The sequence below is a fragment of the Scyliorhinus torazame genome, chromosome 6 (genome assembly GCF_047496885.1).
Source record: "Scyliorhinus torazame isolate Kashiwa2021f chromosome 6, sScyTor2.1, whole genome shotgun sequence".
NCBI lineage: Eukaryota > Metazoa > Chordata > Chondrichthyes > Carcharhiniformes > Scyliorhinidae > Scyliorhinus > Scyliorhinus torazame.
In genome coordinates, this window is record NC_092712.1 from 23,644,498 (window position 1) to 23,932,855 (window position 288,358).

The following is a 288,358-nucleotide window of genomic DNA, read 5'->3' on the forward strand; positions in this document are numbered from 1 at the left end:
CTGTGGGAAAGGAGCCGGAACGACAATCCGACTGTGGGAAAGGAGCCGGAACGACAATCCGACTGTGGGAAAGGAGCCGGAATGACAATCCGACTGTGGGAAAGGAGCCGGAATGACAATCCGACTGTGAGAAAGGAGCCGGAATGACAATCCGACTGTGAGAAAGGAGCCGGAATGACAATCCGACTGTGAGAAAGGAGCCGGAATGACAATCCGACTGTGGGAAAGGAGCCGGAATGACAATCCGACTGTGAGAAAGGAGCCGGAATGACAATCCGACTGTGGGAAAGGAGCCGGAATGACAATCCGACTGTGAGAAAGGAGCCGGAACGACAATCCGACTGTGGGAAAGGAGCCGGAACGACAATCCGACTGTGAGAAAGGAGCCGGAACGACAATCCGACTGTCGGAAAGGAGCCGGAATGACAATCCGACTGTGGGAAAGGAGCCGGAATGACAATCCGACTGTGAGAAAGGAGCCGGAACGACAATCCGACTGTGAGAAAGGAGCCGGAACGACAATCCGACTGTGAGAAAGGAGCCGGAACGACAATCCGACTGTGAGAAAGGAGCCGGAATGACAATCCGACTGTGAGAAAGGAGCCGGAATGACAATCCGACTGCGGGAAAGGAGCCGGAATGACAATCCGACTGTGAGAAAGGAGCCGGAATGACAATCCGACTGTGAGAAAGGAGCCGGAATGACAATCCGACTGTGGGAAAGGAGCCGGAATGACAATCCGACTGTGGGAAAGGAGCCGGAACGACAATCCGACTGTGGGGAAAGGAGCCGGAATGACAATCCGACTGTGAGAAAGGAGCCGGAATGACAATCCGACTGTGGGAAAGTAGCCGGAATGACAATCCGACTGTGAGAAAGGAGCCGGAACGACAATCCGACTGTGGGAAAGGAGCCGGAATGACAATCCGACTGTCGGAAAGGAGCCGGAACGACAATCCGACTGTGGGAAAGGAGCCGGAATGACAATCCGACTGTGGGAAAGGAGCCGGAATGACAATCCGACTGTGGGAAAGGAGCCGGAACGACAATCCGACTGTGGGAAAGGAGCCGGAATGACAATCCGACTGTGAGAAAGGAGCCGGAACGACAATCCGACTGTGGGAAAGGAGCCGGAATGACAATCCGACTGTGGGAAAGGAGCCGGAATGACAATCCGACTGTGGGAAAGGAGCCGGAATGACAATCCGACTGTGGGAAAGGAGCCGGAACGACAATCCGACTGTGGGAAAGGAGCCGGAATGACAATCCGACTGTGGGAAAGGAGCCGGAATGACAATCCGACTGTGGGAAAGGAGCCGGAATGACAATCCGACTGTGGGAAAGGAGCCGGAACGACAATCCGACTGTGGGAAAGGAGCCGGAACGACAATCCGACTGTGAGAAAGGAGCCGGAACGACAATCCGACTGTGGGAAAGGAGCCGGAATGACAATCCGACTGTGGGAAAGGAGCCGGAAGGACAATCCGACTGTGAGAAAGGAGCCGGAACGACAATCCGACTGTGGGAAAGGAGCCGGAACGACAATCCGACTGTGGGAAAGGAGCCGGAATGACAATCCGACTGTGGGAAAGGAGCCGGAAGGACAATCCGACTGTGAGAAAGGAGCCGGAACGACAATCCGACTGTGGGAAAGGAGCCGGAATGACAATCCGACTGTGGGAAAGGAGCCGGAATGACAATCCGACTGTGGGAAAGGAGCCGGAAGGACAATCCGACTGTGAGAAAGGAGCCGGAACGACAATCCGACTGTGGGAAAGGAGCCGGAATGACAATCCGACTGTGAGAAAGGAGCCGGAACGACAATCCGACTGTGAGAAAGGAGCCGGAACGACAATCCGACTGTGGGAAAGGAGCCGGAACGACAATCCGACTGTGGGAAAGGAGCCGGAACGACAATCCGACTGTGGGAAAGGAGCCGGAATGACAATCCGACTGTGAGAAAGGAGCCGGAATGACAATCCGACTGTGGGAAAGGAGCCGGAATGACAATCCGACTGTGAGAAAGGAGCCGGAATGACAATCCGACTGTCGGAAAGGAGCCGGAACGACAATCCGACTGTGAGAAAGGAGCCGGAATGACAATCCGACTGTGAGAAAGGAGCCGGAATGACAATCCGACTGTGGGAAAGGAGCCGGAATGACAATCCGACTGTGAGAAAGGAGCCGGAACGACAATCCGACTGTGAGAAAGGAGCCGGAATGACAATCCGACTGTGAGAAAGGAGCCGGAATGACAATCCGACTGTCGGAAAGGAGCCGGAACGACAATCCGACTGTGAGAAAGGAGCCGGAACGACAATCCGACTGTGGGAAAGGAGCCGGAACGACAATCCGACTGTGGGAAAGGAGCCGGAACGACAATCCGACTGTGGGAAAGGAGCCGGAATGACAATCCGACTGTGAGAAAGGAGCCGGAACGACAATCCGACTGTGAGAAAGGAGCCGGAACGACAATCCGACTGTGGGAAAGGAGCCGGAATGACAATCCGACTGTCGGAAAGGAGCCGGAACGACAATCCGACTGTGAGAAAGGAGCCGGAATGACAATCCGACTGTGAGAAAGGAGCCGGAATGACAATCCGACTGTGGGAAAGGAGCCGGAATGACAATCCGACTGTGAGAAAGGAGCCGGAATGACAATCCGACTGTGGGAAAGGAGCCGGAATGACAATCCGACTGTGGGAAAGGAGCCGGAACGACAATCCGACTGTGGGAAAGGAGCCGGATCGACAATCCGACTGTGGGAAAGGAGCCGGAACGACAATCCGACTGTGAGAAAGGAGCCGGAATGACAATCCGACTGTGAGAAAGGAGCCGGAACGACAATCCGACTGTGAGAAAGGAGCCGGAATGACAATCCGACTGTAGGAAAGGAGCCAGAACGACAATCCGACTGTGATTGCCTCATTGCAGTGTTAACGTAAGCCTACGTGTGACACCAATAAAGATTATTATTTCTCTGTGACATGGCTGAAAGTAAGGACATTGCCCCATTCTGCAGAAAAGCAACTCCCTGAATGATAATTATTGCTAAATGGCAAATCAAATATATTCACCTTCCCTGCAATTGTTTTTTAACTTGCCTGGAATTGTGTCATTCAACGTTGTGCAGGTCAGGGGGTGGCACGGTGGCGCAGTGGTTAGCTCTGTTGCCTCACGGCGCCGAGGACCCAGGTTCGATTCCGGCCCCGGGTCACTGTCCATGTGAAGGTTGCACCTTCTCCCCGTGTCTGCGTGGGTTTTACCCCCACAACCAAGAGTTGTGTGCAAGGTAGGTGGATTGGCCACGCTAAATTGCCCCTTAATTGGAAAAAAAAAAGAATTGGGGACTCTAAATTTGATTTTAAAAAGAATCGTGCTGGTTGACAGATGGTAAGTGGTCGAGTAACAGGTAAAAAACTGAGTGTTTCGATTCACAAAGATACCCAGTGCAGAATGTTTGATTCCCCAATCATCGCCAGGTCGGAATAAATTGTCTTTCAGGTGAATGTTTAATTACTGTTACATGTCCTGTACAGTAATAAATCTTGGGAGACCTGATATTTATATCTCAATTGTTTTTATGGTGTAAATTATAACCAGCGACGTTTCCTTCTTAAATCCCACAGTCCAGAGGGTCGATTACATTTCTCTCCCCTTTCCCTTGCTGTTTCTTCCTTCAAAGTGAAGACTATTCCTCGTGTCCTTCTCTCAATCGTCTGCACAACGTTTGTGACCCTCTGGGAGTGCGTGATGGCGGATGCTGTGTAATCCGATTTGCTCTGTTTCCTTCCCCTTCTGCCTCAGCATGACCTCTGTCAGCTTCTGACCCAGTTGTGGTTAAATTGGTTCCAATATTGTATCCGCGTTCAGAGTGAGGACTCTCCTGTTTTAATCCTGCTCCCTGGTGCTTGTTCGTTTTACTCGTTCCTCGTGTCACTCAGTCGTAAATTTAATTCGCCCTTTGTCTTGAATAATTCCAGATCCTTCTGCCGACGTTGAACTGAATCTCCTAGTTTGGGTTGGTCGCTAGGGCACTTGGTAACCCGTCCCCTCGTGGTAGATCTACCATGCGGTTTCAGCAGCACTTTGCGATTATTGGAACTCAGTAGAAATTTAAGTTAAAACTTCTCAGGTGCAAATAGGAATTGTTTTATTTGCCGTCTATTGATTACAATTGAAAGTCATTTAAAAGGCAATTCGTAGACAATTTGAAGCTTTCAAAGAATCACAGAAGTGATCTTCTTGCTTTGACAAACAGCTCGCAATAACTTTAGAAGTCAAAGTCTGAAAATGAAATATGAAGACAGAGAGACAGTGAATAGTTCAGATCAAAGTATGGATGATTCATGACAAAGAGAAAGAAATCCAGCGAATGATCCAGCCCAGCTAAAAATTGGCCGAACAAAACTTCACGGCTATACTGTTCCATATCTGTCTTTAGCCATCTAATCACATCCCAATATAATCCTAATTGGTTTGGGTTAGACTCAAACACATCTGATTTGACGGCAAGCCGTCCATCTTTAATATGCAACATTAGTTCTAATTGTTTCGTGTCTGCATACTTATGTATGTTAAGGAATGCGATTTTGTGCTGTTATCAAGACCAGTTTGAACTGGTCTTTTGCTGACTTCGCTGTTATAACAATAGAGCTTTCATGTTACTGTATCGTTGCTATGCTGTTGTTATAGAGCCTGCCCTGTCCTTGTACACTGTCTTGAAAAATGTATTCAATAGTTCAGTTAAAGTGTTTGTTTTAATCTCTACTGCTTTTGTGTGTATCAGGTTCTTTTTGTGTTTCTGTTGTTTTTATGTTGGACTGTCTTGAGATGACCTGAGATTATGAGTGTTGAAATTCGAAATTTAAAATGGGTAAAACTGGGGCTTAATATTTATCCTAAATAGCTATGTTTTACCTATTAGGCGTGTTAGGAAATAGTTGACTTCTACACCTCCGTCACTGAACTAAACGAGAGCCCAGGCACCGATCCCCATCCGTATTCCACCCAGTTGCACCACCGAGCTCCATTTCTCAATCGTACTGTCAGCTCTCTATTTCCTAACCCAATTTGGGCAGAATCTTTTCAGGAATGAACAATAGACAGGGGTGGTACACAGGTCCAGCAAGTCACCTGGAAAGCTAATGGAATGTTATAGTATACTGTGAGGGGAATTGATTACATAACTGGGAGGTTACGCCTCAGTTGCCACTGGTGAGACCACATGTGAAGTAGTGTGTGCAGCATTGGTCTCCCGATCTTAGAAAGGACGTAAATGCGCGAGAATCCGTTCAGGGAAAGTTCACTGGACAAATACCAGGAATAAACAGGTTGTCTTTTGAGGAAACATTGGAGAGGTTCGGTGTGTGTCCGCGGGAGTTTGGAAGAGTGAGGCGCGGCATGATCAAAACCTTAGGATTGACAGGGTGGATGTGGAAAGGATGTTTCTAGAATCAGGGATTTCTGGAATTCTCTTCAGTGGAAGCAGAATAATTTTCCAAGCGGAGCTGGATAGATTCTTGATGACAGGGGAGGTGAAAGGTTATCGGGGGTGAGGCAGGAATGTGAGGGTATAATCAATCAGCCATGATATTACTGAATGGTGGAACAGTCTTGTGGCCTACTCCAGCTCCATATATTTGTATTTATTTAACACTTTTATTCAGTCGGTGGGTGTGGGTGTCACAGGCAACACAACATACAATTATCTATGTGGTGCCTTTACAACATCATGGGAGTGTTATCAGAGTACGACACAGAGTCTTAGAAGGAGATCTGAGGTCAGGTGACTAATAGCTTGGTCAAAGAGGATAGTTTTGGCAAATGTCTTAAAGGAGAAAAGTGAGTTAGGGAGGCGGAGAGGGAGGATGTTCCAGATTGAGTGATCGAGGCGGAGAGGGACGGTGTTCCAGATTGAGTGAGCGAGGTTGACAGGGAGGGTGTTCCAGAGTGAGTGAGCGAGGCGGAGTGGGAAGGTGTTCAAGAGTGAGTGAGCGAGGCGGAGTGGGAAGGTGTTCAAGAGTGAGTGAGCGAGGCGGAATGGGAGGGTGTTCAAGAGTGAGTGAGCGAGGCGGAGTGGGAGGGTGTTCCAGAGTGAGTGAGCGAGGCGGAGTGGGAGGGTGTTCCAGAGTGAATGAGCGAGGCGGAGAGGGAGGGTGTTCCAGAGTGAGTGAGCGAGGTGGAGTGGGAGGGTGTTCCAGATTGAGTGAGCGAGGCTGACAGGGAGGGTGCTCCAGAGTGAGTGAGTGATGCAGAGAGGGAGGGTGTTCCAGATTCAGTGAGCGAGGAGGAGTGGGTGGGTGTTTCAGAGTGAGTGAGCGAGGCGGAGTGGGAGGGTGTTCCAGAGTGAGTGAGCGAGAAGGAGTGGGAGGTTGTTCCAGAGTGAGTAAGCGAGGCGGAGTGGGAGGGTGTTCCAGAGTGAGTGAGCGAGGCGGAATGGGAGGGTGTTCAAGAGTGAGTGAGCGAGGCGGAGTGGGAGGGTGTTCCAGAGTGAGTGAGCGAGGCGGAGTGGGAGGGTGTTCCAGAGTGAATGAGCGAGGCGGAGAGGGAGGGTGTTCCAGAGTGAGTGAGCGAGGTGGAGTGGGAGGGTGTTCCAGATTGAGTGAGCGAGGCTGACAGGGAGGGTGCTCCAGAGTGAGTGAGTGATGCAGAGAGGGAGGGTGTTCCAGATTCAGTGAGCGAGGAGGAGTGGGTGGGTGTTTCAGAGTGAGTGAGCGAGGCGGAGTGGGAGGGTGTTCCAGAGTGAGTGAGCGAGAAGGAGTGGGAGGTTGTTCCAGAGTGAGTAAGCGAGGCGGAGTGGGAGGGTGTTCCAGAGTGAGTGAGCGAGGCGGAGTGGGAGGGTGTTCCAGATTGAGTGAGCGAGGCTGACAGGGAGGGTGCTCCAGAGTGAGTGAGTGATGCAGAGAGGGAGGGTGCTCCAGATTCAGTGAGCGAGGAGGAGTGGGTGGGTGTTTCAGAGTGAGTGAGCGAGGCGGAGTGGGAGGGTGTTCCAGAGTGAGTGAGCAAGAAGGAGTGGGAGGGTGTTTCAGAGTGTGTGAGCGAGGTGGTCTGGGAGGCTGTTCCAGAGTGAATTAGGAAGCTGGAGTGTGAGACTGTTCCAGAGTGAGTGAGCGAGGCGGAGTGGGTGTTCCAGAGTGAGTGTGCAAGGCACAGTGGGAGGGTGCCCCAGAGTGAGTGTGCAAGGCAGAGCAGGAGGGTGTTCCAGAGTGAGTGTGCATGGCGGTCTGGGAGGGTGTTCCAGAGTGAGTGAGCGAGGTGGAATAGGAGGGTGTTCCAGAGTGTGAGCGAGGCAGACTGGGTGTGTGTTCCAGAAGTGAGTGAGCAAGGCGGAGCGGGAGTGTGTTCCAGAGTGTGAGCGAGGCAGACTGGGAGTGTGTTCCAGAAGTGAGTGTGCATGGCGGTCTGGGAGGGTGTTCCAGAGTGAATGTGCATGACGGTCTGGGAGGGTGTTCCAGAGTGAGTGAGCAAGGTGGTCTGGGAGGGTGTTCCAGAGTGAGTGAGCGAGGCGGAGCGGGAGGGTGTTCCAGAAGTTAGCGTCCTGGCAGCAAAGTCGAAGCCGTGAGTGTTGGGTCGATTATAAGTGGCAATGGCCAAGGGGCCAGGATTACAGGAGCGGGGACATCCCCAATTGCCCTTGAGAAGCTGGTAGGTGAGCCATCTTCTTGACAACTGAGTGGGCGGCACGGTGGCATAGTGGTTAGCACTTCCATCTTCCAGCGCCAGGGCCCGGGTTGAATTCCCGCCTCGGGTGACTGTGTGCAGTCTGCACGTTCTCCCCGTGTCTGCGTGGGTTTCCTCCAGTTTCCTCCCACAGCCCAAGGATGTGCAGGTTGGGTGGATTGGCCAGGCTCATAGGTTCAAAAGGTTACGTGGGGATAGGGCGGGGCTGGGCCAAGTGCTCTTTCGGAGGGTCGGTGCAGACCCAACGGGCCGAGGCATAGTGATATTGTCGCTGGATGAGTAATCCACAGACCCAGGGTACTGCTCTGGGGACAAGGGTTCGATTCCCGCCATGACAGAATGAATAGAAACAAAAGAATGGCTTCCTTCTGAAAATGAAATGAAATGAAAATCGCTTATTGTCACAAGTAGGCTTCAAATGAAGTTACTGTGAAAAGCCCCTCGTTGCCATATTCCGGCGCCTGTTCGGGGAGGCTGGTACGAGAATTGAACCGTGCTGCTGGCCTGCCTTGTCTGCTTTCAAAGCCAGCGATTTAGCCCTGTGCTAAACATCCCCTGCACTGTAGGGAGTCTAGGAGTTGGTTACTCGTTCATTTGAGGGGAGAGACCAGAGTCAACTACGTTATTTGTCACTCTGCAGACGCAGGGGCTGTTTAGCACAGGGCTAAATCGCTGGCTTTGAAAGCAGGCCAGCAGCATGGTTCAATTCCCGTATCAGCCTCCCCGAACAGACGCCGGAATGTGGCGACTGGGGGCTTTTCACAGTAACTTCATTTGAAGCCTACCTGTGACAACACGTGATTTTCATTTCATTTCAGAGGCCAGATCAGGTCAGGATGGCAGAATTCCTGCCCGGGATGACCAGATGGGTTTTTACGAGAGATAATTCAGTAGCTTCAAACACACCATTCACGGATGAGGTCCCTTTTTTTCCACCTTTATTTAATTGAAATTAAGTTCCCACAGCTGCCTTGGTGCGATTCGAACTCATGCCCCCAGAGGCTCAGCCCGATGCTCTGGATTGCTGATCCAGGAACGTTGCTGCTAGAGGCCACCTTCTCTTCAAACTGAGTCAGCTTCCGTCTTCGCTTTCCTCGAAAGAACGAGGCTGAACTTGTTCAGCATTTGCTGCGAGCTATATCATCATTGGGCATCATCCTTCTCAATGCTTCTTACATCTCTGTACAGATTCTATACCGTCGTACAACATGAAGACCACAAACGCGCAAACTGCTTCCAGATTTATTTCCTCGCCTCTGGCTGAGTCTGAATTCAAAAACACATCAGGCGGCGACCAGGTGTTAACCAATCGCGGCAAAAACAGGCAGTGGTCTACCTGCTCGATGGCCCCAATACAAAGCCACATGCTCATTATACAGAGACGGGAACAGTCTGAGACAGAGCAACATTACCCCCACAGAGCTTTCATTGTTAAAAATAATTCTCAAACGTGCAGGAACCCTGCCTTAAAGTGACAGGTGTTAAATTTGCAGTTTATGCTGACGTCAGGCCACTCCAGAAGTCTACAGTCCGGTTTCAGCTTTCCTCTGTTGACAGATCAGCCAGCAGGGGAACTACAGGCAAAATCAGACTGTTGCTGCTCAAGGCACACAGGTTCAACCAGGTCAAAGTTTAAAATATTGCGCCATGTTCGTCTTCTCCTGGTGTTCAACGGCAATGCTGGAACATGAAACCAATCCTCTTATTTCACCCAGTTTCAGTATCAAACACTCCCAGGACAGGTACAGCACGGGGTTAGATACAGGGTAAAGCTCCCTCTACACTGTCCCCATCAAACACTCCCAGGACAGGTACAGCACGGGGTTAGATACAGAGTAAAGCTCCCTCTACACTGTCCCCATCAAACACTCCCAGGACAGGTACAGCACGGGATTAGATACAGAGTAAAGCTCCCTCTACACTGTCCCCATCAAACACTCCCAGGACAGGTACAGCACGGGGTTAGATACAGAGTAAAGCTCCCTCTACACTGTCCCCATCAAACACTCCCAGGACAGGTACAGCACGGGGTTAGATACAGAGTAAACCTCCCTCCACACTGTCCCCATCAAACACTCCCAGGACAGGTACAGCACGGGGTTAGATACAGAGTAAAGCTCCCTCTACACTGTCCCCATCAAACACACCCAGGGCAGATACAGCACGGGGTTAGATACAGAGTAAAGCTCCCTCTACACTGTCCCCATCAACGCTCCCAGGACAGGTCCAGCACGGGGTTAGATACAGAGTGAAGCTCCCTCTACACTGTCCCCATCAAACACTCCCAGGACAGGTACAGAACGGGGTTAGATACAGAGTAAAGCTCCCTCTACACTGTCCCCATCAAACACTCCCAGGACAGGTACTGCACGGGGTTAGATACAGAGTAAAGCTCCCTCTACACTGTCCCCATCAAACACTCCCAGGACAGGTACAGCACGGGGTTAGATACAGAGTCAAGCTCCCTCTACACTGTCCCCATCAAACACTCCCAGGACAGGTACACCACGAGGTTAGATACAGAGTAAAGCTCTGTCCACACTGTCCCCATCAAACACTCCCAGGACAGGTACAGCACGGGGTTAGATACAGAGTAAAGCTCCCTCTACACTGTCCCCATCAACGCTCCCAGGACAGGTCCAGCACGGGGTTAGATACAGAGTAAAGCTCCATCTACACTGTCCCGATCAAACACTCCCAGGTCAGGTACAGCACGGGGTTAGATACAGAATAAGCTCCCTCTGCACTGTCCCCATCAAACACTCCCAGGACAAGTACAGCACAGGGTTATATACAGAGCATAGCTCCCCCTACACTGTCCCCATCAAACACTCCCAGGACAGGTACAGTACAGGGTTAGATACAGAGTAAAGCTCCCTCTACAGTGTCCCCATCAAACACTCCCAGGACAGGTACAGCACGGGGTTAGATACAGAGTAAAGCTCCCTCTACACTGTCCCCATCAAACACTCCCAGGACAGGTACAGGACGGATTTTGATACAGAGTGAAGCTCCCTCTACACTGTCCCCATCAAATGCTCCCAGGACAGGTACAGGACGGATTTTGATACAGAGTGAAGCTCCCTCTACACTGTCCCCATCAAATGCTCCCAGGACAGGTCCAGCACGGTGTTAGATACAGAGTGAAGCTCCCTCTACACTGTCCCCATCAAACACTCCCAGGACAGGTACAGCACGGGGTTAGATACAGAGTAAAGCTCCCTCTACACTGTCTCCATCAAACACTCCCAGGACAGGTACAGCACGGGGTTAGATACAGAATAAAGCTCCATCTACACTGTCCCAATCTAACACTCCCAGGTCAGGTACAGGACGGGGTTCGATACAGAATAAGCTCGCTCTACACTGTCCCCATCAAACACTCCCAGGACAGGTACAGCACGGTGTTAGATACAGAGTAAAGCTCCCTCTACACTGTCCCCATCAAACACTCCCAGGACAGGTACACCACGAGGTTAGATACAGAGTAAAGCTCTGTCCACACTGTCCCCATCAAACACTCCCAGGACAGGTACAGCACGGGGTTAGATACAGAGTAAAGCTCCCTCTACACTGTCCCCATCAACGCTCCCAGGACAGGTCCAGCACGGGGTTAGATACAGAGTAAAGCTCCATCTACACTGTCCCAATCTAACACTCCCAGGTCAGGTACAGGACGGGGTTCGATACAGAATAAGCTCACTCTACACTGTCCCCATCAAACACTCCGAGGACAGGTACAGCACAGGGTTAGATACAGAGTAAAGCTCCCTCTACACTGTTCCCATCAAATACTCCCAGGACAGCTACAGCACGGGGTTAGACACAGAGTAAAGCTCCATCTACACTGTCACGATCAAACATTCCCAGGTCAGGTACAGCACGGGGTTAGATATAGAATAAGCTCCCTCTACACTGTCCCCATCAAACACTCCCAGGACAGGTACAGCACGGGGTTAGATACAGAGTAAAGCTCCCTCCACACTGTCTCCATCAAACACTCCCAGGACAGATACAGCACGAGGTTAGATACAGAGAAAAGCTCCCTCTACACTGTCCCCATCAAACACTCCCAGGACAGGCACAGCACAGGGTTAGATACAGAGTAAAGCTCCCTCTACACTGTCCCCATCAAACACTCCCAGGACAGGTACAGCACGGGGTTAGATACAGAGTGAAGCTCCTTCTACACTGTCCTCATCAAACACTCCCAGGACAGGTACAGCACGGGGTTAGATACAGAGTGAAGCTCCCTCTACACTGTCCCCATCAAACACTCCCAGGACAGGTACAGCACGGGGTTAGATACAGAGTAAAGCTCCCTCCACACTGTCTCCATCAAACACTCCCAGGACAGATACAGCACAGGGTTAGATACAGAGTAAAGCTCCCTCCACACTGTCCCCATCAAACACACCCAGGACAGGTACAGCACGGGGTTAGATACAGAGTAAAGCTCCCTCTACCCTGTCCCCATCAAACACTCCCAGGACAGGTACAGCACGGGGTTAGATACAGAGTAAAGCTCCCTCTACACTGTCCCCATCAAACACACCCAGGGCAGGTACAGCACGGGGTTAGATACAGAGTAAAGCTCCCTCTACACTGTCCCCATCAAACACTCCCAGGACAGGTACAGCATGGGGTTAGATACAGAGTGAAGCTCGCTCTACACTGTCCCCATCAAACACTCCCAGGACAGGTACAGCACGGGGTTAGATACAGAGTAAAGCTCCGTCGACACTGTCCCCATCAAACACTCCCAGGACAGGTACAGCACGGGGTTAGATACAGAGTAAAACTCCCTCTACACTGTCCCCATCAAACACTCCGAGGACAGGTACAGCACAGGCTTAGATACAGAGTAAAGCTCCCTCTACATTATCCCCATCAAACACTCCCAGGACAGGTACAGCACGGGGTTAGATACAGAGTAAAACTCCCTCTACACTGTCCCCATCAAACACTCCCAGGACAGGGACAGGACGGGGTTCGATACAGAATAAGCTCACTCTACACTGTCCCCATCAAACACTCCCAGGACAGGTGGAGCACGGAGTTAGATATAGAGTACAGCTCCCTCTACACTGTCCCCATCAAACACTCCGAGGACAGGTACAGCACGGGGTTAGATACAGAGTAAAGCTCCCTCTACACTGTTCCCATCAAATACTCCCAGGACAGCTACAGCACGGGGTTCGATACTGAGTAAAGCTCCATCTACACTGTCACGATCAAACACTCCCAGGTCAGGTACAGCACGGGGTTAGATACAGAGTAAAGCTCCCTCTGCACTGTCCCCATCAAACACTCCCAGGACAAGTACAGCACAGGGTTAGATACAGAGTAAAGCTCCCCCTACACTGTCCCCATCAAACACTCCCAGGACAGGTACAGTACAGGGTTAGATACAGAGTAAAGCTCCCTCTACACTATCCCCATCAAACATCCCAGGACAGGTACAGCACCGGGTCAGATACAGAATGAAGCTCTCTCTACACTGCCTCCATCAAACACTCCCAGGACAGGTACAGCACGGGGTTAGATACAGAGTAAAGCTCCCTCTACACTGTCTCCATCAAACACTCCCAGGACAGATACAGCACGAGGTTAGATACAGAGAAAAGCTCCCTCTACACTGTCCCCATCAAACACTCCCAGGACAGGCACAGCACAGGGTTAGATACAGAGTAAAGCTCCCTCCACACTGTCTCCATCAAACACTCCCAGGACAGGTACAGCACGGGGTTAGATACAGAGTGAAGCTCTCTCTACACTGTCCCCATCAAACACTCCCAGGACAGGTACAGCACGGAGTTAGATACAGAGTAAAGCTCTCTCTACACTGTCCCCATCAAACACTCCCAGGACAGGTACAGCACGGGGTTAGATACTGAGTAAAGTTCCCTCTACACTGTCCCCATCAAACACTCCCAGGACAGGTACAGCACGGGGTTAGATACAGAGTAAAGCTCTCTCTACACTGTCCCCATCAAACACTCCCAGGACAGGTACAGCACGGGGTTAGATACAGAGTAAAGCTCCCTCTACCCTGTCCCCATCAAACACTCCCAGGACAGGTACAGCACGGGGTTAGATACAGAGTAAAGCTCCCTCTACACTGTCTCCATCAAACACACCCAGGACAGGCACAGCACAGGGTTAAATACAGAGTAAAGCTCCCTCTACACTGTCCCCATCAAACACTCCCAGGACAGGTACAGCACGGGGTTAGATACAGAGTAAAGCTCCCTCTACCCTGTCCCCATGAAACACTCCCAGGACAGGTACAGCACGGGGTTAGATACAGAGTAAAGCTCCCTCTTCTCTCCCAACAGGAGGGGTTGGGAAGGTGACACTGAAAAGAGGGTCAGAGGGGGTTATCTGTGAGGGGTGATTGAGGGGTTAAGGGGTTATGAGTGGAGAGTTAGGGGGAGGGCGGGTTGAAGAGAAGGAAGGGATAAAAACAGATCCAAATTGAAATATGACATGGAAAGCGGCAGCTGGGAGTGCGGATCACAGGAGCCAGGTGTCAGAGTGCTGGACACAGTAACATGCCTGTGCCAGTACCTCTGCCAGGCCCCCATCGGCCTCCCGCTGCCAGGATGGCAGCAGCTGGTGGTGGTTGAGTGTCCGTAGGTTGGGCACTCCCTCCTGGAGGAGGATATAGAGGCAGGGCCACCGGCTCTGAATGGCCAGCTGGGTCTGAGTGTTCAGGATGATTCCCCTGATGGTCTTTCTGATCTTCAGCTCCTTCAGCTGAGGGAGGTTCAGGAGGTTGAAGACCAGGCCCCGGCTTTGGGAGACATCCAGGAACTCCAAGGAGGTGGATTCCAATGTGTACGTGACCTCCAGGTCTCTAACAGGGATCAGAACCTGCAGGATCAGCCTCTTGAGGTTCGGAAGGGCTCGGGTCAGCTGGTGCATGCTGCTGGGACACACTCCTTTAAAAACCCAAAAGTTCTTCAGCTCCAAACACTTCAACTGCTGGAAGCCGGTGAGTAACTGGACCGACTGCTCTGACCAATCAAAGGGCAGGCTGGCCTGTCGGAGACCCGGTGAGACGAGGCCCAGTCTCTCTAGAAGTGTCTGGAAGTTGGTGACCTGGTCTTCCTTGGTCATGCCCACCTGGGTCATGCTGGGCTGGCGATGAGTGGGCAACAGTTCCAGGGGATTGAGGGTCCAGTTCAGTTCCAGCTCCTCTAAATCCCAGCAGTTCACCCCCTCCAGGAATCTCAGGAGGAACTGGGTCCAGTTGGTCTGCTCATCGCCCAGGTCGAAGCTGGCACGTAACACCAGGAGGCTGGCACCGCGCGACATCAGGTGGTAGGCATAGTTCTCAACCCGCTCCTTCCAGCGCTCGTGGTCCCTGGCACCGGACAGGAGCGCTCCTTCCCAGCCCCAGACAGTGCCCAGGCAGGCAAAGTCCGCCTGCTGCCACAGCCTGGAGGTCCTCATCAGCTGGCTCCAGCCTTGGCAGACCAGGGCTACCCGGCACTTCTCCACGTCCGACAGGAACGAGAAACAGTAGACTTGGCACTCGGGTGGCAAAGCGTTAAAGAGAAAAAGCTGGCGGGCCGTCCCTCTCTGCGTACCGCCAGCTCTGGCTGGGCGAACTCGCTTCTTCTTCCGCGGCATTGCCAGATGATGCGGGCAGCCTCGGGCAGAGGCATCGCCGTCTTAGCCTGACAAAGCAATGGATTTGTCACTCAGCATGTGGGGGGGAGGGGGGGGTTGTACATCGATCGCTGTCACCCGCTCTGGGACACTCAGAAGCTTCAGCACCTCCTGGCCACTGGAGATTCCTAAAAGATTTGAGGGGGAATAAAAAGGTGATTTAACTCAGCATTACTACACCAAGTGCACAATTCCCCCTCCTGAAGGAACAAACTCCAATTCCATTAGAGTGTCCTCTAATTGTTAAGTGATCTCTGGATTTCACAACGGGGCAGTTGCTCTCAGAGAGAAGCTTCACTCTGACAATAAATAAACCTTTCATCTTTTATTACCCATCCCTAATTGCCCTTGAACGGAGTGGCTTGCTGGGCCATTGCTGAGAGCAGCTAAGATGTGGGGTCACGTGTAGGCCAGACCCGGTCAGGCAGATTTCCTCTTCCCCAAAGGACATTAGTGAACCAGACGGGGTTTTAACAACAACCGGTGACCATTACTGACACTAGTTTTCAATTCAACATTGTACTAATTGAATTTAAATTCCACCAGTTGCTGTGGCAGGATTTGAACCCTTGCCCCCAGAGCATTAGCCTGCTGCCAGTGAGAACTCTGACCCCTTATTTGCTCCATCCAAACTCATTCATCATTTCCAACATCTCTATTACTTAACCTTCCCTGCTCGAAGGAGGACAATCCTTGCTTCCCCAATCTTTCCACATTGACTGAAATACCTGGAGCTGTTCCTGGAGTGCGATGCCCAGAGTTGAACACAATGTCCAGGTCATTAATTTGATCGCAAAGATCACTGATTCCAATGCTGAGCCCATGGGGAACACCGTTGCTTGCTTTCAGTTTGAGAAACGCCCATTCACCCCAACCCTCTGATTAGTCACTGTCCATTTTATCCCACAAGTCTATCATGTGGCACTTTATCAAGCACCTTTTGAAAGTCCATATACCCAGCATCAACTGCACTGCCCTCATCCACACTCACCGTTACTTCAAACAGTTCAATGCAGTTGGTTGAGCACAATTTAGCTCTAACAAATCTGCGATTAATTTAATTACTTAAACCCACACTTTCCCAAATATTAATTCATTTTATCCTGAATTATTACCTCAAATGTTCTGCTTTTGGGCTAACTGACTGACCTTGAGTTTAAAAAAACGTAGGGCTCTGAAATTTGCAATGTCCCTCCACCAATCTCATAGATATGGAGGTTTGGAAAACTCAGGTCAAAACCTCTGCGATTTTTAACCTTTACTTCCCTCCGCGCCTGGGATAGAACCCGTCCAGACCTGCTGACCTTGAGGTCCAAGGGGAGGCGGTGACCTACTGGTATTGTCACTGGACTAGTCATTCAAAGACCCAAAGGGCTCCAGGTTCCAAATTCCGCCACAAATTCAATGATAATCTCGGATTAAAAGTCTAACGATGACCATAAAACCATCGTCGTAAAAAACATCTGGTTCACAAATGTATTTTTGGGGAAGGAAATCTGCCGCCCTTACCTGGTCTGGCCTACGTGACTCCAGTAATATGGTTGTCTCTTAAATGCCTTGTGAAATGTTCGAGCAAGCCACTCAATTCAAGACACCCGCATCCCACGATGAAACAAAAATTATACTCTCTATTTTTATTCCATCCCGTTTCTCTATAACCTTTACTGCCATCGACACAATCTTATTGAGTGAAGATAGATGCAGAGTACTCACCGAGTACCTCACAATGTCCTCCAGCCTGACAAGAACATCTCTCAATTCCTAATTGTCCCATCTTTGCCCACCACTTTTATATTTGTGTTTATAAAAAAATCTGTGGGTTCCTTGCTGCGTTACTCATTGATCGATTCTCCCTCAAACTCTCTCCCTTTACGAACATGTGAATCAGGACCAGGAGGAGGCCACTCGGCCCCTTGAATCTGCCCTGCCATTCAATAAGATCATGGCTGATTCGATAGTAACCTCAACTCCACATCCCAGGGTAAAGGCGGTGGCCGTGGAAATATTGGACGTTGGTCGTCAACTTGCAAAAGTCTGTAGATTCTGGAATAGTTCCAGCAGACTGGAGGCTGGTAGGTGTAATCGCACTGTTTAAAAAAAGGAGGGAGAGCGAGAACAGGGAATTACAGACCAATTAGCCTAATATCATCAGAGGGAAAATGCTCAAATCTATTATAAAGTACGTAATATCAGGACACTTAGAAAATATCAATGGGATTAGACAAATCACAATGGATTTAAGAAAGAAAAATCATGTTTGAAAAACCCACCGGAGTTTTTTGAAGAACTCACAGAATAGATAAGGGTGAACTAGTGGATGTGATATATTTGGCTTTTCAGAAAGCTTTTGATAAAGTCCCACGTAAGAGGTTAGTGTGCAAAAATTAAAGCGCATGGTAGTGGGGGGGGGGGGGGAGGTAATATAGTGACATAGATTGAGAATTGGTTAACAGACAAGAAACTGAGAGTAGGAATAAATAGATGTTTTTCAGAGTGGTAGGGAGTGACTCGTGGGGACCTGCAGGAATCAGTGGTTATGGGACACAGCTATTCCCAATATACATCAATGATCTGGATGAGGAAAACAAAAGTAATATTTCCGAGTTTAAAAAAAAGTTTATTAAGGTTTTACATTTTGACAAATAACACAGCAAAACCACAGGAATTATAGAGCACAGGAAGCAGACATGAATACAGAGGGAGACAGGAGAACAGCATTGTAACCAGCTCAATACAATCATTAGACATAACTTGATGCCTCTAGAAGCCCCATCGGATAACAGGGAGAAATGGGTCAAGAAAACACGGTAAAATGCCGCAGGACCATCCCCAAAGCTTTTCACAGCCGTTTGATTTGAAGAGGTGTGGGAAAACCGGCAGCAGCCCAATTTGCGCACAGAAAGATCCCATAAACAGCAAGGGTGCTGCTGAAAGGAGAGGTACACCTTCCTATTCAGCGATTGGTCGGAATTGCCACGTGAGGTGAGGATAATATTTCTGTGCCATGTTCTAGTGCACGCCAATATATACCTCCCTCCACTCCAGCAGAGGCAGCACTCACACACCGCCACCTCTCCTCAGATACCAGACCCAGCTCTTCCCCTGCAGGAGCCATCACAGAGTCATTATCCCCACCCACAAAAATTTTTTTTTTAAATTGCGAGGACCCCAGTTCTAATGGGATGTTACATAAATACCACACAGCACAACGTAACCACAGCCTCAGACCCAGTACAGAACCAACATTATTCCATACAATTATTCAGAGAGGACCAGCAGCCATACAGTCTGATTATGATCAGGGCCATCAATGCCTCCCAACAAAAGGGACGGAGAACTATCAGGAATGGATATTAGGATAACAAAGGGTCAGGACCCAACAGAGAGTCCGTATTCCCCTGGTGAACGCCCATCGCCCATTATGAAGAAGAGGAGAAGTTGCTCGTTCAAACAAGGAAAGGTCCCGACCATTTGGGAGGGAACAGGATACGAATCAAAGTTCAGGACTGGGCTCAACCCCAGGCCCCGACGTACAGAATAAGCAAAGCCCAGCCCCTCGCGATGTCCTTAATCAGTGACCTCGAGAAAGGACATCCCAAGGGGGGAAACAGGATACCGACCACAGCACCCGGCCTGGCCCTGCCCGGCACACAGGAATCAATACTCGCAGGACCCCCAGTACACCCCAAAACCTACACCCCAGCTGATCCCACACCTTACCAACCACACCCAGGGCAGTACACCATCCCCATTTACACTCAACAAAATTACATCAGCCCCAGGCGGGGAGACGCCCATCACTGAAAAAGGAACCGTCAAGTCTCCCAATAACTGGACAGCCTGAGAAGGGTGGGCCGAATTCCTCCCCCCCGCCCCCCCCCACCATAGTACAATAAGGAGAACCTCCCATAGACCATCAGACCGGACCAGGGGAATAGACAACAATAAATAACAACATAATCGCAAGGGAGTGACACCCAGGATTATTGAAGAATTGCCGGATAACACCATTTGTGTTGCTGGGAAAGGCCGAAGGCGTGACAGGATCAGCGAACACTCCTCAGGGTCTCTCGAGGATACTAACGAACAAAGCACCTTCACTTCCTCCATGACCCTATCAGCCACCTCCCCCTCATGACAAGTATCGAGACCAGGATAATATTGGGTTAGTGGTTGGGTGGCCCAGCCGACACCAGGCCTCAGTGACCAGATACCCTGTGCCCTGTCAAAGCTGAGATGTCCAGCCTCCAGATCAACATTGATACATCATGGCCGCCAGTTTTCAAACCCTGTCGGGAACACGCTCCCATTTCTCTCCAGGAACCGGGCTCACAGACCAATCCTTGTCCAATGCCTAGCTCCCGAACCCGTCAGGCGAGAGGACACACATTGCAGCAGGATCGCAACGAATCGAAGGGGGGGGCCTTTACCAGGGAAAGAGCTCTCCACCATTCTCCCAACGAAACCTCGCAATTCCTCAAAGTGAGCTCCAAAGCCCTACACCATGCAGCCGAGATCCTCATCCAGAACAACATTCCCATAATCCCCATGCACCCCCAGCACCGCCGGGGCGAAGTCCCATGCACAAAGAACAAAGAAATGTACAGCACAGGAACAGGCCCTTCGGCCCTCCAAGCCCGTGCCGACCATGCTGCCCGACTAAACTACAATCTTCTACACTTCCTGGGTCCGTATCCCTCTATACCCATCCTATTCATGTATTTGTCAAGATGCCCCTTAAATGTCACTATCGTCCCTGCTTCCACCACCTCCTCCGTGTAAAAAAACTTGCCTCGTACATCTACTCTAAACCGTGCCCCTCTCACCTTAAACCTATGCCCCCTAGTAATTGACCCCTATACCCTGGGGAAAAGCCTCTGACTATCCACTCTGTCTGTGCCCCTCATAATTTTGTAGACCTCTATAAGGTCGCCCCTCAACCTCCGTCGTTCCAGTGAGAACAAACCGAGTTTATTCAACCGCTCCTCATAGCTAATGCCCTCCATACCAGGCAACATTCTGGTAAATCTCTTCTGCACCCTCTCTAAAGCCTCCACATCCTTCTGGTAGTGTGGCGACCAGAATTGAACACTATACTCCAAGTGTGGCCTAACTAAGGTTCTATACAGCTGCAACATGACTTGCCAATTCTTATACTCAATGCCCCGGCCAATGAAGGCCAGCATGCCGTATGCCTTCTTGACTACCTTCTCCACCTGTGTTGCCCCTTTCAGTGCCCTGTGGACCTGTACTCCTAGATCTCTCTTTCAATACTCTTGAGGGTTCTACCATTCACTGTATATTCCCTACCTGCATTAGACCTTCCAAAATGCATTACCTCACATTTGTCCGGATTAAACTCCATCTGCCATCTCTCCGCCCAAGTCTCCAAACAATCTAAATCCTGCTGTATCCTCTGACAGTCCTCATCGCTATCCGCAATTCCACCAACCTTTGTGTCATCTGCAAACTTACTAATCAGACCAGTTACATTTTCCTCCAAATCATTTATATATACTACAAACAGCAAAGGTCCCAGCACTGATCCCTGTGGAACACCACTGGTCACAGCCCTCCAATTAGAAAAGCATCCTTCCATTGCTACTCTCTGCCTTCTATGACCTAGCCAGTTCTGTATCCACCTTGCCAGCTCACCCCTGATCCCGTGTGACTTCACCTTTTGTACTAGTCTACCATGAGGGACCTTGTCAAAGGCCTTACTGAAGTCCATATAGACAACATCCACTGCCCTACCTGCATCAATCATCTTTGTGACCTCCTCGAAAAACTCTATCAAGTTAGTGAGACACGACCTCCCCTTCACAAAACCATGCTGCCTCTCACTAATACGTCCATTTGCTTCCAAATGGGAGTAGATCCTGTCTCGAAGAATTCTCTCCAGTAATTTCCCTACCACTGAAGTAAGGCTCACCAGCCTGTAGTTCCCGGGATTATCCTTGCTACCCTTCTTAAACAGAGGAACAACATTGGCTATTCTCCAGTCCTCCGGGACATCACCTGAAGACAGTGAGGATCCAAAGATTTCTGTCAAGGCCTCAGCAATTTCCTCTCCAGCCTCCTTCAGTATTCTGGGGTAGATCCCATCAGGCCCTGGGGACTTATCTACCTTAATATTTTTTAAGACACCCAACACCTCGTCTTTTTGGATCTCAGTGTGACCCAGGCTATCTACACACCCTTCTCCAGACTCAACATCCACCAATTCCTTCTCTTTGATGAATACTGATGCAAAGTATTCATTTAGTACCTCACCCATTTCCTCTGGCTCCACACATAGATTCCCTTGCCTATCCTTCAGTGGGCCAACCCTTTCCCTGGCTACCTGTTCACCGTAACAACGGCACTGCCAGCCGGACCTCATTCCGACCGCCACGGTCAAACGATGATCTTCTCTGAGTTAACTCAGCTCCTCTTCCCAGAACTCTGGTCGGGATTGTCCAGGGACACAGGACAAGACATAAATCCCCCCAAAAAGACCATTATGAAATGTGTACTAGGATAAAATGGATTGAAAGGTGAGCAGAGCTTGTGAAATCGCAGCCGCTCCCACACTAGATTGGGAAATGTTGACGTACAAAGGGTCCGAGGTGTCCTCATACCCCAGTCACTGAAAGTAAGCACACAGGTACAGCAAGCACTGAGGAAGGTTAATGGTATGTTGGCCTTCATTGCGAGAGGACGCGAGTTCAGGAGCAAGGATGCCTTTGTGCAGTTGTACAGGGCGTTGGTGAAATCACACCTGGAGTATTGTGTGTAGTTTTGGATTCCTTAACTAAGAAAGAATTACTTGTCGGAGAAGGAATGCAGCGAAGGTTGGCCAGGCTGATTCCTGGGAAGGCAGAACTGTCGTGCGAGGAGCGATTGTGGTGACTGGGAGACTATTCGCCAGAATTAATGAGAGGGGATCACATTGTATAAGATTCTGACAGGGCTGGACACACTGGACGCAGGGATGTTGTTTCCCCTGGCTGGGAGGGGGGGGGGGGGGGGGGGGGGTGAGAGGGCGAGGGGGGAGAGGGGGGGGTCCAGAATAATGGTGGGCAATCAGCACCCCGGGGGCCACCTACGGCCCAGAAGACATTTAGTTGACCGTTGCCCACACACAGCATCCCCACTCTGCCGATTTCCATTCCCGATCACTTCTGTTCCTGCCTGTACACAGAGCGAGGGTGAATGAAGAGAGATGTGTGCGAATTGCTCACAACATCGACTATGAGAGCCCTACCCATCCCTCCGTGTCCAAAGTGTTAACCTTGCTCTTGTTTTTAACCATTTGAAGTTAATGACAGTTCTGTTGTTATGTAAATGATCCAGCATTTTCTGTAACTTGTGAAATATTCAGCGTGTGTTAAATGTATTTAATCTTATTTGTGGGGTCATGGTTTGTGACCAAGCCCAATTTCAACCTTTGGGCCCACAGAGACAATAATAATCTTTATTAGTGTCACAAGTAGTCTTACATTAACACTGCAATGATGTTATTGTGAAAAGCCCCTAGTCACCACATTCCGGCGCCTGTTCGGGTACACAGAGGCTGTTTAGCACAGGGCTAAATTGCTGGCTTTGAAAGCAGACCAAGGCAGGCCAGCAGCACGGTTCAATTCCCGTAACAGCCTCCCCGAACACAGACCGGAATGTGGTGACTAGGGGCGTTTCACAGTAACTTTATTTGAAGCCTACTTGTGACAATAAGCGATTTTCATTTTTCATTTTTTCAGAGGGAGAATTCAGAATGTCCAGATTACCTAACAGCGTGTCTTTCCGGATTTGTGGGAGGAAACCGGAGCACCCGGAGGAAACCCACGCAGACACGGGGAGAACGTGCAGACCCCCCACAGCCAGTGACCCAAGCCGGGAATCGAACCTGCGGCCCTGGCGCTGTGAAGCAACAGTGCTGACCACTGTGCTACCGAAACGGGAGCCACTCATGCGGCCCGCTCTCTGGCCCAGATTGACCATCACTGGCCTAGAACAGGGGCCATAGCCTCAGGACACGGGCAGGGCCGTTTCGGACTGAGACGGGGAAGAAATGTCTTCACTCCGAGGGTGGAAACGTGGTCTCAGCATCGACCGTGCGAAGCTGCTTCAGTATTTTGTAACTTTGCCCCTCACTGTGTATCTCTCCCCCCTCCCCAGTTGCCAAGTTGGTCCCTGTCAAGTCAGCCTTTGCTCCCCATCAATACACATGCCCCATGGGGGGGGGGGGGGGTAACCCCTGGGGTATCTCAGGGCAAAGGAGGGATCCAGGAAGGGAAGGGTTAGGGTTAGAGTTCAGAGATCCATTGGAGACACATTAGCCCCCAAAGCAGAATGAAGCCCCTGGCCAGGGGTGCAAGCAGCTGAGAGCCAGGACTCAGATACACTGGGCTCTCTCCCCAGGACTCAGATACACTGGGCTCTCTCCCCAGGACTCAGATACACTGGGCTCTCTCCCCAGGACTCAGATACACTGGGCTCTCTCCCCAGGACTCAGATACACTGGGCTCTCTCCCCAGGACTCAGATACACTGGGCTCTCTCCCCAGGACTCAGATACACTGGGCTCTCTCCCCAGGACTCAGATACACTGGGCTCTCTCCCCAGGACTCAGATACACTGGGCTCTCTCCCCAGGGGGGCTCCAGCTTCTCCAGGGCAGGGCATCTTTGATCAGGAATAAAGCACAAGTTAAATGGGCTGAGGAATGAGCCGCACGTCCCGAACATCTACACAAAGAGCCTCTTGTTGCTGTGCAGAGATCCCACTTACCAGCCCCTCCCTGCAAAACCCCCCTCTCTGCAAACTCCACTCGCTGCATCCAGCTGCCCAGTCAGCCGGGCCCCGGGCGGCTGCGATTGGAGCCGTCAGCCCGGGAACAGCCCCCAGGATCCGGATCCGGAATCCGCCACCGACTCCTTCCGCGATCCGGCGGAGCTGAGCCGGGACCCGGGTAGGTTCGCCCCAGTGTGGACATAGCCGGTACTGCAGCCTCTCACCTGTGGGTCACAGAGCCCCAGCGTGGACAGTGCCGGTACTGCAGCCTCTCACCTGTGGGTCACAGAGCCCCAGCGTGGACAGTGCCGGTACTGCAGCCTCTCACCTGTGGGTCACAGAGCCCCAGCGTGGACAGTGCCGGTACTGCAGCCTCTCACCTGTGGGTCACAGTGCCCCAGTGTGGACCGTGCCGGTACTGCAGCCTCTCACCTGTGGGTCACAGAGCCCCAGCGTGGACAGTGCCGGTACTGCAGCCTCTCACCTGTGGGTCACAGAGCCCCAGTGTGGACAGTGCCGGTACTGCAGCCTCTCACCTGTGGACACAGTGCCCCAGTGTGGACAGAGCCGGTACTGCAGCCTCTCACCTGTGGGTCACAGAGCCCCAGTGTGGACAGAGCCGGTACTGCAGCCTTTCACCTGTGGGTCACAGAGCCCCAGCGTGGACAGTGCCGGTATTGCAGCCTCTCACCTGTGGGTCACAGAGCCCCAGTGTGGACAGAGCCGGTACTGCAGCCTCTCACCTGTGGACACAGTGCCCCAGTGTCGACAGAGCCGGTATTGCAGTCTCTCACCTGTGGGTCACAGTGCCCCAGTGTGGACTGAACCGGTACTGCAGCCTCTCACCTGAGGATCACAATGCCCCAGTGTGGACAGAGCCGGTACTGCAGCCTCTCACCTGTGGATCACAGTGCCGGGGCAGGTGTGACCTGTATAAGAAGGACGGGTTGCATCTAAACAGGAGAGGCATCAATATCCTGGTCGCGAGGTTTGCTGGTGTCACACGGGAGAGTTTAAACTAGTATGGCAGGGGGGTAGGTACCGGAGCAATAGGTCAGAAGGTGAAAACATTGAGGGAGAACTAGGGAATAGGGCCATTATGGCTCTGAGGAAGAGCAGACAGGGAGATGTTGCTGAAAACAGCGGATATGGTGGCCTGAAATGCATATGTTTTAATGCAAGAGGTATAACAGGTAAGGCAGATGAACTTGGAGCTTGGATTAGTACTTGGAACTATGATGTTGTTGCCATTAGAGACCTGGTTGAGGGAAGGGCAGGATTGGCAGCTAAACGTTCCAGGATTTAGATGTTTGAGGCGGGATAGAGGGGGGGTGTAAAAGGGGTGGCGGAGTTGCGCTCCTGGTTCGGGAGAATATCCCGGTTATACTACAGGATGACACCTCAGAGGGCAGCGAGGCTATATGGGTAGAGATCGGGAATAAGAAGGGTGCAGTCACAATGTTGGGGGTTTACTACAGGACTCCCAACAGCCAGCAGGAGATAGCGGAGTAGACAGGTAGATAGGTAGACAGATTTTGGAAAGGAGTCAAAGTTGTGATGGGAGACTTGAACTTCCCCAATATTGACTGGGACTCACTTAGTGCTAGGGGCTTGGACGGGGCAGAGTTTGTAAGGAGCATCCAGGATGGCTTCTTAAAACAATATGTAGATCGTCCAACTAGGGAAGGGGCTGTACTGGACCTGGTATTGGGGAATGAGCCCAGCCAGGAGGTAGAAGTTTCAGTAGGGGAGCATTTCGGGAACAGTGACCACAATTCAGTAAGTTTTAAAGTGCTGGTGGACAAGGATAAGAGTGGTCCTAGGGTGAATGTGCTAAATTGGGGGAAGGCTAATTATAACAATATTAGGCGGGAACTGAAGAACCTAGACTGGGGGCAGATTTTTGAGGGTAAATCAACATCTGACATGTGGGAGGCTTTCAAATGTCAGTTGAAAGGAATTCAGGATCGGCATGTTCCTGTGTGGAAGAAGGATAAATACGGCAAATTTCGGGAACCTTGGATAACGAGAGATATTGTAGGCCTCATCAAAAATAAAAAGGAGGCGTTTGTCAGGGCTAGAAGGCTGGGAACAGACAAAGCCTGTGTGGAATAGGAAAGTAGGAAGGAACTTAAGCAAGGAGTTAGGAGGGCTAAAAGGGGTCACGAAAAGTCATTGGCAAATAGGGTTAAGGAAAATCCCAAGGCTTTTTACATGTACATAAAAAGCAAGAGGGTAGCCAGGGAAAGGGTTGGCCCACTGAAGGATAGGCAAGGGAATCTATGTGTGGAGCCAGATGAAATGGGCGAGGTACTAAATGAATACTTTGCATCAGTATTCACCAAAGAGAAGGAATTGGTAGATGTTGAGTCTGGAGAAGGGTGTGTAGATAGCCTGGGTCACATTGAGATCCAAAAAGACGAGGTGTTGGGCGAGTTGAAAAATATTAAGGTAGATAAGTCTCCAGGGCCTGATGGGATCAATCCCAGAATACTGAAGGAGGCTAGAGAGGAAATTGCTGAGGCCTTGACAGAAATCTTTGGATCCTCACTGTCTTCAGGTGATGTCCCGGAAGACTGGGGAATAGCCAATGTTGTTCCTCTGTTTAAGAAGGGTAGCAAGGATAATCCAGGGAACTACAGGCCAGTGAGCCTTATGTCAGTGGTAGGGAAATTACTGGAGAGAATTCTTCGAGACAGGATCTACTCCCATTTGGATGCAAATGGACATATTAGCGAGAGGCAGCACAGTTTTGTGAAGGGAAGGTTGTGTCTCACTAACTTGATAGAGTTTTTCGAAGAGTTCACAAAGATGATTGATGCAAGTAGGGCAGTGGATGTTGTCTATATGGACTTCAGTAAGGCCTTTGACAAGGTCCCTCATGGTAGACTGGTACAAAAGGTGAAGTCACACGGGATCAAGATGGATACAGAACTGGCTAGGTCATAGAAGGCAGAGAGTGGCAATGGAAGGGTGCTTTTCTGATTGGAGGGCTTTGACTAGTGGTGTTCCACAGGGATCAGTGCTGAGACCTTTGCTTTCGTAGTATATATAAATGATTTGGAGGAAAATGTAACTGGTCTGATTAGTAAGTTTGCAGACGACACAAAGGTTGGTGGAATTGCGGATAGCAATGAGGACTGTCAGAGGATACAGCAGGATTTAGATCATTTGGAGACTTGGGCGGAGAGATGGCAGATGGAGTTTAATCCGGACAAATGTGAGGTAATGCATTTTGGAAGGTCTAATACAGGTAGGGAATATACAGTGAATGGGAGAACCCTCAAGTGTATTGACAGTCAGAGAGGTCTAGGTATACAGGTCCACAGGTCACTGAAAGGGGCAACACAGGCGGAGAAGGTAGTCAAGAAGGCATACGGCATGCTTGTCTTCATTGGCCGGGGCATTGAGTATAAGAATTGGCAAGTCATGTTGCAGCTATATAGAACCTTAGTTAGGCCACACTTGGAGTATAGTGTTCAATTCTGGTCGCCACACTACCAGAAGGATGTGGAGGCTTTAGAGAGGGTGCAGATGTTGCCTGGTATGGAGGGCATTAGCTATGAGGAGCGGTTGAATAAACTCAGTTTGTTCTCACTGGAACAATGGTGGTTGAGGGGCGACCTGATAGAGGAAAACAAAATTATGAGGGGCACAGACAGGGTGGATAGTCAGAGGCTTTTTCCCAGGGTAAAAGGGTCAATTACTAGAGGGCATAGGTTTAAGGTAGAGGGGCAAGGTTTAGAGTAGATGTACGAGGCACGTTTTTTACACAGAGGGTAGTGGGTGCCTGGAACTCGCTACCAGAGGAGGTGGTGGAAGCAGGGGCGATAGTGACGTTTAAGGGGCATCTTGACAAATACATGAATAGGATGGGAATAGAGGGATACGGACCCAGGAAGTGTAGACAATTTTAGTTTAGATGGGCAGCATGGTCGGCACGGGCTTGGAGGGCTGAAGGGCCTGTTCCTGTGCTGTACTTTTCCTTGTTCTTTGTTCTTTGTACTGCAGCCTCTCACCAGTGGGGCACAGTGCCCCAGTGTGGAGAGAGCCGGTACTGCAGCCTCTCACTTGTGGGTCACAGTGCCCCAGTGTGGACAGAACCGGTACTGCAGCATCTCACCTGTGGGTCACAGAGCCCCAGTGTGAATAGAGCTGGTACTGCAGCATCACATGTGAGGGGCACAATACCCCAGTGTAGACATAGCCCGTACTGCGGCATCTCACCTGTGGGTCACAGTGCCCCAGTGTAGACAGAGCCGGTACTCCAGCATCTCACCTGTGGGTCACATGCCCCAGTGTGGGTCCATAGGAGGTTCACAAGAATGATCCCTGGAATGAAGAGCATGTCGTATGAGGAACGGTTGAGGACTCTGGGTCTATACTCATTGGAGTTTTGAAGGATGAGGGGGTATCTTATTGAAACTTAGAGGTTACTGTGCGGCCTGGATAGAGTGGACATGGAGAGGATGTTTCCACTTGTAGGAAAAACTAGAAGCAGAGGGCACAAACTCAGACTTAAAACAGAGATGAGGAGGGATTTCTTCAGCCAGAGGGTGGTGAATCTGTGGAGCACTTTGCCGCAGAAGGCTGTGGAGGCCAAATCACTGAGTGTCTTTAAGACAGAGATAGATAGGTTCTTGATCAATAAGGGGATCAGGGGTTATGGGGATGAGAAAAATATCAGCCATGATTGAATGGTGGAGCAGACTTGATGGGCCGAGTGGCCTAATTCTGCTCCTATGTCTTATGGTCTTATGGGATCAGGCGTGATCTAATTGAATGGTGGAACAGGCTTGAAGGGCAGAATGGCCTCCTCCCATTACTTTCTGATTATCGACGTGCCAAGCTCCTGTCGACCTCACGTAGAGCGCTGCGGAGAGCTAGTGATTCTGTCTCCTTCCTGCCGTTCCTCCACCCCCCCCCCCACTCCATCACTACACACAATGCCAGGTTGACAGGACTAGACCTGGGAAGAGGGGGAACTGGGGCAAAGAGGAAAATTCCTCTGGACACCTCTCACAATCACTGAGTAACCTGGTTCTCTGACACTTGGTGAGTCTATCTTACAACACAGAAACAATTCGGCCAACGGGACAGTGCCAAAGTTTATGCTCTACCCAAACGTCCTCCCGACCTGTTCCATCTCATTCCAGGAGCATATCATTCCCTTCATTTCTTCCTCATGTGTTCATTGAACTTCCTCGTAAATACATCAGCACTGGTAGGAAGTAGATGATGAGTTGAATTAGGGGGAATCTGTGTAGAGATGTGATGGCCAAGGGGTCATTGTACCACCTCAGCAAACTAAAATTCTTTCCAGTAGATGCTACAATCACAAAACCTTTTCTACACAGCCGTGGTTCAGAGTTCTGACCTTTTTCCTGGATGTCTCTCTTGGTGCTGTTGCCTTTTGTGATGAATGCCACAATTTCAGATGTATTATATTATATGTATTTGGTACAGTAAGAGTTAAAAGCCTGGGTTAGTGTGCGTGTCACAGCTGCAGTCGCACTTTTAAAAATCCTGGTTTAGAAGACCAGCCGACTTGGCTAGAAGGGATAATTAAAGGATTGTAAAAGTTGGGCTAATGGAATTTTGTTTATATGAAGAAGGCTCCCTGGGGAGTAGGTAATCAGAGACATGTGTCTAGCTTTAGTAAAATGATGTGGTTAATGGGAGGAGCTAAGGACTGAAGCGGTCAGGTGTTGAGTTTTGGAGTTCAGTTTTTATCTGTCTGTGGACAGACTAGCAGTTTCTCTCAACGCAGCTTAGTTAAAAAGATTTTGCCTGTGAACAGAACAGCAGTTCCTGAAAAGGCTGGCAGGTTAATCAGTAGTTTGGGAATGGGCAAGAATCTGCAAGCTGGTCCATGAAGGATCTCTCTCCCTCAAAGCAGTTTACCCAAGACATCTCTTTACAGCAACTTTCCAGTGTTTGCTAACTGTATTTAAAAGTGGATTTTGACTTTGGCTTTGTTTGAGTGGAGATAAAAGATAGCAGTTGGGGGTTAGAGTTTCATGTCATTGTTAAGCATTGTTTAGAACCTTGGTAAGGCCGCATTTTGTATAGAACCTTGGTAAGGCTGCACTTGTATAGAACCTTGGTAAGGTTGCACTGACAATATTGCGCACAATTCTGGTCGCCACAATACCAGAAGGATGTGGAGGCTTTGGCGAGGGTGCAGAGGAGGTTTACCAGGATGTTGCCTGGTCTGGAGGGTGTTAGCTATGTGGCGAGGCTAAATAGACTCGGACTGTTTTCATTAGAATGACAGAGGTTGAGGGGCAACCTGATAGAGGTCTACAAGATTATGAGGGGCATGGATAGAGTGGATGGGCAGGCACTCTTTCCCAGGGTGGAGGGGTCAGTCATCAGGGGGCATAGGTTTAAGGTCCGTGGGGCAAAATTTAGAGGAGATGTATGAGGCAGGTTATTTTACACTGAGGGTGGTGAGTGTCTGGAACGCGTTGCTAAGGGAGGTTGTGGAAGCAGATACATTAACGACGTTCAAAAGGCATCTTGACAAACACATGGATGGGTATAGAGGGATACGGCACAAGGAAGTGCTGAGGGTTTTGGCCAAAGGTGGTATTATGACCGGTACAGGCTTGGAGGGCTGAAGGGCCTGTTCCTGTCTGTATTGTTCTTTGTTGTTCATTGTTTAATGGGTATTTTCTTGTGTGACGTTAGTAATAAAGTATATTTAATACACCATAATCCCTATTTGTGGGTGGGATCACTCCCGGAGCGAGGTGTCCTTTCCTCACAGTCTTACAAATTAAATAGAATATTGGGGTTTCTGTCCGGTATCCTAGAAACTGTTGGGGTCTGGTCCAGGATCGTAATAGTTAGGAAAGTCGGCTCCTTTCAGGGTACAGAGATTATTGGCCCAGGAGGATGGGTATTTGATGAACAGATCTCTCTTGACAAAATCCACTCTCGAAGAACCTTGACAGGAGTAAAGAGTGTCAGGAGCCAGGTGGATAACCCCTGGCCTCAGCATTACTGTTGGATATTATAATGATTCACTTTCAGAGACTTCAATAGTGAACATAGCCGCCACCGGAAGTGCATGTTGTAAGACTTCTTACTGTGCTCACCGCAGTCCAACGCCGGCATCTCCACATCAACAATAATGAAAAGGAAGAAAATCGCCCAATTGCAAAGATCTAATTTTAATTAAATATGTATTGAAAATGCATTAAACTAACCAGTCGCCCTGAGGACATATCCTCATCCACATATCAAACTCCTGACAGGAATCTTACGGAGACGGACACGGGCGAGTTCAGAAATCAATTTGTCCTCCAGCTGAGGGACTGTAGTCCTTTCAATGAACGTATCCATGGTGATTGCCCCTTTAAGGACAACAGAGCAAACTAAGGGTCACCTGGCCTGGGTGAACCAATCGAGACCAGCAGAAAAGGCTCCTGGAGAAGGTGGAGGACCTAGAGAACAGGTCCCGCCGGCAGAGCCCGAGGATCGTTGGTCTCCCAGAGGGGTCCGAAGGAGCGGACGCTGGGGCGTACATAGCGGGCATGTTTGAGAAGTTACTGGGGGATGGGACGTTTTCCTGACCCTTGGAGGTGGATAGGACTCACAGAGCACTCGCGAGAAAGCTGCGAATGGGGGACTCCCCAAGGGCAATGGTGGTGAGATTCTACAGGTACCTGGACAAGGAGCGTATTTTACAGTGGGCCAGGCAGACACGGAGGTGTAAATGGGAGCACAGTATCCTGCGGATCTATCAGGATGGGAATGCGGAGTGACCAGGAGAAGAGCAGGGTTCAATCAGATAAAGTCGACCCTTTTCAGGAAAAAGGTGAAGTTTGGACTGCTGTATCCGGCCAGTCTTTGGGTCACGTATGAGGAGCAACATTTTAATTTTGAATTAAATTTGAATCGCCTGAGGAAGCGATGGACTTCGCTAGAAGGAAAGGACTGGTGGTGGACTGAGGTCTGTGAACTTTGCTGCAGTGCTCATGTTTAAAAAGTTTCTTGTTTTTTTGGACGTGATCTGGAATGCCTTCTTATTGATTTAGGGCTTGTTGCAGAGCTGAGTGAGGTAAAGTTTACATTTGCACTGATGGTGGATGGAAGTGTGGTTGTTAGATGTTCGATCTTCCGTTTGATCTTTTCTTTGTTTTCCATGTTTTTCTTCGGGCAATTGTGTTGGGATTGCTTTTCTTTTAAATATGTGTGTCCGAGAGGGGGAGGGAACAATAGGTGGGAGAAGGTCTGGCGCCATGGGCGGGAGTCACCAGCTGGCTGGGCAGGCTAGCTCACGGAAGTGTCATGGGGGGGGGGGGGGTGAGCAGATGTTATGCTTGTTGAAGGGGTTGGCTTACATAGTGCTGTTACATGGGGGGCGGGGAAATGTTCTGCTGAGGGGGAGGGACATTTGCTGTGGGACAGAAAGGAGGTCGGGGGCGGAGGCTGCATGGGGGGGGGGGGGCGGCGGATGCGTGGGGCTTGGGCTGGAGACTGGTCCAAGAAAGGTGATGGCTGATCGGCAAAGGGGGGGGGGCGATAAGCCCCCCAACCAGGCTGATCACATGGAATGTGAGAGGGCTTAATGGGCCGACTAAGAGGGCATGCGTGTTCGTGCATCTGAGGGGACTGAAGGCGGATGTGGTAATGTTACAGGAGATGCACCTTAAAGTAACTGATCAGATTAGATTAAGGAATGGATGGGTCGGACAGGTTTTTCACTCGGGGCTGGACTCGAAGACTAGAGGGGTCGCGATCCTGATTAATAAGCGAGTGGTATTTGAGGCGGGAAGAATAGTTTTGGATGTGGGAGAGCGGTTCATTATGGTCAGTGGTAAACTGGAGGGGCTGTCGGTGGTACTAGTGAATATGTATGTGCCAAATTGGGATGATGTGGAGTTTATAAAGAGGATGTTGGGGAAGATCCCGGACCTGGATTCGTATAAGTTGGTCATGGGAGGGGACTTCAACACAGTCATCGACCCTGGGCTAGACCGGTCGAGCTCAAGGACAGGCAGGGTGCCAGCAATGGCGAAGGAGCTAAAGGGGTTTATGGAGCAAATGGGGGGTGGGGGGGGTGGATCGTGGAGATTTGGGCGGCGGAGAGTGAAGGAGTTCTCCTTCTACTCACATGTGCATAAAGTGTACTCCCGGATTGACTTTTTTAATTTTGAACAGGGCTCTACTGACGGGGTTGTGGCCACTGGGTATTCGGCGATCACAATCTCAGATCATGCCCCGCACTGGATTGACCTGCAGGTTAGCAAGGACAGTAGTCAGAGCCCACACTGGAGGCTGGACGTGGGACTTTTAGCTGACGAAGAGGTGTGCAGGCGGCTGAGGAAATGTATCCAGAACTACCTGGAAGTCAACGACACGGGTGACGTTTCGGCAGCGGTGGTCTGGGAGGCATTGAAAGCGGTGGTTAGAGAGGAGCTGATCTCGATACGGACCCATAGGGAGAACGTAGACAGAGCAGAGACAGACCGAATGATAAAGGAGATATTGCAGGTCAACAGGAGGTATGCGGAGGCCCAGATGCAGGTCTTCTAAGGGAGCGACGGAGGCTACAGTCGGAGTTCGGCTTGTTAACCACAGGGAGGGTGGTGGAGCAGCTGAGGAAGGCGAGGGGGGTGATTTATGAGCATGGAGAGAAGGCCAGCAGAATGCTTGCACAGCAGCTCAGAAACAGGGAGGCAGCCAGGGAGATAGGGAAAGTAAAGGACAGGAACCTGGTCGGAGACTCAGCAGGAGTTTAAGGAGTTTTACAGCAGGTTGCATGAGTCGGAACCCCCAGCTGGGCCGGAGGGGATGAGGCACTTTTTAGGAGGGCTGAAGTTCCAGGTGGATGGGGGGGTTGGTAGAAGGGTTGGGGGCCCTGATCGGGTTGGAGGAAATAGCAGACGGTCTGAAGGCCATGCAGTCGGGTAAAGCCCCGGGGCCGGACGGGTACCCAGTGGAGTTCTATAAAAAGTTCTCTGGGATATTGGGGCCGCTGTTGATGAGGACATTCAATGAGGCAAGGGTACGTGGGGTGCTTCCCCCGACGATGTCACAGGCCACTATCTCATTGTTCCTGAAGCGGGACAAGGACCTAGAGCTATGTGGGTCCTACAGGCCGATATCCCTACTAAATGTAGACGCCAAACTGTTGGCCAAAATCTTGTCCTCTAGGAATGAAGACTGTGTTCAGGACGTGATTGGGAGGACCAGACGGGGTTTGTTAAGGGTAGACAGTTGCGGCCAACGTAAGAAGGTTGTTAAATGTGATTGTGATGCCCCCAGAAGGTAGGGACGTGGAGGTAGTGGTCGCAATGGACGCAGAGAAGGCTTTTGATCGGGTGGAATGGGAATATCTGTGGGAGGTACTGGGGAGGTTCGGATTTGGGCGGGGCTTTATTGACTGGGTCAGGTTGCTGCATCAGGCTCCTGTGGCAAGCGTACGGACGAATAGGACAACATCGACTATTTCAGGCTGCATCAGGGTCAAGACAGGGGTGCCCCCTCTCCCCACTGCTGTTCGCGTTTGCGATAAAGCCGCTGGCAATTGCACTGAGAGCCTCAAGGGGCTGGTCCGGGGGAGAGTGGAACACAGAGTCTCGCTATACGCAGACGACCTGCACCTATATATTTCGGACCCACTAGAAGGGATGGAAGAAATTATGAGGATTCTGGGGGAATTTGGCCGCTTTTCGGGGTATAAACTGAACATGGGGAAAAGTGAGATGTTTGCGGTCCAGGCAAGGGGGCAGGAGAGGCGATTGGGGGAGCTGCTGTTTAGGGTGGTAGGAGGAAGCTTTCGGTACCTAGGCATCTAGGTGGCACAGGAATGGGAACAGCTGCACAAGTTAAGTTTGGTCCGACTAGTAGACCAAATGAAGGACGATTTTCGAAGGTGGGACGTGCTTCCGTTGTCACTAGCTGGGAGGTAGCAGTGAAAGTGACGGTCCTCCGGAGATTCCTGCTTGTGTTTCAGTGTCTCCCCATCTTTATTCCGCGCTCCTTCTTTAAACGGGTCAATAAGGTGATCACTGGCTTTGTATAGGCGGGTAATACCCCGCGAGTAAAAAAGGGGATGTTGGAACGCAGCCGGGGGGCGGGCGGGCTGGCACTGCCGAACTTTAGTCATTATTATTGGGTGGCAAATAGTGCCATGATCAGGAAGTGGGTGCTGGGGAGAGAGTCGGTATGGGAGCGCGTGGAGGCGGCATCATGCAAGGGCACCAGTTTGGGGGCATTGGTAACGGCGCCTCTGCCGTTCCCGCCGGCACAGTACTAGACCAGCCCCGTGGTGGGGGTGACCCTGAGGGTCTGGGGCAATGGAGGTGGCACGTGGGAGCGGAGGGAGCTTCGGTCTGGTCTCCAATCTGTAATAATCACCGGTTTGCCCGGGATGGCTGGATGGAGGGTTCCGGAGATGGCAGAGAGCAGGGATTGAGAGGATGGGAGATATGTTTGTAGAGGGGAGCTTTTCTAGCCTGAGGGAGCTGGAGGAGAAATTTGGATTGGCGAGGGAAATGAGTTTAGGTACCTGCAGGCGCGGGACTTCCTACGGAGACAGGTCTCAACCTTCCCACTCCTACCACCAAGGGGGATACAGGACAGGGTAGTTTCCAGAGGATGGTGGGAGAGGGGAGGGTTTCTGACATTTACAAGGAGCTTATGGGGTCAGAGGAGACGCAGACCGAGGAGTTGAAACGCAAGTGGGAGGCAGAGTTAGGAGAGATAGAGGATGGTCTCTGGGCGGACGCGTTGAGTAGAGTCAACGCGTCCACAACATGTGCCAGGCTCAGCCTGATACAGTTCACCGGGCTCACATGACAGTGGCCTGGATGAGCAGATTCTTTGGGGTAAAAGATAGGTGCAAGGTGTGCGGGAGGGTCAGCGAACCATGTCCATATGCCCGAAGCTTGGGGGATTCTGGCAAGGGTTTGCGGACGTCATGGCCACTGTGTTGAAAACAAGGGTGGCGCTGAGTCCGGAGGTGGCGATTTTCGGAGTGTCGGAAGATCCGGGAATCCAGGAGGAGAAAGAGGCAGACGTTCTGGCCTTTGCTTCCCTGGTAGCCCGGAGATGGATATTATTAGCTTGGAGGGACTCAAAGCCCCCGAAGTCAGAGACCTGGCTAACTGACATGGCTAGCTTTCTCTGTCTGGAGAAAATGAAGTTCGCCCTGAGGGTCAATGTTAGGGTTCGTCCGGCGGTGGCAACCGTTCGTCGACTTCTTTGCGGAAAATTAACCGTCAGCAGAAGGGGTGGGGGTTAGTTTAGCTTAGAGTCGGGGTTAATAAGGGTGGGACCTGTGAGGGAGGAAGACGGCTTTTGCAACATGTTTATATTCTCATGTACATTGTTTATTCTGTTGTTATAAAACCATAAATACCTCAATAAAATGTTTATTAAAAAAATGAAGTCTTACAACACCATGTTAAAGTCCAACAGAATCACTTCTTCGAATCATTATTGTTGTTCATTTATGTAATTCCTCTTAACAAACGAGCAATGTACCTGAAACCAATTTCCCTCTGCGTGACAGAGTGAATGTGAGTGGGCAAATGTGAATTATTCACGAGCAAGTTCCGCACATGCTCCTTGTAAAATGTTTGCTCCTGATTTCCCTGCTGGATGGTTTTTGGAACATTTCCAGCCTTTTAAATGATGTAAGACAAACAAAAATATAAATCCATTGTTTTATTACCAACAGAAGGAGTGCAGACGCCACATAAGAGTGAGTCCACTGTAGTCCATTCAATAAGTATATCTTACTGATACCTGTGTCTTATGTAGTCCATTCAACAAGTATATCTTACTGATACCTGTGTCTTATGTAGTCCATTCAACAAGTATATCTTACTGATACCTGTGTCTTATGTAGTCCACTCAACAAGTATATCTTACTGATACTTGTGTCTTATGTTACCATCCATTTAGTTTTGGGACAGACAGTTATTTATTGATTGAAGTGTTTCTTAAAATTCTTCCATGGTATATGTGCCAGCATTTATCACCCACTCCTAATTGCCCATGAGGGGGCACTAAAGAGTCTGTGACTGTCTGTGTGGATCATAGAATCATAGAATTTACAGTGCAGAAGGAGGCCACATTGCCGTGTAGGCCAGACCAGGTAAGGAAGGCACATTTCCTTCACTCAAGGACATTAGTGAACCAGATAGGTTTTCACGACAACCATAGATTTCCTACAGTGTAGAAGGAGGCCGTTTGGCCCATTGAGTCTGCACTGACCCTCTGAAAGAGCACCCTACCTAGTGCTCTTTCGGAGGGTTGGTGCAGTCTCGATGGGCTGAATGGCCTCGTTCTGCAGCATGGGGATTATGATATCTATCTTTGGACTGTGGGAGGAAACCGGAGCACCCGGAGGAAACCCACGCAGACACGGGGAGAAAGTGCAAACTCCAGGGTCCCATGCTAAATTGGCCTTAGTGTCCAAAAAGAAAGGTTAGGTGGGGTTTCTGGGTTGCGTGGATAGGGTGGAGGTGCTGGCTTAGGTAGGGTGCTCTTTCCGAGGGCCGAATGCAGGGGTGCAGCCTCGATGGGCTGAATGGCCTCCTTCTGCACTGTAAATTCTATGATTCTATGATCCACACAGACAGTCACCCGGGGCCAGAATTGAACCGGGTCCTTGGCGCTCTGAAGCAGCAGTGCTAACCACTGTGTCATCCTGGAATCCATCAGCAATGGTTTCATGGTCATCGTTAGACTTTTAATTCCAGATTTCTATCGGATTCAAATTTCGAACCCAGGTCCCCAGAGCTCTCAGTACCACTCCGCCCCCACCTTCCCAAGTCAAGTGCCGGAGTGGTGTGATCGGTAAAGAGTGGGGTTTGGCAAGATGGGACAACCTCTCTCTGTCGTTGGCGGGCCGGGTTTAAAGAAATGGACAAAGTGGTCTCCTCGTTCATTTGGGGTGGAAAGGTAGCCAGGGTCAGGAAGGTGGTCCTTCAGAGGGGGCGGCAGGTGGGGAGGGCTGTGCATATTATACTGCGGCGGTGAACATGGAGAAGGTTAGGGGTTGGGTCGTTGGGGGGGGGGGGGGGGCCTGGCAATTGCACCGCTCCAATGGTGCCAGGCAATGCTCTGGGAGTCCGGTGGTGGTGGCAACAAAGAACATAGAAGAACAAAGAACAAAGAAATGTACAGCACAGGAACAGGCCCTTCGGCCCTCCAAGCCCGTGCCGACCATGCTGCCCGTCTAAACTAAAATCTTCTACACTTCCTGGGTCCGTATCCCTCTATTCCCATCCTATTCATGTATTTGTCAAGATGCCCCTTAAGTGTCACTATCGTCCCTGCTTCCACCACCTCCTCCGGCAGCGAGTTCCAGGCACCCGCTACTCTCTGTGTAAAAAACTTGCCTCGTACATCTACTCTAAACCTTGCCCCTCGCACCTTAAACCTATGCCCCCTAGTAATTGACCCCTCTACCCTGGGGAAAAGCCTCTGACTATCCACTCTGTCTATGCCCCTCATAATTTTGTAGACCTCGATCAGGTCGCCCCTCAACCTCCGTCGTTCCAGTGAGAACAAACCGAGTTTATTCAACCGCTCCTCATAGCTAATGCCCTCCATACCAGGCAACATTCTGGTAAATCTCTTCTGCACCCTCTCTAAAGCCTCCACATCCTCTCACCGCTGAAGGTTTGGAGGCAGCTGAGGCAGCACTTTCAGTTAGGGGCTGGGTCAAGGGAAATGCTGATCAGGGGGCATCATAGGGTCGAGCCGGGGAGGTTGGATGGGAGATTTCGGAGATGGGGGGGAGGGGGATCAGGGTATCAAAAGCCCTGTTCTTGGGGGGGGTGCTTTGCGAGTTTGGAGGAGTTGGGGGAGACGTACGGACTGGGGCAAGGGGAAGGGTTTAGGTACCTGCAGCTCCGAGACTTTGCAAGGAAGGAGTTTCCAAGCTTCCCATTGGGGCCGGCCCCCTCGTTGCTGGAAGAGGCCTTGACGGCAGAGGGATTGGAGACGGGGGTGGTGTCGGCGATTTAGGAGAAGGACAGGGTGTCCATGGAAGGGATTAAGGCCAAGTGGGAAGAAGAGTTGGGAGAGGCAATGGAAGAAAGTTTGTGGAGTGAGGTGCTACAAAGGGTAAACGCCTCGCCCTCATGCACGAGGTTGGGGCAGATAGAGCTGAAGGCCGTGTATAGGGCCTACCTCATGAGGGCGAGGATGAGCCGACTCTTTGAGGGGGTGGAGGATGTCTGTGGGGGGGTGCGGGACGGGCCCCGCAAACCATGAGCATGTGTTTTGGACCTGCCCAAAGTTGGAGAGGAGTTGGAGGGAAGTCTTTAGCATCGTCTCGGGGGTACTGCATGTGGACCGGGTCCCTTGCAGGCCATTTTCGGGGTGTCAGACTAGCCCGAGCTGCAGGCTGGTGCGGGTCAGATGTTTTAACCTTCGCCTGACTGATGGCCTGGTGGCGAGTCCTGCCGGGGCCTCTGCCCTGTGCCTGGCGTGGCGGGGGGGGGGGGGGGGCCTACTGGAATTCCTGACCCCGGAGAAGGTGAAATTTGAGCTGGGGGGCGCGGGGAAGGGGTTCTACAATTCCTTTGACTATCTCACATAAATCCGCCATAACCTTGTCCCCTTTTATCAAATCTCCCTTCGATCTCCTTCACTCTCAGGAGAACCTCCCAGCTTCACCAGCCTAACCTCGCAGCTAAAATCCCTCCTTGTTACATCCGTTCTGGTAACTCCCCCGTGTCCTTGACTGACCCCCCCCCTGTCAAACCCCCCCACTGTGCTCGAGTCTCTTGGTTCCACCCATGTCAGCAGCTGTGAGCAGATGAGCAAAGCCCGGTGCCCCACATTCAGAACCAGTTCAATCCCAAACCTCTGCTCAGGCAAGGGGTGTGATTTTCCAGCTCCTCCCACCAGCAGGGGGCTGGCTACCCCAACCCCCGACGCCGAAATCGCGTTCGGCAAGGGGGCGGAGAATCCCCGGAGGGGCCAAAATCGGGGCGGGGCCGCTCTCGTGACGCTCCGCCCCTGAAGAGTGGCATACTCTAGGAGTGCGCCTGAGGCCCGCCCCACGATGCTCCGCCCCCGCCCCACGATGCTCCGCCCCCGGCCCACGATGCCCCACCCCCGGCCCACGATGCTCCGCCCCCGGCCCACGATGCTCCGCCCCCGGCCCACGATGCCCCGCCCCCGGCCCACGATGCCCCGCCCCCGGCCCACGATGCCCCGCCCCCGGCCCACGATGCTCCGCCCCCGGCCCACGATGCCCCGCCCCCGGCCCACGATGCTCCGCCCCCGGCCCACGATGCTCCGCCCCCGGCCGGCCGAGTTCCGGACGGCGTGGGGCACGTGTGGTCTCCTCTCCGCGGTGCTGAGGCCGCCGCGAAGCACGATGCGGCCGCTGCAGGCTGCCGCCATGCACATGTGCGTGGCCACGGACCCGGCAGTGCTCCGGACCGTATCGGCAGCCAGAGCTGTAAAACACCGCCGTATTCACGCCGGCGTGTGGACTTAGTTTCGCAAACGGAGAATCCAGCCCGGGGTCCTCCAGCCCCGCCAAAGCCAACCCCTCACGATGGGTCAACGGGGAGGCGTGAGCCACACTGGCATCTCGGCCACAGACATCAGCAAGGCCAGAGAGTCCCAGCAGCAGGGCCGGCTCGTCACACCCACTGCGGAAAAACCTGCCGGGGGGCAGATAATCCTGGCCAAAGAATGTGTGTGTGTGTCGAGTGTGTGTGCGTCGAGTGTGTGTGTGTCGAGTGTGTGTGAGTAGAGTGTGTGTGTGCGTCGAGTGTGTGTGAGTCGAGTGTGTGTGAGTAGAGTGTGTGTGAGTAGAGTGTGTGTGCGTCGAGTGTGTGTGAGTCGAGTGTGTGTGCATCGAGTGTGTGTGCATCGAGTGTGTGTGAGTCGAGTGTGTGTGCATCGAGTGTGTGTGCATCGAGTGTGTGTGCATCGAGTGGGTGTGTGTGTGTCGAGTGTGTGTGTGTCGAGTGTGTGTGCGTCGAGTGTGTGTGTGTGTGTGTGTGTGCGTCGAGTGGGTGTGTGTGTGTGTGTCGAGTGGGTGTGCGTCAAGTGTGTGTGCGTCAAGTGTGTGTGCGTCGAGTGGGTGTGTGTGTGTGTGCGTCGAGTGTGTGTGCGTCGAGTGTGTGTGCGTCGAGTGTGTGTGCGTCGAGTGGGTGTGTCGAGTGTGCGTGTGTCGAGTGTGTGTGCGTCGAGTGTGTGTGCGTCGAGTGTGTGTGCGTCGAGTGTGTGTGTTTAGTGTGTGTGCATCGAGTGTGTGTGCGTCGAGTGTGTGTGCGTCGAGTGTGTGTGCGTCGCGTGTGTGTGCGTCGAGTGTGTGTCGAGTGTGTGTGCGTCGAGTGTGCGTGCGTCGAGTGTGCGTGTGTCGAGTGTGTGTGCGTCGAGTGTGTGCGTCGAGTGTGCGTGTGTCGAGTGTGCATGTATCGAGTGTGTGTGTGTCGAGTGTGTGTGTGTCGAGTGTGCGTGTGTCGAGTGTGCGTGTGTCGAGTGTGTGCGTCGAGTGGGTGTGTGTGTGTGTGTCGCGTGTGTGTGTGTCAAGTGTGTGTGTCGAGTGTGTGTGTCGAGTGTGTGTGTGTCGAGTGTGTGTGTGTGTCGAGTGTGTGTGTGTGTCGAGTGTGCGTGTGTCGAGTGTGTGTGCGTCGAGTGGGTGTGTGTGTGTGTGCGTCGAGTGTGTGTGTCGAGTGTGTGTGCATCGAGTGGGTGTGTGTGTGTGTGCGTCGAGTGCGTGTGTGTGTGTGTGTCGAGTGTGTGTGCGTCGAGTGGGTGTGTGTGTGTGTGCGTCGAGTGGGTGTGTGTGTGTGTGTCGAGTGGGTGTGCGTCGAGTGTGTGTGCGTCGAGTGTGTGTGCGTCGAGTGTGTGCATCGAGTGTGTGTGTGTGTCGAGTGTGTGTGTGTGTCGAGTGTGCGTGTGTCGAGTGTGCGTGTGTCGAGTGTGTGTGCGTCGAGTGGGTGTGTGTGTGTGTCGAGTGGGTGTGCGTCGAGTGTGTGTGCGTCGAGTGTGTGTGCGTCGAGTGTGTGTGCGTCGAGTGTGTGTGTCTAGTGTGTGTGCGTCGAGTGTGTGTGCGTCGAGTGTGTGTGCGTCGAGTGTGTGTGCGTCGAGTGGGTGTGTGTGTGTGCGTCGAGTGTGTGTGTCGAGTGTGTGTGCGTCGAGTGGGTGTGTGTGTCTGCGTCGAGTGGGTGTGTGTGTGTGTGTGTCGAGTGGGTGTGCGTCGAGTTTGTGTGCGTCGAGTGTGCGTCGAGTGTGTGTGCGTCGAGTGTGTGTGCGTCGAGTGTGTGTGCGTCGAGTGTGTGTGTGTCGAGTGTGTGTGCGTCGAGTGGGTGTGTGTGTGTGTGTCGAGTGTGTGTGTGTCGAGTGTGTGTGTGTGTCGAGTGTGTGTGTGTGTGTGTCGAGTGTGCGTGTGTCGAGTGTGTGTGCGTCGAGTGGGTGTGTTTGTGTGTGCGTCGAGTGGGTGTGTGTGTGTGTGTGTGTCGAGTGTGTGTGTGTCGAGTGTGTGTGCGTCGAGTGGGTGTGTGTGTGTGTGCGTCGAGTGTGTGTGTGTGTGTGTGTGTCGAGTGGGTGTGAGTCGAGTGTGTGTGAGTAGAGTGTGTGTGCGTCGAGTGTGTGTGAGTCGAGTGTGTGTGCATCGAGTGTGTGTGCATCGAGTGTGTGTGAGTCGAGTGTGTGTGCATCGAGTGTGTGTGCATCGAGTGTGTGTGCATCGAGTGGGTGTGTGTGTGTCGAGTGTGTGTGTGTCGAGTGTGTGTGCGTCGAGTGTGTGTGTGTGTGCGTCGAGTGGGTGTGTGTGTGTGTGTCGAGTGGGTGTGCGTCAAGTGTGTGTGCGTCAAGTGTGTGTGCGTCGAGTGGGTGTGTGTGTGTGTGCGTCGAGTGTGTGTGCGTCGAGTGTGTGTGCGTCGAGTGTGTGTGCGTCGAGTGTGTGTGCGTCGAGTGTGTGTGCGTCGAGTGGGTGTGTCGAGTGTGCGTGTGTCGAGTGTGTGTGCGTCGAGTGTGTGTGCGTCGAGTGTGTGTGCGTCGAGTGTGTGTGTTTAGTGTGTGTGCATCGAGTGTGTGTGCGTCGAGTGTGTGTGCGTCGAGTGTGTGTGCGTCGCGTGTGTGTGGGTCGAGTGTGTGTGTGTCGAGTGTGTGTGCGTCGAGTGTGCGTGCGTCGAGTGTGCGTGTGTCGAGTGTGTGTGCGTCGAGTGTGTGCGTCGAGTGTGTGTCGAGTGTGCGTGTGTCGAGTGTGCATGTATCGAGTGTGTGTGTGTCGAGTGTGTGTGTGTCGAGTGTGCGTGTGTCGAGTGTGCGTGTGTCGAGTGTGTGCGTCGAGTGGGTGTGTGTGTGTGTGTCGCGTGTGTGTGTGTCAAGTGTGTGTGTGTCGAGTGTGTGTGTGTGTCGAGTGTGTGTGTGTGTCGAGTGTGTGTGTGTCGAGTGTGTGTGTGTCGAGTGTGCGTGTGTCGAGTGGGTGTGCGTCGAGTGGGTGTGTGTGTGTGTGCGTCGAGTGTGTGTGTCGAGTGTGTGTGCATCGAGTGGGTGTGTGTGTGTGTGCGTCGAGTGCGTGTGTGTGTGTGTGTGTGTCGAGTGTGTGTGCGTCGAGTGGGTGTGTGTGTGTGTGCGTCGAGTGGGTGTGTGTGTGTGTGTCGAGTGGGTGTGCGTCGAGTGTGTGTGCGTCGAGTGTGTGTGCGTCGAGTGTGTGTGCATCGAGTGTGTGTGTGTGTCGAGTGTGTGTGTGTGTCGAGTGTGCGTGTGTCGAGTGTGCGTGTGTCGAGTGTGTGTGCGTCGAGTGGGTGTGTGTGTGTGTGTGTCGAGTGGGTGTGCGTCGAGTGTGTGTGCGTCGAGTGTGTGTGCGTCGAGTGTGTGCGTCGAGTGTGTGTGCGTCGAGTGTGTGTGCGTCGAGTGTGTGTGCGTCGAGTGTGTGTGCGTCGAGTGGGTGTGTGTGTGTGCGTCGAGTGTGTGTGTGTCGAGTGTGTGTGCGTCGAGTGGGTGTGTGTGTCGAGTGGGTGTGTGTGTCTGCGTCGAGTGGGTGTGTGTGTGTGTGTGTCGAGTGGGTGTGCGTCGAGTGTGTGTGCGTCGAGTGTGTGTGCGTCGAGTGTGTGTGTCTAGTGTGTGTGCGTCGAGTGTGTGTGCGTCGAGTGTGTGTGCGTCGAGTGTGTGTGTGTCGAGTGTGTGTGCGTCGAGTGGGTGTGTGTGTGTGTGTCGAGTGTGTGTGTGTCGAGTGTGTGTGTGTGTCGAGTGTGTGTGTGTGTGTGTCGAGTGTGCGTGTGTCGAGTGTGTGTGCGTCGAGTGGGTGTGTTTGTGTGTGCGTCGAGTGGGTGTGTGTGTGTGTGTGTGTCGAGTGTGTGTGTGTCGAGTGTGTGTGCGTCGAGTGGGTGTGTGTGTGTGTGCGTCGAGTGTGTGTGTGTGTGTGTGTGTCGAGTGGGTGTGCGTCGAGTGTGTGTGCGTCGAGTGTGTGTGCGTCGAGTGTGTGTGTCTAGTGTGTGTGCGTCGAGTGTGTGTGCGTCGAGTGTGTGTGCGTCGAGTGTGTGTGCGTCGAGTGTGTGTGCGTCGAGTGGGTGTGCGTCGAGTGGGTGTGTGTGTGTGTGTGTGTCGAGTGTGTGTGCGTCGAGTGTGTGTGCGTCGAGTGTGTGTGCGTCGAGTGTGTGTGCATCGAGTGTGTTTGCGTCGAGTGTGTGCGTCGAGTGGGTGTGTGTGTGTGTGCGTCGAGTGTGTGTGCGTCGAGTGTGTGTGCGTCGAATGTGTGTGTTTAGTGTATGCGTCGAGTGTGTGTGTGTCGAGTGTGTGTGCGTCGAGTGTGTGTGCGTCGAGTGTGTGTGCGTCGAGTGTGTGTGCGTCGAGTGTGTGCGTCGAGTGTGTGTGCGTCGAGTGTGTGTGCGTCGAGTGTGTGTGCGTCGAGTGTGTGTGCATCGAGTGTGTGTGTCGAGTGTGCGTGTGTCGAGTGTGCGTGTGTCGAGTGTGTGTGCGTTGAGTGTGCGTGCATCGAGTGTGTGTGCGTCGAGTGTGCGTGTGTCGAGTGTGCGTGTGTCGAGTGTGTGTGCATAGAGTGTGTGTGTGTCGAGTGTGTGCGTCGAGTATGTGTGCGTCGAGTGTGTGTGCGTCGAGTGTGTGTGCGCCGAGTGTCCGTGTGTCGAGTGTGCATGTGTCGAGTGTGTGTGCGTCGAGTGTCTGTGTGTCGAGTGTGTGTGCATCGAGTGTGTGTGTCGAGTGTGTGTGTGTCGAGTGTGTGTGCGTCGAGTGTGTGTGCGTCGAGTGTGTGTGCGTCGAGTGTGTGTGCGTCGAGTGTGTGTGCGTCGAGTGTGTGTGCGTCGAGTGTGCGTGTGTCGAGTGTGCGTGTGTCGAGTGTGCGTGCGTCGAGTGGGTGTGTGTGTGTGTCGAATGTGTGTGTGTCGCGTGTGTGTGTGTCGAGTGTGTGTGTGTCGAGTGTGTGTGTCGAGTGTGTGTGTGTGTCGAGTGTGTGTGTGTCGAGTGTGTGTGTGTCGAGTGTGTGTGCATCGAGTGTGTGTGTCGAGTGTGCGTGTGTCGAGTGTGCGTGTGTCGGGTGTGTGTGCGTCGAGTGTGTGTGCATCGAGTGTGTGTGTGTCGAGTGTGCGTGTGTCGAGTGTGCGTGTGTCGAGTGTGTGTGCATCGAGTGTGTGTGCGTCGAGTGTCTGTGTGTCGAGTGTGTGTGCATCGAGTGTGTGTGTGTCGAGTGTGTGTGTGTCGAGTGTGTGTGCGTCGAGTGTGTGTGCGTCGAGTGTGTGTGCGTCGAGTGTGTGTGCGTCGAGTGTGCGTGTGTCGAGTGTGCGTGTATCGAGTGTGCATGCGTCGAGTGGGTGTGTGTGTGTGTGTCGAGTGTGTGTGCGTCGAGTGTGCGTGTGTCGAGTGTGCGTGTGTCGAGTGTGTGTGTGTGTGTCGAGTGTGTGTGTGTCGAGTGTGTGTGTGTCTAGTGTGTGTGTGTGTGTGTGTGTGTGTCGAGTGTGTGTGTGTGTGTGTGTGTCGAGTGTGTGTGTGCGTCGAGTGTGTGTGCGTCGAGTGTGTGTGCGTCGAGTGTGTGTGCGTCGAGTGTGTGCGTCGAGTGTGTGTGTGTGTCGAGTGTGCGTGTGTCGAGTGTGTGCGTCGAGTGGGTGTGTGTGTGTGTGTGTCGAGTGTGTGTGTGTCGAGTGTGTGTGTGTGTCGAGTGTGTGTGTGTCGAGTGTGTGTGTGTGTGTCGAGTGTGTGTGCGCGTCGAGTGTGTGTGCGTCGAGTGTGTGTGTGTCGAGTGTGTGTGCGTCGAGTGTGTGCGTCGAGTGTGTGTGTGTGCGTCGAGTGTGTGTGCGTCGAGTGTGTGTGTGCGTCGAGTGTGTGTGCGTCGTGTGTGTGTGTGCGTCGAGTGTGTGTGTGTCGAGTGTGTGTGTGTGTGCGCCGAGTGTGTGTGCGTCGAGTGTGTGTGTGTGTGTGTGTGTGTGTCGAGTGTGTGTGCGTCGAGTGTGTGTGCGTCGAGTGTGTGCGTCGAGTGTGTGTGTGTGTGTGTGTGTGCGTCGAGTGTGTGTGCGTCGAGTGTGTGTGTGTGTGTCGTGTGTGTGTGTGTGTGTGCGTCGAGTGTGTGTGCGTCGAGTGTGTGTGTGTGTGCGCCGAGTGTGTGTGCGTCGAGTGTGTGTGTGTGTGTGGTGTCATGTGTCAACTGTGTGTTTTGGGGTCTGAGGTATTAGTATTTATAAAGTACCTGTCCTGCTGTATTTGTATGGGTGTGAGGGCGAGGTCCGGCTGTAAGCTCCAGCTCTAAGGCGTGAGGTGTGGGCGTGAGCGTGATCAAGAGAACCTTCTTCGGTTTGTATATTGTGTCGTTGTGTTTGTGGCCATTTCCGGGCTTTGATGGACCAGACAGCAGAACATTCAAAACAGACAAACATATCAGTGTCAAACTTCTCGTTAAATCACATTCCCTGTACAATACCCACAGTCCAAAGATGTGCAGGTTAGGTGGATTGGCCATGATAAATTGACCCTTAGTATCCAAAGGTTAGGTGGGCTTACGGGGATAGGGCTTAAGTAGAGTGCTCTTTCCAAGGGCTGGTGTAGATTCGATGGGCCGAATGGTCTCCTTCTGCACTGTAAATTCTATGATTCTCTAAATGGGAGGCGATCGAGGGGGTGCGAGGGAAGAGATGTGGTTAGGAGGGTAGAATTCAGGGCGGGGAGGAAAGGAGGGTGACAGACAAAGGAAGAGACGAGTGGAGGGGGGGGCAGAGAAAGTGGGTGGAGGGAGGTGGGATGGTGCAGCCGGGGAGAGTAAGGCAGGGGGAAGTGGAGGAGAGGGGGTGAGGGAGAGGAGGAGGAAGACAGAATGGGGAGGAGACTGAGAGAGGAGGTGAGGCACGATCAATTGGACAAATACAATAGTTGAATCCAACTGAGGCTTTATTGCTATCAGATGTGTGGCCTCCCACAGCAGCTGGCGAAATGGCTGCTGGCTGGAGGACACGCATATTTATACCCCGCCTCCTGGGCGGAGCCAGCAGGCAGGGACTACCGGCGAACCTATAGTACAGGTCCTACCTTACATCACCTAATACAGGTGTAACAGTGATTTATTTACCACATTCACCCCCTGTTAAAAATTGAGTCCGGCGGGGATGGTGGATAACTATATACAACAATGAGTTACTGTTATAACCTGCCTACTGACGATTGGCTGGGGACTAATGATTATCCCACAATCCTATGGGAGTATGAACTTCCCCAATGAGGGGGGTGGAGAAACTCCTACTATAAATAAGCTGGCCAGTCCAGGAACCAGCAGGAAGGAGAAGGTAGCAAGGGAAGTTACTGCTACTGCTATGTATATATTGTTATAGTAAATAAACTTTATTATTTTGTATCCTTAAAACTCGTGCTGGATTCTTCGGGGCCCTTACAAAAGTTACTATTTACAAGATTTGAGTAAACAAATGTCCTTTGATGTCCGGTGGACCGGTCAGAGGTTTAGTCGGTCCGGGGCCTTGATGTTCCTCTGGGAGCGACGCAGTGGTGTCGGCAATGTTGGTGCTGATCTGGTCGATGGTGACTCCGGGAGCGTGCCGAAATCCCCTTCATCGTCGGGCCTGGGCAGGGGGGGACGGATGGTCCTGTGGGGGGTGGGGTGCTGTTGGGAGCGACGGGGGAGGGGAGGGTGGCGCCGGGGATGGAGCGGGTGTGTGTGTGGAACCTGCTGGTGCCAGGTCCCTGAGGGAGACGGTATCCTGGCGGCCGTCGGGGTACGCCACGTAGGCGTACTGGGGGTTTGCGTGGAGCAAGTACACCCTCTCCACCAACGGGTCCGCCTTGTGGAGGCCGGGAGGTTTCTCCTGCCAGCGGGAGGCCGGGAGGTTTCTTGACTGTCGGGCCAGCTGGACGGCCCTCCATACCGTCCCGTTCTCCCGTTCTACTTGCCCGTTTCCCCGGGGGTTATAGCTTGCTGTCCTGCTGGAGGCGATACCCCTGCTGAGCAGGAACTGACGCAGCTCATCACTCATGAATGAGGATCCCCTGTCACTGCGGATGTAGGCGGGGAACCGAACAGAGTGAAGATTGTGTTGAGGGCTTTAATGACGGTGGCAGACTTTATGTCGGGGCATGGGATGGCAAAGGGGAATCTGGAGTATTCGTCGATCACACTGAGAAAATATGTGTGATGGTTGGTGGAGGGGAGGGGGCCTTTGAAGTCCACGCTGAGGCGTTCAAAGGGGCGAGAGGCCTTCACCAGGCGCGCGCGGTCCGGCCGGTAGAAGTGCGGCTTGCACTCCGCACAGACCTGGCAGCCCCTGGTGACTGTCCGTACTTCCTCGACGGAGTAGGGCAGATTTTGTGCCTTAATGAAGTGGTACAACCGTGTGACTCCTGGGTGACAAAGGCTGTCGTGCAGGCCCCGAATTCGGTCTACCTGTGTGCTGGCACATGTACCTCGGGATAGGGCGTCTGGGAGCTCGTTGAGTTTACCGGGGCGATACATAATCTCGTAATTATAGGTGGAGAGCTCGATTCTCCACCGCAAGATTTTATCATTTTTGATCTTGCCCCGCTGTGTGTTGTTGAACATGAAGGCAACCGACCATTGGTCAGTGCGGAGAGTGAATCTCCTGCCGGCCAGGTAATGCCTCCAATGCCGCACAGCTTCAACGATAGCTTGGGCCTCCTTTTCGATGGATGAGTGCCGAATTTCTGAGGCATGAAGGGTGCGGGAAAAGAATGCCACGGGCCTGCCTGCCTGATTGAGGGTGGCGGCAAGGGCGACGTCCGATGCGTCGCTTTCTACTTGGAAAGGAAGTGTTTCGTCTACAGCGTGCATTGTGGCCTTGGCAATATCAGCTCTGATCCGGGCGAAAGCCTGTTGAGCCTCGGCCGTCAGGGGGAAATGAGTGGACTGTATGAGTGGGCGGGCCTTGTCGGCATAGATTGGAAACCACTGTGCGTAATACGAAAAGAATCCCAGGCAGCGTTTGAGGGCCTTGGGGTAGTGGGGGAGGGGGAGCTCCATGAGGGGGCGCATGCGGTCGGGATCGGGCCCCAGAACTCCGTTCTGGACCACATAGCCGAGGATGGCTAAGCGGTTCGTGCGGAACACACACTTCTCCTTGTTGAAAGTGAGGTTTAGGAGAGTAGCGGTGCGGAGAAATTTAGCAAGGTTGGCGTCATGGTCCTGCTGATCATGGCCGCAGATGGGGACGTTGTCTAGGTACGGAAAGGTGGCCCGCAACCCATACCGGTCGACCATTCGGTCCATCACCCTTTGGAAGACCGAGACCCCGTTTGTGACGCCGAAGGGGACCCTATAAGCGGCCGTCTGCCTCGAAGGCAGTGTATGGACGGTCCGATTTACAGATGGGGAGCTGGTGGTAGGCGGATTTCAGGTCTACTGTTGAGAAGACCCGGTACTGCGCAATCTGGTTAACCATGTCAGATATGCGTGGGAGGGGGTACGCGTCGAGCTGCGTGTACCGGTTGATGGTCTGGCCGTAGTCCATGTCCATTCGGTGTTTCTCCCCAGTTTTAACTACTACCACTTGGGCTCTCCAGGGGCTGTTGCTGGCCTCGATGATGCCTTCCCGAAGCAGCCGCTGGACTTCGGACCTGATGAAGGTCTTGTCCTGGGTGCTGTACCGTCTGCTCCTGGTGGCGACGGGTTTGCAATCTGGAGTTAGATTGGCAAAGAGGGAAGGTGGGTCGACCTTTAGGGTCGCGAGGCCGCACACAGTAAGGGGTGGTAAGGGGCCGCCAAATTTCAGGGTTAGGCTCTGGAGGTTGCACTGGAAGTCCAGGCCGAGGATTAGTGCAGCACAGAGGTTAGGGAGGACGTAGAGGCGGAAGCCGCTGAATCCTATGCCCTGGACCGTGAGCGTGACCGTGCAGTACCCCTGGATCGCTACGCAATGGGATCCGGAGGCCAGGGAGATTTCTTTGGTTGGCGGGGTGTATCGTGAGGGAGCAGCGCCTTACCATATCCGGGTGCATGAAGCTTTCGATGCTCTCGGAGTCCAGCAGGCAGGAGGTTACATGTCCGTCGACTTTCACGCTGGTGGATGCGTTGGTCAGGTTATGCGGACGAGACTGGTCGATTGACATGGAGGCGAGTTTTGGTTGGTCATCGGGTAATGAGGCGGCTGGTGAGCCCGGGTCCTGGAACGCTGGTGGTGCCCATGTGCTGAGGGGTAGACAAGATGGCGGCGCCCGAAGATCTTGAGAGTTACAAAATGGCGGCGACCACGGAACGCACGTTGCGGGGGTGGAACAAGATGTTGGCGCCCATGAAATGCAAGTGTTGCGCGGAGGGGAAGATGACGGCACCCACTGGCCGCACGCGGTCTGAGGGGGGGGATGGCGGCACCCACTGTCCGTGACCGAGGGGGGTGGGGGCGATAGCGGCTACTGAGCGGGCCTGGCACACCGCGGCAAAGTGGCCCTTCTTCCCGCAGGCTTTACAAAGGGCAGTGCGGGCCGGGCAGCGTTGGCGGATGTGCTTCTGTTGGCCACAGAAATAGCACGGGGGCCCCCGGGGATCGCTGGCTGGCGTGCAGCGCAGGCGTATTGGGTGGGCAGCGCCCCCGCTGGGGCGGCTGTCTGTGGGGTCCACAAAGCATAGGAGGGGTGGGCCGCGCGGCTGGGTGTGTGGGACTGGACGTTGCGCAGGGCGACCGTCAAGGAGAGTGCTAGCGTTTTAGTCTCTGCGAGGTCACGAGGCCCCTTCTAGGAGTCGCTGGCGTATGAGATCTGACCCAATTCCAGTCACAAAAGCGTCCCGCATAAGGAGGTCTGAGTGTTCGGTGGCCGTAACGGCCTGACAGTCACAGTCCCGGGCTAGTGGGATTCAGGCCCGCCAGAAGTCTTCTATAGACTCACCAGGGAGTTGAGAGCGAGTGGCGAGTGCGTGCCTGGCGAAGAGCGTGTTCGTCTTCTGTGCGTAGTTGTCCTTGAGTAGAGTCATGGCTTTGGCGTAGTTCGTCGCGTCCTGCATTAGCGGAAAGACTTTGGAGCTCAACCTGGACTATAAAATCTGAATCTCCTGAGCCTCCGGAACAGGGGTCGGTGCCGCGTTGATATACGCTTCCAGGCAAGCTAGCCAGCTAGCCAGTGCTGGAAGTCCTTTCTGGCGTCGCTTGAGTGCGGATCCAGCTGCAGGCGATCCGGTTTGATACGGAGGTCCATCCGTAGAAACTGATAGCAATAAATTGAGGCACGATCAATTGGACAAAAGACGATAGTTGAATCCAACTGAGGCTTTATTGCTATCAGATGTGTGGCCTCCCACAGCAGCTGGCGAAATCGCTGCTGGCTGGAGGACACGCATATTTATACCCCGCCTCCTGGGCGGAGCCAGCAGGCAGGGACTACCGGCGAACCTGTAGTACAGGGCCTACCGTACATCACCTAATACAGGTGTAACAGTGGTTTACCACAGGAGGGACACAGAGGGGCAGAGAAGGTGAAGGGTCGAGGGGATAGAGGTGAATATGGGGGAGCGGAGGGGAGGGAGGAGGGACGGGGAGTGGGAAGAGAGGGATGGGATTGGGTGAGGTTTCGTTATGAAATTTCATAAAATGCTCACAATTGCAATCTCTTCCTTTTTTTGACCTCCCCTCCCCTCCCCTACCTCCCCTCATCGACTGTCTTACAGACATTAACAGCCCTCCCGGTCACCACTGCCCACTCCCCCTCACCCACCAGTTTATCAGTTCACACCATCTGTGAAGGGTCAGCAGTTCACCGGGGTTTTAGGAAGCAAGTCCAGTCGTCCCTCTCCCACCCAACTCTCACACATCCCGGCAACGCTCGGCAGTGATTGTCACCCCATTGTCACCCTGCCTCATTTCGCCCTCCCGACGCAATCTCAGTGGGCAGGCACCCACACCCAGGCCCCACCCAATGAACTCAACATACATCGGTGATTGTCCCGGGAGCCTTCCTCGTGAGTCACTGCGTCACCGAGAACGAGTTCAAGGACTGAAATGTTGTGGAAGGGAGCCATACCCTCCACGAGGACCACGGGGAAGCTGTCATTGATCTTCCAGTGGGACCCATGCAGTACAAACTCCCCAGGTAGGGGAAGGAGGCCAACCACCTGAGGATGGTCATGAGCAAAAATTAGACGCAGGCGCAGATCAGGGCCTGGTGAGGTAAATCCTCCCAGTTAGGGTTACACCGGGAGTGAGGTGCTGAGTTATTTTTTAACTTTTCCAATTAAGGGGCAAGTTAGCGTGTCCAATCCACCCACCCTGCACATCTCTGGGTTGTGGGGGCGAAACCCACGCAAACACGGGGAGAATGTGCAAACTCCACACGGGCAGTGACCCGGGGCCGGGATTGAACCTGGGTCCTTGGCGGCGTGAGGCAGCAGTGCTAACCACTGCGCCGCTGTGCCGCTGGTAGATGCTGAGTTATGCTGACCATTGCAAAGGCTTGTAGATAAATCTATCTTGCGTTTACTGTCATCCCCCTCTGCGACATTGTAAAGGACTAGAACCCGCCTACACGAATATCGTCTACCCCGTCTGCTCCACAGCTGACTTCAGTGTCACACCGACTGACTCATCAATGTCCCTCTCACTTGATCAAAGTCTGTCCTGGCCCAATATCTCAGCAAAACAGGAATAAATGTGGAATTCTCCAGCGATGCCGATACCCAGAGAACGAACACAATAAACTGGGAAATGAGATGCCTGTGTGCGTACAGGAATATATTCCCACATTCTCTCCTCCTCACATTGTTACTCTCACACCCTTCCCTTGCTATCGATCGGGTCTGCCCCCCACACTTTCTGCTTCGTTCCAGTACCTCCGCCTCTGCTTCCCACTTAAACGTTCTCTCTCTCTCCCCTCCCTCTTTTTATTTTCCCTTTGATCATTCATTTCCTCCCCGGTAAATTCCCCTGACCGCCTCGGTGTTGGGGGTCCCAGCGTCGGTCTGGCCCTCTCTGGGCGAGTGACGGGATGTTACATCAACCTTCCCAAAGGCAAAAGCTCAGACGTACATTTATACAGCGCCAATCACCACCTCACAATATCCCCAATGCTCCCCACAGCCAACTGAGTGCTTCAGAGGTGGGGTCACCGTTGTAACGTGGCAGCCCCTTTGTGCCCTGCAAGATCTCACCAGTAGCGATGTGATAAGTGATAAACGACCCAGACAATCTGCAGACTGAGGGGTAAATGTTGGCCAGGAGGTAACTCCCCCTGCTCCTCTTTGAGTAGCACCACGGGATCCTTTACACCCCCAGGGCCTGGGTTTACGGTCACATCCGAATTGCAGCATGCCCGACAGTGCGGCACTCCCTCACTACTGCACCGGGAATGTCGGCCTGGATTCTGTGCACAGTCCCAACCAGGAGCAAAGTTCGTCCAGATCGTTCCGTCACCTGCCTTCCCCTTTCAGCAGTGGATTTCGTACTTGACCTCCTGCTGGAACACCACGCTGCGATTCTCGAAAACCGCCCCGCCGTCTAGGCTGTGTGACCGGTCAGCCTCGGCCATGGCCTCAGCTGTCTGGGTGGCCTGGTCCTGGAGAGGCCCCACCTGGAGCAGTTTGCCAAGCTCGGCCGTGTCTTTGTAGGTGCAGAAGTCTCTCTTGCTCCTGTCGATGACGAACATCTCGTGGCCTGTGGCGTCTCGGTATTCCTCCAGCTGGGCGAAGGTGGTGGGTCCATCAGAGTAGTCGTTAAGGTACAGGCCGCTCCCCTCCATTTCCGCCCTCTCCTCCTGCTCTGCCTTCCTCTGTTTGCCTTGTTTCCGACAGATCACCACCACCAGGAGAAGGGCGACGAGGGCCAGCAGCGAGATGCCGGCGGCGATGCCAGTCTGGGTGGCAGTGCCCAGGGCCGTGAAGTCCATGCTGTCCACACTCTCGTACAGCGGCTCGTGACTCAGACCAGGGGCCGGCCGCAGAGGGCGGCGGGGCCGGCCCCGGCTTGACAGGTTGACCGAAAGGTCAAAGGTTGCGGTGGCCCTCCCACCGGGGTTACTGGCCTCACACTCGTACCTGCCGGCGTGGGAAGCCGTCACATTGCGCAGGATCAGTGTCCCACCATCACCGGGAGGGACCAGGCTGCTCCGCGGTTGACCCTCACCGCCCGGCCTCTCGAAAGCCCCCGGGCCTGGAGGGCCCGAGGACCTGGTTGCCGACTGGAGGCGGCCCAGCACCATCCTGGTGTCACTCACCTTCCTCCAGCCCACCACCGGCTGTGGGTAGCCGGAGGCTCGGCAGGTCACGCGCAGGTCGCCTCCCAGGCGACTCGCCACATCACTGCGGTCAAGTTGCACCGCTGGAGGGATGCAGACCAGACTGTTCCCGGGGATGTCCAGCAAGCTCTGGCCAAACAAGCGTGGAGGCTCAGCACAGAGAATCCTCTTGCCCAGCAACAGCCTGTGGCCTTCCCGAATGATCCAGCCTCTCAGCCAGTGCAGTACACAGTCACATCTCCACGGATTCCCTAGAGAGAAATGGAAACGGTCAAACTCTTCATCATCCCACAACTGGTGTTCTGTAATCGTCTTAAACACCTCAATTCAATCATCCCTTAATCATCCCTACTCCGGGGAATACAACACTCTCCAACCTCTCCTCATAATCTAGGAACGGGCAATAAATTCCGGCCTACCCAGCGACAGCCACATCCTGACAAAGAATCAATTAAACAAAAGACTGACAAACATTATAGTGCTGATATCACTCTGGCGAATAGATGCTGCACCCTCTCCAAGGTCAATAAACCTTTTCCTGATGTCCTATCCCAGAGCTGAGTACAATAATCCAAGTGCATATCGACCTCTATACCAGGCAACCTTAGCAAACCCTCCCCGAACATACTGACTTCTCCCCGACCCCACCCCGAACCCTAGCGACCCCTCCCCAAACCCGAGCGACCCCTCCCCAGACCCGAGCGACCCCTCCCCAAACCCTAGTGTCCCGCCGGTGAACCCTATCGACCTCTCGCCCAACACTCGAAAGCCCTTCTCAAACCCCCCTAGAAAGTTCCCCCCCCTAAACCTAACCCTATCCCTGAACCCTGAACCCGAGCAGTCCCATCCTGAACTCTCACAGCCTCTCCCCCGACATCCAACAACATGTCCCTGGAATCCTAGCAACCACACACTAAACTCTAGCAACTCCACCCTGAACCCCAGTAACCTCTCCCCTGAACCCGAGTGACCCCTCCCCTGAACCCCTCACGATGTGTGGATATCACTGTAATTAACCACCTGTCTCTCACACCATGTGGATATCACTGTAATTAACCCCCATCTCTCACACCATGTGGATATCACTGTAAATAACCCCCGTCTCTCACAGTGTGTGGATATCACTGTAAATAACCCCCTGTCTCTCACAGTGTGTGGATATCACTGTAAATAACCCCCGTCTCTCACAGTGTGTGGATATCACTGTAAATAATCCCCTGTCCCTCACACCATGTGGATATCACTGTAAATAACCCTGTCTCTCACACCATGTGGATATCACTGTAAATAACCCTGTCTCTCACACCATGTGGATATCACTGTAAATAACCCCCTGTCTCTCACACCATGTGGATATCACTGTAAATAACCCCCTGTCTCTCACACCATGTGGATATCACTGTAAATAACCCTGTCTCTCACACCATGTGGATATCACTGTAAATACCCTCCTGATCTCACATCATGTGGATATCACTGTAAATAACCCCCTGTCTCTCACCATGTGTGGATATCACTGTAAATAACCCCCTGTCTCTCACACCATGTGGATATCATTGTAAATAACCCCCTGTCTCTCACAGTGTGTGGATATCACTGTAAATACCCCCCTGTCTCTCACACCATGTGGATATCACTGTAAATAACCCCCTGTCTCTCACACCATGTCGATATCACTGTAAATACCCCCCTGTCTCTCATACTATGTGGATATCACTGTAAATACCATCCTGATCTCACACCATGTGGATATCACTATAAATAATCCTGTCTCTCACACCATGTGGATATCACTGTAAATAACCCCCTGTCTCTCACACCATGTGGATATCACTGTAAATACCCTCCTGATCTCACACCATGTGGATATCACTGTAAATAACCCTGTCTCTCACACCATGTGGATATCACTGTAAATACCCGCCTGTCTCTCACACCATGTGGATATCACTGTAAATAACCCTGTCTCTCACACCATGTGGATATCACTGTAAATAACCCCCTGTCTCTCACACCATGTGGATATCACTGTAAATACCCTCCTGATCTCACACCATGTGGATATCACTGTAAATAACCATGTCTCTCACACCATGTGGCTATCACTGTAAATACCCTCCTGATCTCACACCATGTGAATATCACTGTAAATAACCCCCTGTCTCTCACACCATGTGGATATCTCTGTAAATAACCCCCTGTCTCTCACAGTGTGTGGATTCACTGTAAATAATGCCCGTCTCTCACAGTGTCTGGATATCACTGTAAATAACCCTGTCTCCCACACCATGTGAATATCACTGGAAATAACCCTGTCTCTCACACCATGTGGCTATCACTGTAAATAACCCTGTCTCTCACACCATGTGGATATCACTGTAAATAACCCCCTGTCTCTCACACCATGTGGATATCACTGTAAATACCCTCCTGATATCATACCACGTGGATATCACTGTAAATAAGCCCCTGTCTCTCACACCATTTGGATATCACTGTAAATAACCCTGTCGCTCACACCATGTGGATATCACTGTAAACACCCTCCTGATCTCACACCATGTGGATATCACTGTAAATAACCTCCTGATCTCACACCATGTGGATATCACTGTAAATACCCTCCTGATCTCACACCATGTGGATATCACTGTAAGTAACCCTGTCTCTCACACCATGTGGATATCACTGTAAATAACCCCCTGTCTCTCACACCATTTGGATATCACTGTAAATAACCCTGTCGCTCACACCATGTGGATATCACTGTAATACCCTCCTGATCTCACACCATGTGGATATCACTGTAAATAACCCTGTCTCTCACACCATGTGGATATCACTGTAAATACCCCCCTGTCTCTCACACCATGTGGATATCACTGTAAATAACCCCCTGTCTCTCACACCATGTGGATATCACTGTAAATACCCTCCTGATCTCACACCATGTGGATATCACTGTAAATAACCCTGTCTCTCACACCATGTGGCTATCACTGTAAATACCCTCCTGATCTCACACCATGTGGATATCACTGTAAATAACCCCCTGTCTCTCACACCATGTGGATATCTCTGTAAATAACCCCCTGTCTCTCACACCATGTGGATATCACTGGAAATAACCCTGTCTCTCACGGTGTGTGGATATCACTGTAAATAACCCTGTCTCCCACACCATGTGAATATCACTGTAAATAACTCCCTGCCTCTCACACCATGTGGATATCACTGGAAATAACCCCCTGCCTCTCACACCATGTGGATATCACTGTAAATAACCCTGTCTCTCACACCATGTGGATATCACTGTAAATAACCCTGTCTCTCACACCATGTGGATATCACTGAAAATAACCCCCTGTCTCTCACACCATGTGGATATCACTGTAAATAACCCCCTGTCTCTCACACCATGTGGATATCACTGTAAATAACCCTGTCTCTCACACCATGTGGATATCACTGTAAATACCCTCCTGATCTCACATCATGTGGATATCACTGTAAATAACCCCCTGTCTCTCACCATGTGTGGATATCACTGTAAATAACCCCCTGTCTCTCACACCATGTGGATATCATTGTAAATAACCCCCTGTCTCTCACACCATGTGGATATCACTGTAAATAACCCCCTGTCTCTCACACCATGTGGATATCACTGTAAATACCCCCCTGTCTCTCATACTATGTGGATATCACTGTAAATACCATCCTGATCTCACACCATGTGGATATCACTATAAATAATCCTGTCTCTCACACCATGTGGATATCACTGTAAATAACCCCCTGTCTCTCACACCATGTGGATATCACTGTAAATACCCTCCTGATCTCACACCATGTGGATATCACTGTAAATAACCCTGTCTCTCACACCATGTGGATATCACTGTAAATACCCGCCTGTCTCTCACACCATGTGGATATCACTGTAAATAACCCTGTCTCTCACACCATGTGGATATCACTGTAAATACCCTCCTGATCTCACACCATGTGGATATCACTGTAAATAACCATGTCTCTCACACCATGTGGCTATCACCGTAAATACCCTCCTGATCTCACACCATGTGGATATCACTGTAAATAACCCCTGTCTCTCACACCATGTGGATATCCCTGTAAATAACCCCCTGTCTCTCACAGTGTGTGGATTCACTGTAAAAAATGCCCGTCTCTCACCATGTGTGGATATCACTGTAAATAACCCCCTGTCTCTCACACCATGTGGATATCACTGTAAATACCCTCCTGATCTCACACCATGTGGATATCACTGTAAGTAACCCTGTCTCTCACACCATGTGGATATCACTGTAAATAACCCCCTGTCTCTCACACCATTTGGATATCCCTGTAAATAACCCCCTGTCTCTCACAGTGTGTGGATTCACTGTAAATAATGCCCGTCTCTCACCATGTGTGGATATCACTGTAAATAACCCCCTGTCTCTCACACCATGTGGATATCACTGTAAATACCCTCCTGATCTCACACCATGTGGATATCACTGTAAGTAACCCTGTCTCTCACACCATGTGGATATCACTGTAATACCCTCCTGATCTCACACCATGTGGATATCACTGTAAATAACCCTGTCTCTCACACCATGTGGATATCACTGTAAATACCCCCCTGTCTCTCACACCATGTGGATATCACTGTAAATAACCCCCTGTCTCTCACACTATGTGGATATCACTGTAAATAACCCCCTGTCTCTCACACCATGTGGATATCACTGTAAATAACCCTGTCTCTCACACCATGTGGCTATCACTGTAAATACCCTCCTGATCTCACACCATGTGGATATCACTGTAAATAACCCCCTGTCTCTCACACCATGTGGATATCTCTGTAAATAACCCCCTGTCTCTCACACCATGTGGATATCACTGGAAATAACCCTGTCTCTCACGGTGTGTGGATATCACTGTAAATAACCCTGTCTCCCACACCATGTGAATATCACTGTAAATAACTCCCTGCCTCTCACACCATGTGGATATCACTGGAAATAACCCCCTGCCTCTCACACCATGTGGATATCACTGTAAATAACCCTGTCTCTCACACCATGTGGATATCACTGTAAATAACCCTGTCTCTCACACCATGTGGATATCACTGAAAATAACCCCCTGTCTCTCACACCATGTGGATATCACTGTAAATAACCCCCTGTCTCTCACACCATGTGGATATCACTGTAAATAACCCTGTCTCTCACACCATGTGGATATCACTGTAAATACCCTCCTGATCTCACATCATGTGGATATCACTGTAAATAACCCCCTGTCTCTCACCATGTGTGGATATCACTGTAAATAACCCCCTGTCTCTCACACCATGTGGATATCATTGTAAATAACCCCCTGTCTCTCACACCATGTGGATATCACTGTAAATAACCCCCTGTCTCTCACACCATGTGGATATCACTGTAAATACCCCCCTGTCTCTCATACTATGTGGATATCACTGTAAATACCATCCTGATCTCACACCATGTGGATATCACTATAAATAATCCTGTCTCTCACACCATGTGGATATCACTGTAAATAACCCCCTGTCTCTCACACCATGTGGATATCACTGTAAATACCCTCCTGATCTCACACCATGTGGATATCACTGTAAATAACCCTGTCTCTCACACCATGTGGATATCACTGTAAATACCCGCCTGTCTCTCACACCATGTGGATATCACTGTAAATAACCCTGTCTCTCACACCATGTGGATATCACTGTAAATAACCCCCTGTCTCTCACACCATGTGGATATCACTGTAAATACCCTCCTGATCTCACACCATGTGGATATCACTGTAAATAACCATGTCTCTCCCACCATGTGGCTATCACCGTAAATACCCTCCTGATCTCACACCATGTGGATATCACTGTAAATAACCCCCTGTCTCTCACACCATGTGGATATCCCTGTAAATAACCCCCTGTCTCTCACAGTGTCTGGATATCACTGTAAATAACCCTGTCTCCCACACCATGTGAATATCACTGTAAATAACTCCCTGCCTCTCACACCATGTGGATATCACTGGAAATAACCCTGTCTCTCACACCATGTGGCTATCACTGTAAATAACCCTGTCTCTCACACCATGTGGATATCACTGTAAATACCCCCCTGTCTCTCATACCATGTGGATATCACTGTAAATACCATCCTGATCTCACACCATGTGGATATCACTATAAATAATCCTGTCTCTCACACCATGTGGATATCACTGTAAATAACCCCCTGTCTCTCACACCATGTGGATATCACTGTAAATACCCTCCTGATCTCACACCATGTGGATATCACTGTAAATAACCCTGTCTCTCACACCATGTGGATATCACTGTAAATACCCCCCTGTCTCTCACACCATGTGGATATCACTGTAAATAACCCTGTCTCTCACACCACGTGGATATCACTGTAAATAACCCCCTGTATCTCACACCATGTGGATATCACTGTAAATACCCTCCTGATCTCACACCATGTGGATATCACTGTAAGTAACCCTGTCTCTCACACCATGTGGATATCACTGTAAATAACCCCCTGTCTCTCACACCATTTGGATATCTCTGTAAATAACCCTGTCGCTCACACCATGTGGATATCACTGTAAATAACCCTGTCTCTCACACCATGTGGATATCACTGTAAATACCCTCCTGATCTCACATCATGTGGATATCACTGTAAATAACCCCCTGTCTCTCACACCATGTGGATATCACTGTAAATAACCCTGTCTCTCACACCATGTGGATATCACTGTAAATAACCCCCTGTCTCTCACACCATGTGGATATCACTGTAAATAACCCTGTCTCTCACACCATGTGGATATCACTGTAATTACCCTCCTGATCTCACACCATGTGGATATCACTGTAAATAACCCTGTCTCTCATACCATGTGGATATCACTGTAAATAACCCCCTGTCTCTCACACCATGTGGATATCACTGTAAGTAACCCCCTGTCTCTCACACCAAGTGGATTTCAATGTAAATAACCCTGTCTCTCACACCATGTGGATATCACTGTAAATAACCCTGTCTCTCACACCATGTGGATATCACTGTAAATACCCCTGTCTCTCACACCATGTGGATATCACTGTAAATACCCCTGTCTCTCACACCATGTGGATATCACTGTAAATACCCCTGTCTCTCACACCATGTGGATATCACTGTAAATACCCCCTGTCTCTCACACCATGTGGATATCACTGTAAATACCCCCTGTCTCTCACACCATGTGGATATCACTGTAAATACCCTCCTGATCTCACACCATGTGGATATCACTGTAAATAACCCTGTCTCTCACACCATGTGGATATCACTGTAAATAACCCCCTGTCTCTCACACCATGTGGATATCACTGTAAATACCCCCTGTCTCTCACACCATGTGGATATCACTGTAAATAACCCCCTGTCTCTCACACCATGTGGATATCACTGTAAATAACCCCCTGTCTCTCACACCATGTGGATATCACTGTAAATACCCCCTGTCTCTCACACCATGTGGATATTACTGTAAATAACCCCCTGTCTCTCACACCATGTGGATATCACTGTAAATAACCCTGTCTCTCACACCATGTGGATATCGCTGTAAATAACCCTGTCTCTCACACCATGTGGATATCACTGTAAATAACCCCCTGTCTCTCACACCATGTGGATATCACTGTAAATACCCTCCTGATCTCACACCATGTGGATATCACTGTAAATAACCCTGTCTCTCACACCATGTGGCTATCACTGTAAATACCCTCCTGATCTCACACCATGTGGATATCACTGTAAATACCCCCTGTCTCTCACACCATGTGGATATCACTGTAAATAACCCCCTGTCTCTCACACCATGTGGATATCACTGTAAATAACCCTGTCTCTCACACCATGTGGATATCACTGTAAATACCCTCCTGATCTCACACCATGTGGATATCACTGTAAATACCCTCCTGATCTCACACCATGCTGTGTTGAAGGTCCAGACAGTCAGGCTGTTTTCTCACCGGTCAGGCGGATCTCCTGGAGACTGCTCAGTGGCTGAATTGTTGCCTTGTGCAACGTCTGGAGGCTGTTGCTGCTCAGGTCCAGCAGTGCCAGTGATGAGAGCCCCAGGAAAGCTTGGTCAGCCAAAGACTTGAGGTTGTTCTCCTGCAGATGGAGTTCCTGTAACCTCTGGAAGTGAAACAGAGCCATTGAGAAAAATAAACCTTCAGACATTTCGAAGACCAACTTCCTCAATACTCACGGCTACTTCTCATTTCATTCATTGTCCCTTTTTGTGTTATTAAATATTTTTATTCTCCTTTTTCACATTTTCTTGCAGATTTACACCCAACAAACAGTAAACACATTGTCCCTTTTATTCTGTGCAGTCACCATAGATCCTGGAGCACCGTCCTCCATGCTTTGCTGTTTGACCCCCATCCATAGCCCTGGGTTCTCAACAAAGGCCATGAACTGAGTTACATTCAAAATAATATGTTCTAACTCTCAACTTTACTGTTCCCCCAAGAGAAAAACATCACCCGTGTGTCCAGCTCACACGCTGCATTTGCTGTCCCGTGCAAGGACGTTTCCTTCCCTGTCCAGTGTGAGGATGTCTCCTGTCCAGTGCGAGGATGTCCCCCTGTCCAGTGCAAGGACATCCTCCTGTCCAGTGTGAGGATGTCCCCCCTGTCCAGTGCAAGGACGTTTCCTTCCCTGTCCAGTGTGAGGATGTCCCCTGTCCAGTGCGAGGATGTCCCCCTGTCCAGTGCAAGGACATCCTCCTGTCCAGTGTGAGGATGTCCCCCCTGTCCAGTGCAAGGACGTTTCCTTCCCTGTCCAGTGTGAGGATGTCCCCTGTCCAGTGCGAGGATGTCCCCCTGTCCAGTGCAAGGACATCCTCCTGTCCAGTGCGAGGATGTCCCCCCTGTCCAGTGTGAGGATGTCCCCCCTGTCCAGTGTGAGGATGTCCACCTGTCCAGTGCGAGGATGTCCCTCTGTGCAGTGCAAGGACATCCTCCTGTCCAGTGTGAGGATGTCTGCCTGTCCAGTGCGAGGATGTCCCTCTGTCCAGTGCAAGAACATCCTCTTGTCCAGTGGGAGGACGTCCCCTCCCCAGTGCGAGGATGCTCCCCCCTGTCCAGTGCGAGGACATCCCCTCTGTCCAGTGTGAGGATGGCCCTGTCCAGTGTGAGGAGGTCCCCCTGTCCAGTGTGAGGACGTCCCCCTGCCCAGTGCGAGGATGTCCCCCCTGTCCAGTGTGAGGATGTCCGCCTGTCCAGTGCGAGGATGTCCATCTGTCCAGTGCAAGAACATCCTCCTGTCCAGTGGGAGGACATCCTCCTGTCCAGTGGGAGGACATCCCCCTGTCCAGTGTGAGGAGGTCCCCCTGTCCAGTGTGAGGAAGTCCCCCTGCCCAGTGCGAGCATGTTCCCCCTGTCCAGTGTGAGGACATCCCTCTGTCCAGTGTGAGGATGTTCCCCCTTGTCCAGTGCGAGGACATCCCACCCTGTCCAGGGTGAGGATGTCCCTCTGTGCAGTGCAAGAACATCCTCCTGTCCAGTGGGAGGACATCCCCCTGTCCAGTGTGAGGACGTCCCCTTGTCCAGTGTGAGGAAGTCCCCCTGCCCAGTGCGAGCATGTTCCCCCTGTCCAGTGTGAGGACATCCCTCTGTCCAGTGTGAGGATGTTCCCCCTTGTCCAGTGCGAGGACATCCCACCCTGTCCAGTGTGAGGATGTCCCTCTGTCCAGTGCGAGGACATCATCCCTGCCCAGTGCGAGGATGTCCCCCCTGTCCAGTGTGAGGATGTCCGCCTGTCCAGTGCGAGGATGTCCATCTGTCCAGTGCAAGAACATCCTCCTGTCCAGTGGGAGGACATCCCCCTGTCCAGTGTGAGGACGTCCCCTTGTCCAGTGTGAGGAAGTCCCCCTGCCCAGTGCGAGCATGTTCCCCCTGTCCAGTGTGAGGACATCCCTCTGTCCAGTGTGAGGATGTTCCCCCTTGTCCAGTGCGAGGACATCCCACCCTGTCCAGTGTGAGGATGTCCCTCTGTCCAGTGTGAGGATGTCCCTCTGTCCAGTGTGAGGATGACCCCTTGTCCAGTGCAAGGATGTTCCCCCCTGTCCAGTGCGAGGACATCCCCCTGTCCAGTGCAAAGATGTTCCCCCCTGTCCAGTGCAAGGACATCCCCCCTGTCCAGTGTGAGGATGTCCCTCTGTCCAGTGTGAGGATGTCCCTCTGTCCAGTGTGAGGATGACCCCTTGTCCAGTGCAAGGATGTTCCCCCCTGTCCAGTGCGAGGACATCCCCCTGTCCAGTGCAAAGATGTTCCCCCCTGTCCAGTGCAAGGACATCCCCCCTGTCCAGTGTGAGGATGTCCCTCTATCCAGTGCGAGGACATCCCCCTGTCCAGTGCGAGGACATCCCCCCCTGTCCAGTGTGAGGATGTCCCTCTGTCCAGTGCAAGGACAACCCCCTGTCCAGTGTGCGGATGTCCCTCTGTCCAGTGTGAGGATGTCCCTCTGTCCAGTACGAAGATGTCCTCCCTGCCCAGTGCGAGGACATCCCCCTGTCCAGTATGAGGATGTCCCTCTGTCCAGTGTGGGGATGTCCCTCTGTCCAGTACGAGGATGTCCTCCCTGCCCAGTGCGAGGACATCCCCCTGTCCAGTATGAGGATGTCCCTCTGTCCAGTGCAAGGACATCCCCCTGTCCAGTGCAAGGACATCCCCCCTGTCCAGTATGAGGGTGTCCCTCTGTCCAGTGCAAGAACATCCCCCTGTCCAGTGCAAGGACATCCCCCCCTGTCCAGTGCGAGGACATCCCCCCCTGTCCAGTGTGAGGATGTCCCTCTGTCCGGTGCAAGGACATCCTACTGTCCAGTGTGCGGATGTCCCTCTGTCCAGTGTGAGGATGTCCACCTGTGCAGTGCGAGGATGTCCCTCTGTGCAGTGCAAGGACATCCTCCTTTCCAGTGGGAGGACATCCCCCTGTCCAGTGTGAGGAGGTCCCCCTGTCCAGTGTGAGGACGTCCCCCTGCCCAGTGCGAGGATGTCCCCCCTGTCCAGTGTGAGGATGTTCCCCCTTGTCCAGTGTGAGGATAACCCCTTGTCCAGTGCGAGGACGTTCCCCCCTGTCCAGTGCGAGGACATCCCCCCTGTCCAGTGTGAGGATGTCCCTCTGTCCAGTGTGAGGATGTCCGCCTGTCCAGTGCGAGGATGTCACATGTCCAGTGCGAGGATGTCCCCCTGTCCAGTGCGAGCATGTTCCCCCCTGTCCAGTGTGAGGATAACCCCTTGTCCAGTGTGAGGATGTCCATCTGTCCAGTGCAAGAACATCCTCCTGTCCAGTGGGAGGACATCCCCCTGTCCAGTGTGAGGACGTCCCCTTGTCCAGTGTGAGGAAGTCCCCCTGCCCAGTGCGAGCATGTTCCCCCCTGTCCAGTGTGAGGATAACCCCTTGTCCAGTGTGAGGATGTCCCTCTGTCCAGTGCGAGGACATTCCCCCCTGTCCAGTGTGAGGATGTCCCTCTGTCCAGTGCGAGGACGTCCCCCTGTCCAGTGTGAGGATGTCCCTCTGTCCAGTGTGAGGATGTCCCCCCTGTCCAGTGTGAGGATGTCCCTCTGTCCAGTGCAAGGACATCCCTCTGTCCAGTGTGAGGATGTTCCGCCTTGTCCAGTGCGAGGACATCCCCCCCTGTCCAGTGTGAGGATGTCCCTCTGTCCAGTGTGAGGACATCCCCCCCTGTCCAGTGTGAGGATGTCCCTCTGTCCAGTGCAAGGACATCCCTCTGTCCAGTGTGAGGATGTCCCTCTGTCCAGTGCGAGGACATCCCCCCCTGTCCAGTGTGAGGATGTCCCTCTGTCCAGTGTGAGGATGTCCCTCTGTCCAGTGCGAGGACATCATCCCTGTCCAGTGTGAGGATGTCCCTCTGTCCAGTGCGAGGACGTCCCCCCTGTCCAGTGCGAGGATGTCCCTCTGTCCAGTGCAAGGACGTTCCCCCCTGTCCAGTGCGAGGACATCCCCCCCTGTCCAGTGTGAGGATGTCCCTCTGTCCAGTGTGAGGATGTCCCTCTGTCCAGTGTGAGGATGTCCCTCTGTCCAGTGTGAGGATGTCCCTCTGTCCAGTGCGAGGACATCCCCCCTGTCCAGTGTGAGGATGTCCCTCTGTCCAGTGTGAGGATGACCCCTTGTCCAGTGCAAGGATGTTCCCCCCTGTCCAGTGCGAGGACATCCCCCTGTCCAGTGCAAAGATGTTCCCCCCTGTCCAGTGCAAGGACATCCCCCCTGTCCAGTGTGAGGATGTCCCTCTGTCCAGTGCGAGGACATCCCCCTGTCCAGTGCGAGGACATCCCCCCCTGTCCAGTGTGAGGCTGTCCCTCTGTCCAGTGCAAGGACATCCCCCTGTCCAGTGTGCGGATGTCCCTCTGTCCAGTGTGAGGATGTCCCTCTGTCCAGTACGAGGATGTCCTCCCTGCCCAGTGCGAGGACATCCCCCTGTCCAGTATGAGGATGTCCCTCTGTCCAGTGTGAGGATGTCCCTCTGTCCAGTACGAGGATGTCCTCCGTGCCCAGTGCGAGGACATCCCCCTGTCCAGTATGAGGATGTCCCTCTGTCCAGTGCAAGGACATCCCCCTGTCCAGTGCAAGGACATCCCCCCTGTCCAGTATGAGGGTGTCCCTCTGTCCAGTGCAAGGACATCCCCCTGTCCAGTGCAAGGACACCCCCCCCTGTCCAGTGCAAGGACATCCCCCCTGTCCAGTGTGAGAATGTCCCTCTGTCCAGTGCGAGGACATCCCCCTGTCCAGTGCGAGGACATCCCCCCCTGTCCAGTGTGAGGCTGTCCCTCTGTCCAGTGCAAGGACATCCCCCTGTCCAGTGTGCGGATGTCCCTCTGTCCAGTACGAGGATGTCCTCCGTGCCCAGTGCGAGGACATCCCCCTGTCCAGTATGAGGATGTCCCTCTGTCCAGTGCAAGGACATCCCCCTGTCCAGTCAGTGCAAGGACATCCCCCCTGTCCAGTATGAGGGTGTCCCTCTGTCCAGTGCAAGGACATCCCCCTGTCCAGTGCAAGGACATCCCCCCCTGTCCAGTGCAAGGACATCCCCCCTGGCCAGTATGAGTATGTCCCTCTGTCCAGTGCAAGGACGTTTCCCCCTCCAGGGACCCGGGTTGAATTCCGGCCTCGGGTGATTGTCTGTTCGGAGTCTGCACGTTGTCCCCGTATCTGTGTGGGTTTCCTCCGGTTTCCTCCCACAGTCCAAAGACGTGCAGGTTAGGTGGATTGGCCATATTAAATTTGCCCCTTAGTGTCCAAAAGGTTAGATAGGGTTACTGGGTTACGGAGATTATCATAGAATTTCATAGAATTTACAGTGCAGAAGGAGGCCATTTGGCCCATCGAGTCTGCACCGGCTCTTGGAAAGAGTACCCTACCCAAGGTCAACACCTCCACCCTATCCCCATAACCCAGTAACCCCACCCAACACTAAGGACAATTTTGGACACTAAGGGCAATTTATCATGGCCAATCCACCTAACCTGCACATCTTTGGACTGTGGGAGGAAACCGGAGCACCCGGAGGAAACCCACGCACACACGGGGAGGATGTGCAGGCTCCGCACAGACAGTGACCCAAGCCGGAATCGAACCTGGGACCCTGGAGCTGTGAAGCAATTGTGCTATCCACAATGCTACCGTGCTGCCCCATGGGGTGGAAGTGTGAGCTTACTAGGGTGCTCTTTCCAAGGGCCGATGCAGACTCAATGGGCCGAATGGCCTCCTACTGCACTGTAAATTCTATGATTCTATGACTCTCCCCCATTCAGTTTCCATTTCAACCTTTTTGTAGTTTACACCTCTCCTCAGTGTCCACAGTGTCGCTCAGTTTCAACTCTCCCCTCAATGCCCACCCTCCACCATGCCCACCCTCCCCATGCCCACCCTCGCCCCATGCCCACCCTCCCATGCCCACACTCCCCATGCCCACACTCCCCCCACGCCCACCCTCCCCCACGCCCACCCTCCCCCCATGCCCACTCTTCCCTGATTATCTACTCTTCCTTTGTGCTCAGTCTTTCCCCCAATTCTTATTCCCCCTCAGTGACCCACCCCCCCCCCCCCCCCACCTTTCCCCGTGCACACTCTCTTTCCCCAATGTCCATTCCCCATTTTGCACTCTACCTGAAGTCCATGAAATGTGAAGTCCAGCAGCCGGCTAATCTGGTTTCCCGCCAAGTACAAGACCCTCAGGTGATCCAATCCTTCGAACATGCTGCGATTGAGCTGTTGGATACGATTGCCGTTCAGTGCCAACTCTACCAGTGAGTGTTGCCTGGACAGGGCATCAGGTTCAATGGTGGTGAGGCTGTTGTTTTGAATGTAGAGGTTCTGGAGTTTAGAGAGATGGGAAAAGTCCTGCTGGCTGACATGAGCGATGTCATTGTCTTGCAAGAATAAGGTCTAAGAGAATGGACCAAATCCAAGTTAGTTCATTGACGCAGAAAGAGAGAGAGAACGAGGGAGGGAGAGAACGAGAGAGTCAGAGAGAGAGCGAGAAACAGAGAGAGGGAGAACGAGAGACACAGAAAGGGAGAACAAGAGATACAGAGACAGAATGAGAAAGACAGAGGGAGAACGAGAGAAACAGAGAGAGAGAGAACGAGAGACACAGAGAGGGAGAACAAGAGATACAGAGACAGAATGAGGAGACAGAGATACAGAGAGAGAGCAAGAGATGCAGAGAGAGAGAACGAGTGACAGAGCGAGAGAGAGAAAGAAAAAGAGAGAACAGTCGGCACAATCAAACAAGAGATCCCCACGGACAGGCTGAGAGGGACAGTAAGTAACAGAGTGCTCAGTCCAAAACAGGCAGTGAGAGCGTGAAGCTGGCGGAGAAACAGCACGGAAAACAGAGGGAGGGAGAATAAAACAAGTAGTAAAAACACAAAGGAAGCAGAGAACTATTCCAGATGGGACATGGAAGCAGCACGGGAACAGTGAAAGCTGAGCAGGAAGAACAAACAAGACAAAACATTGCTTCAACGTTAAACTGACACTCGGAATCATTTGCAGACTCGTCGATGCAAAGGTGAACGTGTGAGAATGGAACATTTTCACCTTTTCTTCCCCAAGCAAGCTGAGGACAGGCTCAGTTTAAATGAAGGTACGCTGCCCCGTGATTCTCTTCAAACTCCCGTGGGTTCCCAGTCTCCCTGCTGAATCAGAAGGCACCAGTCCAGGGATTTGACGAATTTGATACACTGTCCTCACCGGAGTGCTGCACTGTCAGAGGCACCACCCATCAAAGGAGACAGGGAACCAAAGTCCTGTGCACCGTCTCGAGCAGACGTCGAGAAATCCTCCTAGACTGAAGAAAGTGAAGGTTTCCCCCAGTGACCTGGTCAATACTGATACACCGACCAATGGATTAATTGGATCATTGTCACCTTGCTGTGTGTGGCAGCTTGCTGTGTGAAAATTCTCAGCTCTGCTACCTGTGATAGTCACCACTAGCAGTATTATATGTATTACAGTAAGACACGTATACTAAAGGTACATGGGTAAATCCCTGCCTGCTGGCTCCGCCCAGTAGGCGGTGTATAATAGTGTGTGCTCACCGAGCTGCAGCCATTCTGGTTCCAGCTACAGGAGGCACCACATCTTTGCTCAATAAAGCCTCGATTATTCCACTACTCTCGTCTTTGTGGTAATTGATAGTGCATCACTACCTTTATTACAACAGTGGCCTAAATTTCATGCTCCCCGATGGTGGGCTTAAGCTTGAGGGTGGGGAGAATGTGAAATACTTTGAATGGGCTTCCCGCTGTGTATCAGCCCATCCCGACCTGACAGTCATTTGACGTTGGGAATTGGAGGGATCGACCCATCCTTACCCCAACTGAGTCCCTTAATAGAATTTCTTAGAATCCTTACAGTGCAGACGAAGGCAGTTTGGCCCATTAAGTCTGCACCGACCCTCCGAAAGACCACCCCACACAGGCCCACTCCCCCACCCCACCCTTTTGGACACTCAGGGGCAATTTAGCATGGCCAAACCACCTAACCTGCACATCTTTGGGCTGTGGGAGGAAACCGGAGCACCCGGAGGCAACCCACACAGACACGGGGAGAACGCACAGACAGTGACCTGAGGTCGGAATTGAACCCGGCTCCCTGGCGCTGAGAGGCAGCAGTGCTAACCGTGCTGCCCTTGTTTACTCTAATTGCTCCACAATTTCAGGCCTCATCGAGAGTCTGCATTAAAGCAATTCCCAGAGCCTCTTTGCGTTTTGGTTTTGGGAACGGGATTTCAACCTATCATTACAGACTCAGTGGAAATCGAGCATGTACGAGTGAGGCTAAATCAGTGGGTGAAGTTACCTGAGTGAAAGGCGGAATATTGGATGGTACGGTTGTCAGTCCGAGAGATCCACATTCCACTGTTGTGCTGTAACACCGACATCCTTCCAGACATCCCTGAGACCGAAGCACCTGGAGGCCGAGTATTAGAACTGTGGCGATGAAATCCATCGAGTTGGAGTCGATAGCCTGCATGTAAATAAAGAACTGAGGATTTAATACACTAACACGGCCTGCCTTCACTAAATGGACCCTGCCAACAACGAGGCTAACGTCTATTATGCATCTCCCTCTCGAGTGTCTCTTATGTTCACCCCCTGTGCGTTTTAGTATTTCACAGGGTGCCAATGTCGCTGGCTAGACCAGAATTTATTGCCCATCCCTATTTAATAATAATAATAATAATAATAATAATCGCTTATTGTCACAAGTAGGCTTCAATGAAGTTGCTGTGAAAAGCCCCTAGTCGCCACATTCCGGCGCCTGTTCCAGGAGGCTGGTCCGGGAATTGAACTCGCGCTACTGGCCTTGTTCTGCATTACAAGCCAGCTGTTTAGCCCACTGTGCTAAACCAGCACCTAGAGGGCTGGTTTAGCCGTTGAGGGGGGGGCGACACGGTGGCACAGTGGTTAGCACTGTTGCTTCACAGCTCCAGAGTCCCAAATTTACAGACTCTTATTTAAGCAGAACACTTTAGCAACAGCAATTACAGCTTCAGAAAGATTTGATTTAAAAAAAAGAAAGAAAGACTTCAATTTGTATGGGGCAGCACGGTAGCATCGTGGTCAGCACTATGGCTTCACAGCTCCAGGGTCCCAGGTTCAATTCCCAGCTTGGGTCACTGTCTGTGCGGAGTCTGCACGTTCTCCCCGTGGCTGCATGGGTTTCCTCCGGGTGCTCCGGTTTCCTCCCACAAATCCCAAAACGCGTGCTGTTAGGTGACTTGGACATTCTGAATTCTTCCTCTGTGTACCCGAACAGGCGCCGGAGTGTGGAGACTAGGGGCTTTTCACAGCAACGTCATTGCAGTGTTAATGTGAGCCTACTTGTGACACTAATAAAGATTATTATTATAGAAGGTGATGGCGAGTTGCCCTCTTGAACCGCTGCAAACCATGCTGTACAGCCACAGAGCTGTCAGGGAGGGGGGTGCACAATTTTGACCCAGTGACATTGAAGGAACGGCCGATATATTTCCACCTTGCAGGTGGCGGTGGTCCTGGCAGCTAAAGCACGGGCACTGAAGTAAAGGAGATGATTGGGTGACCAGCCAAATATGGGGTTGGGAGGAGAGGTGCTTGCCCTTGTAGAGCCCACTCTTCCTTCTCCCCTATCACACACCCCATCCTTCACCCTAGGATGATGGGTCGCTGCATGTACACCGCAGAGTCTGCCATTCCTCCAATCAAGAGACAGCCCTTCCAACACAAGCAAGAACCCGTCGGTGGTGATGTAACACAGACAGGAGCAACAAGCGATTGAAGACCCCAGCTTCAAGGCTCCGATTGCAGGCCGCACCTTAAACTGAGACCTTTAGCAGGGATGTATTTGGGTCCTTCTGGAAGCAGAGGAGGCCCCTCCTCAGGTGGTAGGTGGGAAATGGGGGGGGTTACTGGCCCCCTACCATCGGTCCAGATCGCGGCATTCCCCTCTTCCCACGGCCAATTAGAAAGTTAGAACAATCTGGATTTCTAACTGTTCACGAGACAGCCCTTCCCCTTCCCGCGGGAGCATTCCTGCGTCACCAGGAGGGTCGGCAACACCACAGCAGCCCTTCGGGAGCAACAGTTAGAGCTGGGGGTGGGGGTAGGAGTGAGGATTTTCATCAATGTCTTTAAAATGGAAGTAAACGCCAGCCCCAGAATGTCTCGGACGTCACTGGCAAGGCAATGTTGCCCATCCAGGGCCGAAGGGCCTGTTCCTGTGCTGTATTAGAACATAGACCATAGAACTGTACAGCGCAGTACAGGCCCTTCGGCCCACGAAGTTGGGCTGAACTAGTCTGAAACTAAGATCAAATCAACCTACTCCCAATCATTCTAGTGCACTCCATATGCCTATCCAATAACCGCTTGAAAGTTCGTAAAGTGTCCGACGCCACTACCATAGCTGGGAGTGCGTTCCACGCCCCAACCACTCTCTGAGTAAAGGACCTACCTCTGACATCCCTCCTATATCTTCCACCATGAACCTTACAGTCATGCCCCCTTGTAACAGCTACATCCACCTGAGGAAAAAGTCGCTGAACGTCCACTCTGTCTATCCCTCTCATAATCTTATACACCTCAATTAAGTCACCTCAATCCTCCTTCGCTCCAATGAGAAAAGCCCTAGCTCCCTCAACCTTTCCTCATAAGACCTACCCTCCAATCCAGGCAACATCCTGGTAAATCTCCTTTGCACCCTTTCCAATGCTTCCACATCCTTCCTAAAATGAGGTGACCAGGACTGCACACAATACTCCAAATGTGGTCTAACCAAGGTCTTGTACAGTTGCAGCATAACCTCACGGCTCTTAAACTCAATCCCCCTGTTAATAAACGCTAACACACTATAGGCTTTCTTCACGGCTCTGTCCACTTGAGTGGCAACCTTCAGAGATCTATGGACATGAACTCCGAGATCTCTCTGCTCCTCCACATTCTTCTTTGTATCACTAATTGCCCTTAAATTGAGGAGCTTGCCAGTCCATTTCAGAGGGTACATATAGAAAACAGAAGCAGGAGTAGGTGATTCAGTCCTTTCAGCCTGGTCCGCCATTCAATGGTCGATCCTCTATCTCAACGCCATACTCCTCTGCCTCCCCATACCTCTTGGTGCCTTTAGTGTCCAGAAATCTTTCGTTTCCCTTAAATATATTTAGTGATTTGACCTCCTCAGTCTTCCGTGGTCGAGAATTCCGCCGGATTTGGAGTGAAGAAACTTCCCCTCATCCCAATCCTAAATAGCCCACCCACACCCTGAGACTGCGACCCCTTGATCTGGACCCCCAACCGGAGGAAGCAGCATTCCTGTATACAGCTTGTCCAGCCCGGTCAGAATTTTATACGTTCAACGAGATCCCCTCTCATTCTACTCAATTCCAGTGAGTAAATGCCCACAAGTAGGCTTCAAATGAAGTTACTGTGAAAAGCCCCTAGTCTCCACATTCCGGCACCTGTTCGGGGAGGCTGGTACGGGAAGGCGCACTCTGCAGAGGGAGCACTCTGGCGAACATCCACTGCATTCCCTCTGTGACGAGTACGGGTGTGTAGCGCACAAAGACTCCGTGAGACGAATAGAGTGAAGTCGATGAGGCTTTATTAAGCGTGTCTGTTCCCCCGCAGCTCGATAGTAAACTGGCCTGCGGGGGAAGACTCCGGCTTCTTATACTCCGCCTTCAGGGCAGAGCTAGAGGTCAACGGCCAACCAGGACCCGGGATCTGTCAGCCAATGACATTAGGGCTTCCAGTCCCACATGACCCCCAATACATACTACCACATTCACCCCTTGTCAAAAATGAACCCGGCGGGGTGATGCTTCGTATGGTGGTAAGGGTTTACAGGGCTGGTCCTGGGAGGAAAAAAAACATTCACATGGCAATACAGTATTGTACAATTTTGTCCTGTTGCAACTATTTACAGAGGGTATAGGAAGAAAAGCAAAATGTTCTTGTGAAAGTCCATATTTAGTTTTAGATCGACGCCACGAGTCGGTCGGGTGGTCTGGTCGTCCGTGTCGATCGCCTCGGCCCCGGTGGTGGTGGTGCTTGTACCGGTGTTGTCGCCTCCAGGAGCCTTACGGTTTCAGCTTGGGCTTTATTCTTGGTCGGTGCTGAGGGGAGGGGAACCGATCCTCCTGGGAAGGGGGCGGTCGCGGGGTGCGGCGGTGGCAGGAAGGGGGGGGTTGGGTTGATGGTGTCGGGGGGGGGGTGCGTGTTGCCGGCGGGCGCCAGATCCCGCAGGGAGACCGTGTCCTGTCGGCCGTCGGGGTACTCCACGTAGGCGTACTGGGGGTTCGCGTGGAGGAGGTGAACCCTTTCGACCAACGGGTCCACCTTATGTGCCCGCACATGCTTTCGGAGCAGGATGGGTCCTGGGGCCGCCAGTCAGGTCGGCAGCGACGTTCCAGAGGAGGACCTCCTAGGGAAAACAAGGAGACGCTCATGAGGCATTTGATTAGTGCTCGTACATAATAGCGACCGGATGGAGTGGAGAGCGTCCGGGAGGACCTCCTGCCACCGTGAAACTGGGAGGTCCCTGGACCGTAGGGCCAGTAGGACGGCCTTCCAGACCGTGCCGTTCTCCCTCTCTACTTGCCCGTTCCCCCGGGGGTTGTAGCTGGTCGTCCTGCTTGAGGCTATGCCCTTGCTGAGCAGGAACTGGCGCAGCTCGTCACTCATGAAAGAGGACCCCCTGTCGCTGTGGACGTATGCGGGGTAACCGAACAGTGTGAAGATGCTGTTCAGGGCTTTAATGACTGTGGCCGCGGTCATGTCAGAACAGGGAATGGCAAAAGGGAAGCGGGAGTATTCGTCCACCACATTAAGAAAATATGCGTTGCGGTCGGTGGAGGGGAGGGGCCCTTTGAAATCGAGACTGAGGCGTTCAAAGGGGCGGGAAGCCTTAATCAGGTGCGCACCATCCGGCCTGAAAAAATGCGGCTTGCATTCTGCGCAGATGTGGCAGTCCCTTGTGACTGTACGGACCTCCTCTAAAGAGTATGGGAGATTGCGGGACTTGATGAAGTGGTAAAACCGAGTGACCCCCGGGTGGCAGAGGTCCTCGTGGAGGGTTTGGAGGCGGTTAATTTGTGCGTTGGCACATGTGCCGTGGGATAGGGCATCAGACGGCTCGTTCAGCTTTCCGGGACGATACAAAATCTCATAGTTGAAGGTGGAGAGCTCGATCCTCCACCTTAAGATCTTGTCATTTTTGATTTTGCCCCGCTGTGCATTATCGAACATGAAGGCTACCGAGCGTTGGTCAGTGAGGAGAGTGAATCTCCTGCCGGCCAGGTAATGCCTCCAATGTCGCACAGCTTCCACTATGGCTTGGGCTTCCTTTTCTAATGAAGAGTGGTGGATTTCTGAGGCGTGGAGGGTCCGGGAGAAAAAGGCCACGGGTCTGCCCGCTTGGTTAAGGGTGGCCGCTAGAGCTACGTCGGAGGCGTCGCTCTCGATCTGGAAGGGGAGGGACTCGTCGATGGCGCGCATCGTGGCCTTTGCGATATCCGCTTTGATGCGGCTGAAGGCCTGGCAAGCCTCTGTCGACAGAGGGAAGGTCGTGGTCTGTATTAGGGGGCGGGCCTTGTCTGAGTACTGGGGGACCCACTGGGCGTCGTATGAAAAGAACCCCAGGCAGCGTTTCAGGGCTTTTGGGCAGTGCGGGAGGGGAAATTCCATGAGTGCGCGCATACGTTCGGGGTCGGGGCCTATTATCCCATTGCGCACTACGTAGCCCAGAATGGCTAGCCGATCGGTGCTAAAAACGCACTTGTCCTCGTTGTACGTGAGGTTCAAGGCTTTGGCGGTCTGGAGGAATTTTTGGAGGTTGGCGTCGTGGTCCTGCTGATCGTGGCCGCAGATGGTTACATTGTCGAGATACGGGAACGTGGCCCGCAACCCATGTTGATCAACCATTCAGTCCATCTCCCGTTGGAAGACCGAGACCCCGTTTGTGACGCCAAAAGGGACCCGTAGGAAATGGTATAATCGCCCGTCTGCCTCGAAGGCTGTGTACTTGCGGTCACTTGGGCGGATGGGGAGCTGATGGTAGGCGGACTTGAGGTCCACGGTGGAGAAGACTTTATATTGGGCAATCCGGTTGACCATGTCGGATATGCGGGGGAGAGGGTACGCGTCTAGTTGTGTGCACCTGTTGATGGTCTGGCTATAGTCAATGACCATCCTTTGTTTCTCCCCTGTCTTCACTACTACCACCTGCGCTCTCCAGGGACTATTGCTGGCCTGGATTATGCCCTCCTTTAGTAGCCGCTGGACTTCGGACCGAATGAAGGTCCGGTCCTGGGCGCTGTACCCTCTGCTCCTAGTGGCGACGGGTTTGCAATCCGGGGTGAGGTTCGCAAACAAGGACGGAGGTTGCACCTTGAGGGTTGCGAGGCCGCAGATAGTGAGTGGGGGTATTGGGCCGCCAAATTTGAACGTAAGGCTCTGTAGATTGCATTGGAAATCTAATCCCAGCAAGGTGGGGGCACAGAGTTGGGGAAGGACGTTTAGTTTGTAGTTTTTGAACTCCCTCCCCTGCACCGTTAGGGTAACTATGCAGAATCCCTGGATCTGTACGGAATGGGATCCTGCAGCTAGGGAAATCTTTTGTGCGCTGGGATAGGTGGTCAAGGAACAGCGTCTTACCGTGTCGGGGTGTATAAAGCTCTCCGTGCTCCCGGAGTCGACTAGGCATGGCGTCTCGTGGCCGTTTATTAGCACCGTTGTCGTCGTCGTCTGGAGTGTCCGGGGCCGAGCTTGATCGAGCGTAATTGAAGCGAGACGTGGTTGTAGTAGTGGAGTGGGGTCCGTTGTTGCCGTCCAAGATGGCGTCGGGGATGGACAAAATGGCCACCCCATACATCGCACGTGGCTGGGGGGTCACAAGATGGCGGCGGGGATGGACAAAACGGCCGCCCCCACGCGTCGTACAGGTCTGGGGCGGTCCAAGATGGCGGCGCCCCTCCTCCCCTCGTGGTGGCCGGGACCCAAAATGGCGGCATCTGTGGGTCGCACATGGTGCGCTGGGGGGGCTGGGGAGCGCTAGGACCGCGAGCGCTAGGACCGCGAGCACTAGAACCGCGAGCGCTAGGACCGCGCGGAGCTCCCTCACCGGGGACAGCGGTGGTCGGGGCCCAAGTAGGTGGCGCCGGCGGGTCAGGCGTGGGGCGCGGGGTGGGGGTTAGGGGGGCGTTAGGGACGCGCAAAACTCCCTCCTCTCCGTGGAGAGTGTTGGCCGGGACCCAAAGCGGTAGCGCCGGCGGCGGGTCATACATGGGCTGCGGGGAGGGGGGTTGGGGAGCGTAAGCGCCGTGCAGGGCTCCCTGTTCTCCCGGGACCGCGGTGGTCGGGACCCAGAGAGGCTGCGCCTGCGGGTCGTACATGGCGTGCTGGGGGGGTTGGGGCGCGTAAACGGCTTGCAGGGCTCCCTGTTCTCCCGGGACAGCGGCGACCTCGCGGGACCGGCACACAACCGCATAATGGCCCTTTTCCCCGCAGCTTTTGCAGATAGCTGCGCGGGCCGGGCAGCGCTGTCGGGGGTGTTTCGCCTGGCCGCAGAAATAACAGCGGGCGCCCCCGGTGCGACTCGGCGTTTGGACCGCGCAAGCCTGTGGGGTGTCCGGGGGGGGGGTAGGTGGTTTGCCGCGACGGGTACGTACGGGGCCCAGTGGGCTGCCGCGCGGTCGGGGCCGTAGGCGCGGGTATTACGCGCGGCCACGTCTAGGGAGGCTGCTAGGGCCCGTGCCTCTGAGTCCTAGCGACTCTTTTTCTAGAAGTCTTTGGCGGATTTGGGAGGATTGCATACCTGCCACAAAAGCATCGCGCATTAACATGTCCGTGTGTTCGTTTGCGTTCACCGACGGGCAGCTGCAGGCTCGTACCAAAATCAGCAGCGCGGCGTAGAATTTGTCCATCGATTCTCCGGGAGCTTGCCGTCTCATCGCGAGCTGGTAGCGAGCGTAGATTTGGTTAACTGGGCGGACATAGAGACTTTTCAGTGCTGCGAACGCCGTCTGGAAATCCTCCGCGTCTTCGATGAGAGAGAAAATCTCCGTGCTCACCCTCGAGTGCAGGACCTGCAGTTCTTGGTCTTCTGTGACCCGGCCAGTGGTCGTTCTGAGGTAGGCCTCGAAGCAAGTCTGCCAGTGCTTGAAGGCTGCTGCCGCGTTCACTGCGTGGGGGCTGATCCTCAGGCATTCCGGAATGATCCTGAGCTCCATAGTCCTTTTTAGGCACGCTTAATAAATTGTAGCGCACAAAGACTCCGTGAGACGAATAGAGTGAAGTCGATGAGGCTTTATTAAGCGTGTCTGTTCCCCCGCAGCTCGATAGTAAACTGGCCTGCGGGGGAAGACTCCAGCTTCTTATACTCCGCCTTCAGGGCGGAGCTAGAGGTCAACGGCCAACCAGGACCCGGGATCTGTCAGCCAATGACATTAGGGCTTCCAGTCCCACATGACCCCCAATACATACTACCACAGGGTGTGATTTTACACCTGATTTCGCAAGGAGCGCAAACGGTGACATGGGCACGAGATAGGCAAGAAAACAAGTCAGTCAAGGAGACTGCTGGAGGCATCAAAGTTAATTTTGCTACCGGGAGGCGAGGTGAGGGTGGGGAGGGCATGCAGTGCCACCCTGTGCCTGGGGCCAGTGCCAGGTTGGCAGTGCCATGGGTGAGTCCTCTAGGGAGCCCTGGAGGAAGGGGGGGTTGGGAATCCCCTTATATGTGCCGGGGGTGACCGGGTGCAGAAAGACCCCACCCCCGATACCTATGTGGTTATTGGTGAGGGGGAGGAAAGGATAGCCCCTCCCCCATAAATGTGTGGGTTGTTGGGGGGGGGGGGATCACCCAATGCCTCCGTGATGGGGGGGGGGGGCTTGCCCCAAAACTTTCAGGGGGGGGGGGGTCCTCCGTGTATGTAGTGTGGGGGCAGCTGGAGAGGGAGTTCATTTTCAGTGATGCACGGGAGCCCTTTAAAGATGGCATGGTGCCCTGACCCCTGTGGAGCCAGCCTTGCCAGCTGTACCAGACCCCGACCCGCCAGAGAGGCACCGCAAACCACACCCCGAGATCCTCAAAGTGGCAGAAAATCAGGTGTGAAAACCCGGCTGTGCATCTGGAGAGATACACGTTGGTTTTCAGTAAGAACCTGGGGCAGGTACGGTGGGGCAGCACGGTAGCACAGTGGTTAGCACAGTTGCTTCACAGCTCCAGGGTCCCAGGTTCGATTCCCGGCTTGGGTCACTGTCTGTGCGGAGTCTGCACGTCCTCCCCGTGTCTGCGTGGGTTTCCTCCGGGTGCTCCGGTTTCCTCCCACAGTCCAAAGATGTTCAGGTAAGGTGGATTGGCCGTGCTACATTGCCCTCAGTGTCCAAAATTGCCCTTAGTGCTGGGTGGGGTTACTGGGTTGTGGGAGGTGTGGGCTTGGGTAGGGTGCTCTTTCCAAGAGCCGGTGCAGACTCGATGGGCCAAATGGCCTCCTTCTGTACTGTAAATTCTATGATCTATGAACCTGGCACATTGACAAGGTTTGGTAGAATTCCCTAGCACCCTAGCACCGTAGCCAAGCCCACACCTCCCACAACCCAGTAACCCCACCCAGCACTAAGGGCAATTTTGGACACTGAGGGCAATGTAGCACGGCCAATCCACCTAACCTGCACATCTTTGGACTGTGGGAGGAAACCGGAGCACCCGGAGGAAACCCACGCAGACACGGGGAGGACGTGCAGACTCCGCACAGACAGTGACCCAAGCCGGGAATCGAACCTGGGACACTTTATATCTTTTCTTCGAGCAAAGCCGCACACAATATTCCAGGTGTGGTCTTACAAAGGCCCTGTACATCTGCAGTAAGACATCTCTGCTCCTGTACTCAAATCCTCCTGCACACAGCCAATATACATAGGGTACTCTGGTCCTCTTGCAATGAAGGCCAACCTGGTATATTTGCCTTTGTAACTGCTTTATTTCAGAGACTGGCATACAAGGACACCCAGGTCCCTTTGTACATCAATGTTTCCCAATCTATCACCATTTAAATAATACTCTGCCATTCTGTTTCTCCATCACGAGTGGATAAGTTCACATTTATCCACGTTATACTCCATCTGTTGTGTACTTACCCACTCACGCACCTTGTCTAAATTACCTTGAAGCCTCTTAACATCCACCTCACCACTCACCTCCCCACCACGTTTTGTGTTGTCAGAAAACTTGGAAATATTACATTTTGTTTCCTCATCCAAGTGATTGATGTATATTGTGAGTAGCTGGGGCCCAAGCACTGATCACTGCAGGTCCCCACGAGTCACTTCCTGCCACTGGGGCTGGTTTAGCACAGGGCTAAAGAGCTGGCTTTTAAAGCAGACCAAGGCAGGCCATCAGCACAGTTCAATTCCCGTACCAGCCTCCCCGAACAGGCGCCGGAATGTGGCGACTAGGGGCTTTTCACAGTAACTTCATTTGAAGCCTACTTGAGACAATAGGCGATTTTCATTTTCATTTAATTTCACTCTGAAAAATACCTATTTAGTACATAGAACATAGAACATACAGTGCAGGAGGAGGCCATTCGGCCCATCGAGTCTGCACCGACCCACTTAAGCCCTCACTTCCACCCTAACCCAATAACCCCTCCTAACCTTTTTTGGACACTAAGGGCAATTTAGCATGCCCCATCCACCTAACCTGCCCGTCTTTGGACTGTGGGAGGAAACCGGAGCACCCGGAGGAAACCCACGCAGACATGGGGAGAACGGGCAGACTCCGCACAGACAGTGACCCAGCCGGGAATCGAACCTGGAACCCTGGCGCTGTGAAGCCACAGTGCTAACCACTATGCTACTGTGCTGCCCACATTTATTTATTTATTTACCTATTTATTCCAACTCTCTGTTTCCTGTCTGCTAACCAATTCGCAATCTAACATGTTACCCTCCCAATACCATGCGCTTTAATTTTTGCACATTAACCTCTTCTGTGGGACTTTATCAAAAGCTTTCTGAAAATCCATCACATCCACTGGTTTATCCTTATCTATTCTCCTCATTACATCTTCAAAAAACTTCAGTAGGTCTGTCGAACATGATTTTCCTTTCATAAATCCATGTTGACTTGTCTAATCCGGTTGATATTTTCCAAGAGTCCTGTTATCCCATCCTTTATAATAGACTCCAGCATTTTCCCGATGGCTGATATGAGGCTTACTGGTCTGTCATTCCCTACTTTATCCTTCCCTCTTTTCTTAAATAGCGGGGTACATCTACAACCCTCCAATCTGCCGAAACTGTTCCAGAATCTACAGAATTTTGGAAGATAACAACCAATGCATCCGCTATTTCCATGTTTAGCATTGGGCTAAATAGCTGGCTTTGAAAGCAGACCAAAGCAGGCCAGCAGCACGGTTCAATTCCCGTACCAGCCTCCCTGAACAGGCGCCGGAATGTGGCGACTAGGGGCTTTTCACAGTAACTTCATTTGAAGCCTACTTGTGACAATAAGCGATTGTCATTCATTTCATTTAAGGCTACCTCCTTTAGTACCCTGGGATGTCGATTATCAGGCCTGGAGATTTATCGGAATTCAATCGCATTAATTTCTCCACTACTATTTTTTTAGTAATACTAATTTTCTTCAATTCCTCCTTCTCACTCGACCCTTGATTCCTTAGCATTTCTGGGAAGTTATTTGCGTCTTCCTCTGTGAAGACAGAACTAAAGCAATTGTTAAATTATTCTGCCATTTCCTTGTTCCCCATGATCAATTCCCCCATTTGGAGCTGTAAGGGGCCTATATTTCTCTTCACTAATGTTTTTCTTTTTACATTCCTGTAGAAGCTTTTACAGTCCACTTTTATGTTTTTTTTTGCAAGTTTACTCTCATACTCTGTTTTTCCCTGAATCAATCTCCTGGTCCACCTTTGCTGAATTCTAAACCGTTCCCAATCCTCAGATTGTTACTTTTTCTAGCAACTTGACCTTTGGATCCAATACTATCCTTAATTTCTTTCGTTACCCATGGTTGGACCACTTTACCCGTTGTGTGTTTGCGTCAGAAAGGAATGTATAACTGTAGCAATGCAAACATTCATTCCTTAAATATTAACCATTGCCTATCCACCGTCTTGCCTTTTAGTAAATTTCCCAATCGTTCTTAGCCAATTCATGCTTCATGCCTACTCAATTTCCTTTCTTTAGATTTAGGACCCTGTGGCTTCTTTTCCCGATGTTGGGATCTTCCGGTCCCACTGATGTCCTCAGGGTTTTCCCTGTGTTGCAGCCTCTGCCCCTGGGAAACACATTCAGACCCAGCGGGCTGGAGTCTCTCTCGCTGGCAGCACACTCACCCTGCAGATTTCCCGAAGGGATGGGGGGTTCCCCCATTGGCCGGCTACCGGGAGGGGGAGAATACCGCTGACGGTTGGGGGGGGGGGGGGGGGGGGGGCGCCGCACAGGAAAACGGGTCTGGCGGGACGGAGAATCCCGGCCAGTGCCTTTAGACTTGTCTTTTTAACATTTTTATAGATCGGTTTTACACACCTTTACCACCGAGAAGGACAAGGGCGGCAGACACAATGGGAGCATCTACACCACATGGATTGCAACGGCTCTAGAAGGCAGCTCACCACCACCTTCTCAAGGCCAGTTAGGAATGGACAATAAATGCAGGCCAATGACACTCACAATTAGGGAATTACATTACTGTGAAAGGAATGCTGACAATAAGGTATAGACAGGACTCAATCAATGTAGATGGTCCCTGTATTAAAGCCCAGACACGATTCATACAGGAGGCAGGACTAAACCAATCATCACTGTACACAACACCTTCAGTCTGAGGCAGCCTTTGCCATTCGATGGTCAATAAAAACCTTTTACCTGCTCCAATCAGTCATTCATCGAACCTGTTCAAACCGATAGCAGTTGCGAAAAATGTTCCCACCCTTGTTGCTCCTCATGAATCCTGAATTTCTGCGAGTGCAGAGATCCCAAAGCGCGCCTGTCCGTACAGCTCCTGCTCATTCTGACCTTCGATATCTGGCTGCACTTTATTGCTTCCTCAGAGTGAGCCGATGACAAGTGGATGATGTCAGGCCTGCACTGTAATATTCTACTTAGGTCACACCTTTGTGTACCAATCTGTGGCCCACATACACAGGGAAATATATTATTGCGTCTTCTCAATGCATGTCCTTATTTAGAGTTAGTCCCAGCCACGGATCAGGTTCCTCACTGTGCCACGCCGACACTCACACACACACACGCACAGCTCTCACACACACTCGCACAGCTCTCACACACACACACACTCACACACACACACACGCACAGCTCTCACACACACACACACACACAGCTCTCACACACACACGCACAGCTCTCACACACTCACACTCACACACACACACACGCACAGCTCTCACACACACTCGCACAGCTCTCACACACACACGCACAGCTCTCTCACACACACTCGCACAGCTCTCACACACACACGCACAGCTCTCACACACACACACACTCGCACAGCTCTCACACACACACACTCGCACAGCTCACACACACTCGCACAGCTCTCACACACACACACACTCGCACAGCTCACACACACTCGCACAGCTATCACACACACACACTCACACACTCGCACAGCTCACACACACTCGCACACACACACTCGCACAGCTCTCACACACACACACACACACTCGCACAGCTCACACACACTCGCACAGCTCTCATACACACACACACACACTCGCACAGCTCACACACACTCCCTGATGCACTTCACTCCGTTTGGTCGCTCCTGTGCACGGCGACTAACGAAACCCCCCATAAACGTCTCTTTGCCTTCCCCAGGAAGCTGTGCGAGTGTGTGTGTGAGAGCTGTGCGAGTGTGTTTGTGTGTGTGAGAGAGCTGTGCGAGTGTGTGTGTGAGCACTGTGCGAGTGTGTGTGTGTGTGTGTGAGAGCTGTGCGAGTGTGAGTGTGTGTGGGAGCTGTGCAAGTGTGTGGGAGCTGTGCGAGTATTTGTGTGTAAGAGAGCTGTGTGTGTGAGCTGTGCGAGTGTGTGTGTGAGAGAGAACTGTGCGAGTGTGTGTGTGAGAGTCAGCTGTGCCAGTGTGTGTGTGTGAGATGTGCGAGTGTGTGTGGTGAACCACTGTAATAGGAGATGTGAGGTAGGACCTGCGCTACAAGTTCGCCGGTAGCTCCTGCCGGCTGGCTCCGCCCAGGGAGAACCGTATAAATACGTATGACCTCCAGTGCCCTGCCGTTTCGCCAGCTGCAGCAGGAGGCCACGCACCTGACTGTAATAAAGCCACAGTTGTACCCAACTTTAGTCTTTATGCAATTGATCGTGCATCAATTTATTACAGTCAGATTTTCCACAGAATGGATATCCGAATTAAGCCCGATCGCCTGCAGCTGGATCCGCACTCACCCGACGCAAGGAAAGACATTACTCACTGACGAGCATGTTTTGAGGCTTACATCAACGCTGCGGACCCCGAGCCAACAGAGGCTCAGAAGATAAACGTCCTGTACTCCAGACTGAGCTCCAGCGTGTTCCCGTTGATCCAAGACGCCACGAATTACACAAAAGCAATGGAACTCCTTAAGGAACACTACGCGCAGAAGGCGAACACGCTCTTCGCCAGGCATGTACTCGCCACCCGCTCGCAACTACCTGGTGAGTCCATCGAAGACTTCTGGCGGGCCCTAATTCCACTCGTCCGGGACTGGGACTGTCAGGCCGTTACGGCCGCCGAACACGCAAATTTCCTCATGCGCAATGCCTTCGTGACGGGGATTGCCTCGGACCACATCCGAGAACGATTACTGGAAGGGGCCACACTCAAGCTGGCGGAGACGAAAACCTTGGCGCTCTCCATGACGGTTGCATCCCGTAACGTACAATCGGACCTCTCCCGCCGCGCTGCCCACCCTTCCTACCCCTCCTGGACCCCGACGACGACCTCCTCAGCCGGGGCCCTGCCTTCCCAATACGCCTGCGCCGTACGCCGATCCGCGCACCCCAGGGGTCCCCGTTGCTACTTCTGCGGTCAGCAGAAGCATCCCCGCCAACACTGCCCAGCCCGCACTGCAGTTTGTAAAGCCTGCAATAAAAAGGGCCACTTCGCAGCTGTGTGCCAGGCCCGCGCAGTCGCTGCGATCGCGCCCGCTATCGCCCCCTCCCCCACGCCAGACGCACAATGGGAGCCGCCATCTTCTCCTCCTGGGTCCATGTGCGACCAATGGGCGGCGCCATCTTGTCCCAAACCCGCAATGTGCGCACCATGGGCGCCGCCATCTTGTCCCCCACAGGGTCCCCTGACATCCCGACATCGGAACCGCACACGCTCGCCACCCGAAGCATCCGATGGCTACCCGCAGCTCGCTTCGATGTCGCTGGACCAATCTCGCCCGCACAACCTGGCCACTGCGTCGACGACGGTTAAAATCAACGGCCACGACTTCCGGGTGCGGCGATGACCAGCTGAGTTGCACGTTTCGGCAGCTCCCGGTGAAACGGACTTTTGGGCTCTTGATAGGAGCCCCAACGGCAATTTTGACGGCTAAAAACACTGTGCGGTAAACCAGAAGGGAATCCCTCCTGGATACGGACGAAAAAAGGAGGAGAAAGTGGCCGGATTGCAGTGGATCCTTTAGAACAGCGGCAAGGAAGGCAAGCAAAAACCAAGATGGCGTCGGAAGGTGGCAGTTTAACATGGGGCCCTGAACAACAAGAGTTCTTGAAATGCTGCGTGGAAGAGCTCAAAAAGGAAATGAAGAAAGAGCTGTTGGCCCCGATACTACAGGCGATCGAAGGGCTAAAGGAGGAACAAAAGACCCAGGAGCGGGAGCTTCGGGTCGTGAAGGCAAAGGCAGCCGAGAATGAGGACGACATACAGGGCCTGGTGATGAAGACGGAGACGCATGAGGCACATCAGAAACGATGTGTGGAAAGGTTGGAGGCACTGGAGAACAACGCAAGGAGGAACAACCTGAGGATTCTTGGTCTTCCTGAAGGTGCGGAGGGAGCGGACGTCGGGGCGTATGTGAGCACGATGCTGCACTCGTTAATGGGAGCGGAGGCCCCGGCGGGTCCGTTGGAGGTGGAGGGAGCATACCGAGTGATGGCGCGAGGACCGAGAGCAGGAGAAATTCCCAGAGCCATAGTGGTGAGATTCCTCCGTTTAAAGGATAGAGAAATGGTCCTTAGATGGGCAAAGAAAACTCGGAGCAGTAAATGGGAGAACGCGGTGATCCGCGTTTATCAAGACTGGAGTGCGGAGGTGGCGAGAAGGAGGGCGAGCTTTAATCGGGCCAAGGCGGTGCTTCATAAAAAGAAGATAAAATTTGGAATGCTGCAACCGGCAAGACTGTGGGTCACATATCGAGGGAGGCACCACTACCCGGGGCAAACCTATGGTTGTTTCTTATCGGGGACCCACCCAAGGCTCCAGTCTTTCCCCTATGCCGTCTCTACTGTCCCCAAATCTTCAGTGTAGCCACCACCACCGGGCTTGTGGTGTAGGTCCTCGGTGAGAACGGCAATGGGGCTGTCACCATAGCCTGTAGGCTAGTCCCCCTACAGGACGCCCTCTCTAATCTCTTCCCGGGGGTGGTTCATGAGGACCAAACTGGGTTTGTGAAGGGGAGACAGCTGAACACGAATATACGGAGGCTGTTAGGGGTAATGATGATGGCCCCACCAGAGGGTGAAACGGAGATAGTAGTGGCGATGGATGCCGAGAAAGCATTTGATAGAGTGGAATGGGATTATCTGTGGGAGGTGTTGAGGAGATTTGGGTTTGGAGAGGGGTATGTTAGATGGGTGCAGCTGTTGTATAGGGCCCCAGTGGCGAGTGTGGTCACGAATGGACGGGGATCGGCATATTTTCGGCTCCATAGAGGGACAAGGCAGGGATGTCCTCTGTCCCCATTACTGTTTGCACTGGCGATTGAGCCCCTGGCGATAGCGCTGAGAGGTTCCAAGAGATGGAGGGGAATACTTAGGGGAGGAGAAGAACACCGGGTATCTTTATATGCGGATGATCTGCTACTATATGTGGCGGATCCAGCGGAGGGGATGCCAGAAATAATGCGGACACTTGGGGAGTTTGGGGATTTTTCAGGGTATAAATTGAACATGGGGAAGAGTGAGCTGTTTGTGGTGCATCCAGGGGAGCAGAGTAGAGAAATAGAAGACCTACCGTTGAGGAAGGTAACAAGAGACTTTCGTTACCTGGGGATCCAGATAGCTAAGAATTGGGGCACATTGCACAGGCTAAATTTGACGCGGTTGGTGGAACAGATGGAGGAAGATTTCAAGAGATGGGATATGGTAGCATTGTCAATGGCAGGGAGGGTGCAGGCGGTTAAGATGGTGGTCCTCCCGAGATTCCTCTTTGTGTTTCAGTGCCTCCCGGTGGTGATCACGAAGGCTTTTTTCAAAAGGATAGAAAAGAGTATCATGGGTTTTGTTTGGGCCGGGAAGACTCCGAGAGTGAGGAAGGGATTCTTACAGCGTAGTAGGGATAGGGGGGGGATTGCACTACCGAGCCTAAGTGAGTATTATTGGGCCGCTAATATTTCAATGGTGAGTAAGTGGATAGGAGAGGAGGAAGGAGCGGCGTGGAAGAGATTAGAGAGGGCGTCCTGTAGGGGGACCAGCCTGCAGGCTATGGTGACAGCCCCATTGCCGTTCTCACCAAGGAACTATACCACGAGTCCGGTGGTGGTAGCTACACTGAAGATTTGGGGACAGTGGAGACGACATAGGGGAAAGACCGGAGCATTGGGGGGGTCCCCGATAAGAAACAACCATAGGTTTGCCCCGGGGGGAATGGATGGGGGATATGGAATGTGGCAAAGAGCAGGAATAACGCAATTGAAAGATCTATTTGTGGATGGGAAGTTCGCGAGTCTGGGAGCGCTGACCGAGAAATATGGGTTGCCCCAAGGGAATGCATTCAGGTACATGCAATTGAGGGCTTTTGCGAGGCAACAGGTGAGGGAATTCCCGCAGCTCCCGACACAAGAGGTGCAGGACAGAGTCATCTCAAAGAAATGGGTGGGGGATGGTAAGGTGTCGGATATATATAGGGAAATGAGGGACGAAGGGGAGACTATGGTGGACGAACTAAAAGGGAAATGGGAAGAAGAGCTAGGGGAGGAGATCGAGGAGGGGCTGTGGGCAGATGCCCTAAACAGGGTAAACTCGTCGTCCTCGTGCGCCAGGCTAAGCCTGATTCAGTTTAAGGTATTACACAGGGCACATATGACTGGAACACGGCTCAGTAAATTTTTTGGGGTGGAGGATAGGTGTGCGAGGTGCTCGAGAAGCCCAGCGAATCATACCCATATGTTTTGGTCATGCCCGGCACTACAGGGATTTTGGATGGGGGTGACAAAGGTGCTTTCGAAAGTAGTAGGAGTCCGGGTCGAACCAAGCTGGGGGTTGGCTATATTTGGGGTTGCACAAGAGCCGGGAGTGCAGGAGGCGAGAGAGGCCGATGTTTTGGCCTTTGCGTCCCTAGTAGCCCGGCGCAGGATATTGCTAATGTGGAAAGAAGCCAAGCCCCCGGGGGTGGAGACCTGGATAAATGATATGGCGGGGTTCATAAAGTTAGAGCGGATTAAGTTCGTCCTAAGGGGTCGGCTCAAGGGTTCACCAGGCGGTGGCAACCGTTCGTCGAATATCTTGCGGAAAGATAGATGGGGGAAAAAGAAGGCAGCAGCAGCAGCCCAGGACTTGGGGGGGGGGGGGGGGGAGGAGGGATGGGGGGGGTGGGGGGGGGTGGCCTGAGACAAGGCAGTGGCCAATTAGGGCTAGTTTTTATTTTTGTTATTTAATATTTATTTATTTGTTGTTGTTTTTTTTTGTTCTTGTTTAAATAAAAAAGGTCATTATTATCTATCTGTATTGTTATAATGTTGTGTAAGGGATGCACAATGTACTGTGTTGGTTGACCAAAAACTTTCAATAAAATATTTATTTAAAAAAAAATAATACATCCCATGAACGTGTTTTCGCCTTCCCCAGGAAGTCCACATCCGGGGTGTCACTCCCGACTTGGCTCGCTGCTCCAGGACCGGTCCTTCTCCGTAGGCACGTCCGACTCCACAAGGCGGACCCCTTGGTGGACAGGGTTCACCAAGGAGGTAGTGATGGGCAAGCTAATGGGGCTAAAGGTAGAAAAGTCTCCTGGCCCTGATGGAATGCATCCCAGAGTGCTAAAAGAGATGGCTAGGGAAATTGCAAATGCATTAGTGATAATTTACCAAAATTCACTGGACTCTGGGTGGTCCCGGCGGATTGGAAATTAGCAAACGTGACACCGCTGTTTAAAAAAGTAGGTAGGCAGAAAGCGGGTAATTTTCGGCCAGTGAGCTTAACTTCTGTAGTAGGGAAGATGCTGGAATCTATCATCAAGGAAGAAATAGCAAGGCATCTGGATGGAAATTGTCCCATTGGGCAGACGCAGCATGGGTTCATAAAGGGCAGGTCGTGCCTAACTAATTTAGTGGAATTCTTTGAGGACATTAACAGTGCGGTAGATAACGGGGAGCCAATGGATGTGGTATATCTGGATTTCCAGAAAGCCTTTGACAAGGTGCCACACAAAAGGTTGCTGCATAAAATAAAGATGCATGGCATTAAGGGGAAAGTAGTAGCATGGATAGAGGATTGGTTAATTAATAGAAAGCAACGAGTGGGGATTAATGGGTGTTTCTCTGGTTGGCAATCAGTAGCTAGTGGTGTCCCTCAGGGATCAGTGTTGGGCCCACAACTGTTCACAATTTACAAAGATGATTTAGAGTTGGGGATCAAGGGCAATGCGTCCAAGTTTGCAGACGACACTAAGATAAGTGGTAAAGCAAAAAGTGCAGAGGATACTGGAAGTCTGCAGAGGGATTTGGATAGGCTAAGTGAATGGGCTAGGGTCTGGCAGATGGAATACAATGTTGACAAATTAGGTTATCCATTTTGGTAGGAATAACAGCAAAAGGGATTATTATTTAAATGATAAAATATTAAAAATGCTGCTGTGCAGAGAGACCTGGGTGTGCTAGTGCATGAGTTGCAACAAGTTGGTTTACAGGTGCAACAGGTGATTAAGAAGGCAAATGGAATTTTGTCCTTCATTGCTAGAGGGATGGAGTTTAAGACTAGGGAGGTTATGCTGCAATTGTATAAGGTGTTAGTGAGGCCACACCTGGAGTATTTTGTTCAGTTTTGGTCTCCTTACTTGAGAAAGGACGTACTGGCACTGGAGGGTGTGCAGAGGAGATTCACTAGGTTAATCCCAGAGCTGAAGGGGTTGGATTACGAGGAGAGGTTGAGTAGACTGGGACTGTACTCATTGGAATTTAGAAGGATGAGGGGGGATCTTTTTTTTTTTATAAATATTTTATTGAAAATTTTTGGTCAACCAACACAGTACATTGTGCATTCTTTACACAACATTATAACAATACAGATAATAATGACCTTTTTTATTTAAACAAGAACAAAAAAAAAAACAACAACAAATAAATAAATATTAAATAACAAAAATAAAAACTAGCCCTAATTGGCAACTGCCTTGTCTCAGGCCACCCCCCCCCACCCCCCCACCCCCCCATCCCTCCCCCCCCCACCCCCCCAAGTCCTGGGCTGCTGCTGCTGCCTTCTTTTTCCCCCATCTATCTTTCCGCAAGATATTCGACAAACGGTTGCCACCGCCTGGTGAACCCTTGAGCCGACCCCCTTAGGACGAACTTAATCCGCTCTAGCTTTATAAACCCTGCCATATCATTTATCCAGGTCTCCACTCCCGGGGGGCTTGGCTTCTTTCACATTAGCAATATCCTGCGCCGGGCTACTAGGGACGCTAAGGCCAAAACATCGGCCTCTCTCGCCTCCTGCACTCCCGGCTCTTGTGCAACCCCAAATATAGCCAACCCCCAGCTTGGTTCGACCCGGACTCCTACTACTTTCGAAAGCACCTTTGTCACCCCCATCCAAAACCCCTGTAGTGCCGGGCATGACCAGAACATATGGGTATGATTCGCTGGGCTTCTCGAGCACCTCGCACACCTATCCTCCACCCCAAAAAATTTACTGAGCCGTGTTCCAGTCATATGTGCCCTGTGTAATACCTTAAACTGAATCAGGCTTAGCCTGGCGCACGAGGACGACGAGTTTACCCTGTTTAGGGCATCTGCCCACAGCCCCTCCTCGATCTCCTCCCCTAGCTCTTCTTCCCATTTCCCTTTTAGTTCGTCCACCATAGTCTCCCCCTTCATCCCTCATTTCCCTATATATATCCGACACCTTACCATCCCCCACCCATTTCTTTGAGATGACTCTGTCCTGCACCTCTTGTGTCGGGAGCTGCGGGAATTCCCTCACCTGTTGCCTCGCAAAAGCCCTCAATTGCATGTACCTGAATGCATTCCCTTGGGGCAACCCATATTTCTCGGTCAGCGCTCCCAGACTCGCGAACTTCCCATCCACAAATAGATCTTTCAATTGCGTTATTCCTGCTCTTTGCCACATTCCATATCCCCCATCCATTCCCCCCGGGGCAAACCTATGGTTGTTTCTTATCGGGGACCCCCCCAATGCTCCGGTCTTTCCCCTATGTCGTCTCCACTGTCCCCAAATCTTCAGTGTAGCTACCACCACCGGACTCGTGGTATAGTTCCTTGGTGAGAACGGCAATGGGGCTGTCACCATAGCCTGCAGGCTGGTCCCCCTACAGGACGCCCTCTCTAATCTCTTCCACGCCGCTCCTTCCTCCTCTCCCATCCACTTACTCACCAGTGAAATATTAGCGGCCCAATAATACTCATTTAGGCTCGGTAGTGCCAGCCCCCCCCTATCCCTACTACGCTGTAAGAATCCCTTCCTCACTCTCGGAGTCTTCCCGGCCCAAACAAAACCCATGATACTCTTTTCTATCCTTTTGAAAAAAGCCTTCGTGATCACCACCGGGAGGCACTGAAACACAAAGAGGAATCTCGGGAGGACCACCATCTTAACCGCCTGCACCCTCCCTGCCATTGACAATGCTACCATATCCCATCTCTTGAAATCTTCCTCCATCTGTTCCACCAACCGCGTCAGATTTAGCCTGTGCAATGTGCCCCAATTCTTAGCTATCTGGATCCCCAGGTAACGAAAGTCTCTTGTTACCTTCCTCAACGGTAGGTCTTCTATTTCTCTACTCTGCTCCCCTGGATTCACCACAAACAGCTCACTCTTCCCCATGTTCAATTTATACCCTGAAAAATCCCCAAACTCCCCAAGTATCCGCATTATTTCTGGCATCCCCTCCGCTGGATCCGCCACATATAGTAGCAGATCATCCGCATATAAAGATACCCGGTATTCTTCTCCTCCCCTAAGTATTCCCCTCCATCTCTTGGAACCTCTCAGCGCTATCGCCAGGGGCTCAATCGCCAGTGCAAACAGTAATGGGGACAGAGGACATCCCTGCCTTGTCCCTCTATGGAGCCGAAAATATGCCGATCCCCGTCCATTCGTGACCACACTCGCCACTGGGGCCCTATACAACAGCTGCACCCATCTAACATAACCCTCTCCAAACCCAAATCTCCTCAACACCTCCCACAGATAATCCCATTCCACTCTATCAAATGCTTTCTCGGCATCCATCGCCACTACTATCTCCGTTTCACCCTCTGGTGGGGCCATCATCATTTCCCCCTAACAGCCTCCGTATATTCGTGTTCAGCTGTCTCCCCTTCACAAACCCAGTTTGGTCCTCATGAACCACCCCCGGGACACATTCCTCTATTCTCATTGCCATTACCTTGGCCAGGACCTTGGCATCCACATTTAGGAGGGAAATTGGTCTGTAGGACCCGCATTGTAGCGGATCCTTTTCCTTCTTTAAGAGAAGCGATATCGTTGCTTCTGACATAGTCGGGGGCAGTTGTCCCCTTTCCTTTGCCTCGTTAAAGGTCCTCGTCAGTAGCGGGGCGAGCAAGTCCAAATATTTTCTGTAAAATTCAACTGGGAATCCGTCCGGTCCCGGGCCTTTCCCGTCTGCATGTTCCTAATTCCTTTCACCACTTCTTCTACCGTGATCTGTGCTCCCAGTCCCACCCTTTCCTGCTCTTCCACCTTGGGAATTTCCAGCCGATCCAAAAAATCCATCATTCTCTCCCTCCCATCCGGGGGTTGAGCTTCATACAATTTTTTATAAAATGTCTTGAACACTTCATTCACTCTCTCCGCTCCCCGCTCCGTCTCTCCTTCCTCGTCCCTCACCCCCCCTATTTCCCTCGCTGCTCCCCTTTTCCTCAATTGGTGTGCCAGCAATCTGCTCGCCTTCTCTCCATATTCATACTGTACACCCTGCGCCTTCCTCCACTGTGCCTCTGCAGTGCCTGTAGTCAGCAAGTCAAATTCCACATGCAGCCTTTGCCTTTCCCTGTACAGTCCCTCCTCCGGTGCTTCCGCATATTGTCTGTCCACCCTTAAAAGTTCTTGCAGCAACCGCTCCCGTTCCTTACTCTCCTGCTTCCCTTTATGTGTCCTTATTGATATCAGCTCCCCCCTCACCACCGCCTTCAACGCCTCCCAGACCACTCCCACCTGAACCTCCCCATTGTCATTGAGTTCCAAGTACTTTTCAATGCACCCCCTCACCCTTAGACACACCCCCTCATCTGCCATTAGTCCCATGTCCATTCTCCAGGGTGGGCGCCCTCTTGTTTCCTCCCCTATCTCCAAGTCTACCCAGTGTGGGGCATGATCCGAAATGGCTATAGCCGTATATTCCGTTCCCCTCACCCTCGGGATCAATGCCCTACCCAACACAAAAAAGTCTATACGTGAATAGACTTTATGGACATAGGAGAAAAACGAGAACTCCTTACTCCTAGGTCTACTGAATCTCCACGGGTCCACCCCTCCCATCTGCTCCATAAAATCCTTAAGCACCTTGGCTGCTGCCGGCCTCCTACCAGTCCTGGACTTCGACCTATCCAGCCTTGGTTCCAACACCGTGTTAAAGTCTCCCCCCATTATCAGCTTTCCCGTCTCTAGGTCCGGGATGCGTCCTAGCATTCGCCTCATAAAGTTGGCATCGTCCCAGTTCGGGGCATACACGTTTACCAAAACCACCATCTCTCCCTGTAATTTGCCACTCACCATCACGTATCTGCCCCCGTTATCCGCCACTATAGTCTTTGCCTCGAACATTACCCGCTTCCCCACTAATATAGCCACCCCCCTGTTTTTCGCATCCAGCCCCGAATGGAACACCTGCCCCACCCATCCTTTGCGCAACCTAACCTGGTCTATCAGTTTCAGGTGCGTTTCCTGTAACATAACCACATCTGCTTTAAGTTTCTTAAGGTGTGCGAGTACTCGTGCCCTCTTTATCGGCCCGTTAAGCCCCCTCACGTTCCACGTGATCAGCCGAGTTGGGGGGCTTCCCACCCCCCCCCCCCTTGCTGGTTAGCCATCATCTTTTTCCAGCTTCTCACCCAGTTCCCACGCAGCTGTATCTCTCCCAGACGGTGTCCCCCCGCCCATCCTTTCCCGTACCCACTCCCCCCTTTCCCCAGCAGCAGCAACCCAGTAATTCCCCCCTCCCCCCCCCCCCCCCCGCTAGACCCCCCGCTAGCGTAATTACTCCCCCCATGTTGCTCCCAGAAGTCAGCAAACTCTGGCTGACCTCGGCTTCCCCCCGTGATCACGGCTCGCACCGTGCGACGCCCCCTCCTTCCTGCTTCTCTATTCCCGCCATAATTATCATAGCGCGGGAACCAAGCCCGCGCCTCTCCCTCGGCCCCGCCTCCCATGGCCAACGCCCCATCTCCTCTCCCTCCCCACCTCCCCCCATCACCACCTGTGGGAGAAAGAAAAGTTACCATACCGCAGGATTAAAACATAAAACCCCTCTTCGCCCCCCCCCATTCGCCCCACCACTTTGTCCAAACGTTCATTTTCATAATCCACTCATTCCAATTTTTCTTCTACAATAAAAGTCCACGCTTCATCCGCCGTCTCAAAGTAGTGGTGCCTCCCTTGATATGTGACCCACAGTCTTGCCGGTTGCAGCATTCCAAATTTTATCTTCTTTTTGTGAAGTACCGCTTTGGCCCGATTAAAGCTCGCCCTCCTTCTCGCCACCTCCGCACTCCAATCTTGATAAACGCGGATCACCGCGTTCTCCCATTTACTACACCGAGTTTTCTTCGCCCATCTAAGGACCATTTCTCTATCCTTAAAACAGAGGAATCTCACCACTATGGCTCTGGGAGTTTCTCCTGCTCTCGATCCTCGCACCATAACTCGGTATGCTCCCTCCACCTCCAAAGGACCCGTCGGGGCCTCCGCTCCCATTAACGAGTGCAGCATCGTGCTCACATATGCCCCGACGTCCGCCCCCTCCACACCTTCAGGAAGGCCAAGAATCCTCAAGTTGTTCCTCCTTGCGTTGTTTTCCAGTGCCTCCAACCTCTCCACAGATCGTTTCTGGTGTGCCTCCTGTATCTCCGACTTCACCACCAGGCCCTGTATATCGTTCTCATTCTCTGCTGCTTTCGCCTTCACGACCCGAAGCTCCTGCTCCTGGGTCTTTTGTTCCTCTTTCAGCCCTTCAATCGCCTGTAATATCGGGGCCAACAACTCTTTCTTCATTTCCTTTTTTATCTCCTCCACGCAGCGTTTCAAGAACTCTTGTTGTTCAGGGCCCCATATGAAACTGCCACCTTCCGATGCCATCTTGGTGTCTGCTTGCCTTCCTTGCCGTTGTTCCAAAGGATCCGCTGCAATCCGGCCACTTTCCTCTCCTTTTTCCATCCGTGTCCAGGGGGAACACCCTTCTGGTTTACCGCACGGTGTTTTTAGCCGTTAAAATTGCCGTTGGGGCTCCTATCAAGAGCCCAAAAGTCCGTTCCACCGGGAGCTGCCGAAACGTGCGACTTAGCTGGTCATCGCCGCACCCGGAAGTCCGATGAGGGGGGATCTTATAGAAACATATAAAATTATGAAGGGAATAGATAGGATAGATGCGAGCAGGTTGTTTCCACTGGCAGGTGAAAGCAGAACTAGGGGGCACAGCCTCAAAATAAGGGGAAGTAGATTTAGGACTGAGTTTAGAGGAACTTCTTCACCCAAAGGGTTGTGAATCTATGGAATTCCTTGCCCAGTGAAGCAGTAGAGGTTCCTTCATTAAATGTTTTTAAGATAAAGATAGATAGCTTTTTGAAGAATAAAGGGATTAAGGGTTATGGTGTTCGGGCCGGAAAGTGGAGCTGAGTCCACAAAAGATCAGCCATGATCTCATTGAATGGTGGAGCAGGCTCGAGGGGCCAGATGGCCTACTCCTGCTCCTAGTTCTTATGTTCTTATGTTCTTCTACGCTGTAAATTCTATGATAATCTATGAATCCAGTCACTACTGTGCACCGCTACGAATAACACACCCCTGAATGCCTTTTTGCCTTCCCCAGGAAGTCCACATCCGGGGTGTCGCTCCCGACTTGGCTCGCAGCTCCAGGCCCGGTCCTGCTCCGTAGGCACGCCCAACTCCACAAGGCGGACCCGTTGGTGGATAGGGTGCACTTGCTCCATGCCAACCCCCCAGTATGCCTATGTGGCGTACCCCGACGGCCACCAAGATACTGTCTCCCTCAGGGACCTGGCACCAGCAGGTTCCACACATACACACTTCCCCAGCCCAGCGCCACCTTCCCCTCCCCCGGCGCTCCCAACATTAACTCCACCAGGACCATCCCTCCTTCCCTGCCCACGCAAGAGGTGACGAGGATTTCGGTACGCTCCTGGGGTCACCCGACATCAGGCCAGCATCGACATCGCCGCCACCGTTACGTCGCTCCCAGTGGAACGTCAAGGCACCAGACCGGTTGAATATCTAACTGGCACCGAGACTTTCAAAAGTCTTTTTTTTTGTCCTAATAAAACTCTGTACATAAATTCACTACTGTATATAGTTCTCCACCACCCCCGCCGGACTCATTTTTAACAGGGGGTGAATGTGGTAAACCACCGTTACACCTGTATTAGGTGATGTAAGGTAGGACCTGTACTATAGGTTCGCCGGTAGTCCTTGCCTGCTGGCTCCGCCCAGCAGGAGTATAAATATGCGTGTCCTCCATTCAGCAGCCATTTCACCACTGCTGTGGGAGGCCACACATCTTACTGCAATAAAGCCACAGTTGTATCAAACCTTAGTCTTTGTGCAATTGATCGTGGATCACACACACACACTCACACAGCTCTCTCAGACACACACACACCCTCGCACAGCTCTCAGAAACACACTCACACAGCTCTCTCACATACACACTCGCACAGCTCTCTCACACACACTCACACAGCTCTCTCACACACACACTCGCACAGCTCTCTCACACACACTCGCACAGCTCTCTCACACACACACTCACACAGCTCTCTCACACACACACTCGCACAGCTCTCTCAGACACACACACTCGCACAGCTCTCACGCACACACACACTCACACAGCTCACACACACACTCGCACAGCTCTCCCACACACACTCGCACAGCTCTCTCACACACACTCACACAGCTCACACACACACTCGCACAGCTCTCTCACACACACTTGCACAGCTCTCTCAGACACACTCGCACAGCTCTCTCACACACACTCGCACAGCTCTCTCACACACACTCGCACAGCTCTCACACACACCCGCACAGCTCTCTCACACACACTCGCACAGCTCACTCCCACACTCGCACAGCTCTCTCACACACACCCGCACAGCTCTCTCACACACACCCGCACAGCTCTCTCACACACCCGCACAGCTCTCTCACACACACACGCTCGCACAGCTCTCTCACACACCCGCACAGCACTCACACACACACACGCACAGCTCTCTCACACACACTCGCACAGCTCTCACACACACCCGCACAGCTCTCTCTCACACACACGCTCGCACAGCTCTCTCACACACTCGCACAGCTCACACACACACGCTCGCACAGCTCTCTCACACATGTGGTAATACAAGGTATTGCGGTACCTGAGAGCCCGATGCCATTGGTTGAGACCTTGGAGTCCACCATTGGCTGTGCGAAGTAGCTCCGCCCTGAAGGCGGAGTATAAGAGAAGGCGCTGTCCCAGCAGCCTTCACTTTCTGTACCGAAGCCGCTGGGAATTAGTTCTTAGAGTATTAAAGCCTCAGTTACGAAGTACCTTCGACTTGTGTATATTGATTGCGTATCAATTTAATACTCTAACTAAGCTGGAAGGATGGATCTCCGGATCAAGCCGGAGTGCCTCCAACTCAGCCCCCACGTGGAGAACTCGGCTGCTATTTTTAAACACTGGCTGGCGGGTTTTAAGAGTTACCTGGAGACGGCCGGAGGAAATCCTACTGAAGCCCAGAAGATGCATCTCCAGCGGTCAAGGGTCAGCCCTGGGATCTATCCCCTTATCGAGGAAGCGGCAAACTACGACTCCGCCATCCTACAACTGGAAGAACATTTTATCCGTCCTGTTAACCAGGTCCACGCTCGCTACCTGCTCGCTACGAGACGGCAAAGACCCGGAGAATCACTCGAAGACTTCTACCGGGCGCTACTGGTGCTGGGCCAAAGCTGCGCCTGCCCGTCTGTTACGGGGATCGAGCACACGGAACTTTTAATACGAGACGCTTTCGTGTCAGGTATGAAGTCTTCCGATATCCGCAGAAGGCTCCTGGAGAGGGACACGCTTGGCCTCCGAGAGGCACGGGACCTGGCAGGGTCCATGGACATCGCCTACGTAAACACGCAGGCCTACGGGCCCGACCGCGCGTCCGCCCCCTGGCCCGCTTGGCACCCCGCTGCGGCAGCCCCCAGACCTTCTCCCCGACCCCGCTGGCCTGCGCTACGGGACGGCCCGCTAACACCATCGGAGCCCCGCTGTTTCTTCTGCGGGCAGCCAGGTCATCCGCGCGCGCGCTGCCCGGCCCGCACCGCCACCTGCAAAGGGTGCGGCAAAAAGGGCCACTTCATTGGGGTCTGCCGGGCCCGCGCCGTCACCACGCTCCCCAGCGGCCTCGGACCACCGCGCCAAAACCCCCCCCCCGGCCCCGACCAGCAGCGCTCACCCCCCTTCCCCCTCCCTACGGCCACGTGCGACCCAAGGGCACGTCCATCTTACGCCCCGGACACCACGCTGGACGGGTGGGCGCCGCCATTTTGTCCATCCCCGCCGCCATCTTGGGTTTCCCCGGACACCATGTGCGACCCGTGGCTGACGCCATCTTGGATGCCCCAGGCCCCCAGCACGGCCGACTACTCGCTGCCCGACCAGAACTCGCAGCTGCTTCATCTAGCATCGGTTACTTTGGACCAAAGTCGTTCCCGGACACTCGCAAAGGCGACAACGAAGATCTCTGTCAACGGCCGCGAGACGCCCTGCCTGATCGACTCCGGGAGCACGGAAAGTTTCATCCACCCTGACACGGTAAGGCGCTGTTCACTCGCGATTCACCCCGTAAATCAAAGGATCTCCCTGGCCTCCGGGTCACACGCGGTGGAGATAAAGGGGTTCTGCCTTGCAAGCCTCGCCGTCCAAGGTTGGGAATTCGATAATTTCCGACTGTACGTTCTGCCGCACCTCTGCGCGGCCACCCTCCTGGGGCTGGATTTCCAATGCCACCTGCAGAGCTTAACATTTAAATTCGGCGGCCCTAGACACCCCCCTTACTGTCTGCGGCCTCGCGACCCTTAAGGTCGACCCGCCTTCCCTGTTTGCAAACCTCACCCCGGATTGCAAACCCGTCGCCACCAGGAGCAGACGGTACAGTGCCCAGGACCGGACATTCATCACCCCCTGTTAAGAAGGAGTCCGGCGGGGGTGTTGGCCAGTGAAAGAATGTTTGCCCTTCACATGGTAAGACCGGGTATTGAGGCACCATACAGCCGAGGATTGAATAACAGTGTTCATTTAAAGTTCGTGTCCGAGTCAGGATGAAGCAATAAGGCGTTCGGGCGGCCTGGTTGGCCTCTTGGAGCGTCGGAGCTTTGGTGATGATCCTGGTGTGGGTCCCGGTGGATGCGACTCCGGGAGCATAGTTTCGGTCTCGTCGGCAGTTTCGTCACCCCTGGGCGGCGCTGTTGGGGCAAGCGGTTGACATGGGGGGGGGAACCCTGTAGGGGGCGCCGATGAGTGGCCGGGCGAAGGCAGGAGTGGCGGGAGTACTGAGCACTCCCACTGCTGTGGGGACAGTGGGGGTGGGGGTAATGGGTCGGGAGCGCGTGGGGTTCCGGCGGGCGCCAAGTCCCGAAGGGAGGCCGTGTCTTGCCTGCCGTCGGGGAACGCCACGTAGGCGTACTGGGGGTTAGCGTGCAGCAGGTGGACCCTCTCGACCAACGGGTCCGACTTGTGCACCCGCACATGTTTCCGAAGCAGGATGGGCCCGGGTGTTCCTAGACAGGTTGGGAGCGAGGTCCCGGAGGAGGACTTCCTGGGGAAAACAAGGAGACGTTCGTGAGGTGTCTGATTTGTGGTTGTACAGAGCAGTGAACGGATGGCATGAAGGGCCATCGGGAGGACCTCTTGCCAGCGGGAGACCGGGAGATTCCTGGACCAAAGGGCCAGCAGGATGGTCTTCCAGACCGTTCCGTTCTCCCTCTCTACCTGCCCGTTTCCCCGGGGGTTGTAACTTGTCGTCCTGCTCAAGGCGATGCCCTTGCTGAGCAGGAATTGACGCAGTTCGTCGCTCATAAAGGAGGACCCCCTATCACTGTGAATGTATGCGGGGAAACCGAACAGTGTAAAGATACCCTGGAGGGCCTTGATGACGGTGGTTGTGGTCATGTCTGGGCAGGGGATGGCGAATGGGAACCGGGAGTACTCGTCAATCACGTTCAGGAAATACGTGTTGCAGTCGGTGGAGGGGAGGGGGCCTATAAAATCCACGCTGAGGCGTTCAAAGGGACGGGAAGCCTTTATCAGGTGCGCCCTCTCTAGCCGGTAGAAGTGCGGTTTGCACTCCGTGCAGATTCGGCAGTCTCTGGTGACTGTCCTGACCTCCTCGATGGAGTAGGGCAGGTTGCGGGTCTTAACGAAGTGGAAGAAACGAGTGACGCCCGGGTGGCAGAGGTCCTCGTGGAGGACTCGGAGGCGGTCCACTTGTGCTGTGGCGCAAGTGCCACGGGAAAGGGCATCAGGAGGCTCGTTTAGCTTCCCGTTACGATACAAGATCTCGTAGTTGTAGGTGGAGAGTTTTATCCTCCACCGTAAGATCATGTAGCTTTTAATCTTGCCCCACTGTGTGTTATCGAACATGAAGGCAACCGACCGTTGGTCAGTGAGGAGAGTGAACCTCCTGCCGGCCCAGGTAATGCTTCCAGTGTCGCACAGCTTCTACTATGGCCTGGGCCTCCTTTTCGACCGAGGAGTGGCGAATTTTGGAAGCATGGAGGGTACGGGAGAAGAAAGCCACGGGCCTGCCCGCTTGGTTGAGGGTGGCAGCCAGAGCTACGTCGGACGCATCGCTCTCGACCTGGAAGGGGAGGGACTCGTCGATGGCGCGCATCATGGCTTTTGCAATGTCTGCTTTGATGCGGCTGAAAGCACGGCGGGCCTCGGTCGACAGGGGGAAGGTCGTGGACTGGATTAGGGGCCGGGCTTTGTCTGCGTAGTTGGGGACCCACTGGGCGTAATAGCTGAAGAACCCGAGGCAGCGCTTCAGGGCCTTGGGGCAGTGAGGGAGGGGGAACTCCATAAGGGGGCGCATGCGTTCGGGGTCGGGGCCTATAACTCCGTTCCGCACTACGTAGCCGAGGATGGCTAGACGGTCGGTGCGGAACACGCATTTATCCTTATTGTATGTCAGGTTAAGGATTTTCGCGGTCTGGAGGAATTTGCGGAGGTTGGTGACGTGGCCCTGCTGGTCCTGGGCGCAGATGGTGACGTTATCCAGATACGGGAACGCTGCGCGTAAGCCGTACCGGTCAACCATTCGGCCCATCTCTCGCTGGAAGACCGAGGGGGTGGATGTGGTAGTCACCACTGATATAGGATGCTGATATAGGTGCTTTACGGTAAGGCCCCTGTACTACAGGTACGGGGGTAGATCCCTGCCTGCTGGCTCCGCCCAGTAGGCGGAGTATAAATATGTGTGCTCCCAGTACAGCAGCCATTTCACCAGCTGCTGTAGGAGGCCACACATCTCAGTGTAATAAAGCCTCGATTACATCCTACTCTCGTCTTTGTGCCATTGATCGTGCATCACTCAGCTCACACGCACACACTCACTCACACAGCTCTCACACACATGCACAGCTCACATACACACTCGCAGAGCTCGCACAGCTCACACACGTAGCTCACACACACCCACACACAAACTTGCGAGCACACACACGTGCACAGCTCACACTCGCACCGCTCACACACACGCGCACCCATTCACCCAGCTCACACACTCGCACCGCTCACACACACGCGCACCCATTCACCCAGCTCACATACTCGCACAGCTCACACACACTCGCGAGCACACATACACTCGTGCACAGCTGACACTCGCACAGCTCACACACACCCGCATGCACACACAAACTCGCGAGCACACACACGTGCACAGCTCACACTCGCACCGCTCACACACACGCGCACCCATTCACCCAGCTCACATACTCGCACAGCTCACACACACTCGCGAGCACACATACACTCGCGCACAGCTCACACTCGCACCGCTCACACACACGCGCACCCATTCACCCAGCTCACACACTCGCACAGCTCACACACACTCGTGCACTCACACAGCTCACACATGCACAGCTCACACTCACACAGCTCACACACACACTCCCACAGCTCACACACACACACTCGCACAGCTCACGCACACACACTCGCAGAGCTCACACAGCTCACACACGCACTCGTGCAATTCACACACACTCGCACAGCTCACACACACACACACACACTCGCACAGCTCACGCACACACACACACTCTCACACCTCACACGCGCGCTCGTAGAAGTCTGCCGGGATTCCGTCCGGTCCCGGTGCCTTCCCCGCCTGCATGGAGCTAATGCTGTCCATGATCACTCCCAGTGCTAGTGGTGCTTCCAGGCCCCGTTTTCTGCCCTCCCCCACGACTGGTATGTCCAGTCCATCAAGGAACCGTTTCATCCCGGACTCCCTGATGCACGATCAATTGCACAAAGACTAAAGTTGGGTACAACTGTGGCTTTTTTACAGCCAGATGTGTGGCCTCCTGCTGCAGCTGGCGAAATGGCAGGGCACTGGAGGTCATGCATATCTATACAGTTCTCCGTGGGTGGAGCCAGCCGGCAGGAGCTACCAGCGAACCTGTAGTGCAGGTCCTACCTCACATCTCCTATTACAGTGGTTCACCACATTCACCCCCTGTTAAAAATGAGTCCGGCAGGGGTGACGTGAAACTATATACAATTAGTGCAATTATGTACAGTGGTAGGGAAAGAAAAGTCCATGTTGACGGTCCGGAGTCTGTCAAAGCCGGTCCGGTGCTTTGGTGCTTCGTTGGGAGCGGCGTAACGGTGGCGAAGTCGGTGCTGGCGGTGGTGGAGGTGGCACCGATGGCGGTGCTGCTGCTGGCCAGTCATCGGGGAACTCGGGGAGCGTGCCGAAGTCCTCTTCGTCCTCTTGTGCGGAAAAGGGGAGGGGGGGGGTGCTCTGGTGGGGTCAATATTGGCAGCACGGTGGGAGGTGGGGGGGTCGCATTGGTGGGGGGGGTGTGTTGGGGTGGAACCTGATGGTGCCAGGTCCCTGAGTGAGACAGTATCTTGGCAGCTGTCGGGGAACTCAACGTAGGCATGTTGAGGGTTGGCGTGGAGCAGGTGAACCCTGTCCACCAAGGGGTCCGCCTTGTGGAGTCGGACGTGCCTACGGAGAAGAACCGGTCCTGGAGCAGCGAGCCAAGTCGGGAGCGACACCCCGGATGTGGACTTCCTGGGGAAGGTAAAAACACGTTCATGGGGTGTGTTATTAGTGGCGGTGCACAATAGTGACTGGATGGAGTGTAGTGCGTCAGGGAGGACCTCCTGCCAGCGAGAGGCTGGGAGGTTCCTGGGCTGTAGGGCCAGCTGGACGGCCCTCCAAACCGTCCCATTCTCCCGTTCTACTTGCCCGTTTCCCCGGGGGTTGTCGTCCTGCTGGAGGCTATACCCCTGCTGAGCAGGAACTGACACAGCTTATCGCTCATGAATGAGGATCCCCTGTCACTGTGGATGTAGGCGGGGAAACCGAACAGAGCAAAGGTGGTGCTGAGGGCCTTGATGACGTTGGCAGACGTCATATTGGGGCATGGGATGGCGAAGGGGAATCTGGAATACTCGTCGACCACACTGAGAATGTACGTGTTTCGAACGGTGGAGGGGAGGGGCCCTTTGAAATCCACGCTGAGGCGTTCAAAGGGACGGGAAGCCTTCACCAGGCGCGCACGGTCCGGCTGGTAGAAGTGTGGCTTGCACTCCGCACAGACCTGGCAGTCCCTGGTTACTGTCCTTACTTCTTCCTCGACGGAGTAGGGCAGATTGCGAGCTTTGACCAGATGGTACAATCGAGTGACCCCCGGGTGACAAAGGCTGTCATGTAGGGCCCGGAGTTGGTCCACTTGCGCGCTGGCACATGTACCTCAGGAGAGGGCGCTTGGGGGCTCGTTGAGTTTACCGGGCCGATACAAGATCTCGTAATTATAGGTGGAGAGCTCGATTCTCCACCGCAAGATTTTATCATTTTTGATCTTGCCTCGCTGTGTGGTGTTGAACATGAAGGCTACCGACCGTTGGTCCGTAAGGAGAATGAATCTCTTACCGGCCAGGTAATGCCTCCAATGCCGCACAGCTTCAACGATAGCTTGGGCCTCCTTTTCGACGGATGAGTGTCGAATTTCCGAGGCATGAAGGGTGCGGGAAAAGAATGCCACGGGTCTGCCTGCCTGGTTTAGAGTGGCGGCAAGGGCGACGTCTGAAGCGTCGCTTTCCACTTGGAAAGGCAGAGACTCGTCCACTGCGCGCATCCCGGCCTTGGCGATGTCTGCTCTGATGCGAGCGAAAGCGTGTCGTGCCTCGGCCGCGAGGGGGAATTGGGTGGACTGAATGAGTGGGCGGGCCTTGTCCGCATAGTTTGGGACTCACTGTGCGTAGTAGGAAAAGAACCCCAGGCAGCGTTTGAGGGCCTTGGGGCAGTGGGGGAGGAGAAGTTCCATGAGGGGGCGCATGCGCTCGGGGTCGGGCCCGAGAAGTCCGTTTTGGACTACATAGCCGAGAATAGCTAACCGGGTCGTGCTGAACACACACTTCTCTTTGTTGTAGGTCAGGTTGAGAAGAGTGGCAGTGCGGAGGAATTTATCGAGGTTGGCATCGTGGTCCTGCTGGTCATGGCCGCAGATGGTGACATTATCTAAGTACGAAAAGGTGGCCCGCAAACCGTACTGGTCGACTATTTGGTCCATCTCTCTTTGGAAGACCGAGACCCCATTTGTGACACCGAAAGGGACCCTACGGAAGTGGTAGAGGCGACCATTCGCCTCAAAGGCAGTGTATGGCCGGTCCGACTTCCAGATAGGGAGCTGGTGGTAGGCCGATTTCAGGTCAATTGTTGAGAAGACCCGGTATTGCGCAATCTGATTGACCATATCAGATATGCGTGGGAGGGGGTACGCGTCGAGCTGCGTGTACCAATTGATGGTGTGGCTGTAGTCCACGACCATCCTGTGTTTCTCCCCAGTTTTAACCACTACCACTTGGGCTCTCCAGGGGCTGTTGCTGGCCTCGATAATACCCTCCTTAAGCAGGCGCTGGACTTCGGACATGATGAAGGTCTTGTCCTGGGTGCTGTACCGTCTGCTCCTAGTGGTAACGGGCTTGCAATCCGCAGATAGATAGGCAAAAAGGGAGGGGGGATCGACCTTGAGGGTCGCGAGGCCACAAACGGTAAGGGGGGTAAGGCCCGCCGAATTTGAGGGTGAGGCTCTGGAGGTTGCACTAGAAGTCCAGGCCCAACAGGAGTGCTGCGCAGAGATTAGGAAGGACATACAGGCGGAAGTTACTAAATTCTACAACCTGGACAGTGAGAGTGGCTGTACAAAAACCTCGGATCGGGATGGAGTGGGATCCGGAGGCTTGGGAGATCATTTAATTGGCAGGGTGGACCGCGCGGGAGCAGCGCCTTACCGTATCTGGGTGAACAAAGCTTTCTGTGCTCCCGGAGTCCAGCAGGCACGAGGTCGCGTGGTCATTGATTTTCACCGTCGTCGACGCGGTGGCCAGGTTGTGCGGACGAGTTTGGTCCAGCGTCATCGAAGCGAGCTGCGGGTAGCCATCGGATGCTTTGTGTGGCGAGTGAGTGCGGTTCCGATGGCAGGATGTCCGGAGACACTGTGGGGGACAAGATGGCGGCGCCCATGGTGCGCACATTGCAGGGTCAGGACAAGATGGCGGCGCCCATGGGGCACACGTGGCCGAAGGGGGACAAGATGGCGGCGCCCATTGGTCGCAGATGGACACGGGAGGAGAAGATGGTGGCTCCCATTGTGCGTTTGGCGTGGGGGAGGGGGCGATAGTGGGCGCGATCGCAGCGACTGCGCGGGCCTGGCACACAGCCGCGAAGTGGCCCTTTTTACTGCAGGCTTTACAAACTACAGTGCGGGCTGGGCAGTGTTGGCAGGGGTGCTTCTGCTGACCGCAGAAGTAGCAGCGGGGACCCCCGGGGTGCGCGGATCGGCGTGCGGCGCAGGCGTATTGGGAAGGCAGGGCCCCGGCTGAGGAGGTCGGCGGCGGGGGTCAGGAAGGGGTAGAAGGGTGGGCAGCGTGGCGGGAGGGGTCCGATTGTACGTTACGGGATGCGACCGTCATGGAGAGCGCCAAGGTTTTCGTCTCCACCAGTTCGAGCGTGGCCCCTTCCAGTAATCGTTCTCGGATGCGGTCCGACGCAATCCCCGTCACGAAGGCATCGCGCATGAGGAGATTCGTGTGTTCGGCGGCCGTAACGGCCTGACAGTCCCAGTCCCGAACGAGTGGAATTAGGGCCCGCCAGAAGTCTTCGATGGACTCACCAGATAGTTGCGAGCGGGTGGCGAGTACATGCCTGGCGAAGAGCGTGTTCGCCTTCTGCGCGTAGTGTTCCGTAAGGAGTTCCATTGCTTTTGTGTAATTCGTGGCATCTTGGATCAACGGGAACACGCTGGAGCTCAGTCTGGAGTACAGGACGTTTATCTTCTGAGCCTCTGTTGGTTCGGGGTCCACAGCCTTGATGTAGGCCTCAAAACATGGTAGCCAGTGGGTAAAGTCTTTTCTGGCGTTGGGCGAGTGCGGATCCAGCTGCAGGCGATCGGGCTTAATTCTGATATCCATTCGGTGGAAAATCTGACTAATAAATTGATGCACGATCAATTGCACAAAGACTAAAGTTGGGTACAACTGTGGCTTTATACAGTCAGGTGCGTGGCCTCCTGCTGCAGCTGGCGAAACGGCAGGGCACTGGAGGTCATGCATATTTATACGGTCCTCCCTGGGCGGAGCCAGCCGGCAGGAGCTACCGGCGAACCTGTAATGCAGGTCCTACCTCACATCTCCTATTACAGTGGTTCACCGCACCGCACACACACACTGGCACCGCTCACCCAGATTTGAATTACCTATCTGTATCGGGGGGCAGTCCCCTGGTGCTATTTAGCTTCTCTTTGTGAAGGACATTTTCTTATTTGCGCTCTCAATATCTCCAGGAGTGTGGGTGGGCTCAGGTAATAACAGAGCTATCCTCTCTTCTTTGTGACAGCTGACACTGTGAATAAGTAGCGGGCTGTGTAATTGGCAGCTCGTGGTTTCACAGAAAAGCCAAGCAGGCCAATTATACCACAGGGGCCTGAGTGAGGAGGCCTCATTCTCTCATCAAACTCTGACAGGGATCGTTCAGCGCTCACAGTGACTAATGATTAATGCGAGACAAATCTAACAGCACTCTGAAACTGGCCAACACCCCCCCACCACCAACCCCCCCACAACACACTTCCCCCTCACCCCTCCCCCTGTCCCTTGACAACATGTGGATAAATGAAGCAACAGTCCCGGGGTCCGGGTTATTCAGCCTCTGATGGTAACGATGGGGAGACATTAGTTAGGCCTCATCTGGAGCACTGAGTCCAGTTCTGAGCAGCACATTTGTGGAAGAATGTGAAGATATCAGAGAGAGTCAGGGCAGCATTGTGGATAGCACAATTGCTTCACAGCTCCAGGGTCCCAGGTTCGATTCCCCGCTGGGTGACCGTCTGTGCGGAATCTGCACATCCTCCCCGTGTCTGCGCGGGTTTCCTCCGGGTGCTCCGGTTTCCTCCCACAGTCCAAAGATTTTTTTTTTAAATTTAAAGTACTCAAGTATCTCTTTTTCCAATTAAGGGTCAATTTAGCGTGGCCAATCCACCCACCCTGCACATCTTTGGGTGGTGGGGGTGAAACCCACCCAGACACGGGGAGAATGTGCAAACTCCACACGGACAGTGACCCAGGGCTGTGAGTCGAGACCGGGTCCTCAGCGCCGCCGTCCCAGTGCTAACCAATGCGCCACATGCCGCCCCTCCCACAGTCCAAAGATGTGCAGGTTAGGTGGATTGGCCGCGCTAAATTGCTCCTTAGTGTCCAGGGATGTGCAGGGTTAATTGGGGATTTGAGAATCGTGTGGGGAGTGGGTCAAGGGAAGGTGCTCTTTCGAGGGGTAGGTGCAGGCTCTCTGGGCTGAATGGTGGAGGCAAAGAACAATACAGCACAGGAACAGGCCCTTCGGCCCGCCAAGCCTGTACCGTCATATTACCAACCTTGACCAAAACTCTCAACACTTCCTTGTGCTGTATACCTCTGTACCCATCCTATCCATGTGTTTGTCAAGATGCCTTTTGAAAACTGTTAATGTATCTGCTCCACAACCTCCCCTGGCAACGCATTCCAGGCACTCACCACCCTCCACGCAAAAAACCTGCCTCGCACATCTCCTCTAAACTGTGCCCCACGGACCTTAAACCTATGCCCCCAGGTGACTGACCCCTCCACACTGGCAAAGTGAGCAGAGGACAACTAAAAAAGTAATAAGGGGAGAGAAGATGAAATATGAGTGCAAGCTAGCTAGTAATATAAAAGAAGATAGGAAGAGTGTTTTTCAATGTATAAGAGGTAAGAGAGAGGCAAAAATAGACATTGGACCACTGGAAAATGTGGCTGGAGAAGTAATAATAGGAAACAAAGAAATGGCAGACGAACTGAATAGTTACTTTGCATCAGACTTCACGGGGGAAGACATCAGGGGGATGCCAGAGCTCCAGGAGAACCAGGGGGCAGAGGTGAGTGCAGTGGCCATCACTAAGGAGAAGGGTCTGGGGAAACTGAAAGGTCTGAAGGTGGATAAGTCACCTGGACCGGATGGACTACACCCCAGGATTCTAAAAGAGGTAGCTGAGGAGATTGTGGAGGTATTGGTGGTGATCTTTCAGGAATCACTGGAGGCAGGAAGGGTCCCAGAGGACTGGAAAGTGGCTAATGTAACACCCCTGTTTAAGAAGGGAGGGAGGCAGAAGACAGGAAATTATAGGCCGGTTAGCCTGACTTCGGTCATTGGTAAAATGTTTAAATCCGTCATTAAAGATGTGCTCGCGGAGTTCTTGGAAGTGCATGGTAAAATAGGACTGAGTCAGCACGGCTTTGTCAAAGGGAGGTCATGACTAACACATCTGTTAGAGTTCTTTGAGGAAGTAACAAGTGCATGATAAAATCTTTTTTTTCCCAAGATGGCGCCAGAGCATGGCGATTCTCTACGAGCTCTCTCCACCAGACCCTTTTCTTTCATCTCCTAGCACCATTCTGACCTACTCATGTATTTGCTTTGTTTGGCCCCTTGTTCCGCGCTGTAACCAATCACTGTTTGTCGATGTACCATTTGTCAATGTTCTCTGTTGATTATTCTTTTTGTCTACGATGTACGTACTGTGTACGTTCCCTCGGTCACAGAAAAATACTTTTCACTGTACATGTGACAATAAATCAAATCAGTCAATTAATCAATCAAGGAAGTTAGACAAAGGAGAACCAGTGGACGTGATTTATTTAGATTTCCAGAAGGCCTTTGACAAGGTGCTGCATAGGAGACTGTTAAATAAGTTAAGAGCCCATGGTGTTAAGGGTAAGATCCTGGCATGGATAGAGGATTGGCTGACTGGCAGAAGGCAGAGAGTGGGTACACATTTTCAGGATGGCATCCGGTGACTAGTGGTGTGCCCCAGGGGTCTGTGCTGGAACCACAACTTTTTGCAATATATATTAATGATCTGGAAGACGGTACTGAAGGCACTGTTGCTACGTTTGCAGATGATACAAAGATCTGTAGAGGGACAGGTAGTATTGAGGAAGCAAGGGGGCTGCAGAAGGACTTGGACAAGCTAGGAGAGTGGGCAATGAAGTGGCAGGTGAAATACAATGTGGAAAATTGTGAGAACAAAGAACAAAGAAATGTACAGCACAGGAACAGGCCCTTCGGCCCTCCAAGCCCGTGCTGACCATGTTCCCCGTCTAAACTAAAATCTTCTACACTTCCAGGGTCCGTATCCCTCTATTCCCATCCTATTCATGTATTTGTCAAGCTGCCCCTTAAATGTCACTATTGTCCCTGCTTCCACCACCTCCTCCGGTAGCGAGTTCTAGGCACCCACTACCTTCTGTGTAAAAAACTTACCTCGTACATCTCCTCTAAACCTTGCCCCTCGCACCTTAAACCTATGCCCCCTAGTAATTGACCCCTCTACCATGGGGAAAAGCCTCTGACATCCACTCTGTCTATGCCCGTCATAATTTTGTAGACCTCTATCAGGTCGCCCCTCAACTTCCGTCGTTCCAGTGAGAACAAACCGAGTTTATTCAACCTCTCCTCATAGCTAATGCCCTCCATACCAGGCAACATTCTGGTAAATCCCTTCTGCACCCTCTCTTAAAGCCTCCACATCCTTCTGGTAGTGTGGCGACCAGAATTTAATACTATACTCCAAGTGTGGCCTAACTAAGGTTCTATACAGCTGCAACATGACTTGACAATTTTTATACTCAATGCCCCGGCCAATGAAGGCAAGCATGCCATATACCTTCTTGACTACCTTCTCTGCCCCTTTCAGTGACCTGTAGACCTGTACACCTAGATCTCTCTGACTGTCAATACTCTTGAAGGTTCTACCATTCACTGTATATTGCCTACCTGTATTAGACCTTCCAAAATGCATTACCTCACATTTGTCCGGATTAAACTCCATCTGCCATCTCTCAGCCCAAGTCTCCAAACGATCTAAATCCTGCTGTATCCTCTGACAGTCCTCATCGCTATCCGCAATTCCACCAACCTTTGTGTCGTCTGCAAACTTACTAATCAGACCAGTTACATTGTCCTCCAAATCATTTATATATACTATGAACAGCAAAGGTCCCAGCTCTGATCCCTGCGGAACATCACTAGTCACAGCCCTCCAATCAGAAAAGCACCCTTCCATTGCTACTCTCTGCCTTCTATGACCTAGCCAGTGCTGTATCCATCTTGCCAGCTCACCTCTGATCCCGTGTGACTTCATCTTTTGTTCCAGTTTGCCTTGAGGGAACTTGTCAAAGGCCTTACTGAAGTCCATATAGACAACATCCACTGCCCTACCTGCATCAACCATCTTTGTGACCTCATCGAAAAACTCTATCAATTTAGTGTGACACGACCTCCCCTTCAGGAAACCGTGCAGCCTCTCGCTAATACGTCCACTTGCTTCCAAATGGGAGTAGATCCTGTCTGGAAGAATTCTCTCCAGTAATTTCCCTAACACTGACATAAGGCTCACCGGCCTGTAGTTCCCTGGATTATCCTTGCTACCCTCCTTAAACAAAAGAACAACATTGGCTATTCTCCAGTCCTCCGGGACTGGAGTGAGGTTATGCACGTTGGAAGGAGGAATTTAGGTATAGACTATTTTCTAAATGGGGAAATCCTTAGGAAATCAGAAGCACAAAGAGACTTGGGAGTCCTTGTTCACGATTCTCTTAAGGTTAATGTGCAGGTTCAGTCGGCAGTTAGGAAGGCAAATGCAATGTTCGCATTCATGTCGCGAGGGCTAGAATGCAAGACCGGGGATGTACTTCTGAGGCTGTGGAAGTCTCTGGTCAGACCCCATTTGGAGGATTGTGGGCAGTTTTGGGCCCCGTATCTAAGGAAAGATGAGCTGGCTTTGGAAAGGGTCCAGAGGAGGTTCACAAGAATGATCCCTGGAATGAAGAGCTTGTTGTATGAGGAATGGTTGAGGACTCTGGGTCTGTACTCGTTGGAGTTTAGAAGGATGAAGGGGGATCTTATTGAAACTTACAGGATACTGAATGAAATGAAAATCACTTATTGTCACAAGTAGGCTTCAAATGAAGTTACTGTGAAAAGCCCCTAGTCGCCACATTCCGGCGCCTGTTCGGGGAGGCTGTTATGGGACCTGCGGGGTTACGGCGAGGCCTGGATAGAGTGGACGTGGAGAGGATGTTTCCAATTGTAGGAAAAACTAGACGCAGTGGACACAATCTCAGACTAAAGGGACGATCCTTTAAAACAGAGATGAGGAGGAATTTCTTCAGCCAGAGGGTGGTGAATCTGTGGAACTCTTTGCCGCAGAAGGCTGTGGAGGCCAAATCACTGAATGTCTTTAAGACAGAGATAGATAGGATCTTGATCAATCAGGGGTTATGGGGAGAAGGCAGGAGAATGGAGATGAGAAAAATATCAACCATGAGTGAATGGTGGAGCAGACTCGATGGGCCGAGTGGCCTAATTCTATGTCTTATGGAAAGAGTGCCTGCTCATGCCCCTCATAATCTTGTAGACCTCTATCAGGTCACCCCTCAACCTCCATCGTTCTAATGAAAACAGTCCAAGTCTATTCAGCCTCTCCAAAGCCTCTGTACCCTCTCCAAAGCCTCCACATCCTTCTGGTAGTGTGGCGACCAGAATTGTGCGCAATATTCCAAGTGCGGCCTTGCCCAGGTTTTTATACTCGATGCCCCGTCCAATGAAGGCAAGCATTCCGTATGCTTTCTTGACTACTTTGTCCACTTGTGTTGCCACTTTCAAAGATCTCTGGACCTGCACACCCAGATCTCTCTGACTTTCTATATTCCTCAAAGTTTTGCCATTTATGGTATATTTCCCCTGTCTGTTAGACCTACCAAAATGCATTCCCTCACATTTATCTGGATTAAATTCGATGAGATTAGATCGAGGTATTCAGAAGGGAATTGTATTGCTATCTGAAAAGATAGAATGGGCAGGTCCCTCAGTATCTGCCAGAAAGGGCAAAACACAGCAGAAGATGATTTCTGGAGCTTTGGCTCTCCGATTCTCATTGTGAAAAGTTAACCTCTCTGTTTAGGTAGTGGCATGCCTCACTTTTTATTCCAATTTTCAGTATTCTACACCACAACTCGGGAGAACAGAGAGAGACAATATAAAATAAATTCAAAAGGGAATGCAGGAGCAGAGGCACCTGGGGACATGTGGGCACAAACCAGGTTGAGAAAGTGCTTAAAAAGAGATATAGGATCCTGGGTTTTATAAACAGGAGCATAAAGTATGAAAACAAGACAGTTACGATGAACATTCATTCAAGAAAACCTGCTTCAGCCTCAACTGGAGTATTATGGCCCAATTTATTTGTATTTCACTCAATTTCATAGAATTTACAGAGCAGAAGGAGGCCATTCGGCCCATCGAGTCTGCACCAGCCCTTGGAAAGATATTCCTACTTAAGCCCCGCTGCCCACCACCTCCCCGCTGCCCAGTCCCTCCCCGCTGCCCACTCCCGACCCGCTGCCCACTCCCGCCCCTCTGCCAACTCCCGCCCCGCTGCCCACTACCTCCCCGCTGTCCACTCCCTCCACGCTGCCCACCCCCACCCCACTGCCCACCCCACTGCCCACTGCCCACCCTGCTGCCCACTGCCAACTCCTGCCCTGCTGCGCACTCCCACCCCACTGCACACTCCCGCCCACTGCCCACCCCACTGCCCACTCCCTCCCCACTGCCCCCTCCTGCCCCGCTGCCCACTCCCACCCAGCTGCCCATTCCCCAACGCTGCCCATTCTCCGCCCCGCTGCCCATTCTCCACCCCACTGCCCATACCCGCCCCGCTGCCCACTCCCACCCCGCTGCCCATTCTCCACCCCACTGCCCATACCCGCCCCGCTGCCCACTCCCGCCCCGCTGCCCACTCCCGCCCCGCTGCCCACTCCCACCCCGCTGCCCACTCCCGCCCCGCTGCCCACTCCCACCCCGCTGCCCATTCCCAACCCAGCTGCCCACTCCCACCCTGCTGTCCATTCCCCACCCCACTGCCCACTCCCCACCCCACTGCCCACTCCCACCCCACTGCCCACTCCCGCCCCGCTGCCCACTCCCGCCTCGCTGCCCATTCCCCACCCAGCTGCCCACTCCCGCCCTGCTGCCCACTCGCGCCTTGCTGCCCATTCCCCACCCCGCTGCCCACTCCCACCCCGCTGCCCATTCCCCACCCATCTGCCCACTCCACATCCCACTGCCCACTCCCGCCCCACTGCCCACTCCCGCCCCACTGCCGCCCCACTGCCCACTCCCGCCCCACTGCCCACTCCCGCCCCACTGCTCACTCCCACCCCACTGCCCACTCCCACCCCGCTGCCCACTACATCCCCACTGCACTCCCGCCGCGCTGCCCACTCCCTCCCCGCTGCCCACTCCCTCCCCGCTGCCCATACCCCACCCCCGCTGTCCACTCCCACCCCACTGCCCATTCCCCACCCAGCTGCCCACTCCCACCCCGCTGCCCATTCCCCACCCAGCTGCCCATACCCCGCCCTGCTGCCCACTCCCACCCAGATGCCCATTCCCCACCCCCGCTGCCCACTCCCACCCCACTGCCCATTCCCCACCCGGCTGCCCACTCCCCACCCCGGTGCCCACTCCCGCCCCGCTGCCCATTCCCCACCCAGCCGCCCACTCCCGCCCCGCTGCCCATTCCCCACCCGGCTGCCCACTCCCACCCCACTGCCCATTCCCCACCCCATTGCCCATTCCCCACCCAGCTGCCCACTCCCGCCCCACTGCCCATTTCCCACCCCCGCTGCCCACTCCCGCCCCGCTGCCCACTCCAGCCCCGCTGCCCACTCCAGCCCCGCTGCCCACTCCCGCCCCGCTGCCCACCCCCGCCCCGCTGCCCACTCCTGCCCCGCTGCCCACTCCCGCCCCGCTGCCCACTCCCGCCCCGCTGCCCACTCCCACCCCACTGCCCACTCCCCACCCCGCTGCCCATTCCCCACCCAGCTGCCCATTCCCCACCCAGCTGCCCATTCCCCACCCCACTGCCCACTCCACACCCCACTGCCCATTGCCCACCCCACTGCTCACTCCCCACCCCGCTGCCCACTGCCCACCCCACTGCCCACTCCCACCCTGCTGCTCACTCCCACCCCGCTGCCCATTCCCCACCCCACTGCCCACTCCCCACCCCGCTGCCCACTGCCCACCCCGCTGCCCACTCCCACCCCGCTGCCCACTCCCACCCCGCTGCCCATTCCCCACCCCACTGCCCACTCCCACCCTGCTGCCCACTCCCACCCCGCTGCCCATTCCCCACCCCACTGCCATCTCCCCACCCCGCTGCCCACTGCCCACCCCGCTGCCCACTCCCACCCCGCTGCCCATTCCCCACCCCACTGCCCATACCCGCCCCGCTGCCCATTCCCCACCACCGCTGCCCATTCCTCACCCCACTGCCCATACCCGCCCCGCTGCCAATTCCCCACCCCCGCTGCCCAAACCCACCCCGCTGCCCACTCCTACCCCGCTGCCCATTCCCCACCCCACTGCCCACCCCGCTGCCCACTCCCGCCCCGCTGCCCACTCCCGCCCCGCTGCCCACTCCCGCCCCGCTGCCCATTCCCCACCCAGCTGCCCACTCCCCACCCCGCTGCCCATTCCCTCCCCGCTGCCCATTCCCCACCCCACTGCCCACCCCCCTGCCCACTACCACCCACTGCCCACTCCCCACCCCGCTGCCCATATCCCACCCAGCTGCACATTCCCCACCCCGCTGCCCAGACCCACCCCGCTGCCCACTCCCCACCCCGCTGCCCACTCCCATCCCGCTGCCCACTCCCACCCCGTTGCCCAGACCCGCCCCGCTGCCCACTCCCACCCCGCTGCCCATTCCCCACCCCACTGCCCATACCTGCCCCGCTGCCCATTCCCCACCCCCGCTGCCCATTCCCTCCCCGCTGCCCACTCCCACCCACTGCCCATTCCCCACCCCACTGCCCATTCCCCACCCCACTGCCCACTGCCCACCCCGCTGCCCATTCCCCAGCCCACTGGCCACTCCCCACCCCACTGCCCATTCCCCACCCCTGCTGCCCACACCCGCCCCGCTGCCCACTCCCGCCCCGCTGCTCACTCCCACCCCGTTGCCCATTCCCCACCCCACTGCCCACACCCACCCCGCTGCCCACTCCCGCCCCGCTGCCCACTCCCACCACACTGCCCACTCCCACCCCCACCCCGCTGCCCATTCTCCACCCCACTGGCCATACACGCCCCGCTGCCCACTCCCGCCCTACTGCCCATTCCCCACCCCACTGCCCATCCCCCACCCCGCTGCCCACTCCCCACCCCACTGCCCATTCCCCACCCCACTGCCCAATCCACACCCCGCTGCCCATTCCTCACCCAGCTTCCCATACCCACCCCGCTGCCCATTCCCCACCCCCGCTGCCCATTCCCTCCACGCTGCCCACTCCCGCCCTACTGCCCATTCCCCACCCCGCACCCCACTCCCGCCCAGCTGCCCACTCCCGCCCAGCTGCCCATTCCCCACCCCGCTACCCATACCCACCCCGCTGCCCATACCCACCCCGCACCCCACTCCCACCCCGCTGCCCACTCCCGCCACGCTGCCCACTCCCTCCCCGCTGCCCATTCCCGCCCCGCTGCCCACTCCCGCCCCTCTGCCAACTCCCGCCCCGCTGCCCACTACCTCCCCGCTGTCCACTCCCTCCACGCTGCCCACCCCCACCCCACTGCCCACCCCACTGCCCACTGCCCACCCTGCTGCCCACTGCCTACTCCTGCCCTGCTGCCCACTCCCACCCCACTGCACACTCCCGCCCACTGCCCACCCCACTGCCCAATCCCTCCCCACTGCCCCCTCCTGCCCCGCTGCCCACTCCCACACAGCTGCCCATTCCCCAACGCTGCCCATTCTCCGCCCCGCTGCCCATTCTCCACCCCACTGCCCATACCCGCCCCGCTGCCCACTCCCACCCCGCTGCCCATTCCCCACCCCACTGCATATACCCACCTTGCTGCCCATTCCCCACCCCACTGCCCATACCCGCCCCGCTGCCCACTCCCGCCCCGCTGCCCACTCCCGCCCCACTGCCCACTCCCGCCCCGCTGCCCACTCCCACCCCGCTGCCCATTCCCAACCCAGCTGCCCTCTCCCGCCCCACTGCCGCCCCACTGCCCACTCCCGCCCCGCTGCCCACTCCCGCCCCACTGCCCACTCCCGCCCCACTGCCCACTCCCGCCCCACTGCCCACTCCCACCCCACTGCCCATTGCCCACCCAGCTGCCCACTCCCCACCCCACTGCCCACCCCACCCCACTGCCCACTCCCACCCCGCTGCCCACTACATCCCCACTGCACTCCCGCCCCGCTGCCCACTCCCTCCCCGCTGCCCACTCCCTCCCCGCTGCCCATTCCCCACCCAGCTGCCCACTCCCACCCCGCTGCCCATTCCCCACCCAGCTGCCCATAACCTGCCCTGCTGCCCACTCCCACCCAGCTGCCCATTCCCCACCCCCGCTGCCCACTCCCACCCCACTGCCCATTCCCCACCCCGGTGCCCACTCCCGCCCCGCTGCCCATTCCCCACCCAGCCGCCCACTCCCGCCCCGCTGCCCATTCCCCACCCGGCTGCCCATTCCCCACCCAGCCGCCCACTCCCGCCCCGCTGCCCATTCCCCACCCGGCTGCCCATTCCCCACCCAGCCGCCCACTCCCACCCCACTGCCCATTCCCCACCCCGTTGCCCATTCCCCACCCAGCTGCCCACTCCCGCCCCACTGCCCATTTCCCACCCCCGCTGCCCACTCCCGCCCCGCTGCCCACTCCAGCCCCGCTGCCCACTCCAGCCCCGCTGCCCACTCCCGCCCAGCTGCCCACTCCCGCCCCGCTGCCCACTCCCGCCCCGCTGCCCACTCCCGCCCCGCTGCCCACTCCCGCCCCGCTGCCCACTCCCCACCCCGCTGCCCACTCCCCACCCCGCTGCCCACTCCCCACCCCGCTGCCCATTCCCCACCCAGCTGCCCACTCCCCACCCCACTGCCCACTCCCCTCCCCACTGCCCATTGCCCACCCCACTGCCCACTCCCCACCCCGCTGCCCACTGCCCACCCCACTGCCCATACCCGCCCCGCTGCCCACTCCCACCCTGCTGCCCACTCCCACCCCGCTGCCCATTCCCCACCCCACTGCCCACTCCCCACCCCGCTGCCCACTGCCCACCCCGCTGCCCACTCCCACCCCGCTGCCTACTCCCACCCCGCTGCCCATTCCCCACCCCACTGCCCACTCCCACCCTGCTGCCCACTCCCACCCCGCTGCCCATTCCCCACCCCACTGCCATCTCCCCACCCCGCTGCCCACTGCCCACCCCGCTGCCCACTCCCACCCCGCTGCCCATTCCCCACCCCACTGCCCATACCTGCCCCGCTGCCCATTCCCCACCACCGCTGCCCATTCCTCAACCCCACTGCCCATACCCGCCCCGCTGCCAATTCCCCACCCCCGCTGCCCAAACCCACCCCGCTGCCCACTCCCACCCCGCTGCCCATTCCCCACCCCACTGCCCACCCCGCTGCCCACTCCCGCCCCGCTGCCCACTCCCGCCCCGCTGCCCACTCACGCCCCGCTGCCCATTCCCCACCCAGCTGCCCACTCCCCACCCCGCTGCCCATTCCCTCCCCGCTGCCCATTCCCCACCCCACTTCCCACCCCGCTGCCCACTCCCACCCACTGCCCACTCCCCGCCCCGCAGCCCATATCCCACCCAGCTGCACATTCCCCACCCCGCTGCCCACTCCCCACCCCGCTGCCCAGACCCACCCCGCTGCCCACTCCCATCCCGCTGCCCACTCCCACCCCGTTGCCCAGACCCGCCCCTCTGCCCACTCCCACCCCGCTGCCCACTCCCGCCCCGCTGCCCACTCCCGCCCCGCTGCCCACTCCCCACCCCGCTGCCCACTCCCCACCCCGCTGCCCATTCCCCACCCAGCTGCCCACTCCCCACCCCACTGCCCACTCCCCACCCCACTGCCCATTGCCCACCCCACTGCCCACTCCCCACCCCACTGCCCATTCCCCACCCCACTGCCCACTCCCACCCTGCTGCCCACTCCCACCCTGCTGCCCACTCCCACCCCGCTGCCCATTCCCCACCCCACTGCCCACTCCCCACCCCGCTGCCCACTGCCCACCCCGCTGCCCACCCACCCCGCTGCCTACTCCCACCCCGCTGCCCATTCCCCACCCCGCTGCCCACTCCCACCCCGCTGCCTACTCCCTCCCCGCTGCCCATTCCCCACCCCACTTCCCACCCCGCTGCCCACTCCCACCCACTGCCCACTCCCCACCCCGCTGCCCATATCCCACCCAGCTGCACATTCCCCACCCCGCTGCCCACTCCCCACCCCGCTGCCCAGACCCACCCCGCTGCCCACTCCCACCCCGTTGCCCAGACCCGCCCCGCTGCCCACTCCCACCCTGCTATCCATTCCCCACCCCACTGCCCACCCCGCTGCCCACTCCCACCCCGCTGCCCATTCCCCACCCCACTGCCCATTCCCCACCCCCGCTGCCTATTCCCCACCCCCGCTGCCCATTCCCTCCCCGCTGCCCACTCCCACCCACTGCCCATTCCCCACCCCCGCTGCCCACACCCGCCCCGCTGCCCACTCCCGCCCCGCTGCCCACTCCCACCCCGCTGCCCATTCCCCACCCCCGCTGCCCATTCCCTCCCCGCTGCCCACTCCCACCCCGTTGCCCATTCCCCACCCCACTGCCCACACCCGCCCCGCTGCCCACGCCCACCCAGCTGCCCACTCCCGCCCTACTGCCCATTCCCCACCCCACTGCCCATTTCCCACCCCACTGCCCACTGCCCACCCCGCTGCCCATTCCCCAGCCCACTGGACACTCCCCACCCCACTGGCCACTCCCCACCCTGCTGCCCATTCCCCACCCCGCTGCCCATACCCGCCCCGCTGCCCACTCCCGCCCCGCTGCTCACTCCCACCCCGTTGCCCAATCCCCACCCCACTGCCCACACCCGCCCCGCTGCCCACTCCCGCCCCGCTGCTCACTCCCACCACGCTGCCCACTCCCACCCCCACCCCGCTGCCCATTCTCCACCCCACTGGCCATACACGCCCCGCTGCCCACTCCCGCCCTACTGCCCATTCCCCACCCCACTGCCCATTCCCCACCCCGCTGCCCACTCCCCACCCCACTGCCCATTCCCCACCCCGCTGCCCACTCCCCACCAAACTGCCCATTCCTCACCCAGCTGCCCATACCCACCCCGCTGCCCATTCCCCACCCCCGCTGCCCATTCCCTCCATGCTGCCCACTCCCGCCCTACTGCCCATTCCCCACCCCACTGCCCACTCCCCACCCCGCACCCCACTCCCGCCCAGCTGCCCACTCCCACCCCGCTGCCCATTCCCCACCCCGCTACCCATACCCACCCCGCTGCCCATACCCACCCCGCACCCTACTCCCGCCCAGCTGCCCACTCCCACCCCGCTGCCCACTCCCGCCCCGCTGCCCACTCCCTCCCCGCTGCCCATTCCCTCCCCGCTGCCCACTCCCGCCTTGCTGCCCATTCCCCAGCCCGCTGCCCACTCCCACCCCACTGCCCATTCCCCACCCAGCTGCTCACTCCCACCCCGCTGCCCATTCAGCGCCCAGCTGCCCATACCCCGCCCTGCTGCCCACTCCCACCCAGCTGCCCATTCCCCACCCCCACTGCCCACTCCCGCCCCGCTGCCCACTCCCGCCCCGCTGCCCACTCCCACCCCACTGCCCACTCCCACTGCCCACTCCCACCCAGCTGCCCATTCCCCACCCCCACTGCCCACTCCCACCCCACTGCCCACTCCCGCCCCCTGCCCATTCCCCACCCAGCCGCCCACTCCCGCCCCGCTGCCCATTCCCCACCCAGCTGCCCACTCCCACCCCACTGCCCATTCCCCACTCCGTTGCCCACTCCCCACCCAGCTGCCCATTCCCCACCCAGCTGCCTACTGCCCACCCCGCTGCCCACTCCCACCCCACTGCCCATTCCCCACCACCGCTGCCCATTCCCCACCCCACTGCCCATACCCACCCCGCTGCCCTTTCCCCACCCCCGCTGCCCAAACCCAGCCCGCTGCCCACTCCCACCCCGCTGCCCATTCCCCACCCCGCTGCCCACTCCCGCCCCACTGCCCACTCCCGCCCCGCTGCACACTCCCCACCCCGCTGCCCACTCCCCACCCCGCTGCCCATTCCCCACCCAGCTGCCCACTCCCCACCCCGCTGCCCATTCCCTCCCCGCTGCCCATTCCCCACCCCACTGCCCACCCCGCTGCCCACTCCCACCCATTGCCCACTACCCACCTCGCTGCCCATACCCCACCCCACTGCCCACTCCCACCCCGCTGCCCAGACCCGCCCCGCTGCCCACTCCCGCCTCGCTGACCACTCCCGCCCCACTGCCCATTCCCTACCCACTGCCCATTCCCCACCCCACTCCCCATACTCGCCCCGCTGCCCATTCCCCACCCCCGCTGCCCAAACCCACCCCGCTGCTCACTCCCACCCTGCTGTCCATTCCCCACCCCACTGCTCACCCCGCTGCCCACTCCCACCCCGCTGCCCAAACCCACCCCACGGCCCATACCCGCCCCGCTGCCCATTCCCCAGCCCGCTGCCCATTCCCTCCCCGCTGCCCACTCCCACCCCACTGCCCATTCCCCACCCCCGCTGCCCATTCCCCACACCCACTGCCCAAACCCACCCCGCTGCCCATACCCGCTCCGCTGCCCATTCCCCACCCCCGCTGCCCATTCCCTCCCCGCTGCCCACTCCCACCCACTGCCCATTCCCCACCCCCGCTGCCCACTCCCGCCCCACTGCCCACTCCCGCCCCGCTGCCCACTCCCACCCCGTTGCCCATTCCCCACCCCACTGCCCATTCCCCACCACCGCTGCCCACTCCCACCCCCACCCCGCTGCCCATTCTCCACCCCACTGGCCATACCCACCCCGCTGCCCACTCCCACCCCCACCCCGCTGCCCATTCTCCACCCCACTGGCCATACCCGCCCCGCTGCCCACTCCCACCCAGCTGCCCACTCCCGCCCTACAGCCCATTCCCCACCCCACTGACCATTTCCCACCCCACTGCCCATTCCCCACCCCACTGCCCACTCCCCACCCAACTGCCCCCTTCCCACCCCGCTGCCCATACCCCACCCAGCTGCCCGCTCCCCACCCCGCTGCCCACTCCCCACCCCCGCTGCCCACTCCCGCCCTACTGCCCATTCCCCACCCCACTGCCCACTCCCCACCCCGCTGCCCACTCCCCACCCCCGCTGCCCACTCCCGCCCCGCTGCCCACTCCCGCCCAGCTGCCCACTCCCACCCTGCTGCCCATTCCCCACCCCACTGCCCATACCCACCCCGCACCCCACTCCCGCCCGGCTGCCCACTCCCGCCCAGCTGCCCACTCCCGCCCCGCTGCCCATTCCCCACCCCACTGCCCGTACCCACCCCGCTGCCCACTCCCGTCCCGCTGCCCACTCCCGCCCAGCTGCCCACTCCCGCCCAGCTGCCCACACCCACCCCACTGCCCATTCCCCACCCAAATGCCCATACCCACCCCGCTGCCCACTCCCGCCCCGCTGCCCACTCCCGCCCTGCTGCCCAGACCCGCCCCACTGCCCATTCCCCACCCCACTGCCCATACCCACCCCGCTGCCCACTCATGCCCTGCTGCCCACTCCCGCCCCGCTGCCCATTCCCCACCCCACTGCCCACTCCCTCCACGCTGCCCACTCCCGCCCCGCTGCCCACTCCCACCCTGCTGCCCATTCCCCACCCCACTGCCCATACCCACCCCGCTGCCCACTCCCACCCAGCTGCCCACTCCCGCCCTACAGCCCATTCCCCACCCCACCCACTGACCATTTCCCACCCCACTGCCCATTCCCCACCCCACTGCCCACTCCCCACCCAACTGCCCACTTCCCACCCCGCTGCCCATACCCCACCCAGCTGCCCACTCCCCACCCCACTGCCCACTCCCCACCCCACTGCCCACTCCCCACCCCGCTGCCCATACCCGCCCCGCTGCCCATTCCCCACCCCCGCTTCCCACTCCCGCCCTACTGCCCATTCCCCACCCCACTGCCCACTCCCGCCCCGCTGCCCACTCCCGCCCAGCTGCCCACTCCCGCCCAGCTGCCCACTCCCACCCCGCTGCCCATTCCCCACCCAACTGCCCATACCCACCCCGCTGCCCACTCCCGCCCCGCTGCCCACTCCCGCCCCGCTGCCCAGACCCGCCCCACTGCCCATTCCCCACCCCACTGCCCATACCCACCCCGCTGCCCCCTGCTGCCCACTCCCGCCCCGCTGCCCATTCCCCACCCCACTGCCCACTCCCTCCACGCTGCCCACTCCCGCCCCGCTGCCCATTCCCGCCCAGCTGCCCACTCTAAACATTTTACGCTGTGGACAATGTGGCCTTATGGCCAAAGGCCTGAATCATGGGCCCGACACAGAACTGGACACTTTAAATTAAACCACAGCCAACAGCCGGGCCTCATGGAACTTTAAACAATTTTAATACACTGGTCAGGGACAGGCAAGGCGGAGCAAGTCCGGGCTTGATCGGTGATAATCAGCCCCAGTCAGATGCGGGTGATTGTTGAGTATTCCCCAGATTTGGCCAGACTTTCTGGTACCCGGATTCCCGCTGTTACCTCATATGGAATAAGATTACGTGCGGACAATGTGCCTGAAGATGGCCCCTGGGGGGAATTCTTGGTTTCCTGCAGATTTGGAATTGGGAACTCTAGAGAGTTCTGCACCTCCGCTCCCCGCCCCCCCCCCCAGCCCCCCCACTCTCCACCCCCCGTGACCTCATTGGCTGAAGGTCAGAGAATCTTCTGGAAGGGCGCAAAGGGGGGGATAGGGAGGGACACCCAGAGACCCTCCCCAGTGAAGACACAACATTAGATATACGGACAAGCGTCGACGGCGACCCGGAGGCGGACGGAAGAGGGCGTGCTAGCACTACCTCCGCAGGCGAGGACCCTGAGACGCCGTAGGCGCAGAGAATTGGACCCGCGGCTCGATTGCGTTCGTCGGCAAGGGGAGATTATGAAGATACTAGAGATAATTTGGAATAGTGATTGTAAACATTTCCTGTCTCTGTAAATAAATTTGGGTTGAATCGTGAACCTTTTTGTCCTTTGTTCATCTCGTAATTAAGGGCGTTTGGGTAAAACGTTTTACTAATCAACTGGTCGATGTGTCTGATAGTTTATAGACAACAGCAGTGTATTATCAGGGTCAGTAGCTTTGGTAACTAACCTAATTGACACTTGATGACCTATTTGAACAGGGCGGGTGGGCTGCCGATCTCAGCACCCACCCCCTCCGCCCCCCCGTATTATGGGGGTGAGTTCGGGGGTGGGTGGGAAGGTGGTAAACACACATGCAGGGACATGTGAAATGCAACCCAATATCTTACATGACATCCGGACAAGCGACATCACCTACCAGCTAACGAATTACTTTTTGAAGTGTATTTACTGTTGCGGTGTGGAAAACACAGCAACCTGGTGCAGTGGCTAGCACTGCTGCCTCACGACGGCGAGGACCCGGGTTCGATCCCGGCCCCGGTACACTGTTCATTCTCCCCGTGTCTGTGTGGGTCTCACCCCCACAACCCAAAGATGTGCAGGGTAGGTGGATTGGCTGCACTTAATTGGCCCTTAATTGGGAAATAAAGGAATTGGGCACTTTGTTAAAAGATTGAAAACACAGCAACCAACTTGTGCACAGCAAGCTCCGACACACAGCCGTGTGATAATGACCATGCAGACAAACTAATTCCTTTGACATTTATTGAGGGAGAAATATCAACCAGGACACCGAGATAATTCATCATATCTTCGTCAAAACAGGGGGGCCATAGTGTCGTCCTTTATTCTGTTACAGGAAGCAAGTGTCGCTGACAAGGTCAGCATTTGACGGCTGCCCTTCATTGAACTGAACGGCTTTCTCAGCCATTTCAGAGTCAGCAACACATTGCCGTGGGTCTGGAGTCACGTGTAGGCCAGACCAGATAAGGATTCCCCCCCACCCTTACCTTAAATCTCTGCCCCCTGGTCATTGATCCGTCCACCAAGTTTCTTCCTGTCTACTCCCTCTGTGCCCCTCATCATTTTATACATCTCAATCCATGTCCTCCCTCAGTCTCCTCAGCTCCAAGGAAAACAACCCCAGTCTATCCATCCTCTCTTCATAATCCAAACTCCAGCCCAGGCAACATCCTGGTAAATCTCCTCTGCACCCTTTCCAGGGCGATCACACCCCTCCTATAACGTGGATTCCAGAACTGCACACAATGTTCTAGCTGTGGTCTAACCAATGCTTTATACAGGTCCAGCATAACCCCCCTGCTCTTAAACTCTATGCCTCAGCTAATAAAGGCAAGTATACCATACGTCTTCTTAAACACTATATCCACCTGCTCTGCTACCTTATACCGGTGTACATGCACACCAAGATCTCTCTGATCCTCGGTGCTTCCCAGAGTCCTGCCGTTTATCATGTATTCCCTTGCCTTGTTGTCCTGCCCAAGTGCAATACCTCACACTTATCCAGATTGAGTTCCATATGCCCCTGATCAGCCCATCTATCCTCCTCACTATTTACCACCCCACCAATTTTTGTATCATCTGCAAATGTACTGATCAAACCTCCTACATTCATATCTAAATCATTTACATAAACCCACAAACAGCAAGGACCCCAACACTGATCCCTGTGGGACCCCACTGGACACAGCTTTCTAGTCAGGAAAACACCCCTCGCCCATCACCCTCTGCTTCCTGCCACTCAGAAAATTCACCAAATTTCCTTGCATCCTATCAGTCTCCCGTAAGACCAAGAGACATAGGAGCAGAATTAGGCCACTCGGCCCATCGAGTCTGCTCCGCCATTCAATCATGGCTGATATTTTCTCATCCCCATTCTCCTGCCTTCTCCCCATAACCCCTGATCCCCTTATTAATCAAGAACCCATGTGGGACCTTATCACATCCCTAATTTTACTAAACAAAATACATAGGGACAGGAGGCCAATCAGCTCCTGGAAATCCCTCCGTTCCATTAGATCTCGCTCCTCTGCATCTTAAATCTATCTGTTCGCTTTGGCTCCATAACCCGTATCTGACAAAAAAACTATCAATCGCGGTTGGGAACTTTTTCCAAGAATTTGCAAGCTCGAGCAGCTTTTTTTCGGTAGCAAGTTCCAGATTACCAATTATCTTTATGTGTAGAAGTTAATTAATTTTTTTAAATAATCTTTATTGTCACAAGTAGGCTTACATTAACACTGCAATGAAGTTACTGTGAAAAGCCCCGAGTCGCCACATTCCGGCGCCTGTTCGGGGACACGGAGGGAGAATTCAGAATGTACAATTCACCTAACAGCACGTCTTTCGGGACTTGTGGGAAGAAACCGGAGCACCCGGAGCAAACCCACGCAGACACGGGGAGAACGTGCAGACTCCGAACAGATAGTGACCCCGCGGGGAATCGAACCTGGGACCCTGGAGCTGTGAAGCAACAGTGCTAACCACTGTGCTAGTTTTCTTGGGGTACGACTAGCTTCACTTTAATTTTAAATTGCTGGGTAAGTTGCCCGGGCAATAGCGGCAGGCCTCGCCCTCGTGAGTTATCGCACGTCCCTGTAAACCTCCTGCCTCCAGAGTAAAGGATTCCGGAAAATAGTTCACGTTGACCGGAGATCTGGTGACAGGCAAATGTACGAGAGTACCCAAACTGTTCACCTCAGCAGAGCTGTCAAAGGAATGGTGCATGGATTTGATTTGACAGGCTGTGGCGTTGCTTAAAGAGTCAGTGTTGTTCTGATGGGCTCCACTGGAGAGTTTGAACCTGGCGAGAAGCAATTGCATTTGTGTCCTGAAATTACCAAAGCGTAAGAAGATGCAGTAATAAAATCAATGGCCTTCGCTCTCGCTCTCTCTCTCTCCGTTGTTTTATCATCACCTCTTTCCTGCCCTCAACTTTCTGTCTTTGGTGTCACCCATCTCTTTTCTCACATTCTCTTTATCTTGCCTGACCCTTCCTTCTAACACCATTTTCTTTCATTTTCTCTCTCTCTCTATTTCGTTCAGTTTGATTATTATCTTGTTAACTGCTGGAGAAACAGCTGGCAGCATCGCTTCTTGACATTCAGTGGCGTCGCCATCATTGAATTCCCCACTATCAATATCCTGGGGGTTAGCATTGACCACAAGCTGAACTGGAGACTAGCCACTTCAATACTGTGGCTGCCAGGGCAGGTCAGAGGCTGGGAATCCTGCGGCAAGTAACTCACCTCCTGACTCCCCAAAGCCTGTCCATCTATAGGACACATCTGTACGACTCAAGTCAGGAGTGTGATGGAATACTCTCCACTTGGCTGGATGAGCGCAGCTCCAACAACACTCAAGAAGCTCAACACCATCCAGGACAAAGCAGCCCCGCTTGATTGCTCCTCTTTCCACAAACATTCACTCCCTCCACCACCGATGAACAGTGGCAGCCGTGTGTGCCATCCGCAAGATGCACTGCAGCAACTGACCAAGCTAATTAGACATCACTTTCCAAGCTCGCAACCTTTACCATCGAGAAGGACCAGGGCAGCAGGCACATGGAACCCCACCACCCTGGAGGATCCCCTCCAAGTCACTCACCATCCTGACTTGGAAATATATCGGCCGTTCCTTCACTCTCGCTGAGTCAAAATCCTGGAACACCCTCCCTAACGGCACAGTAGATGTACCTACACCACAGGGACTGCAGCCGTTGAAGAAAGCGACTCATCACCAGCATCTCAAGAGCAATTAAAATGGGCATAAATACTGAGCCAGCGATGCCACACCCCGGAAAGTAATTTTTAAAAAAATGACTGGGAAGAGAAACGATCGATGATCTTTCACCACCCTGTGGTGAAAGTATTGTACTAACTGTTCACCATTGTATTACACTGTATCACGCTGTTGCCCATGTGGGCTCCACCTATGGACCATTGCACTGTACTACACTGATTGTATCATGTTGGTGCCCTTGTGGGCTCCGCCCCTGGCCCCACCCCCTTGAGGGGAGGTATATAGAGCAGCTGCCCTGTAGGCGGCTCTCATTGCAGAGCAGTCGCAGGCTGGCACTGTTCTAGTCGATTAAAGCCATTGTTCACTTCCACTCTCTGTCTCGAGTGAATTGATGGTCGCTTCACACCCGTCGGAAATGTTAACTCTCTTTCGTTCTCCATGGATGCTGCCGGAACCCCCTGTGTATTTCCAGCATTTTCTGTTTTTAGTCCTGATCTCCAGCACCCGCCATGGTTTGGCCTTGTTAGCGGTTAGCTTGGCTCAGTGATAACATTGCCATCTTCGAACCAGCTGATGTGGGGAGTCCAGGACCTCAGCACAGAAGCTCGGTCGATGCTGCAGAGAAGTACTGAGGGAGGTGCCATCATTCAGGGGAAACATGAATCGAACGGCAATGTTCTATGTTCTATGTTCTACCCTTTCAGGCGGAAGTAAAACATCTCATGTGCTATCCCAAACAGGGAGGTTCCTGACAGAGCAATTAGAACGGCAAATGGTATGTTTACAGAATCACAGATGTTAGGCCTCATCGCAAGGTGATTGAGCACAGGAGCAAGGACAGTGTTAATGTAAGCCTACTTGTGACAATAATTATTATTATGTCCTGCTGCAGTTGTACTGTGTAGCCACCTAAATTGGCCAACTCCTGATTTAAAATGGCGAACGGCAAAGGCTGATGGGAAAGTCAGCCAACAAGACAAAAACCAGCAGCTGCAGGTTTGCTGTGTATTTACCTCTGCAAAGGCCAGGCAACATCGATACCAGCGGCCATCAGCATAACAAAGTAACAGCCATCTGCACTGATGAGCAATCCCCGGGAAGAATAAGTAACATTTTGGACACACAAAGCAAAGCCAGACTCCTCGGCGCCAGCAGGAGCCAACACAAAGGAGGTGAACAAGCACCTCAAGACCGCCTCTCGATCAGGGAACCGCTCCAGTATTGGAGAAATCGAACCAAGCGATTGGGACAAAGCCCAATCACTTGGGACCAGGTACAGGGTCCGCCCCGAAAGGCGGGAAGCCCCTGGGGACTATAAGAGTTAAGCCCCAAGTTCAAATCGCTCTCTTCGTCCTGCCCGGGTCACCCAGCAACATGAACCAACATTGACGGTGACCGGTGCAGTGACCTCCGAACGAAGTAAGTCTTAATTCAACGCTCGCTACGAGATAGGCGCTCCTAGCTACCAATCCGTACCAACTTCAAATCCCGCAGACTCAGAACCCGAACGAAAGGCCATTTGTTCCCCTGACCTGGTGGGCCAGTCCGAAGCTAAGTATAGGCCTGTTAGTTGTAGAAGTAGCTTTGACGTAGAATTTGTGCATGAGTAGCGATTACTGTGTATAATAAATGTGCTTTGATTTAAATCTTACTAAGCGGTGTATTGAGTTATTGATCATTACTCGGACTTGAACCTCGTGGCGGTATCATAAAGATACCTGGCGACTCGAGAGCAAAGGTAATAAAACAGAGCAATTAAACTAAGGAGAAAGTTAGCAACAACAGAGCCTTGGTGAGACCGTATCTGGAGTATTGAGCACAGTTTTGGTCTCCTTATCCAAGGAAGGACAAACTTGCCGTTGAGGTAGTGCAATGGAGGGTTCACCAGACTGACCCTGGGGATGGTGGAATTGTCTCAGGAGAAGAGATTGAAGAAACGGGGCCTGTATTGTTCAGAGTTTCGAAGAATGAGACAGGGTCTTATTGATCAGACAAAACTCTGACTGGGATTGACAGGGTAGATGTAGATAGTCTGTTTCCCCTGGCTGGTGGGTCTAGAATACGAGGCAGGCCATTTGAGACTGAGATGGGGAGGAATTTCTTCGCTCAAAGTGTGGTGTTCTTTGGAATTCTCGACGCCCGAGAGCAGTGGAGGCTCGGTCACTGAGCATATTCTGTGGTGATATGATGATGGGCTACATCACAGTTGGATGGTGTGCGATCTCCAACCAGCAGGGGGCAGTACAGGCACACCATGCTGTCTCTGGACCAAGGTCATGTGACCTGGGACCCGGATATAAAGGGAGATTCGTTCGGCCATCTTCAGAAGAAGATTGAGAGGGTAATAAGATGTACATGCAATTGGTTCAGCGTGAGGTATAAGTTCCAGAGGAATAGCAAGACTCCATGATCACGTGCTCTGTTTCAGATTGCTATCTTACCTCACGAGACACAATACAAGGATCCTGGTTTGGATATAACAAAGTGTTTGGTGAGTTACTTCAGAAAGTACAAGGGACCAAACACAACATATTCAACAGTAGATTTGGAGAAAGTGCAGGAAAATGACGTTTGAGGTAAATGATGAGTCATCGTCTGTCTGAATGGTATAGGAGGCCTGACAAAGTGAACGGCCTACACCTGCTCCTCATTTCCTAATGGAGAATGATGACAACACAGAAGGAGGCCATTCGGCCCATTGCGTCCATGTCAGCGCTCTGCGAGAGCAACTCAGCTAGTCTCACTACCCAGTTCTTTCTCTATAACCCTGCAGGATTTTTTTTCTTTTTAAGCGGTGATTCAATTCTCTTTTGAAAGCCTTGATTGAACCTAACCCAGCACAGCCTGGGACAGTGCATTCCAGACCCCAACCCCTCGCTGTGTTTATCCTCCAGCACAGTCTGGGGCAGTGCATTCCAGACCCTAACCGCTCCATGTGTTTATCCTGCAGCACAGTCTGGGACAGTGCATTCCAGACCCCAACCCCTCGCTGTGTTTATCCTCCAGCACAGTCTGGGACAGTGCATTCCAGACCCTAACCCCTCGCTGTGTTTATCCTCCAGCACAGTCTGGGACAGTTCATTCCAGACCCTAACCGCTCGCTGTGTTTATCCTGCAGCACAGTCTGGGACAGTGCATTCCAGACCCTAACCCCTCGCTGTGTTTATGCTCCAGCACAGCCTGGGACAGTGCATTCCAGACCCTAACCCCTCGCTGTGTTTATCCTGCAGCACAGTCTGGGACAGTGCATTCCAGACTCTAACCCCTCGCTGTGTTTATCCTCCAGCACAGTCTGGGGCAGTGCATTCCAGACCCTAACCCCTCGCTGTGTTTATCCTCCAGCACAGTCTGGGACAGTGCATTCCAGACCCTAACCCCTCGCTGTGTTTATCCTGTAGCACAGTCTGGGGCAGTGCATTCCAGACCCTAACCCCTCGCTGTGTTTATCCTCCAGCACAGTCTGAGGCAGTGCATTCCAGACCCTAACCCCTCGCTGTGTTTATCCTGCAGCACAGTCTGGGACAGTGCATTCCAGACCCTAACCCCTCGCTGTGTTTATCCTCCAGCACAGTCTGGGACAGTGCATTCCAGACGCTAACCCCTCGCTGTGTTTATCCTCCAGCACAGTCTGGGGCAGTGCATTCCAGACGCTAACCCCTCGCTGTGTTTATCCTCCAGGACAGTCTGGGACAGTGCATTCCAGACCCTAACCCCTCGCTGTGTTTATCCTCCAGCACAGTCTGGGGCAGTGCATTCCAGACCCTAACCGCTCGCTGTGTTTATCCTCCAACACAGTCTGGGGCAGTGCATTCCAGACCCTAACCGCTCGCTGTGTTTATCCTCCAGCACAGTCTGGGGCAGTGCATTCCAGACCCTAACCCCTCGCTGTGTTTATCCTCCAGCACAGTCTGGGGCAGTGCATTCCAGACCCTAACCGCTCGCTGTGTTTATCCTCCAGCACAGTCTGGGGCAGTGCATTCCAGACCCTAACCGCTCGCTGTGTTTATCTTGCAGCACAGTCTGGGACAGTGCATTCCAGACCCTAACCCCTCGCTGTGTTTATCCTCCAGCACAGTCTGGGACAGTGCATTCCAGACGCTAACCCCTCGCTGTGTTTATCCTCCAGCACAGTCTGGGGCAGTGCATTCCAGACGCTAACCCCTCGCTGTGTTTATCCTCCAGGACAGTCTGGGACAGTGCATTCCAGACCCTAACCCCTCGCTGTGTTTATCCTCCAGCACAGTCTGGGGCAGTGCATTCCAGACCCTAACCGCTCGCTGTGTTTATCCTCCAACACAGTCTGGGGCAGTGCATTCCAGACCCTAACCGCTCGCTGTGTTTATCCTCCAGCACAGTCTGGGGCAGTGCATTCCAGACCCTAACCCCTCGCTGTGTTTATCCTCCAGCACAGTCTGGGGCAGTGCATTCCAGACCCTAACCGCTCGCTGTGTTTATCCTCCAGCACAGTCTGGGGCAGTGCATTCCAGACCCTAACCGCTCGCTGTGTTTAACCTGCAGCACAGTCTGGGACAGTGCATTCCAGACCCTAACCCCTCGCTGTGTTTATCCTCCAGCACAGTCTGGGGCAGTGCATTCCAGACCCTAACCGCTCGCTGTGTTTATCCTCCAGCACAGTCTGGGACAGTGCATTCCAGACCCTAACCCCTCGCTGTGTTTATCCTGCAGCACAGTCTGGGACAGTGCATGCCTGACCCTAACCCCTCGCTGTGTTTATCCTGCAGAACAGTCTGGGACAGTGCATTCCAGACCCTAACCCCTCGCTGTGTTTATCCTGCAGCACATCTGGGACAGTGCATTCCATACCCTAACCGCTCGCTGTGTTTATCCTCCAGCACAGTCTGGGACAGTGCATTCCAGACCCTAACCCCTCGCTGTGTTTATCCTGCAGCACATCTGGGACAGTGCATTCCATACCCTAACCCCTCGCTGTGTTTATCCTCCAGCACAGTCTGGGGCAGTGCATTCCAGACGCTAACCGCTCGCTGTGTTTATCCTCCAGCACATTCTGGGACAGTGCATTCCAGACCCCAACCCCTCGCTGTGTTTATCCTCCAGCACAGTCTGGGACAGTGCATTCCAGACCCTAAACCCTCGCTGTGTTCATCCTCCAGCACAGTCTGGGACAGTTCATTCCAGACTCTAACCGCTCGCTGTGTTTATCCTGCAGCACAGTCTGGGACAGTGGATTCAAGACCCTAACCCCTCGCTGTGTTTATCCTCCAGCACAGCCTGGGACAGTGCATTCCAGACCCTAACCCCTCGCTGTGTTTATCCTGCAGCACAGTCTGGGACAGTGCATTCCAGACCCTAACCCCTCGCTGTGTTTATCCTCCAGCACAGTCTGGGGCAGTGCATTCCAGACCCTAACCCCTCGCTGTGTTTATCCTCCAGCACAGTCTGGGACAGTGCATTCCAGACCCTGACCCCTCGCTGTGTTTATCCTCCAGCACAGTCTGGGACAGTGCATTCCAGACCCTAACCGCTCGCTGTGTTTATCCTGTAGCACAGTCTGGGGCAGTGCATTCCAGACCCTAACCCCTCGCTGTGTTTATCCTCCAGCACAGTCTGGGGCAGTGCATTCCAGACCCTAACCCCTCGCTGTGTTTATCCTGCAGCACAGTCTGGGACAGTGCATTCCAGACCCTAACCCCTCGCTGTGTTTATCCTCCAGCACAGCCTGGGACAGTGCATTCCAGACGCTAACCCCTCGCTGTGTTTATCCTCCAGCACAGTCTGGGGCAGTGCATTCCAGACGCTAACCCCTCGCTGTGTTTATCCTCCAGGACAGTCTGGGACAGTGCATTCCAGACCCTAACCCCTCGCTGTGTTTATCCTCCAGCACAGTCTGGGGCAGTGCATTCCAGACCCTAACCCCTCGCTGTGTTTATCCTGCAGCACAGTCTGGGACAGTGCATTCCAGACCCTAACCCCTCGCTGTGTTTATCCTCCAGCACAGCCTGGGACAGTGCATTCCAGACGCTAACCCCTCGCTGTGTTTATCCTCCAGCACAGTCTGGGGCAGTGCATTCCAGACGCTAACCCCTCGCTGTGTTTATCCTCCAGGACAGTCTGGGACAGTGCATTCCAGACCCTAACCGCTCGCTGTGTTTATCCTCCAGCACAGTCTGGGGCAGTGCATTCCAGACCCTAACCGCTCGCTGTGTTTATCCTCCAGCACAGTCTGGGGCAGTGCATTCCAGACCCTAACCCCTCGCTGTGTTTATCCTCCAGCACAGTCTGGGACAGTGCATTCCAGACCCTAACCGCTCGCTGTGTTTACCCTCCAGCACAGTCTGGGGCAGTGCATTCCAGACCCTAACCGCTCGCTGTGTTTATCCTGCAGCACAGTCTGGGACAGTGCATTCCAGACCCTAACCACTCGCTGTGTTTATCCTCCAGCACAGTCTGGGGCAGTGCATTCCAGACCCTAACCGCTCGCTGTGTTTATCCTCCAGCACAGTCTGGGACAGTGCATTCCAGACCCTAACCCCTCGCTGTGTTTATCCTGCAGCACAGTCTGGGACAGTGCATGCCTGACCCTAACCCCTCGCTGTGTTTATCCTGCAGAACAGTCTGGGACAGTGCATTCCAGACCCTATCCCCTCGCTGTGTTTATCCTCCAGCACAGTCTGGGACAGTGCATTCCAGACCCTAACCCCTCGCTGTGTTTATCCTGCAGCACATCTGGGACAGTGCATTCCATACCCTAACCCCTCGCTGTGTTTATCTTCCAGCACAGTCTGGGACAGTGCATTCCAGACCCTAACCCCTCGCTGTGTTTATCCTCCAGCACAGTCTGGGACAGTGCATTCCAGACCCTAACCCCTCGCTGTGTTTATCCTCCAGCGCAGTCTGGGACAGTGCTTTCCAGACCCTAACCTCTCGCTGTGTTTATCCTCCAGCACAGTCTGGGGCAGTGCATTCCAGACCCTAACCGCTCGCTGTGTTTAACCTCCAGCACAGTCTGGGACAGTGCATTCCAGACCCTAACCGCTCGCTGTGTTTATCCTCCAGCACAGTCTGGGGCAGTGCATTCCAGACCCTAACCGCTCACTGTGTTTATCCTCCAGCACAGTCTGGGACAGTGCATTCCAGACCCTAACCGCTCGCTGTGTTTAACCTCCAGCACAGTCTGGGACAGTGCATTCCAGATCCTAACCCCTCGCTGTGTTTATCCTCCAGCACAGTCTGGGGCAGTGCATTCCAGACCATAACCGCTCGCTGTGTTTATCCTGTAGCACAGTCTGGGGCAGTGCATTCCAGACCCTAACCTCTCGCTGTGTTTATCCTTCAGCACAGTCTGGGGCAGTGCATTCCTGACCCTAACCCCTCGCTGTGTTTATCCTCCAGCACAGTCTGGGACAGTGCATTCCAGACCCTAACCTCGCGCTGTGTTTATCCTCTAGCACAGTCTGGGACAGTGCATTCCAGACCCTAACCGCTCGCTGTGTTTATCCTCCAGCACAGTCTGGGACAGTGCATTCCAGACCCTAACCGCTCGTTGTGTTTATCCTCCAGCACAGTCTGGGACAGTGCATTCCAGACCCTAACCCCTCGCTGTGTTTATCCTGCAGCACAGTCTGGGACAGTGCATTCCAGACCCTAACCTCTCGCTGTGTTTATCCTCCAGCACAGTCTGGGGCAGTGCATTCCAGACCCTAACCCCTCGCTGTGTTTATCCTCCAGCGCAGTCTGGTGCAGTGCGTTCCAGACCCTAACCCCTCGCTGTGTTTATCCTCCAGCACAGTCTGGGACAGTGCATTCCAGAGCCTAACCTCTCGCTGTGTTTATCCTCCAGCACAGTCGGGGACAGTGCATTCCAGAGCCTAACCTCTCGCTGTGTTAATCCTCCAGCACAGTCGGGGACAGTGCATTCCAGACCCTAACCTCTCGCTGTGTTTATCCTCCAGCACAGTCTGGGGCAGTGCATTCCAGACCCTAACCCCTCGCTGTGTTTATCCTCCAGCACAGTCTGGGGCAGTGCATTCCAGACCCTAACCGCTCGCTGTGTTTATCCTCCAGCACAGTCTGGGGCAGTGCATTCCAGACCCTAACCGCTCGCTGTGTTTATCCTCCAGCACAGACTGGGGCAGTGCATTCCAGACCCTAACCCCTCGCTGTGTTTATCCTCCAGCACAGTCTGGGGCAGTGCATTCCAGACCCTAACCGCTCGCTGTGTTCATCCTCCAGCACAGTCTGGGGCAGTGCATTCCAGACCCTAACCGCTCGCTGTGTTTATCCTCCAGCACAGTCTGGGGCAGTGCATTCCAGACCCTAACCGCTCGCTGTGTTTATCCTGCAGCACAGTCTGGGACAGTGCATTCCAGACCCTAACCCCTCGCTGTGTTTATCCTCCAGCACAGTCTGGGGCAGTGCATTCCAGACCCTAACCGCTCGCTGTGTTTATCCTCCAGCACAGTCCGGGACAGTACATTCCAGACCCTAACCCCTCGCTGTGTTTATCCTGCAGCACAGTCTGGGACAGTGCATGCCTGACCCGAACCCCTCGCTGTGTTTATCCTGGAGAACAGTCTGGGACAGTGCATTCCAGACCCTATCCCCTCGCTGTGTTTATCCTCCAGCACAGTCTGGGACAGTGCATTCCAGACCCTAACCCCTCGCTGTGTTTATCCTGCAGCACATCTGGGACAGTGCATTCCATACCCTAACCCCTCGCTGTGTTTATCCTCCAGCACAGTCTGGGGCAGTGCATTCCAGACGCTAACCGCTCGCTGTGTTTATCCTCCAGCACAGTCTGGGGCAGTGCATTCCAGACCCTAACCGCTCGCTGTGTTTATCCTCCAGCACAGTCTGGGGCAGTGCATTCCAGACCCTAACCCCTCGCTGTGTTTATCCTCCAGCACAGTCTGGGGCAGTGCATTCCAGACCCTAACCCCTCGCTGTGTTTATCCTCCAGCACAGTCTGGGGCAGTGCATTCCAGACCCTAACCGCTCGCTGTGTTTATCCTGCAGCACAGTCTGGGACAGTGCATTCCAGACCCTAACCCCTCGCTGTGTTTATCCTCCAGCACAGTCTGGGGCAGTGCATTCCAGACCCTAACCGCTCGCTGTGTTTATCCTCCAGCACAGTCTGGGACAGTGCATTCCAGACCCTAACCCCTCGCTGTGTTTATCCTGCAGCACAGTCTGGGACAGTGCATGCCTGACCCTAACCCCTCGCTGTGTTTATCCTGCAGAACAGTCTGGGACAGTGCATTCCAGACCCTATCCCCTCGCTGTGTTTATCCTCCAGCACAGTCTGGGACAGTGCATTCCAGACCCTAACCACTCGCTGTGTTTATCCTGCAGCACATCAGGGACAGTGCATTCCATACCCTAACCCCTCGCTGTGTTTATCTTCCAGCACAGTCTGGGACAGTGCATTCCAGACCCTAACCCCTCGCTGTGTTTATCCTCCAGCACAGTCTGGGACAGTGCATTCCAGGCCCTAACCGCTCGCTGTGTTTATCCTCCAGCGCAGTCTGGGACAGTGCTTTCCAGACCCTAACCTCTCGCTGTGTTTATCCTCCAGCACAGTCTGGGGCAGTGCATTCCAGACCCTAACCGATCGCTGTGTTTAACCTCCAGCACAGTCTGGGACAGTGCATTCCAGACCCTAACCGCTCGCTGTGTTTATCCTCCAGCACAGTCTGGGACAGTGCATTCCAGACCCTAACCCCTCGCTGTGTTTATCCTCCAGCACAGTCTGGGACAGTGCATTCCAGACCCTAACCGCTCGCTGTGTTTAACCTCCAGCACAGTCTGGGACAGTGCATTCCAGATCCTAACCCCTTGCTGTGTTTATCCTCCAGCACAGTCTGGGGCAGTGCATTCCAGACCATAACCGCTCGCTGTGTTTATCCTGTAGCACAGTCTGGGGCAGTGTATTCCAGACCCTAACCCCTCGCTGTGTTTATCCTTCAGCACAGTCTGGGGCAGTGCATTCCAGACCATAACCGCTCGCTGTGTTTATCCTGTAGCACAGTCTGGGGCAGTGCATTCCAGACCCTAACCTCTCGCTGTGTTTATCCTTCAGCACAGTCTGGGGCAGTGCATTCCTGACCCTAACCTCTCGCTGTGTTTATCCTCCAGCACAGTCTGGGACAGTGCATTCCAGACCCTAACCTCGCGCTGTGTTTATCCTCCAGCACAGTCTGGGACAGTGCATTCCAGACCCTAACCGCTCGCTGTGTTTATCCTCCAGCACAGTCTGGGACAGTGCATTCCAGACCCTAACCGCTCGCTGTGTTTATCCTCCAGCACAGTCTGGAACAGTGCATTCCAGACCCTAACCCCTCGCTGTGTTTATCCTGCAGCACAGTCTGGGACAGTGCATTCCAGACCCTAACCTCTCGCTGTGTTTATCCTCCAGCACAGTCTGGGGCAGTGCATTCCAGACCCTAACCCCTCGCTGTGTTTATCCTCCAGCGCAGTCTGGTGCAGTGCGTTCCAGACCCTTACCCCTCGCTGTGTTTACCCTCCAGCACAGTCTGGGACAGTGCATTCCAGAGCCTAACCTCTCGCTGTGTTTATCCTCCAGCACAGTCGGGGACAGTGCATTCCAGAGCCTAACCTCTCGCTGTGTTAATCCTCCAGCACAGTCGGGGACAGTGCATTCCAGACCCTAACCTCTCGCTGTGTTTATCCTCCAGCACAGTCTGGGGCAGTGCATTCCAGACCCTAACCCCTCGCTGTGTTTATCCTCCAGCACAGTCTGGGGCAGTGCATTCCAGACCCTAACCGCTCGCTCTGTTTATCCTGTAGCACAGTCTGGGACAGTGCATTCCAGACCCTAACCCCTCGCTGTGTTTATCCTCCAGCACAGTCTGGGACAGTGCATTCCAGACGCTGACCGCTCGCTGTGTATATCCTCCAGCACAGACTGGGGCAGTACATTCCAGACCCTAACCCCTCGCTGTGTTTATCCTCCAGCACAGTCTGGGACACTGCATTCCAGACCGTTACCCCTCGCTGTGTTTATCCTCCAGCACAGTCTGGGACAGTGCATTCCAGACCCTAACCGCTCACTGTGTTTATCCTCCAGCACAGTCGGGGACAGTGCATTCCAGACCCTAACCCCTCGCTGTGTTTATCCTCCAGCACAGTCTGGGACAGTGCATTCCAGACCCTAACCCCTCGCTGTGTTTATCCTCCAGCACAGTCTGGGGCAGTGCATTCCAGACCCTAACCGCTCGCTGTGTTTATCCTCCAGCACAGTCTGGGACAGTGCATTTCAGACCCTAACCCCTCGCTGTGTTTATCCTCCAGCACAGTCTGGGACAGTGCATTCCAGACCATAACCGCTCACTGTGTTTATCCTCCAGCACAGTCGGGGACAGTGCATTCCAGACCCTAACGCCTCGCTGTGTTTATCCTCCAGCAGAGTCTGGGGCAATGCATCCAGACCCTAACCGCTCACTGTGTTTATCCTCCAGCACAGTCTGGGGCAGTGCATTCGAGACCCTAACCCCTCGCTGTGTTTATCCTCCAGCGCAGTCTGGGACAGTGCATTCCAGACGCTAACCGCTCGCTGTGTTTATCCTCCAGCACAGTCTGGGGCAGTGCATTCCAGACGCTAACCCCTCGCTGTGTTTCTTCTCCAGCACAGTCTGGGACAGTGCATTCCAGACCCTAACACCTCGCTGTGTTTATCCTCCAGCACAGTCTGGGACAGTGCATTCCAGACCCTAACCGCTCGCTGTGTTTATCCTGCAGCACAGTCTGGGACAGTGTATTCCAGACCCTAACCCCTCGCTGTGTTTATCCTCCAGCACAGTCTGGGGCAGTGCATTCCAGACCCTAACCGCTCGCTGTGTTTATCCTGCAGCACAGTCTGGGGCAGTGCATTCCAGACCCTAACCGCTCACTGTGTTTATCCTCCAGCACAGTCGGGGACAGTGCATTCCAGACCCTAACCCCTCGCTGTGTTTATCCTCCAGCACAGTCTGGGACAGTGCATTCCAGACCCTAACCCCTCGCTGTGTTTATCCTCCAGCACAGTCTGGGGCAGTGCATTCCAGACCCTAACCGCTCGCTGTGTTTATCCTCCAGCACAGTCTGGGACAGTGCATTTCAGACCCTAACCCCTCGCTGTGTTTATCCTCCAGCACAGTCTGGGACAGTGCATTCCAGACCATAACCGCTCACTGTGTTTATCCTCCCGCACAGTCTGGGGCAGTGCTTTCCAGACCCTAACGCCTCGCTGTGTTTATCCTCCAGCAGAGTCTGGGGCAATGCATCCAGACCCTAACCGCTCACTGTGTTTATCCTCCAGCACAGTCTGGGGCAGTGCATTCCAGACCCTAACCCCTCGCTGTGTTTATCCTCCAGCGCAGTCTGGGACAGTGCATTCCAGACGCTAACCGCTCGCTGTGTTTATCCTCCAGCACAGTCTGGGGCAGTGCATTCCAGACGCTAACCCCTCGCTGTGTTTCTTCTCCAGCACAGTCTGGGACAGTGCATTCCAGACCCTAACCCCTCGCTGTGTTTATCCTCCAGCACAGTCTGGGACAGTGCATTCCAGACCCTAACCGCTCGCTGTGTTTATCCTGCAGCACAGTCCGGGACAGTGTATTCCAGACCCTAACCCCTCGCTGTGTTTATCCTCCAGCACAGTCTGGGGCAGTGCATTCCAGACCCTAACCGCTCGCTGTGTTTATCCTGCAGCACAGTCTGGGACAGTGCATTCCAGACCCCAACCCCTCGCTGTGTTTATCCTCCAGCACAGTCTGGGACAGTGCATTCCAGACCCTAACCCCTCGCTGTGTTTATCCTCCAGCACAGTCTGGGACAGTTCATTCCAGACCCTAACCGCTCGCTGTGTTTATCCTGCAGCACAGTCTGGGACAGTGCATTCCAGACCCTAACCCCTCGCTGTGTTTATGCTCCAGCACAGCCTGGGACAGTGCATTCCAGACCCTAACCCCTCGCTGTGTTTATCCTGCAGCACAGTCTGGGACAGTGCATTCCAGACCCTAACCCCTCGCTGTGTTTATCCTCCAGCACAGTCTGGGACAGTGCATTCCAGACCCTAACCCCTCGCTGTGTTTATCCTGTAGCACAGTCTGGGGCAGTGCATTCCAGACCCTAACCCCTCGCTGTGTTTATCCTCCAGCACAGTCTGAGGCAGTGCATTCCAGACCCTAACCCCTCGCTGTGTTTATCCTGCAGCACAGTCTGGGACAGTGCATTCCAGACCCTAACCCCTCGCTGTGTTTATCCTCCAGCACAGTCTGGGACAGTGCATTCCAGACGCTAACCCCTCGCTGTGTTTATCCTCCAGCACAGTCTGGGGCAGTGCATTCCAGACGCTAACCCCTCGCTGTGTTTATCCTCCAGGACAGTCTGGGACAGTGCATTCCAGACCCTAACCCCTCACTGTGTTTATCCTCCAGCACAGTCTGGGGCAGTGCATTCCAGACCCTAACCGCTCGCTGTGTTTATCCTCCAACACAGTCTGGGGCAGTGCATTCCAGACCCTAACCGCTCGCTGTGTTTATCCTCCAGCACAGTCTGGGGCAGTGCATTCCAGACCCTAACCCCTCGCTGTGTTTATCCTCCAGCACAGTCTGGGGCAGTGCATTCCAGACCCTAACCGCTCGCTGTGTTTATCCTCCAGCACAGTCTGGGGCAGTGCATTCCAGACCCTAACCGCTCGCTGTGTTTATCCTGCAGCACAGTCTGGGACAGTGCATTCCAGACCCTAACCCCTCGCTGTGTTTATCCTCCAGCACAGTCTGGGGCAGTGCATTGCAGACCCTAACCGCTCGCTGTGTTTATCCTCCAGCACAGTCTGGGACAGTGCATTCCAGACCCTAACCCCTCGCTGTGTTTATCCTGCAGCACAGTCTGGGACAGTGCATGCCTGACCCTAACCCCTCGCTGTGTTTATCCTGCAGAACAGTCTGGGACAGTGCATTCCAGACCCTATCCCCTCGCTGTGTTTATCCTCCAGCACAGTCTGGGACAGTGCATTCCAGACCCTAACCCCTCGCTGTGTTTACCCTGCAGCACATCTGGAACAGTGCATTCCATACCCTAACCCCTCGCTGTGTTTATCCTCCAGCACAGTCTGGGGCAGTGCATTCCAGACGCTAACCGCTCGCTGTGTTTATCCTCCAGCACAGTCTGGGACAGTGCATTCCAGACCCCAACCCCTCGCTGTGTTTATCCTCCAGCACAGTCTGGGACAGTGCATTCCAGACCCTAACCCCTCGCTGTGTTTATCCTCCAGCACAGTCTGGGACAGTTAATTCCAGACCCTAACCGCTCGCTGTGTTTATCCTGCAGCACAGTCTGGGACAGTGCATTCCAGACCCTAACCCCTCGCTGTGTTTATCCTCCAGCACAGCCTGGGACAGTGCATTCCAGACCCTAACCCCTCGCTGTGTTTATCCTGCAGCACAGTCTGGGACAGTGCATTCCAGACCCTAACCCCTCGCTGTGTTTATCCTCCAGCACAGTCTGGGGAAGTGCATTCCAGACCCTAACCCCTCGCTGTGTTTATCCTCCAGCACAGTCTGGGACAGTGCATTCCAGACCCTAACCCCTCGCTGTGTTTATCCTCCAGCACAGTCTGGGACAGTGCATTCCAGACCCTAACCGCTCGCTGTGTTTATCCTGTAGCACAGTCTGGGGCAGTGCATTCCAGACCCTAACCCCTCGCTGTGTTTATCCTCCAGCACAGTCTGGGGCAGTGCATTCCAGACCCTAACCCCTCGCTGTGTTTATCCTGCAGCACAGTCTGGGACAGTGCATTCCAGACCCTAACCCCTCGCTGTGTTTATCCTCCAGCACAGTCTGGGACAGTGCATTCCAGACGCTAACCCCTCGCTGTGTTTATCCTCCAGGACAGTCTGGGACAGTGCATTCCAGACCCTAACCCCTCGCTGTGTTTATCCTCCAGCACAGTCTGGGGCAGTGCATTCCAGACGCTAACCACTCGCTGTGTTTATCCTCCAGCACAGTCTGGGGCAGTGCATTCCAGACCCTAACCGCTCGCTGTGTTTATCCTCCAGCACAGTCTGGGGCAGTGCATTCCAGACCCTAACCCCTCGCTGTGTTTATCCTCCAGAACAGTCTGGGACAGTGCATTCCAGACCCTAACCGCTCGCTGTGTTTACCCTCCAGCACAGTCTGGGGCAGTGCATTCCAGACCCTAACCGCTCGCTGTGTTTATCCTGCAGCACAGTCTGGGACAGTGCATTCCAGACCCTAACCGCTCGCTGTGTTTATCCTCCAGCACAGTCTGGGGCAGTGCATTCCAGACCCTAACCGCTCGCTGTGTTTATCCTCCAGCACAGTCTGGGACAGTGCATTCCAGACCCTAACCCCTCGCTGTGTTTATCCTGCAGCACAGTCTGGGACAGTGCATGCCTGACCCTAACCCCTCGCTGTGTTTATCCTGCAGAACAGTCTGGGACAGTGCATTCCAGACCCTATCCCCTCGCTGTGTTTATCCTCCAGCACAGTCTGGGACAGTGCATTCCAGACCCTAACCCCTCGCTGTGTTTATCCTGCAGCACATCTGGGACAGTGCATTCCATACCCTAACCCCTCGCTGTGTTTATCTTCCAGCACAGTCTGGGACAGTGCATTCCAGACCCTAACCCCTCGCTGTGTTTATCCTCCAGCACAGTCTGGGACAGTGCATTCCAGACCCTAACCCCTCGCTGTGTTTATCCTCCAGCGCAGTCTGGGACAGTGCTTTCCAGACCCTAACCTCTCGCTGTGTTTATCCTCCAGCACAGTCTGGGGCAGTGCATTCCAGACCCTAACCGCTCGCTGTGTTTAACCTCCAGCACAGTCTGGGACAGTGCATTCCAGACCCTAACCGCTCGCTGTGTTTATCCTCCAGCACAGTCTGGGGCAGTGCATTCCAGACCCTAACCGCTCACTGTGTTTATCCTCCAGCACAGTCTGGGACAGTGCATTCCAGACCCTAACCGCTCGCTGTGTTTAACCTCCAGCACAGTCTGGGACAGTGCATTCCAGATCCTAACCCCTCGCTGTGTTTATCCTCCAGCACAGTCTGGGGCAGTGCATTCCAGACCATAACCGCTCGCTGTGTTTATCCTGTAGCACAGTCTGGGGCAGTGCATTCCAGACCCTAACCTCTCGCTGTGTTTATCCTTCAGCACAGTCTGGGGCAGTGCATTCCTGACCCTAACCCCTCGCTGTGTTTATCCTCCAGCACAGTCTGGGACAGTGCATTCCAGACCCTAACCTCGCGCTGTGTTTATCCTCTAGCACAGTCTGGGACAGTGCATTCCAGACCCTAACCGCTCGCTGTGTTTATCCTCCAGCACAGTCTGGGACAGTGCATTCCAGACCCTAACCGCTCGCTGTGTTTATCCTCCAGCACAGTCTGGGACAGTGCATTCCAGACCCTAACCCCTCGCTGTGTTTATCCTGCAGCACAGTCTGGGACAGTGCATTCCAGACCCTAACCGCTCGCTGTGTTTATCCTGCAGCACAGTCTGGGACAGTGCATTCCAGACCCTAACCCCTCGCTGTGTTTATGCTCCAGCACAGCCTGGGACAGTGCATTCCAGACCCTAACCCCTCGCTGTGTTTATCCTGCAGCACAGTCTGGGACAGTGCATTCCAGACCCTAACCCCTCGCTGTGTTTATCCTCCAGCACAGTCTGGGACAGTGCATTCCAGACCCTAACCCCTCGCTGTGTTTATCCTGTAGCACAGTCTGGGGCAGTGCATTCCAGACCCTAACCCCTCGCTGTGTTTATCCTGCAGCACAGTCTGGGACAGTGCATGCCTGACCCTAACCCCTCGCTGTGTTTATCCTGCAGAACAGTCTGGGACAGTGCATTCCAGACCCTATCCCCTCGCTGTGTTTATCCTCCAGCACAGTCTGGGACAGTGCATTCCAGACCCTAACCCCTCGCTGTGTTTATCCTGCAGCACATCTGGGACAGTGCATTCCATACCCTAACCCCTCGCTGTGTTTATCCTCCAGCACAGTCTGGGGCAGTGCATTCCAGACCCTAACCCCTCGCTGTGTTTATCCTCCAGCACAGCCTGGGACAGTGCATTCCAGACCCTAACCCCTCGCTGTGTTTATCCTGCAGCACAGTCTGGGACAGTGCATTCCAGACCCTAACCCCTCGCTGTGTTTATCCTCCAGCACAGTCTGGGGAAGTGCATTCCAGACCCTAACCCCTCGCTGTGTTTATCCTCCAGCACAGTCTAGGACAGTGCATTCCAGACCCTAACCCCTCGCTGTGTTTATCCTCCAGCACAGTCTGGGACAGTGCATTCCAGACCCTAACCGCTCGCTGTGTTTATCCTGTAGCACAGTCTGGGGCAGTGCATTCCAGACCCTAACCCCTCGCTGTGTTTATCCTCCAGCACAGTCTGGGGCAGTGCATTCCAGACCCTAACCCCTCGCTGTGTTTATCCTGCAGCACAGTCTGGGACAGGGCATTCCAGACCCTAACCCCTCGCTGTGTTTATCCTCCAGCACAGTCTGGGACAGTGCATTCCAGACGCTAACCCCTCGCTGTGTTTATCCTCCAGCACAGTCTGGGGCAGTGCATTCCAGACGCTAACCCCTCGCTGTGTTTATCCTCCAGGACAGTCTGGGACAGTGCATTCCAGACCCTAACCCCTCGCTGTGTTTATCCTCCAGCACAGTCTGGGGCAGTGCATTCCAGACGCTAACCACTCGCTGTGTTTATCCTCCAGCACAGTCTGGGGCAGTGCATTCCAGACCCTAACCGCTCGCTGTGTTTATCCTCCAGCACAGTCTGGGGCAGTGCATTCCAGACCCTAACCGCTCGCTGTGTTTACCCTCCAGCACAGTCTGGGGCAGTGCATTCCAGACCCTAACCGCTCGCTGTGTTTATCCTGCAGCACAGTCTGGGACAGTGCATTCCAGACCCTAACCGCTCGCTGTGTTTATCCTCCAGCACAGTCTGGGGCAGTGCATTCCAGACCCTAACCGCTCGCTGTGTTTATCCTCCAGCACAGTCTGGGACAGTGCATTCCAGACCCTAACCCCTCGCTGTGTTTATCCTGCAGCACAGTCTGGGACAGTGCATGCCTGACCCTAACCCCTCGCTGTGTTTATCCTGCAGAACAGTCTGGGACAGTGCATTCCAGACCCTATCCCCTCGCTGTGTTTATCCTCCAGCACAGTCTGGGACAGTGCATTCCAGACCCTAACCCCTCGCTGTGTTTATCCTGCAGCACATCTGGGACAGTGCATTCCATACCCTAACCCCTCGCTGTGTTTATCTTCCAGCACAGTCTGGGACAGTGCATTCCAGACCCTAACCCCTCGCTGTGTTTATCCTCCAGCACAGTCTGGGACAGTGCATTCCAGACCCTAACCCCTCGCTGTGTTTATCCTCCAGCGCAGTCTGGGACAGTGCTTTCCAGACCCTAACCTCTCGCTGTGTTTATCCTCCAGCATAGTCTGGGGCAGTGCATTCCAGACCCTAACCGCTCGCTGTGTTTAACCTCCAGCACAGTCTGGGACAGTGCATTCCAGACCCTAACCGCTCGCTGTGTTTATCCTCCAGCACAGTCTGGGGCAGTGCATTCCAGACCCTAACCGCTCACTGTGTTTATCCTCCAGCACAGTCTGGGACAGTGCATTCCAGACCCTAACCGCTCGCTGTGTTTAACCTCCAGCACAGTCTGGTACAGTGCATTCCAGATCCTAACCCCTCGCTGTGTTTATCCTCCAGCACAGTCTGGGGCAGTGCATTCCAGACCATAACCGCTCGCTGTGTTTATCCTGTAGCACAGTCTGGGGCAGTGCATTCCAGACCCTAACCTCTCGCTGTGTTTATCCTTCAGCACAGTCTGGGGCAGTGCATTCCTGACCCTAACCCCTCGCTGTGTTTATCCTCCAGCACAGTCTGGGACAGTGCATTCCAGACCCTAACCTCGCGCTGTGTTTATCCTCTAGCACAGTCTGGGACAGTGCATTCCAGACCCTAACCGCTCGCTGTGTTTATCCTCCAGCACAGTCTGGGACAGTGCATTCCAGACCCTAACCGCTCGCTGTGTTTATCCTCCAGCACAGTCTGGGACAGTGCATTCCAGACCCTAACCCCTAGCTGTGTTTATCCTGCAGCACAGTCTGGGACAGTGCATTCCAGACCCTAACCTCTCGCTGTGTTTATCCTCCAGCACAGTCTGGGGCAGTGCATTCCAGACCCTAACCCCTCGCTGTGTTTATCCTCCAGCGCAGTCTGGTGCAGTGCGTTCCAGACCCTAACCCCTCGCTGTGTTTATCCTCCAGCACAGTCTGGGACAGTGCATTCCAGAGCCTAACCTCTCGCTGTGTTTATCCTCCAGCACAGTCGGGGACAGTGCATTCCAGAGCCTAACCTCTCGCTGTGTTAATCCTCCAGCACAGTCGGGGACAGTGCATTCCAGACCCTAACCTTTCGCTGTGTTTATCCTCCAGCACAGTCTGGGGCAGTGCATTCCAGACCCTAACCCCTCGCTGTGTTTATCCTCCAGCACAGTCTGGGGCAGTGCATTCCAGACCCTAACCGCTCGCTGTGTTTATCCTCCAGCACAGTCTGGGGCAGTGCATTCCAGACCCTAACCGCTCGCTGTGTTTATCCTCCAGCACAGTCTGGGGCAGTGCATTCCAGACCCTAACCCCTCGCTGTGTTTATCCTCCAGCACAGTCTGGGGCAGTGCATTCCAGACCCTAACCGCTCGCTGTGTTTATCCTCCAGCACAGTCTGGGGCAGTGCATTCCAGACCCTAACCGCTCGCTGTGTTTATCCTGCAGCACAGTCTGGGGCAGTGCATTCCAGACCCTAACCCCTCGCTGTGTTTATCCTCCAGCACAGTCTGGGGCAGTGCATTCCAGACCCTAACCGCTCGCTGTGTTTATCCTGCAGCACAGTCTGGGACAGTGCATTCCAGACCCTAACCCCTCGCTGTGTTTATCCTCCAGCACAGTCTGGGGCAGTGCATTCCAGACCCTAACCGCTCGCTGTGTTTATCCTCCAGCACAGTCTGGGACAGTGCATTCCAGACCCTAACCCCTCGCTGTGTTTATCCTCCAGCGCAGTCTGGTGCAGTGCGTTCCAGACCCTAACCCCTCGCTGTGTTTATCCTCCAGCACAGTCTGGGACAGTGCATGCCTGACCCTAACCCCTCGCTGTGTTTATCCTGCAGAACAGTCTGGGACAGTGCATTCCAGACCCTATCCCCTCGCTGTGTTTATCCTGCAGCACATCAGGGACAGTGCATTCCTACCCTAACCCCTCGCTGTGTTTATCCTGCAGCACATCAGGGACAGTGCATTCCTACCCTAACCCCTCGCTGTGTTTATCTTCCAGCACAGTCTGGGACAGTGCATTCCAGACCCTAACCCCTCGCTGTGTTTATCCTGCAGCACATCAGGGACAGTGCATTCCTACCCTAACCCCTCGCTGTGTTTATCTTCCAGCACAGTCTGGGACAGTGCATTCCAGACCCTAACCACTCGCTGTGTTTATCCTGCAGCACATCAGGGACAGTGCATTCCTACCCTAACCCCTCGCTGTGTTTATCTTCCAGCACAGTCTGGGACAGTGCATTCCAGACCCTAACCCCTCGCTGTGTTTATCCTCCAGCACAGTCTGGGACAGTGCATTCCAGGCCCTAACCCCTCGCTGTGTTTATCCTCCAGCGCAGTCTGGGACAGTGCTTTCCAGACCCTAACCTCTCGCTGTGTTTATCCTCCAGCACAGTCTGGGGCAGTGCATTCCAGACCCTAACCGCTCGCTGTGTTTAACCTCCAGCACAGTCTGGGACAGTGCATTCCAGACCCTAACCGCTCGCTGTGTTTATCCTCCAGCACAGTCTGGGACAGTGCATTCCAGACCCTAACCCCTCGCTGTGTTTATCCTCCAGCACAGTCTGGGACAGTGCATTCCAGACCCTAACCGCTCGCTGTGTTTAACCTCCAGCACAGTCTGGGACAGTGCATTCCAGATCCTAACCCCTTGCTGTGTTTATCCTCCAGCACAGTCTGGGGCAGTGCATTCCAGACCATAACCGCTCGCTGTGTTTATCCTGTAGCACAGTCTGGGGCAGTGTATTCCAGACCCTAACCCCTCGTTGTGTTTATCCTTCAGCACAGTCTGGGGCAGTGCATTCCAGACCATAACCGCTCGCTGTGTTTATCCTGTAGCACAGTCTGGGGCAGTGCATTCCAGACCCTAACCTCTCGCTGTGTTTATCCTTCAGCACAGTCTGGGGCAGTGCATTCCTGACCCTAACCCCTCGCTGTGTTTATCCTCCAGCACAGTCTGGGACAGTGCATTCCAGACCCTAACCTCGCGCTGTGTTTATCCTCCAGCACAGTCTGGGACAGTGCATTCCAGACCCTAACCGCTCGCTGTGTTTATCCTCCAGCACAGTCTGGGACAGTGCATTCCAGACCCTAACCGCTCGCTGTGTTTATCCTCCAGCACAGTCTGGGACAGTGCATTCCAGACCCTAACCCCTCGCTGTGTTTATCCTGCAGCACAGTCTGGGACAGTGCATTCCAGACCCTAACCTCTCGCTGTGTTTATCCTCCAGCACAGTCTGGGGCAGTGCATTCCAGACCCTAACCCCTCGCTGTGTTTATCCTCCAGCGCAGTCTGGTGCAGTGCGTTCCAGACCCTAACCCCTCGCTGTGTTTACCCTCCAGCACAGTCTGGGACAGTGCATTCCAGAGCCTAACCTCTCGCTGTGTTTATCCTCCAGCACAGTCGGGGACAGTGCATTCCAGAGCCTAACCTCTCGCTGTGTTAATCCTCCAGCACAGTCGGGGACAGTGCATTCCAGACCCTAACCTCTCGCTGTGTTTATCCTCCAGCACAGTCTGGGGCAGTGCATTCCAGACCCTAACCCCTCGCTGTGTTTATCCTCCAGCACAGTCTGGGGCAGTGCATTCCAGACCCTAACCGCTCGCTCTGTTTATCCTGTAGCACAGTCTGGGACAGTGCATTCCAGACCCTAACCCCTCGCTGTGTTTATCCTCCAGCACAGTCTGGGACAGTGCATTCCAGACGCTGACCGCTCGCTGTGTTTATCCTCCAGCACAGACTGGGGCAGTACATTCCAGACCCTAACCCCTCGCTGTGTTTATCCTCCAGCACAGTCTGGGACACTGCATTCCAGACCGTTACCCCTCGCTGTGTTTATCCTCCAGCACAGTCTGGGACAGTGCATTCCAGACCCTAACCGCTCACTGTGTTTATCCTCCAGCACAGTCGGGGACAGTGCATTCCAGACCCTAACCCCTCGCTGTGTTTATCCTCCAGCACAGTCTGGGACAGTGCATTCCAGACCCTAACCCCTCGCTGTGTTTATCCTCCAGCACAGTCTGGGGCAGTGCATTCCAGACCCTAACCGCTCGCTGTGTTTATCCTGCAGCACAGTCTGGGACAGTGTATTCCAGACCCTAACCCCTCGCTGTGTTTATCCTCCAGCACAGTCTGGGGCAGTGCATTCCAGACCCTAACCCCTCGCTGTGTTTATCCTGCAGCACAGTCTGGGACAGTGCATTCCAGACCCTAACCCCTCACTGTGTTTATCCTCCAGCACAGTCGGGGACAGTGCATTCCAGAGCCTAACCTCTCGCTGTGTTAATCCTCCAGCACAGTCGGGGACAGTGCATTCCAGACCCTAACCTCTCGCTGTGTTTATCCTCCAGCACAGTCTGGGGCAGTGCATTCCAGACCCTAACCCCTCGCTGTGTTTATCCTCCAGCACAGTCTGGGGCAGTGCATTCCAGACCCTTACCGCTCGCTGTGTTTATCCTCCAGCACAGTCTGGGGCAGTGCATTCCAGACCCTAACCGCTCGCTGTGTTTATCCTCCAGCACAGTCTGGGGCAGTGCATTCCAGACCCTAACCCCTCGCTGTGTTTATCCTCCAGCACAGTCTGGGCAGTGCATTCCAGACCCTAACCGCTCGCTGTGTTTATCCTCCAGCACAGTCTGGGGCAGTGCATTCCAGACCCTAACCGCTCGCTGTGTTTATCCTGCAGCACAGTCTGGGACAGTGCATTCCAGACCCTAACCCCTCGCTGTGTTTATCCTCCAGCACAGTCTGGGGCAGTGCATTCCAGACCCTAACCGCTCGCTGTGTTTATCCTCCAGCACAGTCTGGGACAGTGCATTCCAGACCCTAACCCCTCGCTGTGTTTATCCTGCAGCACAGTCTGGGACAGTGCATGCCTGACCCGAACCCCTCGCTGTGTTTATCCTGCAGAACAGTCTGGGACAGTGCATTCCAGACCCTATCCCCTCGCTGTGTTTATCCTGCAGAACAGTCTAGGACAGTGCATTCCAGACCCTAACCCCTCGCTGTGTTTATCCTGCAGAACAGTCTGGGACAGTGCATTCCAGACCCTAACCCCTCGCTGTGTTTATCCTGCAGCACATCTGGGACAGTGCATTCCATACCCTAACCCCTCGCTGTGTTTATCCTCCAGCACAGTCTGGGGCAGTGCATTCCAGACGCTAACCGCTCGCTGTGTTTATCCTCCAGCACAGTCTGGGGCAGTGCATTCCAGACCCTAACCGCTCGCTGTGTTTATCCTCCAGCACAGTCTGGGGCAGTGCATTCCAGACCCTAACCCCTCGCTGTGTTTATCCTCCAGCACAGTCTGGGGCAGTGCATTCCAGACCCTAACCGCTCGCTGTGTTTATCCTCCAGCGCAGACTGGGGCAGTGCATTCCAGACCCTAACCCCTCGCTGTGTTTATCCTCCAGCACAGTCTGGGGCAGTGCATTCCAGACCCTAACCGCTCGCTGTGTTTATCCTCCAACACAGTCTTGGACAGTGCATTCCAGACCCTAACCCCTCGCTGTGTTTATCCTGCAGCACAGTCTGGGACAGTGCATGCCTGACCCTAACCCCTCGCTGTGTTTATCCTGCAGAACAGTCTGGGACAGTGCATTCCAGACCCTATCCCCTCGCTGTGTTTATCCTCCAGCACAGTCTGGGACAGTGCATTCCAGACCCTAACCACTCGCTGTGTTTATCCTGCAGCACATCAGGGACAGTGCATTCCATACCCTAACCCCTCGCTGTGTTTATCTTCCAGCACAGTCTGGGACAGTGCATTCCAGACCCTAACCCCTCGCTGTGTTTATCCTCCAGCACAGTCTGGGACAGTGCATTCCAGGCCCTAACCCCTCGCTGTGTTTATCCTCCAGCGCATTCTGGGACAGTGCTTTCCAGACCCTAACCTCTCGCTGTGTTTATCCTCCAGCACAGTCTGGGGCAGTGCATTCCAGACCCTAACCGCTCGCTGTGTTTAACCTCCAGCACAGTCTGGGACAGTGCATTCCAGACCCTAACCGCTCGCTGTGTTTATCCTCCAGCACAGTCTGGGACAGTGCATTCCAGACCCTAACCCCTCGCTGTGTTTATCCTCCAGCACAGTCTGGGACAGTGCATTCCAGACCCTAACCGCTCGCTGTGTTTAACCTCCAGCACAGTCTGGGACAGTGCATTCCAGATCCTAACCCCTCGCTGTGTTTATCCTCCAGCACAGTCTGGGGCAGTGCATTCCAGACCATAACCGCTCGCTGTGTTTATCCTGTAGCACAGTCTGGGGCAGTGTATTCCAGACCCTAACCCCTCGCTGTGTTTATCCTTCAGCACAGTCTGGGGCAGTGCATTCCAGACCATAACCGCTCGCTGTGTTTATCCTGTAGCACAGTCTGGGGCAGTGCATTCCAGACCCTAACCTCTCGCTGTGTTTATCCTTCAGCACAGTCTGGGGCTGTGCATTCCTGACCCTAACCCCTCGCTGTGTTTATCCTCCAGCACAGTCTGGGACAGTGCATTCCAGACCCTAACCTCGCGCTGTGTTTATCCTCCAGCACAGTCTGGGACAGTGCATTCCAGACCCTAACCGCTCGCTGTGTTTATCCTCCAGCACAGTCTGGGACAGTGCATTCCAGACCCTAACCGCTCGCTGTGTTTATCCTCCAGCACAGTCTGGGACAGTGCATTCCAGACCCTAACCCCTCGCTGTGTTTATCCTGCAGCACAGTCTGGGACAGTGCATTCCAGACCCTAACCTCTCGCTGTGTTTATCCTCCAGCACAGTCTGGGGCAGTACATTCCAGACCCTAACCCCTCGCTGTGTTTATCCTCCAGCGCAGTCTGGTGCAGTGCGTTCCAGACCCTAACCCCTCGCTGTGTTTACCCTCCAGCACAGTCTGGGACAGTGCATTCCAGAGCCTAACCTCTCGCTGTGTTTATCCTCCAGCACAGTCGGGGACAGTGCATTCCAGAGCCTAACCTCTCGCTGTGTTACTCCTCCAGCACAGTCGGGGACAGTGCATTCCAGACCCTAACCCCTCGCTGTGTTTATCCTCCAGCACAGTCTGGGGCAGTGCATTCCAGACCCTAACCGCTCGCTGTGTTTAACCTCCAGCACAGTCTGGGACAGTGCATTCCAGACCCTAACCGCTCGCTGTGTTTATCCTCCAGCACAGTCTGGGACAGTGCATTCCAGACCCTAACCCCTCGCTGTGTTTATCCTCCAGCACAGTCTGGGACAGTGCATTCCAGACCCTAACCGCTCGCTGTGTTTAACCTCCAGCACAGTCTGGGACAGTGCATTCCAGATCCTAACCCCTCGCTGTGTTTATCCTCCAGCACAGTCTGGGGCAGTGCATTCCAGACCATAACCGCTCGCTGTGTTTATCCTGTAGCACAGTCTGGGGCAGTGTATTCCAGACCCTAACCCCTCGCTGTGTTTATCCTTCAGCACAGTCTGGGGCAGTGCATTCCAGACCATAACCGCTCGCTGTGTTTATCCTGGAGCACAGTCTGGGGCAGTGCATTCCAGACCCTAACCTCTCGCTGTGTTTATCCTTCAGCACAGTCTGGGGCTGTGCATTCCTGACCCTAACCCCTCGCTGTGTTTATCCTCCAGCACAGTCTGGGACAGTGCATTCCAGACCCTAACCTCGCGCTGTGTTTATCCTCCAGCACAGTCTGGGACAGTGCATTCCAGACCCTAACCGCTCGCTGTGTTTATCCTCCAGCACAGTCTGGGACAGTGCATTCCAGACCCTAACCGCTCGCTGTGTTTATCCTCCAGCACAGTCTGGGACAGTGCATTCCAGACCCTAACCCCTCGCTGTGTTTATCCTGCAGCACAGTCTGGGACAGTGCATTCCAGACCCTAACCTCTCGCTGTGTTTATCCTCCAGCACAGTCTGGGGCAGTACATTCCAGACCCTAACCCCTCGCTGTGTTTATCCTCCAGCGCAGTCTGGTGCAGTGCGTTCCAGACCCTAACCCCTCGCTGTGTTTACCCTCCAGCACAGTCTGGGACAGTGCATTCCAGAGCCTAACCTCTCGCTGTGTTTATCCTCCAGCACAGTCGGGGACAGTGCATTCCAGAGCCTAACCTCTCGCTGTGTTACTCCTCCAGCACAGTCGGGGACAGTGCATTCCAGACCCTAACCCCTCGCTGTGTTTATCCTCCAGCACAGTCTGGGGCAGTGCATTCCAGACCATAACCGCTCGCTCTGTTTATCCTGTCGCACAGTCTGGGACAGTGCATTCCAGACCCTAACCCCTCGCTGTGTTTATCCTCCAGCACAGTCTGGGACAGTGCATTCCAGACGCTAACCGCTCGCTGTGTTTATCCTCCAGCACAGACTGGGGCAGGGCATTCAAGACCCTAACCCCTCGCTGTGTTTATCCTCCAGCACAGTCTGGGACACTGCATTCCAGACCGTTACCCCTCGCTGTGTTTATCCTCCAGCACAGTCTGGGACAGTGCATTCCAGACCCTAACCGCTCACTGTGTTTATCCTCCAGCACAGTCGGGGACAGTGCATTCCAGACCCTAACCCCTCGCTGTGTTTATCCTCCAGCACAGTCTGGGACAGTGCATTCCAGACCCTAACCCCTCGCTGTGTTTATCCTCCAGCACAGTCTGGGGCAGTGCATTCCAGACCCTAACCGCTCGCTGTGTTTATCCTCCAGCACAGTCTGGGACAGTGCATTTCAGACCCTAACCCCTCGCTGTGTTTATCCTCCAGCACAGTCTGGGACAGTGCATTCCAGACCATAACCGCTCACTGTGTTTATCCTCCAGCACAGTCTGGTGCAGTGCGTTCCAGACCCTAACCCCTCGCTGTGTTTACCCTCCAGCACAGTCTGGGACAGTGCATTCCAGAGCCTAACCTCTCGCTGTGTTTATCCTCCAGCACAGTCGGGGACAGTGCATTCCAGAGCCTAACCTCTCGCTGTGTTACTCCTCCAGCACAGTCGGGGACAGTGCATTCCAGACCCTAACCCCTCGCTGTGTTTATCCTCCAGCACAGTCGGGGGCAGTGCATTCCAGACCATAACCGCTCGCTCTGTTTATCCTGTCGCACAGTCTGGGACAGTGCATTCCAGACCCTAACCCCTCGCTGTGTTTATCCTCCAGCACAGTCTGGGACAGTGCATTCCAGACGCTAACCGCTCGCTGTGTTTATCCTCCAGCACAGACTGGGGCAGGACATTCAAGACCCTAACCCCTCGCTGTGTTTATCCTCCAGCACAGTCTGGGACACTGCATTCCAGACCGTTACCCCTCGCTGTGTTTATCCTCCAGCACAGTCTGGGACAGTGCATTCCAGACCCTAACCGCTCACTGTGTTTATCCTCCAGCACAGTCGGGGACAGTGCATTCCAGACCCTAACCCCTCGCTGTGTTTATCCTCCAGCACAGTCTGGGACAGTGCATTCCAGACCCTAACCCCTCGCTGTGTTTATCCTCCAGCACAGTCTGGGGCAGTGCATTCCAGACCCTAACCGCTCGCTGTGTTTATCCTCCAGCACAGTCTGGGACAGTGCATTTCAGACCCTAACCCCTCGCTGTGTTTATCCTCCAGCACAGTCTGGGACAGTGCATTCCAGACCATAACCGCTCACTGTGTTTATCCTCCAGCACAGTCTGGGGCAGTGCTTTCCAGACCCTAACGCCTCGCTGTGTTTATCCTCCAGCAGAGTCTGGGGCAATGCATCCAGACCCTAACCGCTCACTGTGTTTATCCTCCAGCACAGTCTGGGGCAGTGCATTCCAGACCCTAACCCCTCGCTGTGTTTATCCTCCAGCGCAGTCTGGGACAGTGCATTCCAGACGCTAACCGCTCGCTGTGTTTATCCTCCAGCACAGTCTGGGGCAGTGCATTCCAGACGCTAACCCCTCGCTGTGTTTCTTCTCCAGCACAGTCTGGGACAGTGCATTCCAGACCCTAACCCCTCGCTGTGTTTATCCTCCAGCACAGTCTGGGACAGTGCATTCCAGACCCTAACCGCTCGCTGTGTTTATCCTGCAGCACAGTCTGGGACAGTGTATTCCAGACCCTAACCCCTCGCTGTGTTTATCCTCCAGCACAGTCTGGGGCAGTGCATTCCAGACCCTAACCCCTCGCTGTGTTTATCCTCCAGCACAGTCTGGGACAGTGCATTCCAGACCCTAACCGCTCGCTGTGTTTATCCTGCAGCACAGTCTGGGACAGTGTATTCCAGACCCTAACCCCTCGCTGTGTTTATCCTCCTGCACAGTCTGGGGCATTGCATTCCAGACCCTAACCCCTCGCTGTGTTTATCTTCCAGCACAGTCTGGGGCAGTGCATTCCAGACCCTAACCGCTCGCTGTGTTTATCCTCCAGCACAGTCTGGGACAGTGCATTCCAGATGCTAACCCCTCGCTGTGTTTATCCTCCAGGACAGTCTGGGGCAGTGCATTCCAGACCCTAACCGCTCGCTGTGTTTATCCTCCAGCACAGTCTGGGACAGTGCATTCCAGACCCTAACCTCTCGCTGTGTTTATCCTCCAGCACAGTCTGGGACAGTGCATTCCAGACGCTAACCCCTCGCTGTGTTTATCCTCCAGCACAGTCTGGGACAGTGCATTCCAGACCCTAACCTCTCGCTGTGTTTATCCTCCAGCACAGTCTGGGACAGTGCATTCCAGACGCTAACCCCTCGCTGTGTTTATCTTCCAGCACAGTCTGGGGCAGTGCATTCCAGACCCTAACCCCTCACTGTGTTTATCCTGCAGCACAGTCGGGGACAGTGTATTCCAGACCCTAACCGCTCGCTGTGTTTATCCTCCAGCACAGTCTGGGACAGTGCGTTCCAGACCCTAACCTCTCGCTGTGTTTATCCTCCAGCACAGTCTGGGGCATTGCATTCCAGACCCTAACCGCTCGCTGTGTTTATCCTCCAGCACAGTCTGGGACAGTGCATTCCAGACCCTAACCGCTCGCTGTGTTTATCCTCCAGCACAGTCTGGGGCAGTGCTTTCCAGACCCTAACGCCTCGCTGTGTTTATCCTCCAGCAGAGTCTGGGGCAATGCATCCAGACCCTAACCGCTCACTGTGTTTATCCTCCAGCACAGTCTGGGGCAGTGCATTCCAGACCCTAACCCCTCGCTGTGTTTATCCTCCAGCGCAGTCTGGGACAGTGCATTCCAGACGCTAACCGCTCGCTGTGTTTATCCTCCAGCACAGTCTGGGGCAGTGCATTCCAGACGCTAACCCCTCGCTGTGTTTCTTCTCCAGCACAGTCTGGGACAGTGCATTCCAGACCCTAACCCCTCGCTGTGTTTATCCTCCAGCACAGTCTGGGACAGTGCATTCCAGACCCTATCCGCTCGCTGTGTTTATCCTGCAGCACAGTCTGGGACAGTGTATTCCAGACCCTAACCCCTCGCTGTGTTTATCCTCCAGCACAGTCTGGGGCAGTGCATTCCAGACCCTAACCCCTCGCTGTGTTTATCCTCCAGCACAGTCTGGGACAGTGCATTCCAGACCCTAACCGCTCGCTGTGTTTATCCTGCAGCACAGTCTGGGACAGTGTATTCCAGACCCTAACCCCTCGCTGTGTTTATCCTCCTGCACAGTCTGGGGCATTGCATTCCAGACCCTAACCCCTCGCTGTGTTTATCTTCCAGCACAGTCTGGGACAGTGCATTCCAGACCCTAACCGCTCGCTGTGTTTATCCTCCAGCACAGTCTGGGACAGTGCATTCCAGACCCTAACCCCTCGCTGTGTTTATCCTCCAGCACAGTCTGGGACAGTGCATTCCAGACCCTATCCCCTCGCTGTGTTTATCCTCCAGCACAGTCTGGGACAGTGCATTCCAGATGCTAACCCCTCGCTGTGTTTATCCTCCAGGACAGTCTGGGGCAGTGCATTCCAGACCCTAACCGCTCGCTGTGTTTATCCTCCAGCACAGTCTGGGACAGTGCATTCCAGACCCTAACCCCTCGCTGTGTTTATCCTCCAGGACAGTCTGGGGCAGTGCATTCCAGACCCTAACCGCTCGCTGTGTTTATCCTCCAGCACAGTCTGGGACAGTGCATTCCAGACCCTAACCCCTCGCTGTGTTTATCCTCCAGGACAGTCTGGGGCAGTGCATTCCAGACCCTAACCGCTCGCTGTGTTTATCCTCCAGCACAGTCTGGGACAGTGCATTCCAGACCCTAACCCCTCGCTGTGTTTATCCTCCAGGACAGTCTGGGGCAGTGCATTCCAGACCCTAACCGCTCGCTGTGTTTATCCTCCAGCACAGTCTGGGACAGTGCATTCCAGACCCTAACCCCTCGCTGTGTTTATCCTCCAGGACAGTCTGGGGCAGTGCATTCCAGACGCTAACCGCTCGCTGTGTTTATCTTCCAGCACAGTCTGGGACAGTGCATTCCAGACCCTAACCCCTCACTGTGTTTATCCTCCAGCACAGTCTGGGACAGTGCATTCCAGACCCTAACCGCTCGCTGTGTTTATCCTCCTGCACAGTCTGGGACAGTGCATTCCAGACCCTAACCCCTCGCTGTCTTTATCCTACAGCACATTCTGGGACAGTGCATTCCAGACCCTAACTCCTCACTGTGTTTATCCTCCAGCACAGTCTGGGACAGTGCATTCCAGACCCTAACCGCTCGCTGTGTTTATCCTCCTGCACAGTCTGGGACAGTGCATTCCAGACCCTAACCCCTCGCTGTCTTTATCCTACAGCACAGTCTGGGACAGTGCATTCCAGACGCTAACCCCTCGCTGTGTTTATCTTCCAGCACAGTCTGGGGCAGTGCATTCCAGACCCTAACCCCTCACTGTGTTTATCCTGCAGCACAGTCGGGGACAGTGTATTCCAGACCCTAACCGCTCGCTGTGTTTATCCTCCAGCACAGTCTGGGACAGTGCGTTCCAGACCCTAACCTCTCGCTGTGTTTATCCTCCAGCACAGTCTGGGGCATTGCATTCCAGACCCTAACCGCTCGCTGTGTTTATCCTCCAGCACAGTCTGGGACAGTGCATTCCAGACCCTAACCGCTCGCTGTGTTTATCCTCCAGCACAGTCTGGGACAGTGCATTCCAGACCCTAACCCCTCGCTGTGTTTATCCTCCAGCACAGTCTGGGATAGTGCATTCCAGACCCTAACCGCTCGCTGTGTTTAACCTCCAGCACAGTCTGGGGCAGTGCATTCCAGACCCTAACCGCTCGCTGTGTTTATCCTCCAGCACAGTCTGGGGCAGTGCATTCCAGACCCTAACCGCTCGCTGTGTTTATCCTCCAGCACAGTCTGGGGCAGTGCATTCCAGACCCTAACCGCTCGCTGTGTTTATCCTCCAGCACAGTCTGGGGCAGTGCATTCCAGACCCTAACCCCTCGCTGTGTTTATCCTGCAGCACAGTCTGGGACAGTGCATGCCTGACCCTAACCCCTCGCTGTGTTTATCCTCCAGCACAGTCTGGGACAGTGCATTCCAGACCCTAACCCCTCGCTGTGTTTATCCTCCAGCACAGTCTGGGACAGTGCATTCCAGACCCTAACCGCTCGCTGTGTTTATCCTGCAGCACAGTCTGGGGCAGTGCATTCCAGACCCTAACCGCTCGCTGTGTTTATCCTCCAGCACAGTCTGGGGCAGTGCATTCCAGACCCTAACCCCTCGCTGTGTTTATCCTCCAGCACAGTCTGGGACAGTGCATTCCAGACCCTAACCTCTCGCTGTGTTTATCCTCCAGCACAGTCTGGGACAGTGCATTCCAGTCGCTAACCCCTTGCTGTGTTTATCCTCCAGCACAGTCTGGGTCAGTGCATTCCACACGCTAACCCCTCGCTGTGTTTATCCTGCAGCACAGTCTGGGGCAGTGCATTCCAGACCCTAACCCCTCGCTGTGTTTATCCTCCAGCGCAGTCTGGGACAGTGCATTTCAGACCCTAACCCCTCGCTGTGTTTATCCTCCAGCACAGTCTGGGACAGTGCATTCCAGACCCTAACCCCTCGCTGTGTTTATCCTCCAGCACAGTCTGGGACAGTGCATTCCAGACCCTAACCCCTCGCTGTGTTTATCCTCCAGCACAGTCTGGGGCAGTGCATTCCAGACCCTAACCGCTCGCTGTGTTTATCCTGCAGCACAGTCTGGGACAGTGCATTCCAGACCCTAATCGCTCGCTGTGTTTATCCTCCAGCACAGTCTGGGGCAGTGCATTCCAGACCCTAAACCCTCGCTGTGTTTATCCTCCAGCACAGTCGGGGACAATGCATTCCAGACGCTAACCCCTCGCTGTGTTTATCCTCCAGCACAGTCTGGGACAGTGCATTCCAGACCCTAACCGCTCGCTGTGTTTATCCTGCAGCACAGTCTGGGACAGTGCATTCCAGACCCTAACCCCTCGCTGTGTTTATCCTGCAGCACAGTCTGGGACAGTGCATTCCAGACCCTAACCGCTCGCTGTGTTTATCCTCCAGCACAGTCTGGGACAGTGCATTCCAGACCCTAACCGCTCGCTGTGTTTATCCTGCAGCACAGTCTGGGACAGTGCATTCCAGACCCTAACCGCTTGCTGTGTTTATCCTCCAGCACAGTCTGGGGCAGTGCATTCCAGACCCTAAGCGCTCGCTGTGTTTATCCTCCAGCACAGTCTGGGGCAGTGCATTCCAGACCCTAACCGCTCGCTGTGTTTATCCTCCAGCACAGTCTGGGGCAGTGCATTCCAGACCCTAACCGCTCGCTGTGTTTATCCTCCAGCACAGTCTGGGGCAGTGCATTCCAGACCCTAACCCCTCGCTGTGTTTATCCTGCAGCACAGTCTGGGACAGTGCATTCCAGAACCTAACCGCTCGCTGTGTTTATCCTCCAGCACAGTCTGGGGCAGTGCATTCCAGACCCTAACCGCTCGCTGTGTTTATCCTCCAGCACAGTCTGGGACAGTGCATTCCAGACCCTAACCCCTCGCTGTGTTTATCCCCCAGCGCAGTCTGGGACAGTGCATTCCAGACCCTAACCCCTCGCTGTGTTTACCCTCAGGTCACTGTGATTATTTTGCACTCCTCCTGCCAATGGAGACTGCGTCTCCCCACCTACCTTGACTAGACGTGCCAGAGTTTTGCATGCCTCGATCGAGTCTTCTCTCAATCTTCACTTCTCTGAGTGAATCCCCAACTTCATGAATCCATCCACATAACTGAAGTCCTTCATCCCCTAACCATTCTGATGAATATTTGCTGCACCCTGTTTCATGTCTTTGCATCATTCCGAATGTGCAGTGCCCAGAATTGGACCCCACACACCAGTGGAGGATACCCCAAGCAGAACCGCCTCGCTCTTGCACCCTCTTCTGCTATTTATGAAGCCCAGGGTCCACTCTGCTTTCTCACTTTTCTGAACCTGCACTGCCACATTTAATGATTTATGCACATGTCGCCCCAGATCCCTCTACTCCTGCATATCCTTTGGAATGATACCCTTTTTTTATATTATCTCTCCATGTTCTGTGTACCAAAACAAATTACTGCACACTGCCCTACATCAAATGTAGTGTGCCACACGAGGTGGCACAGTGGCACACTTCTGCCTCACAGCGCCAGGGACCCAGGTTCAATCATTCCAGCCTTGGTTTACTGTGTGGAGTTTGTACGTTCTCCCCGTGCCTGCGTGGGTTTCCTCCGGGTGCTCCGGTTTCCTTCCATAGTCCAAAGATGTGCAGATTAGGTAGATTGGCCACGATAAATTGCCCCTTAGTGTTCAGGGATGTGTAGTTTAGGTTAAGGGGTTATTGGGATAGGATGGGGAAGCACGCTGTCTATAATCCAAAGTCCTCTTTTAGAGGGTTTGTTCATACTTGATGGGTTGAATGGCCTCCTTCTGCACTGTAGGGATTTTATAATTCTATGAGGTGAATGTAAGAAATTGTCATATTTTATGCAGTACTGTTATTAAACACCTGGGTTAAGATGCATACCGACAGTATGACTGCTAGAATTGTGATTAAGGTGGTGTAAAAGTGAAGTTATCATTGATTTGTAGGTGAAGTGTTCTGCTAATAGATCTTGGGAACCATTGACTTGTTTATCGATAGATAGCTAATGGAATATTGTTTAGGTTTGAAGGATCCCTGGGGTGTAGATAATTTATGAAATGTTTGGTGTTGGCTAAACAAGTCAAGGGACATCAAGGAGAAAATGCTGGAAAATCTCAGCAAGTCTGGCAGCATCTGGAGGGAGAGAAAAGAGCTAATGTTTCGAGTCCAGGTGACCCTTTGTCAAAGCTTACATTTTGTAAGAAGAGACAAAAGTATGCCTTGTGCATTGGGTACAGATGATGTAGTTATTGGGAGGAGCCAGGTCTGTCTGAAAAGTCAGTTCATCCTAGAACTCTCATCTGAACAGAGGTGTTTCAGTTTGGTCCTGAAAGGTTCGCTCTCCAAAGATTCTGCACAGAGAAAAGCAAATAAAACCCTGGTTGTTAACTTTATTAATGAGTGATATTTAATATATCGGTTCGCTTAATTGGAATATAGTGGCAGGTTTAGGAAGTTATTTCAGGTTTCTTCTTTTAGTTCGGACTGCTATAACTGTTAACTGTAAAGCTATTTCTTTGTTGCTAATGTGGTTAATTCTGTGGTTAAACTAAATTTGTTTTAACATAAAAGATACATCTTGGTCAGTGTTATCACTCCTGTGGTTCAGCAACATTTCTCCACAGTTTTACAAATTGCAAATAATTGGATTTTCATCCGGGATCCTCACACACGTGTCCACCCAGTACTCTAACCTGCCTGTCCTTTTGAACCCCATCACTATCATCAGGTTCAAAAACAGCTTCTTCCCCGCTCTTCCCAGACTCCTGAATGACCCTCTTATGGACTGATCTGATCTCGTCACACATCTTCCCTACTGAGTATTACTGCACTCCTGTATGCTTCACCCGATGGCTGTGTCTATGTATTTACATTGTGTTTTTATATATGTCCTATGGTTTTTTTCATGTATGGGACGATCTGTCTGGACTGTACGCAGAACAATACTTTTAACTGTACCTCGGTACACATGACAATGAAAAAAATCCAATCCAATGCTTCAAATAACTGGCCATTCATCTAATTGTTTGTGGAATCTTGCTGTGCAGAATTTGGCTGGTGGAGTGACAACACTTCAAAAAGAAATCACTAGCTTCTGAATTGTTAAGGTGAGGGAAAGTTGCCACAGTACCAGGTGACCATAGGCTGCTTTCCCCTTTGAGGGGGGGAGCTGACTGGTGGTGATTTAACCCGAGGGTCGCCACACCTCAGGCGAGGTTCAGAAGGCAGGTACGGGAATTGAACCCACGCTGCTGGCCTCGCTCTGCATCACGAACCAGCTGTCCAGCCAAGTGAGCTAAACCAGAGGACGACATGACGGGGAAATTCTGCACCTGGTCCTACTGGAAGGAATTACCCTCCACTCCCTGGAGGTAGACCTCTCTTCCGCCCGTCTGAATTTCCACGGACAACCTCCGGCGTTTCAGTGCCCTCATGGCCCACTTTGGCGGTGCCATCCATCTCCTCTGGGCTGCCAAGTCTCCGGAGCTGCCAGCTGTCTGAGCAGGCATCAGGAGTCCACCTGCTATCCTTAAGAAGTTGGCAAACCGTGAAGCGGCCAATTCGGAGCTGCCTCTGAGAAACTATGTTGAGCCTGTTTCCATTCACAGGGAGTGCTAGGATTTCAACCCAACATCAGGGTCCTGAAGCCCATGGGGAAATCCCAGGCCCCGTGACCCTGATGTGGAAGATCTGATGTGGCAGCATTGCAAGCAAAATAAAATAAAAGCAGAATTCAAGCCTCCTCAGAACAGTTGAGCTGAATTCAGCTGGTCAGTGAGGCAGCTGACTCCACTCATTCCTCTCGCACAAGCCTGTCATGATCGCACATTACCCGCCAATATTCTCCAGTCCTTCCATTGCCGTGTTCTCAGGACCCGGGATGAGAGCGCACCATCCTTCCCTCATCCTGCATTCCTGAGCTCTCCCGCAACACATACATAATCCTGAGATTCCCCTTTCCCAATCGCGCACTCAGACCCTGCCAATGGATCCACCATAAAGACTATCCCCAGCTAGATACACATCACACATACACAAGGATATGTAATGGATCACACATTCCCCAGGATCTACTGTCGGACCACTTATTCCTGGGGATCCATTTCTGGATCAACCATTCCCTGGGTATTATTACTGAATCATAGAATTTACAGTGCAGAGGAGGCCATTCAGCCCATCGAACACAGTGCCTAAGACCATGCCTCCACCCCATCCCTGTAATCCAGTAACCCCGTCTCACCTTTTGGAACACTAAGGGCAATTTAGCACGATCAATCCACCTAACCTGCACATCTTTGGACTGTGGGGGGAAACCGGAGCACCCGGAGGAAACCCACGCAGACACGGGGAGAGCATGCAGACTCCGCACAGACAGTGACCCAGCGGGGAATCGAACCTGGGACCCTGGCGCTGTGAAGCCACCGTGCTAAGCACTGTGCTACCGTGCTGCCCAATACTGGATCAAACATGACCCAGGTTGTCACCTTGGAATCTTCATTCCCTGGAATCCAATACCGGATCACATATTAACCAGGATGGGTGACTGGATCCAGCTGTCATTCCTTTTCACTTTCCTAATTGACCATTCCTTGGGAATTGCTAACCACATGATTCTTGACACAAGGAAATGGCGCCAATGTCCCGAGAACACGGACATAGCTCTGGAAAGGGGCCAAAGTAACCCGATTTTGGGAACCCCTCGTGACTAAAGAACCACAGAGCTCATTCCCCGGGGAGCCGGCTGCTCTCTGACATTCTCTTGCATACCCGGACCTGTCAATCAAAGTTATTTCCACTCCAGTATAATCAGATAATGATCCTGAATCAAAATTCCAGCAGCAAGCAGCGACAGGAGGCAGGAATTCAATCGGAACTGACAGCTGCTGATGCTGGCAATGGAGCAACACAGTGGGCCAATGAGGTTCGTTCCTAATATGACACAGAAGGTATACAAAATTGATTTGTTTGCTGCCGGGCTCTTCCCTGTTGACTTGGCTTAAGCTGCACATCTGGATCCCCGGGGCACTTCCTACCTTCTGGCAGAATGATGGAATCTGGCACTTCGCAAGTGAAGGTTTCATCGTGAGAGTTTAATGCAGAATTGAATCTTGGTTGAAAGGGATATCAGTTATGTTCAGAATCTCCAAAAGCCACATTCTTATGGTTTCTCATGTAATCAAGCAGGGGCAGGATTCTCTGCCTGGGAGACTATGTTCACCCGCCGGAGGTGAATGGGGTCTAATTCCCATTCCCACTGGGAGCGCCGTTCAGATGAGATTCAGGAGACGTAAATGGGCCAGCACTCTGCATGGGATTCCCACTGGCTCCTGAGTCGCTGGGGCCGGGATTCATGCTAAGGTGCCTGGCAAGCTGGAGCTGCCCGACTCACCACACACTGTCATTCGGGACAAGGAGATGCTGCCAGCCTCACCAGGAGGACCAGCATGCAATGCAGCAAGAAGACGAACGACCTCCTCGGGGCAACCCGGGTGAGTCACCACCTCTGTCCCCCCTGACCGCACTCCCGCCCCTCACTCCCCACATCATCCCCCAATCCGCTAGAGGCCAACAACATCCTACCTGCCTGCATCTCCCTTACAACCCACCCTCACACAAACCCCAACCACATGTGTACCGCCCTCTTTAGCTAGGAGCCTTGCACACTCATGCCACCAGATACAGGCCGCCACCCCCACCCCCCCCCCCCCCAACCCCGCCCTGCCATAGAACCCAGACTCTCACTGTGTCCTTTCTGCCTCCAAGGATAAGGCAGCCCATAATAGGTGCAAGTGCCAGATGATGGGAGGGGGGAGTCGCAGACATCCATGACCAGACCCCCTCTGAGGAGAGGGCCATGCAGGTGGAGGTTGAGGTTAGGGCGGTGACAGCGATGGAGGTTGGCCTGTGGCAAACAAACGAGAGCCCAATGGAACACAGAGACACAGAGGCCCCTGTAGGAAATGAGCCATTGCTCTCCCACAGACCATCCTTCCTAAGATCTCATCATGTCCTTTGACTTGCAGGGTCGCCAACGGACCAGGCCTGGCCATCCGGGGTCGCTGACCCCCCCAGCCACACCCTCAGCACCATTCCGGGGAAAACACCGACATTCCGCCACTGCTTTCACCAGAACCCTCCACCAGCGCAGAGACGAGCAACTCGGTGGGTCATGTTAGCGATCAGGCTCCCGGCTCACCCTCTGGTGAGCAGCACACACATGCTGCAGCACATCAGGCGGAGGCAGGGACTCCCGAGGGAGCAGGCGATCGGAGGGTTGCCCAGTCCCAGGGAACAGGAGACGTTGCCAACAATGTGTGGCACCCAGGCCAACCCTGAAAGAGAAGTGTCTGTGGTGCAAGGCCTGGGCAAGATGTCAGAGCCATGTGTCAGGATGTTCAAAGCTTGGGCCACACTGTGCTGTCCATACCTGAGGCGCAGAGCAGCAGGGGCCAGTCACAGGCGGACATGTCTCGGGCACAGATGGGCACTGCAGCGCTCCAGTTGACCCACTCACAAAGTGTCATGGCTGAGGGCATCAAGTGCATTGGCTGGGCACCGACTGATCTTAGCCAGTCACACAGGGACATGACCGAGGCAGTGAGGGACATAAACCTTGATGTCATCATCAGCAAGGGACTGGAAAATCATAGACGGATAGACATTATTCTAGATATATACCATCCGAACTCCTCGATTAGATTCCAGTCTGTAACTCACTCCCGGGTATCCATCACTCTATATATAAACCACCCAAACCCCTCGATTACATTCCAGTCTGTAACTCACTCCCGGGTATCCATTATTCTATATATAAACCACCCAAACCCCTCGATTACATTCCAGTCTGTAACTCACTCCCGGGTATCCATTATTCTATATATAAACCACCCAAACCCCTCGATTACATTCCAGTCTGTAACTCACTCCCGGGTATCCATTATTCTATATATAAACCACCCAAACCCCTCGATTACATTCCAGTCTGTAACTCACTCCCGGGTATCCATTATTCTATATATAAACCACCCAAACCCCTCGATTACATTCCAGTCTGTAACTCACTCCCGGGTATCCATTATTCTATATATAAACCACCCAAACCCCTCGATTACATTCCAGTCTGTAACTCACTCCCGGGTATCCATTATTCTATATATAAACCACCCTGAACCCCTCGATTATATTCCAGTCTGTAACTCACTCCCGGGTATCCATTATTCTATATATAAACCACCCGAACCCCTCGATTAGATTCCAGTCTGTAACTCACTCCCGGATATCCATTATTCTATATATAAACCACCCTGAACCCCTCGATTAGCTTCTAGTCTGTAACTGACTGCCGGGTGTACATTATTCTATATATAAACCACCCTGAACCCCTCGATTATATTTCAGTCTGTAACTCGCTCCCAAGTATCCATTATTCCATATATAAATCACCTCAATCCCCTCGATTAGATTCCAGTCTGTAACTCATTCTCGGGTATCCATTTCTATGTATAAACCACCTGAACCCCTCAGTTAGATTTCAGTCAGTAATACACTCCCGGATATCCATTAATCTGTATATAAACCACGCAAACCCCTTGATTAGATTCCAGTCTGTAACTCACTCCCGGGTATCCATTATTCTATGTATGAACAACTCCCAACCCCTTGATTAGGTTCCAGTCTGTAAGTTACTCCCGGGTATCTAATATCCCATAAAAAAATCCACCTGAACCGCTGTTTACGTTAGTGATGGAAAGTTTACGTTAGTGATGGAAAGGGATAAGTATACCCCGCAGGGCAAGAGTTATAGCTGGGGGAAGGGCAATTATGATGCCATTAGACATGACTTGGGGGGGGATAGGTTGGAGAAGTAGGCTGCAAGTGTTGGGCACACTGGATATGTGGAGCTTGTTCAAGGAACAGCTACTGCGTGTTCTTGATAAGTACGTACCGGTCAGGCAGGGAGGAAGGCGTCGAGCGAGGGAACCGTGGTTTACCAAAGAAGTGGAATCTCTTGTTAAGAGGAAGAAGGAGGCCTATGTGAAGATGAGGTGTGAAGTTTCAGTTGGGGCGCTTGATAGTTACAAGGTAGCGAGGAAGGATCTAAAGAGAGAGCTAAGACGAGCAAGGAGGGGGCATGAGAAGTATTTGGCAGGAAGGATTAAGGAAAACCCAAAAGCTTTCTATAGGTATGTCAGGAATAAAAGAATGACTAGGGTAAGAGTAGGGCCAGTCAAGGACAGGGATGGGAAGTTGTGTGTGGAGTCTGAAGAGATAGGCGAGATACTAAATGAATATTTTTCGTCAGTATTCACTCAGGAAAAAGAGAATGTTGTGGAGGAGAATGCTGAGACCCAGGCTATTAGAATAGATGGCATTGAGGTACGTAGGGAAGAGGTGTTGGCAATTCTGGACAGGCTGAAAATAGATAAGTCCCCGGGGCCTGATGGGATTTATCCTAGGATTCTCTGGGAAGCCAGGGAAGAGATTGCTGGGCCTTTGGCTTTGATTTTTATGTCATCATTGGCTACAGGAATAGTGCCAGAGGACTGGAGGATAGCAAATGTGGTCCCTTTGTTCAAAAAGGGGGGTAGAGACAACCCCGGCAACTATAGACCGGTGAGCCTCACGTCTGTAGTGGGTAAAGTCTTGGAGGGGATTATAAGAGACAAGATTTATAATCATCGAGATAGGAATAATATGATTAGGGATAGTCAGCATGGCTTTGTGAAGGGTAGGTCATGCCTCACAAACCTTATCGAGTTCTTTGAGAAGGTAACTGAACAGGTAGACGAGGGTAGAGCAGTTGATGTGGTGTATATGGATTTCAGCAAAGCATTTGATAAGGTTCCCCACGGTAGGCTATTGCAGAAAATACGGAGGCTGGGGATTGAGGGTGATTTAGAGATGTGGATCAGAAATTGGCTAGCTGAAAGAAGACAGAGGGTGGTGGTTGATGGGAAATGTTCAGAATGGAGTTCAGTTGCAAGTGGCATACCACAAGGATCTGTTCTGGGGCCGTTGCTGTTTGTCATTTTTATCAATGACCTAGAGGAGGGCGCAGAAGGGTGGGTGAGTAAATTTGCAGACGACACTAAAGTCGGTGGTGTTGTCGACAGTGCGGAAGGATGTAGCAGGTTACAGAGGGACATAGATAAGCTGCAGAGCTGGGCTGAGAGGTGGCAAATGGAGTTTAATGTAGAGAAGTGTGAGGTGATTCACTTTGGAAGGAATAACAGGAATGCGGAATATTTGGCTAATGGTAAAGTTCTTGGAAGTGTGGATGAGCAGAGGGATCTAGGTGTCCATGTACATAGATCCCTGAAAGTTGCCACCCAGGTTGATAGGGTTGTGAAGAAGGCCTATGGAGTGTTGGCCTTTATTGATAGAGGGATTGAGTTCCAGAGTCATGAGGTCATGTTGCAGCTGTACAAAACGCTGGTACGGCCGCATTTGGAGTATTGCGTACAGTTCTGGTCACCGCATTATAGGAAGGATGTGGAAGCTTTGGAGCGGGTGCAGAGGAGATTTACCAGGATGTTGCCTGGTATGGAGGGAAAATCTTATGAGGAAAGGCTGATGGACTTGACGTTGTTTTCGTTAGAGAGAAGAAGGTTAAGAGGAGACTTAATAGAGGCGTACAAAATGATCAGGGGGTTAGATAGGGTGGACAGTGAGAGCCTTCTCCCGTGGATGGAAATGGCTAGCACGAGGGGACATAGCCTTAAACTGAGGGGTAATAGATATAGGACAGAGGTCAGAGGTAGGTTCTTTACGCAAAGAGTGTTGAGGCCGTGGAATGCCCTACCTGCAACAGTAGTGAACTCGCCAACATTGAGGGCATTTAAAAGTTTATTGGATAAGCATATGGATGATAATGGCATAGTGTAGGTTAGATGACTTTTGTTTTTTGACTTCCCATGTAGGTGCAACATCGTGGGCCGAAGGGCCTGTACTGCGCTGTATCGTTCTATGTCTATGTCTATGTCTATGAACCCTTCAATTAGATTCTAGTCTGTAACTGACACCTGGATATCCATTATTCGATATATAAACCACCCGAACCCCTTAATTAGATTCCAGTCTGTAATTCACACCCGGGTATCCATTATTCCATATATAAACCACCCTGAACCCCTCTATTAGATTCCAGTCTGTAACTCACTCCCGGGTATCCATTATTCTATATATAAACCACCCTGAACCCCTCGATTAGATTCCAGTCTGTAACTCACTCCCGGGTATCCATCACTCTATATATAAGCCACCCTGAACCCCTCGATTAGATTCCAGTCTGTGACTCACTCCCGGCGATCCATTATTCTATATATAAACCACCTGAACCATTCAATTAGATTCTAGCCGCACTGTTTCAGCGGGAGCAGTGCGGAACTGGCTGCTGGGAGGTAAGTCTGTCCTTTAAAAGCACTTGTCTTTGCAGGGGCAGGCCAGTCGATTTCGGCGGGAGAACAGCTGGTGAGTCAGTTTCAGCGGGAGCAGTGCGGAACTGGCTGCTGGGAGGTAAGTCTGTCCTTTAAAAGCACTTGTCTTTGCAGGGGCAGGCCAGTCGATTTCGGCGGGAGAACAGCTGGTGAGTCAATTTCAGCAGGAGCTGTTTTAGGCGGGAACAGGAAGTCGACCCGCGGACGTCTGGGAAGACCCTCACCAATAAATTCTGGTGGAGAGGAAACCCGAGACACTACACGTGTAGTGTCTCCCACTCGCCCTCCTCCTCTAACCTAATAATAAAACCCATTGGTCTGAGGTAAGTACCATATTTTATTATATTATTATTATTTTTTATGAAAAATTTAATTTAGTTGTTAGCCAGATCTTGGTAGAAATTTAGTGGAATGGCAGGGAAGGGAGTGCAATGTTCCTCCTGCAGGATGTTTGAGGTGAGGGATGCAGTTAGTGTCCCTGCTGATTTTACCTGCAGGAAGTGCTGCCATCTCCAGCTCCTCCAAGACCGAGTTAGGGAACTGGAGCTGGAGTTGGAAGAACTTCGGATCATTCGGGAGGCAGAAGGGGTCATAGATAGCAGCTTCAGGGAATTAGTTACACCAAAGATTGGAGATAGGTGGGTAACTGTAAGAGGGACTGGGAAAAAGCAGTCAGTGCAGGGATCCCCTGCGGTCGTTCCCCTGAGAAACAAGTATACCGCTTTGGATACTTGTGGGGGGGGGGACTTACCAGGGGTAAACCATGGGGTATGGGCCTCTGGCACGGAGTCTGTCCCTGTTGCTCAGAAGGGAAGGGGGGAGAGGAGCAGAGCATTAGTAATTGGGGACTCTATAGTCAGGGGCACAGATAGGAGATTTTGTGGGAGCGTGAGAGACTCACGTTTGGTATGTTGCCTCCCAGGTGCAAGGGTACGTGATGTCTCGGATCGTGTTTTCCGGGTCCTTAGGGGGGAGGGGGAGCAGCCCCAAGTCGTGGTCCACATTGGCACTAACGACATAGGTAGGAAAGGGGACAAGGATGTCAGGCAGGCTTTCAGGGAGCTAGGATGGAAGCTCAGAACTAGAACAAACAGAGTTGTTATCTCTGGGTTGCTGCCCGTGCCACGTGATAGTGAGATGAGGAATAGGGAGAGAGAGCATTTAAACACGTGGCTACAGGGATGGTGCAGGCGGGAGGGTTTCAGATTTCTGGATAACTGGGGCTCTTTCTGGGGAAGGTGGGACCTCTACAGACAGGATGGTCTACACCTGAACCTGAGGGGCACAAATATCCTGGGGGGGAGATTTGTTAGTGCTCTTTGGGGGGGTTTAAACTAATGCAGCAGGGGCATGGGAACCTGGATTGTAGTTTTAGGGTAAGGGAGAATGAGAGTATAGAGGCCAGGAGCACAGATTTGACGTCGCAGGAGGGGGCCAGTGTTCAGGCAGGTGGTTTGAAGTGTGTCTACTTCAATGCCAGGAGTATACGAAACAAGGTAGGGGAACTGGCAGCATGGGTTGGTACCTGGGACTTCGATGTTGTGGCCATTTCGGAGACATGGATAGAGCAGGGACAGGAATGGATGTTGCAGGTTCCGGGGTTTAGGTGTTTTAGTAAGCTCAGAGAAGGAGGCAAAAGAGGGGGAGGTGTGGCGCTGCTAGTCAAGAGCAGTATTACAGTGGCGGAGAGGATGCTAGATGGGGACTCTTCTTCCGAGGTAGTATGGGCTGAAGTTAGAAACAGGAAAGGAGAGGTCACCCTGTTGGGAGTTTTTTATAGGCCTCCTAATAGTTCTAGGGATGCAGAGGAAAGGATGGCGAAGATGATTCTGGATAAGAGCGAAAGTAACAGGGTAGTTATTATGGGAGACTTTAACTTTCCAAATATTGACTGGAAAAGATATAGTTCGAGTACAATAGATGGGTCGTTTTTTGTACAGTGTGTGCAAGAGGGTTTCCTGAAACAATATGTTGACAGGCCAACAAGAGGCGAGGCCACGTTGGATTTGGTTTTGGGTAATGAACCAGGCCAGGTGTTGGATTTGAGGTAGGAGAGCACTTTGGGGACAGTGACCACAATTCGGTGACGTTTATGTTAATGATGGAAAGGGATAAGTATACACCGCAGGGCAAGAGTTATAGCTGGGGGAAGGGCAATTATGATGCCATTAGACGTGACTTGGGGGGGATAAGGTGGAGAAGTAGGCTGCAAGTGTTGGGCACACTGGATAAGTGGGGCTTGTTCAAGGATCAGCTACTGTGTGTTCTTGATAAGTATGTACCAGTCAGGCAGGGAGGAAGGCGTCGAGCGAGGGAACCGTGGTTTACCAAGGAAGTGGAATCTCTTGTTAAGAGGAAGAAGGAGGCCTATGTGAAGATGAGGTGTGAAGTTTCAGTTGGGGCGATGGATAGTTACAAGGTAGCGAGGAAGGATCTAAAGAGAGAGCTAAGACGAGCAAGGAGGGGACATGAGAAGTATTTGGCAGGAAGGATCAAGGAAAACCCAAAAGCTTTCTATAGGTATGTCAGGAATAAGCGAATGACTAGAGAAAGAGTAGGACCAGTCAAGGACAGGGATGGGAAATTGTGTGTGGAGTCTGAAGAGATAGGCGAGATACTAAATGGATATTTTTAGTCAGTATTCACTCAGGAAAAAGATAATGTTGTGGAGGAGAATGCTGAGCCCCAGGCTAATAGAATAGATGGCATTGAGGTACGTAGGGAAGAGGTGTTGGCAATTCTGGACAGGCTGAAAATAGATAAGTCCCCAGGACCTGATGGGATTTATCCTAGGATTCTCTGGGAGGCCAGGGAAGAGATTGCTGGACCTTTGGCTTTGATTTTTATGTCATCATTGGCTACAGGAATAGTGCCAGAGGACTGGAGGACAGCAAATGTGGTCCCTTTGTTCAAAAAGGGGAGCAGAGACAACCCCGGCAACTATAGACCGGTGAGCCTCACGTCTGTAGTGGGTAAAGTCTTCGAGGGGATTATAAGAGACAAGATTTATAATCATCTAGATAGGAATAATATGATCAGGGATAGTCAGCATGGCGTTGTGAAGGGTAGGTCATGCCTCACAAACCTTATCGAGTTCTTTGAGAAGGTGACTGAACAGGTAGATGAGGGTAGAGCAGTTGATGTGGTGTATATGGATTTCAGCAAAGTCTTTGATAAGGTTCCCCACGGTAGGCTATTGCAGAAAATACGGAGGCTGGGGATTGAGGGTGATTTAGAGATGTGGATCAGAAATTGGCTAGCTGAAAGAAGACAGAGGGTGGTGGTTGATGGGAAATGTTCAGAATGGAGGACAGTCACAAGTGGAGTACCACAAGGATCTGTTCTGGGGCCGTTGCTGTTTGTCATTTTTATCAATGACCTAGAGGAAGGCGCAGAAGGGTGGGTGAGTAAATTTGCAGACGATACTAAAGTCGGTGGTGTTGTCGATAGTGTGGAAGGATGTAGCAGGTTACAGAGGGATATAGATAAGCTGCAGAGCTGGGCTGAGAGGTGGCAAATGGAGTTTAATGTAGAGAAGTGTGAGATGATTCACTTTGGAAGGAATAACAGGAATGCGGAATATTTGGCTAATGGTAAAGTTCTTGAAAGTGTGGATGAGCAGAGGGATCTAGGTGTCCATGTACATAGATCCCTGAAAGTTGCCACCCAGGTTGATAGGGTTGTGAAGAAGGCCTATGGAGTGTTGGCCTTTATTGGTAGAGGGATTGAGTTCCGGAGTCGGGAGGTCATGTTGCAGCTGTACAGAACTCTGGTACGGCCGCATTTGGAGTATTGCGTACAGTTCTGGTCACCGCATTACAGGAAGGACGTGGAGGCTTTGGAGCGGGTGCAGAGGAGATTTACCAGGATGTTGCCTGGTATGGAGGGAAAATCTTATGAGGAAAGGCTGATGGACTTGAGGTTGTTTTCGTTGGAGAGAAGAAGGTTAAGAGGAGACTTAATAGAGGCATACAAAATGATCAGGGGGTTGGATAGGGTGGACAGTGAGAGCCTTCTCCCGCGGATGGAAATGGCTGGTACGAGGGGACATAACTTTAAACTGAGGGGTGATAGATATAGGACAGAGGTCAGAGGTAGGTTCTTTACGCAAAGAGTAGTGAGGCCGTGGAATGCCCTACCTGCTACAGTAGTGAACTCGCCAACATTGAGGGCATTTAAAAGTTTATTGGATAAACATATGGATGATAATGGCATAGTGTAGGTTAGATGGCTTTTGTTTCGGTGCAACATCGTGGGCCGAAGGGCCTGTACTGCGCTGTATTGTTCTATGTTCTATGTTCCAACTCACTCTTGGGTATCTGTTCTTCGACAATAAACTACCCTGAAGCCCTCGATTAGATCCCTTGATTAGATTCCAGTCTGTATCTCACTCCCAGGTATCTGTCATTCTATATATCAACTACCTGAACACCTCGATTAGATTGCAGCCTGTAACTCACTCCGGGGTATCCACTGTTCTATGTATAAACCACAGGAACCTCTCGATTAGATTCCAGTCTGTAACTCACTCCCGGACATCCACTATTCTAGGGGGCAGCACGGTAGCATTGTGGATAGCACAATTGCTTCACAGCTCCAGGGTCCCAGGTTCGATTCCGGCTTGGGTCACTATCTGTGCGGAGTCTGCACATCCTCCCTATGTGTGCGTGGGTTTCCTCCGGGTGCTCCGGTTTCCTCCCACAGTCCAAAGATGTGCAGTTTAGGTGGATTGGCCATGCTAAATTGCCCTTAGTGTCCAAAATTGCCCTTAGTGTCCAAAATTGTCCTTAGTGTTGGGTGGGGTTACTGGGTTATGGGGATAGGGTGGAGGTGTTGACCTTGGGTAGGGTGCTCTTTCCAAAAGCCGGTGCAGACTCGATGGGCCGAATGGCCTCCTTCTGCACTGTAAATTCTATCTATGATTCTATATATAAACCACCCTGAACCCCTCGATTTGATTCCAGTCTGTAACTCACTCCCGAGTATCCATTATTCTATATATAAACCACCCTGAACTCCTCGATTAGATTCCAGTCTGTAACTCACTCCCGAGGTATCCATTATTCTATATATAAACCACCCTGAACCCCTCGATTAGATTCCAGTCTATCACTCACTCCCGGGTATCCATTATTCTATATAAACCAACCCGAACTCCTCGATTAGATTCCAGTCTGTAACTTACTCCCGGGTATCGATTATTCCATACATAAACCACCCTGAACCCCTCGATTAGATTCCAGTCTGGAACTCACTCCCGGGTATCCATTATTCTATATTTAAACCACCCTGAACCCCTTGATTAGATATGTCTCTAAGTCACTACTGGATATCCATTATTCGATTTGGAATCCATCTGAATCCCTCGATTAGATTCTAGTCTGTAACTCACTCCGGGTATCCATTATTCTGTATATAAACCACCCCGAACCCCTCGATTAGATTCCAGTCTGTAACCTACTCCCGGGTATCCATTATTCTATATATAAACCACCCAAACATCTCGATTAGATTCCAGTCTGTAGCTCACTCCCGGGTATCCATTATTCTATATATAAACCGCCCTGAACCCCTCGATTAGATTCCAGTCTGTAACTCACCCCTGGGTATCCATTATTCTATATATAAAACATCCTGACCCCTCGATTAAATTCCAGTCTTTAACTCACCGCTGGGTATCCATTATTCTGGATATAAACCACCCTGAACCCCTTGATTAGATTCCAGTCTCTAAGTCACTACTGGATATCCATTATTCGATTTGTAAACCATCTGAACCCCTCGATTAGATTCCAGTCTGTAACCCACTCCTGGGTGTCCATTTTTCTATATATACACTACCCTGAACCCCTCGATTAGATTCTAGTCTGTAACTCACTCCCGGGTATCCATTATTCTATATATAAACCACCCTGAACCCCTCGTTTAGATTCCAGTCTGTAACTTACTCCCAGGTATCCATTATTCCATGTTTCAACCACCCTGAACCCCTCGATTAGATTCCAGTCTGTAACTCACTCCCGGGTATACATTATTCTATATATAAACCACCTGAACCCCTCGATTAGATTCCAGTCTGTAACTCACTCCCGGGTATCCATTATTCTATATATAGCCCACCCTGAACCCCTCGATTAGATTCCAGTCTGTAACTCACTCCTGGGTATCCATTATTCTATGTGTACACAACCCTGAACCCCTCGATTATATTCCAGTCTGTAACTCACTCCCGGGTATCCATTGCTATTTACAAACCACCCTGAACCCCTCGATTAGATTCCAGTCTGTAACTCACTCCCTGATATCCATTATTCTATATATAAACCACCCTGAACCCCTCGATTAGATTCCAGTCTGTCACTCACTCCCAAGTATCCATTATTCTATATATAAATCACCTCAATCCCCTCGATTAGATTCCAGTCTGTAACTCACTCTCGGGTATCCATTTCTATGTATAAACCACATGAACCCCTCAGTTAGATTTCAGTCAGTAATACACTCCCAGGTATCCATTAATCTATATATAAACCACGCAAACCCCTTGATTAGATTCCAATCTGTAACTCACTCCCGGGTATCCATTATTCTATGCCTAAACAACTCCCAACCCCTTGATTAGGTTCCAGCCCGTAAGTTACTCCCGGATATCTAATTTCCCATTAAAAAATCCACCTGAACCCTTCAATTAGATTCTAGTCTGTAACTCACACCTGGATATCCATTATTCGATATATAAACCACCCGAACCCCTTAATTATATTCCAGTCTGTTATTCACTCCCGGGTATCCATTATTCTATATAAACCAACCCGAACTCCTCGATTAGATTCCAGTCTGTAACTTACTCCCGGGTATCGATTATTCCATACATAAACCACCCTGAACCCCTCGATTAGATTCCAGTCTGGAACTCACTCCCGGGTATCCATTATTCTATATTTAAACCACCCTGAACCCCTTGATTAGATATGTCTCTAAGTCACTACTGGATATCCATTATTCGATTTGGAATCCATCTGAATCCCTCGATTAGATTCTAGTCTGTAACTCACTCCGGGTATCCATTATTCTGGATATAAACCACCCCGAACCCCTCGATTAGATTCCAGTCTGTAACCTACTCCCGGGTATCCATTATTCTATATATAAACCACCCAAACATCTCGATTAGATTCCAGTCTGTAGCTCACTCCCGGGTATCCATTATTCTATATATAAACCGCCCTGAACCCCTCGATTAGATTCCAGTCTGTAACTCACCCCTGGGTATCCATTATTCTATATATAAAACATCCTGACCCCTCGATTAAATTCCAGTCTTTAACTCACCGCTGGGTATCCATTATTCTGGATATAAACCACCCTGAACCCCTTGATTAGATTCCAGTCTCTAAGTCACTACTGGATATCCATTATTCGATTTGTAAACCATCTGAACCCCTCGATTAGATTCCAGTCTGTAACCCACTCCTGGGTGTCCATTTTTCTATATATACACTACCCTGAACCCCTCGATTAGATTCTAGTCTGTAACTCACTCCCGGGTATCCATTATTCTATATATAAACCACCCTGAACCCCTCGATTAGATTCCAGTCTGTAACTCACTCCCGGGTATACATTATTCTATATATAAACCACCTGAACCCCTCGATTAGATTCCAGTCTGTAACTCACTCCCGGGTATCCATTATTCTATATATAGCCCACCCTGAACCACTCGATTAGATTCCAGTCTGTAACTCACTCCTGGGTATCCATTATTCTATGTGTACACAACCCTGAACCCCTCGATTAGATTCCAGTCTGTAACTCACTCCCGGGTATCCATTGCTATTTACAAACCACCCTGAACCCCTCGATTAGATTCCAGTCTGTAACTCACTCCCTGATATCCATTATTCTATATATAAACCACCCTGAACCCCTCGATTAGATTCCAGTCTGTCACTCACTCCCAAGTATCCATTATTCTATATATAAATCACCTCAATCCCCTCGATTAGATTCCAGTCTGTAACTCACTCTCGGGTATCCATTTCTATGTATAAACCACATGAACCCCTCAGTTAGATTTCAGTCAGTAATACACTCCCAGGTATCCATTAATCTGTATATAAACCACGCAAACCCCTTGATTAGATTCCAATCTGTAACTCACTCCCGGGTATCCATTATTCTATGCCTAAACAACTCCCAACCCCTTGATTAGGTTCCAGCCCGTAAGTTACTCCCGGATATCTAATTTCCCATTAAAAAATCCACCTGAACCCTTCAATTAGATTCTAGTCTGTAACTCACACCTGGATATCCATTATTCGATATATAAACCACCCGAACCCCTTAGTTAGATTCCAGTCTGTAACTCACTCCCGAGTATCCATTATTCTATATATAAGCCACCCTGAACCCCTCGATTAGATTCCAGTCTGTAACTAACTCCCGGGTATCCATTATTCTATATGTAAACCACCCTGAACCCCTCGATTAGATTCCAGCCTGTAACTCACTCCTGGGTATCCATTATTCTATATATAAACCACGCTGAACCCATCGATTAGATTCCAGTCTGTAACTCACTCCCGGGTATCCATTATTCTATATGTAAACCACCCTGAACCCCTCGATTAGATTCTAGTCTGTGACTCACTCCCGGCGATCCATTATTCTATATATAAACCACCTGAACCACTCAATTAGATTCTAGCCTGTAACTCACTCTTGGGCATCTGTTATTCGATAATAAACTACCCTGAACCCCTCGATTAGATCCCTTGATAAGATACCAGTCTGCATCTCACTCCCAGGTATCTGTCATTCTATATATAAACTACCTGAGCACCTCGATTAGATTCCAGCCTGTAATTCACTCCCGGGTATCCACTATTCTATATATAAACCGCCCTGAACACCTCGATTAGATTCCAGCCAGTAACTCACTCCCGGGTACCCACTATTCTATATATAAACCACAGGAACCTCTCAAATAGATTCCAGTCTGTAACTCACTCCTGGACATCCACTATTCTAGGGGGCAGCACGGTAGCATTGTGGATAGCACAATTGCTTCACAGCTCCAGGGTCCCAGGTTCGATTCCGGCTTGGGTCACTGTCTGTGCGGAGTCTGCACATCCTCCCCGTGTGTGCGTGGGTTTCCTCCGGGTGCTCCGGTTTCCTCCCACAGTCCAAAGACATGCAGGTTAGGTGGATTGGCCATTCTAAATTGCCCTTAGTGTCCAAAATTGTCCTTAGTGTTGGGTGGGGTTACTGGGTTATTGGGTTATGGGGATAGGGTGGAGGTGTTGACCTTGGGTAGGGTGCTCTTTCCAAGAGCCGGTGCAGACACGATGGGCCGAATGGCCTCCTTCTGCACTGTAAATTCTATCCATTATTCTATATATAAACCACCCTGAACCCCTCGATTAGATTCTAGCCTATAACTCACTCTTGGGTATCTGTTATTCGACAATAAACTACCCTGACCCCCTCGATTAGATCCCTTGATTAGATTCCAGTCTGTATCTCACTCCCAGGTATCTGTCAGTCTATATATAAACTACTTGAACCCCTCGATTAGATTCCTGTCTGTAACTCACTCCCGGGTATCCATTATTCTGTATATAAACCACCTGAACCCCTCAATTAGATTCTAGCTTATAACTCACTCTTGGGTATCTGTTATTCAACAATAAACTACCCTGAACCCCTTGATTAGATCCCTTGATTAGATTCCAGTCTGTATCTCACTCCCAGGTATCTGTCATTCTATATATAAACTACCTGAACCCCTCAATTAGATTCCTGTCTGTAACTCACTCCCGGGGATCCATTATTCTCTATATAAACCACCTGAACCCCTCGATTAGATTCCCGGCTGTAACTCACTCCTGAGTATCCATTATTCTATTTATAAACCACCCTGAACCTCTCGATTAGATTCCAGTCTGTAACTCACCCCCGGGTATCCATTATTCTATATATAAGCCACCCTGAACCCCTCGTTTAGATTCCAGTCTGTAACTCACACCCAGGTATCCATTATTCTTTATATAAACCACCCGAACCCCTTGATTTGATTCCAGTCTGTAACTCTCTCCCGGATATCCAGTATTCTTTATATAACCGCCCGAACCCCTCGATTAGATTCCAGTCTGTAACTCACTCCTGGATATCCATTATTCGATATATATATATCACCCTGAACCCCTCGATTAGATTCCAGTCTGTAACTCACTCCCGGGTATCCATTATTCTATATATAAACCACCCGAACCCCTTGATTAGATTCCAGTCTGTAACTCACTCCCGAGTATCCATTATCCTATATGTAAACCACCCAAACTCCTCGATTAGATTCCAGTCTCTAACTCACTCCCGGTATCCATTATTCTATTTATAAATCACCTGAACCCCTCGATTAGATTCCAGTCTGTAACTCACTCCCGGCATCCATTATTCTATTTATAAATCACCTGAACCCCTCGATTAGATTCCAGTCTGTAATTCACTCCCAAGTATCCATTATTCTATATATAAACCACCCTGAACCGCTCGATTAGATTCCAGTCTGTAACTCACTCCCAGGTATCCATCACTCTATATATAAAGCACCCTGAACCCCTCGATTGGATTCCAGTCTGTAACTCACTCCCGGGATCCATTATTCGATATATATATCACCCGTACCCCTCTATTAGATTCCAGTCTGTAACTCACTCCCATGTATCCATTATTCTATATATAAACCACCCTGAACCCCTCGATTAGATTCCAGTCTGTAACTTACTCCCAGGTATCCATTATTCTATGTTTCAACCACCCTGAACCCCTCGATTAGATTCCAGTCTGTAACTCACTCCCGGGTATACATTATTCTATATATAAACCACCTGAACCCCTCGATTAGATTCCAGTCTGTAACTCACTCCCGGGTATCCATTATTCTATATATAGCCCACCCTGAACCACTCGATTAGATTCCAGTCTGTAACTCACTCCTGGGTATCCATTATTCTATGTGTACACAACCCTGAACCCCTCGATTATATTCCAGTCTGTAACTCACTCCCGGGTATCCATTGCTATTTACAAACCACCCTGAACCCCTCGATTAGATTCCAGTCTGTAACTTACTCCCAGGTATCCATTATTCTATGTTTCAACCACCCTGAACCCCTCGATTCGATTCCAGTCTGTAACTCACTCCCGGGTATACATTATTCTATATATAAACCACCTGAACCCCTCGATTAGATTCCAGTCTGTAACTCACTCCCGGGTATCCATTATTCTATATATAGCCCACCCTGAACCCCTCGTTTAGATTCCAGTCTGTAACTCACACCCAGGTATCCATTATTCTTTATATAAACCACCCAAACCCCTTGATTTGATTCCAGTCTGTAACTCTCTCCCGGATATCCAGTATTCTTTATATAACCACCCGAACCCCTCGATTAGATTCCAGTCTGTAACTCACTCCTGGATATCCATTATTCGATATATATATATCACCCTGAACCCCTCGATTAGATTCCAGTCTGTAACTCACTCCCGGGTATCCATTATTCTATATATAGCCCACCCTGAACCACTCGATTAGATTCCAGTCTGTAACTCACTCCTGGGTATCCATTATTCTATGTGTACACAACCCTGAACCCCTCGATTATATTCCAGTCTGTAACTCACTCCCGGGTATCCATTGCTATTTACAAACCACCCTGAACCCCTCGATTAGATTCCAGTCTGTAACTCACTCCCTGATATCCATTATTCTATATATAAACCACCCTGAACCCTTCGATTAGATTCCAGTCTGTCACTCACTCCCAAGTATCCATTATTCTATATATAAATCTCCTCAATCCGCTCGATTAGATTCCAGTCTGTAACTCACTCTCGGGTATCCATTTCTATGTATAAACCACATGAACCCCTCCATTAGATTTCAGTCAGTAATACACTCCCAGGTATCCATTAATCTATATATAAACCACGCAAACCCCTTGATTAGATTCCAATCTGTAACTCACTCCCGGGTATCCATTATTCTATGCCTAAACAACTCCCAACCCCTTGATTAGGTTCCAGCCCGTAAGTTACTCCCGGATATCTAATTTCCCATTAAAAAATCCACCTGAACCCTTCAATTAGATTCTAGTCTGTAACTCACACCTGGATATCCATTATTCGATATATAAACCACCCGAACCCCTTAATTAGATTCCAGTCTGTTATTCACTCCCGGGTATCCATTATTCCATACATAAACCACCCTGAACCCCTCGATTAGATTCCAGTCTGGAACTCACTCCCGGGTATCCATTATTCTATATTTAAACCACCCTGAACCCCTTGATTAGATATGTCTCTAAGTCACTACTGGATATCCATTATTCGATTTGGAATCCATCTGAATCCCTCGATTAGATTCTAGTCTGTAACTCACTCCGGGTATCCATTATTCTGTATATAAACCACCCCGAACCCCTCGATTAGATTCCAGTCTGTAACCTACTCCCGGGTATCCATTATTCTATATATAAACCACCCAAACATCTCGATTAGATTCCAGTCTGTAGCTCACTCCCGGGTATCCATTATTCTATATATAAACCACGCTGAACCCATCGATTAGATTCCAGTCTGTAACTCACTCCCGGGTATCCATTATTCTATATGTAAACCACCCTGAACCCCTCGATTAGATTCTAGTCTGTGACTCACTCCCGGCGATCCATTATTCTATATTTTCACCACCTGAATCACTCAATTAGATTCTAGCCTGTAACTCACTCTTGGGCATCTGTTATTCGATAATAAACTACCCTGAACCCCTCGATTAGATCCCTTGATAAGATACCAGTCTGCATCTCACTCCCAGGTATCTGTCATTCTATATATAAACTACCTGAGCACCTCGATTAGATTCCAGCCTGTAATTCACTCCCGGGTATCCACTATTCTATATATAAACCGCCCTGAACACCTCAATTAGATTCCAGCCTGTAACTCACTCCCGGGTACCCACTATTCTATATATAAACCACAGGAACCTCTCAAATAGATTCCAGTCTGTAACTCACTCCTGGACATCCACTATTCTAGGGGGCAGCACGGTAGCATTGTGGATAGCACAATTGCTTCACAGCTCCAGGGTCCCAGGTTCGATTCCGGCTTGGGTCACTGTCTGTGCGGAGTCTGCACATCCTCCCCGTGTGTGCGTGGGTTTCCTCCGGGTGCTCCGGTTTCCTCCCACAGTCCAAAGACATGCAGGTTAGGTGGATTGGCCATTCTAAATTGCCCTTAGTGTCCAAAATTGTCCTTAGTGTTGGGTGGGGTTACTGGTTTATTGGGTTATGGGGATAGGGTGGAGGTGTTGACCTTGGGTAGGGTGCTCTTTCCAAGAGCCGGTGCAGACACGATGGGCCGAATGGCCTCCTTCTGCACTGTAAATTCTATCCATTATTCTATATATAAACCACCCTGAACCCCTCGATTAGATCCTAGCCTATAACTCACTCTTGGGTATCTGTTATTCGACAATAAACTACCCTGACCCCCTCGATTAGATCCCTTGATTAGATTCCAGTCTGTATCTCACTCCCAGGTATCTGTCAGTCTATATATAAACTACTTGAACCCCTCGATTACATTCCTGTCTGTAACTCACTCCCGGGTATCCATTATTCTGTATATAAACCACCTGAACCCCTCAATTAGATTCTAGCTTATAACTCACTCTTGGGTATCTGTTATTCAACAATAAACTACCCTGAACCCCTTGATTAGATCCCTTGATTAGATTCCAGTCTGTATCTCACTCCCAGGTATCTGTCATTCTATATATAAACTACCTGAACCCCTCGATTTGATTCCTGTCTGTAACTCACTCCCGGGGATCCATTATTCTCTATATAAACCACCTGAACCCCTCGATTTAGATTCCCGGCTGTAACTCACTCCTGAGTATCCATTATTCTATTTATAAACCACCCTGAACCTCTTGATTAGATTCCAGTCTGTAACTCACCCCCGGGTATCCATTATTCTATATATAAGCCACCCTGAACCCCTCGATTAGATTCCAGTCTGTAACCTACTCCCGGGTATCCATTATTCTATATATAAACCACCCAAACATCTCGATTAGATTCCAGTCTGTAGCTCACTCCCGGGTATCCATTATTCTATATATAAACCGCCCTGAACCTCTCGATTAGATTCCAGTCTGTAACTCACCCCTGGGTATCCATTATTCTATATATAAAACATCCTGACCCCTCGATTAAATTCCAGTCTTTAACTCACCGCTGGGTATCCATTATTCTGGATATAAACCACCCTGAACCCCTTGATTAGATTCCAGTCTTTAAGTCACTACTGGATATCCATTATTCGATTTGTAAACCATCTGAACCCCTCGATTAGATTCCAGTCTGTAACCCACTCCTGGGTGTCCATTTTTCTATATATACACTACCCTGAACCCCTCGATTAGATTCTAGTCTGTAACTCACTCCCGGGTATCCATTATTTTGTATATAAACCACCCTGAACCCCTCGATTAGATTCCAGTCTGTAACTTACTCCCAGGTATCCATTATTCTATGTTTCAACCACCCTGAACCCCTCGATTAGATTCCAGTCTCTCACTCACTCCCGGGTATACATTATTCTATATATAAACCACCTGAACCCCTCGATTAGATTCCAGTCTGTAACTCACTCCCGGGTATCCATTATTCTATATCTTGCCCACCCTGAACCACTCGATTAGATTCCAGTCTGTAACTCAATCCTGGGTATCCATTATTCTATGTGTACACAACCCTGAACCCCTCGATTATATTCCAGTCTGTAACTCACTCCCGGGTATCCATTGCTATTTACAAACCACCTGAACCCCTCGATTAGATTCCAGTCTGTAACTCACTCCCTGATATCCATTATTCTATATATAAACCACCCTGAACCCCTCGATTAGATTCCAGTCTGTCACTCACTCCCAAGTATCCATTATTCTATATATAAATCACCTCAATCCCCTCGATTAGATTCCAGTCTGTAACTCACTCTCGGGTATCCATTTCTATGTATAAACCACATGAACCCCTCAGTTAGATTTCAGTCAGTAATACACTCCCAGGTATCCATTAATCTATATATAAACCACGCAAACCCCTTGATTAGATTCCAATCTGTAACTCACTCCCGGGTATCCATTATTCTATGCCTAAACAACTCCCAACCCCTTGATTAGGTTCCAGCCCGTAAGTTACTCCCGGATATCTAATTTCCCATTAAAAAATCCACCTGAACCCTTCAATTAGATTCTAGTCTGTAACTCACACCTGGATATCCATTATTCGATACATAAACCACCCGAACCCCTTAATTAGATTCCAGTCTGTAACTCACTCCCGAGTATCCATTATTCTATCTCTAAACCACCCTGAAACCCTTAATTAGATTCCAGTCTGGAACTCACTCCCGAGTATCCTTTATTCTATATATAAGCCACCCTGAACCCCTCGATTAGATTCCAGTCTGTAACTCACTCCCGGGTATCCATTATTCTATATGTAAACCACCCTGAACCCCTCGATTAGATTCCAGCCTGTAACTCACTCCCGGGTATCCATTATTCTATATATAAACCACGCTGAACCCATCGATTAGATTCCAGTCTGTAACTCACTCCCGGGTATCCATTATTCTATATGTAAACCACCCTGAACCCCTAGATTAGATTCTAGTCTGTGACTCACTCCCGGCGATCCATTATTCTATATATAAACCACCTGAACCACTCAATTAGATTCTAGCCTGTAACTCACTCTTGGGCATCTGTTATTCGATAATAAACTACCCTGAACCCCTCGATTAGATCCCTTGATAAGATACCAGTCTGCATCTCACTCCCAGGTATCTGTCATTCTATATATAAACTACCTGAGCACCTCGATTAGATTCCAGCCTGTAATTCACTCCCGGGTATCCACTATTCTATATATAAACCGCCCTGAACCTCTCGATTAGATTCCAGTCTGTAACTCACCCCCGGGTATCCATTATTTTATGTATAAGCCACCCTGAACCCCTTGTTTAGATTCCAGTCTGTAACTCACACCCGGGTATCCATTATTCTTTATATAAACCACCCGAACCCCTTGATTTGATTCCAGTCTGTAACTCTCTCCCGGATATCCAGTATTCTTTATATAACCACCCGAACCCCTCGATTAGATTCCAGTCTGTAACTCACTCCTGGATATCCATTATTCGATATATATATATCACCCTGAACCCCTCGATTAGATTCCAGTCTGTAACTCACTCCCGGGTATCCATTATTCTATATATAAACCACCCGAACCCCTTGATTAGATTCCAGTCTGTAACTCACTCCCGAGTATCCATTATCCTATATGTAAACCACCCAAACTCCTCGATTAGATTCCAGTCTGTAACTCACTCCCGGTATCCATTATTCTATTTATAAATCACCTGAACCCCTCGATTAGATTCCAGTCTGTAACTCACTCCCGGCATCCATTATTCTATTTATAAATCACCTGAACCCCTCGATTAGATTCCAGTCTGTAACTCACTCCCAAGTATCCATTATTCTATATATAAACCACCCTGAACCGCTCGATTAGATTCCAGTCTGTAACTCACTCCCAGGTATCCATCACTCTATATATAAAGCACCCTGAACCCCTCGATTGGATTCCAGTCTGTAACTCACTCCCGGGTATCCATTATTTATCACCCGAACCCCTCGAACAGATTCCAGTCTGTAACTCACTCCCTAGTATCCATTTTTCTATACATAAACCACCCTGAACCCCTCGATTAGATTCCAGTCTGTAACTCACTCCCGGGACCCATTATTCGATATATATATCACCCGTACCCTCGATTAGATTCCAGTCTGTAACTCACTCCCATGTATCCATTATTCTATATATAAACCACCTGAACCCCTCGATTAGATTCTAGTCTGTATCTCATTCCAGGGTATCCATTATTCTATATATAAACCACCTGAATCCCTCAATTAGATTCCAGTCTGTAACTCACTCCCGGCTATCCATTATTCTGTATATAAACCACCTGAACCCCTCAATTAGATTCTAGTCTGTAACTCTCTCTTGGGTATCTGTTATTCAACAATAAACTACCCTGAACCACTCGATTAGAACCCTCGATTAGATTCCAGTCTGTATCTCACTCCCAGGTATCTGTCATTTTATATATAAACTACCTGAACCCCTCGAATGGATTCCAGTCTGTAACTCACTTCCAAGTATCCATTATTCTATATATAAACCACCCTGAACCCCTCGATTAGATTCCAGTTTGTAACTCTCTCCCGGAATCCATTATTCTATATATAAACCACCCTGAACCCCTCGATTAGATTCCAGTCTGTAACTCACTCCCGGGTATCCATTATTCTTTATAGAAACCACCCAAACCCCTCGATTAGATTCCAGTCTGTAACTCACTCCTGAATACCCATTATTCTATATATAAACCACCCTGAACCCCTCGATTAGATTCCAGTCTGTAACACACTCCCGAGTATCCATTATTCTATATATAAACCACCCTGAACCCCTCGATTAGATTTCAGTCTGTAACTCACTCCCGAGTATCCATTATTCTATATGTAAACCACCCAAACCCCTTGATTAAATTCCAGTGTGTAACTGAATCCTGGGTATCCATTATTCCATATATAAACCACCCTGAACCCCTTGATTAGATTTGTCTTTAACCCATTCCTGGGTACCCATTTTTCTATATATAAACCATCCCCAATCCCAGTGTCACTCCTCACCCCCCCACATTCTTCCTTTTCAGATCACAGTCTAATTCCCGTTTGAACGTCTCGATTGAACCCGCCTCCACCACCATCTCAGGCAGCACATTCCAGATCCTGACCACTCGCTGTGAGAAACAGGTTTCCCTCATGTCGCGATTGCTTTTTTGTTTCAATTGTCTTAAAATCTGTGTCCTCTAGTTCTCGTTCCTTCACCAATGGGAGCAGTTTCTCGATATCTACTCTGTCCAGTCCCCTCGTGATTTTGAAGACCTCTATCAAATCTCCTCTCAACCCTCTCTCCTCCAAGGAAATGTCCCAACTCCTCCAATTTACCTCCAGAAACAATCGCCATCAACAAGGTGATTGGGAAGCTTGCTGGTCCCACAACTCACGTCACAATTTCAGGTTCAGGGCTGGTGGGGAGGTGACTAAAGATCATTTCCTACCATATGGTGGGATGTTTGGCTGGAAGGTGGACAGTCAAGGGCAGCATTTAACGAGTAGCCTCATTGAAATGACAGAGAAGTAACTCGCACCCTGAAATATTTAATGACCTGAATCATTTCCTCTCTTCTCTATGCAATCATCCAGCTGCTTGACATCAAGGACCCCTCGGAGAACCGGAGTCAATGGGAATCAGGGAGGAAGCTCTCCGCTGGTTGGAGTCATACCTGGCATAAAGGATGATGGTTGTGGTAGTTGGAGGTCAATCACCTCAACTCCAGGACGTCACTGCAGGAATTCCTCAGGGCAGTGTCCTAGGTCCAACCGTCAATGACCTTCCCTCCATCATAAGGTCAGAAGTGGGGGAACTCAAGGCTCCTTAAGCAGCATCTTCAAAGCCCACGACCTCTACCATCGAGAAGGACAAGAGCCGCAGATATTTAGGAACACCACCACCTGGAGGTTCCTCTCCCAAGGTATTCAGCATCCTGACTTGGAGATATATTGCTGTTCGAACCATAGAATTCCAACAGTGCAGAAGGAGGCCATTCAGCCCATCGAGCCTGCACCAATCCTCTGAAAGAATACCCACCAAGCCCACTCCCCCACCCTATCCCCGTAACCCTACCTAACCTACACATGTTTGAAACTAAGGGACAATTCCAGCACATCTTTGGACTGTGGGAGGAAACCGGAGCACCCGGAGGAAACGCACGCAGACACGGGGAGAACGTGCGGACTCCGCACAGACAGTGACCCAAGCCGGGAATCAAACCTGGGACCCTGGAGCTGTGAGGGAGCAGAGCTAACAACTGTGCTACCGTGCCGCCCTTCTCTGTCCCTTCACTCCCACCTTAAAGGTAATTAATGATGGCATCAAATGCTGACCTTGCCAGCAAACCCACATCCCATGAACCAATTTAAACAAATGAAATACTCCCACTCATTTGAAATATTCCCACTTCCTGCACATGTAGTAATTCCACTCCCTATCGTCGGAATATTCCCACTCTTTGCATGTGAGATATTCTCATCCTCTGCACATGGAATAATGCAATTCCCCGTACCTGAATAATTCCCAATTCCTCTTGCAGAATTCGTCCCATTCCCTCTACCTGAATCTTTCCAATTCCCTACATCTGCTCAGTTTTTACAGCCATTCTGTCTTCCCAGATGTGATCCGCATTTCGAGTAAGCGTGAATACACTTTTGGCACAAGTGATATAATTTAAGGTTTGAGCGTGTGGAGTATAATTGATTATTCATTGACAGGTTGTTTGAAACAGAGGGTGAGTCGAATGATAATAGGCACGTAATTAAACAAACCCAGCACACACACACACACACACACAGGATTCAGTGTGCTGAGCACTGTTTGAACGGGATGGAAGTTGCCCCAATGTTGGGATTATTAAACGACATCAGCATCACACAAGGCTCTCTTAAATCGAGCTGTATTACATAAAGTAAGCTGTAGACTGCTTCCTTACCTTGATAACTTTAAACACCTGCAGCCCTCGTGGTATTTGGGTACAGTGGGCAGTGGTCATTGATAACAACGAGATCAGACCAATGTGCAGTGGGCATGATTTCTCTCTCTCTTTCTCTCTCTCTCTGCCTCTCTCTCTCTTCCATTTCACCGACTTCTCTCTCTCTCTCTCTCTCTCCACTATTCTCAGATCTCAAACCATCGCCAATCGAGGACCCGCCTACCTCTCTCCATGATTGGTGCGCCTCCTTTGCATCGTCTCGATATTTGGCCTACCGCAGCCCCACTGAGTGATGTCATCACATCACTGGCCCGTGTTCCTATTCATTCTTAGTTGCCATTTGGAGCTCACTGGTGGAAATGGAGGGGGGGGGGGGGGGGGGGGAGCTTGCAATCGGGCTGCCGTTACTAAGCAACCAGCTGAGGTGAAGGAGGCAGCCTCTCTAACAAGCATGTTTAGATGCTGCCTTGGGTTTCTTATTTCATTAATCATGTGTCAAACGGACCGTGTTATCCCTGTTACTCAGCCTTTTAATCCCATGGTGGTGAGGCTCTTGGCTGAGAGAGTGGAGGAGGTGGAAAGGTGTTTGGACGGAGAGATTCGGACTGGTTTAGCACAGGGCTAAATCGCTGGCTTTTAAAGCAGACCAAGGCAGGCCAGCAGCGTGGTTCAATTCCCGTACCATCCTCCCCGAACAGGCGCCGGAATGTGGCGACTAGGGGCTTTTCACAGTAACTTCATTTGAAGCCTACTTGTGACAATAAGCGATTTTCATTTCATTTTCATTTCATTCATTTTCATTTCATTTCGGAAGTTTTCGGCCAGCAGTGAGGCCGTTTGCAGTGCTGGGGAGGGGCGCTAATTTATAAGACGTGTTTGTAAACCGATTCTGCCAATCCCTCTTCAGCGTGAACAAAATCTCCTGACTTCAGCCAGTGACTCCGGCACAACACTCAATGTGTGTGTCCTTTTTCAAACACCACACAATATTCCGTTTTCTGCCCCTGTCCAATTGTCGTGTCACACCCTGGGGGCTATCAAACTTTGGTTTTAAATCCTTCACCTTATTGGCTGCGCCGCGCCTCTGTTCGGCTGGAATATTTGGGAACTCTCACAGCCCACAGCCCAGCTGCACCTTCTGTAAACTTGAACTCATCCCGAAACTTTGTGGCCCCGCTGTGAACAGACAGAAGCCTTCTGCTCTCATTGGTGGGGGGTTTGGAGGCAGGAAGGGCCTGTCACCGGGAAGGGCCTGTCACCGGGAAGGGCCTGTCACCGGGAAGGGCCTGTCACCGGGACGGGCCTGTCACCGGGAAGGGCCTGTCACCGGGAAGGGCCTGTCACCGGGAAGGGCCTGTACCGGGAAGGGGGTGTCACTGGGAAGGGCCTGTCACCGGGAAGGGCCTGTCACCGGGAAGGGCCTGTCACCGGGAAGGGCCTGTCACCGGGAAGGGCCTGTCACCGGGACGGGCCTGTCACCGGGAAGGGCCTGTCACCGGGAAGGGCCTGTCACCGGGAAGGGCCTGTCACCGGGAAGGGGGTGTCACTGGGAAGGGCCTGTCACTGGGAAGTGGGTGTCACTGGGAAGGGCCTGTCACCGGGAAGGGCTTGTCACCGGGAAGGGGGTGTCACTGGGAAGGACCTGTCACTGAGAAGGGGGTGTCACCGGGAAGGGCCTGTCACCGGGAACGAGGTGTCACCGGGAAGGGCCTGTCACCGGGAAGGGCCTGTCACCGGGAAGGGCCTGTCACCGGGAACGAGGTGTCACCGGGAAGGGCCTGTCACCGGGAAGGGCCTGTCACCGGGAACGAGGTGTCACCGGGAAGGGCCTGTCACCGGGACGGGCCTGTCACCGGGAACGAGGTGTCACCGGGAAGGGCCTGTCACCGGGACGGGCCTGTCACCGGGAAGGGCCTGTCACCGGGAAGGGCCTGTCACCGGGAAGGGCCTGTCACCGGGAAGGGGGTGTCACCGGGAAGGGGGTGTCACTGGGAAGGGCCTGTCACTGGGAAGTGGGTGTCACTGGGAAGGGCCTGTCACCGGGAAGGGCTTGTCACCGGGAAGGGGGTGTCACTGGGAAGGACCTGTCACTGAGAAGGGGGTGTCACCGGGAAGGGCCTGTCACCGGGAACGAGGTGTCACCGGGAAGGGCCTGTCACCGGGAAGGGCCTGTCACCGGGAAGGGCCTGTCACCGGGAACGAGGTGTCACCGGGAAGGGCCTGTCACCGGGAAGGGCCTGTCACCGGGAACGAGGTGTCACCGGGACGGGCCTGTCACCGGGAACGAGGTGTCACCGGGAAGGGCCTGTCACCGGGACGGGCCTGTCACCGGGAAGGGCCTGTCACCGGGAAGGGCCTGTCACCGGGAAGGGCCTGTCACCGGGAAGGGGGTGTCACTGGGAAGGGCCTGTCACTGGGAAGTGGGTGTCACTGGGAAGGGCCTGTCACCGGGAAGGGCTTGTCACCGGGAAGGGGGTGTCACTGGGAAGGACCTGTCACTGAGAAGGGGGTGTCACCGGGAAGGGCCTGTCACCGGGAACGAGGTGTCACCGGGAAGGGCCTGTCACCGGGAAGGGCCTGTCACCGGGAAGGGCCTGTCACCGGGAACGAGGTGTCACCGGGAAGGGCCTGTCACCGGGAAGGGCCTGTCACCGGGAACGAGGTGTCACCGGGTAGGGCCTGTCACCGGGACGGGCCTGTCACCGGGAACGAGGTGTCACCGGGAAGGGCCTGTCACCGGGACGGGCCTGTCACCGGGAAGGGCCTGTCACCGGGAAGGGCCTGTCACCGGGAAGGGCCTGTCACCGGGACGGGCCTGTCACTGGGAAGGGGGTGTCACCGGGAAGGGGGTGTCACTGGGAAGGGCCTGTCACTGAGAAGGGGGTGTCACTGGGACGGGCCTGTCACTGGGAAGGGGGTGTCACCGGGAAGGGGGTGTCACCGGGAAGGGGGTGTCACTGGGAAGGGCCTGTCACTGAGAAGGGCCTGTCACCGGGAAGGGCCTGTCACCGGGAAGGGCCTGTCACCGGGAAGGGGGTGTCACCGGGAAGGGCCTGTCACCGGGAAGGGCCTGTCACCGGGAAGGGCCTGTCACCGGGAAGGGGGTGTCACCGGGAAGGGGGTGTCACCGGGAAGGGGGTGTCACCGGGAAGGGGGTGTCATCGTGAAGGTGGTGTCACCGGGAAGGGCCTGTCACCGGGAAGGGGGTGTCACCGGGAAGGGCCTGTCACCGGGAAGGGCATGTCACCGGGAAGGGGGTGTCACCGGGAAAAGGGTGTCACCGGGAAGGGGGTGTCACTGGGAAGGGCCTGTCACCGGGAAGGGCCTGTCACTTGGAAGTGGGTGTCACCGGGAAGGGCCTGTCACCGGGAAGGGCCTGTCACCGGGAACGAGGTGTCACCGGGAAGGGCCTGTCACCGGGAAGGGCCTGTCACCGGGAACGAGGTGTCACCGGGAAGGGCCTGTCACCGGGACGGGCCTGTCACCGGGAACGAGGTGTCACCGGGAAGGGCCTGTCACCGGGAAGGGCCTGTCACCGGGAAGGGCCTGTCACCGGGACGGGCCTGTCACCGGGACGGGCCTGTCACCGGGAAGGGCCTGTCACCGGGAAGGGCCTGTCACCGGGAAGGGCCTGTCACTGGGACGGGCCTGTCACTGGGAAGGGGGTGTCACCGGGAAGGGGGTGTCACTGGGAAGGGCCTGTCACTGAGAAGGGGGTGTCACTGGGACGGGCCTGTCACTGGGAAGGGGGTGTCACCGGGAAGGGTGTGTCACTGGGAAGGGCCTGTCACTGAGAAGGGCCTGTCACCGGGAAGGGCCTGTCACCGGGAAGGGCCTGTCACCGGGAAGGGGGTGTCACCGGGAAGGGGGTGTCACCGGGAAGGGGGTGTCACCGGGAAGGGGGTGTCACCGGGAAGGGGGTGTCATCGTGAAGGTGGTGTCACCGGGAAGGGCCTGTCACCGGGAAGGGGGTGTCACCGGGAAGGGCCTGTCACCGGGAAGGACCTGTCACCGGGAAGGGGGTGTCACCGGGAAGGGGGTGTCACCGGGAAAAGGGTGTCACCGGGAAGGGGGTGTCACCGGGAAGGGCCTGTCACCGGGAAGGGCCTGTCACTGGGAAGTGGGTGTCACTGGGAAGGGGGTGTCACCAGGAAGGGCCTGTCACCGGGAAGGGGGTGTCACCGTGAAGGTGGTGTCACCGGGAAGGGGGTGTCACCGGGAAGGGGGTGTCACCGGGAAGGGCCTGTCACCGGGAAGGGGGTGTCACCGGGAAGGTGGTGTCATCGGGAAGGGGGTGTCATCGGGAAGAGGATGTCATCGGGAAGGGGTTGTCACCGGGAAGGGGTTGTCACCGGGAAGGGCCTGTCACCGTGAAGGGGGTGTCACCGGGAAGGGGATGTCACCGGGAAGGGGATGTCACCGGGAAGGGGATGTCATCGGGAAGGGGATGTCACCGGGAAGGGGATGTCATCGGGAAGGGGAAGTCACCGGGAAGGGGGTGTCACCGGGAAGGGGGTGTCACCGGGAAGGGGATGTCACCGGGAAGGGGATGTCATCGGGAAGGGGATGTCACCGGGAAGGGGATGTCACCGGGAAGGGGATGTCATCGGGAAGGGGGTGTCATCGGGAAGGGCCTGTCATCGGGAAGGGCCTGTCACCGGGAAGGGGGTGTCACCGGGAAAGGGGTGTCACCGGGAAGGGGGTGTCACCGGGAAGGGGGTGTCATCGGGAAGGGGGTGTCATCGGGAAGGTGGTGTCATCGGGAAGGGGATGTCACCGGGAAGGGGGTGTCACCGGGAAGGGGGTGTCACCGGGAAAGGAGTGTCACCTGGAAGGGGGTGTCATCGGGAAGGGGAAGTCACCGGGAAGGGGGTGTCACCGGGAAGGGCCTGTCATCAGGAACGGGATGTCATCGGGAAGGGGATGTCATCGGAAAGGGGATGTCATCGGGAACGGCATGTCACCGGGAAGGGGGTGTCACCGGGAAGGGGGTGTCACCGGGAAGGGCCTGTCATCAGGAACGGGATGTCATCGGGAAGGGGATGTCATCGGAAAGGGGATGTCATCGGGAAGGGGATGTCACCGGGTAGGGGGTGTCACCGGGAAGGGCCTGTCGTCAGGAAGGGGATGTCATCGGGAAGGGGATGTCATCGGGAAGGGGGTGTCATCGGGAAGGGGATGTCATCGGGAAGGGTATGTCATTGGGAAGGGGATGTCATCGGGAAGGGGGTGTCATCGGGAAGGGGGTGTCATCGGGAAGGGGGTGTCATCGGGAAGGGGGTGTCATCCGGAAGGGGGTGTCACCGGGGAGGTGGTGTCATTGGGGAGGGGGTGTCATCAGGAAGGGGGTGTCATCAGGAAGGGACTGTCATCGGGAAAGGGATGTCATCAGGAAGGGTGTGTCATCGGGAAGGGACTGCCATCGGGAAGGGGGTGTCATCGTAAGGGACTGTCATCGGGAAGGGGATGTCATCGGGAAGGGGGTGTCATCGGGAACGGGGTGTCATCGGGAAGGGGATGTCGTCGGGAAGGGGATGTCGTCGGGAAGGGGGTGTCACCGGGAAGGGGGTGTCACCGGGAAGGGGGTGTCACCGGGAAGGGGGTGTCACCGGGAAGGGCCTGTCATTGGGAAGAGGGTGTCACCGGGAAGGTGGTGTCATTGGGGAGGGATGTCACCAGGAAGGTGGTGTCACCGGGAAGGTGGTGTCACCGGGAAGATGGTATCGCCGGGAAGGGAATGTCACCGGGAAGGGGATGTCACCGGGAAGGGGGTGTCGCCGGGAAGGGGGTGTCGCCGGGAAGGGGATGTCACCGGGAAGGTGGTGTCACCAGGAAGGTGGTATCGCCGGGAAGGGGATGTCACCGGGAAGGTGGTGTCACCGGGAAGGTGGTATCGCCGGGAAGGGGATGTCACCGGGAAGGTGGTGTCGCCGGGAAGTGGGTGTCGCCGGGAAGGGCCTATCACAAGGAAGTGATGTCATCGGGAAGGGGGTGTCATCGGGAAGGGGATGTCATCGGGTGGGTATGTCATCGGGTGGGTATGTCATCGGGAAGGGGGTGTCATCGGGAAGGGGGTGTCATCGGGAAGGGGGTGTCATCGGGAAGGGGATGTCATCGGGAAGGGACTGTCATCGGGAAGGGTATGTCATCGGGAAGGGACTGTCATCGGGAAGGGGATGTCATCAGGAAGGGGGTGTCATCGGGAAGGGTATGACATCGGGAAGGGGATGTCATTGGGAAGGGGATGTCATCGGGAAGGGGGTGTCATCGGGAAGGGGGTGTCATTGGGAAGGGGGTGTCATCCGGAAGGGGGTGTCACCGGGGAGGTGGTGTCATTGGGGAGGGGGTGTCATCAGGAAGGGGGTGTCATCAGGAAGGGACTGTCATCGGGAAAGGGATGTCATCAGGAAGGGTGTGTCATCGGGAAGGGACTGCCATCGGGAAGGGGCTGCCATCGGGAAGGGGGTGTCATCGTAAGGGACTGTCATCGGGAAGGGGGTGTCACTGGGAAGGGGGTGTCATCGGGAAGGGGGTGTCACCGGGAAGGGGGTGTCACCGGGAAGGGGGTGTCACCGGGAAGGGGGTGTCATCGTGAAGGTGGTGTCACCGGGAAGGGCCTGTCACCGGGAAGGGGGTGTCATCGGGAAGAGGATGTCATCGGGAAGGGGATGTCACCGGGAAGGGCCTGTCACCGTGAAGGGGGTGTCACCGGGAAGGGGGTGTCATCGGGAAGGGGAAGTCACCGGGAAGGGGGTGTCATCGGGAAGGGGATGTCACCGGGAAGGGGATGTCACCGGGAAGGGGATGTCATCGGGAAGGGGATGTCACCGGGAAGGGGATGTCACCGGGAAGGGGGTGTCATCGGGAAGGGCCTGTCACCGGGAAGGGGGTGTCACCGGGAAAGGGGTGTCACCGGGAAGGGGGTGTCATCGGGAAGGGGGTGTCATCGGGAAGGTGGTGTCATCGGGAAGGGGATGTCACCGGGAAGGGGGTGTCACCGGGAAGGGGGTGTCACCGGGAAAGGAGTGTCACCTGGAAGGGGGTGTCATCGGGAAGGGGATGTCACCGGGAAGGGGGTGTCACCGGGAAGGGCCTGTCATCAGGAACGGGATGTCATCGGGAAGGGGATGTCATCGGAAAGGGGATGTCATCGGGAACGGCATGTCACCGGGAAGGGGGTGTCATCGGGAAGGGGGTGTCATCGGGAAGGGCCTGTCACCGGGAAGGGGGTGTCACCGGGAAAGGGGTGTCACCGGGAAGGGGGTGTCATCGGGAAGGGGGTGTCATCGGGAAGGGGGTGTCATCGGGAAGGGGATGTCACCGGGAAGGGGGTGTCACCGGGAAAGGAGTGTCACCTGGAAGGGGGTGTCATCGGAAAGGGGAAGTCACCGGGAAGGGGGTGTCACCGGGAAGGGCCTGTCATCAGGAACGGGATGTCATCGGGAAGGGGATGTCATCGGAAAGGGGATGTCATCGGGAACGGCATGTCACCGGGAAGGGGGTGTCACCGGGAAAGGGGTGTCACCGGGAAGGGGGTGTCATCGGGAAGGGGAAGTCACCGGGAAGGGGGTGTCACCGGGAAGGGCCTGTCATCAGGAACGGGATGTCATCGGGAAGGGGATGTCATCGGAAAGGGGATGTCATCGGGAAGGGGATGTCACCGGGTAGGGGGTGTCACCGGGAAGGGCCTGTCGTCAGGAAGGGGATGTCATCGGGAAGGGGATGTCATCGGGAAGGGGGTGTCATCGGGAAGGGTATGACATTGGGAAGGGGATGTCATTGGGAAGGGGATGTCATCGGGAAGGGGGTGTCATCGGGAAGGGGGTGTCATCGGGAAGGGGGTGTCATCGGGAAGGGGTTGTCACCGGGGAGGTGGTGTCATTGGGGAGGGGGTGTCATCAGGAAGGGGGTGTCATCAGGAAGGGGGTGTCATCAGGAAGGGACTGTCATCGGAAAAGGGATGTCATCAGGAAGGGTGTGTCATCGGGAAGGGACTGCCATCGGGAAGGGGCTGCCATCGGGAAGGGGGTGTCATCGTAAGGGACTGTCATCGGGAAGGGGATGTCATCGGGAAGGGGGTGTCATCGGGAAGGGGGTGTCATCGGGAAGGGGATGTCGTCGGGAAGGGGGTGTCACCGGGAAGGGGGTGTCACCGGGAAGGGGGTGTCACCGGGAAGGGGGTGTCACCGGGAAGGGCCTGTCATTGGGAAGAGGGTGTCACCGGGAAGGAGGTGTCATTGGGGAGGGATGTCACCAGGAAGGTGGTGTCACCGGGAAGGTGGTGTCACCGGGAAGATGGTATCGCCGGGAAGGGGATGTCACCGGGAAGGGGGTGTCACCGGGAAGGGCCTGTCATTGGGAAGAGGGTGTCACCGGGAAGGAGGTGTCATTGGGGAGGGATGTCACCAGGAAGGTGGTGTCACCGGGAAGGTGGTGTCACCGGGAAGATGGTATCGCCGGGAAGGGGATGTCACCGGGAAGGGGATGTCACCGGGAAGGGGATGTCACCGGGAAGGTGGTATCGCCGGGAAGGGGGTGTCGCCGGGAAGGGGATGTCACCGGGAAGGTGGTGTCACCAGGAAGGTGGTGTCACCGGGAAGGTGGTATCGCCGGGAAGGGGATGTCACCGGGAAGGTGGTGTCGCCGGGAAGGGGGTGTCGCCGGGAAGGGCCTATCATAAGGAAGTGATGTCATCGGGAAGGGGGTGTCATCGGGAAGGGGGTGTCATCGGGAAGGGGGTGTTATCGGGAAGGGGGTGTCATCGGGAAGGAGATGTCATCGGGAAGGGACTGTCATCGGGAAGGGTATGTCATCGGGAAGGGACTGTCATCGGGAAGGGGATGTCATCAGGAAGGGGATGTCATCGGGAAGGGGGTGTCATCGGGAAGGGTGTGACATCGGGAAGGGGATGTCATCGGGAAGGGGATGTCATCGGGAAGGGTATGACATCGGGAAGGGGATGTCATTGGGAAGGGGATGTCATCGGGAAGGGGGTGTCATCGGGAAGGGGGTGTCATCGGGAAGGGGGTGTCATTGGGAAGGGGGTGTCATCAGGAAGGGACTGTCATCGGGAAAGGGATGTCATCAGGAAGGGTGTGTCATCGGGAAGGGACTGCCATCGGGAAGGGGCTGCCATCGGGAAGGGGGTGTCATCGTAAGGGACTGTCATCGGGAAGGGGATGTCATCGTAAGGGACTGTCATCGGGAAGGGGATGTCATCGGGAAGGGGGTGTCATCGGGAAGGGGGTGTCATCGGGAAGGGGGTGTCATCGGGAAGGGGATGTCGTCGGGAAGGGGGTGTCACCGGGAAGGGGGTGTCACCGGGAAGGGGGTGTCACCGGGAAGGGGGTGTCACCGGGAAGAGGGTGTCACCAGGAAGGTGGTGTCATTGGGAGGGATGTCACCAGGAAGGTGGTGTCACCGGGAAGGGGGTGTCACCGGGAAGGGGGTGTCACCGGGAAGGGGGTGTCACCGGGAAGGGGGTGTCACCGGGAAGGGCCTGTCATTGGGAAGAGGGTGTCACCAGGAAGGTGGTATCGCCGGGAAGGTGATGTCACCGGGAAGGTGATGTCACCGGGAAGGTGGTATCGCCGGGAAGGGGATGTCACCGGGAAGGGGATGTCACCGGGAAGGTGGTGTCACCAGGAAGGTGATGTCACCGGGAAGGTGGTATCGCCGGGAAGGGGATGTCACCGGGAAGGGGATGTCACCGGGAAGGTGGTATCGCCGGGAAGGGGATGTCACCGGGAAGGTGGTGTCACCGGGAAGGTGGTATCGCCGGGAAGGGGATGTCGCCGGGAAGGGCCTATCATAAGGAAGCGATGTCATCGGGAAGGGGGTGTCATCGGGAAGGGGATGTCATCGGGTGGGTACGTCATCGGGAAGGGGGTGTCATCGGGAAGGGGGTGTCATCGGGAAGGAGATGTCATCGGGAAGGGACTGTCATCGGGAAGGGTATGTCATCGGGAAGGGTAGGTCATCGGGAAGGGGATGTCATCGGGAAGGGACTGTCATCGGGAAGGGACTGTCATCGGGAAGGGACTGTCATCGGGAAGGGTATGTCATCGGGAAGGGACTGTCATCGGGAAGGGACTGTCATCGGGAAGGGACTGTCATCGGGAAGAGTATGTCATCGGGAAGGGGATGTCATCGGGAAGGGACTGTCATCGGGAAGGGCCTGTCACCAGGAAGGGGATGACATTGGGAATGGGATGTCATTGGGGTGGGGCTAGGGGTGGGGGCCACCTTCAGCAGGACCGGAAGGTCCTACCCACCATGTCCAACTGATGTGGGGCTGCAGTCAATGAAAAGCAAAATAAAAGTCTGAGGTAGTTGTAACATCCCGTCCTGATCCTCAAGACACAGCCAGCAGGAAGAACAGGGACAAGGAGAATTGCTGGTGTAAAATCAAAAGTTAATGTCGAAGAAAGACGTGCATTTATATCGTGCCTTTCATGACTACCCAAGGTCCCATTGTCACTGAAGTACTTGTGCATTCTAGCCACTGCTGGACCCTAGCAAACTCGACAGCCAATCGGTGCACAGCAAGCTGCCACGACCAGCAATCTGATCATCATCACAGAACCTATTGTCAAGTTGACTGAGGGACAAATATTGTTCAGAACGCCAGGGACGGGCGTCCGGTGACGGCGGGCGGGAGGCAGCCGCACACTGGAGGGCTCCCACTCGGGAAGAGAAATTTTGTGGTTTTAATGCCCGTTAACAGGGGCAACGGAGGCTGAAAAAGCTTTAAGATGGCACAGGGAGGAGAAATGTCCAAGGTTGGGGGAAAAACGGCCGTGAGAAAGGGGGTGAGTGAAAGTTTGCCGGTGAGTGGAAAAGTCAGCGCAAGAACTGTAAGGAAAGCGGAGGCTGGAACAGCAGGGGAGGCCGCATCGCTCACAGCAGAAGAAATGATGGCTGTGGAACTTGAAAAACAGTTCACAAAGCACATGGAAGTGATGAAGGAGGAGATGGGGGCAGTATGGAAAGTGCTGGTTGAGGAGGCGATTGCCCCCGGTGAGGGTGTGCGGTATCGAGCGCAGTGGCGGAGGTGCGGGAGCAAGGTGAGACACTGAAGGAAGTGGAAGAGGCATTATCGCAGCACAGTGATCAACTCACCTCGATGGGGAAGGAGATGTGGAAGGTGATAGAGACCAACAAGGGTCTGCGAGCCAAAATGGAAGACCTGGAAAACAGATCCAGGCGGCAGAATCTGAGGATCGTGGGTCTGCCCGAAGGGGTAGAAGGCCCGAGGCCGACGGAGTATTTTGCCACAATGTTGGCGGAGCTATTGGGGGAGGGGGACGATCCCTCTCCATATGAACTGGATCGGGCTCATCGGTCATGGAGGCCTATACCAAAGGCGATTGAGCTGCCAAGAGTAGTGACTGTGTGTTTCCGTAGCTACAGTGTGAAGGAGAAGGTCCTGTGCTGGGCAAAGCAGAAGCGGGTGGTGCAGTGGGCTGGAGCTGGTAAACGCATATACCAGGACTTTACGGTGGAGCTGGCGAGGAGGCGGGCTGCCTTCAGCCGGGTGAAGAAGGCACTGTACATCAGCAAGGTGCAGTGCGGCATAGTATATCCAGCTAAGTTGAGGGTGACCTACAAATCCAAGGACTTTTATTTTGGGATGGCGGAAGCGGCGGAGGAGTTTGCGAAGGCAGAAGGACTGTGGCAGAATTGAGAAATGGGACTGAGAGCGGGTCGTGTACCGACGTAGCCTCATGTAACTTTATTTTTTCACTGCGTGTTGGTGTATGTACTAAATGAGTTGACGCGGTATATTTGGACAAGGGAAGGGTTGGGACTTTCATTTGCATTGATGGTTCTTTGGGGCTTGGGTGTGTATGCTGGGGTTGTGTGCTAAAGGGGATTTCTTGGTTTTCCTGGGACCGGGCAAGGGGGAAGGAGACCCGGGCAGGGGCCTCCACGCTGGCCGGTTTAAGCCGGCCAGTGAATGGGAGTGAGGTGGGGGGAGGGGCTGCGGCCATCAGAGCCTGGTAGAACAGGTTTTGGTGAGTCTAGCCAGGGTGAAAAGTTGGGGGAAGGAACCGAGGTTGGGGGGAGGAGTTTACAAGAGGAAGTGGAGGGGAGGAGTCTGGGAGGGGGGTGGGGGTTGTCTACAATTCATGGGTGCCATTTACGGTACTCTTTCGGGGACTGGATGGCATTGAATATTAGGGGGGGGGCTTTGGGGGGGTGGACTATATATGTCAGTGGTGACCAGGGACGATTCCTGATTCCTTTTTCTTCTTTCCTTTTGTCCTCCTTGGGAGGTTTAGTTTCATTTGATGCTTATATTGTCAGGTGGGCCGTTGTTTGGGGGTTGGTGGGAGGATGGGATCGTTGTTGTTGGTAGGGGGATTGACATTGTATTCGTTACCGTTTACTGTTTGTTGGTGGGGTGTAAAAAAAAAAGAACGCCAGGGACAGCTCACCTGTCCTTCTTCAAAGTACGCGAGCAGGTATCTCAGCTGAAAGCCGGCACCTCCGACAGTGCCGCACTCCCTCAGTGCTGTCAAGATTGCAGCGACGTCAGCCCTCCTGTTGGATTGGGGAGTCAGCCTACTGTCCTTCCTGGGGCGACAGTACCAGTGGAAGCCTCTTAATTGGCCTCCGTGATCCTGCAATTTGCCTTCACGGGCCCAGGACCTGATGTCGGGGCACATGGCTTGTCAGTAATATCCCAACCTGTGTGTTCTAAACATGGAATGGGTTCTCAGGTAAGACAGCGGAGATGAATACTCCTGGATATATTTGAGGATGAGAATCTGCTGGGTGTTTCGGGATGGATGAGCTAAAATGGCCTTTCTCATCTTTGTCTATCTTCCCGAAGGAATGAAGATAAGAACAGGAGGACACCAACATTCTTTTCCATCATTCCATCAGATCATGGCTGATTGGTGCATCATTTATCTATACCCCTTATCACATCCTCTGATGCCCTTAACTAACAAAACGCATCAATGGTGATCTTGAAGGTTTCAACCGGCTCAGTATACACAACGTTTGAAGGAAAAGTTCCAGGTGTCTAACATTGTTTGTTTCCCAAATGGCTTCGCTTTAATTTTTAGATAATGTCCATTTGGGCAGCACGGTAGCACAGTGGTTAGCATAGTTGCTACCAGGGTCCCAGGTTCGATTCCCGGCTTGGGTCACTGTCTGTGCGGAGTCTGCACGTTCTCCCCGTGTCTGCGTGGGTTTCCTCCGGGTGCTCCGGTTTCCTCCCACAGTCCAAAGATGTGCAGGTTAGGTGGATTGGCCATGCTAAGTTGCCCTTAGTGTTCAAAACGGTTGGGTGGGGTTACTGGGTTACGGGGAGGGTGGAGGTGCTGTTGCTAACTTTGGCTGTTGCCTCTTAATTTGGCTCTGTTTAATTATGTTTGCTCAAGAGTCGCCAGGTATCTTTCGACACCGCCACAAGGTTCAGAACCAGATACTGATCAAAGACTCGATACACCAGTTAGTAAGTTCAAAAGCAATGCTCATTTATTTACACACAGTCAAATCTACTCATGCATAAACTCTACAAACTAAACTACCACTATTACTAAAGCCTATACTTAGCTTCGGGTGCCCACTCAGTCAGAGGAACAATGGCCGTTGCTCGGTTCTGAGGCTGCTGGGTTGAGCTGTTTACAGAGTAGCAACTAGGAGCGTCTATCTCGTAGCGTGCGTTGACTTGGGACTTACTTGGTCTGGCGTAGCTGCTAGGCAGGTCTCTCTTCGCTGAGAGCCAAAGAAGAAAGATTCTCCCTTGGGGAATATCTTTTCTACTAAAAAGGGCTTCGCGCGCTTTTGGGCGGGTCTTGAACTTGGCCTCAATTAATTGGGTCTTTCCCAATCATTCGTATCGATCTTCCTCCAATAGAGGGGTGGTTCCATGATTGCTGGGCGTGTCCTGGTGACTGTCAGTCTGCTTTGTTTTAGCCTCTTCTGGCGCCGGGGTGTCTGCCTCAACATTGTGTATCTAAATGTTTCCCTTTTGTCCCCAGAGATGGCTCATTAGTATGTAGATTGCCTAGCAGTTTCTGTCCTGTCTGAGAGCTTAAGATTCTAACCAACAGACAGACCTTGCACCTGCTTGTTTCTTACTATTGTCCAATTTTCCCTGCATTCTTTGCAAGTGTCCATTTTGTAATCGGGACGTGGCCATCCCAGATGGCGACAGTGTGGGCTTGGGTAGGGTGCAGACTCGATGGGCTGAATGGCCTCCTTCAGCACTGTAAATTCTATCATTTGTTCTGGAGTTCCACCACCAGAGGAAATCGTTTTTCTGTATCTACCCTTTTGAGTCCGTCTATTCCGAGATTAGATCAACACTTAATCTTTTGTCAAGGAACAAACACAAGCAAAGTTTATACAGCCTGCCTTCACAATGTGGCCTTTAAACCCAATATCGTTCTGCAGAATCTGCTGTACCTGGTCAAATATCTTACCCGAAATACAGTCACCAAAACAAAGTTTTCCAAAATTGTATACATATACACACATATGTAATATACAGAGGGCACAATCTCAGAGTAAGCGGTCGTCCATTTCAGACAGAGATGAGGAGGAATTTCTTCTCTCAGAGGGGAGTGAACCTGTGGAATTCTTTACCACAGAGAGCTGTAGAGGCTGGGTCGTTAAGTATGTTCAAGGCTGAGAGAGACAGAGTTTTAATCAGTAAGGGAATCAAAGGTTATGGGGATAAGGTGGGAAAGTGGAGGTGAGGATTATCATATCAGGTCAATTATGATTCATTGAATGGCGGAGCAGGTTCGATGGGCCGAATGGCCTACTTCAGCTCCTAATGGTTATGTATAAGACTACATAACTTGCATCTTCCTTTCATTTCCAGCCACCTTGAGATTTTTTTTGTCCCTATTCAATCAAGAAGTCACGAGCAAGGACAGTGTTTATTGTCTATACCATCTGTCCTTGAGAAGGTTAACTGAGCGACTTATTGGACCATTTCCACACCTGCTGTGGTGGGATTTTAAATCGCGGGCCAGGTTTTCCTCAAATGGAGGGTCCTGAGCCCCCCCACTTGCCGACACACTGGTCACCTGCAAGCTCACCACCTGACCTAAAATGGTGGGAGGGCAGGATCACGGTGCTGCTGCCTTGTTTAATTGTCTCCCATCCCGACTGTCCCTTGCTGATATTTGCATTAAATTCGGAGCTGCAGTTTCTGACTCTTGGTAAATATATTAGTCTTCCGGGTTTGCTGGCTGCGTATGATTGGGTTTAATCTTTTTTGGCAACTTGAGCTGCCAGGTTCTTAGTTAAGATAGTTTAACATTAGATCATAAGACCAGTACGTCTAGGAATGGGGGCCGCTTTAGGTCAGTGCGAGGCCAACAGCGCGGGTTAAATTCCCGTACCACCTGAGGTTATTCACGAAGGCCCCGCCTTCGCAACCTCGCCCCTCACCTGAGCTGTGTTGACCCTCAGGTTACATCGTCAGTCAGCTCTGTCCCTCAGAGCGGAAAGCAGCCTGTGGTCATCTGGGACTATGGCGACTTTACTTACTTATAGGGACAGAATTAGGCCATTCTGGCTCGACCAAATCCATTTTCCGGCACTGCACTTCCCCGTATCCCATGACATTTTTAAAATCTAGAAATTGATCAGTCTCCATCTTGAACATAACTCAATGACTGAGCTTCCGCAGCCCTCTCGAGGGTTGGGGGGGGGGTGACTTCAGGAAGCAAAGTACTGTACTGTCTGCGTCAACGGGGCCGAGGTGGAGATCATAGAATTTACAGTGCAGAAGGAGGCCATTCGGCCCATCGAGTCTGCACCGGCTCTTGGAAAGAGCACCCTACCCAAGGTCAACACCTCCACCCTATCCCCACAACCCAGTAACCCCACCCAACACTAAGGGCAATTTTGGACACTAAGGGCAATTTATCATGGCCAATCCACCTAACCTGCACATCTTTGGACTGTGGGAGGAAACCGGAGCACCCGGAGGAACACACGGGGAGGATGTACAGACTCCGCACAGACAGAGACCCAAGCCGGAATCGAACCTGGGACCCTGGAGCTGTGAAGCAATTGTGCTATCCACAATGCTACCGTGCTGCCCACGATGGTTAACAGCTTCAAATTCCTGGGGGTGCACATCATCAAAAACCTATCCTGGTCCACCTACGTCGACGCTACCACCAAGAAAGCACCACCGCGCCTATACTTCCTCAGGAAACTAAGGAAATTCGGCATGTCCACACTGACCCTTACCAACTTTTACAGATGCACCATAGAAAGCATCCTATCGGGCTGCATCACAGCCTGGTATGGCAACTGCTCGGCCCAAGACTGCAAGAAACTACAGAGTTGTGAACACAGCCCAGTCCATCACACGAACCCGCCTCCCATCCATTCTACACCTCCCGCTGGCTGGGGAAAGCGGGCAGCATAATGAAAGACCCCTGCCACCCGGCTTACTCACTCTTCCAGCCTCTTTCATCGGACAGGAGAACACGCACGAACAGATTCAAAAACAGCTTTTGTCCCGCTGTTACCAGACTCCTAAACCATAAGACCATAAGACATAGGAGCGGAAGTAAGGCCATTCGGCCCATCGAGTCCACTCCACCATTCAATCATGGCTGATTTCAACTCCATTTACCCGCTCTCTCTCCATAGCCCTTAATTCCTCGAGAAATCAAGAATTTATCAACTTCTGTCTTAAAGACACTCAACGTCCCGGCCTCCATCGCCCTCTGTGGCAATGAATTCCACAGACCCACCACTCTCTGGCTGAAGAAATTTCTCCTCATCTCTGTTCTAAAGTGACTCCCTTTTATTCTAAGGCTGTGCCCCCGGGTCCTAGTCTCCCCTGCTAATGGAAACAACTTCCCTACGTCCATCCTATCTAAGCCATTCATTATCTTGTAAGTTTCTATTAGATCTCCGCTCAACCTCCTAAACTCCAATGAATATAATCCCAGGATCCTCAGATGTTCATCGTATGTTAGGCCTACCATTCCTGGGATCATCCGTGTGAATCTCCGCTGGACCCGCTCCAGTGCCAGTATGTCCTTCCTGAGGTGTGAGGCCCAAATTTGCTCACAGTATTCTAAATGGGGCCTAACTAATGCTTTATAAAGCTTCAGAAGTACATCCCTGCTTTTATATTCCAAGCCTCTTGAGATAAATGACAACATTGCATTTGCTTTCTTAATTACGGACTCAACCTGCAAGTTTACCTTTAGAGAATCCTAGACTAGGACTCCCAAGTCCCTTTGCACTTCAGCATTATGAATTTTGTCACCGTTTAGGAAATAGTCCATGCCTCTATTCTTTTTTCCAAAGTGCAAGACCTCGCACTTGCCCACGTTGAATTTCATCAGCCATTTCTTGGACCACTCTCCTGAACTGTCTAAATCTTTCTGCAGCCTCCCCACCTCCTCCATACTACCTGCCCCTCCACCTATCTTTGTATCATCGGCAAACTTAGCCAGAATGCCCCCAGTCCCGTCATCTAGATCGTTAATATATAAAGAGAACAGCTGTGGCCCCAACACTGAGCCCTACGGGACACCAGTCGTCACCGGTTGCCATTCCGAAAAAGAACCTTTTATCCCAACTTTCTGCCTTCTGCCTGACAGCCAATCGTCAATCCATGTTAGTACCTTGCCTCGAATACCATGGGCCCTTATTTTACTCAGCAGTCTCCCGTGAGGCACCTTATCAAAGGCCTTTTGGAAGTCAAGATAGATAACATCCATTGGCTCGCCTTGGTCTAACCTATTTGTTATCTCTTCAAAGAACTCTAACAGGTTTGTCAGGCACGACCTCCCCTTACTAAATCCATGCTGACTTGTCCTAATCTGACCCTGCACTTCCAAGAATTTAGAAATCTCATCCTTAACAATGGATTCTAGAATCTTGCCAACAACCGAGGTTAGGCTAATTGGCCTATAATTTTCCATCTTTTTCCTTGTTCCCTTCTTGAACAGGGGGGTTACAACAGCGATTTTCCAATCCCCTGGGACTTTCCCTGACTCCAGTGACTTTTGAAAGATCATAACTAACGCCTCCACTATTTCTTCAGCTATCTCCTTTAGAACTCTAGGATGTAGCCCATCTGGGCCCGGAGATTTATCAATTTTTAGACTTCTTAGTTTCTCTAGCACTTTCTCCTTTGCGATGGCTACCATATTCAACTCTGCCCCCTGACTCTCCTGAATTGTTGGGATATTACTCATGTCTTCTACTGTGAAGACTGACGCAAAGTACTTATTTAGTTCCTCAGCTATTTCCTTGTCTCCCATCACTAGATTACCAGCGTCATTTTGGAGCGGCCCAATGTCTACTTTTGCCTCCCGTTTGTTTTTAATGTATTTAAAGAAAATGTTACTATCATTCCTAATGTTACTGGCTAGCCTACCTTCATATTTGATCCTCTCTTTCCTTATTTCTCTCTTTGTTATCCTCTGTTTGTTTTTTTAGTCTTCCCAATCTTCTGACTTCGCACTACTCTTTGCCACATTATAGGCTTTCTCTTTTGCTTTGATGCATTCCCTAACTTCCTTTGTCAGCCATGGCTGCCTAATCCCCCCTCTGATAACCTTTCTTTTCTTTGGGATGAACCTCTGTAAATGACCCTCTTATGGACTGATCTGATTAATACTACACCCCTGTATGCTTCACCCGATGCCGGTGTCTATGTATTTTCATTGTGTAACTTGTGTGTTGTATCATGTTACCTCGAGTAACATAAGCTGCTACTTGATGTCGGCTCTGCTGAAAGATGCTCCAGTCTCGGAGATATGTTTAACGTATTTATTGAACGATTAACAATGCTCTTAAATGAATTCGACACTCTACTAATCTGCCTCTAGTAACTCAGTCTATTCTGCTAACTATACAAGCTTGCTCTCGACCATGTGCTAGGGTGTGACGTTGCTGATAATCAACCCTGTCCTGCTCTCTTGGTTTCTGCCAGTGGAAGAGGCAGAGCCTGTGTGCCTTGTACTTTTTATATGGGTCGCGTAGTGCCCCCTTGTGGTAATGCCACCTACGGGTGTCCTGATTACCCATTGGTTGTGTCCTGTTCTAATGGCCCATTGGTTGCCTGACTTGATATCATGACATCTCTGTTGCTCCCTCTAGTGGTTACTTAGTTGTAGTGTATTTACATTAACCCCTTGTGTGTTTACAGTGATGCATATCACCACAGTGTGTTGCACCTATTATGTATTTTCTTTCCTTTCCATGTACTAAATGATCTGTTCGAGCTGCTCACAGAATAATACTTTTTACTGTACCTCGGTACACGTGACAATAAACAAAGTGAAGAAATTCCTCCTCATCTCGGTCCAAAGTGGCTGACCACTTATTCTGGGAAAACCACTCCCAGTGAAATGCAAACAGCTGGGTCAACTTCCCTGACTGTCGCTGACTTCTCCTCAGTATTTCCGTCCCAGACCCGTCCTGCACAACTCAACGGTGACGGAGTTCTGACTAAACTGCCCTTTCAAATGGTGTCATTGTCTGTCAGTTTTTTTCCGTGTATTCCAACTGAGCCATGACCTCCACAGCATCATTGAAATCTTTAATCTAAAACACTAACGCTTGGAGCAAACCAAAGATTCAAAGCAATTGTGTCAACTATCATCACTTTTGTTGCTGTTAAGTGCAATAGCAATGGTTAAAAACAATGCGCCTGCAGGAAGAGAAAAATTAACTTCAAAAGTTGACTTTAAAGGTTCACTCTAGTCCAGAGCCAGAAAGAACAGGAAGATCCCAACTCCTTTCCTGATTTCTCTGATCTCAAATACTTCAGCATTTCTGGGTAAATAAGATAAAATGGCCCCTCGTTCCCAGCCTTGGGTACCCTGCTGGAAAGTGACTGAAGGGGACGGAATTAGTTGGTGACAATGGAGTCAGCCTTGGCTACAATGATCCCAGTGTCATCCAAATGAGCTGGCAACACTCGCTGGCAGGGGATCTGAACAAGCGATGGGAATTCTAAAACAATGGGGTTGGTCGGACCAGAAGAAGATGGAAGATGTTTGAACAGGCCTTGGTGCAGGTTAAGATATGGTCGGCAGAATTCTAATGTAAGTTCAGTTCCTGGGTTGTGGAAGATGAAGGCCAGGCCGGGGATGTGGTATTATCATAACTATCAGCACTGCAAGGGTTAATGAAGTGTCGAGAGAAGCCACTGGGGGGAGCTACAGTTACAACTATATAAGGCAGCGATGCTAAGCCTTGTGGGAGAGTCTGGGAGAGTGTGCAGGAGTTAGCTCGTGAAGGTCAGAAGTACAGATAGTGTAAGTGAGTGCAGATCATAGTTTAAACCAGTCATGAGATTGGCTGTAGATGAGTGTCGTTCAGATGTTATTAATCAACTGTGTATTCTTGAGGAATACGTGTCGAATGCAAGTTAGTGGTGTTGATAAATTTATAGCTTTGGTTAAGTTCAAGGTATTTTGTGGTCTTTGTGAACACTACGCCAACCATCCTGAAATCAGCAACGCAACGAACACCACAGGGGGTGTATTGAAATAATCAGGACTGGAGAAATGGTTCAAAATCCTAGAACTCCCTCCCTAAGAGCACTGTGGGCGTACCTACACCTCAGGGACTGTAACGGTTCAAGAAGAAAGCTCACCACCAGCTTCTCAAGGGAAATCAGGGATGGCGAACAAATACTCTCCCACTGCCCCTGAAGCCCGCAACCTATAAATGAAAAATAAACAGTCAACCTTCTTGCTAACAGCTTCACATTAACTCTCAGTGAATTCTCACTGATGACACATTCTCATCTCGTCACCGTACAGCTTGTTTGCTGCTGTCTGTTCCATTCTGTACACTCTTCCATTTAACTGCATTCAAATCCATCTGCCGTCCTTAACCCATTCATTAAATTCATCCAAATATCTTGGAATACTAGTCTCCTTGTGATCGCCTAGCTGTGTTTCAGCATCATATCTGACAGCAGTGCTTCCTCAGCATTCCTGGAGGCCAGAAACAGCAGGAGTTCCCGAAAACACCTACCGCAGATTGTCACTGCCTGGCCTCCTGCTTCCCAGTGTTGCTCCCAGTTTACTCTGAACTCTGCATTCTCACCATTTCCGGATCCAGCCAGCTAAATTCTCATTACTTCCATCCACCTTAATCTTCCTCAAAATCCGCTATTGCCTTCCGAAGCTCCAAATGAATAATGTCCATCAGGCAGCCGTCAACTGTTCACTTAATTACTGCTTGGCAAATACCAACAGCTCCCTGAGAGAGGAGAAACTGCTCTTATAAACATCTTTACTGACAGCCGGTCAACTCCAAGGGCTTTGCAGCCATTGACGGATTGTCACTGCGTAACGCAGGGAATGTGGCAGACAGTTTACACACAACAAGCTCCCACAAGGTGATAGATTACGAGGTGGACAGCTTAAGATATAAAAATAGGAAATGCTGGATATACTCATCAGGCCAGGCAGCGCCAATGGCGAGAGAAAAACGGAATTAACGGGCGCGGTTGAACAGCCTCATCACGCACGACCCGTCAACGCGCTGAGGCCGTTAAATCTCGCGACAAACCTCTCGCCAGATTTGCGATGCTCAGAACACCTTGCAAAATCTTTTTTTTTTTTAATTTAGAGTACCCAATTCATTTTTTTCAATTAAGGGGCAATTTAGCGTGGCCAATCCACCCACCCTGCACATCTTTGTGTTGTGGGGGGATCCGAAACCCACGCAGACACGGGGAGAATGTGCAAACTCCACACGGACAGTGACCCGGAGCCGGGATCGAACCTGGGACCTCCCCGCCGTGAGGCAACAGGGCTAACCCACTGCGCCAGCCTTGTAAAATCTAATGAGATCTCGCGGAATGTCACGATTTGGATCAGATTCGGCTCATTTAAATATGTCGCCGCCCGATTCTCCCAAGGCCCGGGGATGAAGGCCCACGCCTGGGGGACCTCACCATGGCATCGTTGAGCACTGGTCCACAAATGTGGAGCAGGCGTAATGGCACCTGAAGGGGTCTCCCAGGCCATTGATCCCAGGTGATCAGGCTCTGGACAGGGTGGTAGCACTCGCGCCGGCAGCTCAGCAGCTTGGCACTGCCCGCCTGGCACCTTGACACTGCCACCCATGCAGAGTGCCTGAGCAGTACTGCCAGGGTTCCAGGCTGGCAGCTCCAAGATGCCTGGGTGCCAGGTTGTCCGTGCCAGGGGCGGGCCTGGGGGTGCCCTGCCCTTAACAAGTGAGGTGCGGGGAGAGGCTCGAGGATCCTCTAAAAGGTAGGTTGGGGCGTTGGGGGAGGGGTGGGGGTGCAGGAGATTGCGGTGGTGTGTCCGAGGATGGTCGAGAGATCAGGGAGGCTTTTAAAAATGGCCACCAATCTCTTCCTTGAACAAGGAACAAAGAACAGTACAGCACAGGAATAGGCCCTTCGGACCCCCAAGCCTGCGCCGATCACTCTGTAACCTCTACCACAACAAAGAGACACCTCGGAGCTACGACTCTGTAACGTCTATCACAGACAGAGAGGCAGCTCGGAGCTACGACTCTGTAACGTCTATCACAGACAGAGAGGCAGCTCGGAGCTACAACTCTGTAACCTCTATCACAGACAGAGAGGCAGCTCGGAGCTACGACTCTGTAACCTCTATCACAGACAGAGAGGCAGCTCGGAGCTACGACTCTGTAACCTCTATCACAGACAGAGAGGCAGCTCGGAGCTACGACTGTAACCTCTATCACAGAGAGAGAGATAGCTTGGAGCTACGACTCTGTAACCTCTATCACAGACAGAGAGACAGCTCGGAGCTACGACGCTGTGACCTCTATCAGAGACAGAGGCAGCTCGGAGCTACGACTCTGTGACCTCTATCACAGACAGAGAGGCAGCTCGGAGCTACGACTCTGTAACCTCTTTCACAGAGAGAGAGATAGCTTGGAGCTACGACTCTGTAACCTCTATCACAGACAGAGAGACAGCTCGGAGCTACGACTCTGTAACCTCTATCAGAGACAGAGAGACAGCTCGGAGCTACGACTCTAACCTCTATCACAGACAGAGAGGCAGCTCGGAGCTACGATTCTGTAACCTCTATCACAGACAGAGAGACAGCTCGGAGCTACGACTCTGTGACCTCTATCACAGGCAGAGAGACAGCTCGGAGCTACGACTCTTACCTCTATCACAGACAGAGAGGCAGCTCGGAGCTACGACTCTGTGACCTCTATCACAACAAAGAGACACCTCGGAGCTACGACTCTGTAACCTCTATCACAGACAGAGGCAGCTCGGAGCTACGATTCTGTGACCTCTATCACAGACATTGAGGCAACTCGGAGCTACGACTCTGTAACCTCTATCACAGACAGAGAGGCAGCTCGGAGCTACGACTCTGTAACCTCTATCACAGAGAGAGAGATAGCTTGGAGCTACGACTCTGTAACCTCTATCACAGACAGAGAGACAGCTCGGAGCTACGACTCTAACCTCTATCACAGACAGAGAGGCAGCTCGGAGCTACGACTCTGTGACCTCTATCACAACAAAGAGACACCTCGGAGCTACGACTCTGTAACCTCTATCACAGACAGAGGCAGCTCGGAGCTACGATTCTGTGACCTCTATCACAGACATTGAGGCAGCTCGGAGCTACGACTCTGTAACCTCTATCACAGACAGAAAGGCAGCTCGGAGCTACGACTCTGTAACCTCTATCACAGACAGAGAGGCAGCTCGGAGCTACGACTCTGTGACCTCTATCACAACAAAGAGACACCTCGGAGCTACGACTCTGTAACCTCTATCACAGACAGAGGCAGCTCGGAGCTACGATTCTGTGACCTCTATCACAGACATTGAGGCAGCTCGGAGCTACGACTCTGTAACCTCTATCACAGACAGAGAGGCAGCTCGGAGCTACGACTCTGTAACCTCTATCACAGAGAGAGAGATAGCTTGGAGCTACGACTCTGTAACCTCTATCACAGACAGAGAGACAGCTCGGAGCTACGACTCTAACCTCTATCACAGACAGAGAGGCAGCTCGGAGCTACGACTCTGTGACCTCTATCACAACAAAGAGACACCTCGGAGCTACGACTCTGTAACCTCTATCACAGACAGAGGCAGCTCGGAGCTACGATTCTGTGACCTCTATCACAGACATTGAGGCAGCTCGGAGCTACGACTCTGTAACCTCTATCACAGACAGAAAGGCAGCTCGGAGCTACGACTCTGTAACCTCTATCACAGACAGAGAGGCAGCTCGGAGCTACGACTCTGTGACCTCTATCACAACAAAGAGACACCTCGGAGCTACGACTCTGTAACCTCTATCACAGACAGAGGCAGCTCGGAGCTACGATTCTGTGACCTCTATCACAGACATTGAGGCAGCTCGGAGCTACGACTCTGTAACCTCTATCACAGACAGAGAGGCAGCTCGGAGCTACGACTCTGTAACCTCTATCACAGAGAGAGAGATAGCTTGGAGCTACGACTCTGTAACCTCTATCACAGACAGAGAGACAGCTCGGAGCTACGACTCTAACCTCTATCACAGACAGAGAGGCAGCTCGGAGCTACGACTCTGTGACCTCTATCACAACAAGAGACACCTCAGAGCTACGACTCTGTAACCTCTATCACAGACAGAAAGACAGCTCGGAGCTACGACTCTGTGACCTCTATCACAGACAGAGAGGCAGCTCGGAGCTACGACTCTGTGACCTCTATCAGAGACAGAGAGACAGCTCGGAGCTACGACTCTGTGACCTCTATCACAACAAGAGACACCTCGGAGCTACGACTCTGTGACATTTATCATAGAGAGAGAGGCAGCTCGGAGCTACGATTCTGTGACCTCTATCACAGCTTGAGAGGCAGCTCCCAGCTACGACTCTGTAACCTCTATCACAGACAGAAAGACAGCTCGGAGCTACGACTCTGTGACCTCTATCACAGACAGAGAGGCAGCTCAGAGCTACGACTCTGTGACCTCTATCAGAGACAGAGAGACAGCTCGGAGCTACGACTCTGTGACCTCTATCACAACAAGAGACACCTCGGAGCTACGACTCTGTGACATTTATCATAGAGAGAGAGGCAGCTCGGAGCTACGATTCTGTGACCTCTATCACAGCTTGAGAGGCAGCTCCCAGCTACGACTCTGTGACCTCTATCACAGAGAGAGAGAGGTAGCTCGGAGCTACGACCCTGTTACGCCTATCACATAAAATCATAGAATTTACAGTGCAGAAGGAGACCATTCGGCCCATCGCGACTGCACCGGCCCTTACAAAGAGCACCCCACTCAAGCCCACGTATCCACCCTAATCCCGTAACCCAGTAACCCCCACTTAACCTTTTTGGACACTGAGGGCAATTTAGCATGGCCAATCCATCTAACCCGCACATCTTTCATCTTTGGACTGTGGGAGGAAACTGGAGCACCCGGAGGAAACACACGCAGACACGGGGGGAACGTGCAGACTCCGCACAGACAGTGACCCAGCGGGGAATTGAACCTGGGGCCCTGGCGCCATGCTAACCACTGTGCTACCGTGCTGCCCCATGGCATGATGGGGAATTGCATCGTTCGCAACTCCCCAAAGCCTGTCCACCATCTACAAGGCACAAGTTAGGAGTGAATGGAATATTTCCCACTTACCCGGATGGGTGCAGCTCCAACAACACTCAAGAGGTTTGACACCATCCAGGACAAAGCAGTCCGTTTGGGTGACATCCCTTCCAAAAACAGTCACTCCCCCCACCACTGGCAAACAGTGGCGCCGTGTTTACTATCTAAAAGAGGCATTGCAGAAATTCACCAAGGCTCCAGAGACAGCACCTTCCAAACATGTGACCACTACCAGGACGACAAGGGCAGCAGACACGTGGGAACATCACCACCTGGAGGTTCCCCTCCAAGCCACTCAACATCCTGACTTGGAAATATATCGCCGTTCCATCACTGTCGCTGGGTCAAAATGCTGGAACTCCCTCCCGAACAGCACAGTGGGTGTACCTACACCACATGGACTGCAGGATTCAAGAGCGAAGCTCACTGCCACCTTCTCAAGGGTACTTAGGGATGGGCAACAAATGCGGGCCTACGCGGCGACGCCCACATCCCGTCAATTAATTTTTAAAAGCCAGACCAGGACCTGATGGCCATGGATGGTGCGTTAATAACACAGCAAACAAGTTGATCGTCAATGAAATGCTTTCAACTAAACACACAGATGGCAGGAGTGATGGTGTCATGTGAGAGTACCTTTAAGAAATGGGTGTTTAGAAATGGGTGTTTATTACTGCAGTGATGTCAGAGAGTGGGTGGAGCTGGGCTGTCTGTCAGCTTTTTACTTTCGTTTTTGAGCAGGCTGCAGGGTGAGTTTTAATTTTTTTTTCAGTGTTGGAGCTGAAGCCAGACCAAGCAGGTGTACTGCTGATCTCTCTGCCATCAAAAGACTATCTCTTGATCATTTGGTGAATTCGGAATGACTTTAACCTGATGTGCTTCTGATGAAGGTTTTGTTTTTAAGTCGTATGGATGTTAAAAAGGAAAGCTTTCGGTGTTGTAGTCTTTGGGGGTTGTATTTGAATTGATGGTTGCTAAGATGTTCAATGTATGTTTTAAAAAGGTTAACTTGAGTTCATAGAATAAACATTGTTTTGCTTAAAAAATACTTTCCATTTCTGCTCTACCACACCTGTAGAGTGGGCCGTGTGCCCCATACCACAATCTAGTAAAAGTTGTGGGTCAGGTGAACTCCATGATACACCTTGGGGTTCTCTAAACCCTGGCCCATAACAAATGAAAGAACATTGGTGCCTCTACCATCACTATCACTGTCCATAATGTTGGGAAATTGAGATATGTAAGCAAGTTGCATTTCTGGGTGTTAGGGATAAGCTATAGTTTTGAGTTTCAGTTTAATGCGTTTCTGCGTTAGTGTGTTGAGAAAGTGGGGGGGGGGGGATCTGAGTTTTGCTTTCATTTCAAAATGTTGTCTGTAAGTCTCTGGGTTTGTTTGTACACCTGCGTTTTTAATGAGGTTTTACGGCCCCTGAAGTTGCTTCGGGAAGTTAAAACAAAGGAGAGAGAAAATTGTGCCTTTGAGCAACAGAGGAGCCTTGGGGAACAGAAAGCAATTTGGGGTTAGCTGGTGATTATGCTCTAAGGCGTAGGGAGCAGTCTAAGTCTCTCTAACTGGAACATAATGGCAGATTGCCGAGAAAAATAAGTCCAAGAACCTTAAATGGTGAGTTGCTCTAAAGTTTTTTTTCCTTTTTTTTAAATTTAGTCTACCCAATTCATTTTTCCAATTAAGGGGCAATTTACCGTGGCCAATCCACCTACCCTGCCCATCCTTGGGTTGTGGGGGCGAAACCCACGCAAACACGGGGAGAATGTGCAAACTCCACACGGACAGTGACCCAGAGCCGGGATCGAACCTGGGACCTCGGCTCCATGAGGCAGCAGTGTTATCCACTGCGCCACCCTGCTGCCCTAGTTGCTGTAAAGTTAACGGAATAGTGAATGTCGAGTGAGTTCCAGATTTCAAGGGAGAAACCAAATGTCAGAGAGAGGTCCTAAAGGCAAAGGAGAAAGAAACCCATTAAATTCTACCAGGACTGGACAGGGTAGATGCAGGAAGGATGTTCCCGACGGTGGGGGTGTCCAGAACCAGGGGTCACAGTCTGGGGATACGAGAGAGACCATTTAGGACGGAGATGAGGAGAAATTTCTTTAACCAGAGATCGGTGAACCTGCGGAACTCGTTAGCAAAACATTTGAGGCCGAAAAGTTGTATGTTTTTCAAGAAGGGCGGCACGGTGACACAGTGGTTAGCACTGCTGCCTCACAGCGCCAGGGACCCCGGTTCAATTCCAGCCTTGGGTCACTGTCTGTGCGGAGTCTGCACGTTCTCCCCGTGTGTGCGTGGGTTTCCTCCGGGTGCTCCGGTTTCCTCCCACAGTCCAAAGATGTGCAGGTTGGGTGGATTGGCCATGATAAATTGCCCCTTGGTGTCCAAAGGTTAGGTGGGGTTATGGGGATAGGATGGGAGAGTAGGCCTGGCTAGGGTGCTGTTTCGGAGGGTTGATGCAGACCGATGGGTGAAATGGTTTCCTTCTGCATTGTAGGGATTCGATGATATAGTTCTTGAGCCGAAAGTGATCAAAGAATATAGGGGAAAGCAGGACCAGGCACAGGTTACTGAGTTAGATGATCATAATGGGGGCAGCACGGTGCTGCAATGGTTAGCACTACTGCCTCACAGCGCCGAGGTCCCAGGTTCGATCCCGGCTCTGGGTCACTGGCCGTGTGGAGTTCGTACATTTTCCCCGTGTCTGCGTGGGTTTCACCCACTAAACCCAAAGATGTGCAGGGTAGGTGGATTGGCCACGCTAAATTGCCCCTGAATTGGAAAAAATGAATTGGGTACTCTAAATCTTTTTTAAAAAGTCATGGGGCGGGATTCTCCGCGAACCGGCGGGATGGGCCACTCCGGCGCCGAGGAATGGCGTGAACCGCTCCAGCATCGGGCCGCCCCGAAGGTGCGGAATCCCGGCGTCGGAGTGTTTGGCGCCGCACCAGTAGGCGCGGAAGGGCCTGGCCACCGGTGCGAGTTGGGGCATGTGCAGGAGCGCCTGCGTGTGCTGGCGTCATCCCAGCGCATGTGCAAGGGGGTTCTTCTCCGCACCGGCCATGGCGGAGGTTGACAGCGACCATTGCGGGGGAAAGAGTGCCCCCACGGCACAGGCCCGCCCGTGGATCGGTGGGCCCCGATCGCGGGCCAGGCCACCGTGGGGGCACCGCCCAGGGCCAGATCCTCCCGCGCCCCCCCGAGGACTCTGCAGGCTGCCTGTGGAGCCCGAAAACAGGCGGCCACTCAGCCCATCGCGGGTCGGAGAATCACCAGGGGGGGCCGCTACCAGCAGCCGTCGACCGGCGCGCCGCAATTCCCGTCCCCGCCAAAACCCCGGCGCCAGAGAATTCGGCAGCCGAGGGGGGGGGGGAGGGGGCCAGATTCTCTGATCCGGCGTGGGTCGGAGAATCCCGCCCATGATCAGAATGAATGTTGGGGCAGGCTCAAAGGGCCGAATGGCCTCCTCCTGCTATTTTATATGTTGTACGTTTCTGAGACCTTTCATTTAAATCAAGGCAAAAGAATCGGGAACCTGGACCAGATCCTGAAGTTAAAGTAAAGAGCAGAGGAAAAGGCTCCAAATTAAAGAGGGAAAGCTTTGGGGAGCAGAATTAAGGCAAAGTGGACTTGTGAGAAGCCTGGAGTTCAGAGGAGATGGACAAAGGTTTGTGACTCCTTACTACAGGCCTGTGGTGTTCAGCTGGCATGGCTGAGCATGTGAGAGAGCGTGGAATGTAAAGCTTGAACGGTGATCCAGGGAGAGGAACATTAGTCGGAGGGAAAGACTGAAACCCTGGAGGTGGATCCTTGTTGAAGCCATCAGAGGGAATGTGTAATTTGGGAGAAGATTCCAAGGTGAGTACTTCGAGCATTGAGATTGGAAACCCTCGGTAGAAGGATGGAGCTCAATGAGACTGATTGACTCACAGTGTGGCAAACATCTGGGTGGTGGGGGGACAGGGGGGGGGGGGGGGGGAGTGATGGGGTGGGTGGTAGTTGATGGGAGATCCATAGTCACTGTTTAGGGTGGCATTTGTCACTTGGTTTTGGAGCTTGGTGTGTCTGACCACGGGTCACCATTCGGATCACATGGACTGTGTACTTACTGCGAACATTAGAGTATAAGATAACTTTTGTAACTTGTAATATCCTTACAAATCTGCATATATCTGGAAAGGTATAGTTGTGATGAAGGAGTGGTGTATTATCATTAAACCTCTTTTGCTTAATAGATGTTTTATTCTTTTGTTAAAAGTTAGTCAGCAGACTCCTGTGACTCTATTCAGTAGCTGCCCTCTGCAATCCGAAACAAAATGAAAATCAGGATCTATTTAGCCAGATTCCAAATCCTGGAATCTGACTTGTCCAGTAGCAGCATCAGTTAGGGTTGTAACAATAACTCCAGGTTACAACATTCATATAAAGTGTGCATGATGCCCCAGCAACTCGACTCTTGTGGTGACATTTAGCTCAGTTGGCTGGACGGATGGTGTGTATCAGATTGGTACCGAACACCACAGGGTTCAATCCCCGTTCTGGCGGGGGTGGGTTGGAGCTCATGGCGCTGTGGGTCAAATCTACCTTTGGTCAGGGATCAGGAGAAGCAGCAGTGGGTGACTGGGATCTCTACTATGTTTTATTAAACTCCAAACGTTCCTTAGCACACGGCTGACCCACCATCAAGACCTGCGATTAGCCTCATCCTCTGGAATCAGTGTTTGCATCCAGGAGTTGAGATATCCCGAAGGGCAGGAGACCTGACGGTTTCCCTCACCCGGTCTGCCCCACCCTGCGGAAGCAATTTATCGGTGTGTCTTCTGTTATATGTTAATATGGGAGGAAGTGGCGCAGTGACATTTTCACTGGCTAGTAATCCAGAGACTCAGGATAATGTTCCAGGGACCGGGGTTCGAACCCCACCTGGGCAGATGGTGAAATTTGAAATCAATAAAAAGTCTGAATGAAAAATCTAATGATGACAATGAAACCATTGTCAATTGTCATAAAACGTTGACTGACTTCAACAAGCAAAGTACTGTACACACCACTGTCTGCATCAACGGGGCCGAGGTGGAGATGGTTAGCAGTTTCAAATTCCGAGGTGTGCACATTACCAAAAATCTGTCCTGGTCCACCCACGTCGACGCTACCACCAAGAAAGCAAAACAGCGCCTTTACTTCCTCAGGAAACTAAGGAAATCCGGCATGTCCTGTTATGGGTCCAGGTTTACAGAACCCCAAAGTGCTTCATGGAGCTCAACCGACCCACAACTTTTAATAGATTGTGGTGTGGGAAGCACACGGCGTACTCTCCAGGTGTGATACAGCAAAAATGGACAAGTGGTTTTTAAAACCTAATAATGTTTATTCTATGAACTCAAGTTAACCTTTTAAAACAAACATTGAATATCTTAACACCCATTACTTCAAAGATAACCCCAAAAGACTACAACATTAAATAATCCTTCAAACTATTCCTTTAAACATCCAAAAGACTTCAAACCTTCAAAAATAGGAGCACATTAGGTTACATTCAATATATTTATAGTCTTTGGATTGCAGAAATCAACAGACCAGCTCTGTGTTTCTTCATGCAGCGCACAGCAAAAAACGCAGACGCTCCCAGCTGCGTTCTCAAACTGAAACTCAAAAAGCAGAAGTGAGCTCAGCTCCCCCCACCCTCTGACATCACTTCAAAAATATGATCAGCTCCATTTCTTAAAGGTACATTGCTTAAACATCCATTTCGTAAAGGTACTCTCACATGACACCTCTCCCCCCAAAAAAAAAATAAACCATCAACTGCAAGATGGTTTCATTTTTCACCTTTGCACCATCAATTAAGAAATGCACACGGTAAAACACTTCACTGGTTCAAACAAAACACACGCAAACAGGTATAATAATATAGTCCATTTTTTTTTTTTTCATTCTTCCTCCAACTGAAGTCCTTCTCGATTGACAGTCTCTTTGAACAAGAAAGTCTCTGCACGATCCATCCATTCCTCTATGCCTCGGCATTTCTCTTTAAAGTTAGATACTTCAGTTCAATCTGATCACAGAGTCCCTTGCAATTCTCCAATACAGGAGCATCGGTTACCACAACTTTCAGGCAGTCAAATGCATGTGGAAACTCCGCTGTCCATTGAAATGTTTTTTTACGTTTCTTCAGCAAGTCCATCAGTGGAGCAATCATGTTTCAAACTCTTGCACAAATGTTCGATCAAATCCACTCATGCCAAGAAATCGAATTATTTCCCGTCGTGTCGAGGGTATCGGAAACTCCCCAATAACTTTTGTTTTCACATCCCGTGGGACCAATCGACCCTGTCCGATTGTATGGCCAAGGAAAGTGACTTGGGCTTTTCCAAATTCACTTTTGGCTAGGTTTATCACCAAACCCACCTCCTGAAGTCGATCGAATAACTCCATCAGATGTTTTAAATGTTCTTTCCATGTCTGGCTGAAAACTACCAGATCGTCGATGTATACCGCACAATTGGGTAATCCTGAAACAACTTTGTTAGTTAACCGTTGAAATGTGGCTGGGGCTTTTTTCATGCCAAATGGCATAACTTTGAATTGGTATATACCATCTGGAGTCACAAAAGCTGAAATCTCCTTCACCCTTTCGGATAAAGGTACCTGCCAGTAACCTTTAAGTAAATCCAGTTTGGAAATAAAAGCGGATTGTCCCACTTTCTCAATGCAATCCTCCAAACGTGGGATAGGATAAGAGTCCGTTCTTGTAACTGCATTAACCTTTCTATAGTCCACACGCAACCGTTGGGTACCATCTGGTTTAGGTACCATCACTATGGGTGAGCTCCATTGGCTGCAACCCACTTCAATTATGCCACTTTTAAGCATACTCTCAATCTCTTTGTTAACCTGTGCCAATTTTAAAGGATTAAGTCTAATTGGATGTTGTTTGATAGGAACAGCATTTCCCACATCTACATCATGTATAGCCATTTTAGTACTTCCCAATTTATCTCTACAAACTTACCCATGTGATATCAATAACTCTTTCAGGTCAGTTCATTTTTCCTCTGGAAGGTAACTTAACAATTCATCCCAATTTTTAAGAACATCCTCATTTTCCAATTTAATTTGAGGTATGTCAAATTCATCTGGATTTGGTTCGTCACTTTGAGTTAGAATCATTAAAACCTCCTTGTTCTCCCCTTCCCTTTCAAAGTACCTTTCAAGCATATTCACATGACACACTCGGTGAGTCTTCCTTCCATCTGGTGTGTTTACCACATAATTCACCTCACTTAATTTCCTTTCAATCTGATATGGTCCACAAAACCTAGCTTTTAAAGGTTCACCTACCACTGGTAACAACACTAAAACTTTATCCCCACTGGCAAAACTGCAAACTTTGGATTTCTTGTCCGCTACCCGTTTCATCACATTTTGTGCAACTTTCAAATGTTGTCTGGCCAATTCACCTGCTCTATTTAATCGTTCCCTAAAATTTGACACATAATCCAATAGTGTAATTTCCGATTTCTCACCCACCAATTTTTCCTTAATCAATTTAAGTGGTCCTCTTACCTCATGACCAAAAATTAGTTCAAAAGGACTAAATTTGGTAGACTCATTAGGTGCATCCCTAATTGCAAACAGCACGAATGGAATTCCTTTATCCCAATCCTCTGGATAATCTTAACAATAAGCCCTCAACATTGTCTATAATGTTGTAATGCATTTACCACTCTAACAAACCCCACTGTCTTATCCTGTTTTACCACATCAGCCTTCCCAGTGCTTTTCTTCAATCACCAACACTGTGACTTTACATGGCCTAGTTTATTACAGTGAAAACATTTGAATCTTTTCATTTCTCTTCCACCCTCCTGGATTTAAAAAAAATCTGAGGTACACTCTCTTTATTATCTCCCATCAAATCACCTTTACCTTTACCACTTAAGTATTTCTCATGTCTCCAGTTTCTATCCCTCACCGGCTGAAACTAATGTCAGAAACCAAACCTTGATTCATGAACTCATTATAGAACGATACAGCGCAGTACAGGCCCTTCGGCCCACGATGTTGCACCGAAACAAAAGCCATCTAACCTACACTATGCCATTATCATCCATATGCTTATCCAATAAACTTTTAAATGCCCTCAATGTTGGCGGGTTCACTACTGTTGCAGGTAGGGCATTCCACGGCCTCACCACTCTTTGCGTAAAGAACCTACCTTTGACCTCTGTCCTATATCTATTACCCCTCAGTTTAAAGCTATGTCCCCTCGTGCTAGCCATTTCCATCCGCGGGAGAAGGCTCTCACTGTCCACCCTATCTAACCCCCTGATCATTTTGTATGCCTCTATTAAGTCTCCTCTTAACCTTCTTCTCTCTAACGAAAACAACCTCAAGTCCATCAGCCTTTCCTCATAAAATTTTCCCTCCATACCAGGCAACATCCTGGTAAATCTCCTCTGCACCCGCTCCAAAGCTTCCACGTCCTTCCTATAATGCAGTGACCAGAACTGTACGCAATACTCCAAATGCGGCCGTACCAGAGTTTTGTACAGCTGCAACATGACCTTATGACTCCGGAACTCAATCCCTCTACCAATAAAGGCCAACACTCCATAGGCCTTCTTCACAACCCTATCAACCTGGGTGTGGCAACTTTCAGGGATCTATGTACATGGACACCTAGATCCCTCTGCTCATCCACACTTCCAAGAACTTTACCATTAGCCAAATATTCCGCATTCCTGTTATTCCTTCCAAAGTGTATCACCTCACACTTCTCTACATTAAACTCCATTTGTCACCTCTCAGCCCAGCTCTGCAGCTTATCTATGTCCCTCTGTAACCTGCTACATCCTTCCGCACTGTCGACAACACCACCGACTTTAGTGTTGTCTGCAAATTTACTCACCCACCCTTCTGCGCCCTCCTCTAGGTCATTGATAAAAATGACAAACAGCAACGGCCCCAGAACAGATCCTTGTGGTACGCCACTTGCAACTGAACTCCATTCTGAACATTTCCCATCAACCACCACCCTCTGTCTTCTTTCAGCTAGCCAATTTCTGATCCACATCTCTAAATCACCCTCAATCCCCAGCCTCCGTATTTTCTGCAATAGCCTACCGTGGGGAACCTTATCAAGCGCTTTACTGAAATCCATATACACCACATCAACTGCTCTACCCTCGTCTACCTGTTCAGTCACCTTCTCAAAGAACTCGATAAGGTTTGTGAGGCATGACCTACCCTTCACAAAGCCATGCTGACTATCCCTGATCATATTATTCCTATCTAGATGATTATAAATCTTGCCTCTTATAATCCCCTCCAAGACTTTACCCACAACAGACGTGAGGCTCACCGGTCTATAGTTGCTGGGGTTGTCTCTACTCCCCTTCTTGAACAAAGGGACCACATTTGCTATCCTCCAGTCCTCTGGCACTATTCCTGTAGCCAATGATGACATAAAAATCAAAGCCAAAGGCCCAGCAATCTCTTCCCTGGCTTCCCAGAGAATCCTAGGATAAATCCCATCAGGCCCCGGGGACTTATCTATTTTCAGCCTGTCCAGAATTGCCAACACCTCTTCCCTACGTACCTCAATGCCATCTATTCTAATAGCCTGGGTCTCAGCATTCTCCTCCACAACATTATTTTTTCCTGAGTGAATACTGACGAAAAATATTCATTTAGTATCTCGCCTATCTCTTCAGACTCCACACACAACTTCCCATCCCTGTCCTTGACTGGCCCTACTCTTACCCTAGTCATTCTTTTATTCCTGACGTACCTATAGAAAGCTTTTGGGTTTTCCTTGATCCTACCTGCCAAATACTTCTCATGTCCCCTCCTTGCTCGTCTTAGCTCTCTCTTTAGATCCTTCCTCGCTACCTTGTAACTATCAATCGCCCCAACTGAAACTTCACACCTCATCTTCACATAGGCCTCCTTCTTCCTCTTAACAAGAGATTCCACTTCTTTGGTAAACCACGGTTCCCTCGCTCGACGCCTTCCTCCCTGCCTGACCGGTACGTACTTATCAAGAACACGCAGTAGCTGTTCCTTGAACAAGCTCCACTTATCCAGTGTGCCCAACACTTGCAGCCTACTTCTCCAACCTATCCCCCCCAAGTCATGTCTAATGGCATCATAATTGCCCTTCCCCCAGCTATAACTCTTGCCCTGCGGTGTATACTTATTCCTTTCCATCACTAACGTAAACGTCACCGAATTGTGGTCACTGTCCCCAAAGTGCTCTCCTACCTCCAAATCCAACACCTGGCCTGGTTCATTACCCAAAACCAAATCCAAAGTGGCCTCGCCTCTTGTTGGCCTGTCAACATATTGTGTCAGGAAACCCTCCTGCACACATTGTACAAAGAACGACCCATCTAATGTACTCGAAGTATATCTCTTCCAGTCAATATTTGGAAAGTTAAAGTCTCCCATAATAACTACCCTGTTACTTTCGCTCTTATCCAGAATCATCTTCGCCATCCTTTCCTCTACATCCCTTGAACTATTTGGAGGCCTATAGAAAACTCCCAACAGGGTGACCTCTCCTTTCCTGTTTCTAACCTCAGCCCATACTACCTCAGTAGACGAGTCCTCATCAAACGTCCTTTCTGCCATCGTAATACTGCTCTTGACTAGCAGCGCCACACCTCCCCCTCTTTTGCCTCCTTCTCTGAGCTTAATAAAACACCTAAACCCCGGAACCTGCAACATCCATTCCTGTCCCTGCTCTATCCATGTCTCCGAAATGGCCACAACATCGAAGTCCCAGGTACCAACCCATGCTGCCAGTTCCCCTACCTTATTTTGTATACTCCTGGCATTGAAGTAGACACACTTCAAACCACCTACCTGAACACTGGCCCCCTCATTCATAATCATCTGCCATTTCTGCTGCTAATCTCGCAGTTTTAACCATCTGCTCTTCCTCATGAGTTCTCACTACATCAGGAACTGAATTTTTAAACTCCTCCAAAAGTAATATTTCTCTGAGAGCTTCATACGTTTTGTCTATTTTCAAAGCCCTTATCCACCTATCAGAATTACTCTGTTTGAGCCTTTCAAACTCCATGTTCTTTCCTGAAATTTCTAAACCTTTGTCTGTAAGCTTCAGGCACCAGCTCATATGCACCTAAGATGGATTTTTTCACCTCCTCATACGTACCAGATACCTCCTCCGGTAGTGATGCAAACACTTCACTAGCTCTACCTACCAGCTTTGTTTGAATCAGTAATAACCACATGTCCTGTGGCCATTTCATTTGTTTAGCTACCTTCTCAAATGAAATGAAAAAGGCTTCTACCTCCTTCTCGTCAAACCTTGGCAATGCTTGGACATATTTAAATAGATCACTACCACGTCTTCGACAATGACGCTCTGTCTCACTATCCTCATCCATCTCATCCAACTGTATGTTTCCCTTTGCATCGGCCAATTTTAACTGATTTCCATGTTTCATAGCCATTTTATGAAGTTCAAACTCTCTTTCTTTTTCCCTTTCCTCTCTATCTCTTTCTTTGTTTCTTTTTTCTCTCGCCTTTTCTTTTTCCTCTCTATCTCTATCTCTTTCTTTGTTTCTTTCTTCTCTCTCCTTTTCTTTTTCTCTCATTGCCTATTCAAGTTGCTTTAATTCTTTTTCATGTTCAAATCGCTTCATCTGCAACTGGAACTTTGCCATTTCTAATGAGTCAGAATGTATCTCAGGCAAAATTAAATGCTCAGCTACCGTGGTAAGTACCTCATCTTTTTACATTTTGCCAGGCAATGTTAACTGCAATGCTTTTGCCAAATCTAACAGTCTGCTTTTAGTCTCTGTCCGTAAGGTATTGCGTGTTACCGTGTCCACCCCCAAAAACTCCTGAGCCTCTGAAAGAGCCATTGTCCACAACACACTCCCCACTTAAACTAAAATACCACACCTAAAAAGCAACCACAATAAGCTCACCCCTCACTGTCTTTAAGTTTGTTAAGCCAATCTAATCAATAGACTTTTATCCCTGACGAGCCCCCAATTGTTATGGGTCCAGGTTTACAGAACCCCAAAGTGTTTCATGGAGTTCAACCGACCCACAACTTTTAATAGATTGTGGTGTGGGAAGCACACGACGTACTCTCCAGGTGTGATACAGCAGAAATGGACAAATAGTTTTTAAAACAAAATAATGTTTATTCTATGAACTCAAGTTAATCTTTTAAAACAAACATTGAATATCTTAACACCCATTACTTCAAAGATAACCCCAAAAGACTACGACACTAAATAATCCTTCAAACTGTTCCTTCAAACATCCAAAAGACTTCAAACCTTCAAAAATCGGAGCACATTAGGTTACATTCAATATATTTATAGTCTTTGGATTGCAGAAATCAACAGACCAGCTCTGTGTTTCTTCATGTAGGTCACAGCAAAAAACACAGACACTCTCAGCTGCAGTCTCAAACTGAAACTCAAAAAGCTGAAGTGAGTTCAGCTCCCCCCACCCTCTGACATCACTTCAGTAATATGATCAGCTCCATTTCTTAAAGGTACATTGCTTAAAAATCCATTTCTTAAAGGTACTCTCACATGACAGTCCACACTGACTCTTACCAACTTTTACAGGTGCACTATAGAAAGCATCCTATTTGGCTGCATCACAGCCTGGTATGGCAACTGCTCGGCCCAAGTCCGCAAGAGACTTCAGAGAGTCGTGAACACCGCCCAGTCTATCACATGAACCTGCCTCCCATCCATTGACTCTATCTACACCTCCCGCTGCCTGGGGAAAGCTGGCAGCATAATCAAAGACCCCTCACACCCGGCTTACTCACTCTTCCAACTCCTTCCCTCAGGAAAGAGCCACAAAAGTCTGAGAACACACACTAACAGAATGTAGCCATCTGGGATGGCCATATAAGATGGACACTCGCAGAGCATACAGGGAAAAATGGACAATGCAAAGTAACAAGCAGGCACAGAGCCTGAATGTGTATTTAGAAGACAGACTGCAGACAGAACCAAAACTCTTGGCCGGTTTACACATTGATGGCCCGTCTCCGATGAACAAAGACCAGTGCTCAGGTAGCCGATACCGTCCCAGACATTCCGGCGCCACTACCCCAGCAAGAAGATACAAACAAAGCAAGGCCAACGGCCACTTAGGACACACCCAGCCATCAAGGCACCCGCCCCTTTATTGGCTCAGATCGATGGCAGTGATCGAGAAGCTTCCCGATTAATTGGGACCAAGGTTAAGGCCCGCCTAAAAAGTGCGAAGCCCCCCGGGTATAAGAAGGAACCCCCGCCATACGTTCAGCCTCTTGGAATTGGCTCTCAACCGGAGAGACCGCTCCACCTGCACCACCAGAAGCAAGTTCAAGTTCAACGCTCGCTACCAGATGGACCACCTTAGCTGTACCCCTGCTACCTCTTCGAACCCAACAGCCTCAGATCCGAACTACGGCCATTGTTCCTCTGACCAAAGTGGGCACCCGAAGTTAAGTATAGGTGTTAGTGATAGACATAGTTTAGCCTGTAGTGTTATTGTGCATGAGTAAATCATACTGTGTGTAAATAAAGTAGCATTGACTTTGAACTAACTAACTGGTGTATTGGCTCTTTGATCGGTATTCGGTTGAACCTTGTGGCGGTATCAAGAGATACCTGACGACTCTGAAAGCATATTCATAATTAAGATTAAGAAAGGTGACCTTATTAACCGCCATATTTATAGCCACAAAAGAGAGCAACATTATTGGCGACATCTGACGGGACTCGACCTAGAAGTGACTTTGTCACTCCGAGAGAACCCAACTTTGAATTAGAAACCCAATTGGAAAAAGTAAAAACCACAAGCGTAAGACCAGTATCGATCAAACCTCCAAGATTCGGAAGTGTGTTATTTGCATGCGTACTAACAAGGGATATAAGGTAACCTCGGTATATTTTGTTGAGTGAAACTGTCGGGAGTTTTGTAGACCGGAAAATAGCTTAAGCCATACCCGTGTTTGCATCACCGCTTTATTCTCCCCATTCCAAATTTACTGTAGAAATCCAGAGATTACAGTAGAAATAGCAATGAAGGCAATGGAACGCCTTATGAACCCCCAGGAATTCGAGGTCGCAGCGACCAATAGAGCAGAGCAGTGTCCCATATGGGAAGAGGAAATTCGGAAGTATCTAAAAGGGAAAGGATGGCCCCTTTGGAACGAATTTTGCGCAAATGAGGAAACAGATCCTGGAAGTATTGGACAGACTTGGTGGGATAACCTGACCGAGATTCATAAGAAGAGTTTAGGAAAAGTTCGTGAGCCGATGGCAATCGTGACCTGCTTGGCACAATTGTGAGGCACAGAGGAGGTCGTGAAGATGCTCCGCAGAGAGATTCGAGACAGAGAGAAGAATAGTGAGGGAGACGTTAGCGAGTGCGAGAAAGTTAATAAGCAACTCAGAGAGCAGTTAGCGGCGAAGGACAAGGAGATGGCTGATGTCAAACAGGCACACCAATCTTGTCTCGCTCACCTAAGCAGCTTTCAGTCCCAGTACGATAAGGCCTACCAAGACACGCAACGCACGGTGTTGGTAAGAGAAGAGACAGAGCTTCAAGTTGAACAATTAAAGAAGCAATGTCAGGATTTAAAGGCAGTCCTACGAGCACTCCACAGTTCCACCACGGAACAAAGGCAGAGTACGGTGGACCACGCCAAATGCTGAAAGCAAATTGTAGACCTGCAATCCCTGCTCTCAGTACAAAATGGTTTCCAAGATACATTTGGGCCCCAGCTAGATCAGGAAAATGGCCCCGATTGGCTGGAGCTAAATGAAACTGCCCATCGCTATGTGCATGGAGTATGTACTCAAGATAAAACCCAGAAAAGGAAAGCACCCCCACCCCCGACTGCACAGGTAGTGCACAATCCCATGAAACCTGTCACCACATAGCACAGGGCCACAACAAACCGAGACCCCGATTTTCTGTACACCACCCCATTAACCGTCACCCAATTAAGGAACGCGTGTGACAAAATCAAACCGTTCCAACCCACATCGGACCCACACCATTACTTTGCGAAAGTTAAACAATAGGCGACCATGTACGGCCTGGACGAAAAAAAGCAAGTTAAGCTCACAGTTTTGAGCCTCGACCCCTCAGTCGTGGCAGCCCTTCCCGACCCACAAAATATAGGAGGAGGTACCCTCCAAGAAATGCATGCAGCGATCCTAGATGCGATCGGCTACAATAAGGGAGATCCCGTAGAAGGACTCAATAAATGCAGACAGGAAAAGACCGAGCACCCAACAGCGTTCGCTGGATGCCTTTGGACCCACTTTACTGCAGTATTTGGAGAGTTAGTCCGCGCCCATTTGACACCAGAAAATATGGCCAAATGGACTCGTTTCCGAGTCTCCCACGCGACCGAAGCAGGACAGAGAGCTTGCGCCAATTATGACCCTTCAGACAACACGCATAATGAGAAATGGGTATTAAAGAGATTATCCCGAGCTTGGGAACAGTCCCTTCAGGGAAGGTCAGAATACGGAAAAGTAGAGGAAGAGCAGGCAGATGCTAACATGTATCCAGTCAGGACACATCAAAACCCCGCATGGGTAAACGAGGGAAGAAACAGCCCCCAGCTGCCTAAATCACGAGTGCTACAATTGTGGACAGTTAGGACACTACGCCCAAGAGTGCAATGCCCCCCCCAGAAACAGCAGCGAAACCAGCAGGCAAATGCCCTAAATAAGAACAAAGCCAAGCTCATTCACAGTGTTCGTGCCCGTTCCGAGAACGCAGACATGAACGGCACCGATTGACGGCGTTCAGACTCCTCAACTTGGGTCTGCGACACCCTTTGGGACAGGTCCGGAAGACCGGTAGTAGCAGGCACAGTTCGGGGACACCCCGTAGAATTTCTTTGGGACACAGGAGGGTCCCCGTACCACGTTAAATTCCTCCACAATGTTCCAATGGGATACATGGCCCACCACAGACACCATTACCCTTAGAGGCTTCACAGGACACTTACAGCAGGGACACATTACGGCCCCTGTGGCTATTCAGATAGGCAACATTAAGACAAAACACCCCGTGGTTCTAGTAGATCTACCCCAGACAGCCGAACACATTTTGGGGATAGATTTCATGAGCTCCCACAATCTTTCGTTCGACCCCGTCAATAGATGCGTGTGGAGAATGGCAAAGGCAGCACGAGCCCCCGCCTCGCTCACAGTTGGAGACTACGCACACAGGATTAGCGCAGTAGGAGACTTCTGGTTTGTTCCACGAACCATTAGTCAAGACAAAGAAGTTAGAGACGTTTTACAGAAACACAAAACATCTTTTGCCCAGCACAAGCACGACTGCGGCAGGATCGCAGGTTTAGTTAACGTCACAGGTCCCGATCCAAAACCCCAGAAACAGTACGGTTTCCCCCAACAAGCAGAGGGAGAAATTGCAAAAGTCATCCAAAGTTTACTTGACCAAGGCGTACTTCGTTCAGTAGCCTCAACTAACAATGCCCCAATGTAGCCCGTCAGGAAACCCGGTGGCTCATGGCGACTGACCATCGATTATAGGGAACTAAACAAAGCGACCCCATTAACAGCCCCCAACGTGGCTACAAGTCCCGAGACAATGTTAAAACAGGGAATCCAGTCGAAATTTTTCACGGTTCTGGACATCAGCCACGGCTTTTGGTCCATTCTACTGGATAAAGCGTGCCAATACAAATTTGCTTTCACCTTCCAGGGACAGCAATACACGTGGACGTGCCTACCACAAGGCTTCCACAACTTCCCCTCCATTTTCCACAGACAATTGGCAAATGGATTAGCTAAATTTTCCCGACCCGATTGCCTCATCCAGTATGTAGACAACTTACTTCTACAGACAGACACTAAGGGAGAGCACATTTCGCTTCTCTCCGAATTATTAGGACTCCTTCACGAAATCGGATGTAAAGTTAACCCCAAAAATGCCCAGATTCTGCAGGAAAAGGTAATTTATTTAGGCACAGTAATCACCCATGGCAAACTCGAGATCGAGGAGAAACACATTGACTCCATTATTAAATTACCCTTGCCCCATAATGTTACAGCCCTCCGGTCATTTCTGGGACTAGTTGGCTACTGCAGGAACCACATAGATGGTTTTGCCACAAAGGCAGACCCCCTTTCCGAGCTCCTAAAAAAGCATGCCCCATGGAAATGGCTTCCACAGCACACGGATGCCGTGGATGCATTGAAACGTGCCCCGAGCACAGCTCCCGCTTTCCAGGTACCAGACGCACTCGTCCCATACGCAATAGAGGTAGCATGCACCGACCGAACCCTTTCGGCCGTGCTCCTCCAGGAAAGACACGATAATTTAGGCCCTGTAGCCTACGCCTCACGAGTTCTCGATCCGGTAAAGCAAGGATTTTCTGCCTGCGAAAGGCACTTGCTCGCAGTTTTTTGGGCTGTTCAATACTTTGCGTACATAACAGGACTCAACCCCGTAACCATTTTGACAGAGTCCACCCCAACCCAACTTCCACTAGACGGTAGACTAAAGGACGGCACAGTCAGCCAGATTCGCGCAGCACGATGGACCCTACTCCTACAAGGACGGGGCATTACAGCTAAAAGGACTAAGACACACACTTCTCTAGCAGGCAATCTACAGTACGCAGGCACCCGACACGAGTGTGAGATCATTACCACCAAGCACAATACAGGACCCTTTGTCCCCAAATCAGCTCCCCCGAAACCACGTACTACACCCCAGAGACCCCAGCCCACAGACACAGACGCAGCTCTTAGGAATTATGTGGATGGCTCCTCCACAGTTTTAAATGGTAAAAGAATCACAGGTTGTGGTATCTATGCAGAGGACTCGCAGGGACGCGCGTTAGAAGAAATCTCACTGAAATTGCCTGGACATCTAGGTTCGCAGGCAGCCGAATTAGCAGCCGTAGCCTACATTGTACAGCACCCCGACTCGTTCCCGACCCCAGCCGACATATACTCCGACAGCCTATATGTCTGCAATAGCTTAACTGAGTTCCTACCCCTGTGGGAATCTAGAGGTTTTGTTTCCGCAGACGGAAAACCCCTACCCTCAGCCCCATTTCTCCAGCATATCCTCAAAACAGGAAAAGGCCGTAAATACGGTATCGTTAAGGTTCACAGCCACCATCGTTCCTCCCCCCCTGGTAACGTTAAGGCAGACGCCCTAGCAAAAGCAGGTTCCAGACATGGTCACTTTTGGAATCCCCCCGGGAGTGCCGCAGTACACGCGGTCCAGGTCTCACAGACCAATATTCAAGATTTAGCTCAAGCCCAAAAGGAAGACGAAAAGCTCAGGGAAGTTTTAGAAGTTAACTTCCGTAGATTCAACCCTTGCCCACCTCAGACCTCTCTGCTGGTGGGCCGATTTAAAATCCAATGTGACTCATTACATTGAGAATTGTTTGATTTGCGCCCAGAACAATCCAGACAGGTATGCAAGGAAAGGTCAACTCAGTCACACCCGCCCTGTTAATGGCCCCTGGATGAATTTACAGATAGATAATATAGGTCCTCTACCCTCCTGCAAAAATGGTTTCAAATCTGTGTTGGTAGTGATCGACACCTTCATGAAATGGGTGGAAGCTTTTCCATCTAGGACTAACACGGCTAAAACGACAGCCAAGATTCTAACACAGCAAATTTTCACATGATGGGGTCTCCCCCGCAGTATTGGGTCAGACCAAGGCTCACACTTCACAGGACGCATCATGAAAAATGTCCTCACCATTTACGACAAAAAATTCATATAGCTTATCACCCCCAATCCAGCGGGATTGTAGAACGCATGAATCGAACCCTCAAAGCAACCCTTAGGAAAATGGTGCAGCAACATACTACGACATGGGACACAGTTCTCCCATTTGCACTCATGTTCATGAGGAACACGGTATCAACTCCGACAGGATACACCCCCCACACCCTCATGACCGGACGACCCGTGAAGGGAACAGAATACTTGTTAGGGCTTGATTTGGCCAGCCCCACGGTCACCGCCCTCACCCATGAGAAAGCAGTACAGCAAATCCTGGAAAACGTTAAAGCAGCCCAGCTCGCCACAGGTGTTAGGCTTGGCACACGGAAAAAACAGAGTAAAGCATGTTTTGATAAAACAGTACACCCGACGGAATTTTCAGTAGGACAGCAAGTCATGCTCTCCCTGTACAACCCCAGTTCATTTCCTTCCCCCAAATTCGCAGGACCCTAACTCAATTTCAGACAAAGTCAGCCCCTACGTTTACAAGATCACTTATCCTAATGGCAAGCCAGGATGGTTTCACATAAACCAGCTTAAGGCTTATGGCACACAGAGCAACCACTCCCACCACATCTCACTCACAGCAGCAGACAAACACGCCCCGCCCACGGCCGACCTTTTCCTACCCTCCCCCAACCAGTCCAGCCCGTCCTCGGACACCACTTCGACTCCACCCCCAGAGACACCGCCCCTCCCTTCATTCGATCAGCACCGACAGCGACAGCACTGATACGTTAGACCCCATGGAACCGCCACACGATTTAGATTCTGCACCAGGCCCCGCTCCCAGAGACTCCGAACATGATATGTTTGACCCCTTCAAGACACTTATATAAAAGCCCCTGAACCGGACCCACCGCCCGATGACAATGGATTGCCCCCTACCGCCTCCAACCTAGACACTAAGCATTGGCACCGCGACAATTCCTACAGACTCATCCGTAACGATGAGATGGGTCCCACATCGGCCCAAGCACAGCTACTCCAGTCACGAGTGTGGCAACCGGGAGAAGATGATGACTCAGAGTCTCACTCCCACCAGGCCAGCCCCTTTGCGACTCTTTTTACAGTATAACAATAAGGTGTCCAGATGATGGTTGAAAGGAACCGACTGAGATTTAGGGTGTCCTTCTTTCTGATAGAGCCTGCCCGTTTTGTTATTTTAGTTTGATACGTTACATGTTGAATGTTTGTATTGTGTACGACCCTTTGATACAGTTTATTCATGGCCACATGCCAAATTTTGATGCAGTCATGACTACTCTTTTAATGCTACATGGCAGTTGAAGGAACAAGTTTGTCGGCAGACACCAATTGACACAGTCATAACTACTCTTCTGATTCGACGGCAACCATAAGAGGCAGTTTATCCACGGTGAACACAAATTATTTCCGTTCTTGTCCTGTCACCCAGGCAATGGAGTAACGGCACTGGTCCCCGCCCTGCCTGAGGACCCCCATCTGGTCAGCTACGCTCGGGTAGTGCACCTACGGCACTGGTCACCCCCCTACTCAGGGATTCCACCCATTCTTGCCCCGCCCATACGCACCCCATTCGGAACTTTTATTTCGAAACTCTTTTACTGTTTCTTAGGATGTGGTTTAAAGAATGCTCTTTGCCACAAGTTTTGTTTGCTTTCCAGCAACCCTTAGGTCGCTATCCCCACATGCTGTTTACATCTTCAAACACTTGGGTGAAACGATTTGCTGCTGGACGGGGAAATTGTCCGCCCACTCAGCGCATCGACCACACAGGCTGCGAGACGGCTCGCACTGTGACAGTATTTTCTTTTCGGATGTCTTGTCCCCAAAAATATTTGGTTTTAAAAAAAAAAAATGAGGGAGTCACATATGGTGACAATTCTAATGGGCAATTGATAATTAGAGGAGAGACAGACAGACATACGAGATCTTAATCAAGGTAATAACAGATATTATGCTTGTGTCCACAGGAAATCCAAAACACCAGAAGACAGAGGAAGACCAAGAGAAAAATGAAGACGGACATCATGACCTACATTTGGATCATCGTGGGATCACTACAGTTGCGCGCGGAAGCGACCCCCCTGACCCCCACCACACAGGCCATGAATGTTTCCGATCACTGCCATATACCACACCCAGAAACAGCCACTGACACACCCACCTGGTGCGACAACCTCATATAATGGTATTCCCTTTCATACATCGTAGAAGCCTTATTAGTGATAGCAATACTCTGCAGTGTCATCCAGACACTGAGACTTCGAAAATGGCAAAGGAAAGCCTCCCGCACTCCAGTATACACACTTAGACCCCCTATTTTCAGACTCCAGCCTCCCCGAACAGGCGCCAGAATGTGGCGACTAGGGGCTTTTCACAGGAACTTCATTGAAGCCTACTTGTGACAATAAGCTATTATTATAAATGACCATGTTGTAGACTGATCTGATTAAAACTACACTCCTGTATGCTTTACCCGATGCCAGTGTCTATGTATTTACATTGTGTACCTTGTGTTGCCCTATTGTGTATTTTCTTTTCTTTTCTTGTACTAAATGATCTGTTTGAGCTGCTTGCAAAAAAATACTTTTCACTGTACCTCAGTACACGTGACAATAAACAAATCCAATCCAATCCAATCCAAAGCCCATCTGGTTCACTAATGTCCTTCAGGGAAGGAAATCTGCTGTCCTTACCTGGCCTGGCCTACATGCCGCTTAATAAGGCCCTCTGAAAATGGCTTGGAAGCCTATTAGCTCAAGGATGGGCACCAGTGAATCCCACATCCCATGAATGAAGTTTTAAAAAATAGGTGAGAGCTGGGTGAACCAAAACAGGATGAGCCACTCCAAAGAGAGCAGCTAGCCTGCCTGAAAGGGCCGTAGTCACCGTCCTCTATAGCCCAGAAGCGAAGGGGAAGGTAGAATCTCCAGAATACAAAGCTAGTCATATTGTGAGCAGCATTATGGGTGTGCAGGACTCGACCTGGGCACAGTGCTTGCACGTTCTCCCCGTGACTGCGTGGGTTTCCTCCGGGTGCTCCGCTTTCCTCCCACAAGCCCCGAAAGACGTCCTTGTTAGGTGAATTGGACATTCTGAATTCTCCCTCAGCGTACCTGAACAGGCCCTGGAGTGTGGCGACCAGGGGATTTCCACAGTAACTTCATTGCAGCGTTAATGTAAGCAGACTTGTGACAATAATAACGATTATTATTCGAATGGTTGGAGTTCTCTACAATGACGTATGAAGCTGTTGACTAAACTACACTATGATAATCTATGCACAATTTTCCACTTTCAATTCAGGTTTCTATACACAAAGGATGATGAAATATTGGAACCAGCCTCCACAAATAACAATTGATGCTAGATCGATCGTAAATTTTTAAAATCCAAGATTGGTCGACTTTTGTCAACCAGAGATATTGTAGGATGTGGGGTCAAGCCGCCAACAACCCCAACTGGAAATATATCGTTCTCCCTTCAGTGTCGCTGGGTCACAATCCTGGAGCTCCCTCCCTAACAGCACCGTGGATGTACCTACACCACATGGACAGACCGCAGCGGTTCAAGAAGGCAGCTCAGTACCACCTTCTCAAGGGCAATTAGGGATGGGCAACAAGGCTCACATCCCATAAAATAATGTAAAAAGGCGGATATATGGAGTTAGGTCACAGCTCAGCACTGACCTCATTGTGTGGCAGAGCAGGCTTGAGTGGGTTGAGTGGCCTTCTCCTGTTCCTGTGTTCCCATGGTGGGTCATGTGCCATTCCGTTGATTTACATATTCCATCATTGGTTATTGTTCCTCACACTGTGTGATCACACTGATCAAAATGATGACTGATGACGATCACTGATGCCTCCAAAGATTCCAGGAGGAAATGCACCATTTGACCTGAATGTCACTTTTATAATTGTAATAAGGAACCTGTCAGGCTCATTGGCCATCTCCTGCCTCCAGCTCCTGCCTTTGTGGCTGGGGCTGACACAGGAATCAGTGGCTCGGTGCAGTCAACTCGAAGGTCACTGGCTCGAGATCAATTGTGGGCAAATGCATTCTGGGGTTCAGATCAGCTAGGGTCTGACTGAATGGTGCAACAGGTTTGAGGGGTTGATCGGCCCATCCCGAGTCCAATATTCCCATGTTCATCCGGGGAGCGCTGCCGGAAGTTTGCAACAAAATGATTTGCAGAGTGTGTGCGTTTGAACATGTTGCTGGGTGGCCTTTAGGGGAAATCAGCATCATAATTATTAACACTGGAGAAAGTTGTTAATGCCACAGACACAGTCAGAGGAGGGAATAAGTGAATTGAAGAGGAATACTCGAGGTTCTGCTAATCAGTTTCCAGACAGAATATAACAGCTTGGAATCTGCAGTCACACTTCTTAATAATTCACTACTTTGGGGGCGAAGGGATATGGGGGCAAGGCAGGATCAGGCTATTGAGTTGGATAGCCCTGATCAGAATGAATGGCGAAGCAGGCTCAAAAGGCCGAATGGCATTCTCCAAGAACAAAGAACAAAATAACAAAGAAAAGTACAGCACAGGAACAGGCCCTTCGGCCCTCCAAGCCCGTGCCGACCATGCTGTCTAAACTAAAATCTTCTACACTTCCTGGGTCCATATCCCTCTATTCCCATCCTATTCATGTATTTGTCAAGATGCCCCTTAAATGTCACTATCGTCCCTGCTTCCACCACCTCCTCCGGTAGCGAGTTCCAGGCACCCACTACCCTCTGTGTAAAAAATCTTGCCTCGTACATCTACTCTAAACCTTGCCCCTTGCACCTTAAACCTCTACCCTGGGAAAAAGCCTCTGACTATCCACTCTGTCTATGCCCCTCATAATTTTGTAGACCTCTATCAGGTCACCCCTCAATCTCCGTCGTTCCAGTGAGAACAAACCGAGTTTAGGCAACCGCTCCTCATAGCTAATGCCCTCCATACCAGGCATCATCCTGGTAAATCTCTTTTGCACCCTCTCGAAAGCCTCCACATCCTTGTGGTAGTGTGGCGACCAGAATTGAACACTATACTCCAAGTGTGGCCTCCTGCTCCTAGTTTCTCTGTTCTGTTTGCTTCACCTTGTTTTCAGTGATTATTTGTGGTTTCAGTGATTCTTTGGCAAGCTCCGTACCTCATGTTTAGAATTTCAGTCAGAGACTCCCTGAGCTGACCTGATCTCAGCCCGACACACAGAAATGTCCATTTGCCCCGAGTACCGTGCTGTGACGCTCCTGATGTCATCTTTATTTTTTTTTAATAATATTTTATTGAGGTATTTGAAATTTTTTTCAGTAACATAAACAATGACATCAACATGGTAGAATAAATATTTCCCCCTCCCAGCCCAATCTTCACACACCTCAACCGTACAACACCAATCCGCCCCCCTCCCCTTGGAATACTGCATCTGCTGACATTTTAATTTTCCCCGAGAAAGTCGACGAATGGCTGCCACCTCCGGGTGAACCCTAACATTGACCCTCTCAAGGCGAACTTTATCTTCTCGAGACTGAGAAACCCAGCCATGTCACTAACCCAGGTCTCTACACTCGGGGGACTTCGAGTCCCTCCACATTAACAAGATCCGTCTCCGAGCTACCAGGGAGGCAATGGCCAAGACGTCGGCCTCTTTCGCCCCCTGAACTCCCGGATTTTCTGACACTCCAAAGATCGCTACCTCCAGACTCAGCACCACCCGTGTTTTTAGTACCGTGGACATTGCCTGAGCAAAATCCTGCCAGAACCCTCTAAGCTTCGTGCCATGATATTCAGGTGAACATCACAGCACATACATACACACATAATGATGGACAGATCAACGGACCAATCAACACACAAAACACGACAGCCAATCACGGACAAGAGCATACACAGTACAAAGCAGGGAACACGACACTTCCTGGGCACTCGAGCAGGAGAGGGCTCAGGGCACAGACCTCATTGCCAGCCACTCAGAGGTTCACCATGTGCTGAATACCAGAGTTTAATATGTTAATGGTTCATTGAAATAAAACTGCGTTGTACCATTCGCAACCGTGTTGATCCGTCTGTGTATCAGAGGACCCAACACTTCACTTCAGGCATGCCAAAACATGTGGACATGATTTGCTGGGCTTCCCTCGCACACCTATCCTCTACCCTGAAAAACCTGCTCGTCCTAGCCACTGTCATGTGTGCCCGGTGGACTACCTTAAATTGTATCAGGCTAAGCCTGGTGCATGATGAGGAGGTATTAACCCTGCTTAGGGCATCCCCCATATCCCCGCCTCTATCTCTCCTCCTAGCTCGTCCTCCCACTTGCCCTTAAGCTCCTCCACCGGAGTTTCCTTCGCCTCCGAAAGCTCCTGGTAAATATCCGATACCTTCCCCTCTCCCACCCCGGTACTGGAAACTACTCTATCCCCCGTGGCGGCAGCAGCGGAAAGGTCGGCACCTGTTTTCTCAGGAAGTCTCGCACCTGCAAATACCTAAACCCATTCCCTGTTGGCAATTTAAATTTATCCTCCAAAGCTTTCAAGCTGGGAAAGCTCCCGGGCAGCACGGTAGCATTGTGGATAGCACAATTGCTTCACAGCTCCAGGGTCCCAGGTTCGATTCCGGCTTGGGTCACTGTCTGTGCGGAGTCTGCACATCCTCCCCGTGTGTGCGTGGGTTTCCTTCGGGTACTCCGGTTTCCTCCCACAGTCCAAAGATGTGCAGGTTAGGTGGATTGGCCATGATAAATTGCCCTTAGTGTCCAAAATTGCCCTTAGTGTTGGGTGGGGTTACTGGGTTATGGGGATAGGGTGGAGGTGTTGCCCTTGGGTAGGGTGCTCTTTGCAAGAGCCGGTGCAGACTCGATGGGCCGAATGGCCTCCTTCTGCACTGTAAATTCTATGATAATCTATGTTAATCCCCCATGCTTCTAATTCCTGCCCTCTGCCAACTCCGGAACCCGTCATCTAGCCTACCCGGTACAAACCTGTGGTTATTATAAATCGGGGTCCAAATCAGTGCTCCCTCCCCTCTCTTATATCTCCTCCACTACCACTGGACTTGTGGAGTATCGGGCCGGCGATAACGGCAGAGGTGCCGTTACCAATGCTCCCAGACTGGTGTCTTTACATGACGCCGCCTCCATCCGCTCCCATGCCGACCCCTCCCCCACTACCCACTTCCTGATCATGGCTATATTAGCCACCCAGTAGTAATTGCAGAAGTTCGGCAGCGCCAACCCACCCTCCCCCGACTGCGCTCCAGCAACACTTTCTTCACTCGCGGGGTTTTACCCGCCCACACAAAGCCCAAAATAACCTTATTTACCCGCTTGAAAAAAGCTTTTGGGATGAAGATGGGGAGGCACTGAAAGACAAACAGAAATCTGGGGAGGACCGTCATTTTCACGGTCTGTACCCTCCCCGCCAGTGATAGCGGGAGCATGTCCCATCTCTTAAAGTCCCCTTCCATTTGTTCTACCAACCGGGATAGGTTTAACTTGTTCAGTGCCTCCCATTCCCGGGCCAGCTGGATTCCCAGATACCGAAAGCTCTTTCCTACTGACGAATGTGATATAAAATAGTTACTTTAGAGATATTAGTTAATGTAATGTAGAGGTAGGCCAGTTTAATTCTGGTGAGTTCACAGACAAAGGATTTCAGACCGCATGGAAAAGCAGGAAGAGGTGTGTCCACCAAAGCAGGAGAAAAGGATGCTGGGTAATAGGGGCCAGAGGAAGGGATTGGAAGTGAGCCAATCAGAATAGATCAACAGGTCAGGAGGGATATAGGATGACCTATGGGCATCGTGTATGTGAAACTTGATGCCATTTGAATGTATCAGTACAGACTCCTTTGTTCCATATCCTCACTTGATTCCAGAAGTCCATGGAGCACAATGTGCTTCGTGCTCCTGAGAATTGAGGAACGCTTGCAAGCTAAATAAAATAACTAATGCTGTACCTGCAAATCCATCTCGACTTTTATTGAGGCCAGACTGACGGGTAAAGAAACTTGGGATTCTACACTACCATTCTAAGCGGCAGCTCTCCCAGTCTCTTCTCCTGTCCTCTTGCCTGGATCGCAAACATCTCGCTTTTCCCCATGTTCAATTTATACCCCGAAAAATTGCCAAATTCACCCACAATTCGCATTACTTCCCCCATCCCCTGCAACGGGTCCGAAATGTACAAGAGCAGGTCATCTGCATAGAGCGAGATCCGGTGCTCCACCCCCCTCCCGAACCAGCCCTTTCCAGTTCCTAGAGGCTCTTAACGCCATGGCTAGTGGCTCTATGGCCAGAGCAAACAGTAACAGGGAAAGGGCGCACCCTTGCCTCGTCCCTCGGTGTAGTTTAAAATAGCCCGACCTCAGCCGGTTCGTACGCACACTCGCTACTGGTGCCTTATAGAGCAATCGCACCCAGTTAATAAAGCCCTCCCCAAACCCAAACCTTCCCAGCGCCTCCCACAGGTAATCCCACTCCACCCGATCAAAAGCCTTCTCCGCATCCATCGCTACCACACCTCCACCTCCTCTCCTTCTGAGCGCATCATAATAACATTTAGAAGCCTTCGAACATTGGCCTTGAGTTGCCTGCCCTTAACAAATCCCGTCTGGTCTTCCCCTATCACCCCCGGGACACAGTCCTCTATTCTTGTGGCCAGTATCTTAGCCAGCAGTTTGGCATCCCGCATTCAGTAGAGAAATCAGCCTGTATGACCTGCATTGCTCCGGATCCTTCTCCCGTTTCAGGATCAGTGAAATCGAGGCCTGCGACATTGTTGGGGGGAGGACTCCCTTCTCTCTTGCTTCGTTAAATGTCCTCAGCAGCAGTGGGCTCAATATCTCTGAAAACTTCTTATAGAATTCCACCGGGTAGCCGTCTGGCCCCGGGGCCTTGCCCGACTGCATGCCCTCCAGCCCCTTGATTATTTCCTCAATCTCAATTGGGGCTCCCAGCCCCTCCACCAGGTCCTCCTCCACCCTTGGGAACCTCAACTGATCCAGAAACTGCCTCATCCCCTCCACCCCAGCCAGGGGTTCCGACTCATATAATTTACTATAAAAGTCCTTAAACACCTCATTCACCTCTGCTGGGTCCAGGACAGTATTACCGTTTCTACGCGTTACTTTACCTATCTCCCTGGCCACCTCTCTTTTCCTGAGCTGGTGCGCCAACATCCTGCTTGTCTTTTCCCCGTACTCATAAATCGCCCCCCTTGCCTTCCTCAACTGTTCCACCGCTTTCCCTGTGGTCAACAGCCCAAACTCCGCCTGTAACCTCCGCCGCTCCCTCAGTAGCCCGTGTCTGGGGCCTCCGAGTATCTCCTGTCCACCTGGAGTATCTCCTCCACTAACCTGGCCCTCTCAGCCCGTTCCGCCTTTTGTCTGTGGGCCCGTATCGAGATTAATTCCCCTCTAACTACTGCCTTCAAAGCTTCCCAAACAGTCGCTGCAGAGACCTCCCCCATATCATTTGTTTCCAGGTAGTTCTGGATGGACCTGTTAGCCCGCCCACAGATCGCTTTGTCCGCTAGCAACCCCACATCCAGTCTCCACAGCGGGCGTTGCCCTCTCTCCACACTAACCCGTAGATCCACCCAATGCGGGGCATGGTCCGACACTGCAATTGCCGAGTACTCAGTAGCCGCCACCTTCGGTATTAGCGCCCTGCTCAGAACAAAAAAGTCGATGCGAGAGTATACCTTGTGGACATGTGAAAAAAAGGAAAACTCCTTCGTCCTCGGCCATGCAAACCTCCATGGGTCTACTCCCCCCCATCTGTTCCATAAACCCTTCAATTCCTTTGCCGCAGCCGGCCTCCTCCCTGTCCTGGATTTTGACCGGTCCACTTCCGGATCAATGACTGTGTTGAAGTCCCCTCCCATGATCAGGTTGTGTGACTCTAAGTCTGGGATCTTACCTAACACCCGCCTCATAAATTCCACGTTGTCCCAATTCGGAGCATATATGTTCACAAGTATCACCCGCACCCCTCCAGCTTCCCACTCACCATTATGTACCTACCCCCCTTGTCTGACACAATTCTCCCTGCCTCGAATGCCACTCGTTTGCTGATCAAGATCGCTAACCCCCTGGTCTTTGAGTCCAGTCCGGAGTGGAACACTTGGCTAACCCACCCCTTCCTCAATCTCATCTGGTCTGTGACCTTTAGGTGTGTCTCTTGTTGCATTGTCACGTCCGCCTTCAGTTCCCTCAAATGCGAGAACACTCGAGCTCTCTTGACCGGCCCATTCAGTCCTCTCATGTTCCATGTGATCAGCCTGGACGGGGGGGCTTCCAACCCCCCCCCCCCTCCTCCCTGCAGACTAGCCATCACCCTTTTTAGGCCAGCCTCGAGCTCGCGCCCTCCGCTTTCTCGAGTCCCCACTCGGGCTGTCGCCGTTCCCGACCTCCTATTTATCCCTAGTAACAGTTCCTCCCCTGTCAGCAAAGCAGCTCCCCCCCCTCCCTCCCCCATAGCAACAACTCTAGAAACCCAATCCAACCAAGTCAAGCTCCAGCTTAACACTGCACCCGCCCCTCCCACTGCGCTTCCGAGAGTCAGCTGACCCATGCTGACTCAGTAGCTCCCGTCCCTGGCACCAAGCAGTCTGTCTCCCTATTGTTTTCTCCTCTCTCCCCTCCCCCACATGAATAAACATTTTTAAAGCATCACATTCCCCACAAACACACATCAGAAAAAACAGTGAAGAAACAGTCACTTTAGAAAAATAGTCACCCAAAATGTAGAACCAAATTCAAAGCCCATCCCCCCCTCTAACAAGGTCCCTGCAAGACAAAGCAACCTTTAGCCATCCACACAGCCCATTATTTCACATAGAGCTAATTAAATTTATACAATCCAGCACCACAAATCGCTGCCACAGTACTTCTCCAAGGCTTAAGTGTCTTTTAATTCACCTCCAGCTTCATTTCTTTAATAAAGGTCCATACTTCGTCTGGCATTTCAAAGTAGAAGTCCCGTTCCTCATGTATCCCGAACTTCACCCCCTTCTTAAAGAGGGTCATTTTTGCCCGATTGAACCCAGCTCGCCTCTTGGCCAAATCCGCTCCCAGGTCCTGATAGATGCGCAACTCACAGTTCCCCCACTTGCTGCTCCGTTCTTTCTTGGCCCACCTCAAAACGTGTTCCTTGTCCATGAAACGGTGAAAACGTACCACCATGGCCCTCGGCGGCTCGTTCGCCCTGGGCTTCCTCGCGAGGGCTCTGTGCGCTCTGTCCAATTCCAGGGGCCGAGGGAACGCCCCAGCCCCCATCAACTTCTCCAACATGTCCGTCACATAGGCCCTCACATCCGATCCCTCACTGCCTTCAGGGAGGCCGACAATTCTGAGATTCTGCCTGCTGGACCTGTTCTCCAGGTTCTCCAGCTTCTCCTGCATTCTTTTCTGGCGGTCGTTCATCATCCCCACCTTGCTTTCCAGGTGCTGTACTCCTCGTGCTCGGACAACTTTTGTTCCACCTCCTGGATCGCTCTCCCGTGGGTTTCCTGATTCTGAACCACTTGATCAATCGAAGCCTTCATCGGGTCCAGCGTGTCCTTCTTCAGCTTGGCGAAGCAATCCTCGAAAAACTTCAGCAGCTGCTCCGTCGACCACTGTGCCGTCTCCCCGCGGCCCTGCTGCCCCGCCATGCTGTCCCGGGTCTCCCTTATAGGACTCTGTCGTCTCACACGGCCATTTCTGGTCCAATTCTCCATACACTGGAGGGGGATTTCTCCTCACTGTCTCACGCTTCCCCGATTTATCCCATAAAATCCGGGGGGAAACGGGGGAAAAAGGTCAAAAAGTCTGTTACATGATGTCACCTTTAGAAATTGATCTATTCGTTGAGTTTGCTGTGGGAATGCATTCGATGCTGCTCAAGCAGAGGCTGTTGAACTATCTTCTGGAATGGGCAACTCACCCTCCGGACCCTGTCAGCAGTGTCTGTGGTCTTATGGTCGTATGGAAATGAAACCAAAGGGATGCCTAACTCCTCAGGTAAATGTAAGTGATCCCAGGGCATTATTTCAAAAAGAGCAAGGAGTTTCCCAGCGAGCATTATTCGTCCTTAAGCCAATAATGAGAGTTTTCTAGAATGGAAGGTCACAGACGTAGGGTGAGAGGCGGTAGATTTAAAACTGAGATGAGGAGGAACTACTCCTCGCAGAGGGTGGTGAATTTGTAGAACTCGCTGCTCCATAGTGCGGTGGAATCTGAATCATTAAATGGTTTCAAGAAGGGGACAGATATATTTCCGATTTTTAAAAAATGTGTTAAAGGGATATGGGGACACTGCTGTCTCACGGTGTCGAGGTCCCAGGTTCGATCCCGGCCCTGGGTCACTGTCCGTGTGGAGTTTGCACATTCTCCCCGTGTTTGCGTGGGTTTCAACTGCACAATCCAAAAGATGTGCGGGGTAGGCGGATTGGACGCACTAAATTGCCCTTTAATTCATAGAATTTACAGTGCAGAAGGAGGCCATTCGGCCCATTGTTTCTGCACAGGCCCTTGGAAAGAGCACCTTACTTAAGCCCACGTCTCCATCCTATCCCCGTAACCCAATAAGACCACCTAACCTTTTTGGACACTAAGGGCAATCTATCATGGCCAATCCACCTTAACTGCACATCTTTGGACTGTGGGAGGAAACCGGAGCACCCGGAGGAAACCCACGCAGCCACGGGGAGAACGTGCAGACTCCGCACAAACAGTGACCCATCGGGGAATCAAACCTGGGACCCTGGCGCTGTGAAGCCACAGTGCTATCCACTTGTGCTACCGTGCTGCCGTCACATTTGAAGAGAATGTGAGAGTATTAGGAAGGGAGCATCGTAGTTTCATGGGACATTACCGGGATGAAAAACGACAGTTGTAAAGCGATCCCTGAGAAATCAGAAGCTTTTCCCACTGGAGCTAAGATTAAGGGGTGGCATTTAGGATTATAAATGATTATGATGCAGTGAATGGTGATGGACCGTCTCCCCTGGCCAATAAAGTAAGGAACACATTTACAATCATCACAAATAGAGTGAAAGAGATCAGGGGAAAATTGGTCACCGAGTGACGAGAATGTGAAATTCACTGTCGCTATTCATTATTGAAGCACAGTCCATACACTTCTTTAAAAATTAAATTATATGGTTGCTTGAAGAGGAGAAATATTAAAGTGGGCAGGAGAGTGGGTTGCGAATGTCTCAGTGGAGGAACACAATGGTTCACAGCCAATCAAGCTGAATAATGTAGATCTGTGCAGAAACGTTCAATAATTCAGTATTCCCTTTATAGACGGCACAAGTGATCCTCTCTTTCATTGTATCAATGCTCATTCTCCCTTTCCCGAGTGTTTTCCTCCTGCTCTTGGCTCTCCTCTCTACCGAACCTCACAATGTTACCCCCTCCTCTTCACAGAGTTCCCACTCCCCATAGCTTCCCACCAATGATCCCATTCCCTCCACAGGGCAGAGAATTCATCAGCATTTAATTCCAATTGGAACCTCAGTTTAACATCTCTTATCAGACATCGGTACCTCTGACATTGTAGCACTCTCTCGTACCCCCCCCCCCTGACAGTCCAGCACTCCCTTGCAACCCCCTCGGCATGACCTTCTGATACTGCACATTCGAATATACGAATTAGGAGCAAGAGGAGGACACTCGGCCCATCAAGCCTGCTCCGCCATTCAATAAGATCATGGTGGATCTGATTGTAACCTCAACCCCTCATTCCTGCCTACCCCCATAAACTTTCGCCCCCTCCAAAAAATCCATAGAGTCCCAAGAGTGCAGAAGGATGCCATTCGGTCCATTGAGTCTGCACCAACCCTCCGAAAGAGCCCTCTACCCAGGTCCACTACCCCACCCTATCCCCATAATCCTCCGCATTGATCACATCCACACATAGGGACAGCTTCTTCCCCACAGCTACAAGACTCCTCAACGACTCTCCCTCGGGCTGATCGGTTCTCCGTAAGAACATTTTCACGATGCCCTATGCTGCTCTTGCTCATGTATTTGCTTTGTTTGGCCCCTTGTTCCGCACTGTAACCAATCACTGTTTGTTGATGTACCATTTGTCAATGTTCTCTGTCGATTATTCTTTTGTCTACTATGTACGTACTGTGTACGTTCCCTTGGCTGCAGAAAAATACTTTTCACTGCACTTCGGTACATGTGGCAATAAATCAAATCAATCAATCAATCAATTTGGACTCATGCTTGTTAGTCAAGAACCTACTAGCTCGGCCTTGAAAATATTCAAAGACTCTGATTCCACAGCCTTTTGAGGAAGCAAGTTCCAGGGACTCACTACTCTCGAAGTGAAAATAATTACTCCTCATCTATGTCTTAAATGCGTGACCCCTATTTTTAAACAGAGACCCCTAGTTCTAGATTCTCCCACAATAGGAAACATCCTCCCCACATCCACCCTGTCAATTCCCTCAGGATTTTATTTGTTTCAATCAAGTTGATTCTTATTTTTCGAAGCAGTAACCTTTCTCTAACCTTTCCGCATGAGACTACACACCCATTCCTGGTATTAGTCCAGTAAACCTTCTCTGGACTGTTTCTAACACATTTACATCCTTACTTAAATAGGGTGACCACTACAGTAATCAAGATGTTGTCTGTTAGAAAAACAAACGTAGTTTTAAGGGATTTATATTTGTATTTGTAAACATTAGAATTAAGGTGTAGTATTAAGTGGGTTTAATTTAATGTTTCTGCCTGGAAGGGTAAAATCTATAGTTAGATTTATGCCGGATAGAGGTGTTTGTATGTGTGGAGGTTGGTTTCAATTCCAACTGTGCATCTACTGTGCTTAGAGAAGGTTACGGCATGAAAAGTAAATGAGCAAGCAGAAGCATGCGATGGTTGCTTAGCAACTGGGGTCCTTTTGAGGCAGAAAGGCTTTTTGAAATTAATTTTAGCTGAATTTATTTGCAGTCCCTCAGTACCGCACTTCTGACAGTATAGCACTCCCTCAATGCTGTACTTCTGACAGTATAGCACTCCCTCAATGCTGTACCTCTGACTGTATAGCACTCCCTCAATGTTGTACCTCTGACTGTACAGCACTCCCTCAATGCTGTACCTCTGACTGTATAGCACTCCCTCAATGCTGTACCTCTGACTGTACAGCACTCCCTCAATGCTGTACCTCTGACTGTATAGCACTCCCTCAATGCTGTACCTCTGAGTGTATAGCAGTCCCTCAATGCTGTACCTCTGACTGTATAGCACTCCCTCAATGCTGTATCTCTGACTGTATAGCACTCCTTCAATGCTGTACCTCTGACTGTATAACACTCCCTCAATGCTGTGCCTCTGACAGTACAGCACTCCCTCAATGCTGTATCTCTGACTGTATAACACTCCCTCAATTCTGTACCTCTGACAGTACAGCACTCCCTCAATGCTGTATCTCTGACTGTATAACACTCCCTCAATGCTGTACCTCTGACAGTACAGCACTTCCTCAATGCTGTACCTCAGAAAGTATAGCACTCCCTCAATGCTGTACCTCTGACTGTGTAGCACTCCCTCAATGCTGTACCTGACTATATAGTACTCCCTCAATGATGTACCTCTGACTGTATAGCACTCCCTCGATGCTGTACCTCTGACTGTATAGCACTCCCTCAATGCTGTATCTCTGACTGTATAGCACTCCCTCAATGCTGTACCTCTGACTGTATAGCACTCTCTCAATGCTGTACCTCTGACTGTACAGCACTCCCTCAATGCTGTACCTCTGACAGTATAGCACTACCTCAATATTGCCACTTTGACACTGTGGCGCTCTTTTAGTACTGCACCTGACAGTACAGGCCATCCTCAGTACTGCTCCTCCAACAGCAAAGCATACCCTCGGTTCAGCCCCTCTGTTAGCATCGCACTACTTCTGAACTTCCCCAACACTGTAGCACTCACTCAATACTGCTCCGCCAACAGTTTGACAAATACTCAATACTGCCCCTTTGACAGTGTATCACTCCCTCTCTGACACTGCAGTGTGAAGTTAAAAACTCACCACTATTCTTAGAATTCCCCCTACCTCTTTATCTGTTTGTTCTGAGACCAATTTAGTTCTGAACATACTGATTTACTACCTCATAATACTGATCACATTTCTACCTGCCGTTTACAACTTCTAATTGATGTGAAACTCGGTTTTGCAAAATATAACATTTTTAAAAATACAAACACCAAAGGAAATTCACAAATCCTTATTAAACATACACACACTCATTTATCCACTGAGATCTTGGACCTCTATTCTGTAGGGTTTTAGATACTCTGACAAAAAATGAGACCCCTCCGTTCTGATAAGTCTCTCATATCGTTTTTTTTGCCTCTGTTAATCTTTTCCACTCTTGTTTCATTACTTCAACTCCCTTGACCGTATTTCCGAGCAAGAGGATTATTCTAATTGCCATTTTTCGGATTTCTAACTTCTGTTCCTGGTTGTCCCTTTCAGTTCGACTCTGAAATTAAGGATAAGTACCCTTTCTGGGCCCTATCCAAGGCTAACTAAGGCACTATCTTCCTGGTTTAGTTAAGAGCCGATTGGTTATTGGTCTCTAATGGTTTCTAGGCGTCCCTATTTCTCTAGGCTTTCCCTCACAATCTGCCTCACTCTAAGGATGATTTATTTTTTGGCCTCCTTTTACCAGTAATGGATGCAAGATTTTTAGTGCTGTCACCAAGATTTGCAGACTTTTTCTCAGTGTCAGTATCTTCTAGTCTACTGATTTTCACACCCAACCTGAGTTTTATGTCCCCTCGATCCACAGAATATCCTTACAACAGTCAATCACACATAACTTTCCAAACTAAACTCGGCAGGTAAAGTTTGACTCACACATAGACTAGAAACTTCTAATATTCTAACCATTGTTTGGGAACTAGAAACTTCTAATATTCTAGCCCCCACTCTGCTTAACTAGAAACTTCTAATATTCTAGCCTCGCTTTACCCAGAGACTTCTAATATTCTAGGCCTCCACGCTGGGCGCCATGAAGTTAAAAACTCACTACTATTCTTAGAATTCCCCCTATAACAAAAAGGGTAGATATTCTAAATGGTGAACAGGGATTCCCACTCCCTGACTCCTATGCAGACTTAGGTGGGTGCTATTCAGGTCAAACTGTATTTTCAAGTTATCCCCCGGTATAATCCATACCTTCACAGAAGAATTTTACCTACTTACCACTTAGTAGCATCGATATCCTGGGTCCTGCATTGCTAAGTAAGTAAAGTAGGCTTTGTAATAACCACTGTTTCAGGTTAAAACTTTTAAGTTATTTTATTATCATATTTTTTCTTTTAAAAGATACTATCACTGTCTTTACAGAAAAGTAAAAAGATCTTGCTTCTGTATTCTCCTGGTTGGTTGAAGAGACCTTCAGGTCCACCTTGACAATCAATCTTCTTTAAATTCTAGTCTTCCTTAGATGGATTTGATTGGTTGCTATGCTCTATGCATCCCATGTACCGAGCTGTGAGAGCTGACTCTCTCTCTTCTTTAGCTTTTGGTCTTTCTCAGATGTAATAACTGTTTTAGCTCAGCTGATTTGCTCTGTCCCGTTCCCATAACCGAGCTATGAGAGCTGACTCTGAGCTGACTCTGAGTCAGCTGACTCTGAGCTGACTCTGAGCTGTCCCCTTTCTTAGGGTTTATATATCTTTCTAACAGTTATTAAGTTTTTATGACTTTATTGTAAAGTAACTTTTATTTCACTTGGATTGTAAAAGGTACCTTTAATCTGAATTTTTATAACACGACTAAGTATTCATTTTGAGCATGACCTCATCTCATAGATCACTGATTACATTGTTTCCTTTGTGATGTTCAAAAATGCTTTGATTTCAAAGTGGTGTGACTTTTGATTCCTGTCGTTTCTATAGTTTTATTATTATCAAATTGTGTCCCCAGCTTATAATTTTGACTTTGATTTGGGTCTAACGTTCTAATGTGTGTTCCCGTAGACACGTTGTCTCCAGCTTTCTTTAATTTACCTGATGTCAGCAGAACTTCACACCTTTGTCACCTAATTCAACTGAAAACCTCATCCATTCTTTTCCAGCTGCTTACTTAACTTCAGTGAAGGTGTGAAATATTGCTTTTAGCTTTATACTAAAGATTCAATTGGTGGTGAGTTAAAAGACTTGCCTCACATTTAAACATTTGTCACCTAATTCAGCTGAAAACCTTATCCATTCTTTTCCATCTGCTTATCTAACTTCAAAAGGAGGTGCAAAACATTGCTTTTAGCTGTATACTAAAATTCACTCGATTGTGTCCTGAAAGACCTGCTTGTTTTGTTTGCTAAGCCTGTTTGACAAAGGCTATCTGCATTTCACAGCCCTCTCCTGCAGCTGCTGTTAACCCTTTGTGGGATTTTTCCCTACATTCTCTCATGTTTCTTAGAACAGGTATTGCCAGACTTCCATGTTTCAAATGACATATCTTTCCATATTTTCAATTACAAGTGCTGACTCTTTGACTTTTCAACATTTGCTCATTATTGCCTCTTCTGTATACTGTACTCCTTCAGTACTGCCCCCCCCCCCACAACAGTGCAGCACTCCTTCAGTACGCACCCCCCCCCCCCCCCCCCCGCCACCCCCCGACAGTGTAGCACTCCCTCAGTACTGACACCCCGACAGTAAAGCATTCCCTCGGTACTGATTCCCTAACAGTATAGCGCTACGTCAGGACTGACCCTCCGACAGTGCAGCACTCCCTCAGTCCTGACGCCCCAACAGTGCAGCACTCCCTCAGTACTGACCCCCCGACAGTGCAGCACTCCCTCAGTACTGACCCTCTGACAGTGCAGCGCACCCTCAGTACTGACCCCCCCAACAGCGCAGCACTCCCTCAGTACTGACCCTCTGACAGTGCAGCGCACCCTCAGCACTGACCCTCTGACTGTGCAGCACTCCCTCAGTACTGACCCTCTGACAGTGTAGCACTCCCTCAGTACTGACCCTATGACAATGCAGCACCCCCTCTGTACTGACCCTCTGACAGTGCGGCACTCCCTCAGTACTGACCCTCTGACGGTGCAGCACTCCCTCAGTACTGACCCTCTGACAGTGCGGCACTCCCTCAGTACTGACCCTCTGACGGTGCAGCACCCCCTCAGTACTGACCCTCTGACAGTGCAGCACTCCCTCAGTACTGACCCTCTGACAGTGCGGCACTGCCTCAGTACTGACCCTCTGACAGTGCAGCACTCCCTCAGTACTGATCCTCTGACAGTGCAGCACCCCCTCTGTACTGACCCTCTGACAGTGCAGCATCCCCTCAGTACTGACCCTCTGACAGTGCAGCACTTCCTCAGTACTGATCCTCTGACAATGCAGCACCCCCTCTGTACTGACCCTCTGACAGTGCAGCATCCCCTCAGTACTGACCCTCTGACAGTGCAGCACTCCCTCAGTACTGGCCCTCTGACAGTGCAGCATCCCCTCAGCACTGACCCTCTGACAGTGCTGCACTCCCTCAGTACTGACCCTCTGACAGTGCCGCACTCCCTCAGCACTGACCCTCTGACAGTGCAGCTCTCCCTCAGTACTGACCCTCTGACAGTGCCGCACTCCCTCAGTACTGACCCTCTGACAGTGCAGCGCTCCCTCAGCACTGACCCTCTGACAGTGCAGCACTTCCTCAGTACTGACCCTCTGACAGTGCGGCACTCCCTCAGTACTGACCCTCTGACAGTGCAGCTCTCCCTCAGTCCTGACGCCCCAACAGTGCAGCACTCCCTCAGTACTGACCCCCCGACAGTGCAGCGCTCCCTCAGTCCTGACCCCCCAACAGTGCAGCACTCCCTCAGTACTGACCCTCTGACAGTGCAGCGCACCCTCAGTACTGACCCCCCCAACAGCGCAGCACTCCCTCAGTACTGACCCTCTGACAGTGCAGCGCACCCTCAGTACTGACCCTCTGACAGTGCAGCACCCCCTCAGTACTGACCATCTGACAGTGCAGAGCCCCCTCAGTACTGACCCTCTGACAGTGCAGCATCCCCTCAGTACTGACCCTCTGACAGTGCAGCACTCCCTCAGTACTGACCCTCTGACAGTGCAGCACCCCCTCAGTACTGATCCTCTGACAGGGCAGCACCCCCTCTGTACTGACCCTCTGACAGTGCAGCATCCCATCAGTGCTGACCCTCTGATAGTGCAGCACTCCCTCAGTACTGATCCTCTGACAGTGCAGCACCCCCTCTGTACTGACCCTCTGACAGTGCAGCATCCCCTCAGTACTGACCCTCTGACAGTGCAGCACTCCCTCAGTACTGGCCCTCTGACAGTGCAGCATCCCCTCAGCACTGACCCTCTGACAGTGCTGCACTCCCTCAGTACTGACCCTCTGACAGTGCCGCACTCCCTCAGCACTGACCCTCTGACAGTGCAGCTCTCCCTCAGTACTGACCCTCTGACAGTGCCGCACTCCCTCAGTACTGACCCTCTGACAGTGCAGCGCTCCCTCAGCACTGACCCTCTGACAGTGCAGCACTTCCTCAGTACTGACCCTCTGACAGTGCGGCACTCCCTCAGTACTGACCTTCTGACAGTGCAGCACCCCCTCAGTACTGACCCTCTGACAGTGCAGCACTCCCTCAGTTCTGACCCTCTGACAGTGCAGCACTCCCTCAGCACTGACCCTATGACAGTGCAGCACTTCCTCGGTACTGACCCTCTGACAGTGCGGCACTCCCTCAGTACTGACCCTCTGACAGTGCAGCACCCCCTCTGTACTGACCCTCTGACAGTGCAGCATCCCCTCAGTACTGACCCTCTGACAGTGCAGCGCCCCCTCCGTACTGAACCTCTGACAATGCAGCACTCTGTCAGTACTCATCCTCTGACAGTGCGCCAATCCCTCAGTACTGACCCTCTGACAGTGCAGCACTCTTTCAGTACTGACCCTCTGACAGTGCAGCACTCCCTCAGTACTGACCCTCTGACAGTGCCGCACTCCCTCAGTACTGACCCTCTGACAGTGCAGCTCTCCCTCAGTACTGACCCTCTGACAGTGCAGCACTCCCTCAGTACTGACCCTCTGACAGTGCAGCTCTCCCTCAGTACTGACCCTCTGACAGTGCAGCACTCCTTCAGTACTGACCCTCTGACAGTGCAGCTCTCCCTCAGTACTGACCCTTGAACAGTGCAGCACTCCCTCAGTACTGACCCTCTGACAGTGCCGCACTCCCTTAGTACTGACCCTCTGACAGTGCAGCACTCTCTCAGTACTGATCCCCTGACAGTGCAGCACCCCCTCTGTACTGACCCTCTGACAGTGCAGCATCCCCTCAGTATTGACCCTCTGACAGTGCAGCACTCCCTCAGTACTGACCCTCTGACAGTGCAGCACTCTCAGTACTGACCCTCTGACAGTGCGGCACTCCCTCAGTACTGACCCTCTGACAGTGCGGCACTCCCTCAGTACTGACCCTCTGACAGTGCGGCACTCCCTCAGTACTGACCCTCTGACAGTGCGGCACTCCCTCATTACTGACCCTCTGACAGTGCGGCACTCCCTCAGTACTGACCCTCTGACAGTGCGGCACTCCCTCAGTACTGACCCTCTGACAGTGCAGCACCCCCTCTGTACTGACCCTCTGACAGTGCAGCATCCCCTCAGTACTGACCCTCTGACAGTGCAGCACTCCCTCAGTACTGACCCTCTAACAGTGCAGCACTTCCTCAGTACTGACCCTCTGACAGTGCAGCACTCCCTCAGTACTGACCCTCTGACAGTGCAGCACTCCCTCAGTACTGACCCTCTGACAGTGCAGCACTCCCTCAGTACTGACCCTCTGACAGTGCAGTGCTCGCTCACAATTACCCTGCACATGTGAGCCTCGGTTTGTGTTCATGTCTCCGGAGTGGAGCTTGACCTCTCAGAGGACTTGCGGGCGTGGCTGATAAACACTGAGCCTGAGCTGACACAGAAACAACATATGAAAAGCAACTAGTACCAACTTAAATCAATGAGTTTGAAGTCAGTGAATATTGGTGCTGTTGTGTTGTTCACTCTGGGGTAACACGGACTGCACCACGATGCAGTTAAATGATCAAGCATACACCAAACGTAGGCGTTGGTTCAATAAGACTTATTGAACTTCAGTAACGAAGCACACCGCTGCCGTGGGTTGACTCTCTACTACTCTAAGTAAACTAACATTAACTATCTAGACCAGGCTAGCTCTGATCCACATGTGGAATGTTTTGAATGATTTGTACACCCTGACTGTCACTACAGTTGTCACCAGTGGAAAGAGGCGGAGTGCTGATGCCTCGTGTGTTTTATAGTTGGAAGCCCCCCTCTGGTGTTCTGTCTGGTGATTGGTCGTGTTCTGTTCTGTATGTTGATTGGCTCACCTGGGTGTCTGTCACTGCCTGCTTTTACCTCATGATGTGCATGGGTGTATATTATGACATCCCCCTTTTAAAAAACTTGTCGGCTGCTTAGAGCATATACAACATATTTACAAAAGTAACTATATACAGCAATTGGTGAGTGAATGGATCTGTACATGTAAGGTGTCTAGCGTGTAGAAACATAACAGTATATATACAAAGGAACTATTTATAAGTCCAGTCGTTGGGGCTGTCGTCGGATTCTTGTGGACCGCCTGAGAGGTGGAGGCGGGGAGGATGGTATCTTGACAGGTTGGCATGCAGCCAGATTGGTGGCCTCGTGGAGCGAGGTGTCCGGATAAGGCGGAACGACATCTGGGAACGTGAGATCCGGTGGTGGGCAGTTTGCGTAGTGCCCTTCTGTTGCGCCTGACAATGGATCCATCAGCCATGCGAACCACAAACGACCTGGGAGCAGCCTGTCGAACAACAACAGCTGGAGCTGACCAGCCTCCACCAGGCAACTTGATGCGAACAGCGTCCTTCGGAGAGAGCACGGGCAGATCAGTAGCATGAGCATCGTATGTCAGCTTTTGCCGGTTTCTGAGTTGCTGCGCCTTTTGCAGCACTGGAAGATGATCCAGGTCAGGTACTTGAATGGCCGGAACAGTCGTCCACAGGTTACGATTCATAAGGAGCTGTCCCGGAGACATACGTTTGGACAGAGGGGTTGCCCTGTACGCCAGAAGAGCGAGATTAAAGTCCGAAGGTGAGTCCGCAGCCTTACAGAGCATCTGCTTCACGATGCGGACCCCTTTTTCGACCTTCCCATTAGATTGCGGGTAATGCGGGCTCGAGGTGATGTGCTGGAAGTGGTATTGCTTTGCGAAGTTGGACCATTCTTTACTATAGAAACAGGGACCGTTGTCGCTCATAACCGTAATGGATTCCAAGCCTGGCAAATGCCTCCTTGCAGGCCTTTATGACAGTCCTGGATGTTAGGTCAGACAGTTTCACTACCTCGGGGTAACTGGAGAAGTAATCAATTATCAGGAAGTAGTCACGCCCATTGCCGTGAAAAAGGTCAATGCCGACCTTAGACCACGGAGAGGTCACGATCTCGTGCTGCTGGATCTTTTCTTTGGGCTAAGCAGGCTGGAAGCGCTGGCAGGTCGCGCAATTGAGGACCATGTTTGATATATCCTCATTGATGCCGGGCCAGTACACAGCCTGCCGGGCCCAGCGCCTGCACTTCTCAATGCCGAGGTGCCCCTCGTGTATCTGCGTGAGCACCAAGCTCTGGAGGCTGCGCGGAATGACGATGCGATCCAATCTCAGGAGGATCCCCTCAACAACAGTTAGGTCATCCTTTACATTATAGTATTGGGGGCATTGCCCTTTCTGCCAGCCATTTGTGAGGTGATGCATGACCCTCTGCAGCAGAGGGTCCTTGGCGGTCTCTTCTCGAATGATGCCGAGTCGTTTGTCGGATGTCGGGAGGGTGCTGGCACACAGTTGCACCCGTGCCTCAATGTCGTGTATGAAGTTTACCTGCTCACATGGTGAGGTGATGGCACGCGACAGGGCATCCGCGATGATTAGCTCCTTTCCAGGTATATAAACCAGGTCAAAATCATACCTGCGGAGTCGAAGGAGAATGCGCTGGAGCCTGGGTGACATGTCATTTAAGTCCTTGTGTATAATGTGCACTAGGGGTCTGTGGTCCGTCTCTACGTAAAGGTCGGGAGACCATACACATAATTGTGGAATTTCACGATGCCAGTGAGAAGGCCCAGGCACTCTTTCTCTATTTGAGCATATCGTTGCTCAGTGGGGGTCATTGCCCTTGACGCATAGGCCACTGGAGCCCAGGATGAGGTGTCATCCTTCTGGAGGAGCACCGCCACAATGCCGTCCTGGCTGGCGTCTGTGGAGATTTTAGTCTCCCTCGTTGGGTCAAATAGAGCTAGAACAGGAGCGGTGGTTAGCTTCGCTTTCAACTCAAGCCACTCTGCTTGATGTGCGGGTAGCCACTGGAAAGTGGTGGACTTCTTCACCAGGTGTCTGAGGGCCGTGGTGTGTGACGCGAGGTTGGGAATGAACTTTCCCAAGACATTTACCATCCCCAGGAAGCGGAGGACCGCCTTCTTGTCCTCTGGGGTCTTCATTGTGTTGATGGCCTTGACTTTGTCCGAGTCTGGTTGCACGCCCTGCTGGGAGATCTGATCACCCAGAAACTTAATTGACGACATGCTAAAGGAGCATTTGGTTTTATTTAATTTCAGGCCGTTGGCATGTATGCGTCTGAAGACTTGTTGGAGACGAGAAATACGTTCCTCCGGAGTCGTGGACCATATGATGACGTCGTCAACATAAACCCACATGCCGTCAATGCCCTCTCGCATTTGCTCCATTATTCGATGAAAGATTTCGGAGGCCAAAACAATACCAAACGGGATGCGGTTGTAGCAATTTCTTCCGAAGGGTGTATTAAACGTGTAGAGCTTCCTGCTGGACTCGTCCAGTTGTATCTGCCAGAAGCCACGCGATGCATCCAGCTTTGTAAAGAATTTGACATGTGCCATCTCACTCGTCAGCTCCTCCCGCTTCGGGATCGGGTAATGTTCCCTCTTAATGTTGCGGTTCAGATCCTTGGGATTGATACAAATGTGCAGTTCTCCAGAGGGCTTCTTGACACAGACCATCGAGCTGACCCAGTCAGTTGGTTCCATCACCTTGGATATTATGCCCTGATTTTGGAGCTCCTGCAGCTGCGCCTTAGACGGTCTTTTAGGGGTGCAGGCACCCGGAGTGGCGCATGGATGACAGGCGTGGCATCAGGCCTGAGCAGAATTTTATAAGGTAGGGCAGCGTACCCATCCCACTGAACACATCCGGGTATTGCAATAGTAGCTCCTCAATGTCGGCCTGAAGAGTGCGGTTGGCAGAGGACATGGCATTGTTGCTAACTTTTGGTTGGCTCTTAATTTGGCTCTGTTTAATCACGTTTGCTCAAGAGTCGCCAGGTATCTTTCGACACCGCCACAAGGTTCAGAACCAAATACTGATCAATGACTCGATACACCAGTTAGTAAGTTCAAAAACAATGTTCATTTATTTACACACAGTCAAATCTACTCATGCATAAACTCTACAAATTAAACTATCACTATTACTAAAGCCTATACTTAGCTTCGGGCGCCCACTCAGTCAGAGGAACAATGGCCGTTGCTCGGTTCTGAGGCTGCTGGGTTGAGCTGTTTACATGGTAGCAACTAGGAGCGTCTCTCTCGTAGCTTGTGTTGACTTGGAACTTACTTGGTCTGATGCAGCTGCTAGGCTGGTCTCTCTCTTCAGTGAGAGCCAAAGTCAAAAGAGGAAGATTCTCCCTTGGGGATACCTTTTATACTGAAAAGGGCTTTGCGCGCTTTTGGGCGGGCCTTGAACTTGGCCTCAACTAATTGGGTCTTTCCCAATCATCTGTATCGATTTTCCTCCAGTAGAGGGGTGGTTCCCTGATCACTGGGCGTGTCCTGGTGACTGTCAGTCTGCTTTGTCTTAGCTTCTTCTGGCGCCGGGGAGTCTGCCTTAACATTGTGTATCTAAATGTTTCCCTTTTGTCCCCGGAGATGGCTCATTAGTATGTAGATTGTTGGGTAGTTTCTGTCCTGTCTGAGAGTTTAAGGTTCTAATCAACAGATAGAGCTTGCACTTGCTTGTTTCTTAGCATTGTACAAATTTCCCTGCATTCTTTGTGGGTGTCCATTTTGTAATCGGAACGTGTCCATCCCAGATGGCTACACACCCTCCTTGTGATCCTCAATGTGAAGCGTGAAGGATCACATTACTATGGCGTCATCATCCTCCGATCACCGGGGCACCCATACTTAGGCTCTACACTGTCCTATCCTATGCAACACAATTTTACCAAAACCATTTTAAATACATTCATTATCATAAAACTCTATGGGGCACTATGACATTAATGCATGCATGACAGAAAAATAAAAAATTGGAACCTCTAACTATTCTCAATAAACTATCCTCATTCAAACAATCCAAAAATACAAACAATCCAAAAATAATCTGTACATCTTAAGCTGTACAAAACAGCAGCACACAAATTTCTCTGGTCTGGCAGTCAGACACAGAGGTTTACGTCTCTTTATTCCATAGAATACATCAAATAAAATGGATGCTCTTTAATCCATCCCAATGGGTTCGGGGGTCTGGTGAAATCTGAAAATGGGGGACCTAAACCTGTATACCGGGGTGCGAGAGCGGTATGTTCTGTTTTGCCATTCCCTAACTCTAAACGTTTGCATGACACTGCAAAGTGTGGCCAGCACTAAGAGTGCTTCGACTACATATGAGAGCAAGTACCAGGTGATAAACTTATCACACCAGGTCGGGGTGTTGCCAGATGTCGCTGGGCCAGTTATCTCGGAGTTCCGTGTATTGCAAGAGTGAGAGTCATTTACGGTTTGTGTGGTAGGGGTCAGGGGGGTAGCGTCCGCGCGCAACTGAAGGGATCCCGCTAAGATCCATGTGAACACGAAGGCTGTCTTCATCTTTGTCGGACTTCTTTGTCTTCCTCTGGAGTTCCTGGGTTTCTGGAGTTCTGTGAACACAAGCATAATTTCTGTTATTATCTTGCTTAAGATCTCGTATGTCTGTCTGTCTGTCCTTTACTGCCAATTTCCCTTTATAATTGGTCACCATCTGTGGCTCCCTCATTTAAAAAAAAAACGAATATTTGGACTAGACATCTAAGAAAAATACTGCTGTACTGCGAGCCATCTCGCAGCCTGTGTGATTTACCATCCCAGTGTTTGAGGATGTAAATAGCAGAGGGAAGCAACCGAAGGGTTGCCAAAACCAAACAAAAGAATTTCGAACGTAACGAGCCAAAATGGGGTGCGTTGGGCTGCGGCGGGTAAGAAATGGGTGGAATCCCCGGGTAGGACGGTGATCAATGCCGTATGTGCTCTACCCGAGCGTAGCTGACCAGAGGGGGGTCTTCAGGCAGGGTGGGGATCAATGCCGTTTCTCCACTGCCTGAGCAACCGGCAAGAACAGGTAAGAATGTGGTCGTCGTGGGGGGCTGCCTCTCGAATTAGGAGAGCAACTATGAGTCATGTTCTGTCGACAAACTAGTTCCTCTGAACTATTGTCTGGGACAAACTTGTTCCATTAACAGCCGGGGGCGTTAAAGGTGACGTGGGGCCGTGAAAAACGTTCCGAGTTTACACACAACACTTAACGATAACACTAGTGAACAAACATTCAACAAACATGGTGCAGGTTTAATCAGAAAGGACACCGTATCTCTCCATCGGTTCCTTTTTCTGCATCATCTGGACACCTCACTGCTCAATAGCGAACAGGGTCGCAAAGGGATTTGTTTGGTGGGAGTCAGACTCCATGTCATCATCTTCTCCCGGCTGCCAAACTCTTGTCTGTAGTAACCGTGCTAAAGCTGCTTGGGGCGAATTGGGGTCCATCTCATCATTCCAGGTGAGCCTGAACGAATTGTCTCGGTGCCAGAACCGTGTGTCGAGGTTGGAGCTACTATGCTTCAATCCATAATCGTCGGGCGGTGGGTCTGGGTCAGGGGCTTTGATATAAGTGATCTCAAATGGGTCGGTAGAATCATGCTCAGATTCGCTGGGAGTGGGGCCTGGTGCAGGGGTGTAGTCGTAACGTGGTGTGCTGTGGCTGTCGTCATCTTGATCGCTATCACTGTCGCTGTCGCTGCTTGTTGAGGCAAGGGAGAGGCGGAGTCGTGCCTCTGGGGGCGGAGTTGAAGTCGTGTCTGAGGGCGGGCTGGAAGGAGGGGAGGAATACGTCATCTGTGGGCGGGGCATGATCATTTGTTGCTGCGAGCAGGATGTGGTGTGTGTGGTTATTCTGCAAGCTGTAAGCCTTGAGCTGGTTTATATGAAACCACGCAGACTTACCATTGGGATAGGTTATTTTGTATACTGAGGGGCTGACTTCGTCCAAAATGGAGTACGGTCCGGAAAATTTGGGGGAGAGGAATGAACTGGGGTTGTAAAGGGAAAGCATAACTTGTTGCCCTACTGTAGGCTCAGTGGCGTGTACTGTTTTGTCGAAACAGGCCTTGCTCTGTATCTTGCTCTGACCACAATATGGTGGAATTTAAAATACAGTTGGAGGATGACAAGGTAAAATCAAACACTAGTGTTTTGTGCTTAAACAAAGGTGATTACAATGGGATGAGAGAAGAACTAGCTAAGGTAGACTGGGAGCAAAGACTTCATGGTGAAGCAGTTGAGGAACAGTGGAGAACCTTCCGAGCGATCTTTCACAGTGTTCAGGAAAGGTTCATACCGACAAAAAAGAAAGACGGTAGAAAGGGGAAAAATCGACCGTGGATATCTAAGGAGGTGAGGGAGAGTATCAAATTGAAGGAAAAAACATACAAAGTGGCAAAAATTAGTGGGAGACTAGAGGACTGGGAAGTCTTTAGGGGACAACAGAAAGCTACTAAAAAAGCTATAAAGAAGAGTAAGATAGATTATGAGAGTAAACTGGCTCAGAACATAAAAGCAGATAGTAAAAGCTTCTACAAATATATAAGACAAAAAAGAGTGGCTAAGGTAAATATTGGTCCTTTGGAAGGTGAGAAGGGAGATTTAATAATAGGAGACGGGGAAATGGCTGAGGATCTGAACAGGTTTTTTGGTTCAGTCTCCACAGTGGAGGACACAAATAACATGCCAGTGACTGATGGAAATAAAGATATGATAGGTGAGGACCTTGAGTTGATTGTAATCACTAAGGAGGCAGTATTGGGCAAGCTAATGGGGCTAAAGGTAGACAAGTCTCCTGGCCCTGATGGGATGCATCCCAGAGTGTTAAAAGAGATGGCTAGGGAAATTGTAAACGCACTAGTGATAATTTATCAAAATTCACTAGACTGGGGTGGTCCCAGAGGATTGGAAAGTAGCAAACGTGACACCACTGTTTAAAAAAGGAGGTCGGCAGAAAACGGGTAATTATAGGCCGGTAAGCTTAACTTCGGTTGTAGGGAAAATGCTGGAATCTATCATTAAGGAGGAAATAGCGGGGCACCTGGAGGGAAATTGTCCCATTGGGCAGATGCAGCATGGGTTCATAAAGGGTAGGTCGTGTCTGACTAATTTGGTAGAATCTTTTGAGGACGTTACCAGTGCAGTAGCTAACTGGGGACCAATGGATGTGGTATATCTGGATTTCCAGAAAGCTTTTGACAAGGTGCCACACAAAAGGTTGTTGCATAAACTAAAGATGCATGGCATTGAGGGTAAAGTGGTAGCATGGGTAGAGGATTGGTTAACTAACAGAAAGCAGAGAGTGGGGATAAATGGGTGTTTCTGTGGTTGGCAACCTGTAACTAGTGGGGTCCCTCAAGGATCAGTGTTGGGCCCACAGTTGTTCACAATTTACATAGATGATTTGGAGTTGGGGACCAAGTGCAATGTGGCAAAGTTTGCAGACGACACTAAGATGAGTGGTAAAGCAAAAAGTGCAGAGGATACCGGAAGTCTGCAGAAGGATTTGGATAGGTTAGGTGAATGGGCTAGGGTCTGGTAGATGGAATTCAATGTTGCCAAGTGTGAGGCTATCCATTTTGGGAGGAATAACAGCTGAATGGATTATTATTTAAACGGTAAGATGTTAAAACATGCTGCTGTGCAGAGGGACCTGGGTGTGCTGGTGCACGAGTCGCAAAAAGTTGGTGTGCAGGTGCAACAGGTGATTAAGAAGTCTAATCGAGTTTTGTCTTTCATTGCTAGAGGGATGGAGTTCAAGACTAGGGAGGTTATGCTGCAATTGTATAAGGTGTTGGTGAGGCCACATCTGGAGTATTGTGTTCAGTTTTGGTCTCCTTACCTGAGAAAGGACATATTGGCACTGGAGGGAGTGCAGAGGAGATTCACTAGGTTGATCCCAGAGTTGAGGGGATTAGATTATGACGAGAGGTTGAGTAGACTGGGACTGTACTCATTGGAGTTTAGAAGGATGAGGGGGGATCTTATTGAAACATATAAAATTATGAAGGGAATACATAGGATAGATGCGGGCAGGTTGTTTCCACTGGCCGGGGAAAGCAGAACTAGGGGGCATAGCCTCAAAATAAGGGAAGTAGATTTAGGACCGAGTTTAGGAGGAACTTCTTCACCCAAAGGGTTGTGAATCTCTGGAATTCCTTGCCCAGTGAAGCAATTGAGGCTCCTTCTTTAAACGTTTTTAAGAAAAAGATACCTTTCTAAAGAATAAAGGGATTCGGGGATATGGTGTACGGGCCGGAGAGTGGAGCTGAGTCCACAAAGATCAGCCATGATCTCATTGAATGGTGGAGCAGGCTCGAGGGGCCAGATGGCCTACTCCTGTTCCTAGTTCTTATGTTCTTATGTTCCTGGTTCCAAGTCTCACTGCTGCGGCGAGTTGGGCTGCCTTTATGTTCTGTACTAGTTGTGTAACCGCATTTTTATGTGTGAGGGCTGTAACTGCGGGGCTGGCCAAATCCAGTCCTAGTAAATACTCAGTGCCTTTCATGGGGCGTCTGGTCATGAGGGTGTGGGGGGTGTAACCTGTGGACGTGGATACTGTGTTTCTTAAAAACATCAGAGCAAATGGTAGTACTGAATCCCAGGTGCTATTATTTTGCTGAACCATTTTCCTGAGGGTGACTTTCAATGTCCTATTCATTCATTCTACAATACCACTTGACTGGGGGTGGTATGCAATATGGAACTTCTCTCTAATGCCGAAAATCGTGAGGACGTTTTTCATTACACGTCCGGTGAAATGGGAGCCTTGGTCGGACTCTATACTGCGTGGGAGGCCCCATCTTGTAAAGATGTGGTGTGTTAATATTTTAGCCATTGCCTTGGCCGTATTAGTTCTTGAAGGAAATGCTTCCACCCATTTTGTGAAGGTGTCTATGACCACCAACACATACTTGTAACCATTTCTGCACAGGGTAGGGGGTCCTATATAATCTATCTGGAGATTTGTCCAGGGTCCATTAACGGGGCGGGTATGGCTAAGTTGAGCCTTTTTCGCATATCTGTCCGGATTGTTCTGGGCACAGATTAAACAATTCTCTACGTAGTGGGTGACATCGATTTTTAAATCAGGCCACCAGCAAAGCGGTCTGAGGTGGGCTAGGGTGGGTTCAATTCCTTGTTGTCCATGATTGTCATGGAACTGACAAATGATCAGGTTCCTGTCCTGGCTGGGAATTATATAAATGCCATCCTTTAAAATCACACCGTCGTGTGTGGTGATTGCGTTTTTAAACTTGTCGTACGGGGCTGGGAAGGTTCCCTTTAAAACTTCCCTGAGTTTCTCGTCCTCTTTCTGGGCCTTCGCTGAATCCTGAATGTTGGTCTGTGAGACCTGAACTGCGTGTACTGGGGTGTTTTCGGGGGGGTTCCAAAAATAACCATGCCTGGAGCCTGCCTTCGCTAGGGCGTCTGCTTTAACGTTATCAGGGGGGAAGAATGGTGATGACTGCGAACCTTAATTATTTCGTATTTCCTATCCTTCGCTGTCTCTAAGATATGGCGGAGTAATGGGGCTGAGGGTAGGGGTTTACCGTCCGCGGAAACAAATCCTCTTGTTTCCCAAAGTGGTAGGAACTCTGTCAAATTATTGCAGACATACAAGCTGTCTGAGTAGATGTCTGCTGGGGTCGGGAACGAGTCTGGGTGGTCTACAATATATTCACTCGCTGCCAGCTCTGCTGCCTGCGAGCCTAGGTGTCCTGGCAACTTTAAGGAAATTTCATCAAGGGCGCGTCCTCTACATACATACCGCAACCGGTAATTCTCTTTCCATTTAACACTGTGGAGGAGCCATCCACATAAATCTTCAGGGGTGCGCACGTGTCCGTGGGCTGGGGTCTCTGGGGTGTACTACCTGTTTTCCTGGTGGGTGTTTTGGGACTAAATGGGCCTGTGTTGTGTTTTGTGGTGATGATTTCACATTCATGAGGGGTGCCTGCATACTGCAGATTATCGGCAAGGAATGTGTGGGTTTTGGTTCTCTTTCCTGTGATGTCCCGTCCCTGTAAAAGAAGGGTCCAACGGGCTGCGCAGATTTGGCTGACTGTGCCATCTTTAAGTCAGCCGTCTAACAATAGCTGTGTCGGTGTGTGTTCTGTGAAGATGGTGATGGGGTTGAGTCCTGTAATGTAGGCGAAGTATTGTACTGCCCAAAAAACTGCGAGCAGGTGCCTTTCACAGGCAGAAAATCCTTACTCTACGGGGTCTAACACCCCTGAGGCGTATGCTATGGGGCGTAACTGCTCGTGGCGTTTCTGGAGGAGCACGGCCGAAAGGGTTCGGTCGGTGCTTGCTACCTCGATTGCGTACGGGGAAAGTGGATCTGGGACCTGTAGTGCGGGGGCTGCGCTGAGTGCTCTTTTTAAAGCATCCACGGCATCTGTATGCTGTGGATGCCATTCCCGAGGTGCCTGCTCTTGAGAAGTTCGGAACGGGGCGCTGCTTTAGTGGCGAAACCGTCAATATGCTTTCGGCAGTAACCAACTAGTCCTAAAAATCGCCGGAGGACTGAGACATTGTGGGGAAGGGGCAAATTGACAATCGAGTCAATTCTCTTGTGCTCCATCTCGCGTTTACCATGAGTGATCACTGTTCCTAAGTAAATCACTTTTTCTTTCAGAATCTGGGCCTTCTTGGGGTTGACTTTACAACCAATTTCTTTTAGGAGTGCTAGGAGTTCGGCGAGAAGCAAAATGTGCTCTCCCTTTGTGTCTGTCTGTAGTAACAAGTCGTCTACATACTGGACCAGACAATCGGGGCGGGAAAACTTTGCTAAACCATTTGCCAGCTGTCAGTGGAAAATGGAAGGGGAGTTGTGGAAGCCTTGTGGAAAGCACGTCCACGTGTATTGTTGCCCTTGGAATGTAAAGGCGAATTCGTACTGGCACGCTTTAGCCAATGGAATGGACCAGAAGCCATTACTAATGTCCAAAACCGAAAAAAAACTTTGACTGGAGTCCCTGTTTGGGCATGGTCTCGGGACTCATGGCTATGGTGGGGGCTGCTGCTGGGGTTACTTTGTTCAGTTCCCGGTAATCAATGGTCAGTCGCCATGATCCAACGGGTTTCCTGACGGGCCAAATCGGTGCGTTGTTTGTGGAGGCGACTGATCTGAGTACGCCTTGATCCAACAAACTCTCTATCACTTTGGAGGTTTCTCCCTCTGCTTCCTGGGGAAATCCGTACTGCTTCTGGGGTTTGGGGTCGGGACCTGTAATGTTCACAAAGCCAGTCAAACTGCCACAGTCGTGCTTGTGCTGTGCAAATGCTGCTTTATGTTCCTGCAGGACTGCCCTAACGTGTTTGTCTGCACTAATGGCTCGAGGGTCAAACCAGAAATCTCCTACTGAGCTAATCCTGTTTACGTATTCTCCTACTGTGAGCGTGGCGGGGGCTCGTGCTGCCTTTACCATTTTCCAAACACACTTGTTAACTGGATCAAAAGAAAGGTTATGGGAGCTCATGAAATCAATCCCAAGGATATGTTCTGCTGTCTGGGGCAGATCAACTAAAACTACGGGGTGATTTGTGATGTTCCCTATTTGTATTGCTATAGGGGCTGTGATGTGTCCCTGTTGCCGCTGAGTGTAATGGTGTCTGTTGTGGGCCACGTGTCTCGCTGAAACATCGTGGAGGAATTGATGTGGTGCAGGACCCTCCTGTGTCACAAAGAAATTCTACGGGGTGTCCCTGAACTTTGCCTGCTACTACCGGTCTATCGGATTTGTCCCAAAGGGTGTCGCAGACCCAAGTTGGGGAGCCAGAACACCGTCAGTCGGTGCCGTTCATGTCTGCATTCTCTGAACAGGTGCTAACGCTATGGATCGGCTTTGCCCTATTCTTATTTAGGGTGCCTGTCTGTTGGCTTCTCTGCTGCTTCTGGGGCGCGTTGTACTCTCGTGCAAAGTGTCCTAGCTGTCCACAATTATAACATTCCTGAGCTTTGGTCTGGGGTTCGCTGTTCCTGCCCTCATTTACCCATGCGGGGTTCTGGTGTGCTTCAACTGGGTTCATTTCTACCGGCTCTTCATCGGGTGTTATAAATGCGGTTTTGCATGCAATTGATTGCTCCCAAGCGCAGGGAAATCTCTTCAAAACCCATTTTTCATTGTGGGCCTCATCTGAGGGGTCATAATTTGCGCAAGCTTTTCGTCCTGCTTCTGTGGCGTGGGAGACTAGAATTCGGGTCCATTTGGCCATATTATCTGGGGACAAATGGGCGTGGGCTAACTCTCCAAAAACTGCAGTAAAGTGAATCCACAAACGTCCAGCAAACGCTGTGGGGTGCTCTGTCTTCTTTTGCCTACACTTATTTAGGCCTTCTACGGGGTCTCCTCTATTAAGGCCGATCACATCAAGGATTGCTGTGTGCATCTCTTGGAATGTGCCTCCTCCTACATTCTGTGGGTCGGGAAGGGCTCCTACGACTGAAGGGTCGAAGCTTAAAACTGTGAGCTTCACTTGCTCCTTTTCGTCCAGACCATACATGGTAGCCTGTTGTTTTACTTTCACAAAAAATTGGTGGGGGTCTGATGTGGGAAGGAACGGTGTAATCTTTCCACACGCGCCCGTAATTGGGTCACGGTTAACAGGGTTGTGTAAAGGAAATCTGCTTCTCCTTCTCCTGCGGCCCTGCAGTGTGCGGTTACAGGACTCATGGGGGTGGGGGGGGGGGTTCTGCCTGTTCGGTTGGGGGTTGGGGTGCTTTCCTTTTCTGGGGTTTTTCCTGTGTACATGTCCCATGTACGGATCTATGGGCAGTCTCATTCAATTCCTGCCAATCGGGGCCGTTTTCTTGATCTAATTGGGGTCCGAATGTACTCTGAAATCCATTTTGCACGGACAGCAGAGGTTGCAATTCTGCAATTTGCTTCCGGCACTTTGCATAGTCTACTGAGCTCTGCCTTTGTTCCGTTGTGGAAGTATGGAGGGCTCGTAGGGCTGCTTTCAAATCATTGCACTGTTTCTGCAATTTCTCAACTTGCTGTTCTGTTTCTTGTCTTACCAAGACCGCACGTTGCGTGTCCTGGTAACCCTTATCGTATTGCGTCTGAAAACTGTTCAAATGCGCAAGACAAGACTGATGTGCCCACTTGGCATCATCCACCTCTCTGTCCCTCGCTGCTAACTGCTCTTTCAGATCTCGATTCTCTTTCTCTACCTCACTCACGTCTACCTCACTACATCTGTCTCTCTCCTCTATCTCTCTACGGAGCGTCCTAACGACCTCCTCTTTGCCTCACAATTGTGCCAAACGCATGATTGCCATGGGCTTGCGAGCTTTCCCTAAGCTCTTCTTGTGGATCTCTGACAGGTTCTCCCACCAAGTATGTCCTATACTCCCGGGTCCTGTTTCCTCATTATCACAGAATTCACTCCAAAGGGGCCATCCTTTCCCTTTGAGATATTTCCTGACCTCTTCTTCCCAAACGGGAAACTGTCCTACTCTACTGGTCGCTGCGACCTCGAATTCCTGGAGGTTCCATTGCCTTCATTGCCATTTTCTCCAGTAGGATCTCTACTGAATTTGGAACAGGGGGTGATAAAGCGGTGATGTAAACACGGGTACGGCTTACGCTAATTTCCGGCCTACAAAGCTCCCAACGGTTTTACGCAACAAAATCTCTCATGTTTACCTTATATCCCTGTTAGTACGCGTGCATTAACACACTTCCGAATCTCAGAGGCTTGATCAGTACTGTTTTGACGCTTGTGGTTTTTCTTTCTGTTCCCAATTGGATTCTCAATTCAAATTTTGGGTTCTCTCGGAGTGGTTAGGCCACTTCTAAATCGTGTCCCGTCAGATGTCGCCAGTAAATGTTGCTAACTTTTGGTTGGCTCTTAATTTGGCTCTGTTTAATCACGTTTGCTCAAGAGTCGCCAGGTATCTTTCGACACCGCCACAAGGTTCAGAACCGAATACTGATCAATGACTCGATACACCAGTTAGTAAGTTCAAAAGCAATGTTCATTTATTTACACACAGTCAAATCTACTCATGCATAAACTCTACAAATTAAACTACCACTATTACTAAAGCCTATACTTAGCTTCGGGCGCCCACTCAGTCAGAGGAACAATGGCCGTTGCCCGGTTCTGAGGCTGCTGGGTTGAGCTGTTTACAGGGTAGCAACTAGGAGCGTCTATCTCGTAGCGTGTGTTGACTTGGGACTTACTTGGTCTGATGCAGCTGCTAGGCAGGTCTCTCTCTTCGGTGAGAGCCAAAGCCAAATGAGGAAGTTCTCCCTTGGGGGATACCTTTTATACTGAAAAGGGCTTTGCGCGCTTTTGGGCGGGCCTTGAACTTGGCCTCAACTAATTGGGTCTTTCCCAATCATTCGTATCGATTTTCCTCCAATAGAGGGGTGGTTCCCTGATCGCTGGGCGTGTCCTGGTGACTGTCAGTCAGCTTTGTCTTAGCTTCTTCTGGCGCCGGGGAGTCTGCCTTAACATTGCGTATCTAAATGTTTCCCTTTTGTCCCCGGAGATGGCTCATTAGTATGTAGATTGTTGGGTAGTTTCTGGCCTGTCTGAGAGTTTAAGGTTCTAATCAACAGACAGAGCTTGCACCTGCTTGTTTCTTAGCATTGTCCAATTTTCCCTGCATTCTTTGCGGGTGTCCATTTTGTAATCAGGACATGGCCATCCCATTTGGCTACAGCATGTACACGCTGGACGAGATGGAGTAGCTTGCATGCATGGGCACCAAGCAGAGAAGCCTTGCCATGCTTGACGATCTCAAACCGCAAAGTGGCCTTGATGGCCTTGTTGGATACATTCAGGTGACAAGACCCTAACGCAGTGATGGCATTTCCATTGTAGTCGAGCAACTGGCAGGCCGGCGGAAGAATTGTTGGCTGCCTTTGGATACGAGCAAGATCTGCTTGGGATATTAACTTGGCTGAAGCACTGGTGTCCAGCTTGAACTGGATGCTACAATCGTTGAATTGTGCTGTGGCACGTCACTCGTCCGCATAATCCACATTGAGGATGGGTGTGGGTGTTGCTGAATGCGAGGAGGCCTTGTCATGCATGGTGATGATGCCCACTCGATATGGGGACTCCGGGCAGTCATCCTCTGGATCCGTGATGGGATCAAGTTCCAAATCCAGCAGCCCTTGCTGCGTACTTCGAACGTGTCTGCGTTGGAACTGGGATTGCTGGCCCCCTATCGGAGGTGCAGACCTGCACAAGGCCGCATAATGGCCAAGCTTCTTCAAGTTGAGACATCACCTGCCTCTTGCAGGGCAATGCTGCTTCAAATGGGCGGTGCCGCAGTTGGGGCACGTCATCACGTCGACACCATGACGCTCGGTGCGTCGTCGCACATGCGCAGTGCAGTCAGCCGCCGCTCGCACCTGCGCAGTGTAGTTTTTGGCCGCTTCGTTCTCCCGACCGTGGTGCGCATGCGTGGGACCCCTGGAAAAGCGTGCAACATGGCCGCCTTCATCGATGCTCAGGCGCAGCATAGGGGCGATGGCCTGCACACTCTCAGCCTCGTGGGAGGCAAGTTGGCCCTGCTCTGCCGACTTAAGGCGGGAATAGTGACTTTTCGCCTGTTTGTGGACTTTGCACGTCTCGATGGCCACTGGCAGGGTCATATTTTTAATTTTTAGGAGCTGTTCCCGCAGGGCGTCGGAGTGGACACCAAACACGATCTGATCCCCGATGAGGGAGTCAGCGTTGTCACCGTAGTTGCAGAATTGCGCTAGAATGCGAAGATGAGTGAGAAAAGACTGGAAAGGCTCATCCTTACACTGAAGGCGCTGCTGGAAGACATAATGCTCGAAGCTTTCATTCATTTTGACCTCACAGTGACTGTCGAATTTGGCTAAGACGGTCTGGAACTTGGTTTTGTCCTCACCGTCGGCAAAGGTGAGCGAATTGAAGTTTTGGATGGCCTGGTCCCCCGCAGTCGACAGTAGCAGCACGATTTTTCGGATGCACGTTCGAGGCCCGAGGCCTCAAGGTATAGACTGAATTTCTGCTTGAAGACCCGCCAGTTGGCGCCAAGGTTCCCGGAGATCCGGAGCTCTGGAGGTGCCTGGATCTTTTCCATGCCGCTGGAAGGCAGTTGCTCGTCGTCAGTGAATTTTCGAAGATAAATTACTTAGAAACAGAAGCCACGCCTGGTATCATGTCGTGTTGTTCACTCTGGGGTAACACGGACTGCAACACGATGCAGTTAAATGATCAAGCATACACCAAACGTAGGTGTTGGTTCAATAAGATTTATTGAACTTCAGTAACGAAGCACACAGCTGCCTGTGGGTTGACTCTCTACTACTCTCAGTAAACTAACATTAACTATCTAGACCAGGCTAGCTCTGATCCAAGTGTAGAAGGTGTTGAATGATTTGTACACACTGACTGTCACTACAGTTGTCACCAGTGGAAAGAGGCAGAGTGCTGATGTCTTGTGTGTTTTATAGTTGGAAGCCCCCCTCTGGTGTCCTGTCTGGTGATTGGTCGTGTTCTGTTCTGTATGTTGATTGGCTCACCTGGGTGTCCGTCACTGCCTGCTTTTACCTCATGATGTGCATGGGTGCATATTATGACAGGTGCACTTTATGATTTGATGTAAATCTCTCCTTTGTGTCAATTGCTTCTAGTTCACTGGCAGAAGCCCATCCATCGTGTGCTAAGTGACCCTTAGTTTCACAGTTAGCATTTCCCCAGGAATAAAACACAAGGGCAATCTGAAACAAAGAGGGAAGCAGCAGATAATGCCGGAACCACCCAGTACCTCTGGCCGGGACTGCAGGGAGCAGAGAGAGAGAAACAGAGTTCATCTTTCGGGCCAACGACCTTCCATCGTCACTCTAACTGGGAAAGGGCAGGTGTTGGGCCTTCTTTGCTGCTCTTTGACCGTCTTCTGTAGCTGTCTCTGAAGGTCCTCCCAGCTGATACAGCAACACGGTTGTGTTCAGATGGTGGCGTTGACGCTATTTAAATTTGTTAAATCACTGTGGGTCTGGAGTCACGTGTAGGCCAGACCAGGTAATGATGGCATATTTCCTTCACTAAAGGAAATGATTGAACCAGAAGTTTTTTTAATGACAATCGATGATAGTTGTCGTAAGGGCACCATTGCTGAGACGTGCTTTGTATTCCAGATTATTTAAATTGCACCTGCTGCTTTGATGGGATTTGAGCCCAGGTCCCCAGAGCATTAGGGGCAGATGATGATGGTGTCGTGGCATTCTTTTTAACTTATTTTCAGTCATGGGGTGTGGGTGTCACTGGCTAGGCCAGCATTTATTGCCCATCCCTAGTTGCCCCTGAGACGGCGGTGGTGAGCTGCCTTCTTCAACCCCTGCAGTCCATGTGGTGTAGGCACGCCCACTGTGCTGTTAGGGAGGGAGTTCCAGGATTTTGACCTAGCAACAGTGCAGGAACGGTGATATATTTCCAAGTCAGGGTGGTGAGTGACTGGGAGGGGAACGCCCAGGTAGTGCTGTACAAAACGTTCTGCCAGCCCATTGTGGCAGAGTGATGAGCAGCAGACTGGATGTGTTGAATTCTGCTCTCCCTCAAGTAGTTTATGAACTCTTGATATATGAACTGCGGCCCATTATCACTCACCAGTTGTTCAGGGTTACCAAATCTGCTAAAGATTTCACCCAATCTTCCAATTGTTTTCTCCGATGATGTTGACTTCATGATGGCAGCTTCAGGCTATTTCAAGTAAACATTGACTAGAATGAGAAACTATTCCTTTCAAATGGTCCATCACAATCAACATGCACCTGTGGGCTCTTCTGGCCACTCCCATGGGTGAAACAGATTCCTCACTTTTGCACAAGACAAATGCATTCCCGCCTTCTCCTCAATTTCAGCATCTAGCCCCAGTCGCTAAAAATAGCTCCTGGCTATCGCCGTCATCCTTAAAATACCATAAGATCATAAGACATAGGAGCGGAAGTAAGGCCATTCGGCCCATCGAGTCCACTCCACCATTCAATCATGGCTGATTTCAACTCCATTTACCCGCTCTCTCTCCATAGCCCTTAATTCCTCGAGAAATCAAGACTTTATCCAACTTCTGTCTTAAAGACACTCAACGTCCCGGCCTCCACCGCCCTCTGTGGCAATGAATTCCACAGACTCACCACTCTCTGGCTGAAGAAATTTCTCCTCATCTCTGTTCTAAAGTGACTCCCTTTTATTCGAAGGCTGTGCCCCCGGGTCCTAGTCTCCCCTGCTCATGGAAACAACTTCCCTGTGTCCACCCTATCTAAGCCATTCATTATCTTGTTAGTTTCTATTAGATCTCCGGCAGTGGCCTTTGTGTAATTGGATTTATTGTAGTTAATAAAGATCCAGAAAAGGTAAGTCAAAAGTAGTATGTTTCCTACTGACAGTTAGGAAATACGGCAACGAAGCAACACTTCAAGTCCCAACTAGGAACATCCTGAGATGCCGACTATTATCCCTGGGAATTAATGAGCCCCGCAATTGGGCCTCTGCCCCTCAGCAGGGAAACTCATACTCCAGGAGCCTAATGGGGAGATCGATCAGGTCGTCACCATGGGGGTTATAACATCCCTCTCCCCCTGAAGTCCGTAGGTTCCGCTGTCGTGGGGGAGTGGAGGAAATTGTCTTCACCCCTTTGTCTGTGGCTGTGCCTCCGGTTGTTGTGGGACAGGGTGGGTGGACATGTAGCGTGTCAGGGAACGCTGTTTTCACATCGATCGTCTGGGGGACACCCTCGGAAACTGTTCCCTGGCGAGGCTATCATCCGAAAATGCTGATACCTGAGTCTCTGTTGTTTGTAGTATGTATAAATGATCTGGAGGAAAATGTGGGTGGTCTGATTAGTAAGTTTGCAGATGACATGGAGATTGGCAGAGTTACTGATAGTGCCAAGGATTGTCAGAGGGTACAACAGGATATAGATAGATTGGAGACTTGGGCACAGAAATAGCAGATGGAGTTTAATCCGAACAAATGTGAGGTGATGCATTTTGGAGGATCAAATCTAGGTATCATAGATTATCATAGAATTTACAGTGCAGAAGGAGGCCATTCGGCCCATCGAGTCTGCACCGGCTCTTGGAAAGAGCACCCTACCCAAGGTCCACACCGCCACCCTATCCCCATAACTCAGTAACCCCACCCTACACTAAGGGCAATTTTGGACACTATGGGCAATTTAGCATGGCCAATCCACCTAACCCGCACATCTTTGGACTGTGGGAGGAAACCGGAGCACCCGGAGGAAACCCACGCACACACGGGGAGGATGTGCAGACTCCGCACAGACAGTGACCCAAGCCAGGAATCGAACCTGGGACCCTGGAGCTGTGAAGCATTTGTGCTATCCACAATGCTACCGTGCTGCCCACATACTGTACACACATGAACTATACTGTAAAATGGCAGAACCCTTAGCAACATTAACGTACAGAGGGATCTGGGCGTGCAGGTCCACAGTTCCCTAAAAGTGACCAAGGTGATTAAGAAGGCATATGGCATGCTTGCCTTCATCAGCCGGGGCATTGAGTACAGGAGTTGGGAAATTACGTTGCAGCTATATAAAACCTTGGTTAGGCCGCATTTGGAGTATGGCGTGCAGTTCTGGTCACCACATTATCAGAAGGACGTGGAAGCTTTGGAGAGAGTGCAAAGAAGGTTCACCAGGATGTTGCCTGGTCTCGAGGGTGTTGGCTATGAGAAGAGGTTGAATAAACTAGGATTGTTTTCACTGGAAAGACAGAGACTGAGGGGAGACCTGATAGAGGTCTACAAAATTATGAGAGGCATAGACATGGCGGACAGTCTGAGGCTTTACACAAGGGTGGAAGTGTCAATTGCAAGGGGGCGCAGGTTCAAGGTGAGAGGGGGAACGTTTAAGGGCGATGTGCAGGGTAGGTTTTTCACGCAGAGAGTGGTGGGTGCCTGGAACGCGCTGCCAGAGGATGTGGTGGAAGCAGGCACATTAGCAACATTTAAGAGGCATTTGGATAGGTACATGGATAGGGAGGAAATAGAGCGATACGGACCGAGTAAGGGCAGAGTTAGGGCATCATGATCGGCACAGGTCTGATCCTGTGCTGTACTTTTCTTTATTCTTATTATTTCTTCAGGTGCCTTCAAACACTGGTCGACATTTTTTTGGGTGCATACAAACACTGCTCACCTGCCTCATCGCCAGTCTTTATGTGGCGGATTCAAGTTAGAGGCTGCAGACCTTGGAGGTTCATCCAGAACATCGAGCTTTATTTAGGCGATGTTAACACTACGGGTTGCGATGTTAGACTGCCTGTTTGCCCGGGCAAACGGCCGATGATGTCACCCCGACGGCGTGACGCCACCGTTCTCTTAAAGTGCCCCTATTCAGCTACAAGGCTGCTTGTGAGGAGAGACTGAAAATACTATTAATACACAACGCGGTCCCACAGAAATGTGTGTCTCCGCACTGCTGGAGGGTATGGGTGAGTTCTGTGATGGGTCTCCCACTTTGGGCTCTGTGAGTTCCTCCTCTGTGCTGCTCTCAAGGCTGGAGTGGCAGTTCTGGTTGGTGAATTCTCGCGGCTAATTCCCGGTTGTGCCTGCGACAGAGACTGGGACCTGAGAACTAGGGGGCGTGACAGCACTGCTGTCCGGTGGATGCTGCAGTGCTAAATCCACACTTGGTTTTTTGCCACCGACTTCGCCATCAGCACAGGAATAGTTGACGTCCTCCCCAGCTCACGCCTCAAAGGCCTTCAGTTCATGGGGTCCCTCTGGGCATCCCTCCACCCGTCTGGGATCTCTCGCTAGCGTGAACTAACTTTTCCTGCATGAAGACAGCTGGAGAGTGTAAGCAGGACGCTTGGCCAGGATGCCTGGCATGGGGGGATGGTGAGTGGAACCAGCAAGTTGATGAGGACACGACGCACAGGGGAGGTGGAGATATGTGCGGGAGAGCGAGTGGTGGTGTACTAGAGCTGGAATTATCTGAAATCCCTGTGGACGTGTGATGGGTCTGTGAGTGTGTGAGTTGAGAGTGATGAGAAGAGTGACTTATCCTGGCAGTATAGAGGAGATCATTCATCCTCTTGCTGTTCTGGGTGGCCAAACAGTTCCGCAGGTCGTTGGCACTGATCACGACCTCCTATGCTGGGTTCGCCACCTTGCTGGCTGGTCTTCATCCTGATTTAGAGCACATCATGGCAGACCTCCACAGCATCAGCCCCATTCCTCCTCTTGTCCCTTTTTGCTATTTATATACCTAGAGAAGACTTTGAGATTCGCTTTGATATTGGCTGCCAGTATCTTCTCATACTCTCTGCATCTTTGATTTTTTTCAATTCCCCTCTGAACTTTCAACATCCAGTTTGATTCTCGCTTGTATTAGCCACCAATTGTTTGTCATAAGCACACTATTTTTGCTTCATCTTCATCTCTGTCTCCTTCGTCATCCAGGGACCTCTTGATTTATTTGCCCCCCATTTCCCCTTCATGGGAATATGCTATTCTAAATAGCTAAATCATGCTTCATCGTAATATTTTCGAGGTAATTTTAGTTCTGGGATGATTAAAGTTTAACTGTAGGAAATGAGATAAATGCAACTGAAGCAGCTTGAAGACTATTATATAAGATCGGGGCTAGAAAGGTAAGAGCCATAAAACAGCAGATGGACCTACTTCGCTGGAGCATTGGAGACAAGATGTCTACACTGCTTGGAAGGAAATGCAGCCCAGTCAGTTGTATTTTTAAAAAATATATATTTTAAATATTTTTACGAAGCATTTTTCATTACAACAAAGTAAAACCACAACGCATAACAACGACAATTCCAAACTTAACTACCCTCCTAACGCCAACACCCCAAAAAGAAAATGAAACTTAATCAAAAAAAAAACCTCTAATAACTGACGGTGACTAGCTCCTTGAAATAGGAAATGAATGGCTGCCATCTCGAGTAGAACCCTTCCACCGAACCCCTCATGGTGTACTTGACCTTCTCTAAGTACAAAAACTCCATTAGGGCACACGACTAGGCCGAGGCATTGGGCCGACCAGGAGATCTCCACCAAGCAGAACTTGCCTCTGGGCTATCAATGAGGTGGAGGCAAGGACATCCGCCTTCACCTCTGTCTGCAGCGCACCACTAAGTCCGAAACCCCGAAAATAGCCACCAGCGGACAAGGCTCCTGCTCAATCCTAAGATCCTCCCTGACCTGGTGCTGGAGTAGACCCAGAAGCTAACAAGCTTTGGGCATGACCAGATCATGTGCGTATGATTTCATCGGCCCCCTGGAACATCACTCACACCTGTCCTCCACCCCCAAGAGAAACCTAATCATCTGCACCCTGGTTAAATGTGCCCAGTGATGAGGGCAGCACGGTGGTGCAGTGGTAGCACTGCAGTCTCACGGCGCCGAGGTCCCAGGTTCGATCCCGGCTCTGGGTCACTGTCCGTGTGGAGTTTGCACATTCTCCTCGTGTTTGCGTGGGTTTCGTCCCCACACCCCAAAGATGTGCAAAGTAGGTGGATTGAACACGCTAGATTGCCCCTGAATTGGAAAAAATGAATTGGGTACTCTAAATTTTTTTTATTTTTTAAATGTGCCCAGTGCACCACCTTGAACTGAATCAAGCTGAGCTTGGCACACGAGGAAGTGGAGGTGACCCAGGGGAGAGCCTCACTCCATCTCCCCCCCCCCCCCCCCCACCCACATCAAAACTGAGCCCAGCAACCCCCCAGTCCCATTTCTTCCATCTCATCCAACGGAGCCTGCTCCATCGCCAAGAGACAGCCATAAAATGTCTGAAGTGTTCTCCTCCCCCAACTCTGTCAGCGAAAGGACCCCCTCCAAAAGAGAGAGCGAAGGTGCCAGGGGAAGGAGGGAATCTCCTTGCGCAATAAGTTATGGACCGATAAAACCTAAATATGTTAGCCTTCAAGAGTTGTGGGTGGCATAGTAGCACTGTTGCTTCACAGCGCCAGGGTCCCATGTTCGATTCCCGGCTTGGGTCACTGTCTGTGCGGAGTCTGCACGTTCTCCCCGTGTCTGCGTGGGTTTCCTCCGGGTGCTCTGGTTTTCTCCCACAAGCCCCGAAAGACGTGCTTGTTCGGTGAATTGGACATTCTGAATTCTCCCTCTGTGTACCCGAACAGGCGCCGGAGTGTGGCAACTAGGGGCTTTTCACAGTAACTTCATTGCGGTGTTAATGTAAGTCGACTTGTGACAATAAAGATTATCCAACAGCTCCCCAAAACCGGTGAAATTCCCCTCTGTACACGTGTCCCCAAACCGCTCCAGTCTCTTCCTTCCCCGATGACCGAACGACGAGTCCACATTCGCCAGCACAAAGAGATGATTGGTGCATTGCAAGGAGAGAGGGAGATGAGCAGGAAGAGAAGATAATAATAATCATTTATTGTCACGAGTAGGCTTCAATTAAGTTACTGTGAAAAGCCCCTAGTCACCACATTCCGGCGCCTGTTCGGGGAGGCTGGTTCGGGGAGGCTGGAAGTAAAACTTCCTTGTTTTACAATTGATCTGAACAGCTGGATTAAATCACCAGATGTAATCATCCAGTATTTGATGTATTGTGCTTCAATCATCCTCTTCCTCTTAGCAATTTCCCTCATGTTTTTCCCAGCAAGCCACTGTGTCGGAAATTTGCAAATTGTTTGAGCTGAAAGAACTGGTCACTCTCAGGTCACATTGTGTGTGCGTGCGTATGTGTGTGTGTGCGCATGTGTGTGCGTGCATATGTGTGTGTGCGCATGTGTGTGCATGCATATGTGTGTGTGTGCATGTGTGTATGTATGTGTGTGCATGTGTGTGTGCATGCGTATGTGTGTGTGTGCATGCGTGTGTGTGTGTGTGTGTGTGTGCATGTGTATGTGTGTGCGCACATGTGTGTATGTGTGTGTATGCGTATGTATGTGTGTGCATGTGTGTGTATGTGTGTGTGCATGCGTTAAGAGGTACAACAGCCAAATTTTTCGGGGTAGAGGATAGGTGTGCGAGGTGCACGGGAAGCCCTGCAAATCATGTCCACATGTTTTGGGCATGCCCGAAGCTTAGAGGGTTTTGGCAGGGTTTTGCTGAGGCAATTGTCATGATATTCAGGTAAAAATCATAGCACATACATACATACATACTGATGGACAGATCAACGGATCAAAGGGCAGTGCCCGCAGTTCTACAATGTCCGAGATGACTTGGCCGTCATTGATGGTGTCCTTCTAAAGCTGGACCGGATTGTGATTCCACACAGCATGCACAAACTGGTCCTCGACCAACTACACGAAGGCCATTTGGGGGTCGAGAAGTGCAGACGGAGGGCCCGAGGGGCGGTATACTGGCCGGGCACCAGTGATGACATTGCCAAATGTGGTGCTCAACTGACCCACCTGCCAAAGGTTTCAACCAGCGCAACCTCCTGAAACGCTTCTGCCCCATGAGCTGGTGACGTCCCCCTGGGCGAAGGTGGGTGTGGACCTCTTTCACGCGCTCGGCAGGGACTATGTCATCATCGTTGACTACTTCTCCAACTATCCAGAGGTCATACGCCTGCACGATTTGACATCGTCCGCTGTCATAAGGGCCTGTAAAGACACCTTCGCTCGCCACGTCATTCCGATGACTATCATGTCGGACAATGGGCTCTGTTTCGCCAGCCAGGAATGGTCATCTTTTGCTGCCTCGTATGGTTTCACACACGTGACGTCCAGCCCTCTGCATCCCCAGTCCAATGGAAAGGCGGAGAAGAGCGTTCACATTGTCAAGCGGCTCCTCTGCAAGGCAGCTGCTGCCGGATCGGATTTCTGCCTAGCCCTGCTGGCCTATCGCTCGGCCCCACTAGCCACTGGCCTCTCACCAGCACAGCTGTTGGTGGGTCGCGCCCTCAGGACCACCGTGCCATCCATTCTGGCACCCACAACCAACCATGCTCCGGTACTACACAGAATGTAACTGCAGCGCGGTCGCCAGAAGAGGGCATATGACACACGGGCAACTGATCTTCCCGTTCTGGCTCCTGGAGACGAAGTCCACATCCACCTACCAGAAGGTGGCTGGTCAGCACCTGCCAAAGTTCTCCGACGCGTGGCTCCCCGCTCGTTCCTGGTTCACATGCCTGATGGATCCATTCGTAGGTGCAATCGCCGGGCTCTTCACCTACTTCCACGCTCGCTACGGGACTTTACACCGACACCGCGCCCTCCTGTTGTTCCTGACATCGACTTTGTGGAGCTGCCTGCCACCATGCCCCTTCCGTCGTCGCCTGTAGCCAGGCCCATTCCTCAGCCGGTGGTTCCAGACCTACCCTTGAGGCGGTCAACCCGAATTCGTCGCCCACCTACTAGACTGGACTCATGAGACTGCTTGTCCATTGAACTCATACTACCACTGTGTTAATATGTTTATGTTCTTATCGTTACAGGAATTTGTTTTATCGTTCAACCGTTCTTTGTTTATGGTACAACCTCGTTGTTATGTCGCACCCGACATCGCCCCTTGTATATAGTTTAGCCCCATGTACATGCTGTAAATATTGTACACACACACATTTAGCTACACTCAGTACACACCTCTATTTATGACCACGTAGGCACATGTTCTTGTAAAAAAAAGGGGGGATGTCATGATATTCAGGTAAACATCATAGTACATACATACATACTGATGGACAGATCAACGGACCAATCAACACACACAACACGACAGCCAATCACAGGCAAGAGCATACACAGTACAAAACAGGGAACACAACACTTCCTGGGCACTCGAGCAGGAGACGGCTCAGGGCACAGAGCTCATTGCAGGCCACTCAGACATCCACCATGTGCTGAGTGCCAATACAAGATAGAATTAGGAATAGGTCCACAGAATCAAGGGTCATGATCGAACCTCAATAAACAGTTTACCAGTGTAAATAGATGTTTGGAATAAAACTGCGTTGTACCATTCACAACAGTGTTGGTTCATCTGTGTGGCAGAGCACCCAACAATTCAGCAATGTCCACGGTGCTAAAAACACGGGTGATGCCAAGTCTGGAGGTAGCAACCTTTGGAGTGTCGGAAGATCCGGGAGTTCAGGGGGCGAAAGAGGCCGACGTCTTGGCCATTGCCTCCCTGGTAGCTCGGAGACGGATCTTATTAATGTGGAGGGACTCGAAGCCCCCGAGTGTAGAGACCTGGGTTAGTGACATGGCTGGGTGTCTCAGTCTTGAGAAAATAAAGTTCGCCTTGAGAGGGTCAATGTTAGGGTTCACCCGGAGGTGGCAGCCGTTCGTCGACTTTCTCGGGGAAAATTAAAAATGTCAGCAGATGCAGTATTCCAAGGGGAGTGGGGGGGGGGGGGGGGAGAGCGGATTGTTGTTGTATGGTTGAGATGTGTGAAGATTGGGCTGGGGGGGGGGGGAATGTTTATTTTACCATGTTGATGTCATTGTTTTTGTTACTCTTATAAAAATTTTCAAATACCTCAATAAAATGTTGTTTAAAAAAAAGAGGTACAACAGCAATTGCCATTTATATATATAGGATTACCAGGATATATGACAGACAACAGGCCATTCAGTCCACGCCAGTACTTATGATCCACACGAGCCTCCTCCCATCTTTCTGGGTTGAAATCCACCATCCTAACTGTTCCCTTCTCCCTCAATCACTTGTCCAGCCTCCCCTTAAAAACGTCTATAATACTCACCTTAACCACTCCTGTGGTACATTCTAACACCTTTAACATCGCAAAATGTCGTGACGTACTCCACAGTACTGTCAAAGGAACATTTCTGTCCTCTGTTAAGATGCCCCCTAAAACCTTCCTCTCTGACCCTGTTTTAGGTCCTGCCCCAATCTCTCCTGATGAGTGCCCTGCCTTGTAAAGTTTCAGCCCTTTCGCGGCGCTATTTAAATGCAATCTTTTGAATATCCTTCTTTGATACGGAGGTCATGCATGGCTTTTTGCTGACGGGTTTCTGCATTCTCTGATTACTCATACTCTCTTGTTCATTACCTGTAAATGGAATGAATGAAGCTGATTAGATATTGTGTGTCCAACAGGTTAATGAGATGTGCCTAGTGTGTGGGTGAAGAGAGTTAGTGCCTTTCAAGGCCCCAGGACAATTCTGCCAATTAAGGATGACGTTAGCACAGTCGAGAGAGATTACCTCAACTCAAAATAGCAAGGTCTAGAATCAGTTTGGGTGGAGATAAGAAATAGGAAGGGTAAGAGGTCACTTGTGGGAGTAGTTCATAGGCTCCCTTACAGTAGTCACACTGTAGGACAGAGTATACAGGAAGAAATAAATATAAACGTACAAATTTGGATGATTCTTTGTTAGAGTGGCAAGATGTAACCAGTGTAGTGCCACAGTGAGCAGTACTGGGACTTCATAGAGTCACAGAATTTACAGTGCAGAAGGAGGCAATTTGGCCCATCGAGTCTGCACCAGCCCTTGGAAAGAGCACCCTACCTTTTTTTGTAAATAAATTTAGAGTATCCAATTCATTTTTTCCATTTAAGGGGCAATTTAGCGTGGCCAATCCACCTACCCTGCACATCTTTGGGTTGTGGGGGTGAAACCCACGCAAACACGGGGAGAATGTGCAAACTCCACACGGACAGTGACCCAGAGCCGGGATCGAACCTGTGACCTCGGCACCATGAGGCAGTAGTACTAACCGCTGCGCCACTGTGCTGCCGAAGAGCACCCTACCTAAGCCCACCCCTCCACCCTGTTCCCGTAACCCAGTAACCCCACCTAACCTGTTTTGGACACTAAGGACAATTTAGCATGGCCAATACATCTAACCCGCAAATCTTTGGACTGTGGGAGGAAACCGGAGCACCCGGAGGAAACGCACGCAGACACGGGGAGAACGTGCAGACTCCGCACAGGCAGTGACCCAAGCCGGGAATCGAACCTGGGACCCTGGAGCTGTGAAACAATTGTGCTAACCACTGTGTTACCGTGCCACCCCACAACTATTTATAATCTATATTAATGAATTGGGTGAAGGGGCCGAATGTATGGGAACTAAATTTGCCAATGACACCAAGATAGGTAGGAAAGTAGGGGCAGCATGGTAGAATAAGTGGATAGCTCTGTGGCTTCACAGCGCCAGGGTCCCAGGTTCGATTCCCCCGCTGGGTCACTGTCTGTGCGGAGTCTGCGCGTTCTCCCCGTGTCTGCGTGGGTTTCCTCCGGGTGCTCCAGTTTCCTCCCACAGTCCAAAGACGTGCAGGTTAGGTGGATTGGCCATGATAGATTGCCCCTTAGTGACCAAAAAGGTTAGGAGGGGTTATTGGATTACGGGGATATGGTGGATGTGAGGGGCTTAAGTGGGTCGGTGCAGACTCGATGGCCGAATGGCCTCCTTCTGCACTGTGTGTTCCATGTAAGTCGTCAAGAGGAGTTGAAGAGTCTACAAAGTGGCATCGATAGGTTCAGGGAATGAGCAAAGATTTGATAGATGGAGTATAATGTGGGAAAATGTGAACTTACCCACTTTGACTTTGGAAGAATAGGGGAGCAGTGTGCTATTTAAAAAAGGAGAGATTGCAGATCTCAGTGGTTCAGACCGTGGTGGGGAAGAGGCCATTATCCATCTCCTTGTGTAAAGAAGGTCTGGAGTGAGTGTGATGAACGGTTACTGCCTTATCATCATGTAAGGTGATGTCCCCTTTAAGACCGGGCTTGGAACCCTGGGGACTCCGCCTCTGGCTCTGCCCATCTGGGAGCCATACATAAAGGCCTGCCTCATGGTCTGTATAGCAGTCAGCTCTCGTCCATAGCTGTAGCATAGTTATTAGTCTAATAAAGCCTTCTTTACAGTTTACTCTCTAAGCGTCATTATTTTTTAAAAAAAATATATATTTTATTGAAATTTTTTCCCCGAGCAACATTTTTCCCGCTTACAAAACAAGCGAATCGATAACAGTAACAAAACAGAAATTTTTAAACTTTTTAACAATAATAATAATAGTAGTAATAATATACAAGTAACAAAACCTCGTACTCTATTGACCTATACTCAACTGCCTCCCCCCCCTCCCCCCCCCCCCCCCCCCCCCCTCCCCCCTGGGTTGCTGCTGCTGGTCATCCGTCTTCCCTCTAACGTTCCCCTAGGTAGTCGAGAAATGGCTGCCACCGCCTGGTGAACCCTTGAGCCGATCCTCTCAGGGCAAACTTTATCTGCTCCAGTTTAATAAGCCCCCGCCATATCGTTTACCCAGGCCTCCAGTCCGGGGGTTTCGCCTCCTTCCACATGAGTAGGATCCTGCGCCGGGCTACGAGGGACGCAAAGGCCACGACATCGGCCTCTTTCGCCTCCTGCACTCCCGGCTCTTCCGCAACTCCAAATAGAGCTAACCCCCAGCCTGGTTTGACCCGGGCCTTCACCACCTGCGAAATCACTCCCGTCACTCCCTTCCAATACCCTTCCAGTGCCGGGCACGCCCAAAACATATGTGCATGGTTTGCCGGGCTCCCGCCACACCTCCCACATTTGTCCTCCACTCCAAAGAACCTGCTCAATCTTGCCCCCGTTATGTGTGCTCTATGTAGCACCTTAAATTGAATCAGGCTAAGCCTGGCGCATGAGGAAGAGGAATTTACCCTGCTTCGGGCATCAGCCCCACATACCCTCCTCTATCTCCTCCCCTAATTCTTCTTCCACTTTCTTTTTAGTTCGCCCACCACTCCTCCCCCTCTTCCCTCATCTCTCTATAAATCTCTGACACCTTGCCCTCTC

General features: G+C 51.9%; 2 protein-coding genes across 3 annotated transcripts; both read right to left on the minus strand.

Annotated features, from left to right (window-relative positions):
- Positions 1–13,537: 13,537 nt before the first annotated feature.
- On the minus strand, positions 13,538–24,306 carry LOC140424712 (uncharacterized). Its single transcript, XM_072508022.1, has 2 exons — positions 24,129–24,306; positions 13,538–15,489 (listed from the first exon to the last, which is right to left on the minus strand). The coding sequence occupies exon 2, from the start codon at positions 15,320–15,322 to the stop codon at positions 14,201–14,203; it is 1,122 nt and encodes a 373-aa protein (XP_072364123.1). The 5' UTR covers positions 15,323–15,489; positions 24,129–24,306; the 3' UTR covers positions 13,538–14,200.
- A 23,144-nt stretch (positions 24,307–47,450) lies between these two features.
- lrrc24 (leucine rich repeat containing 24) lies at positions 47,451–191,980 on the minus strand. Of its 2 annotated transcripts, none has more exons than XM_072508023.1 (5): positions 191,802–191,980; positions 71,225–71,392; positions 69,026–69,304; positions 62,860–63,028; positions 47,451–55,006 (listed from the first exon to the last, which is right to left on the minus strand). In XM_072508023.1, the coding sequence occupies exons 1-5, from the start codon at positions 191,859–191,861 to the stop codon at positions 53,949–53,951; spliced, it is 1,734 nt and encodes a 577-aa protein (XP_072364124.1). In that variant the 5' UTR covers positions 191,862–191,980; the 3' UTR covers positions 47,451–53,948. The 2 variants fall into 2 exon arrangements, with proteins under 2 accessions (XP_072364124.1, XP_072364126.1); XM_072508025.1 differs by lacking the exon at positions 191,802–191,980 and adding an exon at positions 83,794–83,882.
- Positions 191,981–288,358: the final 96,378 nt, after the last annotated feature.

What these genes read in the sequence shown, in the direction of transcription:
- LOC140424712 (XM_072508022.1), bottom strand. Translation starts at nt 15,322, where the DNA reads ATGCCGCGGAAGAAGAAGCGAGTTCGCCCAGCCAGAGCTGGCGGTACG.
- lrrc24 (XM_072508023.1), bottom strand. Translation starts at nt 191,861, where the DNA reads ATGACCACTGCCCACTGTACCCAAATACCACGAGGGCTGCAGGTGTTT. An exon ending in TCACATTTCATGGACTTCAG is followed by an intron (nt 63,029 to 69,025) that starts GTAGAGTGCAAA and finishes TTTCACTTCCAG; the next exon opens with AGGTTACAGGAACTCCATCT. An exon ending in CCAGGAGATCCGCCTGACCG is followed by an intron (nt 55,007 to 62,859) that starts GTGAGAAAACAG and finishes ATTTCTCTCTAG; the next exon opens with GGAATCCGTGGAGATGTGAC.